Source organism: Fringilla coelebs (assembly GCF_963513975.1).
Source record: "Fringilla coelebs genome assembly, chromosome: 6".
In the NCBI taxonomy this organism is placed as follows: domain Eukaryota; kingdom Metazoa; phylum Chordata; class Aves; order Passeriformes; family Fringillidae; genus Fringilla; species Fringilla coelebs.
Window position 1 is genome coordinate 36,922,400 of NC_140034.1, and position 209,141 is coordinate 37,131,540.

Consider the following 209,141-nt stretch of genomic DNA (forward strand, 5'->3'; position numbering starts at 1 on the left):
GACTGGGATCATGGCACACTGCATGCTTAGAGAAAATCACACACAGTATGGAGAACAGCACTTGGAAAGGGGCCTGGGGGGTCTGTGTCAAGTGGGATGTGAGCTGGCAGTGCCCCAGCAGCCACAAGGGCCAGGCGTGTCCTGGGTGCATCAGGCAGAGCATCACCAGCCAGGCAAGGGAGGGGATTGTCCCACTCTGTTCTGCACTGGGGGGGCCTCACCTCTAGTCCTTGGTGTGGTTTTGGATGGTAGAATGTGACAAGAAAGATATTAAGCTGTGAAAGAGTGTCCAAACAGAGGTATTGAAATAGTGGAAAGCTTTGAGGGGAAGCCAAATGAGGGGTGACTGGGTCACCTGGTCTGTTCAGCCTGGAGAAGAGCAGGTTGAGGGGAGACTTCAGTGCAGTCTGCAATGTAAATGTCTTGTTGGTTTGTCAGGTTTTGGGTTGGTTTTTTTGGTTGGCTGGATGTTTTTCTGTGGGTTGTGCATTTTTGGGATTTGGGTTTTTTTTGCTGTAGTGCTTTTAGAAGGTTATATTGAAAGGTTAAACTTGGATTGAGTTTCTCAGAGTACATAACAGTAGACTATCCACAATTTGTTGCCTACTGAAACCACCTGTGGTGTAGCATATAAAATTCTTTGGAATGCAGAGGATACAGACTAGAATATGAAATGCTGTGCTTGATGCACCCCAGGATGCCAGTGCACACTGCTGGCCCCTACTGAGCCTGCCACTGACCAGCACCCCCAGGTCCCTGTTCTGCAGGACTGCTCTCCAGCCACTCCTCTCCCAGTTTATACTTGTCTCTGGAGTATCTTGTGTTTTCTGTATTGGCTTTACATGGCAAAGTGTTGGTAGCAGGGTGGGCTGCTGCTGGGGTGGCCTCTGTGGCTGCCAGCTGCATTTCGAGGCTAATGTGGAGGATTTTATCTCTGCTTTCCAAACAAGTAGTTAAAGATATTCACTGTGTGCTTGGCTGAGTCGTGTTACTCTGAAGCTTTAATCAGCATCATCAGTCTGGCAGAGGCAGCAGGACATGGTGTTTCTGCAGTGACAAGCCAGCTGAGGACAACAGTGCTCTGTGCAGCTCTCAGGTCTAGAATACAGAGGAGAAGAAGTGTCAGTGACAGGGAGGGGGGCTGTGAAATGTCTGCCTCGTTCCTACAAGGGAGCTCTCTGGATATACTCTGGCTTTTATTTCTGTGCTGCTGAAAAGTTGTAGCTTTAATAGTATGGTTTGTCCAGGGTGAATTCTTGGAAGATTTTTGTCTCCCAGCAATTCTTTACTTTGCACCTACCCTCCTAGAATTAAAGTCTGAGAATTGGTGTTGTTGTAGTGAGGCTGGACTGATTTTCTCATGACCAGTTCACTTTCTTTGCACAGTAAGTGTGCACATCTCAAGCAATGGTTCTTACAGCTACAAGCAGGGCAGATGCAATTTCCTTACGGAGTATCACCAGTGCTTCCAGCTGCAGCCATTCCCAAGCTAGTGGGGAGCTGGGTATGTCATAGGTGGCTCTGTGCTTGCCTTTTCTTCTAGGATGCCCAGCAAATGGATAGGCTTTTTGAATCCACTGTGGTCATTTTAAAAATGTCTAATTTTAGACATTTTCTGACAGGCCTTACTCGAGATTCAACAAGTTTGAGAGAGGCTTTCTACACCTTCCACATGTGAAACCTGAAGGGGAAGTTCAGCAGGGAGTGCAATAAATAAGTCTGGAAGGTCCTAGGAGAGGTAGAAGAATGCTTGCAAAGTTGTTGGATGTTAAAGCTAAACCTGGAAGGATACCTAGTTTGACTGCATCCTTTGCCTTTGCAATCCTTGTTTGCAAATACACAATAAGCCTTTAGCAGAACGCTGAGGGATAGTTTTCTGGGCTTTCCCACTTTTGCTTGCTAAATGGTCCTACCAGCTTGCACTTCCTTGATAAGTCCATTTTATAACACTGTGCAGAGCTATTCAATTGTGTAACTCTGGTGAACTGCTATTAGGCTGCAGAAGAACAAGTAAAATAACAAATGAGCTTTATATTGTACTAGATTATTAATCTGATTTCTTTCAATGGCTTATAAAAGTCAGAAGTACCATCAGATCGTCTTGTTAGACTTGATAGATGTCAGACTGTTACCTGCCATGCAGTTACTGAAATGTCAGTCTTGATGATCTGTGCCTGACCAAAGTCTATCTTGAAGAAAAATGATCCCTCTTCTATTATAGATATCAGGAATGGTGAAGTCACCACATTTTGTGGAGCTATGTTGTGGTCAGTGATCATCTTCCAGCAATAGGTATGAACCTTCTTTTCCAGGCTCATTTATTTTGGCCAGAGCCCAGCTATTAGCACATTACATATTTTCCTAGTACCTTAAAAGCCATTGCATAAGCACTGTTTCTTTATTAGGATAAGTTTTATAAAATAGTTCACATCACAGCCTTCTTTTCATCAAACCAGTAGGTGAAACCCTTCAAATTCTGATTATAACCCCCCACTTTATTTGATGAATCCAGCTGTTTCTCTTCTTGCACTCCCTCCCATTCTTCATTGTGCCTTTGTCAAATGCAGACTCCAGTACCCTTCCCACTACTGCTACACACTGAGACATTAACATTGCTTTGTTATTCTTATATTCTTACATATAAATGAGTTCCCAGTTTCTATACATAGAATCCAGTTGTCCTCATTTGCCATTAAAGGCTTCTCACCAGTTGTTTGTCTTCCATAAGCTGGTTAGTTTTTTCCACACTCCAGTCTTCCCTTTTTTAATGGGGGAGTAAATTGAAACACACATTTGACAGTTCTTTAGTCATAACTCACACTCCAGTGCATTAAATTTTACCATGGTTAATCAGGCCGGTCTATCAAGCAGGTCAGATCATTCTTAATGATTTCCCTGTCCTTAGTATTATTCCCTCAATCTTTGTTCTTCTGCAAATCTGGCCAGTCAGGGTGCCTTATTTACTTCCAAAGCACTCATGAAAATGTTCAGTAGAGTTTGAGACGGGTAAACTCTTAAAAATTCCTCAAAAGAAAATTTTCAGTGATAGTTATCACTGAGGACTACTTCTGAAATCAGTTAGAAAAAATATTCATCTTCCTAATATATACTTTATTTTCAGTCTTTGCATTAAAAGATCTTACAATCTTTGCACGATAAACTTAAAAAAATGTGATATTTCAGGATAGAACAAAATCTGTTTCTTCATATTGAAAAACACTATTTCTCACTGACTGGCTACCAGAGACAGCTCAGGGCTTACCAAAACTGCTCATCACCTTACAGGGAGCCTCTAGCTAATGCTAACCCCAGAAAGATTTCTTTTCCATGCAGTTACCTTTCATTGCCATTTTGCTACGCCATGCTCATTTCTGGGAGGACATCCTGTAATTGCTTTGGCATCCTTTGCAGCCTTGGTGCACGCTGGTCACTTAAAGACAGCTTCAGTAACCTGCCTTGCAAGATCAATGCATCCATAGGACAGCACGTGTTTTGGTCTCACAGTGGCACCACCTCTATAACATACCTAAAATAAGGAAATTAAAGAATAATTTCTGTGCATACTCAAAATATAAGTAAGACTTTTGCAAAGTTAAAAAAAAAAATTAAAAGAAAAAGAAAGGCACAGTTATATCCCTTTATTAATATCAACTTCCACCAGTTTTCCTGTCCTTTTTCCCTGTTTTATTTCACAGCTACGTGGTTCTTAAGCTCTTTACTGACCCATATGGCTAGGCATTCAGTTCACATGCAAGGAGTAGGTCTCTTACTTCTGCCTTCATGCAAAGTGTTTCAGACATAATTTTTTACTCCAGATCTTCCCCAGTGTTTTTATACACACACATATATATGGAATTTGATTGGGTGGAACCATCTGCTGTCCAGACAGTAAATTGTACTAGTTAATGACTGTCCTAAGGCCTGTGTAACTAATTACACATCAACAATCTTTTTTTGGCAGAACACTCCCTTGTGTGGTGGAGTGCAGTTTTCAGTGTATAATTGCTTTGTATGCCCAGAGTTATATTTAATATAAACATTAACAAATGCTGTACAAAATGTATGAAGCATTAAAGTAAGGAATGTATGCAACTTGAAACCAACTCTTCATTTAACACAGATATTTCTATCAATTACTTCAGGGATGATGGAGCATTTGCTATGCATGACTACCATCCCACATTTTGAGGAATAGCAAGAGAACCCAGAGTGGTAATGTATGATAATTGATTTTTAATTAGTCAGATATTGTGTTCATTATGGCAATGGCAGCCAGGGTAAACAAACCACTGGCACATTACTACAACCCCCCTTGCTACTTTTTAAAATTGGCACAATATTCACATTCTTTCTTAAGTTCTGCAGTACATCAAGAATTAAAATAGCTGAAGCATAGATAGTCGAGAATCCTAGACAATGTTTTAGAAACTAATTGGTAAGAATGATGATGTTATTATGTGTTGTTTGACTATGTGATCATTTTCATTATTCATTGATGAAATATGCAAAGTGTTGTCTTTTTGAACATAGAATGCAAGTGTTTTATTATCATTCCTGATTTAGCTGCATAATTAGTAATTATTTTGCTTTTTATTTGAAGTAGTAAGTCCAAACCTTTGACAGCATTTTGCTTTCTCTTCATAAACATTTCCTTTTTATTTGCACATGTGAGCTTATTATTGTCTTGGACTTGTGGAAACGCAGCAAATAATTCATTTTCCTTTCATGTTGTATCTGTGCAATGTGATCTAACTGAGCAGGTTTTAATTGTTACATCAAGTAGGGTCAAAATATCAAACACATGTGAGAGTTAATGCAAGAGCTGTTTAGACAGGTTTCCACATGCTTTAGTAACGTGTGGCTGCCTTACATTTATTATAATGGCTATTCAGCAATGTTTGCCACTAAGAATTTGTTCTTCTTTAATCTGTTTTCTTGACCTGACCTAGGAGTCATGCTTGACTTTGATGTCTGTGAGTTTTAGCACAGTGTAGTGTTGCAATGGTGATCTAATTTCACATGTAATAGGATGTACTTACAAAGTTGTCTATCTCGATCTCCTGGAGAATGTTTCTTTCCTTACGCATTTCTGAAACACTTCCTTGAGATGTTTTGCAATGGTTTCTTTAAAGTTGTTCCATACAGAGCTGTTGACATAGTTTAATCTTTGTGATCAGCCCTTTTGTGAGTAAGTGGCCGCGCTAGATTGCTGCGCAGGTTTGTATTTTATTCAGATGGAGCATGTGGAATGATGGTGAGACTCTTTTGCTTAGCAGTCCCAAAGTCTCCCATACTTGGCTCCACGGACACCTGTGAACCATGTGGAGTCCCTGAGAAATGGCCCTGTTTTGTTAAAGCCCATGTGAGGTTATGTATTGTAGCAGCACTGAGACCCCATCCCATGGGCAGTGGGCACGGTTCCATCTGTTCCCAGATGGAGCAAAGGGGAGCTTTGACTCTCAGCAGAGCCTGGGTTTGTTAAGCACTGCTTACCTGACCTGCCAGGCGCTCTGGAGAGGCTATCATTCCATCTTCCCTGTGACAACACGCTGTATATGGGGCAAGGTTGGCTGCCATGCGCACCAGTTCAGATTGCTCAATGAATGAACAGCACGCAAGGGAGATGCTGGATGTGAGAGCTTCTGCAACAGCCAGGCCTTTCTCATACAAGGAAGGGACACAAGGAATTTCAGCACTGCAAGATGAGCTGGAGTGAGTACATCACCTAACCCTGTGCTTCCTTTTCCTCTTCAGCCAGCAAATGGGGTGGGAAATGCCCACAGTGGCTGGCAGCCTTTCCTCCTCTGGGTATGCCTTCCTTAAGGATGTCCTCTTCCCATAGCTTGCGCTTTCTCACCAGGGCTCTCACACTAGAGACATCTGCATCAGATGTGAGCTGTGGTCTCATAATGCACCATTCTTTTATCTTTGGCAATATGGAAAATGACAGAAAAATTAGGAATTTCGTTATACCAAATCCGGAGGCATTGCCGTGTTGAGAAAAGCAGTCTCCTGATGTGTGCTGAAATATGCTGGCTATGCATCTCTTGGCTGGAAAGGCAGTGCACTCAGAAAGGTGCTGTGGCCACTTTTACACTGAGGAGGTAAAAGAGAGCCTGCTTAACAATGGGGAAGTGTTGGAGCCACTGCCAGAATCAGGACTGAACCTGTCACCTACATTGGGGTTCCCTTATCTTGCCTGGGACTCTCAAACAGTTCTCATGGGAAATGGCATTCTTCTCTCTATCATCAGGAAATGCACTCTGGTAACCAACAGATTTATGCATCAATTAGTTTTTTGTAATGTACTTTATCCCTTGGAGCTAACTGCAATGAGCACTGGACATTTAAAGCTGATGAGAGCCTATGAGGTCACATATGTTAGACAAGGACAGTAAACTCAAAGGTGTACCTCTCCAGCACTTGCTGATTTTATTAAGATAGCAAGAGACCATCAGCCTACTACAGCTGAAAAGGTATAGAGGCCAGTTATTTCTGGATAAGTTGCTTTAGCAGTCCCAACATCTTTTAGTGTTTGATGGGATACTGCAGTGATGCTGGCTAGAACTAGAATACTTGAGGCAGGGTGTGCCTTACAAAGAAAGACTAATTTAAGAAATCATATATAAGCTCCATAATAAAGAGGTATTGCATTTTTGCATATGCACAGGTCTTCTGTGGGTCAAATCAGAAGAGAGATTATGTTCTGTGAAAGAATAAACAGACCACATAACCCTGCAAATATGAGGTACTATCAGTATTTGTTCAGGACATTAAGTACTTCTTGGAGAGTTTCTGGAATATTTTCTGAATACACATCTTTTCTGAGTCTGAGTACAGTTGGCATATATGTAAAAAGAAATATCTAAACTCCCTATTTGTCATGGGGAGGAGCATACAGAGGCCTTTTAAAATCAAGTTAGCATTTTAGGTGAATAGAAGCACTCCTTTTTTTGCTGATTTGACCTTATGGTCCAAATTTTCTCAAGCCACTTAACTTTTTCTATCCTAATGCCTTCATGGTTTAGTGGTAGAATCGGTGGTGTTAGATTAACAGTTGGTCTCAATGGTCTTAGAGGTCTTTTCCAACCTGAAAGAGTCTATTAATCTATATTTGAATTACAGATAAATATGTTTATGTATACCTTTCTCATTATGACATATATATTTATCTTGTTCAAATAAAGGCCATATGGGTCACCAGAAGCAGCTCTGTGGATCAGGCACAATTTCACAGTCATTGCCATATTAAAGCCTGATCCTTGTGAGTGATATTTAGCATTGCTCTTGTGGGGATTGTTATGATCTCTTGATTTCTGACTTGGACTTGAACATTTTTGCTTTTATTCAGATGGGCCACAATGTGATAATACTTTCAGTGCCTGAAGCATCATGCTGATGCACATTAGCTCCATTTCCCTGTATCCCTGAATAGAACATGGTTGTTTCTAGTAAAGATAGTAATCAGGAATAAATCAGAAGGGATTTCAGTGAAGCTCCCTTTCTTCTATGTTCAGAAAGGTGGTCTGAAAAATCTGAGAGGAAGATGTGCTGAAGCACCTAATATCAAAAGCCCATGGTATAGGGATGAGGCATAATGAAGAGTCTCTAGGCTGCAGAGAAGCTGTAAAGGATGGGAAAGAGTCTGAAGAGAGAAATGATGAAAGTGGAAAGAAAACACAAAAGTGGAAAGAAAACACAAAATCTATCTGATCTTTTATTTGTCCTTAGCTGCCACTTAAATCTTTTAATAATTAAATCTGATCCAACCCATGTCTTTGAGCATTAATATTGAATTCCTAACTCAGTTGTAGTTGTAGTTTTAGAATGTTTATTGTGGTCTTAGACGCCACCAGGCTAGTTAGGGGGAAAAAAAATCATTGCAGAAAAAACCCTTAAATGAAAATTGTTTCAAGGCAGAGCAACTTTGGGTGAACTGCGTCTCACCACCAGCTCATCAGCTGGCAGACAGACCCCAAAATTGCCATAAGTGTGGTATCTTGGGATGGCCCAGCAAAGTTTCCCTGTTCCTTGGGCTGCACTAAATGTATCATTTGACCACTGGGGCTCTGCCACACAAGTCAGGAGTGCATTTCCTCAGAGTTGTTGCAGCCCTTTCCTGCCAGTCTTTCTCTCTGACATTTTCCATTTATCCCCAACTTGTCTCGGATGCCTATAAAGCTGCTGCTGAACTTCTGCAGACTGCAGCCTGGGGTTTCACAGGTATCACCCAGCTTGATATTACTCCCTTAATGCACATGAGTTACCACTGCACAGCCTGTGCTTTATGGACAGCAGTCCCAAGTCAGGCTGTCTGTGTCACCACCACAGGGGCCTTTGGTGATCCTTAACCTGAGTATGGCTGGAAGTTTGTAGTGGTTCCAGCCACATTCAGTTTGGCATTCTCTGCCACCTTGGTAATCACAAAACTTCTTCTTTGTTATTTAAATGGATACCAGAGAGGATTTTTCATTTATATGCTAATAGAGCTTTTGCCCAAGGGTGTTTTGCAGCTTCACATTGCAACAGGGTGAATCAGGTGCTAACAAAACCAGGTTCCTCAATGTCAGGTTCCCTCAGCATCAGTAACTTTGGAAACAAGTGACTGAAGAGGACATGCTGATTACCCAGGGTGAGATTCAGCTCAGCTACCTTCAGACATTCAGAAGTTAGGTGTCAGTGTGGTCTGGACCTTCAGGCTTCTCCAGAACATTCCAGTGTGGAGGTGTTTAGTCACTACTTGCAATTGCCATCCATGCTTTTTTTTCATCTGCTCAGTACAGGGAAAACACAACCAGCTTCTACTACGAGTTTAACTTCCAGATGACTTAGTCAAGTCATAGTCAAGTAAATCCTAAGTGCACACCTTGTGAAAAGGATGTGTTTGCCTCCAAAGGAATAGTGCTTCATGGCAAAAAGCAGTTTTGAACTTTGAACCAATTTAGGAAATTTAATACCAGTGCCAGCTTTGAGTCGAAGGTACCTTTGGCCACCCCTGACTTGAGTTTAAAGAACAAGTATTTCATATAGGGAAGGCCTGAGTCAGGAAAGAAAAGTTAGTTTCCAGGCAAGAAGCAACCTTTAGTCAGCTTCCTAAGGGATGCCGAAGGCTTCTTCCCCCACCTCATTTCCTTTTGTCTTGAAAGCAAAGGTGCAATATGACAAGGGAAATGAAAACAGGATCTCGCCCAAAAACCTCACACCCAGTGGCTTCCATACATTTCAGAAACAGGACCTCGATCTGACAGCCCTAACAAATGCTCTCATTCCTCAGCTGTGGTACTGAAACTCTCCCAGGCACTTCAGCCAGGGACACAGGTAGGTTGTAGCAGAAGAAATAGAAAATGTGTGTGCTTTTGTGTATACAATCACTTCTGTCTAAACGGTTTCTTGTCCCCATTCTCACAGGAAAAAACAATTATTCTAATACTTTTTTTACAGAAATGCAGGGGCTCATATTAAGTAAAGCATCAGCCAAGGAATGGGAGAGACTTGTGTCTCTCCTTAACCTGTTGCTGTAGATTATCTAATTCTGGCTTCAGTTAAGCAGTTCCAGAAAGTTTCAATACAATGAAGGTGAGAAAGGAAGTTAAAAGCAAACTTAGCACTTGTATTTCGTGATAAAATTAATGTGCTTATTTCAAAAAGCAACAACAAAAAAAGATAATGCAGATATAAAATGAAACCTAAGAAATCGAACTTTTGGAAGGATGGAATACTCCATATAAGATGATCAGATTGTCTTAACTTGTTCTTCTTGTAAGAACAACTTTTCACCTTGTTTCCTCTGTTCACATAAGAAGAGTATGCAATGAGACTTCTAGAAGTCATTGGGTTTGTCTCTAGTTTCTGTTAGTCAAGGTCCTGGTACAAAACTCATACCCAGAGTCAGAGTGGCAGTGATTTCACACGTATGCCCATCTCTAAGAGGAAGCAGGATGCTTTGTCATCCTATTAATCTCAAGTTCTTTCATAAGCACTAATTTTAATCATTCAGGAGGACTTTCAATGCAAATGTATGTGTGCCTAATAATGCTTGCATAATGTCTTAGAAAATTTAATCACGGAGCTTCCTAGAGGTGTGCTGAACACATGCAGATCCTCATTAGATTAAAAATATTCCAACAAAAAATTGTTGGATCAGTCCATTAAATTCCAATAATCTGCTGATAGCATCCAACCAGATGACAATTTCAATACAGTTGGTAAGAAATCTGGAGCTTTTCTGCATCAGAAATTGATATTGTAGTTTGTGAAAATATTTAATGATTTTTCAAGGTGAAATGTTTGAATCTCATTTAAATTTGGTAAGCTGCATGCTGTGTTAAATGTGAAGCCCAGAAATAAGAAAGACATTTCAAATGGAAAAATGATACAATGTGGTTTAGGGAGCAGAGAAATGTTTGCTTATCATATCTTCTTTTATTTCTTTTGAGACGGAACACTACAAGAAAATTGAGTGCGTACACAGAAATCATGATGCAACAGCACTTCTCAGGGAAAAATATTCCTTCAAAAGAATTCCTATTATCTTCCTATGTAAATGTCTTCATTCTAATGATCATCTCCATAGCTGTTTTTAAATTTATTTTTTATTATGGATGTAATCATGTATGGAATTCAGGCATTTGCATGGAGAAAATATGCTGATGTGTTTATCAGGCTATTGCTATCCTCACTTTTAGAATATCACTGTAAGGCTATCTATCTCACATAGATGATCCCTATCGTATCATCAGTCAGGTTACAGCTGCTACTGCATTTCCTTGAGCCCCAGGTGGGAGCAATTTGGTCCCTCAGCATGCTCTGCTCAGCCACACGACCTGCAGATATGGAAGCTCACACCTTACAGCAGCTGCTCTTTGGACAAATGATGTGGGTGGGAAAATTCCCTGTTTCAGAAATCGTGGAGGGGTGGAGCTCTGACTCAGTGCAATAAAACACCTGTTCAGCAACTTCTGGGACTTCGTCAAGATTGTAAATTTGTTCCAGGAGGCACTGGCACCTTGGAGCCCAGTACTAAGGTGCCATTCACGGCAGCTGCTTTTAATGCAGCAGCGATCTCGATGGCAGCGGCCTCTGCCTTATCTCAGGTAAGTGGAAAATAGAACAACCCTGGCAGGAGCCTTGGAGTTTTGATTCAGATTTGCCCTGAACTACAGCAGGTCGAGTCCCTGTTATCTATAGGACATAAATTTCCAAGAAAACAAGATTATCCTTTCTTGGACATTTGCAGTTACCAGGACCTGGAGTCGGAATCTTTCCATCTAGCACAGAACTGGTGCATTCATTTTATTAGCCACAATGAGGAGGTGCAAATTGCCTGTTCCACATTGGAATGCTACAGTGGGGAATTGAAATAAGTTAAAAAAAAAAAAAAATCTTTACTCTCTTTTTCATCCCCTGTTCTTCTTCCCTCAGCAGCATTCAAGCATAAAATCAAGCCCCTTGGAAAATGAAGAAAGAAAATGGAGGATGCACTATGTAGCCCCCAGTGATGATGCTAAGGTACCATATTTCTACAAACTAAAAATATAGGGGACTAAACTAATACTTTTTTGAGAAGGGTAGGACCTTTCCCCCCCTCCTCAGATTTAGTTATTAAAGATTCACGTGGTTATGTAGAAATAGGAATATTTAATGAAAGAAAATTCTTTAGATGCAGCATCTGCACAGTATTAATAACATAGAATGTGTTATTTCCATGGTTTCATTCCTTAGGGAAATCTCTTAGTGAAAAAGTTACTGATTTCCTGTTAAAATGAGACTGACTTTGACTTTATTCTAATGCTACCTATTGACTTCATGGAGCTTTACCCAAAATGAATGGAGAATGTTGGCATAGTCAGAAACTCAGAACATGGTTGTTGGTGAACGTTTGGTCATTATTGCCAGTTTTCAGAAGAAAAGCCCACTTTGATCCCTGTGCACTTCCTCACAATGACAGAACAGCTCTGGACACGTTCGCAGGGCCTCTGGCAGAGACAGACTTGCATCAAACATGCAGCAGCTCTATCAGCAATGAATTTTGCTGCTGGCATTGTGCTAAGCTGCCTCAAAGTAAAACATAGGGGCTACAAACAAAAAGAAAACTTACTTTTGCTGACATTTTAAATGATGTGTGATTCAAACATCTATAGCTCATATATATTTGATTGGGTTTTTTTGGCGTAACCAGACTACCAAATGAACAGAAAACTACAAACATTGTTTTGCCTGTGCATGTCGCAACCTTATCAAACTGATTGATCAAACTGATCTCTTGTTAACAGCATGCTGGCAGCTCCTACAGATGGGTATTAGTGTACAAAAGGTACAAACTACCAGTGGGGAGTGAAACTTGCTGTAAAGGACAAAGTAGCATAAGCAAAACTGACATGCTAAAGCTCAGCAACAGAATGTACTAAAGCAGGAAAAGCAGCTGTTGGGGGAAATGATGACCCAATCTCCTTAGCAGTTTTGTAATGATTTAATGTATTCATACTCAAGTTCTGTTTTGGTTTAGAATATCCATGGCTGAAAGCAACCAACCCCTCTTTACCACTAATGTAGTTACATTTACATAAAGATTGTTAGAATCCAGCATATGTTTTAGAACATACCTGAAGTAATAGAAAAAAAAAAAAAATGATCCTGTGGCCATAATCTCCTGTGTATAGGGGGATATGGGACCCTTTCCACAGCTTCAATTAATTATTCATGCCGTAATTTCTTCCTGCCAAATGAACTTCTGAAAGTTCTGTTTGCTGTGCACAGGCATTTAACAACAAAGACATTCTCAGACACTCTTTATTTACCTCCTGGTTTTGAATGTCTTCTCTACTCTGTAATAAATCTTTAGCGCCAGAAAACTGGCACTAAAGGCACAGACTTGTCTAAACTGGCCAATTTCTGCCTCTTACAGGTATTGAGTTTCCTGGGTAGCTTCTGGTAATTGCCTCAATTTTTGTAAGGTGTAGCTTACAGAGATAATCATTAGTAGAGAGCTATTAGAAAGGATAACATGCTTGTAGCAGACCTTGACTTCAGGAGAAGTAAACAGGTATAAACTTTCCTTAATGCAAATGCTCAAACATTTGCCTAAGTACTTGTTTCGATTTGAGAGGGCTTTGCATAGCTGTGTGATAAACTGAATAATTACTGGATTTGGTTTAGTAAAACATGCCTGGGGCTGTGCATGGAATTTAGCTGTTCCCTACCTGTAGCACAAAGTCAAATATGTTCCCCTGCTAAATTTTCAGGAAAATGTAACAACAATTCACAATTGTGTGGAGCTGGCTCAGCCTGTGCTCTGATAATGCTGACATCTTACCTCCCCTGTTTAAAACACAGCCATGTAAAATATCCTGTGCTTCAGAGATGACTTTGCGCAACAATGATTGATTTATTTTTCAGTTTTGGAATACACCCACCCAGAAGCCAAGATATTCTATTCTTTGTAGCCTGATGAAGATAAGTGCCATTTTATGGCACTTAGCCCGCTTGTTTTGATGTGCAGCCTCTGTACCTCACAGCAAAAGTCTTAGCATTTAACCAGTCAGCCCACTGAAGACATTCTGGTATGACTCCTGGCCATAAGCTTGAGCTCATGAGCAAGCCTGATGGTTATATTAGGCACTGGCTTCTGTTTAACATGCCTTTCAATTACCCAGTGTTTTATAAAAACATCAATCTTGCCATTTTTTTGGACAACTTCATAGCCTAGAAATTACTGCATTTTTTGTGCAATTTCCTTTGATGACCTTCATGTCTTTTATTCTTCTGGAGATGAAAATTATTTGAGAGGTTAAGCTAAATTTTATCATGATGGATTCCCCATGGTCCAAAGCTCTACACACTTCAGCTGATGTACTGTCTTGTCCAACTGATTTCTTGTACTTTGACCTTTTTATCAGTCTTTGACTTTTGTCACAGTAGCAGCACATTTGGATGTGCTTTCTCTTGTTTCACTCTAGAGTTCCTCACTGTTATTTTAATTGAAGTCTCTCAGAAAAGATCTCCAAATAATTTCATCATCTTCAACCAGCTCTGCTCTATTTCACTTCAGACTGTCTTTTCCAAATTTTGGCCTTTAGCTTTCATAACAGCTTCTTTCTTTGGCCACCCTTCTTGCTGATGATGCTGCATTTTGTGACTTTACTAAGAATAACCGATCTATTTGTCTTCTGCCATTATCTGAACTCCTTGAGCTCTTTCTCAATATCAGTGACCACCTACTTATTGGGCACTGAAGTGGCCACCTCTTTCTTGACCCACTATATGCTGTGCCTTCAGTATTATTTGTCTGAATATCTTTTTACAAATACACAAGTGGCATCATAATAAGTTTGGCCATTTTATAACTTACACAGATCCTTGCTACTAGAACTGCAAACACTTCTCTGTTCCTAAATCTGCTTCATTTTAATGCTATAATATTTTTTTTCATTAATGCTTTGCTCAGAAGTCCTTAAAAAATTTCTTATTTTTCCATAGCCCAACTCAAGGTGACTTTTCAAAATACATATTATTTATAGATATACTATTTATACCTTCCCCTTTTGTTGGAGATACCCAATTCAGGATCTGCTGATACCATATTTGTATGCAGATTAAAGCTCTTCACGTAGCAGTAGCAATAATTAGAAATACATAAACAGGACTTTGCATTTTCTTTCCCCTGGAAAGCCTCATCCTCAGACATCCACTGCAGTCATTTTATGTTACTCCTACCAAACAAGACCTCTTACTACTATAATCATACATCAACTGCAGAACTTTTTACAATCTGAAATTCCCTCTTTTCTTCTGCTTCTCTTCCTAAACAGTGAGAGAGGGAGCCATCCCCAGTGCTGACTTACCCTTTACATTCAGTCTCTTTAGTATAATCATAATTCAATTCTTTCCTTCCTATAAACTTGAGCTGTTCTGATAAGTGCTCCCTAACTGTTCCCACAGTGAGAGACTCAGTATTACCACCTGTGCTGCAGCCATAGTAAGCATTGTCTGTTTCCCCCTTCTTTTTGCTGATACCCTGCTTGCTCTAGCTGCTGCTAAGGGGACATGATGAGAATGTTCTCTGTGGATGTCAAATCTTTCAAGCATAGGTGATTGTCAGAACTTTTACAGACCCAGATGGTCAGGCCTGGCACCTTCAATAAGGAATTGAAGATAGCCTTCTTTGAAATTAAGGATTGTAGTCAAAACTATTCCATGTCCATCAATCAGATAATCATCCTGGGTAAGGAAAACCTCTGTTGCCACAAAGCAGCTAGGAGTGTTTGTCCAAAGCCGTGTGTTTTGGAGTCCTGAGACATTCCCTAAGGTGCTAATACTCATCCTGAGTCATCCCTCTCTCATGAAAATGATTGTTTTAAAAACAAGCAAGAAAACTTTAAAAGATACCCCCCCTCCCCCCTTCTCTCCAATTATCCATGCAGTGCATTAAAAGAATAATTTTTTTGTGTAGTGTAGGCTTTGATTCTACCTACAGCACAACACAGGCTGTTGGTCAATAACAAACCAAATTTGAAGCATCTCTGATTTCTGGATTCACTGAATTTTGTCTTCATATTGGCTGCTGATGGTCACGTGTACAATTTAATGTTACTGGCTAAATGAACTTTTTCAGCTAATTTACACCATCTTAGCTTTCCTATTCATCCTCTCTTTCCATACCTTCTCTTTGTGCTTAGATAGCTACAGCCCTTAGGGGGTCAATGAAGTTTGTGGAGAAAGTGCATCTTGCACTTGCCTATTATATTTTTGCTGTGATGCCAACTGGAAGAAACAACTTAAGCAGAACCTTGGTTCTTTTCAGTGTTTGGTTGTATTACAATTAATACATGTATTCAAAACATTAAGATACATCTCCTTTGTAATTTTTTTTTTCATCAGGAAGAAATGACACCTTACTCCTTGCTTACTGTAAGAATCATAAAGTTGAAAAATGCTCATCAGGCAGATTTTTGTAAGTACCAGATTTTTTTATTGATGTTACACCATTCTCAAATTACTGTATCAGTCCCTGTTTCTGCTAGATATTGCACAAATCCAAAACACTAAAGTTACAGTAGCTAAGACATCACAGTTGAAGGCAATTTATGCCACATAATATCTAGTTACAATACCAGAGGTTTGCTTGGTTAGTGGGGTTTTTCCCACATTATTTACCTGACAAGTTGGCTGTTTCAGGGGCTTGAAAATATCTTAACACCAGTTTAAACATGCAGATATTTATATAACATATCCATGACAAATGCATAGAACACAGAGCTGACATACTTACACACCAGTCCCTCTTAATTCTTTGGTTGTCCTGAGCATCAGGACATCAGCTGACTCTTGCCCCCCAGTGAAAAATTTTTAACAGAAATCTTTTAGGGACTCTGGTGCATGGTACATGCAAAGTGTTCTGAAAATTTGTGATACTTGGACAGCCCTTGCCTGGTGGTTCACATTCCCAGGGATTTTTCTCTGAGAATTTTCTCCTGCCATTCCTACATGTGTCTCATGGACTTGGTACATCAGGATGATAACATGGTTTTGCATATCCCTTTACCATACTGTTCTTCCTCCTCTTGTTTTGCATTTTCTCTCCTTTTTGGGAGATCATGATGAAGTTTGCTGAAGCCATAAAATCCTGCTGATAAAATTTCTTACCATCCCTTTGTATTTCACTCACTTTGTTGTTTCAAGGCCATGGATGTCCATGTCACCCTTGTCAATTTTCCAGTCAAGTGGAGAGAAGCGGTCTGTTCACATTGTCTGTAATATTGGGCTGCAGAAAATAGAAGGAATATTATAGTATAGCAGAAAAGGTCAAATTAATTTATATTCCTTTTGAGAGCTATGAAACACTGCATGTATGTGCAGAGCCTCACCTTCATTCCTTTGAACTGTTGATTTAATTTCTCTTAGTATCACCTTTGATCCAGAATGAAAATTGAACCAGATAATAACCATGATTCAGCTGCTTATGCAAAGAGATTGCCCAAAGTAAAATGATGCTGCATTCTCAGAAAACAGGGTTACAGTTGTGACCTTGTCCTCCATCCTGACGAGATGGAGATTTCTGAGAAGTCTCACTTAGTGAGTTGTAGACATTTAGAAAATTCCTATTATCACCAAAATGTACACCCCTGGAGTAGAGCTCAAGACATGTAGGCTCCGTTTTTAGTTCTGTTCAAAGACTTGTTGCATGAGAAGTTTAGGTAAATTTATACATCAAAACATTCTGTGCCTCTGTTGCCCTGTCTACAAAACCGAGTATCTTCTCCAACACCTTTTGTTTCTATCTTATCTATTTAGGTGATATGCTAATTTTGAATCTCCTACTATTGTAGAGAGATTTTAAGTTAAAATGTTAGGTAAGGCCTAGAAACAGTGGAAAGTACTTTCAGATTCTTTTGTTAATTACCAGTAAATAAGGCTTGGGGACCAGTTGGTGAAGAAAATTCTTTTCTTTCCCCAGCTACTCTGCAAGCCTGTTTGAACCTGTTTCTTAAGGATGTCATAGAATGAAGAGCTGTAGACCAGGATGCTGATGAACAAGAAAGATAAACAAACATCAGATAGGTCTTTGTTGACTAAGTAACAACCTATCTCTGCTTTCAAAGTTGAAGTCTCACAGGAAAAATAGTGTGATACTCAGGAATTTAATAAGTACAATTCAAAAAAGATACAGTGTAGTTTTCAAGTGTTTGATTTTGCACTGCTATTTATGTTCTTTTAGCTTAGCATTTTTATTTTAACGTTTCAATGCATTTGAAGTATCAGAAAATTAAAATATCTAGACATGCTGCTATGTGCTAATGAGAATAGCAGAATTATATTAGCTAGCCTCTTCTCAGCAATATAATCTTTCCCCTGGAAAACCAATCAGAAGCATCTGATACAGATGCTATCTGACTGTGAGATATCTGTAGAAGACTGACAATTTTTGTGATAACATATTTCAGACTTCCCTAGATTTTCAGTTTCCCTGTATCAAATCCAGGAGCAAGCCACCTTTTCAATCAAGTGCAGCCACTTCTGACTTGCTTTTTCTACCTGAATGCTGGCTTCCCATCTTTTTCAGCATGTGCAGGGCTCCATTCCATTATTTTCTCTCTGTTTGTTGCAAGTGCAGGTCATTTGGTCGTAGAGTTTCTACATTTTTCTTGACTTACTTGCCAAATCCTCGCTTCATGGAACACCACTTCTGATATTCCCCACAAGAACATGCACCCAACTTAGTCTTGGCTGTTTGTTTTTTTTAAATATGCACATCAAGATCCATGGGAAGTGTGTTTCACAAGCCTGGGATGAAATCCAAGCTTATCCTGAAATCTGATGTTACACCTTTGCCTGTGTACACACATGCTGATAGAGTTTGGCACACAAATAAAAAAATTAAATGGAAAGGAAAGCAGTTCACTCCTCCTGAATGGGTCAATTGGCCCCTTTCATATCCCTGCTGTCACCCCACCCTTTTTGCAGTCTCCCTATTCGAGGGATGTTCCTCTCCAGCATCTGCTTCATGCTGCATATAATTGGTTTCTGTCTTGTCTTGTCTTATCTTACCATGCAAATGCTCTTGACAGACCTGGGCTAATTATTTTGCACTGTACTCCCAACTAACCTTTATGCCAATTAGTAATCATGGGTCAGACTCAAACATTTCTGGCACTCCCTGATCTCACTGTGGGCACCGGAGAGAAAGGCACCCAGATGAGATCACTTACACTCATCCTGCTCCTCTTCAGGCACTGAGTGTCATCACCAGGCTCCAGTGCTCCATGCAGCTGGGCTGTGAAGGTGGTATGGGGACTAGAAAGGAATAAATTCCATTAAAGTTCGTGTCTCTTGCAGTCTGGTGCCTATTTTGCAGTGGTATTCCCCTCCTCAGTCCAAGACTGCATGCAGCCTTTGGTAAAACAATGACTTTTTATGTCCTTGTCCATTTGCTCCTTCTCAGTTGGAAGTCAGAGCTGGTGCTTTTACAAAGCCCATGTTTCCTAACTCTATTCATGGTGTCACTTCTACACAGCTCCCCAAATGTGGGAGGAGTATCTGGTCAGGATGAGATGGCAGGGGAAATAGTCTATTTGCTTCTTGTCTTGCTGATGATACCCCTTCCAGTGTTTCCCACAAGAAAGGAAAAGGAGCTGGGTGGTGGGAGAGGAGGACCACGGTGGCACAGTCCTTCCAGCTGCTCTCCTTAAACGAGTGAGTTATTGGGTGGCCACACAGAGCCGCACCAAACTCCCAGCCTGGCCATTTTCACCGTCATTAGTGTTTGTTCGTCTTGTGGCAGCTTCTAAAGCCCCTGGCTGGAGCTGACACCTGCTGCACAGACAGACAGACAGAGGATCAGTGAGGGGATCTGCCTCATCTGGCATGCCTGAAGCCCAGGCACCAAGAGAGGGGATTTGCCCTGAGGCAACAGAAGTGGAAGCAAAGCTCTCCCAGATCCTTAGCACAGGCGAACAGACCTGCAGCTACATCATCTCCCCAGCAATACTTAGTGCCACGTGAAAGAGCAGAACTCTGCTGGGCTCCACTGGATCTCACCTAATCCTGAGGACCTGAGTAGAGAGGTCTCTGTGCCTGTACTCCTGTCTGAAGCTGTGGCAGCCCCCATGGATGCCAGCTGATGCCACATTCCAGCCTTTGCTGTTGGAGTGCATGTTCAGGCTCGCTAACACAGAGGAGGTGAAGAGTGGTGGTGTCAGGTCTGGCTGACCCTCAGTGGTGCTGAGTGTTTGCAATGCTCTCCCCGAACTGCAGAGCTGAATTTGAGCTCTGTGTCCCAGTAAGAAATTACCTGGAGTGACCTTCAGGTTGACAGGTGCTTTTTTTTCTGTGACACAGTGACTTCTCTGAGAGAAGTCTTGCCAGATCAAGAGGCTGTCAGAGCTGGGGTAGGAAAGTTAATGTTGGGCTGAAATGTGACTGCACTCCAGTATATTTTTTACTGTAGAAAACAAGCACATGTGGAAACCTTCCCAGCTGTGAAACCTGCTAGTCTTAGCTGGGATGTCAGAACAATCACTCCTCTCCCTCAACTCTTCCTTCTGTTTTCAGATCTTCCTTTGGTTTTTCTCCTTTGAATGAAGAGAGATCTCACATATTTATAAAAGAGGAGCTCAGAGACTTTGTCCTCTAAGGTCTTATGAAATAATTTTGTGGAAGCTTTTATACTATACCTTCAGAGAAAATGAGTTAGTTCTGCAACAGTACACTTGGAACCTTTGCAAATCAGTCATTCTCCAGAGACATTAAGGGTTATTTTTGCTACAGAAAATAAGTGAAAAAAAAAATTAGGGAGATTACAGCTAGTGCAGGTGGTACAAGTGGCCCTGTCCCAGGAAAGCAAGTGGTGCCAGTGGGAGCACACTGGTGCAGGAGGTGACCCAGGGTATGGAACTTGGAGCTGGGACTGCAGCAGGTACTGCACCCACTGAACCTGCTCCAGAGAGAAAATCTTACTTTGCCACTTGGCTTAAATGGCTGGACTGGGTAAAAGGCTCACTCACAAGGGGACCCTGTTCATCCCATCACAGATACCACTGATAAAGCACAGTTCACTTTGAGCTTTTGTTATTTCCACAAGCAAGCCACAGAGAGCTATAGTGTGCTTACAAATGAGCGTTGCACCAGGATACTGGTAGAGCTCTCAGCCGAGTCCAAATCCCCTCTCAGATGGCAGTAGGAGGTAAATCCTCAATACTTCTGTATTGTTCTAATCTGGTGAGGGAAAATGTTCCCCAAGATCATGTCCAGCAATTGAGAAATGGCAGCAGTTCTCCTCCTCCTCTTAGGGGAGCTGTAGTAAACTGGGATTGAAGGAGAACCTGTCTGTGCAGGTGAAGAATATTTCACTAGGAGAAAATTATTTCTTCGTTTTGTTGTTACGAAATGCAGTAACAGGACAGATGGGATTTTGTACTTTGCATTCATTGTTCCTATGAGACTGGTTTTTCTTACATGCTTTGCTTTCCAGTGCTGCAATTTTCTCCTTCCCTGTGGTGGAGATGAGTGATTTTAGCACGTGATGGTTCATCTCAGGTACACCTCACAGGACTGCACTCTCACAGAGCAGCACACACAGCTGCAGTTCTGAACTACTCCTTTTGCTCTTGTATTTTTAACTGATCTTAACTCTATGACAGAGCTGAGAAGCAGTCTCACCATCATAAAAATTGAATCAGAGGCTACAAATTGGAAAAGTACACCAGGGTCCCTTAGTGCTGACTTTCAGAGAGACTGTGAGTTCAGATGTCTCAGCATTCACATGAGGTGACATTATGTCATCAGGGAAGTTGCAACACGTGCACTGAAGTAAGGGCCTGGCATGGCATGAAACTGCCAACAAAGCCCAGCTGACTGCATTACAGCTGGAGCAGGAAGAAAATGTAAATAGAATTTTTTGGTATTAGCTCTGAGGTAGCAGTGAATAAACTGGAACGTTTTCAGTAGCTCTCTTGTACGCTTTTTTGGGGATAAAAGAGAGCAGTGTAAGGTGATCGGTCATTTAAAGGGCTGCCATATAATAATGGTCTCATAATTATCATAGTATTCAGCAGACATTCAACTGTCCTGTTATTTTTTATTTATCTCACTGTTTGCCTCACAGTTTGGCCTCAGTTCAAGTGAACTGCCACTTCTACAGAAATACATAAGCTCAGTTAGAACCACAGCATGGGAATACTGTCTGTAAAATTAAAGGAAAACACAGAAAATCTCAGGAACCCTGTGGAAAACAAAAACCTCTCTCCACATTGGCAGGGACTGTAGATGAACTGTGGCAAAACCAGATATGGCATAGTCCCCTTTCTTCACAGGAAGAGAATGTACTTTGTCCTAGTGGCATCACCTCACCCCACATTCAAGGTCATATTTGCATACAGGAGTTACTAACACTATTGTGTAATTAATTTGTCTGTGACCAACTAGCCTTGGTACAGCAGAATCACACAAGGGGGCTGAGGTGTGAAGGCACTTCTGGGGATTGTGTAGTCCAGACCCCTGCCATAAACAGGATTGGCTTCAGTAGGTTTTTCAGAGCCATGTTCATTTGGGTTTTGAACTTCTCCAAGGGTAGAGACCTCACAGCCTTTCTGGGCAACCTGTGACAGTATGTGGTGGTGTTTACAGTGTCATGGTAAAAATTACATTTTTACTTATGTTTCAGTGGGATTCCCTGCATATAGGTTTGTGTCCATTTACCTTTCACTGGGCACCATGGAGGAGGGTCTGACTCAGACTTGTTAATTTTCCTCTCCCCTGATCAGGTATTTACACAAATTGATAAGACCCCATAAGCCTTCTCTGCTTCAGGCTGAAGAGCCTCAGTTCTCTCAGCTTCTCCCCATGGAGAAGAGGATCCATTCCCCCATTCTCTTTCTGGACTGTTTTGTTCAGCTCACTCCAGCACGTCCTTACCTCTCCTGCACTGGGGAACCCGGAGCTGTGGCCTTGTCAGTGCTGAGCAGAGAGGAGGGACCCCCTCTCCAGCTGCTGGCAGTGCTCCTGATGCACCATCAGCCTCCAACTGGCCTCCAACTGTACTTTGTGCTGCCTACCACCACCACTTGATCCTGCTAGCTAAACCAATTTTTAATCCATCTCACTTTCCATGTATCTATCCTGTACTTCATCAGTTTGACAAAGAATTTTTAATAGCTGATTTTACATAAATATTTATTAAATCAATACACGTACTGAGCAGTAATTTTAGAAAGTAATTTTAGAAGATATTTTGCCAAAGAAAACACTCCAAAAAATCGGTAAATTCCAGATAAAACAGTAATAAAAGACTGCATGAGTAGTCAGCGTAAGTGCTGCAGCTGTCCGTTCATGGTTATCCCAGAGATTTCACACTGCCAGCCTTCTCAGTTCTGTCACGAATCTTATTTTTTACAGTGTGTGATGAAAAAATGAAATTTAAAATAGGGGCAAAGCATTTTGGTTTTCAAGACCTTTCTTTAAGAAAAAGAAAGGAAAAGAAAAGAATGTGCCCTTGCAAGTATAGCAAAAATATAGAAATATGTCCTTCCTGCACCCTAGGATAGCTAGAAACAAAAAGGGAGGGAAATTATGTCTTAAATCAGTTCAGAAATGTTAATTTCTGAATTACATCCCCCCTCATCCACTTTGGCAGTTTTGGAGATGCTGGATTCATGTTTTTGGAACCCTCGAGACTGGCAGTTTGTGCGCACTGATGAGAGGAGGGATGGTCCAGATGCCCTGAAGCCACATTTAGTCCTTGGCTATTGCACAGGCTCTGTAGATCAGAAGCAGTGACACCATTGATCAGGATGAGCACTGCACAGCTCAGCAGGCTGTCAGGCAGCACAGGCAGGGAAGGACTTTCAGCTATCAGGCAGATCAACAAGCACAGCCCTCCCACTGCTAGTAAATCAAGTATTGTACAGGTAATTGCCAAAGTCAACACATTATCCTGTCACCTCCATCAGGTTAAAATCTGAGACTCTGTTGTCAGAGGTAATAATTTCAAAGACAGGCAATCTACTACCTTCTGGAGAGAAAACTCCTGACAGCATCAAGAAATTCCCTCAAGATGCAGCATGATGTATTACATGGGGATCTTCCTAACTGACAGGCGTCCTCCCCTGAGGATGTCACAGTCACAGGTCTCTGGATTTCAGGCAACACCTTTGTTTTAGGCAAAATATCCCAAAGCAATGTGTTCTGAACAAAGACATGGGGATGAACTCAGTTCTGACCTGGGCAAAAGCCCATGTTTACAGAACAGGATGGATCAACCCTTCTAGCTGCCACTGGAAAAGTCCTGGAAACCTTCCTGTCCAAGGTCTGAGGATCTTTGGTCTTCACTTGGTTCAGGATCTATGGGAGATGGTAACTTAGAGCAGGTGCAGCCTCCCTCCCTCCCTCCATCCACAAGATGCAAACCCTTTCTGCCACTTCACTTTTCTTGGGAAGAGACATGAAGCAGGAATTAGATTCCTGGTCCTTCAAGGATCAGCAAACACCAGGAAAAGGCTCCAGTTCCCACTGAGCTCATGAAGCAGCAATTGTACTGCTGGGAGCCTCTCCCTTCCTACCCCGCCTAGGGAGACGAGGATCAAGGTCACTGGAGTAATTAATTTTCTGTCATAAAGAGTTAATAACCAGGTATGTCAGACATCTGCTATCTGAATCAGACTTAAACCTGATTCTTTTGGTATTTCTCACAAAGTTCAATTGCTACAGAGACAATTTATGAGACAATCCCTCTCAGGGTCTGAAGTTAATGCTGTGCTGCCTCTGCCATGGTTTTGCTTGCCAGACGTTGTTGATATGGAGCAATACAAGACTCCTGAATATACACACTACTCTATTTGCTAGCTAGGATTGTATTTTTTCTTTGAACGTATAAGATTATGCATAATTGTTTGAATACACTGCTTATTAAAAATAGTGTTGAGATGAGCAAATTGATTTTATCCAGCTGTGTGATTTCTATCTTCCTGGTTTGGCCAATGTTTATCAGAAAGAACTGGCCATGTCTCGCCCATGTTTAAACTATAGAGCATTCCAATGCCTCCACTGCTTGTATCATGCCTCCTCTGCCAGATCCTTTGTGCCTATGTTTCTACAGTAAGCCAGTCTGATTGCTACGTGAGGCTCTGGTTGCCAACAGCTTCAGATGAAATATTCCACACCAAAACCATCAAAAACTGCAGAAATCCTGTGTGGAATGAAACTTTCTACTTCCGGATACAGAGAAAAGTCAAGGTAAGCAACCCAAAACCTCTCTTTTTCATCTAATCTCTGTGCAGTGGCTTTCAGTTTAGCCCAAACCCCCTAAACTAGAAATATCTTCTTAGTGCATTTCTGAGTTTACTTAAAATTCCCCACGCAAGCTGGAGCAAAGCAATTCTGGCTTTGCTGGAATCCAATTTACTCCTAGCAGATAGCTGGTATGATTTACATGTGGGTAATGAGAGTCTGACCTCCTTGGGGAAGGCTGATGGGACCTGTGACAGTGACAACACAGAGAAACTGAAATGAAAATATAAAATTACTCTGTAACAGAAAAACACACCTTTTTCTGAAAGGACATGAAGTAACGGCAGGAGATGATGCCAAATTCTTATATGATAAAGATCTTGACTCTGTTTGCTGCTGATAATCGAATTACACTCAAATACCTGTGAACAGGTAGCTGAAAGCAGAAGGTCCAAGGACGTAGAAGGGTGATTATTGATATGAAGTTATCTCCATTGCCCCTGCTGATACGAAGCAATATAGGACTTTTGGTAATCCATATTCCTCCCTAAAATTGATCTAATTTTTAATGAGAGCTACTTAAAAGCATAACAGCTGACCCAAAAGAGATGTCAGTACAGCTTTAATTGATAAGACTAAGACCTGGATCTTTATACTTGCTTTCTTACTCTCCTTTCTCATACTTTTTCATCAATTATTTTCTATTTCCTCTCTGTAAAGCAGACACTAAGCCTGGAAGAGCTGCAGAATGTCATATTTCTTGTACGCCACACATGCTAGTGAATTGGATATTTTTCATTTCTTTTCCTAGAATGTTCTGGAAATTACTGTTTCTGATGATGACATCATTCATGATGATGACCATGCAATTGTGCTTTTTGATGTAGCTAAAATCCCCCTTGGGGAAAGAGTTTTTACAGCATTCCCACTAACCCCAGAGGTAAGAGCTCGGTCAGACATTTAGTACGGCTTGATGTCCATTCTCTCCCCTCTGTTAAAGAGGTGTACTGTCTCTTCTGGTTTTGCCACCAGGACTAACTTGGTGGTAAAGATGTAGCAAAACTAATTAACATCCTGGAAACTGCACATCAGTGACAAAATAGATGGCCTTCTCTAATTCCTGTTGGTTTGCTTTGGCACAGGTCATGGCCAAATTCTCAAGCCCCCGAGCAGATGCAATTTTAGGGAAGCTTTGTGCTTTCAATAATCTGATGGAAAATAGGAGATTATCTCATCCTCACGAAGACTATAAAAACCAAAACATTGCAAGCACAGGGAAATGGACTGTTTCCACAATATTTTCCTAAACACTAAGCCTTAGCATATCATGTTCAGCACAGGGAAGCTGGCAGAGAAGGAAGTGTGAGAGAGGTTTGTTAGGGAGATTTACAAGCACCAAACACCTTTCGTTCTTCAAGTACAATTGAGTTCCTTGGGGAAGAAAAAGCTGCCACTGTCATTTAATGCTGATCATAGCAAGTGCAAAACAGAATATTTTTACTCATTAAATATAAAGGACACAGTGCTTGCAAAAATTAGGGTCACTTTGAAGACCTCTACACATACTACTTGAGACAGCTTCTTTTTTTATTTTCAGGGGAAGGAGGAGCTGGAAGTTGAGTTTGTTTTGGAGACCATGTGAGTAAAACCCCATTACTGTTGGCAGCTTGGAGTTATGCATTAGTGCAGGGAAACCTTTTGTAGATCCAGTACCGCCTTAATAGCCAGAGGCAAGTTTTTCCAGACTTAATATGTGCATTAAAAAATCATTATATGAAAGGGAAAATGCCCTGATGTGGAGAAGAGTTGAGAATTTTTAATTCTGTGACTTTCTTTCAAGATTTTGACTTAAATAGTTCAGAGTTGGCTGACAAACCCCACTGCAGCAAGTCTGCAGGTTTACTGGACAGTGTTCTCTGGGAATGTCATGGCTGAGGAGAATGTTGCTACCCAACTTGTGTCATGCCTCTGCTACTAAGGCTGTTGCAAGGACTTTCCAGGTGCCTTACAGCAATTTAATAATTTCTGCTGGGTCATTATGTGGCATCCAGTGTCAAGGGAGTATACTTACAGAAATCACAAGAAGGAGTAATGAAAAAAATAGTAATAAAAAATTTAGAGAGAGTAATGTGTCCTGCTCAGGACAGTATCCAGAACGTATTGTTTATAAAATACATATTATTTGTTCTTGTTTTCCAGCCAGGGTCCTCCTGAAACCATCATCACAAATGGGGCAATAGTGGTAAAATAATGTTTTGTTCTTTTGTATTCTTTCCCACATCATTCCTTACCACAGCTGACTATAATGTCAGTGAGGGAAACATTGCAAGTCTTCATTCTTGGGTGATACTTTCTCTTAGGATCTTTATCTTTAAGGAGAACAGCATGATCTTAGAGGTGCCTTCTGATTGTTATAATTTTCCCATGTTTTGTCTGCATCCATTGAAAATGACAATGTGTTTAGCATAGCACCATCCTCCCATGTGGCAATAAATTAATTCTCACATTCACTGTGTCTGGCAAAAATGTCCAACACAGCTGGCCTCCCCCCTTCAAACAATGACCTTTCCTACAATGATCCTTTCCACATCTGCCAGCACTGGTAGTGAGATGGCTGGATGAGCTATCTAATTAGATAACTCATTAGATAATAATTACCTAGTGAGTTATCTAATCTGTCCTCATCACACCTACCATAGTGTCGTGAAGAAGCCTGTCTGGAAGTTCACTTGAACAGCAGGAGGCAAAAGAAGCGTTTTTCAGGTAAGATTATTATTTCTTAAAATAAATATTGGTGATTTTACTGTCTCTAACAAGGCCTGGACATTGCATCAGCAAAATACTAAGGCTTTAACTGATCACATTTAAGGTGATTTGTACAAAATTGGCAGTAGGGAATGCCACCAGTCCTGCAGCAGTTCAGGGCTCTGACTTCATGGGGAGTCTTGTGCCAGACTAGAAACAACTAGAATCAGATGATTATACAGAAGATATCTAAAAAAAAACCATGTTGAGATTCTGCAAACCTCTGCTGCAGTATGCTAAACCCTGAAGAAGTTTAATTCCTCAGGTATTATAGTTATAATATAGCCTTAACTTTGCTCAGGATCTCTGTCACTTCAGCTTACACACGTGCACAGACACACCTCATTTTTTGCAGGGGTTAGCCACTCAGCAGCTGGCTCCTGCCTGACCCTGGTCAAGATTCAGAGTCTAGAAGCTTCTCTGCCCACATCCCCTGAGGGGCTGGATCTGGTAGGCAATCTCAGAGCATGCATAATGCACACTGGCAGGATTAGCTGAACTATTCACAAAAATAGGGTCATCTGCTGCTCATAAGAGTCAGATCTTATTTTAGGGGGCCGAGAACTTCTTCAGCTCATTATTTGGCCTGGGATGAAGATGATTTACCATGCAAAGTACCTGGTTGTATTCACTGTGTCATGATGAAACTGCAACAGAAAAGCAGCAATCTAAAATTTAGTGCCACCCATGTCACATTCCCATCTGACTCCTTGCTCAGCACATTATAATGATACAGTCACCTGAAATATTTGGGGTTTGGATGCTTTTAGAAGATAGTTTTCCAAATACAAAGGAAGAGGAGAAGGAATTTGTTCAAAGCTACCTTTTGCTTCTTTTTGTCCCATCTCTCTTTTTTTTACAATTAAAAGTAACTTTGTGTATGCATTTTATCTCATTGTTTTAGAGAATGAGCTAACATTTACAGTGAGAGGATCCTTTGAAGAAACTCAGACAGTTTCACTGGGCTGTGACTCCCGCTCCCCTCTCCCAGATCCCACTTTCTTCCACTATGCCAGATACAAGCAACCCTCCCTGGATGTTGCACTCAGGAAGAAGAGGAAGCTTCCTGCCTTTGTACGTTACCCCAGAGCATGGCAGACATCACAGACTGTTCTGTGACCTGGCATTTGTGTGTGAGTAGGAAGCCAGAGGAGAGCATTTCTGTTTTAACCAAAAAGCTTTCCACGTTCCTTTTCAGTGTGCTTGCATGTCATGTGGGCCAAGGAGGAGAAGTGTGCCCTTGACAATCCCTCTGAAATCACTTCCCTCCGAGCGGGAAGTAGTTGGTGAGGTGAGTGTCTGCTGTCCATGAGAATCCTTTGCAAGCTTTTTTAAACTCTTTCTGATTTGCATGAAGCAGAAACCAAGGGCCAGGTCTCTTTTTACAGAGGCAGTTGTTTTCTAACCTCCCTCCAACCTAGGGCAATGCATAGTGAAATGAATTATTTGAAGCAAAATAAAATGAGAAATCCATGGGAAAAGGGGGAAGAAGAAAAATATCTAAGCTGTTGCTCATGCTCCTTGTACTGTCCATGTACTTAACCAGGCTGGAGGTGACTGGGTGCCACTGGGACAGGGTGGTGAGGCTGCAGCCTGGCACACTGCCCCAGGAAGAAAACCTGAGCCACACATGTGCTCAGCCTCTGGGGCTTCCCCTTGCACCTGACATTGTTATGTGAGAGACTCTGGTTTCAACACCCATCTTCAGTGGGGGATCCCTCCAGGGAGGTGAGCTGTAGCACTGCAGCTCTTCTGGTATTTATTTGTGTAGCTGACTAGTACCAGGCAAGCAACACTGAGTTTTAAGAGAGGGATAACATGTGGACTACAGATGACGGTGTACTAAAGTCTTATCTATTAAATCAGTCCACATCTCTGGTTGCTATTGAAATATTGAGAAGAGACCTCAGTTTCTGGAGATTCAGAGTTTTGTAGGTATACTGATGACCCAAAAGATCTGTGTCTCAGTCTGAGTGGGGGAAAGGGACTATTCTAAACAAAGTACAATATTCATCATTTTACCTTTTCAATTTTCAGCACAGAAAAATTGATTTGCTCCTTAAGGTGAAAAAATGGTAAGACACCTGTTGTTTTCCCCTTGGTCCTTTGTATTTAGATAGTTGGAAATCAAGTTCCAATCCCTTTGTACTACTGCCTTTGTCCTGAATGCTGGCCCATCCTTATTTCAGACCATAAAATAAAATACACTCAGTACATAAAGCAAAGATTTTTGGCAATAGAGTTTTTCTAATTGGACAGGGAGTTAAGAAAAGGTTTTATAAAGCACACACCAATTTTCTATTCATACTGTCCTGCAATCAATATTACATGGCAAGGGCTACTGTAGACACGCTGATACCTCTAGTGTTTATTGCCAAACGCAGATTCTCAATAAAAGCAACATTTCAAAACTGATTGAAAAAACATTTCTGTTTCCCAAAAGGTCTCTTTAACTGTCTTCCACTAAAGGATCAAAATCAGAGTACCTGGATACTCTAAGACGTGAAAAAAAAGAAATAATAAATGTACCCACATTTATTGTTTTAATATCTACTCAAAGAGATAAATGCAAATACACTCAGTGAAGTCAGTGCTTATTTCTAAACCAAGGAAACACACTGTGTGTTTTGGAATATTGTTCAGGCCTTAGTAAAATTTATAGGATGGATATGTTACATTATGTTACATATTGCAACAGAAGAGAACTTCCAGAAAAACAGGAGCTTTTTCCATCATGCTGTTTATTTTCAGTAAATATGCTATGAAATATACATACAGTTTACAGCCGTCATTTTAAAACTTCTTCCTTAGAAGCCTGTGCAGGATTTTCACAGCAGCTTTCAAACCACAAATGTAGGGCTTATAAGCACCAAAAGAACATCTGATCATGTAAATCTGCAACTTCAGTAGACGTTTCACAGATTCCGGTGGAAGTTCGCGCAACTTTTAAAAGCCACCTTTGAAGCACTGCCCTCTGCAGGCTTCTGGATTTATGTCTGAGAAGGAACGGCTGCTATTTGTAGCTGTATTTATTCCAGGTGTCTTTGGCAGGGAGAAAAAAATTCCTTTTAGTTCAAAGGCAGGTGGACTGTTTTTCTCCAAGAAAAAAACAGAGCCTTTAATGTCGTCCTCCTTTGCTTTCTGTAGACCTGGTAGTGAAGGCATGTCTATTTATGAAGTAAAGTAATTAAAATGCTGGTTTGGACTACAAATGTGATGTGTGATACCTGATCCTTGCTGCAGCCAGGAAGACCTAGACGTGCGCCTGGGGTTTGACCTGTGTGCCCAGGAACAGGACTTCATTCTCAAGAGGAAGAAGGTGGTTGCAGCTGCTTTGAAGGACATTCTCCATCTGGAAGAGGACTTGCAGGACGATGAGGTATCTGAGACATACTTATTCTCTGATTTCTGCACAGATAAGTGTCAAAAAATAGCATTTTGGTCACTTTTTTTTTTTTTTTTTGGAAACCCTGTAGTTTCGTGTACAATAACAGCTGAGTTATTTTCTCAGTAGCTGACTGGAAGAAATGAGTACTCATCGCAAACATGAATAAAAAGCCTGTAGCCCTGAAGCTAGAGAATCTAGCCTTGTGTTCAGTAGCAGTCTGCCCTATAACACAGAGAAGGGCTTGGTGCTCTCAGAGCCAAGGCCAAAGTTTCATTTTGGCCAGATCTGAACAGTGGATTCAGCACTTCATTCCGTCATGGCTAAAACTGGATTTTATTTTGTGTGTCATTTGTGCCATCATTTAGGGTCCTGTCGTGTGAGCATAGCATGCTGCCAGTCTGACTTAATCTCGCTCAGTAACAGGATTGATAACAGAAATTTTAAGGCAGGGGGAAATCAGGTGTCTCTTCTTTTTAATTATGCACCTATGACTGGAGTGTGAAGCCTAAACTCAAATGCAGACATGATAAATTTTTCTTGTCTGGACCAAAACTGAGTTGAGCTTTTCTTGCTCAGCTGGGCTTTTTAGACACAAGACTCTGCCTTTCAATGCCAGCACGAAGCCATGGGTCATTCCCTTCCCCTCAGATGTAGAGCCCATACAATCTCTCTGTATTCTTGTATGCAGAGCATACAATCTCATACAATCTCTCAATATATTCTTCTGATTTGTACATGACATTCATTCACAATGCACAGTTGCTGTCTTTACTGTTAAAGAAGCCAATTTGTGTTTATGAATTAATTCTGATTCTAAGACTGCCAGTTCCTGGATTTCTGTATGATCACAGAAGCAAAAGATTGCAGCTCACTTGCATACCTAGCACTGCATATACACATGTGGTAGGTGGATTGAGCGTGGTTCCTCTTTCCCTCCAGAAGCTTTAAAAGGGAATGATATCACCAGCCTCTGGTTTCAGGGCTTCTGAACTGGCCTGTGCTCTTAAATCCATCAGTCATGGCATTTCTAGTATGGAATAACTGTACAATAGTTTCAGCAAACTTCAAGAAAAGAGAAGTTATTACTGCCCACATGGAAATTGTGAGACAGCACTGGTATTTTCTGGTCTGATAATAATCTGATTCAGATGAAAGAAGGTACCACTTCCTCTAATTTTTTGTTGCTCTGTGTTAATGGTTTTCAAACAGAGCACTGAAAATGTGATAATGGATTTCATGTTCTATTGCAGAGCTGCTTGACAGAGGGAAATATGAAGTATTTCTTACTCCTTACATGCCCCATTATTAATTCAGGTTTTTCTTCATGTTGGTGGCATGTTTTCACTACTTTATCAGTGCTGTAAATTTCTCCTTCTAATCAGAGCTGTCTCTGTCCCTTCTCAGGCCATGTCACTAAATGCATGTATTTTGGGATTGAACAGGTACCTGTGGTGGCAATCATGACAACGGGAGGAGGAACCAGAGCTCTGACAGCCATGTATGCTCACCTCCTCAGCGTGCAGGAAATGAATGTCTTGGACTGTGTCTCATATATCACTGGCTTATCTGGAACCACATGGTAAGACCAAGATAAAAACACTGGAATTTTCCATAATTGACATCAAGGAGTGATCTTGAGTTATATGATCTTAACTATCAAGAAAAGGCTTTGCTCTGCTTAAGAACTCACACTTTTCCCTGTGGGTTTTTTTTGTTTGTTCGTTTTTTTTTTTTTTTAGGACCATGTCAAACTTGTATGAAGATCCTGACTGGTCCCAAAAGGATCTCAAGGAAACCCTCAATGATGCCCGAAAGCATGTACTTAAAAATAAGTTTGTTACTTGTTTTGCCCCTGACCGTCTGAAGTACTATTTGGAAGAGTTGTGCCAGAGGAAACAGGAAGGACATCAGCTGTGCTTCACAGACCTGTGGGGACTCATCATTGAAACCATGTTACATGATGAGGTACAATAACAGCACCTTTCTCTCCAGATTTGGATATCTGGTGAATACAGCGGTGAGGAAAGACAGTAAATCAAAAACTGCTTGAGATTGGAAGGGACCGCTGGAGTTCATCTTGTCCAAGCAGGATTAGGAAGGGCCAGCTACCCTGCTCTGTGGGCTTTGAATATCTCCACAGCTGAAGACTCCACAAACTCTCTGGGCAACACATGCCAGTGTTTGACCACCCTCCTGCAAAATAGGTTTTTTGCATGTTTGTTTTTCATATAGATGCCTAAAGCATGTGCCTTGGCAGTACCATTCATTATGCTTGTTGGCTGTGTTATAAGATCTTAACATCACACCTGGTACAGAAAGGATGGGAATGAAGAGAAATAACAGATAACTCACAGTATGAACCTCTTTTAATTTATTCCTCACAGAATGTAGAAGGGGCTTTCAAGAAGGTTGGAGAGAGACTATTCACAAGGGCATGTAGTGGTAGGACAAGGGGGAAGTGGCCTCAAGATGAAGGAGGCTAGGTTTAGATTAGGCATTAGGAAGAACTATTCACTATGAGGGCAGTGAGGCCCTGGAACAGGTTCCCAGAGAGGCTGTGGACCCCCTGTCTCCGGAGGTGTTTAAGACCAGGTTGGATGGGAAGGTGTCCCTGCCTATGGCAGTGGGATTGGAGCTAAGTGATTTTTAAGGGCCCTTCCAACCCCAACCATTCCGTGATCCTGTGAATTCACATGTAAATATTTGAAGGAAAATCCTGCTGTTCTTTTAAAAGAGCTGCACAATAAGGCAAGGCAAAGGAAAATCACAAGCCCAAAGACAGTATCTCTGAGCTGTTAATAAGACATCACCCTGCAAACATTTCCATCAAGAGCTGTGTTCAGGCTCCATTTTAATCTTCATGAATATTTCTTTCCCACTAGGACATTTATACTTTAGAATGAGAAAACATCCCCCCCTGTAATATGATTAACCCCACACACATCCACATTTCTGCTGCCTGGTCATAGAGCACAGTGTAGAGGCTCCCTGGGGTTGTGTTCAGCAGGGAGCTGTGAGTGTGCCCAGAGCCCTGTTCCCTGGCCAACAATAGCCCAAGGGAAGCTGGTGGCACTGGTGGCACAGCCATCCTTCCAGGGGCTGCTCTGCTGAGGATGAGCACCTGCAGCTCTCCTTGCAGGAGCACACACACAAACCTTGGCTCTGCTCCCAAACCATCCCGCCCTTTCCACCTGCCCAAGCTCCAGGGCTTGCTGAGCACTAACTCTGCATGAGCCTTGTCTCTGTCACAGTCTGAGGAAAAAGTTCTTCTGGGCAGTCAGAGAGGGGTTTACTCTTTCATAACGAAATATTTCCTGCCAACATTCCCAGACATTTTTTGTGAAATAAAAAATGTGGGTAACAGCCTTTTCTCCTTACCTTATTCTTTCAACATAAGAATTTAGGATTATTTGTGTGCTGACGTGTTGGGGCAAGGGAGGGGCAGGGATAGGGATGACAGCACCTTTCTAAACTAAGCAACTGGGGAGCGTCCTAGTTGGAGTCATGTATGCACTGCATTGTCAGAACCCAGGATTAGATGAAATGGGAGGCTCTTTGTGTCACCCAGTTGTCCTCAGCTACTGTCATTTCTCAAAACAGGAGGACTGCCATAAGCTCACAGATCAGCAGCAGGCACTAAATCGGGGTCAAAACCCCCTGCCCATCTACCTCTCTCTCAATGTGAAGGACAAAATCAGCGACCAGGATTTTAGAGGTAACAATACTCCAGAATTGCATTTAATATTTAATCCCAGTTGGGGTCAGTTTAAGATTAGATGAGGATATCAATTCAATGCACAAATACTCTGAAGGCTAACCCACCTCAAAGGAGAAATTTAATAGTTAATATTTTGAAGACCTTAGTATAATTCAGTATCCAGGATCAAAAGCAGGACAACAGAAGACACTGTGCACTTCTCTGCACATTATGCACAGAAACTGTCAAAAAGTTTATACAGACATAGAGATGTAAGAGGACAATTTGTTCTGCTTGTTCACTACTGTGGAATGTGCAGTGAATAAATGCCTGTTGCAAAGGGTGTTAATTAGAAATCAGTCTGCCTTAACCTGGCCAAATCATGTTTAATTCAATAATTATGCCTCTGCTGCTGTAATCAGTCTGTCTTATGCCTTTTCTTTTAGAATGGGTGGAGTTCACCCCTTATGAGGTAGGATTCCCAAAATATGGTGCCTTCATTCCTGCAGAAGACTTTGGCAGCGAGTTCTTCATGGGTCGCCTGATGAAGAAAGTCCCAGAATCCAGAATCTGCTTTTTGGAAGGTGATTTGTTGTTCTGGGAAAAAGTAGTAAAATATAATCTGCTCCTGCACAAACTCTTCTTCTGAAATTAAACATTTAGTGTGTTTCTATTTACCAGGAGCATTATATGGTAAAATACCAGAACTGATAATAGGTCACAATCTGCAGAATTTTTCATTTTCTCTGTGATCTCATTCATCTTAACAGATTTATTGATTTTATCTGTGGTTATGCTTACTGACATGAGACCTTTGCAATACATATATATATATTTGTCAGCAACAGAAGTCATGTATCATTGCTGCTAAGTTAAATCATCCATTTCTTCTGCAGCCTGAGTCTCTAAAATGCTACAAAGTTCCTGCCACATCTAGCCCTGATTAATTCTTAAGATAAAATTTTCATTTCAGAGCGTAAATAGGTCATAATATTTATCTTTTTTCCCTCTTGCATAAAAAAGTGAAAGCAGTAAGAAACCTCTCTTCCCTTTGTGAAAGCAATCTCTTGCTTCATTGCTCCTTCTACTTCCACCAACTGCATAAAGGAAAAAGGAAGTTTCAGGGGTTTTTTTGAGAAGTTGAAACTTTTTGCTTGTGTAGAGATTTCACTACAGCTAATGGTGAGGCATAAGGAAGCAACTCAGAATCTCTCTGTCCCTGGCTGCAGTTTCTGGTAAGGACCCAGGTCTTCCCTTCTGTGATCAGAAATGCTCTCAGGTCACCACCCCCTTTCTACACCTTGGCACTTTCTTCCTACCTTCTCTAGAATGATGCAGGGACATTTCTGCCCCCGTTCCCTGAAGTGTCCAGTGACACAGGTATTTGAAAAGTTTACATCAAATTGTTTTGCGCCCCATTTATTTTCTGTCAAATACATCCTATGCCACAGGGATCTGGAGCAGTGTATTTTCCTTGAATCTCATGGATGCTTGGTATATATCTGTTAATTCAGAAGACTTCTGGCACAAATGGACACGAGACAAAATTACTGACATAGGTGGGTTATTCTTATGTGATTTTGTTTTATTTTTTTTCCCTCTTTGCTGCTACTCTCTTACTGAATTTTTCAAAGCCCTTGTAGAACATTCTCTTCAGGAATTTCCGTTATCCACATGTAAACCAGAAGGAAATTCGTGCCATGTATAACATACGGCAATTATTTCAGTTGTACGTGAAAAGAACCCACAAGATCCATCACAGAAAAATAAAAGAGACAATGGCCCTCTTATGAGATGTTTTCTGAGCAGGAGGGTAAAACTAGAGAAATATGTCCCTGTAGATGGAAGATGCTCACATAGAAGTCTACAATCTTCCAGCTCCTCTCTCAGAAGTTGGAGCATCAGAGAAATGAGAACAAACAACATCCTTACATCTCTGAAATCTACAAATCATTGACACAAACTTCAGTACTATTGGAAGTCATTCCGAGCTATTCATAAGGATGAGATTTGCAAAACATGATACAAAATTTAAAAAGTTCTGCAGGGTCAGATTTCAAGGACAAATACACAGGACGAACACATTACAAAGAAAAGATGACAAGGAAGAGAAGTATTTCAAAAAGGCTTACTTATTTTATCTTCTAGCACTTGCAAGGGAGTCATTTCTGGTTGTTAAATCAAGGATTCTGTAATTTGCTAGTGAGGGACATTAATTATGTTTGGGTGGCTGAGCGATTGTTATTGTGTGGTTTTTTATGTGTCTGAGAGAGAAAATACAGCATGGAGTAGGAAGGAAGACACAGTTAAGTGCAAGATATTTAATGGATAAAACCACAGCAAAGCAAAGAAATATCTAGTTGGTGAGGAGGAGTCTTTTGCAGTACAAACAAAGCCTTTGCCACTGTGAAGTGAGAAGAAGAAAGAGATTTTTCAAAGCTTAGCTAAAAAAACCATGAGATTTTTAAAAATCCTGGAAGTAAAAAGAGAAAGAAGTCCAAATTTTCCAAACATATTATACTAAAAGATGACTGCACAGATTGACTTCAACAGTGAGAGCACATACATAAGCTGTTATTGTCTCTTCTGCAGATGATGAAGCCCTATTCCCTACAAGACCAAATGAGCTGGAAACCCGAGTGGTTTGTCCTCCTGACAGCTTTTCAGAAATATTCCGAGATGTTGCAATGTTACGTCCAGCAGCCTCAGAAATCCATAACTTCCTGAAAGGCTTCCAGATAAACAACAACTACCTAGAGAGCGAGTTTTCCAAGTGGAAAGGTATGGTAACAACACCCTGCTTTGAGTTATAGTTTAAACCATCCTTGTGAAAAAGAAACAATCCTTAAAAAGTTATCAAGCTCACTGCTTTTTTTGTTTCGTTCTGATAGTATTTGATGCTGTTTGTTGCTGAAATCTAAAATTAGGTAGCAGGAGAGGCTTCAAACTAAGTTCTTTAAAAAAATTGATGAAGTCTCACAACAGATAGGTGAGAAGAGTCCCAATTAGTCACCCATGCTCAAGGGATGTGGCAGGGAGCTTTGTTTTCTGTTACATTTTTACTCCTAAGATATAACCTTTGTAACAGTATTCCGTGTCATCCAGGTTGGGATTTTTTTGTTCAGTCTGGCACCAGATATTCCATGTAAAATTGTAGCTGTGTGCCAGTTCTCATAGCGAGCAAGGCCCCAACATATTTAGTCTTTTTACTGTGTTGAGAGAGCGAGGTGCCGTTTTAATTTGTTTCATATTAACAGAAAAAAAAAAAAAAAAAAAGAAAACATAAAACCACACCAACCTGGTCAGAGTTACACACAAGATGAATTAAGTCTATTCTTATGAGCCCCAAGTTAGTCCCTTTCAGTCAGAGGAAAGCCAAAGAAATTGCAGAGTAAAGTGTGAAAAGAGGAAGCCAGATGAGGAACTGAGAAATGACTGAACTGCAGCCATCAGCTATATAGGTAGGTCTAGGACCCAAGAAAAGCTGAAGTCCCTTTTTGTTAACAACAGACTTTCCTCAGCACTTCCCTTGCATTGGGCACTTTCTCTGAAAAAACACACTTCTTTCCTAGACTGTGAGCTGGACTCTCAGCCCAACCACCTGACAACAGCGACAGACTACCTCATCCTGATTGACACTGCATTTGCCTTTGCTACCAGCTACCCACCCCTTATGAGGCCAGAAAGGAAAGTGGATGTCATTTTGCATTTCAACTACAGCTCAGGTTCACAGACAGGGGTGAGCCTTGCACATTCTTCTTCACTGACTTCTCTGTTTCATCACTGAATTCCCAGAATGGCTGATCCTCTACTCATAGAAAATTTTGTTTTTCCCCAATAGCTGGGAAGTGTTGATAAGTTAACAGTTTGCTGTTAACTGTGGGGGTCACATATCATTATGGAACAGCACAAATGTTATCAGGAAGCAATCATTTAGTAAACCATACCTGCCCCTTTCTACATGTAAGTGGCTTTAGCTGATTTGAAGACAGTCAGAAGTAGAATGAATGAAGCTAATTGCCTTTAAACATTGTTCAGTATTTCTCAATGCAATCATATATATTCCTATGCAAGGGAAAATGTACCTTCAGGACAATATAACTGCAGCAAGAGAAGGGTTTGAGGCAGAAGACCAGATATGCAAATAAATGCAATAACAGTTTGCATTTAGGAATGCCAAATTCCTTAGGAATAAAAAGTTGTCTAAAGACAACTTTTTCATAGCCAAATGTGAAACATAGCCAATGCAGATTTTCAGAGACAGGCATGTGGACTCAGATCCACCTCACTTAACTCTGGCCTTCCAGGCCTTGGCTCCACAAAAACCTCAACCTACACCTAAATTGGATATGTACCATAGTCTGTCAGAACCTGTCCCTTGCCCCACAGATATTCCTAGTGAAATAATATTTTGGTCAGATTCAAAGTTCTTCCCATATGTCCTGATATTTTCTTTTGTTTTCTTTTCCTATTGTGACAACAAGCCCCTGAAAGATGCCTCCAAATACTTCGCGAAACAGGGAATTCCTTTTCCTACAAAGGTGCCAGATGATCAGGAAACTCCACATCTGAAGGAATGCTACATTGTTGGTGATAAAGAGAGCCCAGAAACACCTATTGTGATATTTTTCCCTCTAGTAAATGACACCTTCAGGGAATACAAAGCACCTGGTAAGTTAACAGTTACCCATCACATTAACAGCCAGTGACCACTTTCTTCCCCTTTTTTACTAGATAACATCTGGTTTTCAGATCACACTCTAATAACAGGATTTAACTCTATTTGCTTAGATATGAACCATATTAAAAAACTTAAAATATGTGACTTTTCCTGGACAGTAGAGAAGTGTGTGGGATTAGCCTTTGGCATGTATTTTCCTTTTCAGATTCTTTTTTGGCTTTTCATAAGCAGATTGTAGTTAATTGAGGAAAACAATATTTTGTTTATCTGCAGTAGCAGAAATTAGCAGGGGTAATTTGCTCTCATACTTGTCATCCTCTCCTGTTAGAGAATGCTCCAAGGAGTCTAAGGATTTCATTGTTTAAAATAATTTCCAGGCTTACAGTTAGGCAGATAACCTTGAAAACAAAAGTATGAGCTAGCAAAGTGATGAAATGTAACAGTGAAGCACAGTGAAGTGATGAAAGTACAACACTGAGCCATTCCAACAGTGTCTGTTCCCTTTGATATTTAAAGAGTGTCAATAGCAACATTGCCAGTCGCTTCTGAACAGATGAATTCTAAGTCCTGGTACCATATCCCACATGCCATAATATTCTCTTGCTACCAAAGTCTCAGCTACCCCTTCTCCAGATGCTAAAATTCCTAACTCAGCTTGTGAGTTCACTTCAAAGCCCCACGGTATACTTGAAAGCCAGAAGTTCTAGGTTAGTACATGGTACATTCAATTTAAAACCAAAACAAATGCAGAAGCTATTTGTCCCAGTTGTATCAATCCTTATCCTTTTATATTGAGTAAGTTGTAAAAAATAATACGGCACTTTTGTTTTGGAGATTGATTTCATTGCACATTTGAGGTGTACAACTGGGGTTTTGAACAGGATTCAAATAGACAAAGGGTATTTATGCATGTACACACATCGTTCTACTCCAGCTCTCACCACTGATGAGATAGCCCAAAAGTTGCTTTCTGCAGTTATCTTTTGTAGAGAGAAGTAAAGAAAGGAAAAAAGAAGAAAGAAGTAGAACTAAGATTTAGCTTCTGTACTCCTCTTCTATGCTGAACTGCTCTTGTGCATTGCTCTGTGAGGGAGTTTGCTGGCCTTCTTCCCCTCACTAATTTCCAGATGATGTGCAGATGTTAAATGTCAACATAAATTATCAGCAAGTCTAAAAAGGGGTGTTCTAGGTTAGAAAATTCGTTTGAAGACCTGCACAATATCTGCATATTGCATACGCTTGAGGCAAGCTTGTGTTGCCCAACCAGTTCAGCTGGTAGCTACAAGATGAGACTAAACAGGAAGAGAAAGAAGGGGTTCTTGTCATGCCCCCTCCAGCAAAGTGTCAGCTGAGCTGGCATGAAAGGGCTCTGTGCAGGCAGATTTTTTGGGAGGACTGACACCTTGCAGCTGAGACCTGACCTCCAAAGCAGCAGGATGGATGCTGCAGAAGGTCCTGTGAGGCTGGAGAAGGATGTCTGCCTTTTGTTAGTGACAGGCAGAGATCACCTTAATTTATCAGACTTCAGTACCATGCCCTAGCCCAGACCCAAGTTGTACAGCACGCCAAGTTTTAGTACAATCATGTGAATGGGCAGATTTTCCATAGGCAGCTCATCCATCAGCTTGTTCAGAAGGGGAATTTAGAGTCTGGGCAGTAAACAAGTAAAACTGACATATTCAAACTGCTCAACTTCTGCACTCTTAGGCTATTCCATAATCAAGTAGAAAGGGAATTCTCTGTGGGACACTCAGACTGCTCCAGTTGAGTGGCACCAGTTCCCTGTAACTCTGTCTGCAAAGCTGAGAGGAGTACATCTGTTGGACACTGAGAGACCCTTCAAGGACAATCAGAGCCCTTTGATGGATGTTGTTAGATCCATGTTGGTAGAGAAGATTCTCCAAATGCATGAGGTGCTGTCAGGGAGATGCTGACTTTTCCCAGTGCCTACTCCCCTGCCATGGCTCGGGGGGTGCAGGTGTCTGTGACTGTGGAGGGTGCTTGTTTCCTACATGACACCCTCTTGGCAATGTGCTGGTCTCACTGGAGGCTGACAGAAAAATTCTCATGTTTCTGATATTCTCTCTGACAGTATTACCTACCATTTCTGGGTTGCCAATGCTCTCTTTCCCTCATGCCAGCTGTTAGAAAAACAAAGGATCTGTGGAAAAGATGAGAAAGCATAAAAACATATGTGGACCTGATTTGATCTGGGAAAGAGTTAATTTCCTTCCTAGCAGCTGGTACAGTGCTTGTTTGGGGTCTGGAATGAGAATTATGTTGCTCTTCCTTTTTTGTCCCATTAAACCACCTTTATCTCCACCCACATTTTCTCCCTTTGCTCTTCTGGTTCTCTCCCCACCCCTTGGTCAGGGTGCACTGAGCAGGCAGCTGTGTTGCTGAGCTGCCGGCTGGGGTGGAACTGTGACATGAAATTACAGGATACCACACAGCAGGGGATCTCCACCTCCTCAGGTCTCTGCCCCACAGGTGGGATCTTCAGCCATCCTTTAGCAGTCAAAGGCACATGCTGGAATCCAGTAATCTTCAAATTCAGAATCCAACAGAATTAATTGACCTCCTCCCTTCCAAGAACCTATTTATTCTATGTATTAGCAGAGAGATAGAAGTTCAGCTTGCTCATATGCCGTGTCCCACCGGTGCAGAGTCAAGCAAAAAACTGATTTAGTTTAGGTTTGTGATCCACTATTTGTGCATGCCTGAGAAACACCCAGACCCTAATTGTATTTTTGCAAATTAACCAAGCCATTGCTTGCCTGCTAGGTGTGAAGCGCAGTCCCTCAGAGATGGCAGAGGGTGAGGTCGATGTGACCAATGCCTGTGGCCCGTACTACATAAACAATCTGAGCTATTCAGAGGAAAATTTTGACAAACTGGTGAATCTCAGTTACTACAACGTCCAGAACAACAAAGATTTGATTCTTCAGGCCTTGCATACAGCTGTGGAGCGGAAAAAGCGGCACAAGAAAGAGCAAGCGCTGCAAGAACCACCCGATGGCCGTGGCGTGTGTGTGCCTGCCAGAGAGGGAACCCAGCACTTGGCTGGCTGCCCAGCACCAGGGAGCATGAAATAAAGGATCGTCCTATTGATGGAGAAGAAAAAGAATTTTATTAGGAAGTGAAGACAAGCCAAAGAGCGCTGAGAAGAACACTTCATTTGTCATCAAAAATGTTAAGCCTGTCTGTCAGTGGAGGGAATAAACTCCAACAACCAGCTCTTCCTTAATGAACTCATGTGCTTCCCGCGTTGACAACCTCAGGAGCGTGGCTAGGAGAGGCTCTGCTCCACGGTACTTGCAGAAGTGACCTTCCAGGCCAGGCCAAACTGCGTGGACGAGGAAGTGTGAGGAAGTTTACGCTGACTGTTTGTGTTCTACCTGTGCTATAGAAACAGGGGATTGCCAGTCCAGAAATGCAGCAGAGAACAAAAGCCATTGTCTCTAAAAAGAAATCAAGGAAGCCATTTGTGAACTAAGAAATCTTTACGTGAATGTAAATAAATATTAAATTTATATAATAAACGACTACTTCTGAGTAGGAGTTACAGCAAATAAATAGTTTTCCTATCAAACACATGTTTCAGCCACTATTTTAGGCGCTTCTTCCTCTAATAGGAGGACAAAGAAAACATGCAGACATTTCATAGCTGCTGAAGAATTATTGAAGAAGAACATGTACCTGCTCCAGACCTAGATGTAAACTAGTGCAAGATTCTGGGACCCCTTGAGTTTAGGATTACAACTAAGACCCCTTTATACAAGAACCAACTCACGTTAATTTGTTTTAGCAAGCTGTATTTAAATGCTCTTGACAATACCAAACATTCTTTAATATTGATAATATTAAAACGTTTGAGACTATTACATCGAAAACACAAGAAACAGACAAAGCAAAACTGAAATTGTGTACCTAATATCGCTCATGCAAATGTGGTTTTTTAAAGTTGCTGTAGAGTATAGCAAATGGAGTTAACAGAGCATCAACCTTCAACTTTCTGATGCTTTGGTTGTGAGACTGACATGTCTCTTTTCCAGCAAGCAGTCTGGGTTTTTGGCAGATGGAATCTGTAAAAGTCTACATTTATTCTTCTTCTAATTTTTTTAAATTCAATGCTATAATTTTATTTATTAGACCTCTTGTATCCACAAGCCCACGTTTCCTACAGGTTTCCCCACTCCTGAATTCTACTGTAGTATTCTTTGTCAAGAAATCCTGTTATTGTGGGCCAGAAATGGAAGTTTTACAAATTCCTTTGGTCTCAAGGCAGAGGGTCTCCTCCTGGGTGGTGCACAGAGACGTAACCCCTCTGTTTGCCACGTAGGCCAGTGAACACTTAGCTGCATGCTATAGGAGCCCAGAGAGCCCCTGGACTGTCTGCCCAGAGTTTACCTCCCATGGAAACGAGAGAGCAAACAAGACTGCCCCAGCAGTCCTGCTGGTGAATGCTGGATCTCATCACAGTGTGGGACGGGATGCAGTCCGAGGGCACAGCCAGACCTGGGAATTTGGAAGTGCTCCCAGGTTCCCATATACAGTTAGAGCTTTATTGTCTGAAGGGCAAAAATTATTTCACCGACAGCAGGAAGCATGCAGGCAGGAAGTCTGAAGACAAGCAGAACAAGGTGTGTGAGTGCAAACACTTCCCTGCCCTTCCTGCTGCTTTCCAGCAGACACGAAAGGGTCGTGGAGAACAATGAGCACTTTACCCCATTTCAAACGTCTTGCATGGAATAATTACTCGGTATCTCAGTCTTCTATGTTCAACAAGGACACAGAGGAAAATGTCAGGCCTGATCAAGGAGGTGGAACTGCTTCCACACAAGGTACAAATAGCTAGAAAAAGAACAGGAGGAGTGAAAGGCAGAGAAGAGAGAGATGCACTAAGTCAGTGCACATCCCTTCTATCACAAGACCTAGAGAGGATCAGACAAAACTAGTGAACAGCAGGTTTAAACAGAGTGAGGTAGTTCTGCACACATGTAATTAAGTTTTCTTGTTGAAAAAATTTATGCATTCAAAAAACTGATTGAGGCATTCACTGGGAAATTTTTAGGGACTGAAAAAATACAATGGCTCTGCATCTGTCTCAGTCCTGCACTGAATCGTGAATTCCCAGAGACTCAGAGGACAGTCTGAGGCAGTATCATACCTGCCTGTGGGGTATGTGAGCTATGTAAGCTTCTCCAGTCACTAAATACTGGATTCAGCCACAGACAAGGGGGAAAGGAACCTCACTCCACACTGCAGTACTTAGGTTTTCCACAGCTCAGATATTTTTGCAGATAATTAATAATTAAGAGCAGTCAGACCTCTAAAGATGTGGTGATACAAGACTAATTTAAAAGAAATTACTGAAGTAAAATAGAGAAGGTGTAAGTAACTACAATTATAATTACATATTAATTGAGCCATAGAGAAAATGAATGACAATTAAAGGAATACAAAACCGAACTATGAAAAGGAGAGTTTAAAAACTGAGGAAACCAGTCAGCAGGACCCTGTGTGAAATGGTATAAAATCTTTGGACTCAGCATGGAAATTGCAACAGGAGAGTTGCAAAATATATGCACAGCCCTAAATAAAATGCATAGCAAGGAAGCAAGAAAAGGCAGAGTGGTTGAATGCCCAGAATCGAGCATTGCTAAAGTCTAACATCTGCTCTTTGAGGAACAGCATAGAGAGGAAGGAGATGAGAAGAGCACATCTAAACCTGCTGATGTATTTAGAAAAGACCCGGAGCATATCAATATGGAAATGAGGATGAAGAAAGGCACATAGATAAAAATGTGAAACAGTAGATGTGCTGGACCAGCGAAAGGGGATTTAAGTGATATGCATGCTCTGAAGGAGCCATAAGTGTGTCACACAAAAGGCACATTTGTAATAGAGTGTTTAAACGCAGTTTCAGCAAAAAATTCCACTTCTTTGCTTTTAACTGACATCCCAAGGTGTTTTTTTTAGTTAGTGAGCACAAACTTTATTGTCAGAGGACAAAAAATACTCGTGTCATTGATTTCCCCAAGGTTGTAGCAAATCTGGTGTTACACACCACTAAAATCTCCTGTTAAATCAATGGGCAAGGTGGCTTAACACGATGCAGGACCTAAGGTTAGAACTAATGGCCGTATCCTCTACACGCGTCTCACAGAAAGATTTTCACATTATACTAAGGTTTTTCACTGTGTTTAAAACAGTTGCCTGATGTTGCAGCTAAACGCCACGGCGCTTAGTCACACATTTCTTTTGCATCCAAGGACAGCAACCATCATCAGAAAAACACGAAAAGCATTTGGGCGATTCTACGTTCAGATCGGAGCTGTCAAAGTCTTTCCGGATTTCATCTCAGGGGGCTGAGATTTGAACGCAGAAGAGCAGCGGGCACAATTAACCTACAGAGGCGGACTTGTGGCCAAAAAAAAAAAAAAAAAAAAAAAAAAGAAAAATCATCGGATTCGATAAAAACACCAGACGAACGTCGCCTTTAGAAAAACCCCCAAACCCGCCCGGCTCCAAGGGTGTGTACTGCAGGGAGCCGGGCCCCGCCCGGCCCGGCCGCTGAGTGGAGCGCGGCAGCGCTGCCGGCACCGCCTCTCTCGGGCCGGGCGGGTCCGCGGCGGCGGCGGCTGCGTGCGCGGGAGGCGGGCGGGGGCGGCGGCGGTGTCGGTGGTGTCGGTGGTGGCAGCGGCTGCGGCGGCGGCGGCGGCAGTGGCAGTGCGGCGGGACGGCAGCGGCGGGATGTTCAGCTGGCTGGGGAAGCAGGGCGGCGGGCGGGAGCGCGGCGGCGGCGCCGACGTGGTGCAGACGGTGACCGGCGGGCTGCGAGACCTCTACCTCCGCAAGCTGCTGCCGCTGGAGGAGCACTACCGCTTCCATGAGTTCCACTCGCCCGCCCTGGAGGACGCCGACTTCGAGAACAAGCCCATGGTGCTGCTGGTGGGGCAGTACAGCACCGGCAAGACCACCTTCATCCGGTAGGTGACCTCCGGCGTGCGCGGCCCCGCCGGCCGCCCGCTCATCCTGGCTCGCCTCCTGCCCGGCATGGTGCTGCCCGCGGTAAATCCCTCCTGCCCGGCATGGTGCTGCCCGCGGTAAATGCCTCCCTCCCGGCATGGTGCTGCCCTCGGTAAATCCCTCCTGCCCGGCATGGTGCTGCCCGCGGTAAAGCCCTCCTGCCCGGCATGGTGCTGCCCTCGGTAAAGCCCTCCTGCCCGGCATGGTGCTGCCCGCGGTAAAGCCCTCCTGCCCGGCATGGTGCTGCCCGCGGTCAATCCGTCCCACGCTCGGGGTGCGAGCCGAGGCCGGGCAGCGCCGTGCCCGTGACAGGCGGCGGGGCTGGCGCCTCGACCCTCGCAGCGAGCGGGGCTTGCCGAGAGCCTCCGGGCTGTGTCGAGGGTGTGCCGCTCCCGGCCCTGGGACACGCTCTGTAGCTCGCCGCTTGCTTCCTGTTCAAGAATATGATGTCTATTTCATGTTCTGCTGAGAACGTGTAACCCCGTTGTCTACTTCCTCTTAGTTCTTTTAATCCCTAAATTATTTCAAAGGGAAAGCAGGGGCTTCGTGTCAAAGCGGTACGACTGCGCCGGCCATGGGGGATCACTTCAGCTTACCTCCTCCCCTTTCTTTCCCAAAAGTAGCTTAATGCACAGATCGGATGTGATCATAGAGGAGTAAGGTGACAAGAGTTCTGGGCAAAAAACACGTGGTATCTGGAAGGTCTTCCCTTCCATGTGTGTTTATTTTGATCAATTACACTGAAGAAGCAGTATCACCACAAAGGGAGCTGAACAGTGTTGTTCCTGTTGTACTATTTTCTGTCTTTCATATATTCCTTATTTCTAAGTTTCTTAGTAACTCATTTTTAGGAAGCTAGCTATTCATATCTCGGGTAAGCTGTGAATCTGTAAATATTTTGCATATATTTGTCACTCTCACATGCCCCTTACAAATCAGTCTAATATTTTGCCGAACTCTGCAAGAGACACTGAGGGGTCAATTGGTTCACATTTTGACCTGCTTATATCCGAAGTTCATTATAGTCCTATAAAATTTACAAATATTTATCTTTCAGTTCCAAAGATTACAGGCAGCCTTTCCATAACACTGTTTTCTTTTTGCAGTGCAAAATACCTACCTCCCCTCTCCCCTGAAGATCGATGTTTACCTTTAATCACCTGAGAGCTTTTCAGATGTTTACAGAACTAATCATGTGTCTTTTCAGGCTTTACAACTAGCTAATTGAAAGCTTGAAGTCGAACACCGTTTCTTTACTGATTATTACTGAACTCTCACAAACACATAAAGAGCTGTTGCTCAGAGAAATATTTTAAAAATAGAAATATGGCTGTAATTACCAGAAAAGAAACTTAGTTTCAGGATCTCCACAGACAGTCACGAGGTGATGAGTGGGGAAAGGGGTTTTTGATCTGGATTTGGCCATCGTTTCTCTAGATATATTCATTCATTTTCTTCTTGAAAATTACAGTTGCCTTGTTAGTCTGTATATATTTCCTGGTAGGTTTTCTTACTTGGCTTATGGACAAAGGATGGGGAGAGCATAGGTAATAGGGAGGCAGAATTGTCAGAAATATGTGCATACCAGAACTTGTGCTGTCTGTCAGCAATGTAGTTCTGTTATTTGCAATTCATAGGAAACTCTGGGTCTCCCCTCCTGTCAGAGTTTGCCTTGGTTGACAACACAGGTTCTTGATTTATGAACATTCAGCTTTTCTGTCCTTTATAGCTGCCCATATTTGACTGAAGTACGAGTCAGTACTGTGCTTAGAAACATGAGTATTCCTTGCAGTGCCTCCGTGTATTTTTGCTACTGTTGCTTTGTGAGTAACTTACCACTTTAATAGTAAAATGCTGAGCAAAAGGGTTGATTGATACTAATGTATAGTCTGAATGAGAAAGGACCTATACTATATTGCAGCTCTTGCCAGCCTTTTTTAGCATTTGTCAGTGCCAGACGAAGATGCCTAGACAATTTTGACAGAGATGAAGTTTTCAAAGATGGTTTCTCATGTGGTTTGTTAAAATACCTGACTTGATGCAAGAGGTGGCTTCTACTGTGATGTGCCCTTCTTCTTATCCTCTTACCCCTATCTTCTATACCCATTTTAGGTAGATGAAGAGCAGTTTAATTTTGTACAAGGTATTGGAGAAGACAGGCATTGACTGCAGAGCCCAAATCTGTAGCAGCATATCTTTTATTGCTTCTAAAGGCTCTCACTATGATCAACATTCCTTACCTCAGTGTTTTCTATAGCATAGATAATAGTTGGCTGAATCAGCATGAAAAAATACTCTCCTGAGTATGGGCAGCAACTTAGACAATAGTATCACAGTGACTGTTACTCAAAATCTAATTTAAAGGAGAAAAAGAAGGGCAAAAAAAAAAGAGGTTCTTGTATGCTGTGTGCAAGAATTAGAAGAAGACATGGGAAAATATTATAGTGTCCAGGTCAGCCAGAAATAAATTCAGCCTCTGGTAGGCTGAATCTCCCATGGAAAAATGTCATACCCTCTCAAGATTGTTATTGTGTTTGTTCTAGATGATTTTTCTTAGCATGAAGAAACACTATAGGGGATTTATTCATCCAAAACTTTTAATAAGCAAACATTATTTTAAATTTTAAATAAATAATTAAAAACTGCCTTTTGTTCACATTTCTTGACTTCATAGTCAGGAGGTCATATTAGGTCCACTTAAGTGTTCCCTGTTGGGTTTATGTGTGAACATAGCAATCATGTTTAGCTGTCAAATATTCATTTGGCATTTGCTTTGATGGAGTCGTTATCGTGAGAACTTCACATTTTCATACCTCTGACACATCCACATCCACCCAGTTCCTTCCACCAAGTCTTTATGGAAAACCCTGATGTACCAGTGACTGAATGTCCCTGGGGATGAAGATATGGAAACAAACACTTCCAGGTTTCTAACAGCTCTTGTGTTTTTTCACTCAGTGCTGTTTATCCGCTTTGGCACTTGGAACAATGCAGTGAATCCAGTCAGTTTTGCTGTCTAAGGTGTAGTGTGGTGATAGTTTTATTCACTTGTTTGACAGGGCTGACAATTCAAACAAATACATCCAAATGTTAATGCTTGTCCAGTTGTATTTAATGAAGTGGGAGTATAGTGAGAGCCAGTTATTATCTTACACGTGAGCTGCTTGGCCTTGCCGTTTCTGTAATTGTCTCAATTTCTTGTGCCTGTTCTCAGAAAAAAGTGGGGAAAGTGGGGGCAGGAGAGGAGAATTGTACTGTATGAAAAAGAGATAGGAGGTAGTCAATGCAAATAGGTAGTTTCTTTCATTCCGTTTTAGAAATGTAGGAGACTGATTTTTTTTTTAAAGAACTTATCAACATGAGACAAACCAGAAGTAAATTCCTCAGATTGCCAGGCTGTGCTTTTACTTTGCTCACAGGTATTACTCAGAGGTTAAAAACTTCCTGCTATTTAACTCAGCCAGAGCTGACTTTTGTGAAAGCACCCTTTTGTATGCCTAATGTCTGGAGTTTGCAAGTAGTGTGTGATCACTCACACAGCTGCATCGATTTATTTGGGGGTGAAGTGGGAGGAATGTCCCTCTTAATTTCTTTGGGTGAAGGCTGTAGCTTCTTCACTAGCTCTACATGAAAGCTTTGGATTATTTAGAGCAGAATTCTTACAGGAAAGCAAACATCTGCTAGTTTTGCTGTGTTAAAAAAACCAAAGGGGAATACTTGGTGCAGTATGTAATACTTGGTGCAGTATGTAGTATGGAGGTGAGCAGCCCTATAAAGGAGCCCTGAGTTTATCTCCCTGTGCATCACAGAGTATCCCTGTTCAGTGCTGCTCTGTCCAGCTCACTTGCTTTTGTGCACTAGTGTGGCCTAGCTAATGCATTTAGACTTCAAATGGTAATGGGTGTCTGCAACTGGGAGTTATCTTTCTATCTCTGTGAACTTTGTAAGCTTGTTCCCTGTAGTCTGGCTATACATCTTGCAAAGGAACCTAGATGAATGTTTATTGGCAAAGCTGAAAGGTTATAGCCCAGGTAAAAACAAAGAGAGAAGGATCAACAGGATGTCTGTTGTTTGATCTAGACTGTCTTTGGGGCATTGGCTATTTTTAAGCATTCTTCCTGTGAACCTTTTTGAACTTCTTCTCTGCTGAAAATTCCTGAGAAGAGCATGTAGTTGCAGATGCTGAAAATCCAGGTATTTTCCTGTGCCAGTGAAGCATTTGGTACAGAAACATTGGCAGCTTTTCAATTTACAGGAGTCTGCTCTTACCTTTTGCGTGGGTGAGTAAAACTGTTCTTTCACAGTGAGAAGTGTGATATACAGCCTGTTGTGGCTTAGCCCACCCCACAGCTCCAGCCTGCAGCCAAGCCCCACACAGCCACTCACACCCTGCACTGTGGGCATGGTGAGACTGAGAAAACTCATGGCCTGAGGTAAAGACAGTTTAGGAGGTACTGTAAAAGCATCACAGGCAAGGCAAAGCAAGGAATTCATTCACTCCTTTCCATGGGCAGGCAGACATTCAGGTATTCCCAGGAAAGCAGGGTTCTGTCATATGTAACAGTGACTTGGGAAGAGAAAATGCTGTCATTCCAAGTGTCTCCTTCTTCCCCTTGCTTTATATGCTAAGCACGATGCCATATGGTGCAGGACATCCCTTGGGTCAGTTGGGATCAGCTGTCCCAGCTGTGTCCCCTCTTAACTCTTTGTTCACAGGCTGGGGTGAGAAGCAGAAAACGCCTTGATTCTTAAAGGCCTTGAGTGTGAGTGCAGTAATGGAGATATCCCTGGATTGTCAACGCTTTTCAGCACATATCCCAAACACAGCCACAGAGTAGTTATTGTCCCAGCCAAACCCATCACACTTGAGCACAGCCAGTGCTCAAGAAGAGGTTTATTTTAGTCTGTACTAATTCTTGATGTGCAATTGTGAGCCAATCTTAATGGAAAATACCTGTGATGCAAAGGGATTTCTGTGTCTGTTAATAGTTGTACCAGGCAGAGCATTGTGACTGTTGGGTGGGGCTTGGTATTTGGAAGGAGGTCTTGCCTTCCTGGATTGTTATCACTATAAAAGCTGTTTTTTAAAGCTGCCTTTATGACATTAACTTGGGAGTATCATTGCAGTTCAGTAGCACTTTATTCTGGTTTTGTCATTTCAATAAAGTGCTAATTGGTATTTGCACTATCAAGTTCAGAGCAGCAGAAAGAGATGTTGAAAATCATGAAGGGTACTCCGTACTTGTAACTCTTTAAACCTGCTACAAATTCATGAACAGGCCATGAAATTACTTCTTTAGGCATCTAAAAGACTGTCACCACTGAATTTCCACAATCATGCCGTAATTTATGAGCTTTTGATAGATGGCAATTATCCTGTTATCCTGGAGGTGTCTTCTGCTGCATTTAGGTATCACCATGTAGTTTTCCTTGAGCTGGGATGTGGGACTTCACTCCTGTGCATTTGATTCAATATATGTTCTATACTGCTGCTCTTGGAGCATCTTCTGGTATATGTTGTCTGTCCCCTGATGAGTTGCCACCTGTGTCAGTAGCAGCCTGGGAATGACAATTTGTATATACAGAGCTTATTTACAAGTCTCTTAGAGACCCTTTGTCTTCTAAAAGAAGGACAGTGAGGAAAAGCAATGTTTGAAATAGAACATTTTATCGTGGCAAGTTAAAAATTTTATTTTGGAAGACAAAAGTATAATTGATCTTTCAAAATCAAACCCATGGATAACTCCAATCTGGAAATTTTTAGTGGCTCTTGTGAGTTAGCCTTGGCATCCTGTTTTAGAGAACTCTGGTGTGCAGTGATGTTCTGTGAAGAGCTGGGAACACACTTCCATGTTTCAGGTGTTCATCTGTTTGCCACAACACTTTAAAATCCTGGATTTCCATGAGGGCTTCAGCTGGTGAGCAATTAAAAGAGTTTTGTCTTCATTTTGTTTAGATCATTTCATGATTTAATTCGTGCAGACAGGGATCTGCTGCATTTTACAAACCTGTGTGGGCAGAGAGGTTTGGGTGTTGTTTCATTTGCTTTTGGAGAGGGGTCAGTTTTATTTCCCTGTTACTGTGCATTAGGTACAGCTTATTCTAGAGATAAAACAGATTGACTTTGGCGTGTTCTGGCATGATTGTTCTTATGTTCCTCCTTCCTCACAAGTTTTAGTATTGGTATTTTTTAATTTCTGGTTTTGGAAACAGAAAGCTACAGGAAATCTTTTGTAAATGGCTGTTCCATGCTCCTTGACCATAGCTTGAGCTCATTGGAGCCAATTTGCTAAGGCTAGTGGAAAACAATCTTTGAAATATGTAACATATATTTAGTTTCTTAAATTCAGCTTCTGTGCACTGATCTATAAAGTTTGTGAATGCTTGGGTACTTTATTTGAAAACAGGGATTGTTCAGCAAGTATAGATACTGCATAAAATGGTTTTTTGCAGCAAAAGCAGACAGCAAGTCCTCTCAAATCAATATTGATTTAGGAAGCTATAGCAGGATAGACATAGCACTGTTGGATTAAGTCCAGAATAAACCTTCATTAAAAGAGCAGCGTTAATATAGATGGACTAAAATGTAACTAGTGCTGTCGCTGCATGCAGGACCACCACTTGTGCCTGAAGAAAAGTTCTCATGTAAATCCAGTTTTGATGATGTAAATAGTTAAAATATCCTTGATTAAAATTGTGGTGCTTTGGTTTTTTTAGTAAGAACTGCAGGGTGAGATTGAAAACATTCTGTTTTAGTCTCCAGTGCCAAGATGGTGCTGTTGTGACTGAGGACAATAATGCTCCTGCCCTAAAGTCAAGCAGTGCTGTCTGTGTCTCTGAAGGGTGGCACTTGTCATAGAATGTGTGCTAGAGGGAGGTCTGCTCAAAGGACTTGGGGCTGCTTTTACTTCTTTGCACTTGCCATCCATGAAGGGATGCAGACAGGCTTTTTATGTAAATAAATGTCCTGGTTCCATTAAGTTTTAATACTTAAATACACACTAAATTAATTCCAGACCTTGTTGTCTGGAAAGTCAAGGCCCTCTGAGTATGTGCCATATCTTCTGTCAGACTACTCAAAGGGAGGTGCAGGATGGTTTCTGGTGGTAGAGCACTGCCTGGCTTGGTGCCTTTTGGAAGTACTTTGGTGTTAGGCCTGAATTTCTGCAGTTCTGACTTAGTTAACAATTAATTTTTGATGTGCAGGTCAAAAGAAAAAAAATAAATTCCTCACTCCCAAAGAGATGAAATTTTATTGTCCCGTAATGGTTCTCTTTGCCTCTGGTGGGATGAGTTAAAATTAGTGAGATCATACCAAGTTGATTAAAGGGTTGGATCTGTCAGCCAGCTGAATCTGCTCACGTGCAGCTTCAGACCATTCCCTTTTTGTACCAGCAGCACTGGAATAGGTTTGAAAACACTCAGAAAAGCAGCAATGTGTTGTAGTGTAACCTACAGCACTCACATCTTTGGTAGAAGCATCCACTTCAATGGTTGAGGTGCTGCAGTTGAGGGAGTGCTTTCCACACTATTTGTAAAGGGATTTACTTTATCCTTTTACCTAGATATTGTGAAAAACTAATTCAGTTCTCCTCCTCCTTCCCCAGTTAACAGAAATAATGAAATAAAGGGAAAATGTAATCTTGGAGAATATGCATATCCTTGGGAATTTGCAAGCAAATTGTAGGTATTAGCTTTTGCCATGGATCCCAATCATTCATTTTTTTGGAATATTTAAGTACAAATATAGCAATTGTGTATAAATACATTTATGTGTTCTCTACCTCCAGGTACCTGCTTGAGCAAGACTTTCCAGGCATGAGGATTGGTCCAGAGCCTACCACAGATTCCTTTATTGCTGTAATGTATGGAGAAACAGAAGGAAATGTTCCTGGAAATGCCCTGGTTGTTGATCCTAAGAAGCCGTTCCGGAAGCTCGGCCGCTTTGGAAATGCTTTTCTGAACAGGTGAGATCATCTTGCTTTCTGTCTTCTGATGATTGCATTTAAATTTGGGCATGTTCTGTTTTGAACAGCATGGAATAAATATTGAAATACAAGCAGGAATGGTGGCAGTTCAGGGGAATTAAATGAAAAAAGGCAGTACTAGGTAGGGTGGCATTAAGATAGAGATATTCAGTTATCTGAATGGAAAATAGTTGTTAAAACCAGTTCACAGAAAACTGTAGAAATGATCCACTGGGTGACTTGTTTGTGAGGCATGACAGGCCAGGGGGAACTCAGGATAAGTTTATGCAAAAACTCTATGCAATAAAACTGATAGGTTAGTAGTATTTTTTTAAATTACCATTAAAAAAAAAAAAGAAAAAAAAAAAGAAAGAAGCTAGTATTTTCCCTGTTCCTTTCCATTGATTTCACTGGATATCTTGGTATAGATATTTAAAATTGTGAATTGCTGGGACGTGTAAAAAGAGATGCAAGAAGGAAAAGATTTGAATGTGCCCCGTGGATAAAAGAAAAGTTCAAGCTGTTAAGTGTTTAATATTTACTGCCTGGGTGTTCAGGTAGTTCCATAGACCAGGGAGATCTGTTGTGTATTTGTAGAAAGGGAAGAGTTGGTCAGGGGCTGTGAACATTTTGTGTTTAAGTAGCATGCTGAATATTTTCAGTTGAAAGTTAGTTACTAATAACTCCGTTCTTATTGTCTGAGCAATCACCTTGTTTTCTTCCTGTATTTGATGGTAGCTTGACATGGAGGCCTCACTTTGCAAGCCAATTAATCTAAATTGGTTCTTTTTAACAATAAACTTTCCTGTTTGGCTGATAAATATTGGCATGCTTGTTAAAAGTTCATCATGTACAATTTTATCTATTGCTGTGCTTATTCAAAGAGGAAAGTTTATAGCTGCTTACAGTTGGCTTGGCTATTGCTTGGCAGAGATAAGAATATGTGCTGTGGGAGACTGTAGTCAAGTCCCATTTTATATAACAATTTTGAGATGATTGGCTAAATTTTGTCTTCCAGATCACTGTTCTGTTTCTCACTTTCCTCACCATTGTGCTGTCTCAACGAAAAATTAATATACTTACAATAAAAATTATATAAATTGTATTTTATATAATATTTTAATATTTACACAGAACATTTAATAATGGTATGTGTTTGTTTGGATGAGTGGCAATATAATTTTTTGCCTAAATCATCTAACTAGTTGTGTCAGGTTCTGTTATGCAAGCAAGATTATTGGCCAGCTGAAAAGATGTACTTGCAAAGTAACTGACCAAATTACTCCAGTTCTTTTGGTGACTGTGATATTGTTGTATTGAAGTGCTGTGGGCACCCTTATCTTCCCCAACAGTCACTCTTACTCGTTAGCTATTCAGCAGAGATCTGTGTGCTTGTCTTTCCCTAGCATTTTTCAAAACTTACCAACTCCTTTCTCTTTATGACTTCCCTTAGATGAAATTGTCTTAGGCTTCAGTATCTTTGAGATCCTACCAGGTTAGCTGTAATCGTAGTACATACTTTACTTTGCCTTCTGTCATTTGCCATGTGGACAGTTCTTTTTATCTGATATTACATTTTTCCCACCTGCCTTAATAGATTTCTCTCTACCTCCCCCCACCTCCCCCCAATTTTATTTTTTCAATGGTTTCCCAGTCCTAGTGGTTTTGTTTTATGAAGGAACTTAAGGCTATGGACACTTAGACTATGAACTTGAGTATCCTTTTCATCCAAGTCTAACAATCCAAATGACAGGAAACAGGGACTGAGGTAATGGAAAAAATGAAGCAAACAAGAGCACGGTATCACAATCAAGGCTTGTACTTAGTAATTAGCTGCATTAATTTATTGATGTTACCTTGCTTTTGTCTTTTTCCATTACCCCTTTTAATTGCCCCCTGTGTCTCACTGCTTGTGGGAGGTGTTCCTGTATTAAACTCTTACTTATCCTGTATTAAACTCATACTTGTCCTGTATACTTTTAAGAAAAGTTGGGGAGGAAACTGAAGGGGGACAGGACCTAGTGTGCCCTTGGATGCTGGTGAGGGAAGAATACTGCATTGTACAGTAATTTACATGCAGAAAACCATGTAAATGAATTAGTGCTGCTGAGAAGAAATGCATGGTCCTGATCTATTTTGATGTGCTGTGAGAAATTACAGACATCTCATTCATACAACTGTTTTTGTAACACTTTTTTTTTTAAATCTCTCATTCAGGTGAATAGTATGTAGTTCTGTTTTTTATGATGTAGCACTTACATGAGCTGCATGAAGTGGTATGTTAAGAAATAAGTCTCAGTGTTGAAAAGAGATATTCAATAATCACTGTCTTTACAGTTGTCCGAAATATGAGTTTGAGGCAAGATTTTTAACCCATCTTTCATCTTTATCTTATGGGCATATTCTAAAAGCTAACAAGCAGTTAATTCTGAGCTCATGCTTCTATTTCCTGTGTGTTTACCCATGTGTTTACTTATCTCCTCCCATTGCCACTAGTGACTGCTGCAGAGATGGCAGTGTCTGCATTTCTGAGGCCTGTAATTCTCTATTTGATCCGTGGTCTTTTCCAGCTGTCCCTGTTTGGGTGGTGCCTGAGTCAAGACACTGCTGTATTGTTCAGCTGGCATAACAGTGCCTTTCTTCCCATGAGATAGGTCTAGAAACATCTTGATGATACTGAACAAGCACTGGGATGAGAGTGATAAGAAAAAATTTACGTGAAAATTCAGTCTTCACAGTTCCAAATATATGAAAGCTTCTTCATGCTGTACATACTGGTGATGTGTGTATTTTTGTAATGGTTCACGTGATTAAATGTATTTTCTTTGTCAGTTATGTACATCCATTATGCTTCCACGTAATTTGTTTGCTCTGACATAGCGCTGCCTTTAGGTTTTGTCAAGCTCAAATAATGTAATTTATGTTTACATACCCTCAGGTTCTATCAGGTTTGGATGGCTGCTGTTTCCTTATGCCCTTCTGGGCTTCAGGGAGAGGCACAGGTGATGCTGCCATTTCTGTTTTATCCAAGAAGGCACACTGTGTGCTTTAGTTAAAGGTTCATTGCTACAAGGTCTCTTGCAGAACAAGGTGAAGTGAGGTGTTAGGACTTCTTTTCTTCTCAATCTCCTTTGAATAAATTGTATTGTATAAAATACCCTCTAGACTTTGACATAGTTTACATTTTGTATCTGATACTTGACTGGTTGAGCTCTTCCTAACTCACATCATCCAAGGCCTTAAAGGTCTTGTTTGAGCTCAGCACAGCTACAATTTCCTGACTGTGATACCCTGTTTTTTGGGGCAGTCTGCTTTGTGAAGCCATAGGTTGAAGTAGGGCAGCCCCATCTCGGAGCCTGAGGCTGCAGCTTAACCCTGTGTGGGGCAGCCTCGCAGGAGGAGGCTGGGTAACTCTGTGTGCTCCTTCCTGTCTTCAGCTGCTCCCTGATAAGAAGATTAAACTCTTAAGCAAATCTCTTAAAGGCAGGTTATGATGAAGGGCAGTGAAGTTCCTCAGTCATCACCTGTCTCAGAAGCATCATTGTTGCTTGCAGGTAACACACCAAGTGTTCTGCGCGGCTCTCGGGGTCCTTGTCAATTATTTATTCTTCCATAATAACACCATTGAATTTGCCTCCTGTGGCAGAGGCAGGAGGTTATTGTTTAGAGCATGCTGTGTGTAATTTGAGCTCCTGCTTCTGGCATTGTGATAGTTTTGGCTGGGTTTGTGGGAGAAATGCTGGTGTTTTTCACTGGTGCTCCAGCTGAGGAGAGTGGTGGCTTAGGGAGTAGGGATCACTCGAACAGTGCTAAATCAGGCGAGAGGGAGATGTGGCAGGGACTGGACCATAAACATATTGTCGGTATGGCTTTCTGCTTCCTCCCCTTTTGGGTTTTTGAGTCTGGGCATAAGCTGGAATACATGAAGAGTTTTCTCTTGTGTGTACTAATTTCGGTCCTAGCAGAATGGGTTGGATGGAGTCTTTTTATGTTGCATTTTCAGCCCAAGTTGTCAGCTCTTGCAAAGTTTGAAGTCATATCAGCACTTAGATGTACAAGGTTAGATGTACAGCACTTAGATGTTTTACAAGGTTTCCCTGTGTGGTTTTTTTGAGAAGCTCTCTTCCTTCATAATTTTTGTTAAACATGAATGGCTGCGAAACACAGAGATTTACCAGGATTCAGAAACTGTTGCCAGGATTGAGCGTTTCTAAAATCAGATACAAAATGGGGAGGTCTCAAGCCACCATCTGTATGTGAGCTAGAGCTGTTGTTAATGGGTTTTTTCCCTGCTTTCCTGCAGGTTCATGTGTTCTCAGCTACCCAACGAGGTCCTGAAGAGCATCAGTATCATCGACAGCCCTGGCATTCTCTCTGGAGAGAAGCAGCGCATCAGCAGAGGTGAGTTGCAGAGCTTTATAGTCACCAAGCTCACCAAATTTTTTCTGCTCTACTGGACAAATCAGCATCCTAATCTCTGGGGAGCCTGTTTTAGTGGTACTGTACGTACTTTTGTACTGCAAGCCCTGTACAACCCATATTTTAAGGCTGGATGCAGCTTTGGAATTTTTTCTCTTGAAAGCTGATGGGGGTTGGTATTTTTGTTATCCTGCTGCTATGGCTGCAAATGGCTACAGTTGCATTGTCTGTTGACTAATTAGTGCTTTGTCACTCCAGAGAAAAAGCCTTATTTTCATCATTTTAATTGCTTTCCATGAAATAATAATGACTCTTACATATACTGTTGAAGTTCATGAATGAAGAAATGTTTCATAATAGCTGTAGATTGATCATGTCTGAAAAATTTGGGGGTGGGGCTGTAAATAAGGTGGGTTTTCGTGGGCGCAGCTGCTAGAGCTGCTTCTTAAGGTTGCTCAGTCATGCCTTAATATTATACAGTCAAATGTGGAAGGAGAAAGAGCAGATGAGAATATTTTTAATAATATGAAAATTCTGCAGAGAACTGAGCACTGTTTATCAAGCTGTTTTAAACGTTAGCCTGTCTTGAGAAAGTATTTAAACAGAACAGCATAATGTAAACAACTTTCTTCCTTGCATTCTTAAGCTGCATTTGAGTGCCTGTTGGACTTGTAAATGGTAGTGATGCAGGGTGTGGCTTATGCTGCCCTCTGTTTTCAGGCCTTTGCCTTCCATTTAAGAAATGGAAACTTGTGTTTCATGTCTCTGTTAGAGGAAATAATTCTTAACATACCACACATGGGATTTTTTGAGGAAATCCTGGTACAAACACAGTATATGGCAGCTATGCAACAATAGTCTTGTCTTTATAATAATCTGATAGTCCTAAAAAGTTAGTCCCTTATTCTATGATCTAAATTATGCTTACTTAATAAACTGGTCTACCAGATGCTTCTGGATTTTTTTGTTCAGTGATGCTTTGTCCTCTTTATTACTCACAGTCATGTAAAGCATTCATCATGGGGAAAGTGCTGGGCTTTCCTTTATGTGATGTGTTGGTGACAGCGTAGAGATGAACAGCATGAGAGCTCTACATCTCTGCAAGCAAAGAATGTTGTGAAACCAGAAATAAAACAAATACTGCATGTTGGCACTCATATTTTAGGCAGAAAAACTTGAGTCTATAACTAATGATTTTTAGTCCTGAAAAAATCTTCTCATAAAATGTCCACAAAATATTTAGATCCGAGTTTACACAGTCTGATAAAATCAGCAGTGGTCTGCTTTTCCATTGTGGATTCCAGCCCCCTTTTTCCTCCTCAAGTTAAAACTAGCATCTTAAATGCTCAAGTTAAACTGCACCTTACCCTTTCTTTGCTTGTTAAATAAAGAGAAAATTATGTCTGGCAGCATTCAAGTATCTGTTGCCACTTTTGTAATAGTATGGAAGGGAACATGGAATAAGCAGAAAACTAAAGTATTATATTAATATGCCACTGAAAAAGTGAGCAATTGTGTAACCAAATTCAAGACCATTAGGTAATGCTGTGAAGTCTCCGACTTCGAGTGCGGGACAGAGTTGTGTTTCTCTCCAGGCTGTGTTTCACTGGTAGTCCTGTGTTGCCTGAAGGACCATGACTCCTCACTACTATCTAGAATTGCTCCTGTGATTTAACAAAACATGGCTCTTGTTCCCTTACTGTTCAGAAACTCCTTGTCAGGATGGTATGTGCCTTATCAATTGTTACAGCCTGGCTGGCCTAACCTTTGATACGATAGACTTCCACCTGATTTGGCATAGTCCAGTGATTACCTCAAACTCTTTCACAGGCCTTAACTTGATTAGATTGCATTTAATTCATTTTTTTACATGTGATAAAGATTATCTTGAATGTGTCCCTTGTCATAGTTCTTTTATCAAAGTGTGGTTCTACTGTTAGTTTAATCATGTTTAAAGTGTGGTTGTACCAAATATGAGGTTTTGGGAGTTGGCTTTAGAGCACTCTTCTCCCAGTGTCCCAGGCTTTGAGGGCAGGTTAAATAAAGGTTTCATGCACTTAGGCATCACCCTACAAGAAGTTATTTACGAGTGCCTATGCATTTATTGCATGCACATACTCCAAGGTATCATGATCAGAAATTACTACACTCAGCCTTGGCTGAAATACTGCATAGTCAGATAGATTTCCTGTAAATGGCTTTTGGGCTGCTTATGCAGTTTGCATATACGTGGTTTTGTGGGGCACAAACTTGACTTGTCCTGTGATGCTGCACATAGCAAGGTTTGTCTGACCTGCTTCCTGAAGGAGTCGGTCTGACTTAGACATATTTATGCTAGAAGTCTAATTTAGCACGTTTTCAGGTTTGAGTTGCTTTGATGACTTTCTAAATGATTGTGTGTAAATGTAAGCAGGATTGTACAAGGTGTTTTCTGCTATCCCTGAATGTGGCTGTCAGAGAGGGTTCTGCTTTCTAGAAGTTTAGCTTGTGTCTAACATTGGTAAGCTACAGCTTTTCTTATTCAAAATGTTTGATAGAGAATAACATGACAGGGCCTCAGTGTAAGACCATGCCTCTTTGCTTTGGTGTTTCTTTCCCATCTCACTAGCTACTGCTTAACTATTTACCTATGAATGAATGTAACATCTGTACAATGTTAAAATTTGACAGGTATCACTAGGAGTAAGTAGAAGCCTTCTGGGACCAAGAGAGGACTCAAATATTAGCTTTCATTTTAAAATGCAGGAAAATAGTAAAGGGACTATGTAAAGTTAGAGGACATGCACTATTTCCCAGCATGCTCTATTTTTAACTCTGGAACGCATCCAGGCCACAGGATGAAGGAGCTGATTTCTTAAAGGGTCAGAAATATACACAGAGGGCAGCACTGAAAGATGTCTCAAGACACACCTTTCCCGCTCCTGTTGTCAGCACCAGGATGTGCCAGAAGCTTCCTGCCTGTCAGTTCAGGGGCAGTGCGAGTGGCTGGAGGAGAATGTGCAGATGTCTGCCAGCATTGTCCCCTGGGCAGACAATGCCCGTCCCTGTGCCGCTTCTGCGGCATCACTGGTCATGTTCACGCCCTTGCAGACAGAAATGTCTGAGTGGGCTGCAGGATTTGGGAAAATGAGCGTCTGGCAGGATGTAGGGAGGAGCCCCTTCTAGGAAGGGAGGGGGTGTTTCGTTCATGACTGAGTGCTGTGAAGGCAAGTGTTTCAAAGAGTATGGGGAAAGAGTTCAGGGGAAGATGGCTATTGTTTAGCTTTTTTTAAAGCAGAAAGCTCCCAGTGCATACTTAGCTGTTCCTTACTCATACTAGATGAGTCACATCCATGCCAAACCCAAAGCCGCATCACCAGTGGTGACTGTGCGGATTAGATGTGTCACTTCTGAGTAAGAGTTCCTGAGCACGGTTTGTTGTGTGGATTAGGTGCCAGCTGAACCTGTAAAAGCATTTAGACAGGTTCTATGAATAGGCTTTCCTTTAGAACGTGATAAAGCTTGTTTCAGGTGATCAGGAAGGTCACTGCTCATGTTCTGTAACCTGTCATGTCCTCAGAGCCATCAGAAATGTAGTCACATTACTTCTAAATTGTACTTTTTAGTCTGCTGTGGCAAAAATAACAGCAAGTGTTGCGAGATAAGGAGAGATGAGTTTGCTGCATTTGAACCATTTTCCTTGTTAATTCAGATAAGCAGTGCTGCCAAAGTGACCAATATTGGCAGTGATGAAGAAAGGTTGTGATCAGAGCCCCAGTCCTGTTTAGCTTGGGTGCTGGGCTGGAACCGGACTCCTGGAAAGAAGCAAATGTGGCTGTGAGACAGAAAAAAGTGCAGTGATGAAAACAGAAGGCAGTAATAGTGAGACTGGTCCAAGGAAATGCAGGATGCAGTTGTCCTGACCTCACTATCCACAGATGCTGTCCTCTTGACAAGCTGCTACCTTGTTCTCTATCCCCAGCCCTACATTCTCCAAAACTCACTTTTCTGAATGGTAAGACTGTAACAGTGTGTTCTCCCTTCAGGCTACGACTTCTGCCAAGTCCTCCAGTGGTTTGCTGAGAGGGTTGACCGAATCATCCTCCTTTTTGATGCCCATAAGCTGGATATATCCGATGAGTTTTCAGAGGCCATCAAGTCGTTCCGGGGCCAGGATGACAAGATCCGAGTGGTGCTCAATAAGGCTGACCAGGTGGACACCCAGCAGCTGATGAGGGTCTATGGTGCTCTGATGTGGTCCCTGGGAAAGGTGATCGACACGCCGGAGGTGCTGCGGGTCTACATCGGCTCCTTCTGGGCCCATCCCCTCCGAAACACCGACAACCGGAGGCTCTTTGAAGCCGAGGCACAGGATCTTTTCAAGGACATCCAGAGTCTCCCACAGAAGGCTGCTGTGAGGAAGCTCAATGATCTCATTAAAAGGGCAAGGCTTGCGAAGGTAAGAAGAAAACAGAACTGAATGAGCAGTCTCCGCTGCTCTCGGTGTGTTCTCAACCTTGCCAGTTTTTCTCTCGCTATAAAATATGTCTTTTTAGCACAGATTTTGATTTGGATTGAATTGTCACTTTTTCAAGGAAAACATAGTCACTTGAGGAGAAAGCTGTTGGTAGAAGACAGGAGCTCTAATTTCCTGTGCAGTTATCAAACCAAATGCATTTTCCTTGAAATACATTTTAATGTGAACTACTAATCAGAAATGAAGAGGACTTGCAAATCCATCAGTATATGAATAGTTGTCTGGGGATGGGGACCATTTCCTGTGTTGGCTTATTTAAATTTCTGAATATGAAGAGAGACTTTCAGGAGTTTTTGGTGGGGCTGTTTTTGGGGGTTGGAGGGGGGAATGAGGGACATTGGTTTGGGGGTTTTTGTGGCCTGAGCTTTAGGGCACCCTGTAGAAGTTGCTTCTTTGAAAATTCCATTTAAAATTACAATGATGTTGTGTTAAAAGTTGCTCTGATCTCAGAGCAACCTCAGATCCAGTCTGTTTTGTAAATGTTAGCACCACTTTGTTTTCATTTGTTACAATCATTTTGGCATTGTAGGAGTGTCAGTTGAGTAATTTTTAGATATTTCTATGAAATATAAAATAAAAATTGATAAAGGTAAACACAGCACACAGTGGTCTTAGGGATATGTTAGACAGTCCCGGAAGGGGAATAAACTGTTTATCTGCAGGAAAGCAGCAATGTAATCCAGTGTCATTTTTCTGCCTTCCAAACTGCTCTCAAAGTATTGACAGTCAAAAATAGCTTTTTACAGTGTTGAGTGTGGGGTTTCTTTTACCCTATTTCTGTGCTACTCTCTTCTTAATGTTTTCTAAAGCATTTACAGTAAATAGAAACAAAAGCAAACTCTTAGCATGCTGTCAGATTTGGGCATTAGGCTTTTTTTTTTCTTTTTTTTTTTTTTTTTTTTGCCTGAGTCCTGTGACTCACTATCCCGTTTTGAAGATGGGGACTGTTCTTATCTACAAGAAACACATGTGCATACTGGCAGACCTTAGGCCACTTGGAATACACATGTGAAACTGTTAGTGCTTATGAATTACAAATATACTTTTCTGAGTTTGATAGAAATATTATTTTGGATATAAGATCCATAAAATTGCTCACAATTATTTATACATGCTCTCAAAAATACCCTTACTGAATCCATTCTGTAATTCTGGAGAAATACTTACATTTATACTCTTAGAAAATGGCATGGTTTTATTCTTCTTTATGCTGGAGTTTTTTTCTGCTCTACAAAAATGTAAATTTATTTGCCATTAAAGTGCATACACTCTTTTTAGATATAAGGAAGTGTTGTGTGAAATTTGTGAACTTAAGATGTGCACATAAAAACTGGCTACATCATTTTTCTTCTAAAAGCAATTTTTTTTTTTTTCTGTTTCCTCCTTAACAAGTAAGGAAGTGAATGGGCAGTGGCCACGTACAGATTGTGTAAGGTTTGTGTAGAATGCTATAATACACATACTAGTCATGGTTTGGTAGGTATTAAGTACTACACTTACACAACACTGAAGCAATCACTTTTTTTAGTGAGGCTTTTTATGGTTATTTGTCTTCTCCCAGTCTTCAAAATTTCACCTGTTTATTGCTCAACAGTTTGATAGACATATCTAATTTTTAACTATTTTTTTCTCTGTGTGTGAAAATTGTAACTTCTGTTTTGTGGACAGCTACATTCTTTTAAAATGAACAAGGACCTGAGTTCTGTAAAGACATCCTGTAGTGGAGGTCATTTGGCTGCTGTGGTCCTGGCCAGGTCAGAGCTTAGGGAGCATTTCTTCCAAAAGAAGGCTTTGCCCTTGTCCCTTCCCTCTTGTGTGCAAAATGAGAATCAATGTCCATACAGTGAGCTGGATAGGTGAGCTCACCTCAGTTAGGAAGTGCAGCCACTCTTTCTGTTCTGGACCTGGTCACTTGTTCTGTGGCCAAGCAGATCCTTTTGGTGGGGAAAGGTGGTGGGAGAAGAGATGCATGGTTCAGAATAAAGGCATAATGAAGGTGGGCAGGATGGCTATTTTGATGGCAATGCAAGAACCAATGTGTTTAGAGACATCCTAAATTAATGTCTTTCCTTATAAGCTGGAAAGGCTCTCCTTCTCTCCCTAGGGCTTCACGAGGCAGCCATGGCATGCTCCTGTTGGAACTGGCTACTCTGTCATCTGCATAGGTGGCTGCATAAATACAGACTATAGATACTCACTTTTCTGTCAGTACATAGGTAGGAATGCAATATCACTTCAAATAGATAGCCTTGCCACCTAGCATACTTGGATTACTGGAGGAATTATCCCATTGATGCCCACAAGGGCTGGTGTGGCAAATGAGCTACAAATCATACAGGATGGCTGGAGCTCTGTGTGTAGTGTCAGGAGATGGGGTTTGTGGTCTTGCCTTTTCTTTTGCTCATGGTACTCATAGAATGCTGTACCAAGCTTCTCCTTAAAAGAGCAAGTGTGCATCTGTATTTCCTTGAAATGTGTTTCCTTTCTCTCTGCCCCTCAAAGGAATGCTGAAAGCAGCAAAAGCTAATAATAACTAACAGGCAGCTAACTGTTCATGTAAACACCAAGTTCCAGACACAGTAGTTGATAATATCTTTCCGTAGGGAAACATATTTCTGTTTCTTTTTATGACCTAGGTGAGGAACACTGCTGCTAAGTGTTGGTAAACAGTAGTTTTGATTTCAGTTTTGCTTTTTTTCAGGTTCATGCTTATATCATCAGCTATCTGAAAAAAGAGATGCCCTCTGTATTTGGGAAAGAGAATAAGAAGAAGGAACTGATCAACAAGCTGCCTGAGATCTACATCCAGCTGCAAAGGGAATACCATATTTCAGCAGGGGACTTCCCTGAAGTCAAGAAAATGCAGGTAAGATGGTAGATTACCATTCCACTGAAATAATTCTTAACTTTGTAGCAGGATTGCCAGCTTGGAAAAGGTGGAACAGAGTATCTCAGCGTTACAGCTCGGGGTGTAGAGCACTTGAAATGACAGTCATTTGACTGACATGGCATTAGAGGGACTTCAAAGTGGTACAGACCAAAAAAGAATGGTAACTTGCTTAGTGTGCATTTACTGATACAGGACTACATAAAGCCTGAAAATGAGGAATAAGGAATCTGACCTTCTGTCCTTTGAGTCAGTGCTTGGTCTCTTGGCAGGAAGTACTGAAGGCTTTGTGCAAATAAAATGGCAGTGAACGCACACAGGTTAAGGGGTTTCTTTTGAATCCTAAATGTGGTTATATTTATTATTTTTGTGATGGTATCAAGCATTTGTGTAGGTGAAGATATCTGTAGTCATAAGTTCGTTTTTACTCTACTCTGTTCCTGTTCTTACTGGTACTGTTTCCCAGTGAGTAATAAAGGCAATGTGTTACTCGAAAAGTCCAGCTTAAAACCTCTTGCTGCTGAAAATAGTCTTTGGCTTTTTTCCTGTCTATGAAGGAGAGAGAGAGAAGTTCTTGGTTTATGCTCACAAGTTATTTAAAAATACCTTCTGTCTCTTCCTCTTTTGGGTTTTCTGCAGTCTTTCAACCAATTCTCTGTCACTTTCTTGCCTATTTATTTTTGTTCTCTGATTTGAGATGAGTTAGAAAATAGCTAATGTTGTGTTAGTAGCGATTTCAAACATCAATTGGCAATTTTTGTATCTCGGATCATGGGCTTCTTAAATGGCCTTTGAATTAGAGGATAATTCAGCTTGAAAGCTGAAGAAGAAGAGATCAGGAGCCTGCAGTTTGCTCTGGCCGTGGACTAGTCATGAGTGTGATGGAGGATGTTTTCCAGACATATCATTCTGACACGTGGTACACTTGCACAGCCATCATCAGGAGTGATGATTGGCTGATTATCTATAGGAAGGCACACATTTCTTTCATAAACTAATGTATTAAACCTGGGAATCAACTATTGGCACGAGATAGCAAATCACAGATGAAGCACAAGATGTATTTTAGCTAAGTTTTCACAGGCAGGATTGTTGAAAGGGTTTCATGAGTTAGGCTTTGAAAGAGTCAACTTTTGCCACAAAATGCCCTTTCTTCCCTTGCTGCTTTTGCTTGTGATGCAGAGTGAGAGAATGAGAGATCTGAATATTGAAACAAAATTTGAATGAAACTCTTTCAAACTTACAGTACGTGTCAGTTAAGCCTCAGCAGCAGATGGCAGCAAATATGTACAGGAGATCAGTCACTTCTGTAATGAGGAGCAAAATTGTGAGAAAGCAAAATTGTGTGAAAAAAAAATTGTGCCAAAACCAATAGCAAGTTGATCTTTGCTTCCTGAGATTTATTCCACTGCATACACTTATTCTGATCGGGTGCTGTAAATTCGGCGATTGTGTATAAATGTCACCTGAACAGAGCTGTGCTCCAGGTTCCTTGGGTTAATGTCATGATCATTTTGGTATGTATAGGAGCAGCTCCTTGAGGTGATAGATGGGATTTGTTAAAGCAATTTAACATCAGTTTACAGAAGGTGGGAGGTGGTGATGGTGATTTTGAGTGTTTTTAACCTTTTCCACTGTAACTTTCTCTTCCTGGCAAGCATTTTGCATTTAGAAAAAAATTAATAATTGCCTAAAGCATTTTTAATTTTCTGATGCTGTGGTGTAAAACATGCTTGGGCTTGTGTTGGAATAATACATATCACCTAGGTAAATATCTCACTGGTGTTAGCATGAAAACTCCACAAATTCTGGTGGGAGCATCTGACTTCATGAGTTCTGGCAGCACTGCTATACAACATTACTGCTGTTATCTCAATTCAGCTTTTCTTTATTGATAAGGGACACCTTTTCCTGACCTAACCACAACCAAGAAGTCTAATCTATAAAATCAGATCAGTCCTGCAAACATTCGATTTTATTTTTGACTCTAAACACTTGCCTAAGTACTAGCAGGACTGAGGACTTACTTGCACGCTTTCTTTGATGTTTGGGAAAAAATCATCAAATGGAAAGTTGCTGGGTAACATTCATCAACTGCTGTGGTTTTATCCACTGCACTTTGAAATTTTTATTGTAAATGTAATTTAATAAATCAACTCATACACTGTTGCAAAACTGTCTTACTGTGTTTGATCAAATATATTGGTTGTATGGTACATCTGTTCAGTTTCTCCATCGAGGAGTTTCAGCTATAGAAACAGCTTCAAAAGATACATATTTTAATTGAATTATTACTTGGCTATTTTAATTTTAAGCCCATTCTTTAAACTTTTCAATGCACTGGAATAGTTTTTAACTACTGTCACTGTATCATTCACAGGAGCAGTTGGAGAATTGTGATTTCACTAAATTTCATTCTTTGAAACCAAAGCTGATTGAAACTGTGGATAACATGCTGGCCAACAAAATTGCCTCCCTGATGAACCTAATCAGGCAGGAAGAGAGCAACATGCCCACAGAGATGGTGCACGGTGGAGCATTTGATGGCACCATGGCAGGACCTTTTGGCCATGGATACGGGGAAGGTGCTAAGGAAGGAGCTGATGAAGAGGAGTGGGTGGTTGCCAAAGATAAACCTGCTTACGACGAGATTTTCTACACTCTGTCACCTATCAATGGCAAAATATCTGGGATTAGTGCCAAGAAGGAGATGGTGACTTCTAAACTACCCAACAGCGTCTTGGGGAAGATCTGGAAACTTGCAGACTGTGATGGCGATGGGATGTTGGATGATGAAGAGTTTGCATTAGCAAAGCATCTCATCAAGATTAAACTGGATGGATATGAACTGCCTGGCTCACTACCTTCCCACCTGGTGCCCCCATCTCACAGGAAACCTTTCCAGACAGCAGAATGAACAATACCAGGAGAAGAGTGAGGATTTTGAAATTCCCACGGGAAATGTGTTGAAAATACCAAAATTTGAAGTTAAGCTTAGATCCTTAAACCTCACAGCACATTTCACACAAGCTACTGAAGTTATAAACATGGCAGCAGGGAAACATTTGTGTCACTGTCCCTGCTGACCTTCACTCAGACATGCTTATCACAAGTGCCTTATAATAGCTCTGCCATAAGGTGAAAATGTCTTTGTAGTCCTGTGTCCATGTCTCACTGTCTTCACAACCATAAAGCAGAAAAGACCGTGCATAAAATTTGCTGACCTTCACCAAACCTAAATACTTATCAACCCTGTATCCAAACTATCCTAAATAGCACACTGAAGCTCAAAATATTAAATTCACCTGCATATGCAAGGAATATCTAGATGCTAAAAATGTACTTAAGCCATTGAGTGAATGTAAGCATCTCTATAGTCTAAGAAAAGGCTGATATAAAAGGAAATCCTTTTCTTTCTTTTTGTAGTTTAATTGGAGTTAGAAAAAGATAGAAGAATAATGAGGAGAGTCTTGTAAGTGCTCAGAATACAAGCAAACTTGTTTTAAAACTTCAGATTCTATCTAGAACTGCAAAATACTGAATTTTTTTTCGATCTGTCACTGTGTCTTATCAGAAGAATAGCTTCTTCAGTTTTACACAGCACTATATTTTCAGTATTATCATTAGAAGAACTGAGATCTCATTTGTTCTTTGTATTTATAATGTTCTTTGCAGTTTACGCTTAGCTTCTCTGCAGACAATGAATTTCTGAATGGTTCAAAGTGACAGCAGAATGGTTTCTTAAGCTGAAAAAGCCATGTTTGCATTGAAATTAAACCTCACTTTCTGTTCAGAAAAGGTGTATTGCTCAAATTCAGCCTCCTCAAAGCACATCAAATTGTCTCGGAATATTTTCATTGGTATGTAATTTCTATTTACAGCTAATTATACAGTTATGTCTGTGCATTTTTTAATATATAATATAATTAAAAGAAGTTAACTCTTTTGCCAACATGTAGCTGACAACCACAAAAGAGAGATTCAATTCTCATGGTGGCAGATTTGAAGGATGGGGAGGCTAACATTGACTGTAATAAATGATAGACTCATTCCTCCAAATATTACTCCTTTATTGAAAGCAATCCATGAAAGGAATGGATGCTTAAATAAACATTTATTTTCCAACAACACACAATCAAAGTTGAAGATACTGTCTGCTTACAACTGATTTTTATCAGTACCTTAAAAGAAGGCAAGTCTTTGGCCCTATGAACATGAGTCTTTCGGGGAGGGCCAGTTCTTTCCTAAAATCAAATTTGGCAGCCAGTTCTGGTCCATGTGTATGAGCAGGAATTTGCTTGTATTCCATTTGCAGTAGGAAAGACCCTACACATCAAAGGTACTGTAGTTTTGAGCACTTTCTTGTTAAGTCTCAGTAAGTGGCAGCAGTAATGCCTTCTGAGACAGAGCAAGCCAAAAAGTGCTTTAACATCCTTGCAATTGGGGTGGGGAGGAAATAGTTTGGATGTTGTCTCCCAGTTAAGGTTTCAGTCACACTTTCATGTTCTGTTTTTTGGGTGATCTAAGAAAAGCCTCAGCTTCTTTCTTCAAATAGTGTATTTGTAGGTTGTCAGGTTTAATGCCTCACATCTTTCTGGACCTCTCATCTTTCTACATCTGTTCTATTCTGAGGTGCAATTTCCATGAACTTTGTCAGGGCACTTGCATGGGAAAACAATGATGCTATTTTAAGTAATGGCAGAACTCCACCTTTACCTTGCCAGGTTTCTGGGCCTGTATCAAGGATGTCCTGGCATAGTTGAATTGTTCTGAGGACTTGATTTTTTGTTGGCTTTTTTTTGTTGTTGTTGTTGTTGTTTTTTGGTTGGTTGGTTGGGGTTTTTTTAATTCTTAGGTGTTTTTCCTATCATTCAAGCATACCAACTTTATTTCTCTCAGACCTAAATTAGGAGCCAAATTAATCTTAGTGCATCTCTGTGCACTTTAGTAGAGCTGTGAAACTTGATGCTGAGTCTACCTGTGTGACTGTACATCTGCAGAGTAACTATTTTCTATGTAATTTATTTCTGATTGAAAAAAATAGAGTAGTCTGTAGACATTTTGGGTGTTAAGAAAAAGGCTGCAGAAGTATGAATGTGTGTTTGTTTGTGGGTAGTGTCTGCAGTCAGTACCACTTCATACACTACTGACCAGCTTAGTTCTAGTGACTAGTTAATCAGGAAAGCCACCAGGAGAAAGGATGCAAGCTTGTGTACTGTGACTACTGGAGTGTAGGCAAAACTGAGAGGATCTGGGAAGCTGCTGATTTTCCCACTCTGCCTTACCTCGCTTTGCAGCAGCACAAGGCTGCAGCAGGGGACTCCTGCTTGAGTTCCCACCACATGTAGCTTCCAGGGGTGATGCTCCAGACATACTGGAGCCATGTGATCCCATGCCATTAGAAATATTCTCCTTCAGTGAGAAGAGCAGGATCATTTCAGTGGTTTTATTCTATTTTTCTAGTTTTGTTGGTAGTAAAATGGAGAGCACAGCCTTTTCTCTGTGAGAATATGCTAGCTTGGTCTTAAGGCAGACAAATTGAAATACATCCTTTTGATGAGTTAAAAAATTTTCCTAGATGGGGTTGTAGTATTTTGCCTTTTGTTCCTGTAGAATTTGGATGATGAATGCATGAAGCATGTATAGGAGTAGAGGTGGATTTTCTCCGGCTGTCTGGGGAAATAGGAGTGTTTCATGGTTTGCATCCACAGCTACATGAATCTATTTCTAGGTATGTGGTACAGTGAACTAGCACTGCACTTAGATGATAGGAATGCAATACATTTCATGGGAACTTTAATCAGCAGTTTCTTGCACAACTAAACTGATGGAGTAGGTTGCTGTTGCTCAGGGGAGGGGTTCTCTTCTTACTACGTCTCACAGGTCCATGGGCCTCCCCCATTTCCCTTGCTGGCTGTTTGCAGGTTCAGTTAGACCAGCCACACACAAGGGTTTGGATAATGTTCTGTGGAGTTAGTGGATCTGTGTGTTAGAAGGGACAGCATGCTCTAAGTTGTTATTTTAACAGCAGTGTGCGGTAATTGGTGGTGTTCAGTTTGTTACTAATGTCTGCTGAAGAAAGGTGAACATGTTGGGTTGGTTGGACATTTTATGCCTAGGATTTTAATAACATTTTCTGCAAGATCATTCAAAGCTGTTTGTAATTCATCCTGTGAAATCTGTGCCCACTGATGTAACCTACTGTCTTAAACTAAAGTAGAAACTGCTGCTTCTACCTCTTCTCCAACTATTCCACAACACAGTTTCAATTTACAAACCTAGTTCTATTCCTTCAGAAATTGAGTTTTTGTTGCAGATTGGAACAGAAAATGTGGGGCTACAGTTCCTAACCACAGTACAGGACACTGAGAGACTTAAAAGCTGTGGCAGCTTGAAATTGGAGAGTTTACAAAGATTTTTAAGTCAGGGTGAGGTCCCATTTGTTAATTGGTAGTGGTGTGGATTTGTGTGGAACCTGGTCTCAAAGCAGCAGGTATGTGGTCCCTGGCTTTCAATATTGTTTATTGCCAGCACTTGAAATGCACCTTCTTTTTCTTTCCATTACTTTCTTCCCTTCACAATGTGCACTCATTTTTGTGGCTCTTTAAATTGTTGGATCTCAAGCAGAGTTTGAAATGTATGGTTTGATGGATATGTGTAACTTAGCACTGAGGAATGATCATGAACTTAATTTTCTATTTCGCGTGCTCACCTTTTCTAATATTTTTGTTAAACACTGTTTTCACGTAAAAGGCACTCTGATTTTTGAGGAAAGGCTTGATCTGTGCAGTGTGCTTCAGTTTGTCCAACTAGACAAAGAAAGTTGTAAGTTCATTATTGTTGCACTTTTATTACACAGTAAATTCTTTGCAGATACTGTAATATATTTTAATATGCTTTGTAATCATTTTTAGAGAGCGGTGAAAAAAATTGCTGATTTAATAAACTAATATTGAACTACCTGAGATTCTGGTTTGTATGCTTCTTTCTGGAAGGTAATCTTTCAGTGACTCATATTTTGTAATCCTGCTACTTAAGGCTCATAGGCAGAGTAGCTATTTGGCAAGCTGCTGATTTTCCCACCTCAGTTTATGTATCCATAATAGGTTCTGGCTATTTCTTTTCTGTGCCCTTGAACTTGTTGCTAAAATTACTGCTTGTGCCACGGCTTGGTTCCAGAATTAAATTTATCTGTAAAGAATTAAAAAAACTCCCACTATCCTCCAGCACATCTCTGTAATTAGCATGTTATAGCAGAATGTAATTTTGGAACTTCCTAATGTCTAAATGTGGAAGTACTGTAAAGTCAAGTGTGGAACATAAATCTAAACCTTCCTGTATGGATTGAAAGTTTGAAACTTGATCTGAGAGGTGGTACTTTTAACTTCAGTGGGGGTACTAACCTTGAAAAGTAAGAGTAGATTGAATAGCAGCTTAGCAAAAAGCACTTTGATGTGTTGGTCCCAAAAAATCCAAAGACATCTTCCACACCATGCTGCCCACTACTTGAGGATAACCAATGGCATCAATGGAACATTCATTGTAACATGGTGCTGAAATTAATCCTCCTGCCCCTTCTTTCTTCTCTATGCACACATCTTACCTGAGGCATTTCCAAAGATGTATCTGTGCCATCAGGATGCTGCAGTTTAGCCGTGGCTCCTACTGTGGTCAGATTCCAGCTGCTGTGGAGTTCCTGTGTGTTGGCACCATGTTCACATGAGATCAAGTGTTCCACCTGCAAACAACCTGTGGGTTCCTGGAGGCTCCCTAGAGCTTGAACTGCAGGGACTTGCTGGAGCTGCTCCTTATAAAAGTAAAAAATAATCTGAACAAGGTGGGGTTTTCGTGGTGTTTGGAGATAGGAGGGGTCACTCTTTGGGGTTTTAATAGAATGTTGTTTTACATCCTCTGCACATAAGACATTTCAGACTTTGAAATATTTACAGCACACTGCAGCAGTTTTTCTCCCTAATCCACAATTTGTATTTGGATAATAGGAAAAAGAGACAAGTGTCCATGCTACCAGCATGGACTCTGAAACATTTATGTTTTAACTCAGGTGCCAGTACTAACCTTGAAAAAGAGTACCTTGAAAAAACTGGGGTGCCACTTATTTTCTCCAAACCTTATTTGCTCCCATATCTGGTGCATTTGTAAGGCCTTTGGAGCAGACACTGCTCTGGGTTTCTCTGACCTGGTCATGCTGTGAGTGCAGAGGACCTTTTGAAGGCTTGGCCCAGGGCTTGCCTGCCTGACTTGGCTAGGAAAACACAGGAGAAAAGGTTGGCTGCCCTGCCCTGCCCTGCTCAGACAGGTGAACAAATGCATCTGCTGAAAGGGCCTTCCTTCACTCAGGGATCACAGCAATGAGCTGGAAATAAATATCCATACCAAATAAACACCTGTTGTGATCAAAACACAGTCAGGAAGATGAGGTGGTTTTTCACCAGTATGTTCAGAAGTCCTGAATCTATGCAGCTTTTTTGATCTGAGGGAAAAATATGGATGGAAGCCATGGTTTTGAGGCAGACTCCTCTCCCTTTTCCCATTGGAAGACTTCATGCTAGCACAGATTTGCACCTGCTGATGGACTGTGGGCTCAGTTTCTGGTCCAGTGAATACTGGAAGCTCACTAATGCCGCATCTAACTTGTTTTCCCACCTTTTCTTTTCTCTGAGATGCAGCTTGTCCATGTTCCTTCCAAGGTCTTGCTAGCTCAGCAGCCCATATTCCACTTCAGTCTGGAGCTCTGAAGATTTCATTGTAGTGAAAATAGCTCATGAATGGTATGTATCCATCACCAGGTGCTGTATTTCAGGTATACTGTAAGATTTCTATGCTCACCATTTTTCAATTTTTTAACAAGGAACTGCTGAAACATGCTGCTCATGCTTAGTGATTCCCTTTTCAGACAATTCTGTGGGTTTATTCTCAAAATGCATTATTTTGTGTCTAGTCTGAAAGTAAGAAATTAAGAAATAATGTAAGTATAACCAGTAAGCTCAGGGCTTGGCAATTTTTGCCCACAATGGAGAGTGATTGCCATTTTTATTCATGTTGTATTACCGTGTCTTAGCTCGCATCTACAAAAATTCGCACCTTTAATGTTAACTGTTTAAACATTTTTGTTAAACTTTTATACAGTGTTTTTGCCAATGACCTTCAGACATTCCACATGACTGAACACCTTTACAAGGCAGTTGGGATGGCTGGGCTGGTTTGTAGTCACTAATCTGCTGGTCAAGGTGGTGAGGACCAAAACCTGGGAGTACACCACGGTGTGCACTGTCCCTGGGGGTAGGTGCAGTGCTCTGGCACTGAGGGTGCTGGGAGCCACTTCCATAGGTGAATCCCACAGTTTTCTTTCATCAACAAATGGAGATAAGTGCTTTATCAGTCCAATATACAAACAACCCCCTAAAATACAGCTGTGAATAAAAAGTTTCACTCTCATGCAACAGCCTTCATTAGTCGCAGTGAAAAAAATGGAAATATCTCATTTAAATGATAAAAATACGCTAGTTAGATCTGGCATTGCCAACATGGTGGTTTCTAAGGCCCAGTTTCAGTTTCATGTTCAAAATATTAAGGCTATTTTTTCACTTGAAACCTTTTATCTATGTTTGTATGAAATGGAAAGAGACTGAGAGTCCTTTGTCCCATGTGTTCATCTCAAAAAGCCTTTGAAGCTCTTATGTTAACTATTTGAGGTTCAGAAACAGAAGGGAAATTTCAAGATAATATAAACAGCTCCAAGGAGAAAATGTCTTTAACTCATGACTAAACAAGCAAACATATATTTTCTGTTTCAAAAAGATGCCTGAACTTCTCCATGCCAGGAAAAATAAATCCATCTGATTTTGCTTTAAGCTGTCGTCTTTTTCAAATGCAGCGAGGGGCTCCAGCTCCTTTGGATGATGTAATTCGACTGTTCTGCTTGAGTTCTGCTCCCTGTTGATGTCATGTCGCTGCTAGCCAACTATTCAAAGAGAAAAGCAACTTCTAGTTTAGACTAGAGCACGAGGAGGCTGAGGTTTAGAACAACCCAGCATCTTGGGATGCCGGGTTAGATCCTCCCAGTCAGATCCCAGCTTTAGGAGAAGCTCCATCCAGCGTGGACCCCGCTGCCTGCAGGTGGGTGGCATCCCGGGGTGGCTGGTGACAGCAGGTATGTAGGGGCAGGGCAAGGGGGTGCCTGGGGGTGCTGTGCTGGAGTCCTTTGGGGAAAGAAGCTGAGAGAAATGCGTGGCTGTTTAGGGACAGAAGTTCAGCTGAGAGGGCTGTGAATGCAGGGAATCTCTGCAGACTGACCTGGAGGTTGCCATGCCTCTCCTCAGCTGCTTTTGACTAACTCCTCCCAACTTTCCTTCCGCTCTAGTATTCCATTCCCAAATGAGTGAACGGCTTCTTCTGCTCCTCTCCAGCGTTCTCAATATCCAAAGTATGGCTCCTCTGTGCCCCAGTGAGGTCTAAATGACACGTAATGCATGGGCAGGAATGTGCTTGGATGTGGTTAGGAAACATTCTGGGATCATGGTTCAGTTCCCCTGTGTCCACACTGGGTTGATGAAACTGAACATCAGCTGTTTGCTGGCACTGGGGAGGGTGGCAGAGAGAAAGGGCCACCTGTGGGACCCAGGTTGCTGGCCCCAGGCAGCAGGATGATTTCTCTGCTTGCTTGGCACATTGTGAGCTACAAGACTGTAGTCCCAGGAGGGGGATGCCTTTATACCCCTGGAGTCAATCTCCAGATGTTTTGAGACTCTTACTTGTGGAAGTATCATGGCTGGAAACAGTGGGGGATAAAGGGCCGAGCTGTCATGCACGTGTTTACATTTAACATGCTTATTTTCTTTGAGATTTGGGGAACCCTCTCCTTAGCAGGATTTTTTTGTACCTTCAGAAAGGCGTGTGCTCAGCTTACGCAACGGAGGGTGATGGATGGTGCCAAACCTTTCACCGGAGCCCTGTGAATAGACTCGGCCCCACCCGAAGGCAGGCAGGCATGCTGCGGTCACAGGGCTGTGAAATCGGAGCTGGCTTTGCTCAGCGGCAGCGCCGAGCGGGGCTGTGGCAGCTCGGTGCAGTGACGGGCTCATCGAGTTACAGGGCTGTCAGCTACAAATGGCTTCGGTGGGGATGCTCTAGCCCAGGAAGGCACCCAGCTGTGTGTGTGTGTGTGCTCCTCTCCGGCAGGCTCCTCCATCCCGAGGGCAATGACAATGCGGAGGGGAAGCCGGCGCTGCTGCCGGGGAGCACAGCCTGTGCTGCCCCGGGGAAGCTCGTGGTGACCAGCCCTCGTCTGAGATCGGGATGGGAGTGACAGCAGCAAACTCAGCATCTGCCTCCCTGTGGCTGCCACTTCCAGGCTTTTTATGGCCCGGGAATTAAACATTTCTTCCCATCTTAGAGAGGAGCTGGGAATTCACATGCGTGTTATGAGAGGGGGACAATGATGACATTTAAGAAAAAGAATTCAAATAGAAATAAGTGTCATGTCCTTCTTCGATTTACGTGGTGTTGCCAGGAGGGGAGGAGCAGGGGGGATGGGCTGGGAGCTGTGGAGTTTTGGGGACAGGCTGCTTGTGCCTGAGGTCTGTTTGATCTCCACAGTCTCTGTTTTCCCCGTAAGCAGAACAAGATTGTGGCAGATAAGAAAGGGTGGTAAGAAATCCTCACACATCTTACTGGGGGCTGTTTTGTAGAGGGGATCTGGCATCAGGATCCTTCCTGTTAGGAAAGAAAGAAACCCATGCGCCATCATGGAAAATCACTTCAGGCTGGAAACAAGGCAAGGGAAGGGTGCTCTTTGGGCCCTTCTTCCTGAGGTCGGTGGAAAGGCTTTCCTCCTCTGCAAAGGCAGCAAGAGAGGGCCCATAATTATCCTTGATGGGTGATTTTTTCCTCATCCCTCCAGGAAACTGCACGCAAATACTGTTGTGCCCTTCCTCTTACTTTGTTAGGATATAAATAACTGAGGAAATGGCTTTATTTATCGCTGTCACATAAGTGTCCACCATTTAACTTTGAACTTTATATAGATATTCAGGAGTTAGTGAAATTTTATGCCATATCTTTGATTGCCTTGTATCATCATAAAAAGCAAAGAGAGTGATTTGCACATTTTACTATATGGATAATAATTAACTTGCAATAAGGATGAATACCTGCATCCAGACCAATTCACCCACTGGTCCCCTGCCTTCTATTTGAAAAGAGCAAGGACATTTTCTCAACACAAACCAACCTGTGCCAGATTTAAACTAACAGCTTACAGTATTAGTTGGCTAGTCCAGGACATGAGTCCAGGAATTTGGAGGGAATATTTTGAGGAATACCTGTAATAAAAATATTCAGCTAATTAATTTTTAGTCGTTTTATGTGACATTATATAGGATATTTCTCTAGTGTGCATTTGAAGACACAGAATCTACTGATAAAATTTTATCTATCTTGAGTTTGGGTGGGTTCCTAATTTCTTTTTACATTTCCTCTTGTCCCTTTTGGAGGCTAGCTAAACTACACTTTCTAAAATGGAAAACACTGCTATTCCCTTACCTCCGCTCTGAGCTTGATATCTTTCCTTACAGCCTCTGATTTCAGATGCCTGCCCATTTTGTAGTACTGATTTCCAGCAACAACTTTCTGATTCCTGGCAATGATGCCAGGTAAATGTGTCCTGTGCACGTGTCACCTTGTAAAGGCCAGAAAGGACTCCCTGCTATCTATGTAAGTCACCAGAATTATTTTTCCTTTTGTTATTAATGAGAGGTCCATGAATAGTAAACTTTGGAATCAGCTGGCACTGCCAGGCTTGACTCAAGTTGCCCTACCAGCAGCAGGTATCTGTGCACAAAAGTGTCCTCAAAGCAGTGCTGAGCAAATTCCTAACACTTCACAGTTTCACCTTCTCATTTGCTGTGTCCCAGTTTAACCACTTGGCTATCGCCCTGATCTTTGTACTCTCTGCGTGCTTTCATTTCCTGAGTCCATTGTCAGGTTCAATTTTCCAGGTAAGAATTTCATTAGAAGGGCAGAACCTCCAGTTCAATCGTGCAAGATGCTCTTTACCAGAGCCTCAGAGCTATGTATGACTTTTCAACTGGTTTATAGCAATTTTGGTGACTTTCATATATTATTTCTGAGCATAAGAACTGGACATGGCCAGTGACAACATTTACTCACTGTGTCCTGATGGGTTAATTTCTTTCAGATCAGATGAGAGGTTCATAGGTAGATCATAAATACTTGGTCTCTGTTCTGAAATCAAAGGTCACTCTGCATTAAAGCAGTGAGGTGAATGTAGGAGTGGATCCAGTGGAAGTCATTCTTCAGAAAAACCAGCTGCTGAATGTCAGAAAGGACTTCCTCCAAAATGGGTAAGTCCATTTTTTTAATGTTTTTTGATCTTTTCTCTTCTTGTGATGTACCACTATGACTAGTTGTTGCTCCTAGCACTATTTATGCATCCTGAAAATGCAGATAATCTATTATAGATGTGTCCTTTAGGTAACCATCTCCCCATGCAGGGAGCATGTCTAACTTGGTGAAACAGATGAGCTGTTACGTGAGGCAGTAGCTCAACAAATAATCTTCCTTTGTACCTAAATGAAACCAGTTCTATCGTTATTCAGGGTGACTGCAGTGTTGGGATAGGAATCCTTAAAAAAAAAAAAAGCCTGCAGATGTTCTGAGAAGCATTTGGCAAACTCAGAAATGGCATTATGATATGGGTTGTTACATGGGAGTGAGCTAATATCACCTCTCCAGCAGGAAAAGGCAATTCTTTGAATATCTGCTCTTCAAATGGAGAAAGTAGGCAGTGCTGAACTAGCCCACAAGATAAGAAAATGTTGAGAGAATGTTCTCCATAATTCTATTTCAGATTTTGTTAAATTCTTCTTTTCATTAGGCTTTCATTACAGTCATGACCCTTCCCTGTGTGGTTGCTGAACCACCAGGCTTCAATGCTGACCCTGTTCTGAGGAAGTCAGGCTCTGAGGAAATATCTGCCCCAAAAAGAAATAACAAAAAATGCAGTAACAAATCATTGCTTTTGCACTTTCCACACCCCTTAATATTGTTAAATGGCAATTTTTTTTAGCACTAATCAGAGCATGGAAAGCTATCAGGTAAGGGCTTTCCCATTTGCAGTGGCTGCTCTTGCTGGTTCCTTGTTGCTGTCTTCTCATACTAGGACAGATAACGTTTTCTTTCTCAGTATTTCATGTTTTATGAATTAAGTGGGTACAAAGCCCATAACTGTTAAGAACTTTGCCTTTGCAAACCAAGCATAGAATTTTGGAAAATATGTCACACTGCTCCACACTCTCACAGTGTCTCAGATGTTTTAATTTTTCATTCTTTTCTCTCTTTGCAGTGGGTTGACAGCAGTGGACACCTCTTTCTTCCATCACTACAACAGGTTTCTTGGTTTCCCAGCCAGGCTGATATCCAGGTAAGATTTATAATTATGGCAGTAGTTCAAGCTGATGATGTTTGGTCTCTAAAAGTGTCTGTAGCCATGAATTATATGCTGATTTTTTAACTTTTTAAAAAATAATCTTCTTGACTTCATAACAGCAAGGCACTGCTGTTACAATTTGCAATGTAAGCCAAGTGTCTTCAAAAGAGCTATTCAGCTGAGCTGACATCCAGCTTATTGTGTCACAGACTCTAAAGGCAAGAGTCCTCCTTCCTAATCTTTCTGAATAGTTATCTTGGGTACTGTGAGGAATTACAAGCCCGACTTTTCACTGGTATGGATGAGGTAGACAGGAGCAGGGAAGAGGAATAAAGTTTCCTGACACCCAGGCTAGGACCTTTTCCATGCTATTATGGACCTGTGTCACCATCCTCACTGTGACAAAAGTGCAAAAACTGAACCCATGAGAGGAAAGGAACCAGGTGGTTCCATTTCCTTTCTAAGCAGCTCTTTGATTTCTGTTGGAAATACTGTGATCTGAAAGCCAAGGACAGAATCCCAACCAGTCCTCAGAGAACACAACACACTTTTTCATTTTGGTGCTGATTTGCAGATTCCTTCTTCTGGTGGTTTTTGATGGCTGTCAGGTGGAGGTGGCCCTCATGGGATCCAGGAGACTGGGTAGAGGCTGAGAACAAGAAAATAAAGCTGCATAGATACATGTCACATTTTCATCCTAAAGCTAGAGATGTATTTTTAAAGGGTGAGATCAAGCAAGTTAAAAATACAATTGGTGAAATTGAAGTGCAAAGTGCAAGCAAAAGGAAATGAAGGTACTACACTGGGTGTGGTATTGAGTCCTGTACCTGTTGGTGCTGGATTTCCTATATACACTGGGCATGTGGCTGGTTTTTGCAGGTGGCCTGGCAGATCTCTTCAGCACTCAGCAGCTTACTGAGGCTTCTGGCTTCCTAGGCGACCATGGGCACGGAATATGAAAAAGATCATATCAAAAAGCTGCAGGAGCAGCGTATGTCCATGCAAAAGAAAACCTTCACCAACTGGATGAACAACGTCTTCTCCAGGAATAATGTGGGTAGCTCCTTCAATTTGAAGATTTTTTCTGGTTTTTTTATTTTATTTTATTTTACCCACTGTACCCACTTTTTAATGTTATTTTTAATGTATTTTTTCCTGAATGTTGTCACATGCAAGCAAGGAAGGATTTGACTAACCAGAGTGCTCCATCCTCTATCTTTTACCTCCCATCTGTCTCCTTTGTCCATGGTACCAGTCTTCTCTGAAATCAAGGTTCATTTTGTAGACTGTATAACCCCATCATATTGTGATGTCCATTGTACATTGGTGATCTCCTCAGAGAAAAATCCTTATTTGCTTCCTTATCCTGTAAATAAATTATCTGCAGGGTCAGGGTTAAATTATCTGATGTCAGGGTTTCCCCAAGCAATGCTAAATTCTTAATTGCCTGGGCAAAAATTCTTTGTGCTTTGTCCGATCAGTTCAGTTCAAGTTGCTGCTCAAAGGACCTGAAAAAGTAGCTTTAATTTTGGTAATTTCAGACATACTGCCATGCAAGTACAGACCAGTTTGTTTTCTGTAGCTCTGAGTTCAAAAAATCTTCAGAGCCAGTGTGCAGTCAATATGTGTGTGCAAGGTAATGCCAGCATATTCCAGTCTCCAGACTTACTGCAGATAAAGTTTCAGACATGAATGATGTAGCTGTGGCACAGAAAGGAATGATACCATCCAAAACAATTCACTTTTCTAGAGTCTGTAGTAGATAGTAATGAAAACAGATGTTGGGGACACCAAGCAGGACCATGCCACTGGGTCCACTGTTGCTCATCACCTTGTTTCAGTAGCAGATGTGTTTTTCCAGTGTAATGTTTTAAGTTTGTGATTCGTACAAAGGCAGATGCAAAGCACAACAAACTTTCAAATTTATTTTTCGTAACAGGACCAAACAAATGTAAAACACATTCTTGTTCTGCCACCTGCAGAAAGTTAGGCTTTTATGGTGTAGGAAATCAGTTCTGTTTTGCTGTGGACATATACTTTCTTATTTTAAAAATGCCTCCAAGTTCAGAGATAAAAATGCCAGTCTGAAGTTCCTGCAATGTACTTGTTCTCGTATCGTAAATGTCTGGGGAGCAAAGCCTGTGAGAGCTTTCCAAACCATATACGGTAGAGACAGCGCAGAGCTTATCTGGGTCTTCCTGGCAGCTTAGTCCCAGCTTTCCAAGGCAAACTTTGAGGTGATTGGATCAGGCTACAGGGCACTGCAGTGTTCTCAATTATACTGTTGACTGCTTCAAGTCTAGCACTGAGGATGCTATTGGATTGAATTTGTTAGGCTATCTGTGACTGGTATCTTTATGAGAAGAACAAGGCAACAAAGCTATTAAAACAACAGCTGGGTGAGACATAAAGCAGATATATGAAGCTTGTCTTTTTACAAATTCAAATTGAACTATTCTTCGTCTATAGAAGTGTCACAGAATATAACAGCTTTAACTTCTTTTTCATTGTAGTATATCATAGGCAGAATTTTAAGTTTTATTAAATATGCAGGAAGGAATAAAGTTGGCAACTAAACAGGGAGGTTTTTTTATGGAGATAATCAGTGGAGCAAGTTGTAAATCATTGTGCCATACACAGCAGAGATTTAAACACTCTCTAACTTGATTCTTACACTTCTAGGGTTATTTTCTTTCTCTGGAGAAAAGATTTCTTAAGCTAATTAGTAACTGATCAGAAATTAGAAAGTGCATGCCTGTTGTCTGTCCTTTCCCCCCCTTAACATGTAAATATTCCCCTTAAAAACATATTGGCTTCTTTCTTTCTTTCTTTCTTTCTTTCTTTCTTTCTTTCTTTCTTTCTTTCTTTCTTTCTTTCTTTCTTTCTTTCTTTCTTTCTTTCTTTCTTTCTTTCTTTCTTTCTTTCTTTCTTTCTTTCTTTCTTTCTTTCTTTCTTTCTTTCTTTCTTTCTTTCTTTCTTTCTTTCTTTCTTTCTTTCTTTCTTTCTTTCTTTCTTTCTTTCTTTCTTTCTTTCTTTCTTTCTTTCTTTCTTTCTTTCTTTCTTTCTTTCTTTCTTTCTTTCTTTCTTTCTTTCTTTCTTTCTTTCTTTCTTTCTTTCTTTCTTTCTTTCTTTCTTTCTTTCTTTCTTTCTTTCTTTCTTTCTTTCTTTCTTTCTTTCTTTCTTTCTTTCTTTCTTTCTTTCTTTCTTTCTTTCTTTCTTTCTTTTCATCTTTCTATCTTTCTATCTTTTTTTCTTTTTTCCTTCCTTCCTTCCTCCCTCCCTCCCTCCCTTCCTTCCTCCCTCCCTCCCTCCCTCCCTTCCCTTTCCTTCCTTCCTTCCCTCTTTCTTTTTCTTTCTCTCTTTCTTTATCTCTCTCGGGTTTTTTTATTAAAAAGATTATTGACTGTAATTTCAAAATCACAGTAATTTATTCTTAGGTGTGGTTTATTCTTAGGTATGGTTTTAATGTCACTTCTAGATGGCAAAGGCCAAAAGGAAACGCCCAAAGCAAGTTCTTGTTAGGTCAGAGTACAGACTGTGTCGTGTTGTATCACCTAGGCGCTGGGTGACCTCATTACTGGCAGCAATAAAGCACATTTTTGTAAATGATCCTAACCTTTCACTTAGTATGAGACTCTGGCTAAAAATATGGAGACTTTGGGTGGTAGTGCAGGTCCAAGCAGGACGTGACAAACTCTGTTGAGACTATGGAGTATAAGATGAGTCATTGAATGGGATTTTCAACTCAACTTTTAAATGAAATGCACAGCTCAGAATAGAATTATTCTGATAAAATAAAAGCTTCACTTGAATTGGAATAAAAAATGTCAGCATTTCCAAAATATTTGATTTTGAAAATGCTCAATTTTTTTTATTTTTCAAAATCTCCTGCTTTTTCCTTTTTTACTCCATTGTGGGTTTGCATTTTTGTTTGGTTGTTGGGGTTTTTTTTAACTTCAGACTCCTTTCATAATTAATGTAAGTCCTCCTGCAATCAATTTTTTCTGAATTAAGACTCACCACTCTGTGGATATATGCACTGTCACAGAGAAGACTGAGTGAAGCATCAAGAAGGTGTTGTTTGCTTCATTTTAGAAGTAGAGGGTTCTCTGTGCCAAATGTTAAGCTGGAGTCTGTATTGCCTGGCTGGTCTTTACAGGTAAAGATTGAGATAGAAGATATTTACACAGATTTGAAGGATGGCATCTCTCTCATGAAACTCCTGGAGCTGCTCTCTGGAGAAGCTTTGCCCAAACCAAGCCAAGGAAAGATGAGAGTGCATTTTCTAGAGAACAACAGCAAAGCCATCACATTTCTGAAATCCAAGGTAAGTTAATATTGATATTAGAGATCACAACAGTTTATATATGTTATTAATTAATTGTTGCATCATGTTCATTGTGGTTTCCCCCTCTAGTATGAATTAACATAATATCCTCTGAAGACAGGCCAGGGATTTTATTATAAAAAAATATATAATTTAAGTTTCTTTGTTATTTGAGTAATATGTTTTAGAAACAGCTAATATTCTTCTCCTTTGGAGGAAAGAAATGTTCCTCTTTCCTCTCCCTAACCACCAATTTTCAAAAACCATGTATTGGACCTTGAAAATTTTGAGACCACTATCCCTTTGCCAGGCTTTTGCTGAAATTCATCATGAGCTGATACAGGAGCTTGCAGGTCTGTGGACTGGTGAAGAGATGTAAATGTTAAACCTCTTTGCTTAAGAAAAGGGCCTGAGCATCCTCTCCAGTAACAGTTTGTTCCACTGAGAGCTGGACACCAGAGCATTTATGCTGAACAGATCCTGGTTTATTAGCAGGTACAAGTAAAAGTGATTGGTCCTGAGAATATCGTAGATGGTGACAGAACCTTAATCCTGGGCCTTATCTGGATCATCATACTTCGATTTCAGATTTCATCTATCAAACTGGATAAGGTAAAACTGTATCTTTGTCTTTTTGCTTGTGCAATTGTAGGGGTTTTTTTCCAAGGGGACAAAACAGTGACTTGGAGATAGAAAAAGCATCCATGTTCTTCACCCTCTTCTACAAATTTTTTACCGACTTTTGACTTCATGTTGAATTTCTCTGTCAACAGTTCTCTCTAGATTTGAGTCCCATGACACTGCTCTGAAGAAGCAGATACTTTTTAAACTTATTTAACATGTAGTTAAACATGAAAAACAAGGTTCTATAAAGGTGTTATGAAATCAAAGTCAATAAATTCTGACATTAGACCTGAATACATCATATTTTGTTTCTGAGTTCTATTTCACAGCTAAGGATGCAAAAAACCTGAACTTTCCTTTGTGCCTTATTTCTACAGACCTTACAGAAGAGAAACATTTAAAAAATTTCAGCACCTACATTTCACCTTATAGTTTCTGCATTCATTCAATTCAGTTTTTATTTTTAATAGAAAACTTCTATTTTCATGTTAAATTTTTCTAACTTTATGACAGATACAGTCTGTAAGTCATGGCTTTGAGGGGAATTGAATTGAAAAGTAATACCAAGTGACCTTTGGGAACATAAGCATAAACTCACTGATAATATTTTCATATATTTTTGACACCGATTTTTCTTTTCCCTGTTCTCTTCACAGGAAGAATTTGGAGGTAGAGCTGATGTTCTCTTTGCCAATGAAGCCTTATTGCTATGGTGTCAGCATAAAACTGCCAGCTATTCCAATGTGAGTGTGAAGGACTTCTCCAAAAGTTGGAGTGATGGGCTGGCCTTCAATGCACTCATACATGCTCACAGGTAAGATTTGATGGATCAGTTCAGGCAGAGTTGCTCATTGCTGTTTCTAGTTCTGACACAAGTTGTTCCAGGGTCTGAATTACAAGATTTTGTCAAGAAACTGTCAGATACTCTCTGCTGTTTCTCACTGAAGACTCTTCTTTCTTAAATTCTCTCTCTCCTTGGAAGAAAGGACCGAAAGGTCCTGCTTGGAAGCTCCTTTAGCTGGGTATAATAGTGAATTTCCAGGGGAATATCACGTATCTGAACAGTACTGCCCATTTTGTCTCAGCCCCTGTTCCCTTTGCTCTTTTTCTAAATTTTTTCCTTCAGGCAGTGGTTTTATTGTATGAACTTTGGAGCATGTATATCTTCCTGTTCAATTGTAATAGAGTAAGCAACTTCTCAGTCTCTTTTTTTCTCCATTCTCTGTCCCTTCGAAAAAGAGTAAAGGAAATAGCCAAAAGCAGGGGGGAGAAACCACCTATGGTAACCCTGAACATTTCTTTGTTCTCAACAGTTCTGCTATATTTTATGGGGGATACCATAGTGGGGTTGTGGAACTTCCCCAGCTGGGAGTCACCTCCCTTCTCACAACTGTCTCTCTAGTGGGCTTTGGTTTTCACCTGCTAGGGAAGAGGAGAAATAAGGGCAGATATTTGCTGGGAGTGGTAATTCAATTTCATAGAAAACAATTTTCTTCCTGCTATGTGGGCATGGGACAATGCTCTTGAATGAAGTTCAGGGTCAAAGTAATTCCAGCGTTTATGTCACATAACATTAACAGTTACATGACTATTAACTTAGTCTCATAAACAGTTTATGGTTTATGATCTGAAAGAACTTACTACAAACATAAATCTTCCTCCATCTCCATGCCCTCTTTTTCTCCTTGCCCAGGCCTGATCTTATCCACTATAGTTCACTGAGGCAGGACCAGCCCATTAAAAACCTGAACAATGCCTTTGATGTTGCTGAGAAAGAGTTTGGAATCAGCAAGCTGCTTGATGCTGAGGATGTGGCAGTGCCCTATCCAGACGAGAGATCCATCATGACTTATGTGTCACTCTATTACCACTACTTCTCCAGACTGAAACAAGGCCAGACAATACAAAAGAGACTTAACAAAGTAAGTGCATTGCTATCTTTGGAAGTTATAAGTTAAAAAGGTAAAGCTAAATTTAATTTGGAAGTGTGGGAAGTTTTGTGCAAGCTCAACTTCAGGATCATTTTAACCAATCAAAAGGCACAGCCATCTGAAAGTCCTTGTACCTTGAGGCTTGTACCTTGTACCTGACACTCTCTGATCTCCAAGAGGGTTGCAATTATCTCACTGAAAATCGATCCCTTCTTGTCCTCACAGTTTCTGTTTGAGAACAGATATGGTTCCGAGGCAGCTTGAGCCATAGAGATCTCAATAATACTGGGAGAAGATTAAGACTAGGCAACAGCAGACCTAATCAACAGTTTTCTCATTTAATAGGAATGAGGATTTCTTCCTCTATGGAACTACTTTGGATTTTGATTTCCTTTGAAAATCCTCATCCTTTCTTTCTAACTCCTTAGGCGGAAAATGAAAAAAACCCCAACCAAACAAAAAGCCCAAACAAATGAAACAAAACCAAAACAACTTAATACCACCACCACCAAATAAAACTGAGAGAATGCTAGCTAAATTAGCTGAATTTTAAATTTTTTATTGAATTTTTATTAATTTTTTTATTAAATTTAGCTAAATTAAATTTAGCTAAGTTAAGGGATTTTTTTCTGTTTCCACATACAATTCACCTCACATAAAATCATGAGCTATTATTAAAAATTCCTTGTACCGCACTGATGGAAAACTGAAGGAATTTTGTAGTTGTTCCTCTGAAGACCACTTCCCTTGAGAGAATTTCTTTTCTATCTCCAGAGAAGTCTGTTCTTGTTTTGACAAAACTACAAACGAAGTAGCCTGCAGAAAACCTATACATCCAGGATGGGTCTTATGAACATCTGGATTTGGAGAGCTGCCTGTGCAGTTGAGAGGGGGAATACATTGCTTAGAGGGAGGAACGAAAATCCACACTGAGGTTTCCCTGGTGGTGACAAGGTGAAAAGGTTTTGCAAAGCAGGGTTTGGTCAGCTAAAAACGTGGCCTGGGTCAAGGATCAGATGATCCTATAGCATGGCTCCCCACAGCACCAAGGCTGTTAGTGTGGAAGGAGTGTCTGGAGGATGCTCTTTGTCAGAAAACCCAATGTTAGGTAGTCCTGCAAGGAGCAGGGAGTTGGACTCAGTGGTCCTTATGGATCCCTTCCAGCTAGAGAAACTCTAGGATGATATGTATTAGAGCAGCATGTTCTCCAGAGAGATGCATTAGATGAGAGCAGGACTTGGAATTCAGTCAAAGTTTGGGCATCAGTGAGGAGAATGGGCAGTAGGACTTCACAGCTCGACACACGGGTCACTGGATTTTAGCAAGGAAACATTATTTATCTCTTGATAAACATGAAATAGTCCTTGAGTCCACAAGCAGGTATTAGAGGAACTGTAAGGAGCAAGCAGTCCATAACTTTTGTATTTTGTGAATAAGCAGTTTGCTTACTCTGTCTTTTTTCAATTCTAATGGTGCTCCACTGCTTTTTCCATTTTTTCATAGTTATAGTTATTCCTTCTTTTCTCTCTCTCCACTTACCTGCTTCTTTTTCTCCCTTTGACTTCTTCCCTATTTTTAACCTGTCTCTAATATTACATTCCCATCTTCCTGCATTTCTGACACACACAATCAGAAGGAGAAGGAAACAGATGTTAATCTCTTCATGTCCTTAGACCCCTCAAATAGATGGCTCTGAATTTACTAATAGGATTGGGAGGGAAGCCTGAATGTGTCAAGGAAGCCTTTCAGTTCAGACTAAGTGTGTGACCAGCATGGCAGAGAGAAACAGCTCTGGAAGGCAAATCTCCTTTCCCTCTCCCATCTGAGGTCTGAGATCTGCATTTGCTAGGATCTTTCAGCAGGAACTGGATACGATGGCAGAAAATTCAGAAGGGAGCCCTGATGTCAAGGGCTGCTTTTCCTGCACTAAAGGTTGGTGCTATTTTACTGCTCTTACAAGACTGCAGCACCTAGTGATTGCCAAGTATGCTTTCTGGTAAGCAAAAGCAGATTACCACTTGGAAGGACTGGGTCTTTTCTCAGTGCCATCTCCCTCACTAATCTGCCTGGCTGGGGCAGGCAAACTCAGGAGAGTGATAGAGGCAGACAGCATTGTTCAGCACTAAACCTGACATTTGCAGGAGTAAAGGTCTGCATCTTTACTAAGTTAGGCTGAGGAAAAAAATAATATGAAGTAAAAAGACAAAGATGGGGAAAATGTAAAAGGAAAAGAAAGAATGATTTCATTCTAACACCTTTTATTTCATTAGGGATTTAAATCTAGATGTTTGCTCCAGTATTACCTGAACTTTAAATAAAGGCAGATCAGGCCACAAATGAAACAGATCTTGAAAAGTTAGTATTAAATCAGAGTTAACATCCTTACCAAAGTCCTGTTTGGCCATAAAATGTTTTCTAGTGATTTTAATAAAGAGAAACAGTTCCAACAGGAGAGATTGAGAGGGAACTGTTTGATCACAGTCTGCTGTGTGCATGTGAAAGAACCAGGATCTTGTCAGGTGGTCTCTTAAATCCTAAGTGGTGAAGCTGAAAGGGTGTAGTTACACATTAGCCTAGAATCATTTGGGGTTCAGGAATGAAACTGGTAAAAAAATTTGGGTTTTTTTCAAATGTGAAATAAAAAATGTGAACCATGCTGTTTATTCCAAAATGTTTTCTTAAATAAAAACTGAAATGAAACATTAAATAATATTGATTTATCTGTGTTTTATGGAAGGCTGTTCTGGCATTTCACCTAGCCTCAGATGTGACAGCTATCAGCATATCAGTATAAAAATGTGATGAGTGCTGAAGACACTGCTTTCTGTTCACCCACCACGCTTCATTCTGTTTCTTACGTGGCTTGTCATTTTATATTCCCATCACAGATCGTGTTCCTCCTGAAGGAGATAGATGACTTGAAGCTTCAGTATGAGCAGATGGTCTCTGACCTCCTGAAATGGATTAAACAGAAGGTGGTGGAACTGGATGACCGTCATTTCCCCAACTCTCTTCAGGAAATGTGGCTGCTCATGGCCAACTTTAAAACCTTCCGCACGGTGGAGAAACCCCCCAAGTACCAAGAGAAGGGCATGATTGAAGCTCATCTCTTCAACATCAGGACCAAGCAGAGGGCCAACAACCAACGACCCTACTTGCCCCCAGAGGGGAAGATGCTTCAGGATGTGGAGAAGCACTGGATCATCCTGGAAAAGTCAGAGCACAACCGTGGAAAAGCGCTGCAAAAGGAGATGCTGAGGCTGGAAAGGCTGGAGCAGCTAGCCCAGAGGTTCCTGAAGAAGGCAGCCCTGCGTGAGTCCTACTTGGAAGACATGAGGAAAGTGATTGGGAAGCAGGACTTCTGGCCAGAGAGTGTGGACAGGATGGAGGCTGCCAGTAAGAAGCTGGAAGCCATTGTGGCCGATGTGCTGCCCAGGAGGGAGCGCTTCTCAGCTTTGGGTGAAATGGCCTCCGTTATCAGCCAGGAGAACTACCACAGCAAAGATCAAATCTTGCAGAAGTGAGTGATGGCCGAGAAACTCTGGAGTGGTGGAGGTCAATTTTAGTTGAAATTCCATGGTGTGGTGGAAGGAGATTAATTATGACTGTGAATCCTATCTTTGCTCCTCATGAGTAGAACTCATTCAGTAGAATGAGTCAGGAATTTCTTCTACCTGTGAACAGTTTCAGCAGATAAAGCAAACTCCTCTTCTTCAAAATTCTAACTTTTTTCCTTGAATGATCAAAGCCTCAGACCAATTTGGGGTGAAAAATATTTTTAAGATATTTTTGCTATATATGAAAATACACCTACCAATTTCTACCAAATATTCTGCCTGGCATCAAAAAATCATTAGAGAGATACTATTTTTTTCCCAAATCAACACATTTCTATTTCAGTCTGCAATTTGGGGAGATATGAATTGGTTAAGGCATGGTATTCTCAGATTAACTCCATTTTGGAGCAAATATTGAGAAATTATAAATTCTCTGATTATCTCAGTTTATTATATAACCTGGTCTGGGAGTATCTAAGAATGCCATACAAATAACTTCTCTCATGGTATTTTAATGCTTTTATAAATTCTGACAAAATCAAGACCCTCTGTGAAAACTCAGAATAACAGTTTTAAAAGAGTAAATCAAACTATGAGATCAGATTATAACTCATTATATGGTTTAGATTAATGTTTTACTTTAAGCAGCCATTAAAAGAACACTTCTTTGTTTCCAAGCCTTTCCACTGTATCAAGAAAAAGCACTGTAGCAAACAAAAGGATGTTTTATGAACATCCTTAAAAACAATGTCTAAATTTTAGGAAGTCAATGACAGTTGATGTGCTAGTCAAAATTTCTGCAGTAACATTTTTTGACCTGTTTTGTGTTCCTGGCCTGTCCTCTTACACTGGTGTCAAGAGTCATGTGTGCTCATTTAGCTCCTCTAAAGCTGCAAGCACTGAGAATCCTCCAGTGATGCCCAAAGTCTTTGGCCCAAACTGGTAATTTCTTTCTCCTCCTTTGCAGGCAAAGGAGCATTTCAAAGCAATGGCAGGATCTCCTGGATCAGCTGCAGAGACGAGAACAATCCCTGGGAACCATGCAGGAAATTCTGGGCCTCCTGAGGGACATAGATGCCATTACAGAGGAGCTGAAAGAGCTGCAGGTACTGAGCCAGCAGCAGACAACTTGCAGTGCCAATGGGTGTCCCCATGTCCCAGGGACTGGCTGCTGCCAACAGGAGACAAGTCTATCAGCTACAGAAAAAAAGACCATTTTTACCTAGATGTCTGACTGAGCATTTTGGTTCATCACCACAGATAACTACACGAGGAAAAGCAGGCTTTGCTCTAGGGGATTTCCCTAATCAGAAAGCCAGGAATCCTATTACATGGGATGTACTACAGGTCCAAGTTATATGGTAATGTCAAGATGTGAAATAATATTTTCTAAATTTATGAATGCAAAAGCAAAAGTGGAATAAACACACCTCCTGTTTCCATTCCACATAATTCTTCTGAATTAGCTTCTGGAAGTTCCTGCAGTAATTTTACAGATGGGAATGAGCTCAGGTTTACAGGTATATGAGCTCATGAGAAAGGGAAGTTCCACTGTAAATGCATAGTGGTTGCTTTGAGCAAGAATTTCCATCTGTTATCAGTGTCAAAGCACAAACTCTTCTCTTCTTATTCAGAAATAACTGGGTTCATATTGATTTTGTACTGGAAGGAAGTATGTATATATTCTTTGCCTTGAAGACAGAAAAATCCTCATGACTACAGGTTGCTTTGTACCCAAGCTGAAAGAGTCAGCATGCTACATGAAGCTGTGAATTTCAAATTAAAGATAAGAGCTATCTGTAAGTTATAAATATTTCTGTCCTAGCATTAGTAGGCAAAGAATATCTAATGGTAATAGTGTCGTTGGAATAGCAATAGTCTGGGAATTTTGGAAAAGATTGGTAAGGAGAGGTAGTACCCTAGGATTAATAGTTGTATCCATTGATACAATTAGGAAGAAGACAGACTGATAAGCACTTCTCATCAGTCACCAATAAGTACTATAAAGTAATTATTTTCATTATTTGCATAGACAAGTAGGCTCCTCAAATGAAAGAACATTGCAGTTAGAACATATAATAGAATGGGATATTGTGGAATTCTTCAAATACAGACTGTGAATCAATCTGCCTACAGTTGGGTCTATAGCAAAGAGATACTCATTGCACACACAAATCCTGAGACCTTGAGTGCTTAATCAGAAGAAATATTTTAGGTGCAAAAGCAGATGCTTATTTGATGAGCCCATTACTTTCAGTGCAGCAGATTGAAACTCTGGGTTGTTGCCATTAGCTTCTGGAATTGAAAAAAAATATAATTTCTCTAAATAGGCAGGTTTTTAGCTTTACCTATCTGGTATTCTAGGACATTTAGAAGCTATGAGAGACAACAGGAACCTTTCAACTGATTCATTTGCACTGAGACCCTGGATGGACTCTCTGAAAATGTCTGGTTCTTTCTTCTCACTTTGTAGGTGCTGGTGAATTCCCAGGACTGTGGGAAGCAGCTCCTTGAAGTAGTAGATTTGCTGCAGAATCACAACTTGATTGACACGCAGATCTCTTCCTATGATGACAGACTGACCCACATCACCCAGAGAACAGCAGAAATCAGCAAGGACAGCACAGTTAAATCAGAATTGCTCTATGCAAAAGTTCAGATGCTTCGTCAGCTATACCAGAACCTCACCGCTCAGAGCAAGTCACGGTAGGGCTGTGCTTGTGGCTCTGTTCTTCCTGAGTAGGATGCTCAATGTGCCATTCTTTAATGAGAAGGCACAGCTTCCCAGCATTTGAAACTTTGTCATTTCTCCATTTATAAAGACATAACAAAAACAACTCGAATACCTTGATTGCACTTCTGAAAGGATCATTCACTTTCGTAGATGAAGAACAGACTCACTCTCAGCATTTATTATAACTTGCTTTATGAGAAGTCTGAATAGCAAATGGTTATCTCCTCATCTCCTGGAGAAAGAAGGAAATGTAATCTTGTTTCTTTTTGTTTCTTTTGTCTTATTCCGTGAATAAATTAACATATGACAAAGAGGAACTAAAGGCATTCAAATTCTCAATTTTTAGCTATTTCTTTGATCAATCTACCACTGTCTTCATGGAATCTTAATTCTGACAGTCACACACTGTTTGTTTCCTTGGTTCAGTAAATCTCAGCTAGAAGAGGCTTTGAAGCTTTTTGAATTCTTCCGTGACTGCAAGGAGGAAGAATCGTGGATCTCTGAGAAGTGGAAGCTGGCAAGAATGACAACGTTAGGGAAAGATGTCAGCCAGATCACAGCCTCTATTCAGAAGAACAAGGTATCTTACTTTGCTGCTGGTGCCTTGTCTTTGTATTAAAGCAAGATTTTAGAGCATCCATGTCTTTCAGTTCAGTCAGTGCAGCACTTATAAGAATGCTGTCTAAGTAATTCTTATCTTAAGGATAAGATAATCCTTCTCTTATTTCAGAATTTGGATTTTTTAAAAAATTTACAGAGTAGGCATTTTTTTCCCAAAAAGAGGAAGGAAAAGGTATAGAAGGAATATGCTTCATACTGGAGTAGAAGTGGGACTTCTTGTGAAGCCACTGGGTTCCATATTAGCTAACTTTTGATGGGGAAAAAAGCAGTTGCTAGTTTCTGTGTTTCTCACCTTCTTTTCCCATCCAAGAGAGATGAGGGTAAAGGGAGAAGTGGTGAAAAGACCAAGCATGGGGCTCTTGGAAATGTTTGCATGACAGCAGCAGAGAGTAGGAGCCACTCTTTTCACAGCTGACATGTTTCCTGTCCTTGTGCTAGGCTCTTGAAGCGGAGTGCAATTCACACCGGGCCATATGTACAGATGTGATGAGGAGGGGCTGGGAGCTCAGCCAGAAGAACCCCATGCGCCAGGACGACATTCTGAGGCAGACAGACAACCTCCAGAGGCTGTGGCAGCAGCTCCAGGACGAGGTGGCGGATCGCAAAAGCCGCCTGCAGGCAGCAGCCCTCATCAAACAGGTAGGAGGGTTCTGCTGGGCTGTGTGATGTGTGGGACGTGGATGAGGCTCAGTTCTGCCCCGTGCCCCCACATGGCAGGAAAGGCTTCATCTGTTGGTCTTCAAAAAGATCTTGGTCAGTGAAGTCTCAATCCTCCTGAAGCCAGGAGATTTGAGCAGCTGGGAGATGCTCTCAAGGTAAAAACGCTAATGGAAATAACTCACATGACAGCGCTAATGCAGGGTCTTTTTAGAGGGTGGATCAGGTAGCTGTGTGACATCTTTCAAAAATGAAAAGAATTCCAAAGACCACTAACAAAAGAAACATGTTGTAGGACTTAGATTGACCATGAACTTCACAAATCCAGCAAAATGTTTGACCCTTCTATTCTGAACTACAATTTTGCCCCCACAAAGCATTCACACATCTGCAAATAAACAATTTCTATAAAAGCAACATTCTTAAATCATATCATGTTATCTCAGGTATTCTTATTCTCCCCTTCTTAAGATTTTGCTCAGTCTGTTGTTTCCATTAAATGTTTGAACAAAACTGAACAGGTTTTTTCTTAAGAAAGTCTAAATTCTCTCTTCTCTCTATTAAGTTGGACACCGTGTGCTTTAGTTTTTCCTTTGTCCATCATTACTATGAGTATTCTCTTTTTCCCATTGTACCTGTATTCTATGTCTCAAGCTCTTGTTTTACCTTTCTGCAACCATAGCCAGGCAGACTGCAAATTCTGGGGAAAAAGTAAACTTCTGTTGTAGACCAAGTTCATTGCTTGTTCCTTAAACACTTAGAATATATCTGTTGGTGTTGCATAGTGATGCCTACCAACATCATACATTGTGGGTTCCTTTTATTGGGGCTGTTATGCACCATGAAGTTTTAGCTAAAGGAGTTTTTAAACAGCTATATAGGCAATCCTTGAATCCCTTTACTCACTCTAATTCTGTGAATTAGCTGTGTTGTGAGCATGAAATACATCACAGGCTTACAGTTATCCATAGCTGTCACAACACCTGGAAGTCACCTAATGGCTACAGCCCTAATGAAATTTCCCCTTATTCATAGTTTTACAAAGAGGAAGGAGCTGGATGTGAAACTTCCAGCATGAATCCAAGTGTTTCCCTCCCTGTGTTCCTTCAGTACTTTGCTGACGTCGATGAAGCAGACTCGTGGCTGCGGGAGAGGCAGCCCCTTCTGGCCAGCAAGGACTATGGCAAAGATGAGTCCAGCGCCGAAGCGCTGCTGCATCGTCACCTGCGCCTGGAGAAGGAGATTGCAGCCTATTCCTCTGAGATGAGGCGCCTCAAGGAGCAGGCTGACACTGCAGCACAGCAGGCTCCAGCTGCAGTAAGTAGAGGAGGGATCGTGTCACGCTGTGTGGAAGAATGTAAACGAAATGGTTTTTCAGTTATTTCTTTTTTATTTATTTTACCCAAATAGAATATTCCAAATTAAGTTTTTAATTAGAGCTGGGGAAAATTTTTAGCAAAAAAGAAGTTCCTTGTCTGCTCGTAGCACACCTAGTTAGTATTCTTTGAAGTGCTAGAAATACTCTCATCCATGTAGTACCTTCTACTGGTCCTCAGAAATACATTCTCACTCTTTATTCTCATAAAATTATTAATTTAAAAAAATTTTAAAAGCAGACATTAAATCAAAACATCCTTACACATTCTTCCGGTACCCTAATGTAGTGAAGAACTATCCCACAACTCCAGGAGCAACTCATACCCTCCCTTATTTTTAAGGCAAATGAGATGAAGTCAAGCTCTTCAGATGCCCCTCTCTTTCACGGACTAGAAAGGGAAATTTTGACCTGAGATCAGCTCATTTAATAACAGAAATCAGGGGAGGTGAATGAATGACACATTTCATAGTTTGCTTCTTTAAATGTCTGTATGCCCTCAATGTTTAGCCCAATAAATTTGAGAGTAATGGGCATCTCTTGTGGTCTTTCCGTTACCTCATCAATCCAACATTAATTTTATTAGAAAAATATTTTATTGCTTTGCTATGAAATGGGAAAAAGCAGATGACAAGATGGTGTTGATGCACAAATAGAAGAATTGATTGGGACACTCACAGATTTTGAAACTGGAAGTGTTCAGGTACTGAAACATCACCACAAAGAGAACCATGAGCATAGTCTGTTGCCTTGATTTGTTGGCATTTCTAAAAATAAAAAAGCTCCTCTGACCAAACAACTTCGATTTGGGCAAAAAATTAGAATTTTTACTGTATCAATACATTTTAAAATGAGCTAAATTAAACTTCTTCTTTAGACAAAACCAAAATCTTTTTTAGGTTTTTAAATTAATTTTTTCAGAATAAAGCAGTGGAAACAGTTCCCAAAAAATACTGGAAGTCTTTGGTTTGAAGGGTCAGAATGCTGTGCAGAATTTGAAGTAGCAAATCCAAATTTTCCTTCCAAGAGAAATTTTATCCAAATCAGAAATTCTTATCCATTGATTTTTTTAAATTTTTCTTAACAGATGACAAAGAGGGAAGCCCCAAGTGAGTTAAACCAAAAGACAACTAAGCTATCCTTCAGTCGAACCTGGGCAACATCTGAAACTACGTCCACTGGAACCTCATGTCTGGATGATCATTTTCTTCCAGAGAATATCTGGAAGACCCAAGAAGAAATAGATTCACTTTACGAACATCTGCAGAGCATGGCTGAGGTATAATATCCCCTTCTGCTGTGCAGTTCATGAAAAAATCCAAACCAGTGAAAAATTGGAATTAAGTGCCTTGCTGGCTTCTACATTTCAGTTTAATAATGTGCCTTAATCCTGTTAATTCCTGTAGGACTTCAAGCCTTGAGATTATCATTGAAGTTTTGTATCAAAACAGGTTTTATGTGGGCAAATTTCCCATTTATATTCCAGTACTTTTAGTCCATGAAGAGCAGATTGTTTAGTGTAATCCTTTTCTTTTCCCCCCTTAATGTTTGCTAGTTGTAGCTCCTCAATCACCAGGCTGTCTTGCCTGACACCAGAAAAAATGAACTTCAATCTGCATTTTGTTAATATGCTGCTCTTCACTCACACCTGCTCTAATCATGCCCTAAAGACTGACACAAACATGTAGTATGTGACTTTTGCATATTCTAGAGACTGCTGCCTTATGCCTTCAGCAAGCAGGGGCAGGTAGCACAGCAGCCTTCCTTACTGTCCAGAGGCTGAGCACTCTCCCAATGATTCTCTTATGCTTTTAAACCCCTGTTGCTCAGGAAGAAGTATTGTGGTCTTAAAATTTTATGTTCTGTTCTCTTTCAGCAGTGTCTGGGAAAACTGCTAAGCTACAAAGAGTATTGTAGCTTAAATGGAAAGATCTTTTTTCTGTTGCTTCAAATGGTAATGAGTTATTACAATAGTAGTTAAGTCTTGGTCTCTCTTACAGAACAGAAAAAAGGCTCTGGAGGAGATGATTGGGTATTATCGCTTCTGTAGCTCTTGCGAAGAATTTCAGTCGTGGATGAGAGATAAAGAGAATATTTTCCGCACTCTTCAACCTCAAGCAGACAATGTGGAGGTCATGCAGCAGAAATATCAGGTAGCCCTTCTTCCTCTTCCCAGATGACACCTTTTAAATCAATTTAACCTTAAGAAAAATGATAAAGTTGAAAAATTATGTTTTGAGAGCCTTTTCATTAATTTCAACTTAGAGAATCATGCATAGGCCAGATATTTCTTTTGTACAGACTATACAAAATTACTGAAGCTGATGAACATGGTATCCTGTACAAATATCATGATACACAAGGATTCTTTCTGTCATTTATCTTGCATCACTTTAAAAAAGTACCAAATTATGAAAAAACCCATCAGTGCACTTGCACCCCAGTGGAGTGGGACATGCACAGTGTGCACACCAGGCAGTCAGGGGGCTGCAGGGGAATTGTGTGCACACGTGTGCGTGGAGTCAGCAGGCAGACAAGGGGAGAATCCACCTGAGAAAGAAGGATATGAGTGTATATAAGAGATGATTGCGAATTGTGTCCACAGAAATGGAAAAACCTCATGTTCTTCATTCTTGTATTTTTCCGTTTTAGAGATTTTTAACGGAACTGGCCGCAGGCAAAGGCCAGCTGGAAGACATTGAAAACTTAGCTGCTAAATATGGGAAGATCAGTCCCAGCAAATATTTTGAGATCCAGACTTGGATGGAAAAGATCAACGTCAGGTAAAAGTGCAACTGATAGGCAGAGGATTGTTTAACAGGGATAATTGGAGAGCTGACCATTCATATCCCTTCTAGACAAAGGGAAAGGGGCAGCCCTCAGCTGGCTGTATCTGGCCCTGAGCTCACTGCCATGTCTCCAGGGCTGGGGTGGGCTCCTAGGACCCTGGTACTAAGTTGTTTACACTGTAGAAATTTGTGTGTGCTTGTTAAAGCACAATGTGAATTCATCCACGGGTGACAATGTTGTATTCAGAGTAGTTCTGCAGCACTGCAGCCGATTTGGTTACTTAAGCATCAGGGTGAGGACACACTTCACAAATCTTGAAAGGAACATCAAACCATGTTTGACTTCCCCAAGAGCATTTAGTATCTGTTGTGAGTGTATTCCTGCTGCCATGTCACTCAGTGGGCATAGGCAGGTCCTGATTTGGACCATGGTTGTTTAATTGCATTGTGTTCAGAGTGTTCTGGTCACCTGAGCAGGTCCCCGTTTTTGAGATGACACTGATATGAACTCTGATGTTGTGAGGGAGTGCTGGTGTTCTCTCCCACCCAGCCCAACCATTTAAGTCCTAATGTAGTCTTTATACAAGAATTTTTCTGAACAGAAAACAGATGCAGTTCATTTATAACAACAGCTACAAATTGTTATCTCACTTCAAGGTGGCAATCCATGGAAACACTGAAGGAGGAGAAAGGCTCTGAGCTGATTGGAGTGGCTGATGTGAGGACATTTCTTCAGGACTGCCAGAGCATAGGAGTGCTACTGCAAGACAAGATGGTCCAGCTCAGGGATCTGGAACCAGGGAACTTGCCTGCTGGACTGGAGTCAGACAAGCGCAAACTCTGCACAATTGAGAGAGAGGTCCTGGTGACAGAGAGGAAAATTGAATACTTGAGGAGTGTTGCAAAATCGTAAGGAACCTTCTTTATGTTTTAACTTTCTTTGCTAGTTCTCTAAGATCATGCTGTAAATTATGGCTATAAAGAGAAAGAGCAGTTTTTAAAGTTTCTCTTTCTAGAAATCCAGGGAACTCACTTGCCTGCTGGACTGAGCTGATTTCTCTAGAGTGTGGCTGGGTGACTGGGGAGGTGTTTGTTTCCAGACTTCACAGTTGTAGAAGGATGAATACCACAGGACTGTTCGTGGCTCTAAAAAATCCTCTCCACTGATGTTAGCTACCTTCTTCAAAATGTGGAGGTATCACTTAAGTCCTTAAAGAGGGTAATCAGGAGAAGCAAGAGTGATGGTAGGAGAATAGCAGATAATTGTGCAAAGGAGTTTAAATTTGAAATATAAAGGTTTTTTACTTAAGCTTTCAGTACATTCACAATGGGGATATGTTGCCTTAGCTGACTTTCTTCTTAATGGAACTCTAAATATCCAAATCCATTCCTTTTAAAGAGTACTGGTTCAAGCTCTAAGTAAGTGCTCATACAGTTGAATGTATTTTATTGAAGGATCAAGGACACCAACCCTGCAGAGAGCAGGGCCATCACTGAGCAGGTAGAAAACATGGAGAGGCTTCTGGCAAAGCTCAAGCTGGAGATCCAAAGGAAGAGGGACATCCTGCAGTGGGCCCAAAACCAGCAGTCCTTCCTGCAAGACAGCCGGAGGCTCCTCCTGTGGGCAGAGGGCATTCGGGAGAAACTGAGCAGCCAAGAAATGGGTCTGGACGTGGGATCTGCAGAGCAGCTGCTGAAGGAACATCAAGACCTGCTGATAGAAATTGGCTCTCAGAATGAGAGGTAGAGAGATTCTGACAGAGGGGGCAGAGTGGGGTGATATGACAGCAGTACTGTGAAAATGAAACGTGTAAATCATGGACATAAATTGTGCATGTGGATGATACCGAAATGTTATTCACATGCACTTGAATGCTCGTGACCAAAGGAGACTGCAGAACATAAAATCTTGTCAGCTTTTGCATACTTATCCTGAAGGCTGGGGGAGGGGGAAGGAGGAGCTGCGTGTTTGCAGTAGTAGAATTCCACAAGCTCTCCTGACACTCTCAGGAAGTGCCATCTGTACTTTATTCCAGTACCCCATTCCTTCTCAGGCCTTAGGCTTCCATTTGCCATCATTTTCAGTTCTTCTTCTGCACTGTTATGAATTTCTAGACACTGTTGGCCCTCCTTTCCCTTTAAAGTGAAAGCCTGCTTATGTGGGCTCTCAGTCCAGATGGGGAAACCTCACCCCCTGCCTCCAGCACGTACCCCTGAGCAATAAAACAGCTGCACTTTGTAGTGCATAACCTGCAGGGAAAAGGTAATAGGGAGGGAGGGAAACTTGGTGACTGGGTGCTGCCAAGAGACGAAAGAGCTGTGATGAAAGAGAATTCATATTCCCTCATTTTTCTTTTTGACTCTGGGAAGGTTTCTGCAGCTTGAAGAGCTTGGGCGCACAGTAATCCACCAACAGCCCAGTAACAACAGGAGCAGAGAGATCCACCAGACCATGGAGAGACTTGCCAAGGAGAGCAAAGAGCTGGAGGAGATGTGGGAAAAGCGATGGAAAAAGCTGCAGGATGGCCTGGAATTGCAGAAGTTCAATAGGGAGGGAGACCGGATCAACGCAGCCCTCTCTGGCCACGAGGCCTTTCTCCGGGGGGATGACCTTGGGGTATGGACAGCAACTGATCTTGTTTCCTCCTGCTTCTTCTCCCGATCCAGGGTCTGGAACAGCCTTCTTTATTAGAATGGCTTCTTTATTCTTCTGATCACGGCATTTCCATGCTTGGGAACTAGACTTTCAGGATCTTATGAACGTTCTTGTGTTCTTACTCATCTTAATGAGAGCAAAGCTCATTGTCCCTCAAAAAAAAAAATTAAAACAGCTAGGGTTGTGATTTGTTGCTGTTTGTACGTGTCCTATGGTTTATATAAAATTGGCTCATCCATTAAAAAATAAGTTTTCCACTTAAACATAGTAATTTCTTTTCAAGTAAAAATGTAACCTTTCTTTTTTTTAAAAAAAAAAAAGCTTTTTCTTTCATTAATTTAAGAATATTAAAGCATATGAAGCAAAAAACAGACACAGACAATATTCACTAAATTAGTGAAGAAGGTGAGGTGGTCTCTCACTGCCTCTTATATTCTCAACTGAATCCAAAACACTGATACTTTGGGATCAGCTGAGTGGAATAAAATTTTACAAGTTAGTCTTTTGTATTGCATATCCCTAGATGGGCCAGAGTGGGGGCAGAAATTCAGAATGCAGATTTTCTTATAAGGTGAAAATGGAACCATGATGGAAACATAGAGAGAGAAGGAGGAAAGTAAGGTCCAACTTTTTTTTTTTTCCACTGCTACAGGAAAAATAAGAACAAGAAAAGTGCTGATCAAATTTTCTTCTTCAAATGCAGGACCACGTAGATGCTGTTCGTAGCCTGCTGAAGCAACATCAGGAATTTGAACAGCTGCTGATGGCACTGAAGAGACGGGTGGAAGCACTCAATGAAAACGGGGTGGACATGCTGGAGAGCAGGCACTTTGCATCTCATGTGTGAGTCCAAACCCATTGCTTTTTTATTTAGCTTTCATAAATGATCCAGTGTGATCATGTGACATGAAAAATTTTCTAGGAGGTGAAATTAGTTGACCTCCAATCCACAGTTTGATTGATAAGGGAGCCAAAAGGAATTCTTTTCAAAAAATAGATTTCCTGTGCTCTTAGGAAAAATGAGCTTTAGGTTAAATGTGGCATTTGGCAGAACACTAGAACAATTTGTTTTGTGTCATAACTTCCTTAGAGTGAACTCATTAAATGCCTACAGAAAAAGAACTCCTTAATTTGTCAGTATCACATACTAGAAATATGGTTTGCTTTCAAAAAGTTACTGAAGACTTCACAAGCAAAATTCTTCAGAGCAGCTCCTTTGTGTTTTTGTCCAAGCTGAACTGTTACCTGTAATTCTTTTTTCTGTGCTAGAGCCACTAGGATCTAGTAAAGGGACCCCTTTGCAAACAAGAATTAGAAATAGAGGGTTAGAATGGACCTCTTGGATGAGAAGACTATGTTCTTGTGATCATAAGTGATAATGTCTTGAACACTCCCTCCACAAATTTATAAAACTGCTCTTAAGATCTGGTTTCTTGCCAGCACTACTACCATTAGAAAGCCATTCCAAAGCCTCATTGCACTTACACCAAGGTGGAAATTATTAGTTAATTATAAGTAATATAACAATACTGTGGAATATTCGGAGCAGAGGGAGGTCTCAGTGTTCCAGTGTATGATGGCAGTGCACTAATGAGACACAGCCATACAAGAGGAAAATCCAGAGCAGCTGGCAAGCGATACCTGCTCTCCAGGTGAGCCCAATATGGTGATGGGACAGGGCCACACATCCCTTCTTCCTGTCAGCAATGCTGTAGAAGCTAGATTACATTTATATCACAGTCATGCCTGCTGCATAAGCAGGGGGAACCAGTGTTAGTACAGCATTGGACTTCCTGTTTTTCTTGGTAGTATTGAAGAGAGAATGGTCACTCTCCGGAGAAGGTGGGAGCAGCTGATACAAAGCAATGCCAAGCGAAAACAGAGGTTGTTGGATTCCCTACAACTACAGGTAACTGACACTGCAGATTTGGTCAGGCATCTGTGAATTTGGAATTTTATCCTCTGTCTTAATATGAGACAAAAACTCAGACTGCTGAGCATTCCTACGACAGCTTTCTCTTTGGCTGCGGGACAGTTTTGTTTTCCAGGGAGCAGATGATGCACTGGCAATAAAACTTACAAACCTATAACCATAGAAAATTTTTTAAAAATAGAGGTGATTCTGAATGAAAAATATCAACAGAATGCTTTGTCTACTGATTAAATTTATTCTGCTCACTACTTACTATTGTTCTGGGCCTTAACAACCTAGTACAATTAACCAAAGTTTTAGCATCAAACAGTTTCTATGCTGAGATATGAAGTTATACGGGAGGATTGGTCCTCTTCTGACTAAAATATTCTATCAACAATGCTAAATTTCACTGGCAATTACAGGCAACAGATTAGTAAATGTGGTAAAAAAGTGGTTATGGTGGCTTAAAACCTGATCTATAGTTCAATATCATACTTCTTCCTTGTTTAAATCAATTTAATCCTGTTTGTTTTCTGTGAGGAATTTAATCGTGATGCTGCTGAGCTTTTGATATGGATGGAAGAGAAGTACAAGATTGCATCAGATGAATCCTATCGAGATCCAACAAATGTTCTACGCAAGCTGAAGTGGCATGAGGCTGCTGAGAAGGAAATGTTGGCTAATGAGGAGCACTTTACAACGCTGATAAAGGTGAAGGCAGCTTTGGAGCTGTTTTCCATCTTGTACCAAAATTCATAGATGCTGACTGCTGATAATGTGATGCATTGTGTTTCTCCAGAAAGGAAATCAATTGATTCAAGATAACCATTATGCTGCAGTTTCTGTCCAGGAGAAGATGTCAGAGCTTCAGAAGAAGTGGAGGGAATTGTATGGCAAGATGATAGAGCGAGGTGACAAACTGAGACAAGCTGGACAGCAGGAACAGCTCATGGAACTGCTGCAGGTCAGGAAGTCGTGAGGAACAGAGGGGAGGAATGGCCTAGGAGCCTGATTCCTCTATTGTGTGGGCACCACATAAAAGAGAATACCATCCAGACAGAAGTGGTTTTTAAGGTCTCCATTTTGTCTACATTTCCTGGAAAGAAACTCCAATATTACACTGTCCAAGCTAACTTCAAATTTATGAGCACAATAACAGTGCCAGGAAGGCATCAGGCTGTTGATCTCAGGCTAACACTGCATCTGTGTGGCCATCCTGTACTGGGAAAACAACCCAAACTCTGTAGGGGTCGGTGCTATGCACGCATACCTGCTTGCCTGGAGGCAGTCTGGGGCCACAGGCATGGCACTGAATTAAGCACACGGTCATCCAGTCAAATTTTATAACAAGGACAATATGCTTGGAAGCTGTTTGGGGACCATTGTGAATGGAACTGCTGTTGAATTATAGTCACAATCTGAAGTCTTTGAAGATTGTCTGACTTTTTTGTATTGTGTTGCTGAAGATATTTCAAAGAGACTGTTTTCAGTGATGTGATTTAGTGTCTCAGGGAGAAGAGTACTCCAAAATAGTTTGCAAAACAAAATATTCCCAGAAGATCTCTCTTAGAGACATCCCGACATCATATTACCAAGAAAGCACAATTGGATTTAAAAATTGTGTCCAGGAAGCTGTCATAGGAGGGGGTGAGTGTAAGAAAATGTTGTTGAAAGAACAGTATGAGTGTGCTGTAATCTTTTCCTGGCAGGATGCCAAAAAGAAGATAGAAAAAATTGAGAAGGTTCTTCAGGAATCTGAGACGGGCCATGATTTGCGCTCTAGCCGTGATCTACTCAAGCAGCACAGACAGCTGGAAAATGAGACACGTGAGCTGGCAGAGAAAATGAATGCCATTGTATCTCATGCAAGGAAAATGGCCACCAATCACTTTGACTCTCAGAGGATTCTGGATGAAACACAGAAATATCTGAAAAGGTACGGTGTCCCTCTGTTGTTTGTTCCCGCCCACCTCTTGTGACAAATAGCATTTTTTATTCTACCTTCTAAAAAATTATCTTAGTTGATTAAGATTAACCCATACTCAGGAAAGATTTTTCCTCCCAGATGGAGCGCAACTGTGCTTTGATCTGCACCTACACAGCTGCCTGTTGACCCACCTCAACCTTTATGACTGAACTTTGCTCCTTGCCAGCTGCACTCCTCCTCCAGTCCCTTTCTTATCCTCAGGTCGTCCACTGCTTTGTAAGAGGTACCATGATCCAGCATTCAATACATCACAGGACAAACCTAGGACTTTAAAAATGTAAATAATTTTTTCTCTGCTTGCATTTAGTGCTATCATATAGATCTGCTTGCCAAGGGATCCTTTTATGTGCACCCAGTACTGAACATTGAAATTTAATAGCAAAGAAGTGTCCAATGTTTCAAAGTCTCCATGATGGTGCTGTAGCCTAATTCCCTTGGCAGAATGAGGCTAAAGCTTTGTTTTAACATATACTTAATGGATGACCCCTAGGTTTGAGTCTTTGCAAGCACCTCTTTATGAGAGGCGTAAGCTGCTGGAAGCTGCTGTGGATCTTTATGAGTTCTACCATGATCATGACATGGAACTGAACTGGATCAAGGAGCGCTTGCCTATTGCCCATTCCACCAACTGCGGGAAGTCCTTGGACGTGGCTCAAAACCTGCTGCAAAAGCACAAGGTAACTCCTTTAATCAGGTGCCTCATAGCATGGTTACCCACTGCACTTCACCTCAGCCTGCAAACCTGCACCCCCCTGCACAGCCAAAGCTTCCAACGGGTGCATTCACTGATTCCAGCTCTGGTCCAGCTAAAATGGTTCAGTGGATCGACACAAATCAGCAGAGTGGGGATGATTTTCAGAACAAATACAACGTTCCTGTGAGAACTGCAAAATTTGTCATATTATGGAGTATTATTAATGTGGGAAATTGCATAGCTGTTCCCACTAAAAAATGATGAAAAACTAGCGCATTTGACACCAAATAGAAAAAGAGTAAATTAAATAAAACTATGGTAGTTTTCTACTTATGGTTTCATTATACATTCTATATTGAAATTTGTGCATACTGGAGTTTCTAGGAGCGCATATAACAGGTATTTAGCAATTATCTTAAATCTCTGCAGATTTTAAAATAGTCTGAACAAGCTAATGTCACTGTATTTATAAGAACAGGTAAATATTTTTTTCTGGGGAGTTTGATTCTTTGCAGCAGTTCCTCACAGCCAGAGCAGTACCTCAGCTGTCCTGCACCACAAGCAATGCTGGATTTTGCTGCACCTTAATTGCAAATTTCATGAGAAGGTTTATAGGACTGGTGGGGAGGATTTATGGAGCAGTAGTCCAAAAGTTTTCATGGTACTGATGACAGTGTCTCTCCTTTCATCATCCTCCCCATCCCCCATCACCAGCTCAACATTTTTTTCTGATTCCCCCAGCTTTGTGTCCCAAGCTGTGATCTGCTCCATGTCCCAAATCTCCCTGGCTGCAGGACAGGGGAAGGGGCAGGAGCATGGTAAGAGGGGACTTTGATGTAGGGAAGTTAAGGATGTGTGCTGCTTCCTCACACACCCTTCCCACCTCCCTGGATGCAGTACCAAGAGCAGAGCACCATGTGTGTGGGGCTGGCACCAGCGACTGAGGCTGCAGGTGGGGTAGAAATGACAGTCCTGGTGTCCACTTGCTGCACTCTGCCCACTGTCACCAGCTGCCAGTTTTGCTTAGGGTTAGGAGCACACAGAATTTACTTGTCCTCACATATCTTCCTTTATTCCTATTTTTTCTTTTCCCTCATTCCCAGGAACTGCAGGCAGAAGTGAATGCCCACAAACAGCAGGTGCAGCGAGTCCTGGATAAAGGAAAGACAATGATTGTAGACCAGCACCCATCAGCTCAGAAAATAAGTGAGAAATGCCAGGAGCTTCTGACTGCCTGGCAGGGTTTGGAGAGGTCCTGTGAGGAAAGGATGAAGCAGCTGCAGCACTCAGTTGGCTTCCAGGAGGTACAAATTAAAGCAAAGAGGTTGCACAGTAGTTTCTTCAGACAAACAAGAGGACCAAAATGTGAAAGTGAATAAAAAACCAGCTGCTTGAGGCCAGACTGGTGGGAATGGAGGGCAGGACTGCACAGCTGAGTGCAGCCCCCACTCTCAACCTGCTGCTCTGCACTTCCCTTGGGTTCTATACCCATCCCACATAGCTGTGCACAGAACACACATTTCTCCTAGCAGTAACTCCTCTCTCTGTGTCTTTACACAGTCTCAGGCTTAAACTTATTGATGTAATGAATCCTGAGCTGGACTTTCTTACTGGAGAATTATGACATGGAAATCAGAAAAGAGGGGATTTCTTGCGCTATCCGTTCTTTACCTGTTTCATGCAACAATTTTCCAGGCAATAAAATGATACTGAGGAACAGATACTCTCAGAGCAAGTTAGGGATTTTGGCTTTATTCTTTTCAATAGGCTTCTGAACCTTCATGCTTAGCCTTTAAAAAAAAATAAAATTAAAAATGGCATGCAAATATTTATATCAGTAATCCAAATTTTCTGTCATCAGTGAGCCATTTGGGAGTGCAGTTACTCAGATGGTACATGCAGTTTTGTAGGAATAAACAGCATTTCCATGGAGTTCACAGGCCCAGCTAAAGTCTGTTCCCTGGGGTATTCAATCATCTGGCCTTTATTTCCTCTATATATGAACACACTTGTCAGAACTGCAGACTTTATGAAGCCTGATTCTTACAGTGATTTGAACTTCTCAGGCAGAGGAAGGAGAATGTCCCACTGATATTATACACTTAGTTATCTTGCACTGAAGCCTTCCATCTGTGATCTCTTCTTTATTTTATGATTTCAGAGAATATTGAATTATATATTAAATAAAACATTACAGTGAGCCTTACAGTGGACCATCTATTTAGAATTTATTAGGTAAGAAAACAATGTCATTAGTGTTTTGAAAGTTAAAGCTCATTTGCTTTCTCTTTAACTGATAGTTTTTGATGAATACATCAGACCTGGAGGCTTGGATAGCAGAAAAATATCCACTTGTGACGAGCAAAGACTATGGTAAAGATGAAGATGGAACACTGAAACTCATCAAGAAACATAAGGTATTTCTCTGCCTAAGTTCTGTAGGCTAGCCTGATCTTTTGGTCCCTCTGCAGTCATAAAATTGTTTGTCTTATTGGTAGTTGAGTCCCCACCCATCTCAAGATTGATATATGTCTACATGTGGATAGATTGATAGAAGAGATCAGTGCAGTTTACTGACTTGGTTGGTAAAATGTACTTTGGGGGAAAAGGAGAATGGTGAATATTTTCATATTCCTCTGAGGCCAAATCTGACTATCTGCTTTTCTGTTTCAACAAATGCATGCAGAAGCCTTGTAATTTTTTCCTAAAATCAAAGATACACATAAAATATTAATCCAGGAGTACTTTTCTCTACCTAATATTCCATCAGGGAATTCTAATTGTCTTTATCCATTTAATTAGTTTGAATTTCGGTACAATTTTTTTTAAAATGTTGCTAGAAAATAATCTAAAATTAATCAGGTCTTGGAAATGTCATGTCCTTCCAAAAAATACTTCTTTTTCAGTCACTACACCCTAGGCTGTTCACAGACAATGGCTCTCTCGGACAACTGACTCTCAGTTCACTGTTTTTCTTTGTCAGGCACTGGAGCATGAGATTGCCATTTACCAAGATTTGTTGAAAGAACTGAGTGAAAGTGCCCAAACTCTTCCTCTTGTGGGCTCCATCCAGTATATTGAGGTTGATGCACCAAAGGAACAAGTTCATTCAAGACTCCAGGAGCTACAGGAGCTAGCAGCAGCGAGGTATGAACCAGATTGGATCCCAGATTAGATTCAAAGCCCACTGAAATCAATAAAGGATATGTCCAGTTACTTCACTGGAATTTATATTCATTATATTATAAATAATAAATTCCTTATAATTATAATGTTGTTGTTATGAATTTTGTTTTACTTCTATAATTTAATAATTAAATTATATTATCTTCTCTTTTTTCAATTATAATTAGGAAACTGACTGTTTCTGTATTATAATCCTGTGCATTTATGAGCTTTTCATTTTACTAAACAAGACCTCTGCAATTTATTCAAGGAGTTTTGCTGCATATTAAGGAATTGATGTTTGCCAATTTCCTCTTTATCTTTAATCATCCTCCTCTAAAGTGACTTGAGGTGACAGATTCTTGCTTGCATTTGTGGTATTTAGAATCTGCTATCAATAGGAAAAAATGTTATTAGAATGTTCCCTTAATGTTACTTGAAAATTACTTGATTTTTATGTATTGTAATGGAGACAATAATGGATACACGTATTTATGTACTCAGTGACTGCTAGTATAGGAAGGCTTTGACTCTTGAATTAATAATTTACTTTTAATTTTACTTTCTTTCTGTTATTATTACAGCAAGATATTTACAACAGGACAGTTGGCTTGTACCAAGGATTTTAACGCTTCTAGTTTGTTTTCAGAAAGGAAAAGTGTCTGAACAACTTTGATTTTTTTCCCCACAAAAATTTCACTCAGAAAAGGAAGAGAGCTCTGCAAGTAGAATAACAAATCTAAATACTAGAATAATTAAACCTAAAGAAAATCTTGGTATTTTACCTTTCATTTTTAATCTTGTTAACAGTTGACAAAGTAAAAGCATCTATAGAAAAACCTGTGAATGAAAAGTTCAGAAAAAGAAATAATCTAGAAATATGAAAAGACTTCTGTTTGTTGAACACAGAAACATTTTGTTTCCATTTTTTAAATGTTAACCTGTGTCTAACCTGTGTCTTATTGTTGCTCTGGTTTGCACCTCTCATCTCCATTCTCCTTGGGCAGGACTCAAATTACATCTCTTGTGATGATTTGTAACTCAAACTGGGAAGCCAGATTCTTCTCTCCTGCAATATTTGCACAATGGCAGGCTGACAAATTGATTTTTTTTTTAATTTTTTTTTTTTCCCTGTGGAAGCCCTGTAACATGTCTGGCTGAACTATAAAGTAATCCAGATCATTGGAAATATGTAACAGGTTGGAGCAATTCTGCCAAGCAGGCAATATGAGAATTGCATCCAAAGGCTTTCGTAGCATGTGCTTTCCTGATGCTCAGGAAATATTTCTTCTCATTTTCACAAGCAATCCAATTATCTTTAGAAAGACAGATCAGGACAGATCTGGAAAAAAATAAAGGGGATTATTTCTCATGGAAAGAAAAAAACCCAGCAAAAGCAATAACAACAAACCCCAAGCAAAATCAAAAACAGAGCAGAGAAAGAGTTTGGATAGGCACAGTGCTTTTCTAGGAAATTCAGCTAATGACATGAGTATGACCTGACTGACAGCTGTCATCCTACAGTCATAATTTCCACATCTGAGAAATAATCAGCTCTTTCGTTACAGAGAATGAGTTTTGGGGATTCATTGGAAGAAAGTTACAGATAGCCCTTCTCTTATATTATTCGTTATATTATCTTGTCTCCTTCCCCCAACAGAGGGAAAAAGCTGGATGAAACTCTTGTCTTGCATGAGTTTCTACGAGAATATGAAGATCTGGAAGACTGGATCACTCAGCAGAAACAAACAGCCAGCTCTGAGGACTATGGAAATGATTATGAACACGTTTTGGTGAGTTTTTTGAGTAACAGATAAAAAATCAAATAAACTGTATGTAGTGAGACTGTAAACAGATACTAAGATTGTCCTTGAAAACTTAAAAGATAGAGTAAGAAGTAGGTGTCAATAACTGGATGATGGGAAGAGAAAAGGGTGAAGTGAATGGGAAGGATTGAAGAACAGGCAGCATTGCATCCTGTTACCATGAGGGCTGAGCTGTCTGAAACAACTGCATGCTGAAATGTCTACACCTTCAGAGAGCAAATCTTTTCTATTTTCAATAAGTAGATATTTCAGTATGGTATCCATTTAGGGTGTTTTCTTTTTTTTTTTTAATTGTGATTGCTGATATGCAGACCTCTCAAGGTATATCTCTTCACATGGCATTGAACACAATCTAATGTCAGCCTGTTACAAATCACTACAATTCAGCCATTCAGAATCTTCATTTTTATAATTTATTTCAAAATAGCTTTAAATCAGACTATGTTATCCATTTACAGTACTGAATACACATTTGCATTCACTCAGTAAAACCATATAATTTTATAATTGAAATTCATTGTACATAGAATGTTTGTTTCTGTCCCCAGTAATAATGTTTATGCCTCCCATCTGCATCACAAACCTCATGCTTTGCTAAGAGTTTGAAGCTCCTCATGGTCTTTGAAGGTAGAATCCAGTCATTCTCTGCAGTCTGTCCATCTCTAAGTATTATCAGCTTATTACCTGGTTTTGTCTGTGTTCTGATGAGCAGGTATGATTGGAAAAAGAGAGCACTCAAAAGGGGTTTTCTCTTTATTCTTGTTTTCCCTTCTAAAGCAACTTTGTGCCAAATATGATACATTCCGACATCAGTTGGAAGCAACTGGGAAAAGAGTTGTGGCTTTCCAGCAGCTGGCAGACAACTTGCTGAGCCAAGGGTATTCCGAGTCCTGGGAAATTCGACAGATGCAGAAACAACTAAGGTAGGAGCCTTGTGCTAGGTCTAAAATGCTTTGTCCTTTCCATCTGCATTCAAGGAACAAGAAACTAGGAAGGGATAAGTCATGTCCTCCTGATTCTCCAACTGCAAACTAAGTAGTTTGCTCAGAGTTGCTTCCAGCCTCATTTAAAAATAAACATCATCTTCTTGCTGTTCTGGCTTCTTGTAAATTGCTTTGGAGGTGCTTTACAAGGTGAACTTCCTTCGCCCTTTGAAATGGGATCACCAGCTGAAAGGCTCGGAGTTTAGATGCTTTTTATTGCTTCTGGTTTTTGAGTTTGAATCCCATCACTGCTCTGCAGAATGACATTGAGATGCTCTGAGCTGCTTAGCTGTGGCATCACTCCAAACTGGCCCGAATGAGAAGTGTGTCTGCAGGCAGCTGTGGTCACCACAATACAAGAAAGACATTAAGCTTTAGAGAGCATCCAAAGGAGGCCATGAGGATGATGAAGGGCCTCGAGGGGAAGCTCCTCATGTGAGAAGTGGCTGAGGTCACTTGGTCTGTTCAGCCTGGAGAAGAGAAGACTGAAGGGAGAGCTCCCTGCAGTCTGCAATTTCTCGTGAGGGGAAGAGGAGGGGCAGAGGTTGATCTCTTCTCTGTGATCACCAGTGACAGGACCAAGGGAACAGCCTGAAGCTGAGTCAAGGGAGGCTTAAGTTGGATATTAGGAAAAGGTTTTTTACCCAGAGGGTGGTTGGGCACTGGAACAGACTCCCCAGGGAAGCAGTCACATCACCCTGAGATGAAGAAGTGTTTGACAAGGCTATCAAACACATGGTGTGATTCTTGGTGTGTTCTGTGCAGGGACAGGAGTTGGATTTTAATGATTCTTGTGGGTCTTTCCAACCCAGGATATTCTATGATTCTATGACTAAGTCCTCCAAGTACTGCATATAAAACCTGAAAAGTGCAGTTGAAGGGGGAACTCTTGAATAGGACCACTTCTTTTAGTTCCTGGAGCAGACAGGAGGACAGAGCAGGGTGAGAGACATGCTGCCATTCAGAGAATCACTCCAACAGAATTTAAAAGCAGGAATTAAAAACTAAGCAATAACAGATTTTGTTTTCAGTATTTCTTTAGACTGTTGGTCTCCTTTATTCCTAGTTTAGATGTTTTGCATTGTTTTTTTCCCCATTCTGCCTTGAAGGAACTCTTGGGAGGAACTGTTGGAAATGACCAGATTACGAGGTGAGCGGCTGAGAGATGCTGAGGTGATTCACAAGTGTTACCAAGATCTGACAGATGCTCTGGCCCATATTGAGGTAAAAATTCTTACGAAAATCTCATATAATGCAAATTTTATTTCATTTTTTTAATGAAATATTCTTATGATTCTCACCATTCTTGCTGCTGACTTCAAAAAAATTCTCAGTAAGAAGCCAGTGTGATTATTCTTAGCATTAAAAAAAATCCGGGGTAATCCTTACACACTTGATTGGTGTAAAGAGAATCACTGGTGAAACCAAGTGGAGCTGAAGTTGCTGATCTGTGGGAAAAGCTGAGAAGATCAGGGCTTGCACTAAGGTGCCTCGCAGTGCAATGCAAACAGTGATGTTGTTTGCAGTCATCAGGCCTAAGAAACTACTGCCTTACCGTGGTGGTTCTTTGTACACTGTTGTTGTTCTATGTGTGCTGAAGAACTCTCCTCTGAAAAAGGCATTTGTTTGGATTGCAGTGACCATTAGCCTGGAAAGTTGTCAGGCAGTCATGTGACCTGATGTGAAAAGCTGAGCCAAAAATCTTTTCCTCTCATTCCAGTGCCCAGTACTGGCAATAATTTCAAACAGTTCCAGCATGAAAACTAGGGGGAAAAGTCTCCTGAAAAAATCTTCAGCCTTCTGTTTTATCTGAACATCCTGAGGAATTTCACAGAGAAACCACATCCTTGCTGTAATGAGAGGTGTGGTTTCCCTAATGCAGATGTTTACAGGAGGCAGTGATCCAAGGGGTTCCACTGTTTGCAAGGCAACGGGGCTTTGTTTGGTTACACGTGATGAATTTTCTACTTGTTTGTGCTGGCAGAGGCTGCTCTATTCAACCATGTTGTTCCTGTTTTCTTCCCCTGTCATGAAGAAAAAATCAAACATAATATTTCACCATTTACCAGCTGGGCTTTTCAGAACCTGGTGCTTATTTAACTTCAATGATGAAGTAGTTAATGCTGAGACAGTGACAAGTAAGGGTTCAAAACCACTTCACAGACCACCTGTTGGTTTACCCCTGCTGAGTTTGGTCCAGGCAACCACTACATCCTTCTTGCATTGCATCTTGTTAATAGCTTCACACCAGGGAGGGAGAGCAGTCATCTCATCCATCCCTTCCTGTGTACCCTGGTCAGAAGCCTACCAGGGAGTGCTGTTCTCAGAGGAACATAGTTCTAGAAGGTCTTGCTTAAGTCACCAGCTCCAATGCCATCATAGTACAGGCAATGACAACATGCATCTCCTCTTATAGCACCTTACCAAGACTCATTGTTGGTACCCCAAACTAGCCTGTCATTCTGTTGTAGAAATGCAGTTTTTCAATGGTAAGAAATGTTCTGCTAATTTTCCCTAAACTGACCTGGAACAAATTTCTAAGAATGTTAGCAACAGTGCAGTTGTCCAGCTGAAATGTCTTTTTGCTTGCATTTCCAATGCATGTCTGGGTAACAACTACATCCCCTCAGAACCTTTGCTTAGTTAAAAAATGGTTACGTTTCCATTTATGTAATGGTCCCTCCATTTCTCTCATCTTTACTGTAATCTTTCTTGTGCATCTATAACCAAAATTTTATCTAAAGATGGTTCACAGGAAGACCAACTATATCTCAAAGAATGGACTGAAACTGTTGGTTAATGCTACTTTTAAGAATTCACTGTCACTGCCGTAGGTATTCAAGACTGATTGCCAGCACAAAGCCTGTAAGAAATTTTCTTGTGTTGTCTAATCAAGGAAAGACACAAACCTTCATTTCTAACAGTCTATTCCAATAGTTTGGCCATTAAGATATTTAGAAGTGAGTTACTAGGAGAGATTTTTCTGGCTTCCTTTTATCTATTGTAGCTGACTAACTCAGAATGTCCAAGTGTGCAGTATGAGTTAGAGTACCCAATATTATTTAATGTAGGTTTGTAGTGAGTTTTGCTTGGAAAGAGGAAAAAAACCAAAGCTTTCTCTGATTCCCTCTTTCTAGGAGAAGTCCAAAAGTATTCCAGATGGTGTTGCTAAGGACATGAGAGGTGTGCAAACCCAGCTCCGGAACCATGTGGCCTTGGAGCACGAGCTCTCTGGGAATGAGCAGCAGGTAATGGCAGTAATCTGTGGTCTTCAATGTGTAACTAAAGTTCAAGTTTACAAGATAAGAATAATAATAATTTGGTATTGTGAACCAAATTATTAAAGTCTCTCACAGAAAGCCTGGAAATCTCTAGTGATTTCCCTTCATTTTCTGGGGTTTTTTTAATATAGTCAAGATCTGATGGCAGTGATAAAGTCGGTAATTAAAACGTTTCAAATAAGGCACATACTGTAGTAACTACTGACTGTTGAAGTCATTCTCAGGGATATTTTTGATCATGGTTTGAAATGTAGGATTATGCCAGGGTTTGTGATATGCATATTGTCTTCTTCAAAGTGTTCCAAGTGATTACAAGGAAAAATCCAGAATCTGTTTTATGTGCAGAGAAAAGTAATATTGATACAAATTGGACTGTGAGAAAAAGGATGGCACTCACAATACAAATATGTAAATGTAATGTAAATAAATGTAAATTTTACAAATAAGTAAAATTTTATGAGAACAGGTACCTTGTGTATGGGAGACTTGATTGGCTTCAACAAACCATTAAAACTAGCATTATACAAGAGTTTTCACTCTTGTATAATACATGTCATAGTATACAATAGTATACACAGCGTAGAACACAGCATGAGATTACTGAATTTATCCCAGTATTAGTTATCAGTGGCCTCAAATATTTTGGCCTTGGGGCAGTAACATTAGAATTGATCCCATCAACTTCTCATTACTTTCAAGGGTAAAAAACATGAGACATGCATGAAGAGAATGTAGTCACAGTTAAGCTATATGATCAATGAGGAAAAAATTGGTTTGCTATTACTTGCATTATAATAGCAATTACAATGCTACTTTCATTATTCATATAATAAATGGTGTAGCAAAAAAGGGAAAACAAATCTGCATCTGAAAACGCACTGTTGTGATGAGCCTTGGCAAACACTGGATGTCACTATTACTCCGTAGAACAGACATTAGAGAAGTTTTTGCTTAATATGAGAAAAGTTAAGTCAGAAAATGTTGCTTGAATTGTATTTTCATGTACAGAAAAGATAGCCCTTATCAGAAATTTTCTAATATTAGCAGTATCTCCATGATGCTCTCCTTCTTACCCTCTTCTTTCACCCCCTGTGCACAGCTGCAGGAGCTGATCCACTCTGCAGACCAGGTGCTGCCCCATTGCTCCAGGAAGCAGGTGGAAGACCTGAAGGCAAAGCAGCAGGCAATAGTGACCAACTGGAAGGCCCTGAAGTCCAAGGTGGAGCAGCGCAGGAGGCTCCTGGAACAAGCCTACAAGCTTTATGAGTTTCAGGCACATGTAAGCACCTCTGCCCTTTGTCCCTCACTGCTCAGGGAAGGTTGCCTGCATGGGTGTGAATCAGAGGTGTACTTCCAAGCTGGAAAAGGCTGCAAGTGCTCTCTGTGTTATCAATCAAGTGTTTAGTGCTTGTAGATATTTAGAAAGGCGTTAGAGGATACGGATCTTTTTTATAGGATAAGGATTTTTTTACCTTCTGTAAGAATAGAGGCTTCCATCCAGAGGTGTAAGGAATAATTGTCAGCTGTCAGAAGCAGTCACCACTTTGCAGGAGTAGCAGTAATCTTTTCAAAGACTTTGCAGTTTCCACTGAGTAAGAGTGACAAAAAGAGATGTTACTGTCCCATTTATAATGCATAAAAGTTTGTTCTCTCTCAGGGCACGCAATAACCCTTGGTTCACTTGCCTCATTGAACATGCCAAATACAGCTCACTGATTTTTGCACTAACCTCTCAAGCTGCTCAAACAGGGACATGGATATGTCAGCAGAACATCAAAATCAGCAATGCACAGTTGATTTGTCTCCAAAGAACTCAGCAGGTCACTGAGCTGTGATTTGCCATGGAATGCTTTGCAAATGTCAGTCAGTAGTCCCAGTGAAGGCACTTGAGCCGCACCACTGCAGATCAGTAGATTATTGCTGCAAGCACTGCAGGTGCTAAACCAGCAAGAGCATCCCCTTATGTCATCAAGGGAGTTGCTAATGTAGATTTCAAGGATGCATTTACATTCTTTTATTCTTGAATTGTTCCAAGTGTAACTATTCTGTCAATTCAAGATACTTCTGGTACTTCACATTCTGCTTCCATTTTTAGTGGGAAGCAGGGAGTGTCCAGAGTATGTTCACCTGGAAAAAACTTGCTACAAGTTTTACTTAGGGCTGTGATCTGAGATCAACAAAGCAGAGTGTACATGGTTGGGTTTTTTTTAGCATGAGAGGCATCTGCACATTCAATTAATCCACTTTAAGTCTTTTACAAGTGTTTAAATCCGCATTGCCTGTCATATTTTATATGAAGAAATGTTATATAGTTAGAGATAAAGGATGTTTATGGCAGTTTGGGAGTTTTGAGGGTTTTCTTGGTTTGTTTTTCAACTGTTACAAGTTCCATTATCATGTGCAGAACTGTTGATGGGGAAAATTAGTGTGATTCTACTGATGTAGGTGAAAAGTTCATTTCCCCAGTCTTTCTAACACTATCTAGGACTGATAGGAAGAACAAGGCAAACTTTTAGAATGTATTTTTCTATCGTATATGTTGGATTCTTGAAGTCTTCAGCCTGGAGACATTTTCATCAGGAGGTGGATCTTGATTTGAACATTAAAATGTAGTCACTCAGAGTTCACCTCGTTATTGATTTACTTCATAGCTTACATCATAGATTTAGTTTTTCACTTCAGATAAAAAGTGTTATGTTGTCCCCATCCTATGGGAGTGTTATTCCAATTTTTATTGCTGGAATGATGCAAAACACCTTTGGCTTTAATTTTGTCTGAAATGTGTGATGCAGCCTGTGGTCTGAATGACAGATCTATAGCTCATGTCTTGCTCTGCCAGTGTGTCCTTTGATCTTCATGACTCTTGACATCATAAAACAAAATGACAAAGCCATATAACCATATTCTCAGTGATGTGTCTAGACAGGGCTATGCCTCAGGCAACTCCCTGTCTCTTTGGTGTCAGGCTGATGGCAAAAAGTATTCCCAATCCTCTCAATTTTCACCTCCTTACATGACAGTAATTCCTGAAGAAGTGAAGAGCTGGTTCTGCAATTTGGTAAGCCTGTCTTCCTGCCCAGATGGGACAAGGCAGGATCATGCAGCCATGGCTAATAACCATAAGAATTTCAGAAACTCTACAGTAGGTTACAGCAGCTTTGCTGCAGAATATCACCCAAACTGCTGAATGCAAAGAGGCAACTTTGCCTTTCCTCTTTCCACTGTGCCAACATATCCACAAATCTAATGCTAGTCACAGCTGCTCAGAGTACTTTTTTCATTATATTGTTCATATGCAGTCCACAGGGCTTTTTCATTAAAAAATTATGCACAGATTAGGTGAAACAAACAAAAAAATCATAAAATGAGAATTCTGCACCATCATCTAGTGTATCTCCTTACACCCCATCAAGTACAATTTTAATGTGACTAAGTATTAGAGCTGAGCCTAACTGACAACACACAGCACAGCAGAGGGCTTCAGACCTTCCATGGAACTTTGTCAAGGATGATGAGTGTAGACACAGACTCAAAAGTATTTCTGAATGATCTGAGGCTCTTACTGTGAAGTTTGTGCTAGGACCTGCACAGTCAGAGTCAGGCTCTGCTTAGGAGTTTCCTCTAGACTGATGCCTACTCTGTCCTTAAATATTGCTGGCAGTGGTAGTCCAGTAACTTCTTATTGGCTCTTGACTTGTTCCATTGCATTATATATCCTGAGGCTTATGGATTTTTTCCTAATGCTTAGCTCAAAGTCTCAGGGAGTTTTAGACATTTGCAGTGCCAAGTGCAATGTCAGTGTCTACAGTGACACCCAGGTGTGTGAATGAATTAGTTCTACAAGTAGAAATTATGCCACCAGGTGTGCACCACCATGGGCCCCTTTAAAAGGACCACAGTCTTTTTAAAGAGTCATTTAGTAGCTGTGTTTACTGGCTTTAAAAAAGCAGTATCTTGGCTTTAAAGGCTAAAGTCAAGACCCCAGATTGGCCAGTTTCAATTTTGTGGTGCTTTTCTGAATTCTTTTCCTGGCTGCCTTTACAAGATTTTCATGATATGAACAAAAATCTATGGGTAGAATGGAGCAGCCAAGAATCTATTTCCATTACATAGCTTCCTTCAGTGAAAAAGCCAGCAACTATTTAAAAGCTAAACAAAAAAAAAATTAGTTTTCTGCAAGAAAAGAGATTTTTTCTTCAGCATTTACTATAAATAATGGTACTTTAAAATACATTTTATAAACCTGAAAGACCATTTACTACCTAAAAATTGAATAAAATAATCCTGACATATTTTAATCATCATATATAATCCCTTGTATATCCCTTACAGTCCTAGTTTTTACCAACTGATATAACAGCAAAACTTCTACTGCAGATTCAAATAAGATGCCTAAAGTAAGAGACTGTTGAAGGTATAGAATCAAATGGAGAAAAAGACATACAGAGAACAACAAATTATTTTTACTTGTATAGTTTTCTTCAATCACAGTTTAAAAATAAACCTCAGGGATTTTTTTTTTAGCATTTTCATGCTCATAATTGTTTCAGATATTTTGAGTTATTGAAAATGTATTTATTGGTTCATCAGATTTTGAAAGTAAACTTGCATGACATACTTGTTCCTCCCAATCTCAGTCATATAGTTCCACATAGATGATATGCTTATGCAATTTCTTCTAAACTGTGATTTACCCTTTTCCCACGTCTATCAGAGTGCATTTGTTATTTGCCTGAAAATTCTCACTGTCATTTTAGAATATGTTCATAACCTAATTTTCAAATAGACTTTTATAAGCAGAAGGTTTTCACAGAAATGCAGGATGACCTAACAATGACCACATAAATGTAGGCTTATCCTTTTTGAGGGAATAACATCAGAAAATACTTAAATAAAGATGGATTAAAGGGCAACATATGAGATCATGCTGTCACTGATGTGATAAGACGGTTTGATTATGATACTACAAACCATGTAACACAGTATATAGGAATTCCTGCAGTTGTGTTATCCATCCTTATAAAATTCATAGAAATACTGCAAGCACTAATGAAGTAGTTTATTTATCTATGATTTTATTACGTATTATTCACTTAAAGTTGAAGAGTCAGCCTTAGATTTTCCTGCCTAAGCTTGAGCCCTAACCTGAATTTTCATGTTTTCTGGGTTCTAGGTGTGGGACTATTTCTTATGGACAGCAGAAATAGTAAGGGAAATGAGAGCCAAGGAGTCTATTCGGGACATATCTAGCAGCAGCCTGAGGCTCACCCAGCACCAGCAGCTGCTGGCAGAGATGGAGGCACGAGAAGAGAAGTACAGTCATGTCGTACAGCTAGGACAGTCCCTCTTGCAAGATGAGGAAATGCCATCAAAAGAGGTAATTGAAACTCTGAGCTCAGTCACACACACCCAGCCCTGGACCCCAATGTAACCATGATCCTGTATTTTATCACACTGTGAGATACCGGTGTACACTCACTCGTCCCTGTGCATCACTAGTAAGATATACTCCCTGGAATGAAAGATTTAAATGAAAATGTCAGTTTACTCAAGAGGAATAGCTTCTAAGATTCTCACAGCATTTATTTCTTTTCCAGTATCTACCAGCTCATTTCTCCCCTGATAATTCATTAGCATGTCTCTTGAATACCCTCAGAAAAATGCAGAGTTTGTGCAAGTTACTCTCCCATCTCACCAAGCTATTTCCTGAAAATTTGCTGAATATTGCACTGTATGACTATGGTAGCTAGAAATCTTGCTGGCTTTAAAGTCCTTTGCCTGTAAAAAAAGGCAGGAAAAAAAATCATTCATAGAAGGCCTGTGAATATTCAGTGTTTGAAAGCTGAAGTTGAATGAAGTCTACCTTGTGGCATGAATTCACTGACTAGAAGAATATGCTATGTTGATAATTTATATTTTACTATCTATCACAAAACAATTTGAAGTGCTATTATAGCACTCCATGCTTAAAGATAAGAATTAGGATATGATTCTAGAAGTTGCACTTGAGAAACAGTTACTGTTCTTTGCTCTTGGTTTGGACTGCTATATATGCTGTAAGAAGCACCTCTCCATTGCAGAAATGAGGCACCTTTGATTATCTCTCAGTCCAAACAGTAGTGGTTGAACTCGTTCTACTTTTTTTTTTCTGTTAAATAATGTTGTTGCAATTTAGAAGGATTATTCACCATTGCACTTAATCCTCTCTTCTGTCAATTTACCCAGATCATGGGATATAAAGACCAACACAAGTTTTTAATTGGAAATTCTTTTCAGATTCAGCAGAAGCTACAGGCCTTGTTGGAAGAGAAGAAAAATGTATACAATGCATGGAGACAGAAGAAGGAGTGGCTGGAGAAAATACACCAAGAACAAATGTTCTACAAGGATTGGGATCACCTTGACATGCTCCTGAACTCACAGGAGGTGAGCAAATTATAAACTTGAAATAAGCAGTTAAAACTCTTCAAGCAGGTAAACTCTTTAAAAATGCCACTAGTGTTCACCTACAGCTTGAAATCCTTGTGCCTGTGTACAGACAAGAGAGTCCCTTTTATTGGTATTGTTTGTGTTGTGGGATCACTTGGAGACTGTAGCAATGTGCAAGAAGCTCTCCTTTCTCATGGGGCTTAGGTGTGGAACAGAAACAAGTAGATGATCCTTACCTGAAAGATAATTCACTGCAAATATACCTAAGAGGGAACATACGAGCATCACAACAGAAGAGGGAGACAAGAGTCCAATATAAGTCCACTTTTCAAACAGATCTCAGCTTGCCAGCTGCTAAACCACTGGCAAATTTGGTAGGATTCTAACAGAAAGGAAATTGTAAAGAGGGTTTGAAGGGATTTTACTTTGCAGGTGTTGCTGGAATTCTCACCTCAGGCTGAGAGTTATGCTGGGAAAATGCAGCTAGTGGAAAATGGATGTCAGCAGTGTGAGCTAATACAGGAAAGTGAATTGACTTCTCAGTTCTGCAAGGGCATTGATAGGAGTGTGTAGAACAATGAAAGAATTTTTAAGGAGTATTAACTTCTGTTTTATGCAGTTGAGAAAAATGAGCTAGTGAAAAAGGCTGTCTCATGAAATAAAGAGGGCAGATATAATCAATGCAAAGAGAGAGCAGGATGTTCTTAGTATCACCATTTTGCAGCTCTTGAAACAGATTTTTTTTTCACCATTTTTGAATTATATTTTATCTTTCTTGCACTTTCTTTGATTCATGTAACTATTTCAAAAGGTTCCATTTCGAGGTCTGGCATTTGCTGTTACAAAGCTGAGGGCAGTCACTGAAAATTCATGAATTGATAGATTGCTGCAATTGTGCTGAGACTTGGCACACAAACCACATCAATGGGTTGCAGGTTGCCAAACTGAAGGATTGGTGCAATCCTGGAGGAGGTTGCACCTCTAAGTCGTTTTTCATTAAGGAAGAATAATTCTTAATTCTCCAAGATCACTGAGAGCAAAATATGATGGCTGTCGTTTTGCTGAGCTCTGTTTTCCACCAGCGCTTTGCCACTGCACTAAATCCTTTTGGAAACTGACTCTGACCTGGGCCATGCAGTGGTACTTAACCCTTTGTGGCACATGGGCCTGGAGCTTTTTGCTGCTCCTTCCTTGAAGGAAGTGCATGTCTGCATAGTTCTTTATAATCAATTCTTTTGGTAAGTGTCAGCTGCATTCTGGATTTCGTGACATGAAGCAGAGAGTTTCACCTAGGTGTAAAATACTACCTAGTTCTGCCCACCATTTGTTGCCTATATAGCATATGACATGATTTGCATTTTATCTACCTCAATTCCCTACCAAGCAATGGTACATCATTGTTAAGCTCCTGCATAGGAGCTTATCAAGGAAAATGTAAACACTACAAAAGTGTGGCCGCTGTATTTTTTCCTCTTTTCATTAAATGGATATCAGCCAACACACAGAGGCACTATCACTACAGCATCTGCTTTTCTCTATGTAATGCAGGGGTAAATGTGCAGGAAACTACTGTGGGTAGGTGATTTTTTTGCCCCTCAGTTGTGAGTCCTGGTTGCAAAAGTCTGTATTACTCATAGGTGAAAGGGTATGAAAGGGTAATGCACTTGGCTTTTCTGGTATGGCCCCAGCACTTTCTCTACAGGTCAGTGGCACTTGATATTACTTCTTTGTTTGGATGAATTTGCCATTGCCATAGGCTGTGACATAGACTGCCACAGAAGGGCGAAGTGTTCATCAGAAGCTAGGTAAATTCTCCTGGTGAGATCAGAAACCAGAAGTTTCTTCAGCCAGAACAAGGTCTGAGAATGAAGATTGTGACCTTGAGGACCACGAAGAGCAGTTGTTATCAGAATCTTTTCCCCACAGTATCCTCTCTATGAACTTCCAGGGAGTCTGGTGCTCAGTTTTCCTTGCCGACACTAAGTATCCAGAAGGTGGAACAGTAAAGTGAGGGTACTTGGCTGTCCCTTCCAACAGCTCTTCACACAGACCACACTTTACAGTCAAGCTGTCTTTTGCAGCTGCTGCCATCTGCCATGTAGATCAGAATAAACAATTTGACAGCAGAGTGGTGTTCCTTAGTCACAACTTGTATTTCACTTTTCTGCGGTTGAAGAACTCTTGGAAGAGAAATCTATTCCTTCTGGATTGAACTCTGTTACTACTATATAGAGTTAAAATGTGGCTGCATAGTGATACAGACAAGCAGGATGATAGGAAAGTAGTTTTTTTTAAACATGTTTTTAAAGAAGAACTCAGCCAGGACATCAGCTGAAAACTCTCAAATAATTTTCCCAATGGGAATTTCATCATTTGCTGCTTTCAGAAAGGACAAAAGCAAACACACATTCAAAAAGGATTCCTATCAGGCAAACAAATAGAAGCAATCTCTCCACCCTTTGTGTTTCTTCTGACTTTTGTGTTTGAGTTAAGGCTGTTATGTGCATTTCGCTTCTTATGTCTGCAAAATGTCTGTGTAAGGCAGCAAGCCATAATTTTTCAATCCTGTTTTGGCTGTTCTTCATATGCCATAGACCAGAAGCAAGAAACAGGCGAAGGAAGAAGGTAACAGAGGAGTATTTTAAACTAAGAACTACTACTAAGAATTGCTCTTTCATTCGCTGTCTGTACCACTGTGACAGGTTTGACTTTAAGCCAGCATCTTATATTACATCCAAGTTACTTAAGCCTTCAAAGGATTTCTGCAGAATATCATCTACCATTGTTCTGTGCTAAAGAAAATAGAGCACATGTGAAGAAAATTAGGCAAAATTTTAATTTTTTTTTTGTTAATTCAGTTGTACCATCAAATGGAACTTCTGTAGGAATCTCTTGGAAGAGCTGCACACTGAGATCTTGTCTTGCAGAGTGAAGACAATTAACAGCTGAAAGCAGGAAAGAAAGAAAAAAAATTATTTTTACTTTGAGCAGAAACTGTCCGATTCTCTCTGCTCTGTTCTGATCTTTTCACAGCAGCAGATCCACTGCTCAGGTTAGCTGCCTTTTTTTTTTTCCACAGATGAAATAACAGCGAGTTTGCAGGCTGTCTCTGGCAGGCACTTTTGGCTCCCTCCTACTCTGTCTGCAGTCTCACTGTCAGAACACTCAGGGAGCAGAGCCGTATGCTCCATAATTTATCTTTCAGCCCATCCCACACTCATATCGCTTTGCAGACATGACAAGAGGTGGTAGCAGTTTTAGAAGAGCTGAGATTTTTTTATTTTGAATGTGGATTTTTTTTGTTCGCATTTTTCTTCCTGGAGAATGTTTATTCATCTCCCATTCCTTTGCTTCAGAGGAAGAATGGAAATTTCCAGTGCCAAAGGAAAAAGGATTAGGACTTTGTTTTAAGGGGGGAAGGCAAGCTCTGTGGCTTTGAATTTTGCATCATTTAGGACTGAGCTTCAGAATGTCATACAGGGACCATTGCTGCAAACCTTCACCTGCAACCTACATCTCCACTGTGGACGTGCTGCTCTCTTCCTGTAGAACAACACCACCTCCTGCTTTTGAATCTGCCGTGAAGGACAAGCCTTTTCCAAAGATGCCAGTGCCAGCTTGGCATCCTCCCACTGGTCAATCAGTCGCTGAGCTTGCTCCAGGAAATGCCATCTCACCACCCAGCAGTGTGTCGTACTGTTCAAGGCTAGATGTCATCCTGGCACACACAGACCGGAGGAAAGATTTTGGGAGCGCTGGTCTCCAAAGTGTCAGTCCTTCTGATGAGACATCCACGTGTTCCAGTGCTTGCAAGGATCCTTGGGACCACGGATATGAGAGGTCTGGCACTCAGTCAACATCTGCATCTTACAAGCAATATTCAAAAAGAGAAAAAAGTGTTCATCGTATTTCCCCTGGAAAAAGGGATCCCTTGAAGCTTGCTCTGTCTTTGCCCTCAGATGTTCTTTCCTGCAAAGCTCCATCAAGCTGGACATCACACCTAAATGTTGATCTGTCTGCTATTCCTGCTGCTTCTATGCTCCACAGCAAAAATCTGCAGTCATCCCTGGAGCCTTGTGATTCACTGCCACCCCAACAAGGCTGTAGCCAGTGCAATGGCCAAATGTCAGACCTCCACACTTCAATGAAGCTTTACATTTCAACGTGCAGCTTGATGATAAAGCCTTTTCGAGCAGGTTCCCATGGAAGCAGTCAGGCTCATTCGAGTCTGCTCATGCCACAGTTAGAGAAGGTGCCTGAAACTCCCTGTGGTCTTCCAACACGAACCCAGAAACCAAAACAAGGTTTCCCTTCAGGTGGGTCGCCAGCCCTTCAAATCACAAGATTTCATGTGACTTCCTCCAAGTATCCTGGCCTTCCCCAGCAGACTTTATCCAGAGACATATGGCTCTCCCCAGCTGTGCTGACTGGAAGAGAAAATTCAGCTAGCGGGAATGAGATCATGAGCAAGGATTTAAATCCAGAGCTGATTGTCTTTCAGAATTACCCCTCAACTAGGCCAGAGTTTAGGAAGACTCCATGTGATGGTCTAACACCTGCTCACCACAAGGTTTCCAAAATCACCTTGATACTTGCCACTCCTTGGACTGCTATGCCGATCCAGGTGGTAAGAGAATTTAGAAGAAGCCCAAACCCAACAATCTTTATCAAAACACATGATTCAGATAGAGCTGGTCTACCCTTTGACCCTGTGGAGATTGGGGCTGGCCTCTCTCTATCAGTAAACCCTGTTTGCTGCTCGGGATTGCTTTCTAGCCACTGGACAAGATCTGGTTTGAGGCCTTCCCAGGAAACGTGCACTGTAGGAAGTGTGCACCCTGACAACCTCATGACAAAAATACCAGCTCCCACCGCAGCTTCAGCTCGCAGAGACACGGCGCGTCCAGGGAGTCCATCCATTGCCGTCAACATCGCAGCCTTCGGAACTGGGAGGAGAGTGGTGAAGATCTGCATTCCATTCTAGGAACATTGGCAAACAGAAGGTCTAAGTTGTGTTTAACCAAGCTGTAGGAATTTATTTTTGTATGCGTCCATGCCATGCTCCAGCTCCCTCGAGATGACTTGCAAGACGATGAGAAAGCCGCTTGTGTTCCGCTGTCACCGAGGCTGCAGCTACAGCTTGATCCATGCTGAGTGAAGATAAGGACTCTGCTCTAACTGAGCACTTAACAAGGGTTTCATTTTAACCATTTGAGTGCTAACCATGCAACTGCTCACAGACTTTGCATGATTGGGCCATAGTGCTCAGCACTTTGAAGATTCAAGACTTTAGAGCCAAGAGCTGGTTTTCTTCTTGCTAGGTTGGACTTGATGATCTCAAAGGTCTTTCCCAACCTAGTCAATTCTGTAAGTCTGTAGTCAGACTGGGACCTGGGAAAAAATCCTCAGTGTAGTTTTTCTTAGTTCTTTTCTGTTTCGCTGTTTTCATTTCCTTACTTGTCAAATTATGCGATATTTCTAAATGGTTAATTCCTGGGTTTGTAACTTTAAAAGTAAGGCTTGTTTTCAAAGGCCAAAGCATTTAAGTATGTAGGAAGAAATCACTTTCTTCCCTTCTTAGAAAGGGAGAGGTACCACCCTTTCCTGAGGGAAAAGAAACAAAGTGATTTTAATGTCCACAGCAAATCCAGATATCCCAGCAAAGTTTCTAGCAGTGAAACTATGGGGAGTTTCAGAGGAATTTAGTCTGCTTTCAGACAAATGTTTCATAAGTAAATATTTAAATGCTGATGTTGTATGGGTGTAAGATTCTGGTCTAACACCTAATACTTATAGGGTAGGGATCAAAACTGCAAATTTTGAAGAAGGAGGAAATAGGTGTGAGGAAGCAACCATAGCAGTTATCAGAAAAACAGCAGTTTTATCTCTGCTTTTTTTCCTATATATATTTCCAATATCAGATAACTATATTCTTATGCCCAGGAGACAGCATGCAGAGGGGAGAGGGAAAGAAATTTTAAACACATTCAACATTAGAATTTTGTATATAGATGGTGAGGACAGATGCCAATGATGTCACCATGGCAGAAAAAAAGTATGCTTTCTTTTCATGAGCAACCTTAGTGTCTTTTATTCCTCTTGTGGTAATTGTACGATACCTTCTTACAACTTTTACTGAAATGAAGCGTAGTAAAACATTTTTGTGAACCTTATATAGTCATGGTATCAAGAACATTTAGTTACTTTGCTAAAGCAAATTTCAGATTATTTTCATGATTATTTTTAGTATTTACTTTTATCAGAATTAAGTCAAATCAAACCTTATTCTTCTCTGTCTCGGCAGGTAGTTTGGACTTGCTTACATGCTCTAAGTGAAGGTTTTTAAAACTGATAAGAATTCAGACTTCTAGTACATGGTTAGAACAGAAAGATTTTCTGTGGTTTTCCAGGAATCTCAGCAGCAAGCCCATGACAGGCATTGAGGGGCAAAATCTGTGAAGTTTGTTATACTTGGAAGAGCAAAAGCAGAAGAAGGAAGTGGATTTGCACAAATACCTAAAATATATTTTATTCTAGAGAAATAAAATCTGCTCTTCTTGGAATACAAATTTCTTTTGGGGCTGTGTCATTTTCCAGTGCATATAAAGGTGAAGTTGTGGCATCCAATTTCAATTTGGAACATAGTTGTGATAATGACTGAAATGTTTCATTCAGTATTTCTCCAAAAGCTAGAGCTGGCAGATGTTGTCACATAACTATGTAAATAGTATTGGTTTATTTAAAATTACTCTTTTCTTAATTGGACTTTGCTTTTAATTCTTCATTAACTTGTACAAAAAATTCAGCAGCTATGCAATGAACTCAGAAATGAGGAAAAGCTCCAGAAACAAGGAAAGCTCCATGCTTTACAATGTTAGTAACTTGAAAATTTATTCCAGAAAATCTCAGAAATCTCAAAAACCATTTTGTGGTTTTAAGCATCTTTGGAATTCTTCACTTTAAAACGAATCTGTTTTATAGTAAGTGGCTGAGTCTTTTGTGCTTTTTGTGGCTGAATATTAAATTCCCAAAGATGGGCCTTGATTCCTAGTAGAAACAAACTTGAAAGAAAGTTTGTACCTGCTGTACTCTGTGGGAGACCCCAGTAGGTTACCTGAGGAGAGCTGTGCAGTGTTTTGTATTTGAAATCAATGTGTCTCATTCTGAGCAGGAGTTAGGAGACCTGTCTAAAAGTGTGCCAAAATGTGATGTAATTGGTGACAGGCCAGCATTGTGGCATGGGAGCCAATTTTTATTCTGCTTTCAGACTGGTACAACAATTGCTTAAAACGTTGTGGTTCTGATTATAGCAATGGCTGTAGTAAGATTTCTGTGTAAAATGCAAATAGAAATTTTTGGCCTCAGCAGCTCTCCAGGCAGCAGCAGCAGCTCTGTTGGTGCTACAGGGGCTGCTCTCCCCTGAGCACATTGCCTCCCCTGCAATGTATGCAGCCACCTGCCTTTTGCAGCAGTTTGCTTTCTGAGCACCAGTTTTCCTACTCAGTGTCAAAACCTTGGTTGCCAAGAGCGTTTGCACAGACTTCTACTTGGGGGACTTGGTCCAAAACTTTCAGGAGTCAAGAGGGCTTTCTCCCAGTGCTGTAACATCCAAAGGAATTGAGCTTTGAGTGCCCAGCGTCATTTGTGCTCAGTGGATTTCAGTGAGAGCAAAGCACTGAGCTCTCTGGTGGCAGCTGCTTATGAGTCACCCCCCCACACCCCTGCTCTCAGATGTCTCTGTTCTCTTTCTCTAAGGAAAATCACCACCTTTACCAGCAGCTGTCCCTTGCCTTTTTCTTCCATCAGAAGTATACTATCAGGAAAACTTATAGCTGACCCTTTCTTCAGGCTTCAGTTTCACTGCTAACAGTTACAAAATAAAAGTCCTGGAGATAAATCTTTTTTGACCAGAAATGGCAGATAAGCCACAAAATGTATCAAGAACCTACAGTATTTTTAAAGCAAGATTTAAAACACTGAAATAGAGCTCTATCATGTGGCTCTATGTCCATGCACCCCAAACTGCAGTGGGTTAGATTCAGGTGATAACTTTTTATTTCTGTGTTAGCAGCAGTGGTATAAATACAAATGGTAATTATAAGAGGTTTAATAGAGCATTTCAGTAGACAGACCTGGAACCCACATATTTATCTTCAAAAGAGAAAACCAAATCCAATAACACCCTAAAAAAGAGATCTCTCATCCTTTCATACATTTGATGAGTAGGCTAGATCAAAGGATTAAAGTTTGAATGACAGTGTCTGCTTTCTGGTGGGGCTTGTGTGAAACACAAGGCATAGCAGAAGCATTAATGTATTTCTTTAGACATTCTGGTGGTTTATGAGCCAGACTTACTATAAACTTAGGCCTGTTGTACAGTGGCCTTTCACTCTCTTGACTGCAGTTGCTGTGATGGGAATGGATTAGTATAGAGTGGTTGGAAAATCTGACCTGGGGATGATATTCACCTGTGCATTTTTCTATATGTGCAAAATATTCATAGCCCAAAAATGGGCCAGAATGTCAGGCCAAGTTGGGCTGTCAGTCCTCTTATCCAGAGGCACCAAGGAGGGCAGAGTGGTGGCAGCAGTAACAAAGTCCATCGAGCAGCTGAAGATCATCAAGGCAATGTGGCTGAAATGTGGGGTCTGTCCAAGGGGATCAGGGCAGGATCAGTGCACCTCAATGCAGTTCAAGAGGGACTGATGTAAGGGCTGAGCCTCAGAGAGGTTCCCAGATGGAGCAGGGGTCCATTCAGGGTATTTAGTGCAGTCAGACCCTGGCAAGTAGGCGTGGATTACCCTGCACATGTGTTCAAACTTGGGAAGCCTCTCCTGCAGAAGAAGCTCTGTGGGGTTAACATGTCCAGAGAATGAACATCAGGGCTGATTTTCTAAAGCAGCTTTCAAAGAAGGTCTTTTCCTTCTTATAAAAATCTACCCTGTTAGACTGCTACAGGATTGTGATGTTTTGCAAAGCAAGAGTAAGCTCTCTAGATGGTTTTTGTTCCTGTGCACATCTATGGCTCAAAGGCACAGATTTACCCATGTCCTTTACTGGCCCTTTTCCAAAACATTTAGCATTTGTGTTGTTTCAATGTTTCTGTTTCTTTCCTGCCTCTTGATTCTTTCCCACTGTATCACCGATCTCAAATTCTTCTTCCATCTCTGTTAATTGCACTTTACCCAGGCAAAGTTACTGACTGGAATTTCTCATCCTTGTCCAAATACTTGTGATTCCATGAGCTCACAAAATGGATTACACATTACACACTGCTGATAATGCCATCACTCACAGCAGACTGATTTCCCAAAGTCTGCCCAGCCATAGACACTTCAGTGTGAACCTTATCCATGAGTAGTCTTTGCTCATTCCCATCAGAACCTGTAACTGGGAATTTTATCCTGCTGTTGTCTCATCACTGAACAAGAAAAAAGCCTGTGGGCAATTACATCCAATGAAAAAGCATAGTTTTTTCTTGAGAATTGATAACTATATTCTTTATTCTTTTGCATTTGGCAAAACTGAGTGTAATAGAACGTATGGGACAAGTAATTGGGCATTCATTTTTCTTAATACCAGAACAGAGTAAGGGAACACTGCAATGCCTTTGCAATGTGTGTGAATTAGTTGGAAAATGTGCACACTTGAACAGTGTTAAAAGGTGCAGAGGTCAGATTCTTTAAAACCACATTTGTTATTTGTAATTTGGATGCAGTCTTTCTGCATCATATTGGCAGAACAGACAGTAAATAAAATTAATGCAGATAGATTGGAATGATGAAAAAATGATGGATGTAATGCACTTGGTACGGGTGCAAGCTATGACATTTTTTCAGGAATGATCAGCTGCATAAATACAGGATGGGGACAAGCTGGTCTGACAGCACTTCTTAAAAGTTTCTGGAAGTTCATAGTGGATTGCAAGGTGAACTTGGGTTCATGGTGTTGTATAAAAGACGAGCATTATATACAGGCACATGCTGAAGATTGCAGCTGGAAAGTCGCTCTGTTGTCTTGCCAGCCTTCACTCTGGCAGCCTTGCTGCTTACTGCCACTTGTTACATCAAGTCTCAAAATAAGTGGAAGTGGAGAAAACCCAGAGGAGAGCAATAAGAATAATCAGAATCAAAAAGACACAGCTGTTGTGGAATGATCAGTCAGATCACTGTAGTTTAACCTTGAGAAACCCCAGGATGCAGAAGGTCGATGAACATGCACTAGGCTGAAGCAAACGTAAAAGGAATGATCTCCTGAGTGTGGTCAAGAGAGCAGTATGTAACAAGGTGAAGCAACAGCCATGCATTTTCAGGCTAGATGTTGGGAAAATCCTGGTAATGGTTGAGGTAATAAAGCACTGGTGACAGGCTGCAAAGTCTCTGTTTTGGGAACTCTTCTAAGAAGGAATCGTTTGGACACCTGTCAGGCATGACAGTGATCTTGGGATTACAAGGGTGGCTTAGACTTCTGGAAGTCACTGCTTTGTGACTTAGTGATTGATAAAGACTGACAGGTCACTTTCCTTAGCTAGACCTGTTAATGCTTCTCTTTCTTGCTCAAGATCATGGACTTCTAATAAATAATTTCTAGCTTCTGTTGCCTCCTGTTCCTTTTATTCCCTCTCAAGTGTACTCTCAGCAGCAGAGAAGAGAATACCTCTTCTCCCATTTATGAATTAAGATTATGGGATAATTAATTCACTGAGAAAAATAATAAACTTTTTTTATAGGTTTATTTGAAAAGCAGTGACCTTGGAAGGTCTGTAGATGAAGTAGAGCAACTGATAAGGAAACATGAGGCTTTTGAGAAGCTTCTGGCATCGCAGGATGAAAAGGTAAAAAAATAAACAACAAATATTCTACCAGCTAGAATTCTATGAGCTAATTTTTATTTTTTTTTTATTATGGTAACACTTTGAATTGGTGACAGGTATGAAATGCCTGTTAGACCCGATATGCTTGAACAAAAGATAAAATGGAGAAGCTTGGGGAAAGAAGAGGCAGAGCATTGGAGAACAACTGTCAAAACACTCCATGCCCAAGTCCTTGCACCAGATAGGAAAACCACTTCATACCTACTTCATAAGCAGAATAGGGGGACTTACAAGAGGAAATATTTAAAGCAGGCCAAGTTGTATTATGGATATCAGAAGTTTCTGCTCTTTTTATTTTAAAAAATAGTGACTTTTAAAGTAAAATGGAGTAGGTATTTTACAAAATGCAGAAGGCATTTTAACATTAAAAGAAGTTGTCAAATTATTTAAATATCCTTTTGGTACACAACAGCCGTACCAAACAAGCAGCCTCTCTGCACCTTTGCAATAGCTCCTGAATTGCTCACCTGTGTGTAAAGGAATCTGCCTGGCTGGTGGCCACTGCTGTAACTCACCCAGGCTGGGGCGAAGCTTAAACCTGCAGCTGTGCCTGGGTACCCCAGAATGAACTCCCAGGACTTTTGCCAGCTCCCTGCCAGGCTGATGGCTCATTTTGAGAGCTACATTACAACACCTGGTTTCCAGAAAGCAATAAAATCTGAGCACTCCTGGATGTCATGCTTGCTCCGTGACTCCTTGCACTGGATAATCAGCGGCATAGGGACTCCTGAAGCTACAACTTTAATTGATTTATGTAGCCAGGATGCACCACAGAGTCCAATGACAATAATGTCAGAGATGTAACATAGTACAGGGTGAGGGGCAATGCTGCCTACCTTGTCCCTGATGTTCTTGGTTCATTACAGAAAAAAGAGAGTATTTTAACCACAAAAGACGCTTGATTTTGTTTCTTTCACACCACTTGGAAGCATAAAAGTAATTTCAGATCTGTTGCCTCTTCAGATGATGTCTCTTCAAGAGCAGGCAAGCAGGTTGGAAAAGGCTGATGGACTGGAAGGGCAAAAGATTCAGCACAGACTGGATGTCATTCATGAGAGGAAGCGTCAGATCAAGGCTCTGTCCCAGAGCAGGCGAGAGAAGCTGCAGACTGCCCTTCTCCTGGCACTTTTCTACCAAAACTTGGAAGAGGTAAGAGGGTTTTAGACTGGGATGGGGATGTAAAGCAGAGGAACCACCTGCCTCTATTTAAGTGCTCACTCTTGCCAGACATTATTGGGTGGATGGATGATCTACTCTGGTGTGGCAACTCCTGCCACACTCATGCAGAAAGATGCTCCAATGCCATTCCTGTTACTATACTCTTGTTGTGGCATTGTGCATATTGCAGCCACTTCAGGCATCAAAAGCTCTGCTAAAATAAAACAGTTGAAAAGAAAACTGCAAGCTAATATATATTTTTCCTTTGGTGGGAAAGAAAATGTATTTCAAATCAGGATGAACACAAGGTGGAAAGCATTATGGCCTGGGCACCAAGCTTTATTAGTGGGTGTTCACTGAAGGCCTTCAAAGCCCTGCTGTGGCTCAGCATAGCTCTTGAGCTACTGCAGACTGGCTCTGCAGAACATGCTGGGCTCTGTCTCCTGTTCTGGCCTTGGCCCTGTAACTGAGTAGCTCTGCTCTGTCACTACTGTTGGAAAGACAAACTAGGTCAGCCTTTCAAAGGGCAGCACAACATGTGTGACTGAGAACTGTGCTGGCATAAACAAGGGCACACAGACCCAGGGGCACATTTTTCTGGTCTGGTATCAACCCCTTCTTCTGCTGTGTCCTATGAAATGTCCTCAGTGATTTACAAAACCAGAGCTATAGTTCTTTTTCTTTTTCTTTTTCTTTTTCTTTTTCTTTTTTTCTTTTCCTTTAATTTAGCAGAAATTATTTATGCACCCAAATATTAATTTGTATTACATAGTTATACTTTTACTATCCCATGATAGGAAAGTAATGAAAATCTGCCAGTAATGACCTATCCACCTTTTGGGCTAGCAGATAGTGCATTGCACAGGGGTTTTAATTTCAAAAGAGCAATTTCCCAAAATCCTCTTGGTAGAGAAATAGTCAATGCCTTTCTAGAGATACAATCAAGCCTTTAGGTAGGAATACTTATGCATTTCTTTCCATCTCTCTGTAATTGTCAAATCAGTGCTTGGGCTGGGGTCCCCCTTAATTCTTGAATCACACACTTAGAGCACCAGATTTGGCCCTGCATAGAAGAACATTTCCCTATTCTCATCCACTTTCTTCACATAAATTCAGTCAGGAGTTCTTTGGGGATTTTTTCTCTCAGGTTATGTGCTCATTTACCTCACCAACCTAAAATCATTGCCTACTATCGTAGAATGTGAATGTCACCAAGGAATTACAAAACAAAAACCTTTAAAAATCTTACTCAAATCAGTAATATCTTTCCTTCTCTTTGTTGGATAGAATGGAATGTTTAATTTAATTTTAATTCTATTCTGGGCGTGCACAAGTTCATAAGTGAGAATGGTCCCCACAGGAATGTTAAATTCAGAGATGAGTTTTGAGTTTGGCTGTGAAATCAATGAGGTCATTGCTTATTTTTACTTATTAAGAGAACAAGACCCATAGGTCAGGTCCCACTCCCCTGAAAACTCTCTGTCCTGCAAACATGTTAAGTAATTTCTATTGATCAAACAGATTTTTTTTGTGTCAGCAGAAATTAGTGATTACTGTCATCATTAAAATTCTTCTAGTTACCCCCAAGAAGCAATGGCACAGAGAACTATACACATTGGTACAATGAACCACAATAATTAACTCACAGTTTACAAAATAAACACACAGTTTACAAAATAAAACTCACCCTTCTGCAGTAGAAATTGGTGCTTTTGTCCCACTCAAAGAAGTGAGACAGACTTACAGACCACACCCCATTGCCAAAAGGTCTATAATTTAGTGCTAATCTGGAAGGCATATGCTACTTAGAAAAGTAGGGAGTTGCTACTTAGAAAAATGTGTAGAGTTTATATGTGTTTAAGTTATTGCAGAGAGAATATTATAAAGTTAAAAGTGTTGATTCTAAAACTGGCTCTGGGTTTTAATGCTGACTCTGAAACTTGCTCATGATATTAGTAGTACTTCCTTTCCCTTTCACAGGTGTACATAAGAATAAAAAAAACATTCACATCTTTGTCTCAGGGGAATGAGAATTAGTTGTTATCTCTTGATGTCTGGAGCAGGCACATCCCTTTATATGTTTTGCATACTACTGTCATTAAAAAATCAATGTAATTTACAGTTTGTGCTTGTGAGGTTACACTAACTGATATTTTGAAAGAGTAAGTTTCTAAATTGGTAATGCCCATATTTTTATGACTCATAGAAATAAGTCTGATCTTGTGCCTATACTGAGCACAACACTGGTTTTTCTGTTGTCTTCAATGAAGTGAAAATGGCCATCCAGACAAACATTAAATCTTTCCATAGAAAGATCTTGGGAAAACAAATCAGCTTTGCTTCACGTCTGAATGTGGGCCAGGAGAAGGATCCCTCACTCTCTAGAGCCATCTCAAACAAGCCTTAAATAAACCAAGGCACTAAGAGTGCTGATGATCAGTCTGTCATTAAAGCCACTGCTTTTAATTAAAAAGTAGGAGAGAAATCGACTTTAAAGTCACTTTATCCTGGGGATTGGTTTGTTTTTCATTCCAGTTGTATGGATGAGCCTCCATTCAAATGAAGAGTCACTGAGGTGACACTGAAGCATGAGTGTGTGGCTGGGAATGGGAGAAGGCCATCGAGGAGGGTGTTGGAAATGCAGCACAGGGCACTGTGTAGCCCTGGGCGAGTTTGACATGGCCTGTTGGAGTCTCTAACTGGGCTTTGGAGGGAAACAGTTTCTGGAGAGCATGCTGCTAGTGAGAGCTATTTCTGTTGTTGTTTATGGACTCTCAGCAGCTGAAACATTTCAAAGCATTAATTAACAGAGAAAATCCTCCAGCTGACAAGTCTTGTGTGGACACAGGGCACAGTTCCACAAGGACAGCTGAGATATTTTGAAACTAATAAAGCTGCCCTTCAATTTGCAGCTCTTGTGTTGTCAAAACATTGCATTACTTCAGTGCTCTGAGGACAACAGGATCAGTTACAACGTTATGTCAAGTGTTCAATCCCCAGTGTTTTGATGGATAGAAAACATTTCCTTCAATGCTAAGGGCTAAAGTTCAGCAGAACTTCAAGAAAATTGTGGAAAACTTGTTATCCTATTTCTCATTTTATTCTGCATACTTTAAAATCCCCTTTAAAAAAATAATTTCCTAAGAGAAACACAAAACTTTTACTTCGTTAGCTCTCAGAAATCACCTGCTTTTCTGAATCTGATATTCCTGACCAGACCATTTTGAATTTTATGAAGTATAAAAGCAAATACAGTTGTATTTCCTTTCAAATAATCTGACTAGTGCTTGGGCCCTGTCTGCAAATCTTTATTTGTGTTGCATTTTCCGTTTGCATCTCACAACACCACTGACATGAGGAAATGTTAGTGCTGTTTCATAGGTGAGGCACTGAATTCTAAAGAATCTTTACGCAGTTTGCAGGTAGGTCAATGGCAGAGACACCAGATGAAACTCAGAGCCCTAAGCCCCCAGAATCAGTTGTCATAATCTCATTTTAAATATATACCATGCTAAGGCTCAAAGATTCTCTCTATATAATCGAGAAGACTGCATAATCTGTTAATACCTTGTGATAAAATCTGAGGTATTCAAGGAATTTTTCATTACTCCTGGGGTCAGATAAAAATTAGTTTCATTCCTACCTGCTTTTAACAAAGTAGAATGAGTTCAGAAACTGGAGATCCACCTCAGCTGTCAGTTTGCACTCAATCTATCCAGCCCAGGTACAGACACTTGGACAGAACTGAGACATATCCTGGGAGGAGGCCCCAGGATCCCAGGTGGTGGTGGTGGTGCTAACTCAGGTGCCTCCCAATGCTGCAGGCAGAAGATTGGATCAGGGAGCGCATGCAGAAGCTGGAGGATCCCTCCATACAAGACCCCAGCAACCTGCAGGACAAGATGAAGCTGCTGCAGAAGCATCAGGTCTTTGAGGCAGAGATTCTAGCAAATGAAGAAATCATCACAGCTGTTAATAAGGTGACCCTCTCACTCTGTTACTGTTTTTACAGATAATTACTGCTCATCTAAAGACAGATTGATGAAATGTAAAGAATGAGTAGCTTGGTCATCACTTCTTCACCAATTATCCTAGAGGATCAACAAGAACCCAGTTGCTTTGCCATGGAAATGTAATGCTATTCATTTACAACAGGGAGATACTTTATTTGCTCCATTCAGGGAGCTTCCATCTTTCCTTATAGCCTAAATAGGAAAATATGCACTGACTTCTTCCTTGCTTCCATGGTTACTCCTACAAAAGGCAAATAGGATTTCATGCCCAATTTGTGAATATTCTTGTTGGAACTGCGTGAATCATATAGCTAAAGGGCACAGTCTTCTGTAGTACTTGGTGCTCCTATTCCATGAATATCTTTCTTGGCGGGGAAATATTCAAATCCCAGTTTTCTATGATTCTAGATTCCCTCCAGATGCAAGAGCTTTCCAGCTGGCTTTATCATTTGGCAATAAGAATTTATAGTAGTACTTTATTGTTCAGTCCAGGTTAGGAGGGTGAAAGGCTCCTCCTAGGAAGGTCGTGCAACATGGTAATCCCATTAAAAACTAGTGGCAACTTTAATTTCTAATTTCCTCTTCTGAATGTGAAGAAAGGAGAAGCCCTGGTATCAAAAGGCCACCCAAAATCAGGGGAGATCCGTCGCCAAGTCCGCATGCTTCAGGAGCACTGGGAGAAGTTGAAGAGAGCTGTTGCTGCTCGTGGAAAGATGCTGGAGGACAGTCGGGACTTCCTAGAATTTCTCCAGAAGGTGGACCAGGTGGAAGCCTGGATCAGGGAGAAGGCAAGTGGATTTTAGTATTTAACCCAAGCAGCTCACTAAAGACTTGCTATTTAGCAATGACATTCTGATAAATGTATCATCTTCCAGGATATTTGCCGAGTGATTCTTGTCTGGGAGAATCGTGACAGGTTCGACAAACAATCTGAAAGGAATGATTGAACAAATTCTATGCAGTCTGTCCATACCAGAGTCAGCTGGGTGGTATTAGCACATCTTCTCCTGTAAACTGTGCACATGAAGAGTTTGTGATTATTTGGGGCCATCTCATGTGTCTCTACTAAGAGAGATTAGATTGGAAGAGACTTGAAGCATTTGGCAGCTGGCCTTCACTCTAATTGTATATCAAATCTGAAAATTTCTTTTTTTAGGAGTGAAGAATCACTTTCATTCAGAGGTTGTTTCCATAGCCAGTAATAAATGGAAAAGGGAGTTGAGACCAAGTCTCATAATTATCTAAAGATCAGAAGAGAGTGTTTCAGAAGCCGTGGGTCAGTGATTTATAGGCACATCACAGAACTTATTGCATCAGGTTAAGCATTGGGAGTAACTGTGTTCTTGTACCCTTCACCTACATATTTGTCTGCTGCTTGTTTCCCCAGGAGGTCATGATTAATGTGGGTGATGTGGGAAATGACTATGAACACTGCCTGCAGCTCAAGAAAAAGCTGAATGAGTTCCGTGGAGCAACATCAGGGGTAAGAGGTGTTTTCCATGCTCGTGGTCTTGCAGGCCTGCAAGCAGCAGGTAACTTTTCAGTCCAGTTAGCAAACACAGTTCCAGTGCTCTGAGGAGGTGTAAGGCCAAAGTGATGGGGAGCATCACTACCTCAGACATCATTTAAAAAGACAGAAATTTCTCTTATTATGCCTTCTGCTTTGAAGATGTCTAGGCAGAGCTGTCAGGCACTCATGACACAACGTAACATTTCAGACTGCATTAAATGACTGGAAAACTCGCTGTGTGAGCCTGACTTTGAGCAGATTTTGTTTGGTTCATGCAGTCTGCAAAGTTACGGTGATTTCCACCCAGAAGTGGTTTAGAAATGGTGGTTTCAGTCATGCTTGTTTGAGAACTGATCTGGACCTTCCATGAACAAGCCTGTAAAAAAAAATACTGTTTTCTCTATTTCTATCCTTTATTTCTCCATTTTCCTCCTCCTGAGGAATGGTCTCATTCTCAAACTCCTTCATCCAAATTAAACATGTTAATGTTGGGGCACATGCGGTTACTCATGAATCGTAGCATTAATAACCAGATATTCAGTAAAACAGCAATGGGTTTATGCTTTGGATAACAGCCATGTGACAAGACAGCTGCACTCTCCACCTTTCAATGTTGACATCTCTGTTTTTCTTTCATGGTGCTGAGTCATGCCAGCTGCCTCTCCTGCCCCCAGTGAGATGTGCCAATTTAGGCAGCAAACCTGGGGAACAGGGTCCTCCTTGTCGTGTGTTCTGCTCCCACCATGAGAGCTGTGAGGCCATAAATTGAGGGGATGCATTTGCAGCAACCTCCTCTTCTCTCTGTTTGTGTGAGCTGCGACAGATGAGGACTAAGAGGTCTGTGTGTCACACAGGAAAGATTACTGTGCTGATTTGCTAGTCTGGAAATTATGGGAAAGGTCTGGAAAGAGATGTGTTATGAATTTGTGAGCAATGTTTACTCTAATGTAGTCTCCTAATATTCTTTATCCTTTGTTTGCCTGTTATTTTTTTTCTGATTCTTGTTATGGCAGCTCCCATCTTCTACTTTTGTTGACTAGTAGCAGAAGGAGACAATCCTCTTCTATGCAAAGTAACAGTGTGGATATGCCTGACACCAGGGGGAAACCCTAGAGCTCCTTATTCCAGAGCCCAGCAGAATTTTGTGACAGTGCATCCACACTGGATTTGGATAGAGAGCCAAATTATTTGGCTTCAGTACCAGGGAATTAGTAAATTGAAGAGACATTCATTTTACTCCCCAGCTGACTGTGAGCTAAGGGATAGAGCAAGGGCTCTTCTACAGCTTGTACCAGCCAAAAGGATGATTAGTAGGGCAGAAACAGCCCAGTGTTCCAGCCAGCATAAGCCTCTGAACAGGAAAGTTTTTCCATAAACTTAGGTAGATCTTCTATGTGCCACTCTTGAAACTCTTGGCCTTAGACAGTATCAGCTTGAGCCACTGCTCCTGTAGCACTCTGAACATGACTCCTGCAGATAAAGAGCCGGGACAGTGTGCAGTTATGCCCTGGTAGCTGATGCTCAGTTTTGCAGTGCTTCCCAGGGAGATGCAAACAGAAGGAGGCTGCTTCTGGCACAGTGTGTGCATCCATCCAGTCTGGGCTGTCCCGCTTGAAAAATCTGAGATCAGGGTTCATCCTGCATTGATGGCTGCCAGACTTTCTATTCATTGTGCTGCTCTTATTTCCCAGGACAGGAGGCTGCAGGGTTTCTGAAGAATATCTGACTGTCTGCTGGTTACTCCAGTTACCTTTATGGCCACACATTGTAGGAAAGCACATGTGGAAGCATGCATATTGGTATGGATGCAGCATAAATAAAACACACAGTGTAGTGAACACTTACAGTGACAGTGTGCTCTTCCACAGCAGCCACCTGTGTAACCAGCAACTGCATCTGTGCTTCTTCACCAAATGAACCCCTGCTGGAATATCTGCCTTAGAAAGGAGGGTCTGAGGGCCCTCACCTAGACCAAGATCATTGCTGCATCTAGAGCCATCAATGTCCTTTCTTGCCTTTACTGTCTAATCATCAGGCACATGGTAACCCCAGCAGCTGTAGCAGAGCAAGCTCCATGTGTCTGGAATGTTAGTGGGATAAAACCCTTTCTTGCTGCTGCTTGTGCTGATGTTCAGGTCTCAGGGGAAACCAGGTCACCAGCAATTTGAGCCTGTACCTTTGTTCCCTTTCTCACTTTGCAGGAGTCAACAGTGGACGATGCTCACATCAGGGCTATCAACGCCCTGGCCATGAAACTGGAGAGGCAGAACAAGGAGGAAACAAAGACCATCTATGGGCGCCGAAAGCAGCTCAATGAGAAGTGAGTGTGCTCTCAAATGATCCCTGTAAAGCAAAAACAGGAGGGGAAAATTGGGTGTCTTCAGCTGAATTGGAGCATATGTTTCCTTTTTTTATACCACAGCTACCAAATATCAGACACTGGAGCTGTCTTTGCAGACTCCCAGAGCAGGTAGCTTAGAAGGATTTTTAATCCAGGAGTGCCAAAGTCATGTTTCTAGCCTTGGAGTCTGTTTCTCATCACTTGGCACACAAGACTCATGAAGCTTAGACACTTCCACCTATTCACACCGTTGTCCTGGTGAATTGCCTTGTGCTTTTGCTGCTCCACAGCCCCCTATCTAGGAAACAAAAGCATGAAGGTATTGATTGTGAGATTATTGAGAGTTTAAGGAAACTGGATCAGTACTTTTTAGTTTTTATCCCCATGCCATCCTAAAGACATGGAATAAATACAACCAGACAGTCTTCTCAGGCTAATGCTTTACCCCTGTGATGAGCCCTCTGTTGTGGAGAATTGGGAGATCAATACATGAGGTAGTTCAGAAAAGCTGTGGTTTTGTTTAAATATGAGCATCACAAAGCTCAGTTGTGGAAATCCTTACCTCTGAAATAGGTCTCTAAAATATTATTTCCAATTAAAGGTGGAACAGTTTTCATGGTAACCTGAATGCATACAGGAAGAAGTTAGAGGGAGCCCTAGAGATTCATGCCTTAATCAGAGAAATAGATGACATCACAGAAAGAATTACTGAGAAGGTAAGTTTTCCAATTTTGATTAATTTAAATGGAAAAATGCTCTATCAGTCTTATTCATTCAGAAAATGGAGGCAAAAATGCTGATCCTGAATTATGGTTTTGATATTAACAGAAAAAAAGGTTATATAAAAACCAATTATTTCATCAATGGACATAATTATATTTATTTAATTATAAGTCAGTAGGCAAGTGGTACTACTTAAAGTTACAAGACTTTTGGCTTGATATTTTTATAACAACTTTTAAAATGTATTTCTTCATTTTGTGGGATTTAATCTCTTAGAATCCCAAGGATAAATTTTATTTTTTATATTTCCATAACACACCTGAATTTCTGTGCAACAATTTATTGGGAAATACTTTTCTGGTTTGGTGTGTGGAAAAAAAAAACAAAAAACAGAAAGGAAAGATTGAGAAATGGAAGGAGGCAGGCCTGTCTTTGTTTTACTTGTGAAAGGCCAGAGGATTATGAGTGTTCACAAGAGATGTGGATTCTTGTTTCGTCTCTGTAAGGAGAGCAGACAGTGTGCTCTATTGATATTTAAAAAGACAATCAGAACATTTGGATGGCAATGCAAAGAGATGAAGGAGGAGGCTTTTTGAAATAAAATCCTTTTGTTTGGTGTTATCTTCACCATTTTCACATCCCACTGCCCTCTCCAGAGTGTATTGATACAAGCCCTGGATTATGGAAAAGATGTGGAAAGTGTGGAAAACCTGATTCGAAGGCATGAAGAAATGGAGAGAGAAATCAGTGTTATTAAGTCCAAAATGGAGGTAAGAAGTAGGGAAGTACAAAGGATACTGAAAAAATTTCACTTTTCTTCTTGAAAATATGGTGCAAAAAATCATTGTTACTCTTCAGATTGATTCACAGGAATTTTCAGCAATGCAAGTGCAGCATAAATTTCTTCTCATGAAAATATTGTGTTGCTTAATCCTACTTTATCTTATCAAATATTATACTTCCTGATGCAAAAAATCTAAGAAGAAAGGTCTCATTTTAACGTCTGGGTAATCTCTGGCCCTCAGCTACAAGCCAGATCAGACTGTCCCATACATTTTGGAAAGCATGGACTCCATCTTTCCCCAGTTCCTGTACTCAGCTGAACCAAAGTCACAACTCCACTTCTGTTCAGAACTTAAATGCAAACACCATACTGGATGTAGTTTCCTGACACAGACACCCAACACAGAAATTCTAGGTTATAATTGCCTGCCTGATCCAGTCTGGCTTTTGTAAACCCTGGTCATTTTGCATCACCTAGGACTACATTTGATTGAGCATTAAATATGAGTCTAAGGTCCTTTATATTTGTATATTTTTACTAAAAAGAAATATATGCTGTGGAACAGTAGTAGAAATCCAATGACAACCCCTCACATATTTTCACTGTTGGCCCTTTCATTTAGAAAATATGAAAAACTTTTTCTTTACCATAGTAACTGTATACCATAGTATAGTATACCATAGTAACAAGTTTAGTAACTGTACTTTTTAAGGATTAAAACCAGCCTGTCATATCTTCTGTTCTGCATAATTAAAATTCTTCATTTTCATCAACTTGATGGAATTTTGCAAGAAAACTTTCAACTTTAAACCTGAGTTGATGGGCATCCATCAGACTGCTAATAGAAGTTAGAATTAGCTCTTCTTTTTCCAATCTGTTTGTTGATATTCTGCAAAACTGTTTTCTAAATTGTAAATTAACTTTGTGCATGTGAAGCAATGCCTGCACATGGATGTTTGTTCACAAATGCATGGGTATTATTTTTTGCATATCATATATCCCTTTGTATATTTTGTTACTGTAATTTAAACATGCCTTTGAGAGCTGGGGTCTTAAAATGAACTATTTTTCCTGAAAGGCAAACTTTGGAATGAATATAAGTGTATGGCATAAATTTATTTCACAATAAATCTCTTCCCAGCCCCTGGAACTGGAATCTTTCCGCCTCTCCACAAGGAATCCATCCATAAATGACAAACTGACTATGAAACAACAGGAGATGAAAAACAACTGGCTCCGACTCCAGGGACAGGCTAAACAAAGGTGAAGACTTAGAGCTGATTGAATATCTCTCGGCAGGAGCAAAGCTGCTCCCTGGGGTCTAAACCCTACTTGCCAGAGGTCTTTTAAAGTTTTTTTAAGGATTTTTTACAAGTTTTACGTAGGCAGCTAAGACACCTGCATTGGAAAATGTGTGATTTGATACACAAGAAGTTCCACTGATGTGACTTTGGGAAAACCAATACAATGTTTTTGTGGTTTATCCCATTAAATAATGTTACTAAAATGCCTCCAGACTATCAAATTAAATCTAACATACAGCCTTTGTGAAAGACTTATTTTTGGAAGGTTCTTGAAGATTATTTTTTTTCTCAAATCTTTCCAAAACAAGAAAGGCTTCATCCTGATCTGTAATCATTGCTGTAAGCAACAGCCATGAAGGCTCTTTTACCTTTCTTGTGCTAATGAACCAATGCAAAAATATTAGTAAATATGTTGTCTCCAAAGCAGTGTGCATCTCCTGTGGTTTTGGTTAACATGAGGAACTGTAAGGGAAAACTTGAATTAATTTCATTTGGCTTCTGTTAAGATATTTTCCTCTGTGAATGGGGAGGGAGAGGCAGCTAGATAATTCCGTGTCAGATGATGCTCAACTGCACCTTGTGTGGCAGGAAGGAGAAGCTGGCAGCCTCGTACCAGTTGCAGAAATTTAACTTGGAGATGAAGGAGATACTGGACTGGGCCCAAAACACCAGAGCTTTAATGGAAGCAGGGGGGCTGCCTAAAAGTGCAAATGAAGCCGAAAGCATGATAGAGGAGCATCAGGAGAGAAAGGCAAGTATCCTCCGTGGCTCCAGTTGCACTTACTGGGAATCTTTCTGTGTGCACAGCATGCTTCTGTCAATAACATGGTAAAAAATCTGTTTTCAGTGCCAGGCCAGGGGTAGAAATCCCCTACATACTGACAGAACTGTCCATGGGCTGTTGGGCAGCTTGTGTCTTTGCAAAAAGGCTCAGAAGCCCCATGAGCTGTCCAAGCCTGATGGTGAAGAACAGGCTCAGTCTCACATCATAGTCACTGCTCATCTCATTATTCGTATTGCTAAAGAAGTTAATGCCAGTTAATCCTTGCTTCGAGCTAGATTTTTTCATGTGAACTTAATTTACGTGAGAAGAAAATAGAATCAGCAGTTTATTTCACACAGCAAAGCAAATTACCAATGAATGGAGCTACACATTCACTTCTGAAACACTTCATATCCCAGTAATAATTACCTTGCCAATGTTTTGCTGGCTAATTTGGCTAACACTTTTAGTTTCTTTTCTGAAAGGAGTGAAAGTTTAATTAGCATTAGAAAAAAAAATGAATATTTTACTTTTTCCCAAGAATCATGGCTATCTTTCAGCTGTTGTGCTACATTCTCTTTGTAATTACTCTACTTCTTCTAAAGATCCTGTTCACAGAATAATTACTGAAACCCAGTGTTTTGTGAGTCCCATTATTAACACAAACAATTTGTAGATTCTGATTGATTTTCTAAACCTGAATTTAGTGTGAAGTACCTGAAGTCCCCTCCTTCTTTAGAGTCACCCATTTTAACAATGCTTTCTCCTATCACTTAACAATGTTTTCCTAATAATTCTTTGTCATATTAAAAATATCCCAGACCACTGATGTAGTGTGCTCCAAATTTAAATGGTGCCAGATCTAAGTCTTTAATATCTGTTAGTCAAGGAGCCCAAATGTCCCTAAGAAGACAGTCACAGAGAAAAGGAGGAATTCAGGCATTATGTTCTTATGCTGCCTAAACTAAACAAGGCAAGAAGGAGGGGTATTTCATTCTGGTTAGTGGCTCATACCAAAGTCCTTAGGAGAGACTGGAGTTGAACACCAGATGCTCATGTGAATTTCAAAAATATTTGAATTACGATTTTATGGCTGTGTTATCTATGAATGGGCAACACCACCACCCCAAAAATCTCAAAAAGCAACAGTTCTAATTTCAGAAATTTAATAATACATAGCATAGTGTTCAAGGTAGTTTATGAGTTAATACATGGTATTATTTCATTCCATAGTTATTTTCATTTTCAAATTGCTTACATTAGAAATTCCACATTCAGTTTGCAGGGATCATTAATTGCTTTTTATGCTTTCACCTTCGGGATTCAGTGTAGGGGTGTAATTCATTCCTCAGACCAGGTGCAAAAGTTAAATATGTTTCATTTTAACCACACAGAATGAAATAAAACCATGCCTTTAACGTAAAAATCCGATGCAAACTTCTTTGTCGGGAGAGGAAAAGTTCTAGGCACTGTTTCTTAAAAGCACCACTTTTATGTAGGTAGACTGGGGGATGATATTATCGATGTTTGAAATTGTGTTCATTTGCATCTCAGCATTTTCTAATCTGTTTCTAACTAAATCTCAGTTTTCATTTGTAGGAAAACAGTTGTTCCTGGACCAATAAAGTCATTTATTATTTACATTTACTCTCTCTTAGGCAATTCTCTGCCCTTCCAGTAACATAGCTCAAAGATGAATGATTTTCCATGCAGATATTAGTGCTGGAAAGTTACAGCCCAAGCTCTTTCCCTTAAGGCTTGTATTCAGAATAACTGGCTTTTCATGAACCCTTGACATCAACCTTAGTAATGTATTTTAGGAGGAGATTGAAGCCCGAGTGGAAAGGTTCAACGCTCTCAGTGACTATGGCAAAGAACTTGGCAATTCAGGTCACTATGCAGCCCCTGAGATTCGCCAGTCCCTCTCCAGACTGCAGCAAGCCTGGTCTGAACTGATCCAAGCATGGAAGGAGCAATACATAAAATTGTTTCAGGCACAAGATTTACAGGTGAGTGAAATGACATTCAAGAGAGGATGCACATGCCCCTGACAGTTTTTCTTGATATAAACAGCAAATTTATGAGATGGCAGGATGAAAGATGTGCTAATAATACCCAGTGTTTCATCTGTATTTCAGTGGTTTCTGGAAGGCAGGCTGAGGGCCAAGCACATTCAGTGGTGACAGGCCTTTGAAAAATTTTACCTCTACAAATCATAGAAATTTCTGTGGAATATGTGCTAATATGTTTTTCAAAGACTGTAAAACTTAGCAAATTTTGGTCAAACTCTCATGCATCTGGAAAGAAACACATACTTATAACACAACATCACTATTCTTCCAAATTCTAAAACCTGCCCAAAAAGATGTGGAGCCAGACAAGTATTTTTTAAAAACTGAAGAAAAATTTAGCATGGACAGAATAATGTATTTTTTCCTGGCTTTTTTCCCTTATAAAATAACTATTTTGGCTGCAGTTTTCCAGAAATACTTCTCTGTAACAATCATCTCACTTTAAAAATTTCTGCTCAAACAGAGATTCTACAATGAAGAATGTCAAGTATTTTAAATAGGAGCTGGGCTACTAATCCCATCTAAAATCATCACATATATGAAAACTTAAATCTTATGGTATGGGCAGTTTCAATGCTTTTTCATGTATTATGTTAATTTTTGAAATAACGATGAAAGTTTGCTTTTTTCAGTGTACTGTGCTGAAGTCAGGTTAGCTTCTGCTTTACAGCATTTCAGCATGCTGTCCTGTTTGTGACTGTTGGGTTTTTTCCCTACACAGAAATTCTATGGCTACGTGGAGCAGATTGAGAGCTGGCTCAGCAGCAAAGAGGCCTTCCTAGCCAACGAGGACTTAGGGGTATGTGCTCTGAGAAATTACAGTCTGATTCTCTGGAGGAGAGGGGAATGATGTGCTCTGAATCTTCCTGTGCTCTTTCTCCTTCTGAAGTTACTGCTCTGCCCTGTTAGTGGTTTAGGATCAGATTTCTTTCCTTGGTACTTTACACAGGATGGGAATCTCAGCCCTAAGGGTAATGGAACATCCAACTGCTCTGAGTACAGCAGGAAAATGAGACTGCATAGAAGCACAGAATTCTAGTGTGGTTTGGGTTGGAAGGCACCTGAAAGACCACCCATTTCCCACCCCCCTGCCATGGGTGGGGACACCTCCCAGCAGCCAGGTGGTTCAATGCCCCATTCAGCCTGGCTTGTCTTGTCTGACCCAAATACATTTGCCAGCAGAGTGCAAATCATCACTGCTGGCATACCCAGTGTAGCTTTAAACTACCTACCACACGTATCAGTGATGCTGCAATAACTGAAGTTGCAGACTGATGCATGGGCTGCAAAAGCTGTTCAGAATGCTGGATATACATTCTGACACTTAGCTCACCCTACACCTTGTATAGGTAGTGCTACTAAATTAGTTGCCTCTGTGGGGGCTACAAAAACATCTCAGAATTCAGTGTATTTGCAGTCCCTTCATTACAGTATATCAGACTTAGAAGGAGTCATCCAATCATATTTAACTCAGTGATGGGCAGAAAATGCTCTGTGAGTAATTTCCCATCCAATGACTCATGTAAGCACCCAGAAGTTTTGTGTTTTTTCTGACCCATTTGATGTGAGCTTATTGCTTCCTTTAGAATAGTGGAGAAGCAGAGTTTACTGGGATAACAACATTTTGACACCACTGGTTCTATAATTAAAGTGCAGAGGGGTGCTGAAAGGAGAACTCTGAGTCATTAATCTTGGGATTCACAAACATTACAAGAAGTGTTTCTCTGAAGATTAACTGTAGTGTCAGACTCCAATCCTCAAATTCAAATCTGGATCTGAGCTCTTCCAAATTCCCTGAGTTGAAACTGAGACTCTAATTTTAACCTCTTTCTGTGACATATTTGTTCACTTAACTCTGATTTCAGTTTGGCATCCCACGTTTGCTTTCAACATGGCATCTGTCTTAAGACTGATTTAAAATTAGGGGTTGATGTTTCAATTCCTGAGAAGTTATGTGTTCTAAGCAGCACAACAATATGCACAAGGAGATAAGCATCCAGCACTGAAATAATGGCCTCAGACCTTGCTTGGAACATTATTTAGGTCCCAAGTGTCAGATCAATGCCAATCAATTCCAAGGAACTATAAATTTTCTTGACAACTAGGTTGCAAATCTGGGGTAAATGCCATTTACCTCCTGGATTACCAGTGTTTTGGATGGAAAAACTCTGACTGAAAGCAGCTTCCCTTTGTTGAATTCTATCCAGGACTCAGTGTCTAGTGTGGAGAGCCTGCAGCGGAAACACACACAGTTTGAGAAAGCCCTGGAAGCTCAGATGGAGAAAATCAATGAGATGGCTTCATTTGCTCAGCAGCTAACACAGAACAAGCATTATGACTCAGAAAATATCAGCAGCAGGTGCCAGGCTGTTCTGAGGAGGTGAAGTAAAATCCTTTCCATGTGAGCCACCAATCTCTTCTGCAATGAGACCCTTCTCCTGTGATCATTATCTTTAAATGATTTAAGAGAACTATAAGCCGGTTTGCGTTTGCTCAACTTCATGCTTTCAATGGGGTCTTCCCAAACTGGCTTCCAAAATGCAAGTGGAGGGGGAGCAGGATTCAGAAAAAGGCAGCTTCTCTTTAATTCTGTATTCTGGCCTGGCCTTGGGACAGTGCTGCAAACAGAAGGCCTGCCACGCCATTAAACACTTCATTATCAGTAAATACCATCAAGAAAGGTCATTTCCTAGACAACTGCTTTTCTCTGCTCTAATGGGCTTGATCTTTAAGCCCCACTCAAATAATCCACTGGGGCATTTGCAAATTTTCTGATCAGATCTTGCCTTCTTGTGTGAATTACTTTATTGCTACTATCAATTTGCATATTGTTCATCTTAAACAAGGGCTGAAGTAAAAGCAGTTGTATTCACTGCTGTGGTAGATGAAAAGAGCTACATAAAAGTTATGGAAAGAGTCTGGAGGTCCCTTTTGATTCAAGTGAACATATTGATTTGTTAATGTTGTCTAATTTGATATGATTTATTAATGTGTGTGTTTTAGAGATGAAATTTGAAAACCCTTATCTATCTAACCCACTCTGTGACTTTTACCTCACACATCTGTCTTCATCTCAGAAAACAGAGACTGCTGGAGAATGCTGCTGCTCGCAGACATTTGCTAGAGGAATCAAGGCTTCTGCAGAAGTTCCTGAAGAATTCTTTTGAGGTACAATTACAAAGGATTCATAATAGTCTGGTTTCTTAAAGCATGCTGTGCTGCATAGGCCTGAATGCCCAGACAGATTTACTGTGAGGAAAATCAAGGAACTGAGCCTGGAATGAGATAATATTGGGAAAGATGAGGTTAAGAATGAAGGGATATTTTTTGATTCTTCCCTCTAGTCAGGTGTAGTAAATGAAAGATCTACTGTGCATTGGACAACAGCAAAATGCAGAAGAAATAAATGCATTAAAAGGGAATGTGCCACCATTTAAAAAAAAAAAAAAACAAACCCATAAGAAGAAAAAAATTAGTTCTTTTTTGTGAGATTCTGACAGTGGGTTAGAAATAGGGAGATCATTGTCCATGCTCCCCCATGCACACATGTGCCCATGCATTTTTTCACTGCTTGGGGGCTGTCTGATGGAAACAGCTCCCTTTCCAGACAACAGTGCTAGTAAACAAACACATAGGAGTGATCTCATGAAGGGCAGGAGAAGCTATGGGAAGCAGAACCTCAGAAGGACAACTTATTTCAGTCCCACTTACCAGTTCCCTCTTTCATACGTATAAGAGGAGAGCCTGGCAGGCTGGAGCTGAAGAAACTGAAGAAACACTGAAGATTTTGTTTACTTGTGTTCTTCCCTCCCCCCAGGTGGCTGCCTGGATTAACGAGAAGAATAGCATTGCCCAGGATGATAGCTGGAAGGATCCGAGCAATCTGCAGACCAAACTGCAGAGGCACCAGGCTTTCCAAGCAGAGATCATGGCCAATAGAAATCGTTTGGACTCCATCAAATCAGTGAGAGAAGCGGGGTTTGGGGCAAGGGTGGGAACCTGGCATGAAAGACTCTGCAGGCAGTGTGAGTTACAGTGATCTCAACCGAGGGAGGGGGAGTCACTGCCCTCTCACTGGTATTGTCCATGCTGTCTCTGAGTACACTGAGAAGTTAATTCTTTCAGTCCATCGAGAATTTTCTGTGTCCATCTCTTTCTTCACTCTCTCTCTCTTACTATCTAGGGGTACCTTGCTATGCATATTCACTGTGCGTGCAATGGAAACACATAAAAGATTCAATCCTGCAATAAAAGATTCAATCCACTGACTTTATGGACATCTCTCTGGGTGAATGCCACTTTAGAGGTATCCTTGTTTATTTCCAGCAGAGAACCTATCTGATTGGATGTACAGCCTTAACAAGACATACAAGATGTATCCAACAAAAAGGATAGAGTTTTCAAGTGCTTCCTTTGCAGAGGCACGTTAGTGGGTGAGATATGAAGGAAACCTGACAAGACTTGTCAGATATTTGGCAGAAGCTGTGATCAGATGATAAGTTTGGAAGGACAGACTGTAACATGTTTATTAATTTTATTTTCAGCACAGTGCTTACTGGATATATTTTGCAATAGATACTACATTAAAAGTAGATTGCCCCCTCCAGATTCACCTGCATCTTAGAAACACCCCCCCTTTTCTTTTTTCCTTTACTTTTCTCTTTTCTTCCTTTCCTTTTCCTTTCCTTCCTTTTCTTTTTCAATCCTTCTGTTTGCAGACACAACAAGAGGGGGTTAAAGGGTGGAGCTACAGTCCTCAGTAAAATTATCTGGTTTTAAAGACTTGTTTGCAGAATCTCTTTCACATTATTTCATGGTGCCCTGCCTTCTTTGCTGGGAATAGTCCCAGTAGTTGCTCTTTAGAACACCTACTGACCTGGTATAGCACCTTTCACGTGCTGTAGCTCTTGCTTCCCGGGCTATGCAGTTTCTGCCCTAATTTCAGCAAGCCTTTTGTCTTTATTAGATTTTTCTCTGTCTCTGCAATCCCTCCATCCATTATGTCAGGAGGTGAAGGTTGCAGCTGGCCCTTTACATAAGTGTGCTGGTAGACTTTGATTATGAAGGCTTAAGTGATATATTGCTGGTGGTGCATTCAGCAAAGGAAGAATATGTTGTCTGTTCCTTCTGACATAGGAAGGGGAGAAGATGCTCCATGAAAAGCACTATGCCCCAGAAGCCATTCAGTCCAGACTACAAGAAATGGAAGAGCTATGGGAGGAGCTGCTAGCAAGTTGCCAGGATAAATGGACCAAACTGCAGGATGCTTACAAGGTAATGCCAGTGATTACAGGGATGCCAGTGGCTGGATCTTGGTATCTTTTCCAGAGATAGCAGGGCTGCCTTGCTACATGTGTCATCTACAAGTGTGTCACTTGATACAATCCAGCTTCATTCCTCAAGACCATTATTGCAAAGACTCTACTAAGTGTGGACTGACTGAATGGAATTGGCAGGATAATTGGAGATCCCTGTGGAGGGAAGAGGATTTGTAGGCTGGGCTCCATTCTGCTTTCTGCTGCTGGTTTATATCCAGACTCCAGAAAGAGTTACTGAGGAAAAATGTGTTTACTTATATGTGTCAACTGTGCATCTGTCTCAGGGGCATCTTTTCTCCAGCACATTGAGAAAGAAACCTACAGCTGCTTTTCATTCTTCTAGCTCCAGGCACATGAATTCTCATGACTGTGAGTTATGCTTGCTTGGGCTATCAGAAAATCTATAGTTACAAACAGAGCTCTCCCTTTAAATGTTCTTTTTTGAAGATGCTGTGTCCATGATCTGCATTTGTGCAACACTAGTAAGATAGGCTATTGATGTTTAATGCATTTAATGCATCTGTTCTTGTCTTCACCATGACTGAATTCTCTTCTTCATTTGCACCACCACTGTGTATGAGAAAAGTTCACTGAGCAGTGGGAAGGTGCTCCATGTTTGTGCGCAATCTTTACTGAAAGTGACTGAGATTTTTACATCACATTATCTGTCTTAAAGGTTTAAATTATTTTTTCTTCTTGCTTGTTCTCAGGGTCTTCATTTTCAGCGAAATGTAGAGGACACAGAGAAATGGTTGGAAGGTGTGGAAAATGACCTGAAAGCACCATACAATGACAATGATCTGGTAGTTTTGAACAGTCATCTGAAGAAACAAGAGGAACTAGAGGAAGGCATTGCTGCCCATAGGGACCGGCTCCAAGAGCTTGTGGTCACAGCTCAGCAATTCCAGAATGAGAAACATTTCCTTGCTGATGAACTAGAAGAGAAAGTGGATGAACTGGTGCAGAGGTGTGTGAGTGCCTGGCCTGTCTTCTGCCAGCTTTTTTCTTCCCTGAATATTATTTTCTCTTCTCTACACTATTCTGAAATGAGTGTTTTGCATTCATTCCTTATGACTCTGTAGTCCTCACTGGATTATCTTTAAAACATACAGATACAAAAAGCTGCGTGATCCTCTGCAGGAGAGGCGGGCAAGTCTGGAGGCCAGCAGACTTCAGTACCAGTTCTTCCGAGATGTTGATGAGGAGTTGGCCTGGGTTCGTGAGAAGCTCCCCATGGCTTCCTCCAAGGATTATGGCCAATCCCTGGCAACCATTCAGAGTCTACAAGAAAAGCATCAGGTAGTGTTATGTGGGAACCACTCACAGTCTTTAGAATCAAACAGAGAACGTTGAACTCAATTTGTCTCTAGCGAAGTTCTTCTGCTGTGCTTTGGCTAACAGCAGTCAGGATGCCAGGGATCACTTTTAGCCTTTTCTTTCCCAAGGATATGTCCCTGACTTGGCAACATGCAGGATGCCATCCTGCTTATCATCGCAGTGGTGCAAGTGCCACACCACAGGCCTTCTGTGGATATGCTGGCTCTTTCAGGGAGCTGAGTTCAAGACTAGCCTTTTCATACAAAATAGATTTTACAAACTTGTGCATATTTTCATGGGTTCTTTGGTCCTAACAAAATGCTTTCAAGCTCAGTACATCCAAGAAAGTTCGTTGCTCAGATGTCTCAGGATGAGCTCCCAGGAAAACATTTTTCCCCAAAATTTCTTCTGCTCTGATGGGAGGGAGTTAACAGGGAATTATTATGCTAACTTATCTTCACTCCAGTGGTAGCTTTCAAGACAACTGCCAAAATATTTCACAAGGTTCAGATGGGCCATCAGAGAAAGCAGTGCCCGGAATACTGTTATCTCAAATACCAATAAATACCTTCCTGATAGTTCTTTAATAAGGAGCACTGTCTCTTTGCAAACACAAGGTGGAAGAGAAAATATTTCTGCTAAGTTTTTCCAGCAGCTATTGGTATTTAATATTAATATTAGCATATGACATCCCATTTAATTGCCATGACAATGCCTTTTGGAGAAATCTGTGCAAGCTGCTTTAGGATTGGGAAAGACAGGAGATCCTGTAAATTGTCAATGTGCGTGATACACACAGTCAGAAGGAGAGAAAGCCCAAGCATCTGGTGTAATCATTGTGAAACAGTAAGAATGAGAAGCTTGTTTCATCATGATTAATAGCATAAATGTTGTTTTGCGTGCAATTACTCCTAAAAGTTATGAGCTCGTTGGCGTGGTAGGAAAGTAATTAAGTTCACAGAAGAAAAGAATGCTTGAGCTGAATTAATCTGTGAAAATATTTCACATAACTGAAGGAACAGAGGAGATATTGCTTTAGGCTATGATTATTTTTTGTTAATTGGCTAAGTCTTAAAATGTTTCAACTAATAGTGAGAGTGGGAGATATATACCATAAAATCAGTGCATAATAAAATTCTCTGACATTTTACATACTATTCTTCTGGAAACAGGATTAAAAGATAAGCTTTTAACTCTCAACCTGTTATTAGCTACAGCCTCTGCAGTTTCTATTTAATGTTGGTTTACAAGCAAGCAAATGTCAGAATTAACATAACGGTCAAGAATTTATTATGCTGTTAGTTCCATCTCTATTGTTTGTCCTAATGAGCCAGATTTGCAAAATTCAGTCCTTGGTTTGTTACCACAAAAGAGATTGTGAGTGAACTGTATTAACCTTCTTCCTAAGGAAGAAAAAAAAAAAAAAGCTGCCTTGCAAAACAGCATTTACACACAAATATATTATGCCTTCAAACAGCTGCTTGGCTTGGAACAGATTCGGTGTTGCTTTTCAACAACATGAAATCAATAGGGGGAAGTTAAAGGCAAGATTAGAATCAGAGCTTTTTCCAGCCAAGTTTGACACTTGAGTTGAAAAAGCAGCTTCTCTCTTCATGGAGGACATCTCTTAACAGAGAACTGCAGTCTAACTCTGAACCTGCTTATTCATAGCTGTGAAATTAAACAGAACAATGGTAAAATTGTGGTGCTTGTTTGTGCTCAGGGTGCTCAGGCACAGTCGGCCAAAGAACACATGTATGCTCACAGAAAAATCACAGCATAGCCTTGCCTACCCAGGGGAGGTATGGAGGGATGCATACAGTTTTAAAATCTACCAGTCTTCAAAAATTAATTTCAAGTAAAGACCTTGAGAATTGGTTTGAGGTGGTTTTCTTCTCTCCTTGTCCTGTTGGCTGCCTGGCACTCGTGTACCCACAGTGTTGACAATTGCTGCTATGCAAAGATGCATCTTCTACAAAAGCATTGGCAAGTGATAAATAATAATGTGCAGGCAAATTGGTCATTCTTCTCTAGACATGTTTTAATTCAAGGAGTGCCATATAATGGAATGAAACTGGGTGTATTTCAGTGGAATCTACGAATAAGAGGTTTGTGATTAGAACCTTTTCCCTCCATACTGAGGTAGGTATATATCAAAGTTCAAACTTCATGGCTAAATTTGATTTCTTTGATCACTGCTTCACTCCCAAAAAAGTCCTCCACTCCCCTTCAAGCATGCACTCAGACTTTGTACCTCTGACCCACCTTTGTGAATAGAAAGCAAATTTATAAAGGAATTGCATGACTACATTTTACGGAATAAAAATTTCATAACTTCAATTTTTGGTCTGCCATTTCACACGTTACTCTTTCCAGAACCTGGAGAATGAGATAAACAGTCGAGATGCTTTGACCAAAGCAGTGATCAGTACAGGACAGAAACTGGTACGGGGAGGCCACTCAGCCTCTCGCAAGATTATAGAGCATCTGAAGGAGCTTGAGACTTCTGTAGAGACCTTGAAGGCAGAGGCTCAAGAGAGGAGACAGAGGCTTATGCAGTCCTATGAGGCCCATCTGTTCCTAAATGAGGTAAGGATGGTTCCTGAGAGATTTATTTTGGCTTTATTTAAAACAGCTGGCACCTATATTGTTGAATGGATGTAAGTGCTGAGAAAGGAGCAGAATTCACACTGCGCTGATTTTTCATATCTGGTAAATAAGGATACAGTGGAGAGATGGCAGTTATCTTCCCAACAAATGGCAGTGAGAAACATGTAACTGCAATTACTGGATTCTGGGTACGTGTTTTGGAACAGTGTCTGCTAGATTGCATTAGAGGAACACATCTAAGGTGCTCTCTGTTCTCACTGATGTGTCAGCGCACCCCTGCTTTCAGTTTTCTTTGTCTTGACCTAAATCAAGCCGTATTAAGGCTCATCTCTGTATTTTATACAGCTGCTGGAGGTGGAGGCATGGCTGGCAGAGAGGAGTTTCATTCTGGAGACCTCTGATTATGGGAAGAATGAAGAATCCACACAAGTTTTACTTCGTAAACTTGAAGCTACCAAACTGGACATGGATAGTTTCAGGCTGCGGATCGAGAAAGTACAAGAGACAGGTGCCAGCTTGATAAACCAAGACAGTCCAGAGAGGTAGGAAAGTACAAACAGGTTTCTCCCCCAGGTCTGACAGAAATGCCCAGAGAAGGCAAATAAAGAAAAGTTCAACTATGTTTGATGGCTCATTCAGAAATAAGATTTCAGGGATCATCCATCCCTCCATCATCATCATCACACACACTGAGGTCCCCAAAAGCTTGATGATTGTTTTAATGTTTTCATGAGATCTTTGGGGTTTTTTAACAAACCAATTAATGCAGATCAGCTTCTTTGTCCATTGTCTACTCCCAGGAACTGTCATCTAGTTCTAATTTACCACAAATGTTCAAAAACCACTGTGCTTGGGAAAGGAAATGAACTTTCCTGACAGTTCACTGTTTTTCATTGAAAGTTTGTTTTTATATCTGGGGAGGAGGATAGGAAAAGAGCAGCCATTTGTATGATTTACTTTAATTTCCTGAGCTAGCTGGCTTTAATGGCACAGCATTACTCACTCCACGATGTTATCTGGTTTATTCTGTGTTTTAAAGGTGTTGCAAATTAAACCTGTCAGAAAAAAATAGTGTTTAAAAAGATCTATAAAGCAAAGATATACTTTCTGCTTCTTATTCTTTGCAGTTCAGTAATACTTTCAAAGCTCCAGGGGATCCTAGCAGACTATCAGTCTCTCCTACAGAAGTCTGACACCCAGAGAAAACGCCTGCAAGAACAATTCCAGCTCTATCAGTTTGAAAGAGAATTCCAGCTGGTAGATGCATGGCTTTCCAGTAAACTGTCTGTAGCAGAGTCCGATGACTACGGGCAGGACTTGGATGATGTTGAGGTAAAAGAAAATAAAAAGCATTGCATGTATTGTGTGGCAAAGCAGGGATATATTTGCTGCAATTTTTATGTAGCTGCTGACAGTGAAGCATGCTACAATGACAAAAACTAAGCAGAGCTGTTATCTCTACAGCAAGAACTCAGACTGGCTTCTGTCTGCTTTGACAGGCTTGCTGAGGTAACACCCTCCAACAGAAAATTAGATGTATCAGAAGGTTAGCTTTTCTTGGAATAAGGTGAGGTCAGCACACTCCATTGCTTGCCCTGCTTATAAATTTGACCAGACCGAAAATATTTGACTATGGTCAAAAGCACTGGGCTGCAGCATTTATATCTCTTGCTGTTGATTTCAAGGATTAATTTCTCCCTGGGGCACACAGTGCAGAGATGTATAAGTAGCAGTGTCCTCTCCTCCTAGGAACTGCTGCATGTGTAGAGAAGTTCTGTTCGTTAGCTTTTGATCTGAGCAACTTCTGCTTGTCAGGATGTGGCTAATTTTTCTCTGTGACACGGAATATTAAATGATCAAGACAACAGGTGTCTTCTTCTGACTCCGGATCATTTGGGTTTATCAAGCAATTCGCACTTGTAGATTGCAGTGCATAGCGTTTGTGTTATACAGAGCAGAGAAAGTGATTCCTTCTGCCTCTCTCATGGAGGTAGGCAGAAATTCTAAATCTAAATTTGTGTCCCCATTTATTCTGCAGGTGCTGGAGAAAAAGTTTAAAGATTTTGTAAATGAGATGAAACCTCTGGGACATTCCAAAGTTGTCTCCTTAAATGAGTTAGCATCTAAACTGGATAAGGAAGGCCACAGCAAGATGGATGTTATCCAGAAGAGAACTAAGCAAATCAATGAAATGTGGGAGAAACTGTGCAATGCCATTGAGTTAAGGACAGAGGTAGGAAATGCATGAAAAACTGGGGCATTGATTTTCTTGCAGCCTCCCATGCCCTTTCTTTCCCAAACCAGTGCATTGCTCGTGTTGAAACACAAGGTTTACAGGGGCAATGAGTACATCTTGTTCATTTTTTTCTAGATTCATTTCCCTTTGTAGCCAATGCTTACCCTACTGTTCCTGGCAAGGCTTATACTTGAAAGATGCTTATCAGCTCTGACTAATTGTTTTCCTTAATTCACTGCTAACTCTGGTTTCCTGAAAAACAAAGCCAATCCAACAGTTTACCACCACTAACTGGAGACTGGCTCTGCCACTTATCAGTCTTTTTATGGAACTACTTATGTAACATGATCAAAATTCTCCAGGATTTTTGCTGAGTTAACTTCTTGAAATCAAAGAAGGCATATGGAAGAGAATGTGATGGAGGACAGGGAGCCAACCCCCCACCTTTAGGCAGCAGTTAGGTGTTAAATCTGCTCACTCCCTCTCAGGAAACTGCAGTCACAGATATATATGGAAAAGCAGAGGTGACAGACAAAACTCAACATTTTTGTTTGGTTTAAGGAGAATATAAAACATCAGATGTCCTCAATCATTTTTTTCACTACAGTTGTATGACCTGTTGCTTATGAGGTATCTCAAGCCCACTATTGTCTGTTAGCAGAAATAAATGCATGACAATTGTTGCTATAGAGTTTGATATAAACTAGCATTAGAACTTTTTTTTTAATTCTCTCATCTCAGAAATGCATGATTTTTGCTCAATTTATTTTCACTGTTTGCAGTGTAGACTTTATTCCAAGAAGTATTTTAAGACAACCTCTGTGGTATAGAGACTTACTTTTAGAGGTCAATTCATGCTCTCCATTTTGATAATTCTTCTTATGTAGGGTTAAATTGCTCTTTGGAGACAACTGTTTCTTTCCATTGTCCAACAGAACTTGGGGAAATTAAGTTAACACCTCACTTTCAGGTGACTTAATGGGGAAGACAGTTCATTCCCTCTCAAAATCCCCAGTGATTTTGTACTGCATTATGATATATTAGGGCTTCCTTTTTTCGTGCTGCAGACACAAAATGCTGTAGAGTATTACCATTAAACTACTTTGTTTTTCCAGAACCTAAGAGCAGCCCGTCAAGTTCACCAGTATGACCACGATGTGGATGAAGTAAAGGGCTGGATGCAGGAGAAAGAGGCAGTGGTGGATATAGAAGATTATGGGTATGATCTTCCAGGTGTACAGACACTTCTCAGCCATCTTGAGGGAGTAGAGGTAAGAGGATCTGTGATGAAGCAGTAGCAGAAAAGCATAGATGGCAAAAAAAAGGAGACTGATTCTTGGCTGATGCCTCTCGAGCACCTTGCTTGCAAGACAAATTTATTGCACTCTTTAATATTCTTCGTGCCTTGGAGAAGAGGGCCTTTTCCTCCTGTTTTTAACATTGGGATATTATATTAATAATGTTTTTGCTTTGAAGGATGAACTTCTCTTCTAAAATCTGCTATGATAATTGCAAAGGCGTCAGCTGAACCATAGGAAACTTCAGCTCCACATTTACTAAAATAATCTGTCTCATGTCTCAAGAAGTTTCTTTTACGTTTGACGATGAACAAGGCATTATAGGAGAACTGAGGCATTCATATTTCCAGCCTCTGTACAGCCAGAGAGTAGAAAATACATGCATCATCATTAAATCCACTTTTTATAGAGCTAAGTAGGGACTTGGTGTTACAATCCATTCTGTCTCCATTCCAGAGAGATCTAGGAGTCATCATGAAAGAGCTGGAACGGATTCGAGGAGACGCTTGGCACCTCAGCCGCACGTACCCTCAAGTGAAGGAAAACATCATGGAGAGGCTCACAGAGGTGGATGAGTGCTGGGAAAACTTGGACAAAAAGTTTCTGGAGAGGAAGGCAAGACTGAGCCAGGCAGAACAAGTCCAGCTCTACTTCAATGACTGCAGGGAGCTGATGTATGTATTGGCCCCTTAAGTTTGGCAGTGGGCCGTATTTCTTGTCTTTCCCACATAGGATTTTCTAAATTACGGCTGTTCGTTATTTAATTCCTGCCCCAGGTCCTCTGCAGCTTGCTTTCAAATCCCTTTGAACAATAATCCATGGCATCTCCTCAATAGCACTTCACAGAATTTACTGGATATCAGAGGTGATGATGACACCTCAGCACAGTGTGCATGACAAAGACACTTTTTCTAGACTAATTCCTAGACAGTCCTTAAACAGTCCCCTGGAGAATTCCATCCCTGTGGATAAATTTGGCAGTTGCACAATTTCAATTGAAAATACTGTTGATTCTGTAGGAAGGTAGGGTTAGATAGTGAAGTTATTTGTCCACCTGATACACACAAGTGCCCCTTTCTCTCGGAGTCAAAGCAGCTGCATTAAAGGAAATCTCCTAGAATAAGTAATGAAAAAGTTCACCTATGACAGGAGTAGAAATACAAAGACAGTGGAGTGGTTACCACTGATTATTGGACATTTGCTATGCTAAGGGGTAGATCCTGAGCTCAGGTAAATAAGTTTGTGCCAGCTGAGAGTTATGGAGTAGAAAATGTTTCTTAAAAAGTACCTATCAACATGCTTCTTTCCATGGGTGCTCTTTGTGCACGTGAAGTACTTTCACGAGTGGTCCTTTACAATGTGTAAAAATACTGTTAAACTGTGTAGTCTAGGCAATTGCAGTTAGCTCTTCCTGAGAATTTGAATGCACAGTGCTTTGGTATGTGCAGATCTACATCTTTATTTTTAATAGGCTATGTATGGAAACAGCACTGGGAATATTATAAATCCCCCAGATGTTTGAGTAAACCTTCGTCAACATATTTGTATATTGCTATGGTTTAACCCCCCAGTCAGCAGCCAAGCCAAGCCACTCACTCCCCAAGGTTCCCAGTGGGATGGGAAGGAGAATCAGAAATTAAAAGCAAGCAAACAAACTAAAAAACAACTCATTTGTTGAGATAAGAACATTCCAGTAACTGAAAAAAAAGTAAAATATAATAATACTAATGATTAATTTCTTTAAAAAAAAAAATAAAAAGGAAAAAACCCTCCCAGAAACTATTGCTTATCACCCACTCACTGGTGCCCAGCCTGCCCTTAAGCAGCCATTGGTCCCTTCTGGCCAGCTCCCCCCAGTTTATGTACTGGGTGTGATGTTCTGTGGGATGGAGAATCCCTTTGGCCCGTTCGGCTCAGCTGTCCTGGCTTTGTTTCTCCCCTGCCCGGCTGTTTGTGCTCCTCCTCACTGGGAGAGCCTGGGAAACTGAGAGGCCCTTGGCTTGGGGTAAGCACTGCTCAGCACCAGCCAAAACAGCAGTGTGCTGTCAACAGTATCCTCATACTGAATCCAAAGCTCAGCACTGTACCAGTTACTAAGAATAACGTTAACTCTATCCCAGGCAAAATCAGGAATATTAATATCTTTTGTGAACAAATAAAAGTCTGTATACATATATCCTGGGCCATGGGATGTGTGCATTCCCAAATGTCCAGCAGGCTCAGATTCCTTCCCTTTTCACCCTTTGTCCCTGTTGTGTAGGGCCTGGGCCAACGAGATGCACGCTCTGGTGATATCTGAGGAACTGGCGAACGATGTCCTGGGAGCGGAGCTGCTCATCAAGCGCCACGAGGAGTACAAGCGCGAGATAGAGAAGCAGTGGCTGAAATATGAAGAAATGCAGCAGGCAGGAGGTGACCTGATGAAGAAGGGACATTTCATGTCCGTAGAGGTGTGTTAAGAGTGAAATATTTTACAAACAAGAGTGAACAAGCAGATGAAACAGACAGGCGGTGCAGCTTTTGTCTCTCAGAACAGAAGAACTAAACAAGACAATCAGGTTGTTTACTATTAAAAGCTACATATTCCATGTGACACACAGAAAAAGAAAACACATTTTAAAGTTCTTGTGCTACATTACAATACAATCACCTTGCATTGCTGATGTCCCCGAGTTCACCAGAAGAGATGTAATTCTTCAGAAATGTCCAAAGGAGCAATAATGTTAAAATTTCTGTGATTCTGTTATCTGTGTATCTTTAGACTTTGCCCAAGACACTGTCTGTAGATCCAGAGATCACACCTTTGAAAACATCTTCAGAATTTATGCAGGATCAAATTACTTCCATTGTAGAAAGAGTAAGAAAACTTTCCACAGTTGAAGTCTCTCCACTGTTGCCTTGCCACAAGTGCATGTATTTGCTGAATCTCCCAGTTCTCACTAGTTTCATGGTGCAAGTTGCCTGGATATAAAGTTTCATCTTGGGAATCATATGGCAGAATATTTGTCATACAGTATGTGGAATATGCCTAAAGTTGTATGATCTAGCTACACAATTTACCTGCTAAATTAATTTGAGTAGGAAAAAAGAGAACTCAGACATCTTTTCTAAATTATGCTAACACCACAAAGTTATCTAGAGATCATCTTCTAAATCATGAAGGCAGATTAGTGATGCCAGATAGTTGACTGTCATGTGAAAGTCTGATTGGATTTTTCAACTCCTGGCATAACAAATATTCTTTTTCTAGATTGAAGAAAAACTGTCAGAGCTGTCTGAGCTGATGAAGAAGGTAAAGGAGAGCTGGGACATGAGGAAAGTGTTATATGAAGAAAACTGGGAGATCCAATTGCTCCGCAGAGAGCTTGAACAAGCAGAAGCGTGGCTGGCTGCCAAGGAGAGCTTTCTTTCAGACCCATCCTATGGGGTGAGTAACAACCCTGCAGCATTACTGAGCACTGTGTGCCTCTCAGCATACACAAAGGGCTTGGCTCATGGACCAGCTCAGGCCTGAAATTAATCACAATCTCAACAGCAAGGAGTCCTTGAAATTAGAGAGGGCAGGACCTCTGTCCTCTTGCAGAAGTGAGCCCAGGGCAGTTGCTGCATTTGACATGATGATGGGCTCCTGGAAGGGGTGGCTTCCAGGGGGTGGTAGAAGCCAGATCATTTTTTCACATAAAGAATTCCAGATCCTTTTTTCACATAACTTGCAAAAGGTTCAACCATGCCCGTCTCAAAAGGAATAAGAAGTTTATCCCATCTTGTAGGGGAAAAAAGGAGCTTTTCCCACCTTGTTCTTCCCATTAAGTGGTAGAATGTTTTACACAGGCACACTTATAGCTAGTACGTAAATTCCTTTTTAAACACCAACATCCATATTTTTTTTTAATTTGCTGGGATTTTTTTTCTCATTGTTGACTGTCTTCTGATAATTTATAAGACTGGAAAACAAAGTCATGAATTTGGGTATCAGAAACTAAGCAGAGAACATGAAAGAAGTCTCAGATGGATGTGTTGTAGGCAGGGAACAAACTCTGTGTCTAGCACAAGCCAGAATCCAAGTACTCAATCTGCACATAAACAGCTATAGCTCGAAGCCATGGTATTACAAGGCCTTGCAGAAAAGGGAGGGTTGGTATTTGAGTCCTTTTTGTCCTGCAGAGCAAACAGACTGCAAGATACAGACCTTTTTTGAAAATGTAAATTCAGATTATTTTTCATACACAAATGAAAAAGTTTAGACATCCAGTTACAAAATTTTCAGAACCCTCACTTGGCTAAATAGAATGGATCAATCTGAAAATCTTCAGTATAATCTCTTCTGATGGACTTGATTTTGGACTTCTGTATGTGGCAATTTTTCCATTCAGGATTCAGTGTCTGAAGTAGAGGAATTATTGAAGAAACATCATGATTTTGAGAAGATGCTTGCAGCACAGGAAGAGAAATTTGCTCAGCTCAGCAGGAAAACTAAGGTGAGTCGTTGAAGGCTGATGAGCTGTGCATGAAACAAGATGATGTGGGCCATTGATTGTTTGAATGTCACTCTTTGTAAAAGATGGGGAAAATGAGAAACCAAAGCTGAAATATTTCAGACATAGCAAGACCTATATGTGGATCAAAAAGAGATCAACTAGCTTGAAAAAGCTGTAGGGGAGAAGTGGAAATTTTCTTCTGCCAGGACCAGCAAGCAAGGCATGATAAACAGGGTGATCCCTTGCTACACAGATGGAGAGATTTTGCTTCATTCAGGATTTCGATAGGGAGCTGGAGCCACCTGAAAGGGACAGAGGATAGCAAAGGTCTGAAAATAAATGGAGACCAATGCACAGATAGGCCTTTTTCCTTCTGGCTTAAGATTTTTACAATGGATTATGTTAAATACCAAAGATATTAATACAGTGAGCCTCTAAGATTCTCTTTCATTGTGGGGGAGGTTTTTAAAGTTATTTTCCTGAAATAACCAGAAAAACATAGGGGTTGTGTTTGACTTTAGGCTGAAAATTAATCTGTCTTTTGTTCAGTGACCTGCAATTTGGCTAAGTGAAGGGACAAAGGCCCTTCCTTCTGAAATTTTCCACAAGAGCAGCCCAGTGTTCTGACATAATACTTAAAGAAGCAGTGTCACAAGAGAAGGAGCACAGTTTCTCCTTAGCTTATTAAAAAATCAGCCTCCAGAGAACTTATTAAGGGCAGAATTCACCATATTTGAGGTTAACTGCCACTAGTATTCATGATTTGGACAGCAAAATAATGCTTAGCACATAGCAATTAGATTCAGATTTAACTCTAAAAATGCCAGTGGAAGTACAGGCCTGTAGATTCAGTGCCAGGAGACAGTTTATTTGGAAAACTGTTCCTGCTTAAAATAAAAAAAAACCTTAGGTAAGTATTCATGAATGCATGAAGGCAATTTTAAAAAAATTAATACTGCTGTCTACAGAGAGAGATGAACCTCCTGAAACCAGTGGACACAGAAGAAAGTGAGCAGAAAGACAAGGGCAAAGTTGTCCGGGTTCCGTCTCTGAGAAGAAAACCATCTGACAAAAGGAATGCACCCCCAAGAGCGACAGAGACAAAGAGCACAACGCCACTGCCCCCTGTGCCCGCACACGGCGTGTCCTGGAGGGTCCCACTTGAAACTATCTTCTCCCCCATTGAAAAATCCCCAACAAGGTTCCAAGAATTCACTTCCTCGGAAGTCCCTGAAGTGCAGAGCAGCAAGAAAACAGAAATGAAAGCTGAGACAAGGCTTGGTGAGATTATCACTCCAGCTGCACCCAAGGTGGTGGGCCCGCAAGCTGCATCTTTGGAAAGTCGCAGTTCTTTAGGCTCTCCTTTATCTCCTGCTCCTATAAGCCAGCAACACAGCAGCAATTTGTCAGAATCACAAGCCACAGTCCGCATATCTCCTCAGGAAAAGGATCCTATGGGCTCCTCTTTCTCCAGCCTGCAGAGCAAACCAACAGCAACACCCCCAGAGCCTGGACAAAGGTCACTAGACAAGTCACCAAACTTACTGCTGACCAGCTCCTCTTGGGAGAGTTCAAAGAATACATCTTCAGTAAGTCCCAGGAATTTCTGGTTCCCTCCCCACAAAACCACTGCCCTGTGCTAGTTAAAGTACAGGGCAGGTCTGTGTGAAACTCACAAAGAGCTCATACAGTGGCATTCTGGTGGATACACTCCTGGATTCAGACAAGAAGCATTTTATGTGTCTTTGCAATTCAAACACTTTCCACAAAGACAGTTGACTTAAGCAGCTGTGTACAGCTTAAAACTATTTTTAATTTACTAAGCCTTATAGCCTAGGTCTTAACAATTGTATTGGTCTCTGTTTTTCTTTTCCTGAGCTAGAGGCTATTCCTGCTGCTGAATACTCAGCAGAGCACTTAAAAACAGATCCTCACAAAGAGGATGATTTACCTACAGCTTCTGTGTGAGGTGGCAGTCCACTCTGTTCAGAAGTCAGAGAGAGGCAGGACTTCATGGCACACTTGTCAAAGAGCTGACCGGGTGCAAGATTAGAAACAAAAGCTCCTGTTTGCTCACCCTGGCAGGAAATTCACTGTTAGCTCGTTGGCAGATAAAATTGTTTCCTTTTGCTCCTCTACTCTTGAGAGGAGCACACTTGTCACATATCCAAGTGTACCAGTACAACACATTGGTGTACTCAACAATTGTGGAGGTGGTATGAATAACTTGAACAATTTAAGCTGTAAAATGCATGTAATAATATAAAAATTATATTGGTTAATTAACACACTAAGAGAAAATTCCATAAGTAAAGTGTTCAAGAAGGATTTGAATTCTCTTCATTTAGGTGGTCTATCAAAGAAGCTATTGCAATCTAGTGAGGATTTCCAGCTGTGCAGTCGATGTAAAGGCTAGAGATCAGTTTCTTTGCATGGAGTTTATCTAAAAAAAACCTTCAGAAATTTAACATGGGCCTAAGGGCCATTTTAAAGTAGCAATGTAGCAATGTTCTTGTATGTCTCAGGTTTCTGCAGGTCTCCAGAACATGGAGGGTTTCCTGGAGAAGCGAGACCAGCTCCTTCCACGAAGACAACAGGTAGAAATAAATACCATCACTCTGGGTTATTTCATTACTCCTTGAGTTGTAGTCCAGATCTGCTCTGACTTCTTCAGGATAAGCTCTTGCTGAAGAGGAGCTCAGTAGTGTGGGTTTGCTTCAGTTATCCCTAAAATGCATGAGGAAGTGTACACTGGCTTTGGCAGTACCTGATCTCTCAGAGAAAGAGACAATGGAATTTTTGCCTGTCATGGGAATCACGCAGAGCAGAGGCTGTCTACAGTTAATGAATTTATAAACCAGAGTCTGGGCTGCATGAGCACGTTAATTACACTTCCCTAATTACAAACAATATATCAACTGGTTTCAATATATCAACTGAATTAGGGGGAAAAAACCCAAATGAAACAACCAAAAAAAAAAACCACAAGAAGAACAAAAAAATAACTACCACCCCACAAAAAAACCTAAAGCTTCATGGTCCTGTAACAGCTTGTGATATTTTGTCAGTAGTGGAAGCCCTCAGTCTCATGCTCCTGATATTTGTAATTTCTAGCTGTGCTAGAACAGAATTAAGGTTCTGTTTATCTTTGAAGAATTGGTTTCTTAAATATAGGTTTGAATGAAACTGAAATCTGAATCCTTATCCTGGGAAATAATATTGCTTCAAAGCAGTAGCCTAATGATCATGACAGGCCAGAAAATTTTCTAATATTCACCACCAATCTACAGACATCAATTTTTGCTGAGTGTTTGCACATAAACAAGTTGTCTCAGATTATTTGCCCCATAGAATATTTCCTCTGAAATTTTTAACTTGAAAGATCTCTTTCAAAAGGCGAATCTGGTATGGACTCCATCTTCTGGAAGAGAAATTTATTTTTCTTCACTTCTGGGCACACAGAATTTAGAGTTCAGAGACACCAAACTTCCATATCCCCCAACAAGAAAAGCTGTGACTTAACCTTCCTCAGAACTGTTTCCTTCCTTTTCTCTGAATGACCAAATTGTCAACTTTATTCATAATAAAATATGAATATAAGTTAAGGATCCTTTATCAAGAAGAGTCTCATAGCACTAGGCTAAGTTTCAGCATTACATAGTTGGGCTTGGAAATAGCTGCTACTTTTGCACATTGCTCAGTAGCATTCCCCTGGGGTTAGTTTAGTAAATGAAGAAGAATTCGGCAGCCACATCAGATAGTAACTGTGATCAGCAGGCAGGGGCTGATGTTCCAGCTAGCGAAAAAAAAGTTGAGTTTTAGTGGCCAAAAATTAGACAGAACTTTGATTATCCACCTTCAGCAATGTTGGTGACCACATGGTGTAGAGCATGCTTCAACCAAATTATCTCATTTGTTCAGTTCTGACTCATAGAGACCCTTTCTTGAATCACTCACACAGAAACCATTGCAGGTCCTGTTTTTCTAAGAGATAACAATGACTGTGAGAACTTCTGTGATCATAATATCAACAGATCCTGGCTTCCTGTGAAAGTTGCATGTGAAAGATTTCACTAGTCCTATAAAATATATACAACTGAATTTTATTACCTTTTCTATTCATGTAGCCACTCTCAAGGTCTTGGAAATCCTTCTATGTAAAACTTGATGGATTAAAACTTGATTTCTATGATGATGACAAAGAAGCAACTAAGGTAATTTGGTTTTTTAATCTTTTGAGCAAACTTTGTGTAAAAATGAATTTTAAAATGTCACCTTTGGTTAGGGGCGGGGGTAATCTGTTCCCTTTCAAATGTGAGCTGAGTGAAAATTCAGTGATTATTCAACTGATACAACTGAAAACAGACTGATAAGCTTCCAGAAATTTTCAAAGTTACTTATTTTAAGGCATATCTTATTCAAGTATTGCCTTCAAGATACAATGCAATTGTCCATAGTTCCTCTGTGGTTCACCCTATTCAGTGATTCTAGAATTAAGGTTAGAAGCATAAAGAGATGGGTGTGTAGTCTGCCTGCAGGTTGGTATAGAATTGAATCCTAGCAGAAAGGACACAGAAGACATTCAGTTTTAATTTTATCCCCCTTCAGGACATATCCACAGTGCTGTCCCTTGGCATTTCTGGTGCCACGTGTGAGAGGCTGGTGAATTACACCAGGAAGGAGAATGCCTTCATGCTGCGGTGAGTCTGGTGGAGAAGGGCACAAATACAAGCCCATGCAGCTCCCTGCCCACAGCCACCCAAGGCTGTATGTTGTCAGGAGGCATGACTGCAGTGTCTCACACTCACAAGCACAGAGGCTATAATTCACCTTTTCTATCCTTATTTACAGGCTGAGAGATGGAGCAGAGTATTTCTTTGCAGCACCTTCTCAGACACTGATGGAGGCCTGGCTGCAATCACTACAGAATAATATAGGTATATTCTCATTTCCTTCAAGAATGAGCTGTGCTTTTAGCAAGTGATGGTAAGAGAAAAGGAAGAGAAGAGAATGACAAGATGTCCTTAGTTTGGGGTATTTTGAGCCATCCTTTTTGCCTCTGTCAGAAAGCAATACACAAGTCACCTCCTTCCTGTGATGTAGTGGCCAACACCAGGTTACTCTCTGCTAGGGGTGTGGTATTTGTCCTTTTATTAAGGAGCTGCTTTGGATCTTGATCAACAGCTTTTTTTCTGAATCTAGATCTCCTCATCTCTCTACATAGTGGCTTACTGGGAAGGAAGCCATAGCATAATTGTAACTATGATGGTCTGAGAAAATTGTTATGGACCCAGAAGTGGCAAACTCTACCTCTAACGTTACTTTGTTTTGTTTTTAACTCTGTAGGACACGGTAACAGATCCCATTCTACAATGATGGTGCAAAATTTCCTTTCAAACACAGAGACCTCCCAGAAAAGAGTGTGGGATTTTCCAGAGAGGGACTCTACGGAAAGACTAAGCAGCAAAAGCTCACTCCTGAGGTATGGGCTCTGTGCTGCAGATGTCAGTGCTGTTTGTGCTCAGGTAGCAGCAGCCACCTACTAAGAGACTGCCCTGAGGTCAAGCAGTCGTGCTCCTCTGTCACTAATGTCACCAAGGCAGTGTGGCCAGCAGGAGCCAGGCAGTGATTGTCCCCCTGCCCTTGGCACTGGTGAGGCAACACCTCGAGTGCTTTGTTTGGTTTTGGACTGCTCACTTCAGGAAAGCTGGAGTGTGTCCAGAGGAGAGCAGTGAAGCTGGAGAAGGGTCTGGAGAACAGTCCTGCTAGGAGAGGCTGAGGGAGCTGGGTTGTTGAGGCTGGGGAAAGGAGGCTCAGGGGAAACACAGGCAAGGAAAAGTCAGCTACAGCCAAATTCAGAAACCTGACCTTTTAAAATAATTTTTCTTGCATTTGGAGTATGTACAAACCTTACAGGCTATGATATGAAATCCTAGTCCCACAGCTGGGCAGACTTTTGCTGCTGAGCTAAACACTTAACGAGTCCTTACATATATAAAGAATTATACCCGATTTTCTGATGATGCATTTTGTTTGTAGGAGAACACCTTCCTTCAAAATCAAACCAGAGCGAGAGTCTGCAGAATTTTCCAGAGATTTTAAGGAAGATGGACCTACAGTGACACAAGCCACAATCACCACCCTAAGCCTAGAACAAAGTGGAACTAAAACAAAACTGCTTCCCTCTCTACTAAGAGCAGGAAGAGAAAAGTGACATTTGCCTCAATGAATTGCAGACAATTATAACTTAACTCAGCCCTCCAGAAGTGTATTCATGTTTTAAGTTAATCATTTCCCTCTGAACTTTTAAAATTATGTATTTAATCTCATAAAATCTTTAAATATAATTAAACAAAATTGCATCTGGTGTACCTTTGTGCGTACAACAACTTTGTCATTTGCCATTATTACCCAAGTGTTATCTACTCCAAGGTACTAAATCAAAGGGCAGGGGGACCTTCAAGCCAGACTCCTCACATGAAATGATTCTGTGAGACAGGAATGGGTAGCAGTGAGCAGTGCATGAGGTGCATCTGTGAGTTAACTACAGCCACGTGCAAGTAAATTTGCAGATACCAACAGAAGAGATTTATGAGGCTTGGGTGGTCTGTGCAGCCAAAGATAATGTTATATACTTCCTACAGCAGTTTGTGGTCTCCACAATCTTTTTTTACAACACATTAACCAACCATACTCTATTTGCCAATTCTTTCTGGATGAAGCTACCAGGAAAAAAAAAGTCCTGCAGCATTACTCATTTTTAGTGGAATCTGAAACTTCAGTAAGGCACGAACAATCAGTGTTTCAGTGTAAAAGGAGAAGAAAAGTAGGATAGCAAGGAGGAATTCTAGTCCCCAGACAGCAAGCTTCACATGCTAAGGTATGGTGTAATCATAGGGAAGAATACATATTTTTCCCTACTTATCTCTGTTTCTGAGCCAAGGCATCCAATAGGTGAGCTAATAATTTCATTTTTTTGGCCAGTCCATCACTCTCCTCTGTTTACCCCAGCTGGAGCTGCCACCTGTCACGAAAAACAAAAGACCCAGCACACCAAAGTGATGGGAAACTGATGCATTTCATCATGGTTGACCATTTTTAACTGATTAAAAAAAAACAACACCAAAACAGCTTCAGTATTTTAAACTTACCATTTAATTGAGCAAAGGTGTGCCTCAGCTGTGGTTCAGTACAGCTGCCTCCTCACCCTGCCTTTTGCCATTCCATTGAAGAGGGTTTTACCCCAGGAGGAAGGTTTTGTTCCAGGTTCTCCATACCTTTGTAAGCCAGAAGATCTTCTCCCACATTTCTTCCATTCAATATTGAAACCAGTGAAAGCCCTGTGAAGTTCTCAGCAGGCATTTAGCATAAGTAGAACTTATACACCTGGGAGAAGCCTTGTTTTGTGTTTAAGTGCATAAGGACTTTCATGGTTCTGGTGCTCTTTTGCAATATTTTATTTTTAATTAATATATATTCAACACTTAGAAGACACAAGCAAGCAATTTCTATGAAGAGCAGGTAATAGTTATAAGAACAGTCTCATTTCCTTTGTGTTTGGCAGCAGATAGCAAGCTCTGTATTTTGGGGGGTTTTTCCAGCAAAATGTTCATCAGAGAGCAGTGATCTGGGGTGTATTTCGGACAAGGTTTTTTGGCAGGCATGCATCCATCTTCAGCAGCTAAGGAAACACAGCACCAGACCAGCAAGTCCTGGTTTGTAAGTATGGCACATGCCCTTTTTGGTGATATGCAGAGAGGGGCAGCTTTCTCCTGGAAGGGTCTGATTTGGTTTGCATGCACTCTGTTCAGTCACAGCACAACATGTGGCACTAGGCCAGGCAAGAATGCAGCCAAGGAGAAAAACACAACCCCACCTCTGAGGAACAACCACACACAATTTCAGACGCGCTCAGACTCCATGCTTACCCTGGAGGGAACAAGGAGCAGTCCTGAGCACAGGTCTCTATCAGCCTCATGCCACTGAAACTGCCCCTTCTGTTTCTGTGGTGTGGGGGCAGTGCAAACCAGCACGCTCTGAACCCGAGCTCAGGAGTGCTTTGAGGGACAACCTGTGCCAGCCACCACTTCCCACAAGCTGCACAGACAAGACTGTGCCAGCTGTAGGTGCCTCCAACCTGCAGAATTCTCCAGAGGCATCTGTGCTCACAAATGCCCTCCAGGTCCTCCTGCTACACCATCAAGCCAGCAACACGCTCCTCCAATGTCATAGAATCACAGAATCATTTAGGTTGGAAAAGACCTCTATAAGCATCCAGTCCAACTGTTAAATCAGCCCTGCCACGTCCACCACTAAACTGTGTTCCCATATGCCACATCCACATCATGTTACAAAGACAAAAAGGCAACCAAAATGAAACAAAAAGGCACTCTGATGGGCAACGATACAGCCCTCACATAGTTTCAGGCTCTGAAATGCAAAACTATATTTGAAAAAGCTATTATAATTTAAGGCTACAAAGGTACCACATGGGGCACCAGGGAAATGAAGGGGAACATGCCTGTCTGTGCCTCTGGCTGCAAGATTAGACAGCAGTTCCCAACCTGATTTTAAGTGTTGGCAAGACCTCTGATGACAGTTCTCCCAGCAGTCACACCACCTTGCCCACCCACAGCTCCCTCCCTCCCTCCCTCCCACCCCCCTTTTAGCAGGATTTAACAGTTCCTCAGAACAATAATTCTGCAAACCAGCTGTGGGCTACCTGAAAACCTTGTGGTTTTGTGGCTCCTTCATATTTTACTGGGTCTTTCTGTTTGTATTAGCAGCACTATGAATGCACCAAACATGCTCCAATTATTAGTCTGTGGAGCATTTTATAAGAGCAAAATCAAGTTTTCTCGGTGTGGCTGAGCTGCCTCGCTGCTGCGTGCATGCTGCCAAGGTTCACAAGGGTTACAGATTGTTCTCTGTAGCCCATGGACAGAACAGCAATACCTTTTTGCAGCAGCAGAGCTTTCTAGGAGCAGCCAGAGGAGGATGGGAATGCTGAACACCCTGTGCACGTGTGTGCACAGAGCCATGTGGGCTTGTATGTGCCACACAATGCTGTGCCAGGACGTGCTGCTCCCTGTGCAAAATAACAGATCCAGCTGGATCAACTCCCAACTCAAAATGGCTCTTTATGTTTTGTCTTGCAGTCAGTATCTGATTAGTTGTTAACTTCTAATGATCTGAATCACCAGCTACAGTTGCATTCCAGCCATTGAGGCTCCTCAGTTCTGGATGGTGTTCCTTAGCTCAGCAAGCAAACATTGTACAAGAAGCATTGCTGAGCCTCAGCCATTGCCATTGCAGCAGAAGCAGCATTTAATAGATGCAGGCTTCAGGCAATCAAGTCTTTTGTAAATTCTCTCTCTTTGAGTTTTAATATTGTCTGTGTATACCAAAAAGACAGACCCCTCTTTCTCCTTCTTTGTCTAATTTTGGATTTCAAGTACAACTAATTCTAAATCTCAAGTAAATTTCCAACACAGAAGAAATATATAAGATTTTCCTTGGAAGTCCTGATGAATATGCTGTGTTTGGAAAAAAAAATCCAGAAGCAGGTCCAAATCCTTCAGTGCGAGGAAGTCTGCAAACTTCTCTGACTTCTGTGAAGCTCTGTTTAATAGTGCTTAGCATCCTTCCCTATGATCTTTTTAATCTAGTGAAGTGCTATAAAGATGTTCCAAGCTTCTAGCTCAAGGCAAAGTCTCTCACTGCATTCCAAAGCAAATGAAAACCAGGTGTCATTTTCCAAATATTTTCCACCAGCAAGGAGGAAAATGTGTGTCCCATTCTTTTTAATTTGTGCTCTATTTTATGTAGCACCTATTAAAAATACTTTGCCTGTGATGTTAGGGGTAGAAGACTATAAAGGGAAAATTCTTCTGTGTGTGAAAACACAATGGCTCTGCACTCTGTTAGTGAGTTATGTTGTCCTACATTCAGTTTGCATCTGTAAGAACCAGCTTACGTCTCAGTCACCATCACTAAATTAAATGTACTTGAGTCTATGGTAATTGTTCCTCTCAAATTTCTGCTATGAAAAACTTGTTTCAGGCTCTTGACATTTTAATCCAAAAAGGCACTGCTGATAAAAATCAATATAATCACATGTGCTTTATGCGGAACTTTTCCTGCAGCCAATGCTCGAAGGAGCTGTGCTCCCTCACTGCTGCTACTGCCCTCTCTTTTGAAATGTAACCACCCCCTTTGGTAGTCTGGAGCAGCATTTCTGTGCCAAAGTCTTGCAGGGGAATGGAAAAAAGGAGTAACTTCTAAATCAGCAAGGGAAATAGGCCAGACAGAGTGCAATTGTCCACACTGCAGTTTGGCTGCTTTTCACATACATATGCCTGACTTCAAAGCTGAGCCCACCAATTCAGTGCAAATTCTAGTTGCTCAGCCTATCTGAAAATCTGGACATCACTGAATGCAAATGGCCAGGACTTGATCTGTAATCAAGTATTGAAAGGACACCAACAATGGGCTCAGGGTTGAAGGGACAGGCTCATACAAAGATCTATCACCACCACCATATACTGTAACATCAAGGAGATCCTGGGAGATCTCTGCCTACCAGGACCCTAATTTCTTAACAAGTAAGACCACATTGTGAGACTCTCGTGGTCTGAAAATGTGGGAGAAGGAGATAAAATAAACCCTGCTGAAAGCTGGGAGCCCGAACACGGCAAGGTGAGAAATGTACAGGTTTTGTCAGTTTTCTGCAAACGATGAACACTGTGATATGTTGTAACTGTGATGTGTTGCAATGTGCTGCCATAGCCTTCAGTGGGGAACAGGGCAAAAACCCAGCCTAGGGGTATCCAGAGTAGCTGGAGAAATTCCCAGTCCTTCTGCTTTTCCTTCTTTCTACAGCACTCCTGATCGCCTGGAGGAGCAGGTCTTTGTTATTGAGGATGTTGTATTTGCTCAGGTTCACAAGTTTATCAAAATTTTCAGAGGAGTAAATTAGCCTAATGAGGTAGTACGGTGAGCAGTTGTTCTCCAGATTTACTTTGCCTTCTTCCATCTCTGAGTGACCACGCTTCACCCCTGCAAAGAAAGACAAAAGCCACCACAATGAGATGGATCTGGAGTACCATCACACAGTGTAGTAGGGGACTGATCTTCTTGGCAGGACCCACTGTTAAAAACAGCCCCCAGGAAATACTGCAAACCCACTCTACAGCTTGAAAGAACCATTTCTGGTCTATATTCCCAGTTACTCCTCCTTCACCTCCTGCTAAAGCTCAGACCTGGAAATCCCTCAGCAGAGCTGGCACAAATTCTTACATTCCTCCTTGTTCTGCCCCTGCAGACATCATTCCTAGGAGCACAGCCATGGGTCCACATCCATTCCCAAACCCTGTAAGTCTGATTCTCAGACAAAGACACACACCTGGAACACCTTTCAAAATCCATGATTGTCCCTGGATTAGTGGTGACAAGTGCACGTCTGCCAGCTAGAGTGAGTGGACAGACTGGTACATACAAGGAAACCTTGTGATGCCAACCATGCAGGACCGCCTGTTGTAGCGTGCAGAGGGACCAGAGCATCCTGCATCAGACTGTCAGCAAACTCCAGCCTGGCCTCAGGTTATGCCTCTTGGAATTGGCCACATCCATACTACCTGTTACATCGATGCTTTTGCTTAAAAGGGCCCCCTAACTACCTGCACCGAGAACTTTGGCAGTCTCATATTTACATTTCTACAAAATTTTTTGCTTCATTTCTTTGCTGGTTTGTTTGCCTATCTCCTTGCAGTCTGAAACAAATATGCCCAAAATGCTAATGAAATGTGAGATGACTATCAGCTACAAACAGACTGCTGAGCTATTCCTTATGATTTCAACCAGAACCTCATGAAAAAGACAGAAGAATTGTGCTTGAGACACAGCAAGTGTTAGTCTGACCTAGTGGTTTCTGAACAGTGTGATCTCAGGGTACTAGGCACAGACTACCACTAGAAGTGGCTGAATTAAAAATATCCAATGTTGCTTCACTGAGCCTCACTTTCTGATACTCAGAGAGATGTATGATCTATGCTGTCCACATCCAGATAAAGCTGTATCTGCCTCAAGCACACCAAAGCACAGTCTATAAATGCTGCACTGCAAATGGGCACTTCACAGGCTGAGTCCTTTTAGAATTTAAATAGTTAAAACCAAGAAAAATAACTACCCACATTCCACAAGATGTCTCTCATCCCCCTAGAAACAAAAAGCTCCTGTTAAACTTGAAATCCATGAAAGCAGGTTACCAAGGACCCCCTCCTCCAACCACCCACATCAGTTGCTGGTTGTCAGCTTGATGGATGAATCAGCGGCTGCTGAGAGACATGCAGGTGAGTGTCAGAGCTCACCAGTTTGGGCCTGGAGCACAGAGAACTGGCAACAGCTGCTCTGCTCTGTAGCAGCTCATCTATTTTCCATTCAGAGAGGTTCCAAAATCTTCACCTGCTTTACCTGCCACCCACTGCTCAACGGTTGGATCTCACCCCACACTGCCATTTGGACCATTTCCAGCCTCCACTGAACAAGCCTAGCTCCCTCTACAGAGCATCTCCTCTTTTCACTCACTGAGTTTCTAAATGTGATTTTCTTGATTTAGCTCTTACTGTACATATTCACTGAGCATCACTGAATATCAGAGCAGAAAAGTACCTTTAATTTTTGCTGCTAGTCCTACCCTTCCTAAATGCTCCCTCAGAGACTTCCATTTTGCTCTGGTCCCACTCTGGCCCCTATAAATTTTGGGTAAAACTGGAAGGAGCTCACCCCAGGCACCTCCCTCTCCACCACAGGCAGCCTGGGGAAGACAGGGGTGCAAGGCCAGCTCTGTGGCTGGATGGCCCAAAGGCCAGCTCCTGCTGCTGCATTCCAGCCCACCAGCAGATCCTTCAGGAGGCCCTTATCTCCCTGTTCTCTCTGGGCCTTTCTTTACTCTCCCTCTTCTCAGTGCCAGAAAAATTCCAGCACTCTGCACCAGGACATGCACCAGGCACAAGTGAGGAAGACCTGCAGTTCTGCTCCAAGGGACAGTGACATGAGCCACCTGCCACAGGCAGGGCTGGAGGAGGCAGTGTGGCACTGAGTTGCCAGGACTGTGTCCTCCATGCTTTTCCAGTGGAGAACAACCTGCAGGAGCATGGAGGCTGCTCTTCTGCCTGCCATCAGTGGACACATAACACATACCAGGGGTAGAGCACAGGGCACAGTTCTGTTGACTGCACTTACCTGGCTCCTTGAATTCCTTAAAGGTGTCATTCACCAAGGGAAAATGGATTACTATAGGTGCTCTGGGGTCCTCTGCATCCGCAAATATATAACATTCCTTTGGGTTCTTCTCTTCTTCTGGACTTAGCTCCACTTTGGGGAATGGGATGTTTTGTATCTTGCAGTATTTGTACGTCATCTCTAATTGCTGTGGACAGAGAATGCCTTGGAGTTAAAGCTCTAAGAAAAGAATCAGGTTTACTCAGGTATCCTGGAATATAATGGCATCTCATTCCCTAGGAACACTGTGAAATGTGTAGTGCAGTAGAAACACTATGAATGTGTGGTCCAAAGCAGCCACAGTACAACCTTACTTTTGACCAAGTAAGACAATGACACTCATCACCCTGTAACATTTTTTACAAGCCCAAGTGAATGTCCCAAAGTCAGACTCAGAATTCATCATGACAGACCAGGAGAGGTCACAGGCATGTCTCCAGCAAACAATTGTTACTGCAATTCCCTGAGGATTCTAGGAAGTATATGCTGTAATCCCCTACAGAAAAAAAGAGCCTAACAGTTTCTATAGCTCCGTTCTTGAAGGAAGTTTCTTTCCTCCTTCAAGGTATGGTGATGTATGATTAGGATTTAGACAGCCACTTACTTAAAAGCTTTAATAAGACAAGAAGAGTTTTCCTCAGCAAAGCACAGAGAAAGTTAATCTTCTCACCTTGAACACATGTCCCAAACCATAATCAAGGGATATAATGACATCTACATTCCTCTCTGGCTTGAAAAGTGCTGCACCACTGGTGTTGATGAAATAGCCAACATCTATCAGACAAAGATATTTCTGCAGTGGCGTCAGATTGTTAGGGAAACCATCCAGCACAGTGTCTGAAAAACATTTTAGTAGAGTTAGTGGTGCGTTTTTAGGAAAGAAAGAATAAGTAATTCTGTCTGTGCTACATGCTAAGGGCAGCTCCTTGGTTGCCCTCCAGACTGGGGTCACCTCCCTCCACAACATGAGCCCACAAACAGGGCCTCAGGAGCATGCCCTTCAAACTGCACATCTGGACACACCTGGCCTGTTTCCAAACTCTCCCAGGCACACTCACAAAGGCAGGCTGTGGGGCAGCCAGACAGAGGACAGGTGAGACAGAGACTCCACTGACCTCACAGCTGCTCTGGGGAGTCATTTTTCACAGAATACAGACTTCAACAGATTTTTTTTCCCCCTAAGAATTGGGAAAAATGCAAACAACAAAAACAATTTCACAGTGTAGCAACACAACTAACAAATGCAATACATCATTGCACTTCTGCGTTGCTGTTTTTTTGCTTTTGCCTTCTCAGGGTTTGCTTTCAACCCCTCTCTCAGGCTGAAAAGTCTGACTTCAACTGGCTTTCAGTAATGTCATATAAACTGTCTTAGCTATGCTGTAAAAAAATACCACATCATGCATACAACATCACCTACCAACAGCTTAAAATACTGCTTGAATTAATTAAACCTCACATTAATGCCAAAAGGGGATTCCACCAACTGGTAAGTTGAAATCTAAGGCCAGTTTCTGATAGCTGGGCTCTTACTTCTCTGCTAGCAGCCCCACCAGCTTGCCCTGTAGACAGCAAGTCCTTCACTGCTCCTCTAGTACACTTTCAGTCCCATGGAACAGGGAACATTTTGCCATGGTTTTAAATATCAAAATAGTGGTTTGAGAGTGTTCCTCAAGTTCACAAAATGAGGCAGGAAAGCCCAGAGCAGAATACTTGAGCCTCAAATAATTGTGTTTAGGCATTTTAAGAAACTGTTGATCACAGAAATGCTGTTGCTAAGTTTCAGCATTTCAATTCATTCAATTGCTCTGCTTCCTTGGCCTCATTCTGCAGTGTTGATTTAAACCATGCAGAGTAAATCTAGCTTGTTCCATAGCCTGGAATGTTTCACACCAGCTTGAAGTAATAATTCATAATTTTTCCATTCCCTCCCTGTCAAGTCTTAACAAAATGTGCTTATTTTAGCATTCAAGGCTGCTGAGAATTCACAGATTCAACTGTAATAAGAGACATTTGCTTGCAGTCCCTTACAGAAGAAACAGAGAATACTTTTTAGTTTTATTTGGCCTGGTGAACATTTTTAGATGAAATTCCATTACTCCTGTTTTCTTATCACAGAGATGGAACTTTGCAGCATTTATTCATGACTGTGTGTGTGAACTACAGCTAGACACTTTACTTGTGAGAGTCCCCTCTTTCATCCCACATCAAAACAGAGATTTTAAAGAAATCCTGTCTCAGAAATATCCTTGGAAACCTGAATGCTAGTGCAAAGGCATTAAGCTAATTCCGGATTATTAGAATTTTTTATTTTTAATCTGGAATAATAATGATAATTATTAGAAAATTAGGCAAGGAAAGTCTTGTTTTAATATATCAGTTAACCTAAGCTGCAGAGAAGCCTTTAAAACAAAGCTCTATTCTCAAGACTTCATCTACCACAAGATTCGTTTCTGCTCACACACCTGGCATCTCCTCTTACTCCTAGAGTTGGATCCATACCAGGGTTTAGCTTGATCTTACACAGGCAGCAAAAATAAGATGGAAAACCTGATAATTTTTCCCACTCCAGACTTTCAGTTTCTCATTTCCCACTCTGGATTTCATGCTTTCCACATATTTTACTTTATTTGTAGAATATTTACCCTGAGATAGTCATTAGTGTTCCTATGCTCACTTCCTTCAATTCCCCTTGAAATCTACTTCTACCCATTTGTCTTTACAAAACTGTCAGCAAATATCAGGACAGTTATGTTTTTTAACATTTACTGACTGTCAATTTCATCCTTCATCCACCTCCTGAAGCTACTTGCCTGCTCCTTCTCTCACCCACCCTTCTTATGCTACTTGTTTTTTCTCCTTCTTTCATTTGTTTTCTTAGTGCAGACCCTTTTAGGACCCAGACATTTTGTTAACCAAACATTTGAAAAGCAGATAGCACACTGTGGGCTCTGCCTTAATCTACAGAAAAGCACCACCATCTCTCACCAGTGTCAGCAAACAGCGTAGCAAGGGCAGAGAGGGACAAAACACATTGTGACTTGCCTAAAGTGGGAGAGAAAATGCAACTTGCCAAAGAGAAGGGCTCAGAGAAGGCAGAGAACATGTGCTTTCTTGCTGAAGTCAGATTAACCTCAGTAATGTGGGGTGCTCCCGCATTGCTACATGTTCATGGAATATAGGAAGATGCTGGGATTACAGGATGATTTCTGATGCAGAAAACCTCAGCTCCATCACCTTGCTATCATTCCACAGGTTGTTTCATAGGTTTTGAGGTAAAACTATTGCTGCCTGCCTACAGAGCGAAGGCCATAGAAAATGGCTTTTCAATTTATAAATCGAGTCTGTGTATCTGGTTTTTTAACATTTAAAGTCTAAACCATATGACTTTAGCTTTCTGTAGCTGGGTTTTGGTATTCTGTTTCTGAGGGGTTAATGAGAGCTCTCTGGATGGATAATCCATCAGGCAGAAGCACCAGACATATGGACAACCACATGCTTGCAACTAGCCCTTTCCTTCATCTGATCCACATAATAACCTGCTATTTTATGCTTCTGGTGTTACCTTTGTTTCTTGATCTCAAAAGATTCTTCCCTTCCTAGATCTTTTGACTACTGTACCTATGCAGAGTGACAAACTTCCTGTAGAAAAGCGCTTCTTGACCCAAAATATCTTCTGGAAGTGAAAGAGCAGCCCATGGACTAGTTAATTTTAACCTATTACCCTGAAGAAACAGATACCATGAACATAGGTCGAACTCAGCCAATTTCCAAACCCTGAAACAAATATGAGTTTTCCAAAGTCTAAAAAACAAAATCTGAGATGTTACCTGCACAGTGCAGCTAACTCTTTGTTGCAGTTACCTTTCCATTCAATAAATTTTTTCTGATGGATATAATCCTTATGAAACTCTAAGCCTCTCAGGAAGTTATGAGACTTTCCCAGTAGTGGACGCTTGGTCATGATGTCCTGAAACATTTCATACAACTTTCCTGACAAACAAGATGGAGGCTCAATGACAGTAACGTCTTCCTCAGGAGAATGTTTTTCTGGAATAGAGAAGAAACCATGAAATAGAGAAAAAATCAACAGGAATCTGCCCTGCCAGACACCTCTGCTGACTAGGTGCCCTTGTTGTCTTCCTGTGGATCACTCTCATCCCTGTTTCTTGCAGGAAAACGTGTGCGTGACCTGTGTCATTTACCAAAGAGATATTTAGTTTTCTTTAAAGCAGGCATACTTTTTGTGTTTTACTCTTTCAAATGACATACTGGCTTTGTACTTTTGCCCACAAGTAAAAGCCAAGCTTCTCATTTGCAGTAAAAGGCAGAGTCATTTAGCAGACCATGAGGAAACTTTAAATGACAAACATTTGTACTAACATGAAGCATACCTTTGGGGAAAAGAGAGAAGAGAAAAGGACATAGCAATCATTCTGATACAGATTAAAATCATGCTGGAAGATCCACAGTGAGGCAACACTTTAGAAACTCTTACCTATATCTACCATATCTTGGGACCATCGTTCCCAGAATTCATTTGAATTTGAGGACCAGTACAAGCCATCCAGCAAATTCCTAGCAAAGATGTTTGTCCAAAGACCTGTAAGTCAAACCACATGGGAAAAGTACTGCACTACCACATGTTAACCACTGACTATTGCAAATATCCATGCTACACATTATTAGCCCACCCAACCTGACCCCATCATGACACAATTTAAACAGCAGTTCTCAGAGAGTTCAAACATTGTGGTGTAAGCACTTCAGTGCTCTTTCTCAGGAGGTAACTATACACAGAACATTCACTGTATAGTACAGAGTAACAAAACAAGAGACATCAGTCACCCAAATGATGTTGTAGAAAGTTTCCTGTGTACCCATGAAAGAAGGCTTTGAAAGCATGGTGAAGCCATGTAAGCATAAAGGCCTTCTTTAAACTGATTTATTATTTAAATTGATCCAAGACTCATTTTCTTCCTTCCAGTCATGTTTTGTTTCTGTGGAGTGCAGCTGGTCCAGGTTCAAAATAGAACTGGCTCCATCTGTGAGTCTGCTTTTGGAAAAGAACTATCTCTCCTCATTAGGCTGTGCCAGGTACTTACATGAGGAACAAATTGAATCTCTATCAGACTCCACAGTGAGATAAATAGGGGGTTTTATCCTCTACCCTTGTTTTTGGTATCAAAACTAAAACACTTATAAGGATTTAAAATCTGCTTGAGACAGATAGGCTCCTCTGCTAGCTGCTTTTTCCGTTTCTTCACCTTTGGTGGCAAAATGGCCAGTCAAAATAGTTGTTGGAGGTCAAAAGGCCCTCCTTCATCCTTATGAGCAGAGAAGATTAGTGACACCATCTTCGAGCCACAAAGCTCAGGTAGCTCCTGCTTTTGTGGCTTGCTCTAGATGACATATTTTATTCTCAGCTCCTTCCAATGCCACCCCAGTAATGCTTTGTCTAGAAATATAGTTTATGAAGTTGAAGAGTTGGAGACTGATCAGGGAAGGAATGCTTATTTCCTCAACTTGCCTCTTCCAACATCTTGTTTGGTTTAGACAATGGAACAGGAATCATGCTGCAACTTTCCCAAATCTACCCAGGTGAAAAGGGAGGACAGGAGGAAAGGAGATACACAAAAATCAGAAGTGTACAAAAGGGGTAAAAAGCCCATTGATTTAAGACCCAAAGCAGAAGTGCTTGCAAGGAGTGTTGTGCCTGTGGCTAGCAAATATCACACTTTCTATCATGCTGTGATTAATTACATAGAACTGCTATGTCACCTTCCAGATAGCAGATCCGAGATTCTGGCAGCTTCTTCACTCTCCTTCCCATGAAGAACTCACTGTCAAAATATTCTGAAGGAATGGAGGCTCCATATTTTGGTATGGCCACTTCGTAAGGAGAGAAATCTGCCCACTCTACAAAGAATGTACATGAGGTATGTTTGCTGCAATAAAAATAAAACCCCAAAACCTTCCCAGGGATCTTGCTTGCCTCAGCAGCTCTCTGCTACCTGCACATTGGTACTGCAAGCTGCACTGTCTACTTCCATACAAACTGAGATATTATTTGCAAGCAAAAGCAACCAGCTTTTTCAACTCAGAAAAGCTCTAAATTAGGTTCAAATGCTCAGATATTTATTTCTATATAAAGATTCTGAGATCACAGTTGCCTCTCAAATCAAGAGCACCAACTGTACTTCATGCAAGAGTGGTGTGAATTGCAAGGAGTGACTAGCATGAAAGCTCTATTAACCACCCAAAACTGCCAGTCTACAAGACATAACAAAGCAGCCTGAAGACACATCAGCATCACACTAGAAATTACAGTGTGGCATGGATGTGCAGTTTCCTGGCTCAAGCTGTCCTGCACAGGCATTACAGTGGAACAGCAGTTATAAACCTAAATAAACACAAGGATTAATTGATTTTCTTTCCATTATCTACTGCTTTTAACACCTTTTTTTGCTGAATGTGGCCTGTATCCATTCAAAGGATGTCATATCCCACCCACCACAGCAGTTTCATACTCTCATCAGCGCCATATTTAGGAACTGATAATTACATTTCACAGCACCCCTGGAAACAAAGAAAGGCATCAAAGCCATTTTATAGGCTTGGCAGGAAAAGATCAGATGATTTGCCCACACTCACTCACAGTGTCTGTTGCAAAAATAGGACTTCATCACTGATTTTTAATTAATGTCCTGTTTATGGCTTAGGATGTTATCCAGCAGACGTGCTCTTTCTAACCAAGCAGTTTGCAAAAAAGACAAACATTTTATTAAAAGAGGAATACTGAGTGAGGGCAAGCAACTGATGTATTCCCCTTTTTTTCTCCCCAGATATACACCTCCTTCCAAATCCTCTTCAATCCACACCCAGAACCAGAAGAAACTCCCTGAACACCCACCTCTAAATTTGAAAGTGCCAAACTTCTCCTCTTTCACGTTGAGGACTGCATAGAAAGGCAGTGGGTTTTGTCCATGCTCCAGTGCCTTGCGCTGGTCTGTGAGTTTGTACTTTCTTGGCTAATCAGAGAGATAAAAAAATCACAGTCAACCTCTGTAAGAGCATAACACTGGCACAATCTACACAAGTAAAGATTTAAGGATTGATAACAGATATTTTACAATACAGAGGAATCTGTAAGTCACATTTTTTTAAGAGACCTTTTCCTTCATGTTCCTGCACTTTCCTTTCTGGTTGCCTTTTGGGTACCTAGTAACTTCTTCATTAGAATATCCAAGTTCCTTGACTGCCTGCATCCCACAGATCTTTATTAAAGTTTAAGTTAATATTCACATCAGGACAGATTACTCTAATTTTTAAATGTCAAACTAGAAGCAGACTTTAAAAATCTGACTTTTCAGGGAGAGTGGGGGCTGGGAATTCCTCAGTTCTTTCTGGGAGTTTGCCTACTGAAGTTGCTAGCTGTTGGGCACCCTAGGACAGAAGCACCTTCAAATTATTATCTACTCTGAAAAATCCTAACTACAAGATCCTCTGTCATAGTTTACAAACCACATTGGGATGGCTCAGTCTCTTTGGATTTGTTACACACATTACATCACACCCTCAAAGAGTAAGGCTCTAAAGAAAGTGGTGTTTCCCAAATGTGTGGCAGGACCATGAACCTACCTGCTCATGTAAGAACATCTCCTGAACAAGTGACCACAGAGTTGTAAAAGATGGGACGTGTCCTGCTTTTGCCCTTTCAGCAAGTTCCTTGTGGTAATACTTCAGATGGTCTATAGACATAAGGTTGAGTTTGCATTTTGTCACTTGTTCTTTTACTGCTTTAAGTGGCCCCTCCAGAGACTTCTGTGACCAGTCAGCATGCTCATACAGGTCTGCTAGGGTCCTAAGGAGCAGAAATGTTAGAAAATCACCCATTTATTTAGATGATTTTGGAAAATTGACACACTTACACAATCACTTCAATCAATTAAAGAGAATCAGTGAGCCTGATTCTCTTCAAACTGAAGCCATAATTGAGAGCCAACAGTAAGAGCTTCATGAGGGAATTGTGTTCACTTGTTAACAATGTAAGTCTGAGAGAGATGGATCTCCCTCTCTGTGGAAAAGTAGTCACAGTTATTCCAAATCCAATCTCATTTTCTGTACGCACCATGTTGAGCCAGAAGCCCCTGTGAGGTAGGTGACACAGTCCAACAGATTCAGCTTCTGAAGAGCTAGGAGGTGGCCAAACATAGCTGACATTGCTCTGAGACCTCCGCCTGTTGCCATAACAGCTATTACTGGCACCTGTCCAAAACACAAGGATTATTCTCAGAAAGTTACTCCCTCGCTGCTTGGAAAAGTCTAATTACAGCTCTCAGAATGTCTTCAGCACATTCATTGGAGGACAATGAATTAAATCACCACTTAGCCAATCTTTACCAGTACCTTACTGAAATTAACCTCTGGAGACTCTTAACCTCAATGCTTGGATGAGTTTGAATATGCAGTCATTTTAACTTTCCTTCTTACCTTTGCTCTCTATAATTGGAATTGCAATGATTAAGAATAGATAATTTCATCATTTGATTATAAACAACAACAAATTGCAATAACTGCAATTAAAATGGATTAAGGAAGTTTTTTGAATGCTGCTGATTCTTTGGACAAGAGTTCATTTAAAAAATATAATTCCAGTAAGAAAATAAGTTTTCCCTTAAAAAGTCACCCTGTATCTTGGCAACAAAACATACTTCAGCTTGTTACAAAATGTTCTAATGTTCTTTCTTCACCACAAAAAATGTTTACTTTTTGTAAGAAGCGTTCTGAGAATGAAGAAAGAAAAAAAGTAAGCCTAAAGAAGTGACATTACACCGATTTATTAAGTATTTTTGTGAGGTGAATTTCCAATACTCTTGTTTTCCTATTGGTTTGGGTTGCCTTACTAGGCTGTATCTAACACAATGTCTCATATCTTGCTGACTTGCAGCACCATACTGTTGGAAACTGTGTTTGAAGAGTGGTATTATTAAATCCTTGTTCTTTGGCCCATTGCAAAGATTGGAGGCATGAATACTTGAGCTGAAATTTAACATGAGTCTGGGGTATGCCATACTGAGAGCCTCTGCTCTGCTGCCATACAAATCAAAGGGGTTTTAGCAACACGTAAATATCACTAGAAATTTCAAGAGGAGTTGTGCCAGTCCAAATTCAATAGACCCACGCCCCATGCTTGGATTCCAAAGCACAGACCTCATGTCCATGTAGATCCCTTTCCAGATGAAGAACCTTTTTCAGGGCACCAGCAACGACTCTCTTCCTCTTATGCAGGAACTCCTGCTCTCCTTGGCACAGATCATACCCTAAGCGCACATCTAGTTTTTCTGTGCTGCAACAAATAAATCCAGAGGCACAGGATTGGTGTTTAAAATGTATATGGATCTATTTTCAGCAACTGCAATCTAATGAATTCATTAAAAATCCTGATTCTTTGCTCCGATTTATACAGAAATGTATCTTTCATTTGCAAAGAAATCAAATTCTTTGTTTCTACATGGTCTCTTTATTGTTTCAGTGTAAGATTTACTGTCAGCTAAGGTTAATAAACATGAAAACCAAAGAAGGGCTTCTGTGACTTTCAGTAGCTTTGTAAGCCAGATCCTTTCTATTTCTGCTTCATATGATTTCTGAGCAAAAGATAACTTAAACTTAACAGAGTCTTTCATGGGCATTTGTACTGCAGATTTATACAGAAACTGCACAATGAAAAAGATATTCAAATAATTTTTGTTTGTTTCTTGTCTGACACATTATTTTACAATGCAACATTTTGTCTTCCCTAGTTTATACTTTCTCTTGGTATCAGCAGAGCCACAAGTCTGTTTTCTTAAGAGAACATGCATCACTTGGGTAATTCATAGACTCTGATGTTTCATTATTTCAAATTCTCTTTTCCCTCTGCCTTCTTTCTGTGCCCCTTTTGAAGAAGCCTCCAGTCTCAGTCTTTGATTCTTTGATACAAAGAATACTCAGTGGCTTAGTTCCTCACCATTTGAAACTATCATAATTTTTTTACTTCTTGATGGGACTCCTTTGCCCCGAGGACATTTAGCTTTCAAACTGTTGTGGTGACTTTAATGATGACTTAAATATCACTACATTTTGCCCCTAGTGCATTCCTTATACCTAAATAAAGGATACTCTCTCTGTTCTAGATGTCACAGTTCAAAGAACAATAAAAACTTTAGAGAAAAAAAACAAGCCAGTCCTCTTACCAAGCATTTAGTTGGAGGTACAACTGTATAGGGACATTCTGTAAACAAAGAGATGAAAGCAGGAACATAAGTGGAGGGAAAAAGAGAAGTTTTGAATCCAGATTTTCAGAGCCTCCTCAAAAGTCCCACCACTGCCACCCTGCATACTTTTTGGTTGTTTTGGGTTTGTTTTTTTTAAATATTAATGCTTTAAATAGTGAGGGTTATTCCACTCTTCTTTCCAGACACGAAATTTGAAAAACTTACGTGTCTTACGGGAAGAGTTACTTTCACTCTATGTCCAACAGGGAGAAATTTCAGTGGTACTGTTAAGGTGTCACTTAAGTTGCTGTTGTCATCTTCCTTATCAGAAACTTTCTATACAAAACAAAAAGCATGGATTGTATTCACAGAGAAGCGCAGTTCTTTGCTGTTTTGCTCACACCAGAAGTAATCAAGCAGTATGAACAGCAGCAGTGTGTGGTGCTCGTTACCTGCAGCCTGACTTTTAGAACTGGCTCCCAAGCCTTCACGCAGTGGAAGTAGAAAGTGTCGGTGTCCTCTGTCGTCTTCTGTGTTCTCTCGTGGGATGCAGGCACCGTAAGCACGAGATTCTTACCCTCTAGTAAAAACAGGTTTGTTTAGAGAATAATACTGCTCAGGCAAAAGAGCTAGCAAAGATGGCAAACTTTCTGGTGGAGTAATTTTCTGTGGTAGCTCCTCTGTAAACTACCCCCACTGGCAAGTCTTCTCCAGCACAGCACCTGGTACTCCCGCCTTCATCCCCATAAAAGTGCTGGAGTGCTCCCAGAGTCAGCATCCTCTCTTACTTCCACCAGCAAAGTCTACTGTGTCCAAACTTGATAGCCCCAGATACAAAGACCAGTCCAGAGCAGTTCAGGGCATTTCAATGCATTGCATTTTATTATTTAGATCATATATCACTACCTATATATAATTTAGAACATTCTTAGTTGTCTCTGTATTCTGAAATGCCTCCATCTGGGTCTGAATGACTATAATAGGGTTGATTTGGTCACATCCTCAGTTCACAGAGAAATTGCCATACCTTTCAAGTATTTCCTGCTTTCATTAATGTCCACATGCACTTCCAAGCAGCAAACCTCACGAGACTGTAAAAGGCAGAAATGGAAAAGGGTGAAGAAAGCAAATAACATATCTGCTGCAAATAATGAAACATCATGCAGACAACCACTACCTATAATGCTGAGCCAACTGAATTGGTCTCAGTGCTGGGAGCGATCCAAGAGAAAATTCAGAGCTCATTATTCCAGGACAGTAGCCCAAGATGCACTGTGTCAGAGTGTCAATGCAGTGGTGCACTGTCAGAGTTAACACATTCCAATTACCCCAAAATCAGGAAACTCTGTACAACACACTGGTGCCCACACACATATATCTAATAATTATTTAGGAAGGGTGGGGGGGAAATATTTGATGATGAGTTTCTATGTATTGTGGCAGTGATTAGCCTACAAAGCATCTTCTTGTTGGCCCTGTTGTAGGGAAATCATGGATTTATTCCACCCTACCCTCCACCTGAGTCACTCCAGTTCACCTTTAATAGCTCATGCCAGGACAGTTTTCCAAGTCATTTCAGGAACAATGCATGCCAGTCATTGCAACTCTTGTGCCTCACACAGAAAATGAGGGGGAAAGAATAGAATATGTGTTACTTTGCCTCAGGGGTATCAAGGGCTAGCATCTGGGAATCATGACAGGCTTGGAGGAGTTGGCATGAAGTCCTTGGTACTCCTTAGCTGCTGGGCCAGCCTGAGGAGACAGGTAATGTACCACATGCTGACTAACACCGAAACAGGGCTCTAGGTTTCAACAGCTAAAATAACTCTTTATTAAAAAACTAATTTTCCAAAAAGCTGTTACATTAGATACCCTTCCAGTCATAAGCACACTGAACACCTACCATTGTCTTCTACAGACCTTTTATAACCTTTGTTTTTCCTGCCAAGTACCATGCTGTGTTACGAGAAACACAATCAGTTTTCACTTTGAACACCAATAAATAGGGGGTTCTGCAAGAGTAACAAACCACAGCTTGGCAACATGTTGACATCTGTAATAGCTGAGGACTTCAAGGACTCACAGCTGCTGTTTTTTCTGGAGAGGGCAACAACTGAGCTGTAACACAAGGGGACTGTCCCATATCTCTGACTTTAAAATGCACACCATGCTCTTATCTATTATGGTAGGTTGTGTTCTTTCTACACAATGGGGGAGAAGAGGAGAGGATCAAAATGAAGCAGATGTCATTCCAAGATAAATTCTCATGTGAACCTTACCACTAGGACATCATTGGTAATGAGATGCTCTGGAGGGCCAGGACTGAAAAAACAAGTAACAAACAAAAAAAAGCTGTATAAATAAATGGATTTGGTGTGTTTTGTTTCGTTTTTTAAGTAGCAGTTATATGACCTTTCCCACTTAAATTGAATATATAGGTGAGTTATCACAATTTGTTTTCTAAAAGGCAAAAATACATGATCCCGTGCTAAGCATGTGAACCAAAATACAGCAGCCAAACAAAAAGACAGGCAGGAAAGCCCATAAAAATACTAATGCTTTAAACTATGTGCTAAGTTACAGCAGAACAAAGGCATATTGGTATATGTGGAATCATGTCCTGCTATTAATAAGAGACCATAGCAGAAAGCAAAGACTACTATTAATGTGTTCTGCAAACACTTATTAGGAAAGACATTTCTGACTAGTTCATATTATAACTTATGGCTGATCACAAATGAATGGCAAATAAGAATTAGCTCCCACTGTGCTATATGTATGACTGCAAAACACAGAGGTAAACAATAAAAAGTCTTTGTCCCAGACGTTTTACCTTTTAAGACCTTGGTCTGTCACTGAATGGATGCGGTTATTTAATTACATGAGTAATCTGTAGAGTCTACTGACAGCATCTTTCACTAAGGCAAATATTCCAACACTTCTATGCTAGACACATTCATAAATGCTTTCATATATCTGAAAGGGCCATTGAAATTATGCAGTACATAACCTTTGTATGTCCAGGATATTTTACCAAACACCATTTCCAAGTTTAAAACTTCTATTTCAACTGTAAAATGTATTTCAATAACTAGGTTTGATTTCTAAGGACGGTCATCGTCCAAATGCCTTATAACTTGAATGATGAAAGATGTTCCTCTTATTTCTAGTCTGAATCCAGTTCCCAAGCGCTGCTTTTCATTCTGACCTTTTATGTGTCTGACTGTGACTGCTTCCACAGTTGCAGGAGATGATTACCATCATTATATGTGATACCACCTCTTAAGGTAGCTTTCACAGGTAAATTAAATACATTTTGAGTTTCACAGTGGGAGAAATTAACCAAGAACACAAATGATTTTTTTCTGCAGTTTCCTCGTGTTTAAGAATAAGAAGTCTTATTTGTCTTACTTATAGTTCCTGATCATGCAAATTAGTTTTCACTGGACTACTTTTTTTTTCTTTTTTCTTTTTCTTTTTTTTTTTCCTAATGCTAAACTCAAATCATCCAGAATGTGTAGTTTAGGGGGTTCTCTTCAACCAAGCCTGTGATAGGAATTAAAAGACAGATAAAGTTTATCTTATGGGACTTGTTCTCCTGCAGACAATGCTGATTACCATTTTGAGGGAGATGGTCTTATTTTCATTATTTGTTGATTGTATGTTTTTTCAGTTTAGCTAAGCTATTGCTACATGGGCAACTTTCCTGGTACTGTCTACATAACTCCATGTATACATTGTTATAATGATACAAGACAAGTTTTATGGTCTCTGAGAAATTCCACAATGTTCTAGGCATTGTTCAATTAATATCATCAATTTGAAGAGCACTCACATTAAGTTTCACATTCATTTTGTGCGAAAGTTATCGCATTGTGACAATTTTATTACATCTCCAGGATCTAGATATACATGTTCAATGGAAGTTTAAGATTTGTATGAAATATACTGAAAGATGGAATTAGCTAGAAAAGATAAGGTAAAAAAAAAAAAGTTTGAAACTGTAATTTTGGTTTACTGCTGGGAGAAAGAGGTGGAAGAAGTTTCTCATCCTCTGAGGTTTCATTACTCCCTGGCAGATCTATACCTTTTAGCTTCAGAGTTTTACTCACATTCTTTCCATCCAGAATTCCACCTCCAAACTTTCCCATTTCTTAGAGCACCTCTCTGTCTAAAAAGAAATGGGTAAAATAAATATAGATTATTGAAGGCTGCAAGAATTTGGCAGCACAGATACACCTAAAGACCACTTCAAGGCCTGACATCTCTTCTGCTAATGGTACCAAAAGGAAGTTTGGTTTTGTGTCTTTCCAAAGCTGAAATTGCAACAGAAACCACAGACTTGTGAAAGTCTGGCACATAGATTAATAATCTCCAATTGTGTGATATGTAGCATGATACATAATTCCCTCTCTGATTGAGAGGAAGAGCTTGATTTAAAAACATGATGGCTCTCTGCAAGACAACGTGCATGGGGGAAAGGCATCGAAGCTCAGCAACAAATGTCACTAAGGCCAGAGACATTTTCACATACAAACCATTTAAAGCACATTTGAACTGAATCCAGAAGAGATGAATTAGGCAAGTGACTGAAGTGGTTATTGAATCATTGTATTTCCCAGTGACTCACCCACTGGCTGAGAAGTGCGCAGCACCAGCCAGCAGGGTCACAAGGAAAATCCATGTTAACAGCTTTCAGCATGTGGGAAGTAGCTGTTTTTATGGGCTGTCTCCCTCCTGTAATGAGTGTGTAGCAACACCTCAGCAACAGACAAGCCCAGGAGTTGTCAGAGACCTGCCCAGCTTTGTTTACTGGGCAACTCTCTTTCATGGGCTCCTTAATAAAATACCAAAGATGTTAGCAGGACAGACGTTCCTTTACTATGGGCTAGAGAAATCTGAATCAACTAGAAGGAAACCCAGCACGAACACCAACAGGGAAAAAAGCCTGAAAGAATTTAATTTAATTCTTTCATTTAATTCAAGTGATGAGTGAATTGTTTTCGTGTTTTTAATAAATAAGTTGCCATTTATGAGGAAATTTCCCCAAGCATAGCAAAAGTGGGATAAAGCTGAAAGGTAAGTATTTCTTTGGATTCTAAAAGATAAAAATTATTATTTAGAGATGCTTCTTGTTAAAATATGTTGCCCTTAGAGAGCATGAGACAGAATAGCTTCATTTTCTGAATTTGTAAAAAGAGATCCATGGAGTCACAAAAATACAGCAAAACTATATCTGTTTTGATGAGGTATTGATAATGATATATAAGGCTACCTGTTCATGAAGATCCAAACCCTACATGGAAGACAATGTGGACAACGAGGTCTTGTCAATCTCTCCCTGTGTTTTCAGCCCTTACCTCTGATTTCAAAGCAAATGTCTCGCGGATTGTCTCCCCAGGTCTGATTCTAGCAACGTTAAAAAGAACTGTGAACTGCATGTCATCTTTGGTGAGTACATCTTCATCACACACTGCCAATTCTAAAATATTCTGGTAGTAGAAAAAATAAGTAAGAACACTTATTGAGCTTCTGTTAGGCAGAAACAAAAAAATATTATAAATTATTTTTGCAACTGTTTCACTAGCAGAGCAGTAAGAATAAAGAAGCATGTCCTTTCCTTCAGTAGTCTGCTAATGTAGAACATTATTACACCCAATCTTGGGAAACTTGTGAAATGGAAAACAGCTACAACAACAACTATAACAGAGGTTCCCAGTCTCCTGAGACAGAAAAGATGCCAGTACTCTCCACCCCACTGATAACCCACCCAAAGAACAGACTTCGTTTCTTCATTCCCAAAGTTCTCCAAATTCCACCACTTAGGGAAGGATTAAATTTGTTGTCTACACCACAGCAACTTCTCTACTCTTCCCTTAGAACCGGTGGAGGGAAGGAAAGCTCTTTCAAAGTTAGCCATGCCAAAATAGCACAGAAGTATGCTACAGTAGTGCTTATTTCACCCAGGTGACAACAAAGGGAGTCTGCACTAGCATTTACATCAGCAATGTCTGTAAATAGCTGAGCAAAGTACTACTTCTTATGTCTACTGTTCTGTGCAAACCAGTCCTTTAAGCAAGCGTTTTCTTAAGTTACTTAGCACAGAGAATCAACACAGTGTCTACTGCAAATTCTGAGCTATTCAAATCGGTGAAAATTCTATTTTTTTACTACCTCAACTTCTCTCTGGATCCTAAAGTAGAAAGTCTCATTCCAGACAGGGTTGTCAGAATTCCTGATGGTTTTGGTCTGAAGCTTTGCAGGTGAAGCGGACGGCAGCCACAGGCGTACATAGCAGTCTGATGCCGTCACTGCAGCAGAGAAAAATTAAAAACCTGATGCCAATGTTATAGAGGAACAGTAGGGCTAGGCCATAATCCTGGAGATTAATAAATATTACTACTTTTTTTTTTTTCATTAGTAAAGAGATCACCATTTGGAAACAACCAAGGAAAACCATCTAATTACTGAGTAACTACGAACTGCGAATGTACACATGCACACACAAAGTACACTAAGAGCCACGTTTCCCATGTGAAGAGAAAGAGGAAAGTGGACTATGCCCACTGACCATTCCTCAGGCATAGCCCTTACAATTCCAGTCAATGATGTTAAAAAGTTAAACTGAAACTACAGCTGGTTCCACAAAGGGCTGTTAGGATGATTACAGGAAAGAAGAATGCATATTACAGTGAAGATCAGTCTGGCTTGCTCAGCTGAGTCACACAAGCATGCAGAGGGGACATAATGGCTGTCTAGAGGTGTTAGGCACTAGGCAAGATGATCTGTTGCAGCTCAAGGCCAGCGTGGGCCCAAGAACTGGAGGGCACAAGGATGTCGGAAATCTTCATTTCACTTCCATCCTATATCTACTCCTTATGGTTAGTGCAGGCAGTGCCTCGAGCAGCCATCCTTTGGGGAGAGCCGGGGTGGGGAAGTGCATTTACTTTGTGAAGCTTGGCAACGGTGTGAAAGGAAATCTCCCAGGTGATGTCTTTCAGAGCTGGAGTCAGGACTTGACGGAAGATTTCTACTGCAGCCCGAGATGCCTAAATACTTCAGACTGGTATCAAGCAGTGAATAACATTGCCCCGCAAGGTTTTGGCACGAAAGTGGAACTGTCCCTTCAATAGAGTAGATAGAAGAGATCATTGAAACTCAGAATAACAGGCCTTGTCACACTAACACCTTTCTAGTGTCCACCTCTGGATGGTGCTACGTGGCATTTGCCACTGGAGCACAAGAAGCCTTTGACAGGCAGTTACTCAACTGATGGGGGATTCACTCCCTCTGCTCTCCCTCACATCCAGGCTTGGCCCTGCTTGGCAAGGCATGGATGGTCTCAGCTCAATAACTCAAGTAATCATTGCAAAGTGATGGTTTTTTCTACCAAGTGAGTAATTTTTCACTAGAGGAATACACAGGCCAGAAGTTTCAAAGCTGACAAAAGGCAGCTCAATGCCTCTCAGGAACTCATTGGAGACCTCTGCAAAAATGGCAGCTGAATAGCTGGTCCACAGCACACCTGGAGAAGGAGACGTAGGAGGCTGTGAAGGGGAGATAATGAGTTAAAGGCACTTGAAAACAAAAGTACACAGAAAAGTCTGGTTTGCCTGTATGCTCAGCATGGGCTTAGAACTGGATCTGCAGAGGTCCTCCTTAAACAAAACTATCAATATAATTTATTGTAACTGGTCAGCAAATACCTGAAAGATAAAGTATTTTAGAAGGCTTGAAACTCTCTAATTTAGTTTTGATTATTGTGTATAATTGGTACATTTCAATAAAAGGTCCCTAAATTCACAGCCTGCATGACAAAATTTCTGCCCAAGCAGATTCATAGATCGCAGTGTCTTAATGAAGTCTACCTTCCCTTCTTGGCCCAGAAAATTAATCTGAGTGTCTTGTTTTTTGCCAGTTCCCTGAAATGCCACTAGAGATGTACTCCAATCTAATGATACCTGAGACATTTGATCTAATTATAGCCCTGGCATTAGTATTTATATTGCTGTGCTTTACGTACGTTGCTTGCATACCTTCAGAACTTAAGAATATTGCTCACTGTGTAAACTCTGGAGGTGACTAAAAACACAATCAAACCACAACTCACACAGGTCTCTCGACTTGATGTTCTTAGCTTGTATGATTCTTACAGAAAGCATGTGGATGGGGCAAAACTTCATCTGCAGAGAAAACAAACGCAATAATTTGATCAGCTCAGAATGCAAAAACAAGATGTATTTTGAGTAGTACAGGGGACAGTCTGCCCATGTCTGTTTGAAGCGAGGTGACCACCTTCAAGTGGCAGGACACCACGCTGAGATGAAAACACAGTGGCACACTGGGCTGTCTGCAAAGGAGCTCGAGTAAATGAATACAGAGAGCAAACAGGGGCTCAGACAATGGTTTGGAAAGCTTTCTTTGTCACCCCAGAGGCACTTGTTTTCAGGCAACCCGACACACATACGGCCACAGTGATGGTGGCACTGCCAACACCCCAAGGGTCCTGTGCCACCCACAGGTCACCATGGGCCCTTTGAAAGGGGATATTAGGAATTGCAGCTGCCTGCCCAGGTCATGGCACAGCTGACCTACCTAGGTCAGGACATGGAGCTCACTAAAATGTACTATAAACTTCTGACTTTGTGTCTGAACTAAGATTAAATTTCTGTGACGCTTGTAAATAGGGCAAGCTCACCAAGTGGCCCTGCTGACTTTGAGGGAACAGACCACAGGCCCAGCAGAGACCCTTCAGACAAAATAAAAACTGCTCTGCTTTGCAGGTATGATATCACAGAATTCCGTATCATTACGTATCCTGAAAATACCTAATGGGAATGGAAGCACTTTCCTTCCAGACATGAGATTTACTTCTATCACAGGCAGGCTATCATTTTAACACTATTTCAAGTTACTTGTTCCTAACTCTTAACAGTTAAAGCTTTCCAGGCTAAGCTATTCAGAAGATACTTGCCATTTTCAAAAGATGTTCTGAGAAGCATGAATGAACACATATATAAACGTAACAATCTTAATAACAGAAGCAGGGAAAATACTTTTATCCTTTTTCAAATTGATACATTTAAATTTCCTTTTATTTTTCTGCTAGGTTTTTTGTGTTGTTTTTCTGCATGCCATACTAGCATGGCTTGTCAGCAATATTAAGAAATAATAACATGCAGTTATTACGGTCCCACTACCGCTAATAAATTAAACTTAAAGTTTAAACTACTAACTGAAATAATATCTCTATTTGCCTAAACAGGGAATCTCATTACACTGTCACTAAATAATTTGACAATTTTATTTTGGAAGTTAGCACCATGACTAATTTTCCTGACAAGGAAATTATTAACTCTGCAGATAAAAACTGTTGGGGAAGGAGGAATCTCTCTCTACAGAAGGAGTCACTCACTACAGTTAATCTGAAATTCTTTTAAAATGACGTGGAGACTATTATTGGACATGTTTATTAGAGATGAGAATATCCTGCATTCAGTTTCATTCAGGCTTGTTTAGAGGTAAATTACATTACATGAGACAGATATCATCTGAACTGTGAATTAGCATGCTCAAATAAAGGCCTAATATTAAATTCTATTATGTCACTTAAAGTTACATAACTTTTCAATTCAGATTTATGTTTAAGAGCTGCCCTGACCAGAGAAACCCTTGTTAAACCTATAAAATCATTTTAGTCTGTCTCTTGGCTTGTATAAAATTGCAAAGCAAATTTGGTTTTTGTGTGACAAGAACTCTTTCTAGTATGTTTTCCTCCAAATTTAAAACTGACATATTTAAAACTTCCTTGGTTTAATGCATTGTGGACATTACAAGTTCTAACTTGGACACTTCCATGTTATTCCAGTTGCCTCCTGAAAGAATTTGACTTCAATATTCCTGTGCAAATAGTTATTTATCATAGAACTACCATCTGGAACACTCACTCAGCATTCTTAGTGGTTTTCATTTACGTGAATTATTGGATTATGTAGACAATTACAGAGGTGACTAGTTTTAATTAATATGTTAATTCTTAACCATTTTGTAATCAACTTCTCCCTTGCTCAACAGAAGCCCAAACCGTTCACAGAATCAGCCTTCACTGAAGAAATACACCTTTGCATAAATTTTGCTTTGAAACTTTTAGTGATGAAAATTTCCTAACTACTTATAAAAATGGTGCATCTGCAGGTCACCTTCAGAGTACACTCAGATGTGACAGATGTCATGTTTTCCTCCTCTGCCACTACAGCCAGAGTGCCTCACTCCTCCTCCCTTCCCCTTTCAACAGCAATCACTTTCCTTAAACATGTCAACATTTGCCAAACGATGGAAACATGAAAGGCGACTTTTTACTCCTCCTGATTTGGTGCAGCTTAGTCCTGGTGTTATTGCAGGATAAAAGGCAAAGAGATTCAGATGGGAAAGCGTGACCATAATAAATCCTAAGGGCTCTGCAAATCCCACAAGGAAGCCAGAAACCACCCCTCTCCAAAGACTGCAGTTACTCCAACCTGTGATAACCATTCAGAAGTGGGCAAATTCATTTTTTCATCAGATAAAGGCAGAGCTCATTTTCTTCAACAGCAGTCCAGAGCGCACTCCTAAGGTCTGATTTGGATGGTCTAAAATAACACCTTTGCCTGAAAGTGCCGATACACCAGAATACCCTTCCACAAAAAATAATTACAGTCAGAGGTACCATTTGCTATTTTCATAGCACTAAAAACAACATGTAGCTTCACAATTAATGCAACTTGATGAGTGCAGACACCCTATCCAGACAGCCCTTGACAGACTCGCAGCTGTATTGCTCTTGTTGGTTTTAGTTCACTTCCTTGGGAGAAACATGGTTTCTTGTACAGGCATGCAGAGAGTAACAAACCCCTCTGTAAACACCCAGAGTCAAAGGGTGCTTTCCCAGAAGCACATCATTCTGTTTTTGCTGGGAAATTACTAGTGTTACACTGGGGCCAACAACAGAGTCCAGGATTCAGCTACCTGTGTATTGCTGCATCCTAAGCAATTACACTCCAGGCCAATAAATAGAAGCATCTCCGGAGTACCAAAGGGAAGGCTAAAACTTGGGGAAAAAAAATTAAAACCAATAAACTTCTTTTCACTTGACAGTATTTATATTTATATATCTGTATTCTCAAACCAAGCTTTGAGAGTAATTGCTGTTTAAAATACAGACGAGTCAGTAATCAGGAGATAAAACTAGAATGTCAGAACTGCCACAGCTGTATCAAACCTTAACAGACCAAAAATTCACATCTGTTGCTACCATCTCCTTGATTTTAATAATACATGCTCACTGACTTCCTTCCATAGGAATGTTGATCAGCTTTGGAAGGACACATAAATCTCTTGTTCACAGGCAGTTAGTCACTTAAGGTTTCATTCCAAAAAGACAACTTTGAGCATATGAAATCTTCTGAAAGCTCATAAACACTGAGGAGCCTACCAAAACAATCTGTGGATGGCAGTAAAAGAAGAGAAACCTATCAAGAACTTTTAAGTTTGATTTCAGTCTTAATTGCACCTCCATGCTGCTATAAGAAGAAGATCTCATGGCCACCTTCACTGGAAAGTCAGTCTTCTAGGGAAGTTTCTACAGTCTGTGAACCTCATCCCATAACTCCCTGTTCTCTTTTTCTTTTTTTTAAATAAGTCCTTAGTTTGTACATGTTGGAAGGCTGATTGGAATGTCAGTGCTTCACTCCCCCTGCACCGAGCTTAGGCAGCTCTCTGAGCAGAGCTATCACCACGGGATAACACCAAATTATATTAAGCTTTAGATGAGGATTTTGCTGTCTTCTGACATTTTGATAAGAGCTGTAGGATTTGTCACTCAGCTCTATACATATGTTTCAGACATGAATAATTAATTTATTTAATGGATTATTTCTTTCTCCAGTGGTGTACCAGAAGCTGTACAATATCTTGCCTACAAGATCTCACACTAAATGTAATTATTTGGTATATTCTTACCATTATTTTATGTTAGATACTGAGGATTTGGTCCAACTACAATTTGGCAATTTATCAAATTGAGATTAAATTGAGATTAAATTTATAAATGTATAAACTATACGAAAGCTTGATTACCAGGCTGGTTCTAAAGCGCTCTCTTCCACTAAATCCTCTAACATCTAGTATGGGCTATTAGCCCTTCCATCACTGAGAACAGTGCTAGAAATTTGTCTTTCCAACCAGCTGCCTACTTTCATTAAAACTAAAGGGATGAAAAGTTCTAGTGGAAAAAGTGACCGACTAAAGAAATAAAGAAAACTATGGAGTCTCATTTTGCTTGGGAATCACAATTGTCCCAAATTTTATCATTGGAAGTTAAACAATTAGTGAGGAAATCCAATTCACCTTACAAACGTATACTGTATTCATGTAATCACTGATGGATTACTTCAAGAACCATTGTGGATTTGGGATGTATCTCCTGTTCATATATATCAGTCACCTCTTTACAGATAGGAGTGGGTCCCTTTGTATTGACAAAATTTCTGAGTATTTTTCCAGATGAAAATTATTCCACAGTCCACAAAATAAAACTTCTAAGAAGGGATTATTCTTGTCTGAGCAGAAGAAAAACATTATTACAAATATAATAAGTTGTAAACTAATACTGACAATCACTTCTGTATCAATTTGGTAGCTCTCCTAAAGGGCAAAAAACTAACTGGGAGATCAGGAGATCTTCCTAGATAGTTCAAAGTATCCACACGTTTCTAAACATGTGGGGTTTTTAGTGTAAAAGAAAAAAAACTACTAAACCCCTCTGTTCTTATTTCCGTATATATGTACCAACTTATACACACTGAAACACGGGCTTGCCTGACACAACAGCAGAGCTACCTGCAGTACTGAATTAATCTCTTTCCTGGGGAACAGAAGCTTTCTGACCTGAAACTATGCCTGCACTCAAACCTTTCGGCAGTTGTGCCTATTAACCAGGAGTCTGTCTGTACTCATGGAACAGCAGTTGCAGCACTGGGATGAAATGCAAGAATGTTGTCATTGAAACTTTCTAGATAAAATTACACCTGAGCTATCTACCCATTTATCAGCTCCAGAACTGTCTTACTAGATACAACATTGATCTTTAAAACCAATAGATAATATTCATATCTACAATAGAGAGATACATCTGGAGCTAACTGGTAGATGGGCTAGATACAAATTTTATCCAGAAAGTACACGGCATTTACAATTTATTTTCTCTTCCTGAATGTTTGTATATTTTTAATGCATCCCTTGAGCCACCTGTTCAAGCTACTGATATTTGTCTAATCTTTAACTTTGCCTGCAAATATTATCATGGCACCGTTGATGATCCCCATAGGCTGTAGCATGTAACATTGTTTCTCACAATATTTTAAGCCCATGAATGCCCATGTTTCTTTTATTTGTTGAAAAATTTGATGAAGAATTTGATACATAAAGAATGATTATCTCTAAATAATTCATGCCTTGCACTGAGACACCATGTCGATTTTTTTTTTAAGATATACATGAGAAAACTAATTTTCAGCTAGTAGTTCTGTTGATTTATACTAAAAGCCACCAGTTAAAATCTCTGAATGGAATTTACTATTAGAAAACTCAAGTCCAGACACGACATACTTCCACTAGAATTGCAAAAGCTGTAAACACTACGTTAAAAATAGTTAGATCTAAACAGGTCAAACAGGTCATTAGATGTCTCCCCTGCAGCTAAAGTAATATAGATTATGCTTTGTTGCTAGATAAAGCTGTTGGTTTATTTCAGCTGGGGGAAGCAATGAACATGTGCTATCCAAAGAAAAGCACGCAGGAGAGCTAAAGCACTTTCATTTTACGGGAGGTAAACTCTTCAAGAGCAGCCTCCTCTTCCTTCAGGGACTTCACCCCGGCATGTATGCCAACGACAAGGGCAAAGCGCCCCGCTTGCTCTGCGCTTTCACTGAAGCTCGCTTACACATCAGTCACTGCAATGTAAAAGAGGAGAGCGGCCAGGCTGCAAAGCCCAGGGTGCCCCTGTCCCACCACCGCAGCCTCTGCATCCCAGCAGATGCCCGGAGGAGGGAGTTTGCTGGGAGAGCTGAGAGGCCCAAGAGCGAGCGAAGTGCCCGGCCACAGGCGCGGGGCTCCGCTCTCTTACCTTGGCTGGTGGGCTCCCCATGGCACTGAAGATGGCGGCAGCGACCGAAACCCCAATTTGGTTAACAGATCTGTCAGCTGACAAACAGGCTGGCAGCTTGTTGTGCTGCTGCTGCTGCTGAAATAACCTGAAGGACACATATAATTTATACAGGCGCCGAGCTCCACCCTCTGCCTCCTCTGTGTGGAGGAGAGCCTGCCTACATCTGAGAGGGAAAGATCTGCAATGTCAGAGGTGAGCAGAAAGGCTGACACTTCTAGTATTTCTCACCATTTGCTGTTGCCCCAACATCCTCCCACCAGGTTTTTGGGTTGATTCTGACATGTTCAGAAAGTCTTCCTTCACTCTCTCCTCTTCCACAAATCTAGTCAGAAGATTAATTTTCAGTAGCTTTTAAGTTCTTCCACAAAATACTCCATGAAAAAGAAAAAGCCAAAGGGAATGCAGAACTGAATCTCACCTATTACAATCTCTGGTGGGAGACCAACCCACTTCCGAGTGATCTTTTCAACTTTTCCTACAACAGGGACTCAATATATTCCCAATGTAATATCAGGAATCTTTCTGACAACCAGTAAGTCACGACGACTCGGCTGGAAGGACCTACTGGCTGATCACCTGGCCAAGGCAGAGATGCTGGTGAAATTGAGATAAATATTGGCAGAGAAAGGGAAAGCTGCATGCCTTCTGGGCTTTTTCCCTCTACCTGCTACTTCTATGAATATGACAACTTGACACTTCCCAGCTTCCCATCCTGTTCCCCCATCAACTTGCTGTTGACAGTGCTGGGTCAACAGGGCATCCCTGAAGATGGCTGGGTGGGTCCTAAGGCATCCCTGAAGATGGCAGAGGCATGGCTTCCTCCACTTCTCCCATGTCTCCTGTGACCTGCTGACAGGGTTCTGTCAGGACATTGCTCCAGGCAATCTGCTCTGTCTGTACCTTAATCCACACTTGCAATTTCATGGTGTACAGACCCAGACTTGGAAAAGGCCTGGAGGCCACCATAAGTTTTCAGTAAGGTAGGTACTCACTGGGGCATAGTAATACCAGATAGGATCAAACCTCACAAAACTGCCAGTGGACACCTTAAACTACTGGGGAATGTCAAGAGTTAATTTTCATCAAATAATATGAATTTGGCTTTTGACAAGTGAAAAAAAAATTAATTATAACCACAATAGTTGTTTAGGAAAATAGGCTTACCTGAAATCTTTGGCTTCAGATTTTTCATGAAAGTCAGATACATACTGTGGATCATCCACTTTGTAAAATATTTTCTACAAAAAACTGCCACCAGTTAAAATCAGTTTTAGGCAGATGCTCCTGGGCTTCTGCAAGTGACAACCAACCACTCAAATTGATGTTTTGTAGACTCTGCTCTGGAAAGCAGCACCATGCTCACCACCAGTGAGGACTAGATGCACTAGGCTGAAATCTTTGAAATACTAAGAAGAAAGATATCTCAAATAAAGGTCTGGTGCTTACATGCAATATATCAAAGGGCAGTTACAAAGCTCACAGAAAAATCAAACAAAACTCATTTGAAAGCAATGTGGAGTTCAGAGCAATTAACTGTGCAAGCCTGCAGTACTCCTGCAGTGACACTGCTTTAACAGCCTCACTTGGGCATCTTTATAGGACCAGTTAAGACTGCAGTGCACACACTCATCTTCTTGCTTCCAAAGACACAGGAGTCTGTAACATCCCATTTCCAGAGACAAGGAAAAAAAAGCAAAGAATAAAGGAAAAAAAGCTCTTATTCTGAAAGGAGTCTTGGTTCCATTTCTGTATTGCTGTTGCAGTTTGATCAGACAGTCTGCTGCTAGAGTGAACTGAGAGGAAAAAGTAGTACATTGACAAATTTACCTCCAAAAGAGAAGGCAAGTGGAAAACCAGCCAGAGAACAATGAACTCCACTCAAAGAATGGTATGTCTGCCTGGAAACAGAGCAACACATTAAAAACAGAACAGCTGTTTTAATGCAGGGAGACCCATGTCTAATGCAATAGGAAAGAAGAAAAAAAGCTCCCAGAATACCTTCAAATCAAGGTGCAAAAGTTATTTTGGAGAGCTATGGAACTAATTTTTCCAATAACCCTTCCAAAAACTTAATGTTTCCAGTAAATGAGCATGGCCAAAGTACATAAAACATTTTGTGTTTCTTGTCAACAAGCACTCTGACAACTACTACATGCATTTCCTCCTGGACATCAGGGACATGGGCTATGTGACATCAGGGCTTGCTGCAGACATTAAAAACGTGCAGCACGTGGAAAGTAAGTCAAAATCAACCGCGTAAGGAAGGAACAACAAAACTTAAAGGTTAAACCTGAACCAAGGAGGGCACAGCAGAATATCTTAGTGGACTAGATAATAACCAGGCAACAACTTCAAGGTGGTACAGAAAGTCCTCCCCTTTTTAGAGGGAGGACAGTCATGCCAGGTTTATGGTAGTGGAGTTAGGCTCAGAAAATACGATACTGTACTTGCAGCATATATTGTAAGGGACAGTTCAGGAGATAAAGAGATATTCTAGAAAGATTTTACTTGTTAATTAGGACAGTCTCATTCCACATTTGTGACTGAATCTTACTTCTTTTCCAAACTACTATTAAGAAAGTACTTGGAAATAAGCTGGGGTGGGGGAAGAGATAAAAAGACATATCAAATTACACCAAGGTTAAATTGATTCGTACACTACCTGTTGCCATTTGGGTAATGCGCACAAGAGACCGTGAAACAAAATCAGAATGGAAGGAATGCAAGCCCATGCTGCAAGCTCAGCATGAAAGAAATAAAAGTCAATTCATATAGCATTCAGCTGCATGCAATTTACCCAGTGGGCTGCTCACTAACTGCCCCTTGCAGGAAGCTACTGAGCTGCCAAAAACCAAGCAGCAGAGTGGCAGCAACTCCAGATGATTGTGAACTGGACTATCCTATGGTGGCATAAACTGAAAAGCTAACAGGGACAGAACCTACAAAAGATACAGAAGTCTCATTTAGTGGAGATCATCATTTGCCCCAGCAATGGCACTGCAAAATTTCAAACTCAGCTTTGGTGTACAAAATCTGCCCTCACTGAGGCACTGACTTCAGAGTCCTTCCACCCTTGGTCTCAGCAGCTTCATGAGGAAGGATAGCAGTTACCAAAGCACACTCCTGTAAATATAAACCTCCCATAACTTTGTTTCAGAAAAGTTTTTCATTCACTCCATAAAAGCTTTTAAATAGAGATAAGTGATGACTCTTTCTAGGGCTAGATGCAGCCACACCACTGAGTAGGTGGAGGTGGAAGACTGTGCATTTTGAGGAGATGTATTATTTTGTCAGACAGAGACAATGGGAGATAACAGTCACTTTCTTCTTGCCTCGTAAGTCAGTTTGTTGCTTGTTCAGCTCAGTGGCTAGATTAGGAAAATTATAGTTATCTAAGAAAAGAAATGTGTATAGTCAAATTCAAAGCACATTTTTTAAATGCTCTCAAATTGAGAAAAAAAGTAATTTTTTCACTAGCTAATCCCCAAAATATTTTTCTAGATTTGTTTTCTTTAACTACTCTAAAAAATAATCCAAACAACAATAAAAACTTTATTAAAATATATCTCAATTTTTCAATTGAAAATTAACATGTGAAACTAGGAGCTATAAAGCAAGCTTCAGAAATGCCACATTTAGAACATGTAACATTTATTTTTGAAATAAAAGCTCTCTAAGTTTTCATTGTTTCCCCCTTGCTCCATTCCAAGCAAACAACATAGCCATTCTGAAATTATTTTAGAATTTTGAATACTTTCCAAACAACCATTTTCCAAACAACCAAACCTGCTGTTAATTAGAACAAAACTATAGGTTGTCTGTCTGAGCAGCAATCAGGTGATAACATTTGTAAATGAACTGTCCTTCTGGCTATCAAGATCCAGCCCTGTTTCAGAAAAGTAAAAGGTGTTATATCCTGTTACCTATCTCCTGAACCACTGTTATCTTAAACAAAGACTTCATAGAGTAAATCCAGTATCACTGGCTCTTTTTCCTGGCCAGAGTAAGGGAGCTACTAATTACCTTAGGTGCTTTGCAGGTGTGGTTGTAAATATGGCAAGATAGTGATCTTTGTGGCTTCAGCATGGGAGGAAGCTGCTTATTACTTACCTGGGGTATCTGAGGACTGCAGTGTTACCTTTCCAAGACACGTCAATGTAAAGCCACACATTGAAACCTGCTGTGTTTATGTTTAGAAATTGTTCTTTTATTTTAAACCAAGTGATTGCAGAGCACCTAATTGAAATAATGAGTAAGACATTTCAATGTCAGTCCACTCAAGCCAGTTTCTGAAACCTTTATCTTTAGATCTTATTCAAATAGTCTGACACTGATGTCAGTATAAAATTGCTTGTGCAAAGACCTCAGAAGAGTTGGGTAAGTATTACACTTCACCACTTGGCTGACAGGAACACTTGACTTATGGTTATGGTATTCAGCTTCAAATTATCACGAGAAGGGTTTCCTTCAAGAGGTAGGGTTGCCACCTACCTCTTGTATTTATTTAATGGTCACTTTTTTAGAATCAAGAGAGCAACTCTTGCTTTCTGTTATTGCTTTTCAGTCTCTATGACTACATGTTCTTTGGGTCAGGTCTACTAAGGTCATGTTTGCTACTGAAAGTTATTATACTGGGCAAGAGTAATTAAAACACAAAGGTTGCAGTGTTTGTATGACACATACAGCAGCATTTCCTTTGTGTTTCTGTCCAGTTCTCTTTCAACTCTGTATGTGGGTTTTTTCAAGGTCCAACCTTTACCTGAGCACAGCCCTTAGACATTGGCTGAGAAAGAAATAAAAGATACACTATAATTTATTTCAAATAATATGGAAGTCATTAAGGGTTCAACTAATGCATTCCTGCCAGTAACTTATTGTCTAAAAAGCCCTTCAAAAATAGCAAGACCAAAAGAGTAGCAGGCATCCTCACTGTGCTATTCTGTAGGTTGGTATTGCCAGTGGGTAAGCTTCTTAATGAAAGGTAGCATCAGCCAACTAGCCAAAGCTAGTCCTGGCCTAGGAAGATTTTAGAGAAGTGCAAATGTAAGAAAACCACTGAACCAAGCATAGAGGCAAGGCAACGAAATATGGAAACAGCCAAATCAGGGAGAACTGAATGCATTCAAGTATATCACCAGTAGCTCTGGAAATACCTGCAAAGTGTGCATTTATAGCAGGCACACTGATCACTAAGAACAAGTGAATGCTGTCACAGAGTCCTTGGCAAACATCCCAAAATTCAAGTCTTAAAAATACCTAATGGCAAAGTTTCATATTCCAGCAGGAAATCTAAGAGCTAGTTGCTGCTAAAACAGGAGGTTTTGCTCCAGTCAACTCCCAAGCTTAGAAAGCCCTGCTCCTTCTTCACAGTACTCGCTCTGGAACTCCTCTGGCAAAATGCTGAGCTCATTTGAGGGGCTGAAGCAACAGAAAACTACTCTTCTCCTTTTCCTGAGGAATTTCCAGGGCTGCCCTTCTGTAGTGGCATGCAGCCATTACCTCAGCTTGAGCTCAGTAGTGAGAATCTGACCGTGGACAAGCAGCACTGTCCATGAGAGCTGTCTAAAGCATCAGTACTTCAAGGGAAGTACTGATCAGAGCTGGAAAACACATTAGACAATTCAGTGCACATTCCTGCAAGTGGATCATTACCCTCCACTGATCCCACTACCAGAAAGTCACAGGGCTCTTCACCACCTCTTTGTAGGTTGTGTAGGTCTTCTAAGTTTACTGAAAGACCGTCAAATTTGAAAACTGAATTTTTTCCTTTCTTCACTTACATCCCTTTTTTTAAATACAAAAACTCTAGACATCAACCAAGCCATGTGAACAATTTAAAATAAAATAACCAGAGTTTTACTTAGTCATTAGAGTTATTATGAGCCTTGCAAGCTTATTTACAGCAATTAAGAGCCCTGTGACTCACTTCTGGTGAATTATAACTTCTGACATCAGAAGGCAACTTCAGGGGTTCTACAGAGGATTTGAGTAAAAAAGTTCCTCCTGCATTGATGCTTATCCCTGTAGAAAATATTTCTGATGAGAAAAATTTCTCGCTTAGGTGTGTTTCTCTTCTTCCACTCAACTCGTACTATTTCTGTGACAAAAATAAGTCAAAATTTTCCTAATACAGCAACTGGGAATTTGCCTTGCTGAAAGCACTCTCAGCTTAATTCCAGCAGTATGAAAGCAGCTTTCTGCCACTTGCTCCCCTTAAGCCAGCAGAGAAGGCAGACAAGTGTGAGCAGAGAGCCTGGCACTTGAAACACAGTGAGCATCTCAGCTGGTCTCAGGAAAGCTGCTCTAACCTGTGCCAAGGCAGAGTCATCCACGGAGCCTGATATTATCTCCGAATGTCTCTGTATATGCATATTAGGTCAGGGTTAATTCCTCTGTTTCAGCAGCACATAAAACATGACACTTGCATAACACTGCAATTTTAAATGCTTCTGGTCCAGTAGAAAAAATATTTTTAC

At 40.8% G+C, this 209,141-nt stretch overlaps 4 protein-coding genes across 4 annotated transcripts; 3 read left to right on the forward strand and 1 right to left on the reverse strand.

Annotated features, from left to right (window-relative positions):
- Positions 1–11,066: 11,066 nt before the first annotated feature.
- LOC311155481 (cytosolic phospholipase A2 epsilon-like) lies at positions 11,067–42,383 on the forward strand (the record flags this gene model as incomplete). Its single annotated transcript, XM_084208706.1, has 21 exons — positions 11,067–11,093; positions 11,422–11,508; positions 15,877–15,949; positions 24,587–24,723; positions 25,529–25,657; positions 26,315–26,355; positions 26,917–26,959; positions 27,417–27,480; positions 28,427–28,596; positions 28,721–28,813; positions 29,560–29,597; positions 30,766–30,901; positions 32,353–32,489; positions 32,650–32,875; positions 34,511–34,625; positions 35,054–35,191; positions 36,059–36,166; positions 37,200–37,388; positions 38,180–38,346; positions 39,092–39,278; positions 42,073–42,383. The coding sequence occupies 21 exons, from the start codon at positions 11,067–11,069 to the stop codon at positions 42,381–42,383; spliced, it is 2,616 nt and encodes an 871-aa protein (XP_084064832.1).
- Positions 42,384–45,543: 3,160 nt separating this feature from the next.
- On the forward strand, positions 45,544–73,071 carry EHD4 (EH domain containing 4). Its single transcript, XM_084207691.1, has 6 exons — positions 45,544–46,280; positions 54,111–54,287; positions 58,591–58,688; positions 62,732–63,144; positions 65,924–66,088; positions 68,490–73,071. The coding sequence occupies exons 1-6, from the start codon at positions 46,045–46,047 to the stop codon at positions 69,024–69,026; spliced, it is 1,626 nt and encodes a 541-aa protein (XP_084063817.1). The 5' UTR covers positions 45,544–46,044; the 3' UTR covers positions 69,027–73,071.
- Positions 73,072–81,518: 8,447 nt separating this feature from the next.
- SPTBN5 (spectrin beta, non-erythrocytic 5) lies at positions 81,519–171,178 on the forward strand (the record flags this gene model as incomplete). Its single annotated transcript, XM_084207130.1, has 67 exons — positions 81,519–81,629; positions 84,736–84,903; positions 85,396–85,515; positions 86,184–86,341; positions 87,221–87,449; positions 90,347–90,978; positions 91,983–92,121; positions 93,489–93,721; positions 94,176–94,329; positions 94,809–95,009; positions 96,138–96,344; positions 97,490–97,681; positions 98,403–98,555; positions 99,055–99,185; positions 99,849–100,100; positions 100,647–100,934; positions 101,562–101,808; positions 102,551–102,690; positions 103,657–103,756; positions 104,303–104,473; positions 104,562–104,726; positions 105,472–105,698; positions 106,240–106,426; positions 107,547–107,747; positions 108,744–108,860; positions 109,427–109,590; positions 111,269–111,401; positions 112,212–112,357; positions 113,527–113,641; positions 115,555–115,665; positions 116,798–116,977; positions 120,872–121,075; positions 121,975–122,124; positions 132,857–132,961; positions 133,964–134,149; positions 137,983–138,138; positions 138,768–138,959; positions 139,559–139,654; positions 141,883–142,001; positions 142,624–142,738; positions 143,402–143,515; positions 144,671–144,792; positions 145,422–145,584; positions 147,417–147,605; positions 148,390–148,467; positions 149,876–150,048; positions 150,746–150,836; positions 151,486–151,632; positions 152,805–152,942; positions 153,697–153,953; positions 154,099–154,285; positions 156,680–156,892; positions 157,259–157,455; positions 158,041–158,245; positions 158,952–159,146; positions 160,265–160,420; positions 160,904–161,121; positions 162,708–162,897; positions 163,698–163,874; positions 164,821–164,925; positions 165,894–166,514; positions 167,451–167,522; positions 169,053–169,139; positions 169,534–169,625; positions 169,777–169,862; positions 170,272–170,407; positions 170,965–171,178. 67 exons carry the CDS (start codon positions 81,519–81,521, stop codon positions 171,137–171,139), a joined length of 11,679 nt encoding a protein of 3,892 aa, XP_084063256.1. The 3' UTR covers positions 171,140–171,178.
- Positions 171,179–175,744: 4,566 nt separating this feature from the next.
- On the reverse strand, positions 175,745–202,644 carry LOC311155005 (cytosolic phospholipase A2 beta-like; the record flags this gene model as incomplete). The annotated part of the gene is made up of 21 exons (XM_084207888.1): positions 175,745–175,983; positions 178,168–178,354; positions 178,877–179,043; positions 182,071–182,256; positions 182,705–182,809; positions 183,988–184,125; positions 185,120–185,237; positions 185,848–186,070; positions 186,338–186,474; positions 187,420–187,555; positions 188,442–188,479; positions 188,688–188,798; positions 188,915–189,042; positions 189,490–189,553; positions 190,742–190,784; positions 192,575–192,633; positions 193,823–193,954; positions 194,637–194,773; positions 195,410–195,586; positions 196,573–196,645; positions 202,624–202,644. The coding sequence occupies 21 exons, from the start codon at positions 202,642–202,644 to the stop codon at positions 175,745–175,747; spliced, it is 2,619 nt and encodes an 872-aa protein (XP_084064014.1).
- Between the last annotated feature and the right edge of the window lie 6,497 nt (positions 202,645–209,141).

Excerpts from the sequence above, each read along its gene's own strand:
- EHD4 (XM_084207691.1), top strand. The coding sequence starts at position 46,045 with ATGTTCAGCTGGCTGGGGAAGCAGGGCGGCGGGCGGGAGCGCGGCGGC. Across the intron at positions 58,689-62,731 it reads GAAGCAGCGCATCAGCAGAG|GCTACGACTTCTGCCAAGTC; the intron begins GTGAGTTGCAGA and ends TTCTCCCTTCAG. Across the intron at positions 63,145-65,923 it reads AAAGGGCAAGGCTTGCGAAG|GTTCATGCTTATATCATCAG; the intron begins GTAAGAAGAAAA and ends GCTTTTTTTCAG.